This window comes from Siniperca chuatsi, linkage group LG17, assembly GCF_020085105.1.
Source record: "Siniperca chuatsi isolate FFG_IHB_CAS linkage group LG17, ASM2008510v1, whole genome shotgun sequence".
Classification (NCBI taxonomy): Eukaryota; Metazoa; Chordata; class Actinopteri; order Centrarchiformes; family Sinipercidae; genus Siniperca; species Siniperca chuatsi.
The window spans coordinates 18,836,868-19,115,034 of NC_058058.1; the positions used below are offsets into that span (position 1 = coordinate 18,836,868).

The 278,167-nt window shown below is 40.5% G+C and overlaps 1 protein-coding gene and 1 long non-coding RNA gene across 18 annotated transcripts; one reads left to right on the forward strand and one right to left on the reverse strand.

Annotated features, from left to right (window-relative positions):
- Positions 1-1,678: 1,678 nt before the first annotated feature.
- adgrb2 (adhesion G protein-coupled receptor B2) lies at positions 1,679-223,462 on the forward strand. 17 transcript variants are annotated; one of them, XM_044172461.1, is made up of 38 exons: positions 1,679-2,484; positions 19,513-19,560; positions 67,061-67,964; positions 104,588-104,668; positions 107,439-107,627; positions 116,007-116,168; positions 121,469-121,633; positions 122,041-122,205; positions 123,499-123,600; positions 125,676-125,782; positions 126,781-126,975; positions 127,474-127,542; positions 127,962-128,070; positions 128,510-128,656; positions 133,776-133,863; positions 134,833-134,935; positions 139,695-139,738; positions 153,968-154,094; positions 169,309-169,412; positions 169,740-169,842; positions 170,373-170,523; positions 176,063-176,132; positions 177,862-177,928; positions 181,706-181,791; positions 183,583-183,681; positions 186,479-186,578; positions 191,028-191,099; positions 194,348-194,440; positions 195,749-196,024; positions 198,102-198,141; positions 198,553-198,567; positions 201,073-201,245; positions 201,572-202,291; positions 204,879-204,914; positions 207,138-207,251; positions 214,734-214,785; positions 217,572-217,625; positions 220,052-220,184. In XM_044172461.1, exons 2-37 carry the CDS (start codon positions 19,534-19,536, stop codon positions 217,607-217,609), a joined length of 5,193 nt encoding a protein of 1,730 aa, XP_044028396.1. In that variant the 5' UTR covers positions 1,679-2,484; positions 19,513-19,533; the 3' UTR covers positions 217,610-217,625; positions 220,052-220,184. The 17 variants fall into 17 exon arrangements, with proteins under 17 accessions (XP_044028396.1, XP_044028397.1, XP_044028400.1 ...); XM_044172462.1 differs by lacking the exon at positions 220,052-220,184 and adding an exon at positions 209,680-209,761 and having other exon boundaries at positions 217,572-217,608; XM_044172465.1 differs by lacking the exon at positions 204,879-204,914.
- LOC122864800 lies at positions 106,833-107,428 on the reverse strand. The gene is made up of 2 exons (XR_006375301.1): positions 107,249-107,428; positions 106,833-106,879 (listed from the first exon to the last, which is right to left on the reverse strand). It is a non-coding gene; the product is annotated as an uncharacterized LOC122864800 (long non-coding RNA).
- Positions 223,463-278,167: the final 54,705 nt, after the last annotated feature.

Consider the following 278,167-nt stretch of genomic DNA (forward strand, 5'->3'; position numbering starts at 1 on the left):
TGACAATGGTACATCCAGTAAAAATCCTAGATTTCTGTTAATAAACTTAACCAGAGTGAAGACACCAGAACACATGAATTCTGTCCTGACATTTCAGAGAATATAGAGCTATTTCATTTTCATAAAATATTAGTGTTACCATTAATCAGACACACAAAATCATCATTCAGCAATTAAATATGGATCCGTCTGTAATGCAATACATGCCTCAACTCAATGAACTGCAACTGCAACTCTCTAAGCCTTGCAGCAAGTAAGTAGCATGTTTCCAAACATAAAATAGTTACAAAAAAGTCCAGAAAAGCAAGCCAGGGTCTATAAATATGTGTAGAGACAAAGGAAATCTAGCAACCTATTGAGTCATATAAAGAGTAGGAATGATGAGAGATGTTGTTTAACTTTTAAGGCAAATTTATGGACTTGCAGTACCTGCGGGTTTCATAGTTAATATATAAATATCTGACACGCTGTAATCTGGCAGACACAGTCCCATGATAGCTTCTATGTTCTCTGTATCATCTGCCGCTGTGATCACTGAGCCCAATGGTGAGCAATTTTCAAATCTCGGTTGCGAAAGTAAGAATGTCCACTTTTGTCTTCAGAAATACTGACTTAATTTTCACACAGTGTTCCTCAGTCTTCTTTGCGTTTGACTGCAAATGTAGCACCTAGTTGTTGACAGTTATTAAAAAACAGAAACTTCAGTGTATACAAAAGTGTTCATCTTCTGTGGTGGATAGTGATGAGGCTTAAGTCCTCAATTCAGAGTATAGCAATCAAAGAATGATTTAATAATTTTAATTGTGCCTGAAAATGGATGACTACAGAACTGTAGAAGACAGTAGAAGAAAATGGATGATGGGTGAATATATGGATGGTTGGAAATCTGTTTACACTAGAAAAGCTGCACTGCTTCCGCTCCTCCTCCTCCTCCAACCCTTCAAAAGAAGCACTTGAGCTGACTAATGTCCCACCACTTTTTCTCACCCATATGCAAATAAATGCAGCAAGGTGCTCCAAAATCTATTCACATCATCTCCTGTATAGGGGGATGCATGTGATATAAGTATAAAATCTGATACCAAAGCCATGAAAACATTAAGGTATGATAATTGCATGTTTGTGTGAATTGGCATTTTAGCTTATCTTGGGCTGCAGGACTGGTACTAAAAGCAATAAAGAGTGGCACATCTCTTTTCCATTTTAGAATATTTCTGACAGAGGGCCGAAGAGCTAACAAGGACATCTGTGAGCAACGGAAATAATAACAAAAAATAATAAATATTAGCACTGAAAAATGGGGTGATTGTTTTTCAGTGACAAATATCTAAAGATGTGTAAATGGGGTGCTAATTTGTTAAAATATTTTTAGGCTTAACTGTGAAGATAATACAAGGGTTAAGTTTTGTGTTAGCTTCATTGGACTAACAGCAGTGTTCCTAGAAACTGAGAGATACTGCAGAGTGAAACAGTGAAGTAGCCTGGTTATTACGGCCAAACAAACGGGAAAACGTGGCCCATGTTACGAATGAGTGGGATTAGTGAGTGAATTTCAGTCCTTTATGTGCATGTGCACTTGCTGTATTTGGAAACTACGCGCGCTGACGTCACTACGGGCGATGGTAGTGGGGGTAAGAAGAGCGGGAGGGAGGAAGGGTTCCGATGTGAACGCGCCTGACGGATCCCCGGCGGAGAGCAGCGAGGGCGCGCATCTCTGTCCTCCGCTTGCGAAGCGACTGCAGGGGAGCCAGATGCCCGACTGTGAGCCGCTGCCTGTGGATACCTATCCCAAATGCCAGAGCAGGCGAGAGCCACAGACACATTTCACCCTCTGACTGGAAAGAGGAGAGAATAGGGGCAGTTAACGGAGTTAGTTTAATTTTTAGATTTTCATTTCCCCCCTCGCTCTCTGTTTCAACCTCCGCTTCAAATGAATAGCTTCCTTGGACTTGGAGTACCGGGCATCAGTAGAAACAAACCCCGTTATCCCACTCTGCCCCTGCTGCTGCGGTGCTGCTGCCTGTGAGCGCGTCCTCTCATTGCACTGGAATATACAGCGTGCCTATATGCGCAAAACCATGGAGATTATATGACGTGGATTTATTTTTGGAACAAAACTGGACATCTACAAAAGCGACCTTCCCTCTTCTTTTCATGTTTTTGCCTTTTTTGCGTTCTTCTGCCCTGTTCTCTCGTTTGATATATGGCTACTTTATGATTTCATGTCCTTAGCGATCTTTCCTTATTTTTATTTTTTTATTTTTTACACTTATTATTTTTTGGTCCGTTTCGGAGGCGCAGAAGTGGAATGCCTCGCAGAGAACATTTGTGCGGGAGAAGATCCGCGCAGAAGTCTCGAAGGTGAATGAATGATAGTCTCCCTCTCAATCTGAGACGTGCCATGGATGGAAAACTTAATTTGTATCCACGGAACGATTCGGGGAATAGCCGTCGCATCAAATAACTACTGCTGACAGCGATCAGGTATTGTATTTTATCTATTAAACTCAACATCTCTGTAAAAAACCGTTGGACTGTTTCTTTGCGCAATGTACTCCAGATTGCTTTGCAGTCTGCCGGCTTATTTATTTATTTTATTCTTGACAGCCTTGTGTAAAGATCACAGTGTATAAGTGTGGTCCAGTTTTAATGAAACATAGAGCCTCAGATTGAAAAGGAAACTGGACCCTCATGTTCGCCAGTTTCGCAAGACTGAAGTACATCGGCAGTTATTCGCGGGGATGTGCGATCTGTGAACCTGAACGGAAGTACCGGTCACAGAAAAATCCCCAAATACATCTCAGCAGTTGCATTACAGCCCATTAGTTGAGCACAGGTGGACAGCAGTAGCCTCCTGAATGCTGAATCCCTCAGTGGGAGACACAGAGAGCTGTATGATTGCCTCTAAAGCCGCTGGCAGACCTATAACTTTGCGCAGTGGCCAAAAGAAACACACACACACACACACACACACACACACACATACTCACACACAGCGCATTGTGCGCACATAGCCTGCCCAAACACTTTTATTTCCACCTTCCATACTGGCTCGTCTTTCTCAACGCATTCACATGCTCACGTCCACCGACCCCCAATGGGGTTTTCCATGATGCCATTTTGAGTTTAATATAACGTTAATAAATCAGAGCTCTTCCACCCTCACCGAAGCTTTTTTAACAGTGCTACTAATGGCTGGAAATGATTCTTGGGAGGATGGATGTCTCCTCCGTGGCTCGGTTCACGTTTGCGTTAGGTTAGAGGGCTGATGCCGTTGTTTCTCCCCCTCACCCCTTGTGCGCACTGTGCGCCTGGGTGAGTGGGTGCCTTCTCCCGTTGAATGCTAAAGAGCCAGGATGTACCAAAGACGCCAGTGAGCGTGCACTGGGGATTGAAAGGGGGCTGCTTGACTTACATCCGTACTGGCATCTCACCACGCAACAGAAAGCCCTTTGAAAGCTACCTGATCACGCACTGAGGTGCTGAATTTATTTGTGGGCGCCTGTGGCGTGCGTCTGCCGCAGTGCCGCTTCTTGTTACCATACCTCCCCCCAGTCTATTCCCTGATATTTTCAGTAAAATATTAATTATGCGAGGTTTTATCGATTCTGTGAAAACGATTCCCCAGACGCTGGCCTTGTCTCCCCCCGGTAGTGAGCAGGTGGTTCCAGTGACGCTGAACGGGAATGACAACCCGGACGCGACAACGGGAGTGCAAAGGAGCCTCCGAGCATCCTCTCTGGTCTCTCTCTCGTTTTCTCTCTCTCTGTCTGTCTCTGTCTCTCATTTCTATCCATCTGTTGAGCATGCAATGTGTGCGCTCTCTCCGCACGCACCTCAAAACAAACTCCCACCGCTACGGTTAAATCCCCTTGAATAAAGGAATGTAACACACATGGCAGCAGCGACCCATGTAGCCATCTGTGGCATGTTGAACAATTTCCTACAATATTCTACTTATTCCACCACTGAGTCGAGCCAAACTCTGCTACAGCAGCCTGTGGGTGAACTGGTGTAGGCTATTTAACAGGGACACTGATTCATGAGCACTGACTGTCTCTTTGGGTCTTGGCGCCATTTAGGATTTGGATTAACAGGTCAGATTTAGCCTGTAGTATTACCCATATTCTACAAAAGGAAGTTCAGTAAGCATGTAATGGATTTAAAGAAGGGAAATCATGAGAAAACAATACAGTATGACACAGAACAATTTAAAAGGAATATTGTACTGACTTTTCATTTGGAGAGCTCTCTGCCTTCACCCTGAATGTGAGCAGTGAATAACCATAACATCGCCTCTTCTCTTTTTAAACGCAGTGAATAACCTCGTTTGTTTTATTTCTCGGGGCTGCTGTCGGAACTAATGGAGCCAGCAGGGCCGTGTCCCCTTTTAGCAGAGATGAGCAACCCATGGATGATGGCTGATGAGTTGGATGTGAGAGAGGACAAAAGGTGGTCAGGGGCATTGGTTCAGTAAAACCATGGCAAAGTCTCTGTGTCTTGCAGCCAAAACTTCCAAGCATGCTCATAGTATCCATAGAGATGATCTGTATTATGTTCATTCTGAGAACATGTGAAGCAGTGACTAATGAGCTTAGAGAGTGCTTTTTAAATAATGGCTTCCAGATAAAGTTCTGAGGATTTTTTGCTCTTGGTTGTAAGGAAAACTAGATTCAATTACACTATGAACAAACCTCCTTTCAATTCTGTTGTATATGGGGTGGCAGCAGAATGTCAGAGACAGATAACCCAAAACCTGGTCAAATAAAACCAAAACTATATGGTTAGCTATCACTAGGGGTAAGTAAGAAAATGTGTTTGTCTGTAATTTGGTTGAAATTATCTTTTAACAATTGCGACACAAGAGAAAATATTTTTAAGTGATTTTTACTGACTAAAAGAATATACTAGCAAAGACTGTTCCAAAGTTTATAATTTCCATCATATTAACATCCAATGTACATGTATTGTGTTTTATTTATTGATAAAGAAAATATACATGAACATTCATTTTGTAAAAATGCTGTACTGAATCTGTAACTGATTATAGTAGAACACAACAGCTTCATTTAGCCTGTTGAATTTGCAGTTCAATTCTAAGGCTACAAGTATGCGTGAGAGTTCATGGACATGGTTTGCAATATGTAATAGTGATAGCATGTACCTTGCAAAAGAACTTTCTCCATTTGTGGCTCATGATGCTGGTTTTCACATCTCTTAGGGTGCAGAGCTGGCGTCTTTTTGTTTCTGTTTTCTTTTGTTTTTAGTGGAGTTGTTCCAGAAGCAAAACCCTCCGCTCTGGTTTTGCGTGTCCCTTGCCAATCTGGCAGAGGCCTGTGTCTGTGGACATCTCCAGAGATCTCTCTAGCTCCTTCAGGAAGAGCCTCCTTTTGGGGAGCTCCTTGTGATTCCAGGCCAGGATCCAAAATCAGATCAGATACCTTATTCACAGTAACATTCAGTTGCTTGCTTTTTGTGGTACTACCACATAATGACTTGCTGGCAAGTCTTATATACTGCCCAAAGCTACAGTACAAGTGCTGTTCAGTGTAGCAAGGTGTCATGTTGTAGGTGAATACAATGTTTTGTTTGTTCAGGTGTAATCTTTGGATCCCATGATCCCAAGAATTGATGCGTGGCTGTAACTGGTTGGACGAACTCCTTGCTTGAAAATGTATTATAAACATACTATAAGAACTTGAAAGTTTTATAATTGTGGCGATCATTAATTTTATATCCTTGAATATTGAGTGTGAAGGAAACCTCTTGGTAATCAGATGGGAAAAAAAACTAATTTATTACAGAATTAAGTTATGAAATCGGTCAATTTTGACCGAAGCGCAGCAGGAAGGTTAAATGGGACAGAGAAATGAGACTGCATGTAATGACTGCAGTATCACTGAATGATCATTTGGGCAGCTGCTGGAAATGCAACACAAATGACAGTGTGACACATATCAGCTGGAGATGTATGAAAGCCACACAGTTCTGTGGCAGTTTTATAAGGCCTGTAAATGTGATACTAATAACATCTTCAATATCCGCCCACATGTCATGCACTAATGCTGGCAATGCTAAATCCTTCTCCCTCCCTCTGTCTCTCTCTCTCTCTCTCTCACACAATACACACACACACACACAAACCTCTCTCTCACCTATCTCTCTCACTTCACATCTCACTTTCTCTCAAGCAACTGATGGCAAATGTGCAAGAGCATACATCAAAACACACACACACACAGCGGGAGGGAGAAAATACAGTACGCAAAGTGATAGTGGCATGTCAAGCTGTGTGTGTTTGCGTGTGTATGTATGTGTGTGTATGTGCGCATACATGTTTTTTAAATAGTGCATATGGAGTAGGGGCCAGGCGACAGCTTGGTCTTGCCTGGATCACTGCACTCTGGCTGGGCCATTGTTCCTCTGGACCCCCCAGCCCCCACACACAAACACAAACACACACATCCTCCCCTTTGCTGGCCTTTCCCTAACAAGCTTCCTGCTCTCTACTCCTCCCATCTCTCTTCCTTCTGTTCTACAGCCATTCATCCATCCTGCTGTTTTCCAATTAAAATATTATCCACATGACTTATGTGATTTCCAATCTTGGACTTTTTGCTTGTTTTAAAATTGTCAAGTCTGTGACCAGGTATGATTATCCATCAGTACACTGCACTGGTAAGGCCTAGGTATTATTTTAAGTTGAGTATGGCTATCTTTTTCTATCAGTGTGGTTGGGTGAGCCTGTTCAAGTAGCATGCACTGACAACAAGGCTTAAGACTTTTCATCATCACATCTAGAAACTCTGCTGTCAGTTCTTGGCACATCAGCCATCACCGGCCCAGGCCACGCTTAGCAAGGGAGAGAGGGCCAAGGAGGGGAAAAAAGAAAATTCTCATAAAATATGAGGATTTTTGGGTTCAAGGGTGGGTCTGAGCGATGAATACACCAGCATGATGAGGTTGCCTAGCCGAGAAAGAAATCTGCTGGAGAGGTAGAAAAGGACCAGAGATGAAAGATTTTGTAAGTGCAAGTATCTGCTTTTCTACTATCCACTCTTCAGCATCATATAGCGTGCCCTCCTGCTTCGTATGCTCTGCCATGCTCCATTTGGAGTCACAGATGCCTCTGTCACTGGGGCGGCATTCATTTGGCGCAGCCCCGGGTGACTGTGTCAATATTTGCAGTGAGTGCCATTTTGGTTTGGGGCGCTCTATAAGCACGACTGGGCTTGGGTGAGGCTAAGGCTAAAGGAAAATCAACAGGAAACAAAAAGCCCAACCCTATAGACTCGCTCTCTACAATTAATTAAGCCTTTTGGCAAGAAAAGTGAAAGGATGGGCCTCCTTGGGAATAGATTGGTTGGGGTTGCAGGAGAATGAGGGGTAGAGAAAACAAAACAAATTAATTGCCTTGAATTGCAGGGATAATTCACATCTCTAATTAATATTGATCGCATGAGGGATAAGAAACTGCCACAATACAACCATAGAGAACAGTTAATTCAATGAGTTTTTGTGATAATAACTCTCTTTGTGCAAAGATGAACAAGAAGTTTTTGCTGGGCAATGACAGTGCAATTTGAGGTTGTTACTTGGTGTGTATTTGTGTATGTGTTTGCACACACTCTTGTTTGGTGACTGACTGCATCCCAGCAGTAATATTTGTCTTTTATTTAATGTTTTTCATAATGTATGGCCCTTGGGGATGGAGAGGGAGCAAGAGCTGGCAGATTGTATTGATTCAGAGCATCTAAAGCTGCTATTTTATAGTGCAGTACAGGAGGGCCTGCGAGTATCGCCTAAGCTAACATGTTTTCATGATTGCTTTTTTTTTGTAACTTACTGGACAGGTCTTACCTTTACATTTCCAACCCATCTTTATGCCTCTCTCTCCTTTTATGGCTCTTGTTTTCTCTCTATTCTCATCTTTGCCATAACATTAACATGCACTCACTCCAAAACACCTTCTTCTCTCTTTTTGCTTACTCCTAATGTATAATGTCTAATAAGATCTCCACACTTCCCACATCCACAGACACATACATACAGTTGCTACCCTTTGCAGCTCATGCACAAGCAGGTGGCTAGTCCATTGCTTAACTCAGTGTTCAGAGGGCGCAGACTCATCTGCTTTAGCACATTGGCCTCGTCATCATCAGAGTGCCCTGCTGTGACACCCATCGGCCTCTATTACGGCTCCTTATAAAGGAGGGCGCTTCGTGTTTGCAGGCCAACAAGTAGAATGCTGTGCTCTGCTGAAGCAGATGGAAGGAGCCTGGACTCCTCTGTAGTGTGATCTAATGGGATCTGATGTGTGCATGTGTGTGTGTCCAGTGTTGCAAGTGCAGGCCTGGTAAATATGATGTCTCGTGCATCCAAGTGCTTTTAGTGGCAAATAATGAAATATCACAAAAGTGGACCCTACTGCAAGGTTTTATTTTGGAAAGTAGGTGGGAAAATAAATGTATATTACAGCAGCGAAATTCAGAGGAGGTTAATGTGAATAAGGCATTACAATGATGTTTCCGTTAATTTATTGTTAGTTTGTAGAGAACCTCCCCAGGTCCAGTGGCTTGTCAAAGCTTCAGCTTGTGTGTTTTTGGACGGAACAAAGTGGGCAGGTGGAATTCTTGCCCAGAGGCATGCTGGGTAAAATCACAGTGTGGCAAGTGTGTACATTTGACGGTGCAGAGTTCCCATGGAGACGATTAGCCGAATCCCAGTGATGCATACTGTATTATCACATTTTCTGTACATGTCAAAATTTTGGAATGGAGATTAATGGAGATTGATTGTGTGTCTTGTGTGTCTCTGTGTGAGTCCACATATTTGTTTGCACGCCAAAGACAGCATAAATTCTTCAATGTCTAAATCCTGATTTCTTTTGAACTATCCTGTGCAAGTATTACAGAGAATGGGAAAAAAGAGGGAAAGTGAACAAGTAAGTGAGAAAGATGTTCAGGGGTTCTACTGTAATAGCTTTAGACTGCGCACAGAAAGTTGCATGCAAATGTGACTCTCCACAGTGGTTAAAAGTCTGCATATATTAATGAAGTGATTCTTTATACTGCTAAACAGGCTCATTTAGAGAGAGAAGCAGACTTGAGGTAGGAGGTCAGTAAATAAAAACAGCTGCAAGAGGCAGCATCCTGTTAAAAGAGAAGAGTGCTACACCAATTTAGCATTACACTGCTAGCATTACACCAATTTAGCATTACACTGCATTACAATTTAGCATTACACTGTTGATCATGAGTCCGACCGTGTAAGCTGTCGGACTCATGATGGACAGTTTTAAAAGAAGTATTAAAATCAATGCAGTGATATTGTCTTATTCCATGCATTCTGCTTCCTTGTCAAAACCTGGCCCTTTACAATGCAACGTGTCTTCAGTGTGTTACGCTAGTAATAATAGTAATAGACTTTATTTATAGAGCACTTATCAAAACAAAGTACAAAGTACTTCACAGAGAGAGAGAGATATGGATATGGTTTCCCATAAAAAATGTGCTTTGAGAAGAAACTTAAAAGAAGACACTGACTTAGACAACCTAATTTCTTTGGGCAAGTTGTTCCAGAGCCTCAGGTTCCTTGATGACAAAAGCTCTGCCCACCTTTGTTTATATTTAAGGGATTAAAAGGTCTAAAATATAATCTGGAGCCAGGCCATGGAGAGCCTTTAAAGTAATCAATAAGATCTTAAAATCAATCCTAAAACAAACAGGGAGCCAGTGTAAAGAGGCTAAAACAGGTGTGATGTAATCGTACCTCTTGGTCCTGGTTGAAAGCCTAGCAGCTGAGTTCTGTACAGTCTGCAGTCGTTTCAAAGTTTTTTGATTAAGACAAGTGAACAGGCTGTTACAATAATCGTGGCGTGAGGTGATAAAAGCATGTACAACAGTTTCTGCATCATTAAGATTTAAAATAGACTGTATTTTTCCAATGTTTCTGAGGTGATAAACATGATTGGACAAGCTTAGTGATATGTTACTCAAAACATAAATTGCTATCAAACAGGACACCAAGATTTCTTGAAACAGGCTTGATATGTTGTGACAGGTAGCCAGTAGATGTCAAGTATTAGTACTACTATTAGTATTAGATAGTATTTGTTTAGTGATATGTTGGGGCCCAATAACAAGGATTTCAGTTTTATTTGAGTTGAGCTGAAGAAAATTTATTGACATCCAATTTTTTATGTCAGACAGGCAGTCCTGCAGAGAACTCGGCATACTGAGGTCAGTGGGCTTGACAGGGAGGTACAACTGTGTGTCACCCGTATAACAATGAAAAGAAACCCCATGTCTGCGGATGATATCACCCAAGGGGAGCATATATAAGGAGAACAGTATTGGTCCCAGAATTGAACCTTGAGGCACACCGTACTTGATATGGGAAAAGGATGACATGAAGTTATTAATGGTGACACAGAATTTCCTATTGGACAGATAAGATGAGAACCAGTCTAGTGCAGTGTTAGATATGCCCACCCAGTGCCTCAGTCTATCTAGAAGAATGCCATGATCAATAGTGTCAAAGGCAGCACTTAAGTCCAACAGCACAAGAACTGAACACATGCCTTTGTCAGCATTCATTAAAAGGTCATTAGTGACTTTGAGGAGGGCTGTCTCAGTGGTGTGGTGCTGACTAAAACCAGATTGGAACTTTTCAAAGGTACTGTTATTTTCCACAGCATCAAGAAACTGCTTAGAAACAATTTTTGAGAACCTCAGGAGGGTAGGATCATGTTCAGGTTTTTTTTAAGGACTGGTTGGACACAAGCAGTTTTAAAGTAATCTGGGACGCAGCCAGTAGACAGCGAGCTGTTCAAAATAGATAGTTGGGATTATTTCCAGAGGGCTGAAGGATACTCTCATAAGAGACATGATGTCTGTGAGTTCAGGCAGCGTAACAGCAGAAACATTACTCAAAGAATCCCTGAGTAGCTGATCCACATCTAAAAAGGAAGGATTGGAGGTGATACCAGATCTTACTAATTCTACCTTTCCAGCAAAGTGCAAAAGAAACTTTTCACAATCAGCATCACAATCAGCAGGGGCACAAGAAGAGGCTGGGTTAACTAACTGATCCACAGTCTTAAATAGGAATCTAGGGTTGTGCTGATGGGCAGAAATAAGTGCAGAGGAATGGCATGTTCTTGCATCCTTCACCATCCCATTGTAAAAGAGACCTGATTTCTGCCATCTGCGTTCTGCTCTTCTGCATTTCCTGTTACAGCTTCAAATACTGTCATTTAACCATGGCTGTTTCCTAGTTTTTGAGTTTGATCTATTTTTCAGAGGAGCTATGAGATCTAAGGTTGAAGAACACAGGTAGTTAAAAGAATCAACCAAATCGTTGGTGTTGGAGGAATCAAGAAACACATTGCCAGGAGAATTGAATAGTGGACAAGATTTAGAGGCACTATGCTCATTAAGGACATGTGTGTACTTAAAGCGGGATAATTCAGTACAAGCAGCCTGTAATTCACAGTTAAAAACACTTCATAGGTGATCAGATACAAACATTTTCAGGCCCAGACTAAAGACTAGGTCTAAAGTGTGGCCATGGGAATGAGTTTGGCCAGACACATGTTGTTGAAAGTTAAAAGAGTTAGTGATATTTAAAAAATCAGCAGCATAGGGCATGAAGAGGAGTCATCAACATTAAAATTAAAATCACCACAAAGAAGAATTCTATCATAATTTAACACAAGACTGGATAAAAACTCAGGGAGTTCCAATAAGAAGAAGCCAGCTGGTTTAGGGGGGCAGCCAGCTGACTGTGATCACCAGGACATAACCAGGATTCAGTTAAAAACATAAAATCTAAATCAGTAGAAGAAATAAAATCATTCAAAATATATGTTTTGTTAGAGAGGGATCTTACATTGAGAAGAGCCATCTTAAAAAGTCTGTGCTGCTTCAGATTTGAGGTTGAGACTGGAGGTAGGGTTCTGGCCCGGATCTTTATTAAGTTATTATTATTGCTGTGTCGGCTATGTCTTTTTCGCACTAAGGACCTATCCGAAATTACCACAGAAATGTTGAAAGTGGCACTAGAAGGATCTTGGCTCCAAATAGCAGCACTATGATCAGTCCACAAGAGGAAGTTAGTGAGAGCAGAAGGTGCATTGTTGTTTTTGGTGGGCAGAGAAGAGAAAGAAGAAGAGTGAAGGGAGTAGTGGTTAATGTAGCCTCGAGCCGCTAGCCTCAACCAGAGATGAGGAGCAGGCTACAGCGGTCTGGTAAACTCACTTCTTTCAAACTCCACATCCCCAGATTTATTTCATTTTCAAACTTGTATTCTTCAGTCGCAGCCAACAATTTATCAGATTTCACGCAGCTGCCTCTGGACCCACAAAAATACTATGCTATGCCCAATCGAAAATTAATTTCTTGTCAGTGTTGGATATAGGAGATTAATAGTTACAGTTAAAAGTTACAGATTTTACATAAAACTAACATGTCAGACTTACAAATCATTTTGTATTTAAGCTCAGATATTTCTTACAGGTTTCAGAAATCAGATTTTTACCAGCTTATGTAATTGGACATATGGTTTGGCAGTTTGTTTTTATTTAATAGGTGTTAACATCTACTGGACTTTCTAGCACATTTGAGTGTTATATGATATAGAAAACCCTGCATTCTTTGCCCCCAAAATACCCCCAAGACCACACTTCCTTTGAAGGTACAAATCCATTTCTATTGCTAGGATTGGTAGACTCCAAGCATGTCTTTCACAGGTGACGTAGGCAGCAAAGTAATGCACGAAATATATCTCATAGCACATGCCAACTTCCATCTACTTCAACAGTACTTCAATTTTCAACTCATATAGAGGGCTTGGACCTTGCAGGGTATGTGAGTGTTGCAAAGTGGCAGCTAGTGGAGTGATGTGATTTTGTGTGCAGTAGCTTTTTTGAAAGTCATGGTGCTGGTTCTCTCTCTTCCTCCCTCATTTGACCCATCACATTTGATTGCTCTTGTGCTTTTGCAGTCTGTGTCTCTTGGCCACTAACATCAAGTGTGTGTCCCTAAATGACAGTACAGCTTTAACAACTATGACTGTGTTTGTGAGGTGTGTATTTGTGTGTAGGACAGTTTAGACTGACTGATTTCAGAACTTACAAGGAGTTCCAGTTGTTTATCTTATTTCATCTTTTGTTTCTGTCTCTGTACATTCATCAAGTAGAGTCATAGAGTCCTTTACAGCTTGGGGTACCAGCAAAATTGTGCTCAAGTTGAAACATTTTCACCCTGAGTTGCAACTGAGGGGCAGCATTCACCACATTTGCTATGGAGAGGACTGGAGCAGGATTTCTCCCAGCATGAGTGAAGAGCAAGTGGAGAGTGGCAAATATTAAACCAGCAGCAGCTGGGAAGGGAGTGAATACAGAATGTTTCGAGCAGGGAGGAACTGCTGCTATTCCACTCTGCTCACAAACCATGGGATAATGTGTGCTGAATATAATGACATTTTATGGATAACTTATTTATTTAGGTGTTATGGCGTCTTTATCGCTCAAATTTGGATTTGCTATGGTCTCCCTCTCATAACAATATCAGGCCGTAATAATAATAGGCCGAGTATCCACAGGTTACTTAGTGTTTTTCTGAAGCAAGGACATGCCAGAAAATATTTTTTCCAAGTTTTATGGAATTAGTCTTGGCAGGTACGGTCTTTAAAAGAAGCCAAACTTTAAACTTTAATTATAGCACCCTGATGTGGCCAAGTGACACCATTGTTCATAAGGTCGTTTGTGGTTCCAGTGTTAACAATTTACCGTCTCATAGGAACATGAGCAAATATATGACAAACATAAGATTAATAAGATTGAAAACAACAAACAACCACTGCAAAGCAAATCGGGTTTAGCCTTGCAGCTTTAAACGTCTAAAAATGAGTTACTGCAGTTAATAACATGACTCTGATTTTCATGGAGTACTGCAGAGAAATACAGGTCTTTTGGAGCCAGACTGTGGTCCCTTCACAGATGCGTTGCGTAATTTACTGTCTCCCCACTAAACATCGTGACCAGAGGCTGTGTCATCATGTGGCCCTCCCGCTACTGTCACAGCAATTAGACAGGTAGATGAAATGAGAGTGTTGCAGAGGCCAGCGATGTAATTAAACTTGGAGTGAGAGGCCACTGGGCTCCTATGAAGTAATACCCCGCTCACCCACACACTGTGTACAAGCATTGCTACAATAGCCCAAGTGTGTGCTTATGATCAATATGGTTTATCTGTACTGTCTACATGCTGTGTGCATATCATGAAGCAGAAAGAAGCACATGCAGAAGTAAACTTGTGGATATTTACAAAACCCTGAGTTTGAACTGACAGAGGCCAGCATAACACACTTAACAGCATTAATATATTAGTGAAAATGTTCACTTTTCATATTTGCAACAAATCACAGCTGCTCAGAAAATAAACCAATAGCTCAAAACAAGCACATACTCTTTATACATGCAATTGTGATAGTATACAAGTGAAAGAGAAATCTTACTTGTTATGATTTATAGGCAGGATTTGACACTGAAATAGTGCGACCGAAGGTTAAAGGAATAGCTCAACATTTTTGGAAATATTCTTATTGACTTTTTCTCTGAAAGGGAGATAAGAGGACAAATCAATATCAGCCTCATGACTGTGCATTGTTACGGGGCTCGAGTTAAGTGAACCTCAGCTAGGCTGGCTTAGCTTAGCTTAGATCAGACACAAGGGGAAACAGATAGCCTGGCTTTGCTCAAGGTGAAAAATATGCCTACCAACATCTCTAAAGCCATCTTATTTATACAGTGTGTCTTGTTTGTTTAGCGCATACATAAACAGAAATGTAAAAATGTCTATTTGTGATTTTACCAGGAATTACATATTGAAATTCCTCGACAAACAACATTTTCTTTGTACCATCTGTGGATTTAGACATGTGGAAATTGTTAGGTAGATAATTTATATGGTTATCAAAATGAATCATCATTTTAGTTGCCAACCTTAACATATAACCTAAATCATAAAAGGCACTTTTTTGTTTCAGAGGTACAGGTTATGCTGCTGGATATTTATAAGTACAATACAGTGCAAATGTTTAGAAAGTCAAAATGTGTAGCTGTAGCACAAATCATAATCATAATACATTTGAATATGCAGGTAGCACAAACCATATGAAATGATCATATGTGAAGGTATAGTATGAATTTAAAGGTGCATCTGTTACATCTATCTCTCTCTTACACTGCTGTGCAGTAGGCATGATTTATGTGGTATTAAAGCATGTTGTGTTCTCAAACCGGTCAAACAGATAAACTAAGCCATAATAACATCCCCGCTGATGGGTGATGTGGCTTATAGACAGTAAGAGCACCAAAAAGGATATTTGGAGCTCTGATTTGTTTCATCATATCTAGTCTGTGCTGAAACCACTCCCACGAGTGTGCTCTGCTGACAGGGAGGCGGTCTGGTTTGCAGTAAATAGAGGCTGTAAAAGATCACATTGAATTGTTGGCCAAGTGTAAAGCTAAGGCTTGGTGACATACTGCTTGTCCAAATTTTGCTAGTGCTCACTGGAAACTAACATGACTATACAGTGCAATTTGAGTTGATAATCAGTTGGCATTCCTCTGCTTAAATTATAATGACTTGCCTCTGGGTCTTGCAGAAACCTCATATGCCCGAAGAGTTAGCTTTTTATGGAATTCAGAAAAGCACAGGGTGATTGTCCAAACTCTGTTCTTTTTTAATGCATTCTCTAGTGAAGCTCAGATGCAGGATTATAAAACATCTTCTTAAACAGCAGATGGCACAATTAGAGTTGAAAGGTTTCCGTGTGTGGAGGATTAGAACACTGTTTTATCCATTTAAGACCCCAACCCAGAAACATGGCTCACGGTAATGGTTCTCTTATCAAATAACTATAATTTAATCAGTTAATTTAATCAGTCTTTTTTATTTCATATCCAAAATGTGCTTAATCTTTTTTCTTTCATAAGGTTATACCTTGAGGTTTTTCTTTGTTGCTTATTTGTGATCCTCAGTGGCTATCCACTGTGCACACACATACATTTTTCAGTATGTATAGTATGTATGCACTTTGTGCGTATCATACTATACCACACATGGTCAAATGCATATCACAGCAGTCGTTGCCTTTCATCTTATTTAACATCACATCTTCTCACTGAAAAGAGAAGACAAGAGAGAAAAGCTCATACTGAACAGAAAGAATCTCCACAGTGGGACCTTAACTATGCATAAACATAAATGCATGCATGTTCAACGCATCTATTGTATTCTTTCTCTGTTTAATTAGCACTTTTCTCCTGAGCTTTGTACTTTGTAAATAGTCACACACACACACACACACACACACACACACACACACACTGCCAGGCTTCCCTTTCAGCTGTGACAGCCGCACACATACTACATGCACACGGCGTGACACATTGTGACATATGAAATCTTGTTATATATCAATTACAGCTCAGCAGATGCTCTTATCCAAGAATATCCTGAACTACACTTTTCTACAGAGTTGCTCCCTGTTGCTATGTCTTTCTTCCTGCTTGTTGGGAAATATAGTGTAACCCTCTGATTTTGGCAGTGAAGTGAATGATATCTGTGACACAATGCATTGTGTAGAATTGAAGGCTATCTCAAGATGATACTGTCCCAAAGTGGCTCAGGGAATGTGACAAGAAGGGACATGCAAAGGTTATACTTGATACAAGAATAATTTAGTAAAACTAAGGTTAACTCAAATGAACAATGGAGTGTGTCAATCAGCAATATTAGCAATGAAAGTAGTGCATGGATGTGTGGTTGATGTGCTTTGGAGGTGCAGAAAGTGCAAACCATAAAGAAGTGATGCAGGGTGGATGTCAGCTGTAGGAAGGGAGAGGGAGTAACAAGCATATGGGCCAGCTTATATAGCCCAAGGGCCCAGGTCAGCTGATGACCCTCCACTGTCAGCCAATTGTCTACTTAGGTTGGCCAGAACAACCTTCCAAGGTAGTGGGAGGGGCGTCACAATACTTACATGTCCATATTTAAATAGCATTGTCTATTAAAAGGACAGGAAAGAAATATAAATGCACATAAAAATACAGAGTAAACAGGGTGGATCCATCCAAGTTGTTAAGTGCGTGGTGTTCTCATATTAAATATATTATCCACTTAAAACTTGACAGTAAGACGTTTTAACCTTATTTGTGCACACTGATACAGCCGACTTACCAGCACGCTCTCCTAGATACACATGGAGCTTTTTACTACACTTGCAGCTGGTCAATACACATGGACATTAAAATCTGCCATTAATAACTTTCTCCATATATGCTCTAGTGAAGAAGAAAATCCCTGGTGATGCTTAGATAGGTTTTATTGCTTGCAGCCTGACAGCGTTTTAATTCCCCCTGCGGTTCCAGTATCATAGCAGCCCAATCTCCTCACACCACACCATCAGCACCTTTCTCCCGGACCAAATTTAGCCTGTGATCCTAAATCTAGCACGCCAGAGACCCGGGAGATTCAGAATAGTAGTGGAATAGCACCATAGTACCTTAAAGGAATAGACCGCCTTGGAAAGTAATTAGATGCTGCCAATCTCTCACAATCGCTTGGGAACGGGGATAGTGGGTCTCTGAATGGAGATGGTTTCAGCATGCACGTATCCTTCTGAAGTAGAGCAGAACTCACTTTCAAACTAGCGTGTTAAACATCAAAGTATCTTGTTAAAATGCCCGTTGTTATGAATGTCCCTCGTTGGATCTGATCTCATTTACTAAATGATGCTTTGTTAAACTTGCACGTCTTGTAAAACAAATTCATAGCATTCACAACACAGCCAGGCTGTCTATAATTAGGAAAGCAGGGCTATTTGCTTGCTTTCTTAACAAAAGTGCTCATCCGTTGGGAATAGTGAAGATGGAGGGCCATTAAATATCTCACCTTTCTGAAATGAATACTTATTTTGCAACATTTGTAAATTAATATCACACTGTCCAATATATATTCTCTAAAGTATCTCAGCTCCAACGGAGTCATGTTTCTCCACAGATTGGTATGATCAGAAAAATACAGCAGCTGATGATGTATTCTATAGAGTTTAAGCTGGTGAGAATGTAGCTTATGGGACTCTTGCCTATACTAAATCTATTTCAGAAGTCATTCCACTGGTTAGCACTGCCATTACGAGGTTTCAGGGTATTCATGATATGCCAAATATACCAAATATGAATCGCTACCTGGACCAAGGACCTGCTACTGGAAGATTAACCTGTAAAGCACTAAACCTATAGGATATTCTCATGCTGTAAAGACATGGGAGACACAGTATGAATGAATTAATGTATGGGTGCTCAATGTGTGGTCTTCATTCTCCCTTAAAGCAACGTTAAATGGCTGTAAATACGTCTGTGTGTTTCAGTGTGTGGTTCTCACTGTGGATTTACCTACGTGAGCATGTATGCAGTGCAGTTATAGGAGTCTGTCTGCCTCTTTCTCGTCTATATGCCGTATCTACATCTACATTGCTTCACAAAATTACAGGATTACGTGTGTGTCTTGTGTGTGTGTGCGTGTGTGTGTGTGAGTGTGTGTGTGTGTGTGTGTGTGTGTGTGTGTGTGTGTGTGTGTGTGTGTGTGTGTGTGTGTGTGTGTGTGTACAGGTGTGGGTGTACTGTATATGCTGAGGGCTGTCCAGAGTGAGAGCCACTGTCAGAGCCATGCAGTAGAAGGTGACGAGGAATACGAGGCCACTGGCATTATTAACCCCTCACTGAGTTGAGTGGAGCAGGCAATTACAACCAGTCATATGGCTGTCACATTGCCAGAGGGAGACAGCTCTAACACTTACACACACAGTCACACACACACACAACACATGGTCACTTTTATACTTTTTTATACATAAACTTACTTTAATTTCCTGAATACTTACCCTAACCCCTATCTTAACCACTGACCAAAAAAATAATCTTTTTCCCTAATTAACTGGTCTTTAGTCTGAAATGTGTCCCCGAAGGTAGCCTAAGTCAGACCCATGCACACACAATAAATATTAGATCCTTTACTTTAAGGATAATTAAAGGATAATAATAAATAGCTTTGTGCCATTATTCCTTCTGTAAAATACTGTATTTCTCTCTGAAATTTTGTCATGGAGAAGTACTAAGTAGCACAACACTGCTTGAGTAAATGTCCCTAGTTACATTCCACCACTGCTTACACTAACACATTTGTAAAAGATTTTCCCTTTACATAAAATCTGTCTTTTCTGCAACATCTTTCTTCTGTTTGCAGCACTCATGAGTGCTGCTTCCCCTCTTCATTGCTGTTATTGTCTTATAAACACTCCACCCACACCGGCTCTCTCCTTCTCGCGTTCTATTTCTATTTCTAGTTCAGGGTGTTAGGCTGCAAACCGGCTCACAGCACTATATCTGATCAAATCGATACCTGTTTCTCTCTCTCACACTATTCTTTCCCCTTGTTTTAGACTGCAGCTATCCATGATAGGATGATGGGAAGACGATACATCCACCAGGTCCGTGTTGTCTGGGTGAAATAGATAGATTAGCGTGGGGGGGTAAGATCAGTGAGAGGGCTGTAGCACGCTTAGTGGAAGCCAACCCAAGCTTACTGGACTCGCTTGTGATGCGAAGTAACTCCTCCATCTTCCCTTCACGTCCCCCATTAACGCCTCATGGGGCCAATAAGGGAACAGATTGAAATGTCTTTTAACACCCACAAACAATCAGCAACATGTCAGCCATTTTTTAGTGTTTACCTTCACCAGTTTTGTCTGTCAGATGCCCACATTTCTCTGTTCTTTCCTATCTGTGTTGTCTCTTTGGTTTTCATTCTATCCTCTGACGCACTTGAAGCTGTAGTTTTCAAACTTTATTTGCATCTTCTGTAAGAACTTAATCTTTTTTTGTTCTGTTCATTGAGCCTTTCCTCACTCCCCTCGATGATTATATCTTCCTCTCTCGGTGTGGAGGAAGGTTTATTATAATCTGGGTGCAGAGTATGAGGTATACATAATGATTCTGTTAGGGGGGGGCTGTCCAGTCTCCTGCATCTCTGTTCCAATTTCTTTGTTTTCCCTCTTTTTCTACGATCTTGCTGCTTGCTTTCTTTGGCTGTGTTTTGATGCCTCTGTGCATGCTCAGGTACTGTTAGATTAAGGAAAATGTGAGAAGCCACGGTATTTCATTAGTACAGCGGGTCCCATCACAATAGTATGAACACACACACATACACACACTCAACTCAGACATTTATTCATGACTCAGCCAGCAGGCCAACACAGTGTGAGCTTATGTGAGGATGTGTGCTGTCTTTGTTTTTGCTCTTTTATCAGCATCTAAAGACTCTCCTCGTACTCTGTCTTCACACACGTACCTCTGTGTATAACTGTCCATTCCTATCACTCTTTTCTGAGTCAGTCCCCTCCTAGATCTCATCCTACGCTGTGCACTCACTTAAAAGCGGTGTTCCCTTTCTGAAGCTTTCTTATATTAGAGGTTTGTTTTCTTTTTTTTGTCTTACTGGGCATATAATTTTTTTCATGTTTTGTATTTTCATTTTGCAGACCTGCTGCTATGGTTACGAGCTGGCAGTCTTTGAAAATCCTGTTTTTTGTGTGTGGTTCTGAGACTCTCTTGTGAGCCTGCAAACACACACATACTTTTTGTCTTGCTCTCTGTCTCTGACTGTCTTCAAACTTCTTCACTTCCATGTGAAGGCTGGGAAAACAAATTTACGATTGGAGAACAATAAGTTATCTATCTTTTTTAGACACACATGCACACACACACACACACACACACACACACACACACACACACACACACATATCCACTGATCAGTGTTTCCAGACCAGGGGAACTTGTACCTCAGGGAGTAGGCTACTTCTGCAGCTGCTGGGCTGCATGGAAAGTTCAACTAATTAACTAAATAAGTACAATTAAGTAAATAACTATAATTAAGATTTGATTAAAAAATATACCCACATACTTGTGTTGAGGAGGAAATTGTGCAATTGTGAGTATGTGAAAAGTAGTTAGCAAGCAAGCAGAGAAGTTGAAATAGTTAGCTCAAAGCATTGGATAAACATTTGAAATAGTTAGCTAAAAGTAATGGGTGTGCAAACTTGGCAAAAGCAACATATACACTGACAATTCATTAGTATGAAAAAAAATATTGTAACAATATTATTCCGTATAGTTAATAGTGTTAAATAACATCCAGTTAATAATCCATTCATAGGAACATATTTGGAACATGACAGGTGGGGTCGATAAAAGGGGTGGCCTACTTGAGCTCGTCTGAAAGGGTGGTGGGGTACATCAGACAGAAAAGGTTGGGAATTACTGAGATAGATAACCATTCAACAGCTGACTAGATAGCCATTGTCTAGATAACCGTAATGTCTGTCACTTTTCTTCCCCCCTCTCCTCCTCCAGCTCTGTCATGAAACCTCTCTCTCCTTCTCACGTGTTCCCTAACTTTACATTTTTTATTTTGCCTAGTGACTCAGTGCTGGCTTTGTGGATTCAATCATCACGTATTTATGAGAAGCCCTTAAATGCACTCCAATTCTGGAGGCGTGGTACTGAAAGAGATTATTTTTTCTATCCCACTCATCCTTTCTATGGTTTTTATCTTTGTTGGCACTCATCCTCCCTGTCTCATTTCCATCCGACTTACATTCCTCTAAGGTTCCTCTAAGGGAACTAATGACAAGACAGAGTGTGAACCCAATCAAGGCCGAGCTCTGATAGACTGACTAACACATCCCCTTTGCTTGATCACAACTTTGACTGACACCCTCTCATATGCTGAGTTTAAAATGAGCCCACATTAAACAGATTTGTAGCATTCATTCGCAGGAACAGATTGTTGCTCTCTTTCCCAGTACATAATGAATCATGAATGTCAGTTATGGTTATGATCAAAATTGTTGTGATGGATCATTTTTGTCTGTTGTCAGTAAATGACACCCTTTTTCTGGTTCCTCTTGGCATACTTGGGTGCTGGAGATCCAATTCATCAGGCTAATGGCCCCCCTGAAAGCAGAAAATGTCAATTTAATGAGATACATAGCCTATAATACATATGGCCACTAACTCTTAAAGACCCGTGTCTATCAAGAACCATATAGTAATAACACTTTGGCAATAAAGGACAACCATGTGTGAACAATGTATAACTGGTAGTTGCTGGTGCCGATGTGGTGTCTGTGAGCCCTGCTTACAAGAAAATGGAGTAGAGTGGTAGAGGGTATGGATTACAGTTAGAGGAATGTGCTCTTCGCATTAGCTGTTATCCTAAGCCTATCAGCAGGAATTAGTTCCAACATCGGAATCATTAAAAACAAAACTGTAAACCTTTAGACTTAAACAGTGTTCAATGAGAGCGTAATCCTTTTTATTAAAGACTGAAGTGTTAAAAAACAGGCTCTAGCTAATCAAGGCATACAGCAGTTAACCATCAGCCTAACCATTTTGTAGGTGTGTGTTTGTGTTTTTGTGAATTCTTTGTTCAAGTAACTAAGAATACAAATGTTTCAGTATTTTATAAATACAGAAAGTATTTGGGTACATGCATGTGTTTGTGTGTCTTTCAAGGAGAAGGAGACCCTCTGCATTGTTGGCTAATAGTGGGATTAATCCGCCTAATGAAAGGTACTGAAAAAAAAAAGTCTTAAAATCTCTTCCTGAGCTCATTTAAAAAGCACTAACCCAGCACTTGCCCCGTAAATAGAGGACACTGGCAGTGTGGCAGTGTGGGGGCATTATTGGGAGGGAATGATTTTCAAGATGTTTTTTTGGAAATAAACTTTTTTTTCAGTTATTATTCTCAGTTTTAATTATTTTTATTATATATAACACAAAATTACAAACCCTTTCTTTTTTTATTCTTGATTTTCCTGCAGTTCCCTCCCTCTGACTCTTGGGTTTGAGTGTGTAGTTCCATCATTGTACTGTGTTTAGAGTCTTTCCCCTAGTTTCCACTGGAATTTCTTGTGTCTTTTAGTTTCAAATGAATTTGTCATTATTTCTGTATGATTGTTTACTGTATTTTCTGCATCATACCATCATATCATTTTACTTTTTGCCCAATTTATTTCCACCATCTAGAAGTCTCTTTACTATATGAAAGTTACAATTCCTTTTTTATTTTTTACTATTCCTTTCTGCCAGTAAAATCAGGGTTCAGCCCGGGCCAGCGAGTAATGAATTATGGCTGTAATATCTTCCACTGGCTGACAGCCAAATCTCATCTCTATACACTTTTTAAAAGTGTGTGTGTTTATCTGTGTGCTTGTCTGTATCAGGATGACTGTGTGTGTGCGTGTGTGTGTGTGTGTGTGTCTGCGTTTGCTGTATAAGTGAAATGATCTGTCATCACCATCCCTGTCTCCTTCCTGGCAGGATGTTCCATCATACGTATGCGCATATCAATAGAAAATGCACCGTTATGTTCCTGTCATTTGCAAACCCATGATTATAACCCTTCCCAAACTGTAACCTCATCTATCTCAGAGGGTAAAGGCGAATATCTTTAAAGCGTCCCCACATTAAAGTTAAATTGAAAGATGACAATGAGCTAAATATGGTTCTCACACCTAACTAGGTTCATCTTGTAATCACAGCGAATAAAATTGCCTTAGATTAGAATCTAGGACCAAATTCATAATCGTGTCTCAACCAATCTAAGTGTCCACTTTGTGACAAGGCCTGACTCTTTTAGCTGACTTTAATTCTTTATAACCACCATAAACCCAAGTAAATCATCTTGGCAACCCGGCAAGCTCTTATACAGTGTGAAATATGTGCTGGACTGCTGCTCTTTTTGGCAGATGTCTAAAATAACTAAGCCTAATTAAAGGGAAAAGGCCAATCCCACAGTGGGTACTTAAGTCATCCGGCTCTAGACCTAAAGACATGCAGAGTGTTTGGCCAGAGAGGGCTATAATGCACCCTGCTTTCATCTGTCACACTCGCATCATTTAATTTACCCACTCAAACAGGAGGTGTGAAATGCAGTATGCATTTATGCATGTTTTCATGTGGGAATGCATGCATGAAAGCATGCATACGTGTGTGTGTGTGTGTGTGTGTGTGTGTGTGTAGGAAATGCAACCAACTGGATCTTACTTGTGTGAGCTAATGGGGTAACAAGACAGATTCATTATGTTTTCCTCATAGATATTCTACACAGGGCTTTAAACATGAATAAACACTGACAACAATGTCATTTATCCTGTCAATTATGTGCTAGACACATGTCTCTACTGGGTTAATGATTATGACTGAGTACATTCATGTGTACATACAACACAGACACAGTCCACAGGGTTTTGTTCGTGTGATTTGTGTTCTGTTTAGTGAAAATTATGCCTTTCACTAGATATTGTCATCACATTAGTTTTGTCCATGTGTGCGCAATAATCACTGTCTGACTCATATTTCTTCTTTTTTTTTGCATTTGCATGCGGGTTGCTGCTCAACAATTAAAGCACTCTGCGTTGAGAGTCTGGCGCTATAACCAAGGGCATGCGCAGCAGTCATTGTACTGCAACAATGATAAGGAGAAGCAAAGTGTGGGAAGAACACAGCGTCTGATCTGGCTGTAGTGCTGGCTTCTGTCTGATCTTCAGCTAAAAAGGCCCTAACTCCTACAACAGGCTTATAACCCTTCGCTAATCCCCCCTTCTGACTCATTTCACTGCAGTTTGAAGCTCTCTCTTTAAATCTCTTGTTCACTCACACATACACACACACGCACACACACACACACACACACACACACACATATATACCAGAGTCTCTGAATAACAAAACCCTTCAGTTGAAATGGAAATGTCCCGCTGGACCGGTAAATTGCACTGAGAAATATCTTTAGCCAAATGTTCGCACACAGGCACAAGCTATGACACAAGTAGAAGCTGCAAATCCATTTTGTGATTTTGTGTTTAATTATAAGTGCGTGGATGCTAGCCACCCGTGACCTCCATTACTGATACTTTTTTGTTTTCTTTCAGCTTGTGTTAAACATTTTCTTGTTTCTGAGCGTAATGCTTTTCATGATGAGAGGAAGGACACCCTCAATGGATATTCACAATGCACATGGGCACACACACACACACACACACACACACAGATACACATACCCAACAAAACTGATACAGTCCTTTACTTTTTCTTTCTTTATACAGACCAAATTAAACATGTTGAGTTTTGTGAGTGAGTGAGGCTGTCAAGGGTTTTGAGGGGACAAAGTAACCCCTCCCCTCGACAGCAGGCCTTTGTGTCATGATTAAAGATTAATGTTTTTACGAGCACCAGAGGAATTAGCATTAGTGACGGTTTTAGTGTCAAACGCTTGTTTCAGAGCTGTCACTCGCGCCCGCCTCCCTAAAATGAGACGACTTAATATCATTGCACTAATAATACTACCTCATCACAGTGCCAAAATAGCAGATCACAGTCATGGGTTTAGTGGTAGGGGCAGAAATATAGAAAAAAGACATGATTCTGTCACACTGCACCCTGATGGTATTCATAGGAGGCTAAAGCTACTTCTATTTATTTACATCTGTTTTAGGCTAAAGATAAGAGGCATTGGTGGCTAACCAGATGATTCAGCTGTTTGGGGATTTTGACAGCTTTAAGCTAAGTAACTGCATTTTTTTGTTATAAAAAGAAAGAAGCTCTATTTCAGCGCAGCTTTTATTTTAGATTGTCAGTGCTCAAGAGTCTTCTAGCTCTTTATGGTGTGCATCTGTCTATAAGAGGTACCTTCACTGAATGTAATGCAGAATATTCCTCAACAGTTATACTGTACATGAAATCTCTCCAGCAGCTACCACTGATATATTATCCTAACTTCAGTGTGGCGCCGCAGCTGCACTCTCCATCTTCATTGTCCTATGGAATTGCATTGACCAGTCACATGTGAATTGGGTGAGAATACAGTTATGGAGAGATGGATACTTACCATGCAGAACATATCACCGTCTCCCCATTCAGAGCCATTAAGCTCCGTACTCAAACAATATTTCAGCCCCTCTTTAAGGCCAGACTATCAGGGGATTTTTTATATTCATAATTACCTTTGTTCATCAAAAAGGAGTTAAATGTCAGTGATTCCCACTGTAATTTGTGTGCCCTCAGCCTCATCACACACATGCTTGAACCCAGATACTAATATACAGTCTCCTGTGCTACATGTAAGATGAGTGTATAATAGCTCAGTGATGAGGGTGGGCTTATCACCAGGATGTACGGACCATTTAGGCCCCCATTACATAAATGAATATAATGTAGATTCAATGAGCAAAGCATCCACTGTAATCTTTACAAGTGATATGTTTAAGAAATTCTATTTTAAAGGCATTGTCTGAGGAACTCTAAGCCTTAAACCTCTTATATAATAATGAGTCAAAAGGCTCTGTGTGATGGTAAAGGGGTCACTTGTAGTGCCTATGGTAAATCACAGTATTAGCAGTATTAGTGTTAACATCTAACAGCTCTACGTAGCTTTTTAGCCTCTTTTAGCTTTCTGTTCTGGTTCATATTTACTGTATAAGAGTCTGAGCAGTGCCTAATGGCAATAAAGTTAGCAACTAGCTAGTGAACATAGTAGAGCATTTGGCAAGTTAAAATTGCAGATATTTCAGTTGGTGGGGACCAAAATGGAACTAAAAGGACAATAAATATTAGATGGCCAGAAACACATGTAAATAGACAATTGGTTGCTAACAGGTATGTTAGTAGCTGTCTATGTCTCAATGAGTTTTGATGTTTTGGTTGACCCCTGGTGGCCAAAAATTGATGATTGCAGCTCGGCAAGTTGAAAGTAATAATCTGCAACTTCTACACTGATTTGTGTAGAAGTTGGCCATTTGATATTTTATAATAAGGGGTTTCAACAGCCTCATTCTTGGTCAGTTCTAGTGAAAGACCAGACCTAGTGAAAACTACTCTCAACTTGCCAAGTAACCCAAGTTTGCTACGGAGCATTTAAAAGAGAGTTGTAACTCTGTGTTAAGGCCTTTTGCCCTGAGTATCTCAGGATGTCTTCTCAGGGCACCCCATCTCAGAATCAGAATCAGAAATACTTTGTTGATCCCCGAGGGGAAACTCTTTTGTTACAGCAGCTCACTATCACGTCAGTGCACACAGGAATAGAAGTACTAAGCAAAAAATATAATACACTATAATACAGGTCAGATAAATTAAGTACCTAGTGGGTATAAGTATAAAATTAAAATAAGTGTAAAGTACAAAGTGGGTTTACCAGTTGATGATAATAATAATACAAGTAATAAGTAAAATTGCATGAACTGCCAAGTTAAGCGTAGCCTATTAAGATTATAATGAGACGGTGGATATTGCACAGTAGTAATAGAAGTATGAATAAATATCAATAAATATTGCACAGCAGTATTAAACACAGAATATTGCACAATTATTTCAAGTATTTCAGTGATATTATGATCAGTGTCCAGTTTAATGACTTAGGGTCATACAGACTGACACTTAGAGGGAGGAGTTAAAGAGTTTGATGGCCACAGGCAGGAATGACTTCCTGTGGCGCTCTGTGGTGCTTTTTGGGGGGTTGAGTCTTTCGCTGAAGGTACTCCTTTGTTTGACCAGCACGTCATGGAGTGGGTGGGAGACACTGTCCAAGATGGCATGTAGTTTGGCCAGCATCCTCCTCTCTGGCACCACCAACAGAGAGTCCAGCACCACCCCCACAATGTCACTGGCCTTACAGATCAGTTTGTTGAGTCTGTTAGTGTCCGCTACCCTCAGCCTGCTGCCCCAGCATGCAACAGCATACAGGATAGCACTGGCCACCACAGACTCATAAAACATCCTCAGCATTGTCCGGCAGATTTTGAAGGACCTCAGCCTCCTCAGAAAATAGAGGCGGCTCTGGCCCTTCCTGTAAAGAGCTTGAGTGTTCTTAGCCCAGTCCAGTTTATTGTCCATGTGTACTGCCAGGTACTTGTAATCCTCTACAATGTACACACTGACCCCCTGGATGGAAACCGGGGTCACTGGTGCCTTGGCCCTCTGTAGGTCTACAACCAGCTCCTTAGACTTTGTCACATTGAGCTGCAGATGGTTCTGCTCACACCATGAGCCAAAGTTCCCCCAAAGTTCCCCACCACAGCCCTGTACTCAAACTCATCACCACCGCTGATACATCCCACCATAGCAGAGTCATCGGAAAACTTCTGAAGGTGGCAGGACTCTGTGTGGTGGCTGAAGTCCATGGTGTAGATGGTGAAGAGGAAGGGAGAGAGGACAGTCCCCTGAGGGGCCCCAGTGTTGCTGACCACACTGTCCTCACACACAGTGCTGCAGACGCACATGCTGTGGTCTGCCAGTCAGGTAGTCAACAATTCAGGACACAAGGGGGGCATCCACCTGCATCGCTGCCAGCTTCTCACCCAGCAGTGCTGGCCAGATGGTGATGAAAGCACTGGAGAAGTCAAAAAACATGATCATCACTGTGCTTGCCGGCTTGTCCAGGTGGGTGTAGATGCGGTTCAGTAGGAAGATGATGGCATCCTTAACTCCCAGCCGGGGCTGGTAAGCGAACTGAAGGGGGTCCAGGAGGGGTCAAGGAGTGTAGGCAATGCTTTCTTTCCATATTCAGGACGAGAAAGTCTTATCACCAAACACAGTTCCCCCTCAAATTGTTCCCAACTCTGCTGGGGTGTGTTCCATCTAATTTCCACCCGTTTATTGCTAATTGTTAACTAATAAATTGTTCTCGGTTTAAACATACATAACTAATGTACAGTAAGACAGCTCCTGCTTAGCAAAGCCATTACACAAACAGCAGAGAAATTAGCTTTGAGCTGCGAAGGCTTTCCATAATATATCATGTTAGATAAGCAGATTCCTATACTGTTAATTGCATTATAGTGCATTGCTCTAATGATCTAATGTCCTAGCTTGTGCATCTTTGCTACACCACCACAGTACCCATATTGTTTATCTTGAATGCTGGATAGTAATGAGAAACTAGGTGGTGTCGTGCTAGTTAGTATGCAAGTGGACACAAACTGATCGAGGCGCTTTCAACCAATGTCAGTCGATGTCAGTTAACAGCTTGTCCTGATTGAATAAACAAAGTAAGAGGGAGGATGGAGGGATGAGAGAGATGAGAAGGTACATGTTTGATTAGCCTCTGAAGTCAAGGGAAGTGCCTTTAATCCCCCCATCTAACTAATCCCTCTCCTCTTAGAGGGTCTTCACTGCCTGGGGGTGAAAAGTGTGGAGCCAGCGGTCTTACTGTAGGGATTTTTTACATCTGTCCATCCCTTTCATTCTGCAAACTTGTCTTCTTTTTGTGCTGTCACATGAACCAGGATGTTTCATATTCAGTGCAAAGTGGACAGTTAGTGGACAGTTTGCCAATGATGTTGCAGTACAATAAACCAAAAAAATGGTTTGCGATGACCACCATTCTGTTATCATTACAAGGCCAATACTAGTGGCATGGCTGGAGGGATGGTGATGTCGGTCAGTCCATCTGTCTGTCCATCACTTTGGTCCAGACTGAAATGCCTTAACAACTATTTAAAGCCTATTGACTTTGGTGACTTTTCCTCGAGCGCCACCATGAGGTGGACATTTCCTTGAATCTTAAAGTGTTTTCCTGTTTAGCACCACTGTGCCTAAGTATAGCCTCATGGAGCCGCTAGTGTTTTCGGCATCAAAGATGGGTATTCATTCATATAAAAGTGGTTTTAGGTCACTTTAGACAATTGCTCTCCAGTAGTCTCTCATTCTTGCGCCTCAGAATTATAAATTTTTCCTATCAAAAACTTTTCAAGCTGCAGTAATAGAACAATGTCACAAAAGTAGTGGATGATGAACCCACACTTGAGCCTAACCCATGTAGCAAATGTGGAAAAAAACAAAGAAGAATAAACTGGCAGCTAAAGATAATTGTAATTCCCCAAGCACCATTGTAACTTGAATCCTCAGCTTGTAGTTTTATCCTGAGTACTGAGTTTCAGCTGCCTGTACCCATTATAGGCTAACATGCCAGAGCATATCTTGTGCTGTGCAATTCAATTTAGCCAAATTAATATTTGGGCACCAGATAGCAATGCTCTAGTAGCTATAGCAAACCTCCACACAGACAGGAGCTGTCATAAAGGACCAGTCGCTGCATAATGTATACAAAATGCTTTGCCGGTGGTATCAATGTGTGATCAATATGCAATAAAAACTCATTAAAGTATTCTATGTCCTGTCATGGAAATTAATTCCGGAAGACAAATCTGCGATGTGTCACCCTGGATATGATTTCAACCCATCCATGCAGAAACAAGTTATTTTAAGCCAGAAATTGGAAAGGGGGTTGTACAAAAACAGAGATGGAGAGAGAAAATGGGAGGATGAAACCAACCCATCTGGAAGAGAGGAGACAGAAAGAGTCTATGACAGCCCAGCATAATGAGATTTGGTAGTCTGTGTGGCTTTCTATTCACCTGAAAGGGAATTAACATAAAAAACCACACACTATTCTCCATTCTGCTCACATCTTTTCACACCATCATTGCTCCATATCCATCCCTCCCACTCTCAGTGATTTCAGCATCTGGTGGATCAATCATCTGCCTGTTAATTGCAAATGGAGTCTTTTTAACTGTTTTAAAGGCAGTGAGACAAAAATGTGACTGAGATGTGTGATCTAACCATATGTTTCATTGCAAACGTGCAAGCTACATACCCCAGCAGGATGTCATTGGATGTTTTTGCCCACAAATGCTATTTTGGTTTAGTCTTACTTTGTAAGGCCTTCATATTGGAATACTGCTGTAAGCTATGTGAGGAAACAAATGCAGAGTGCATTTTAGTGCGGGATAATCTATGTCTGCATTCCCCTTTTCAGTTAAGGACACACACATACAGAGACGTTACAATAACAGCTCAATCTATATGATAAAATGTAGCTACTGGGGAATGCATGTTTCCTCCCACTCAGCAAGGAGTGATATTTTAATAGCTCACTCTGTGTTCACTTTTTGACAGGTAATAGGTGTACTTTTTTCATTCTTCGGAGAAAAGGAATGAATGTAGATATGTTTGCATGTTGCACACACAAACATACACCAGCCTACATTTGCAGCTTTCCTCCCACTTGATGTTATGATCTAATCTCACAAATTACCCACCATATGCATTAACATGAAAATTCAACCATTTATTGATTGCCTTGGTTTCTCTCTGCACATTTGCCTGTATTTCCACAAGTAACACTGAGCTGTAAGCGGCACTGACAGTCTGCATTTTTCAAAGTGGAACAATGGAATGTAAGTATTGATCTGGCCCTCCTCTGGGTTTTATCTGAACAGAGACTAATTCCTCTACAGGACTCCTAGACTTTGAAGATGAGGCAAAGGCACAGGCTTGTTAACTTGCCAAAGTTTTACTGATTGATTTAGTGGTTGTAGAGGTGCTGGTGGTCTTACATGTTTTGGACTGCGTGTTCATGTGATACATGCACTTTTCTTTCATTTTCACCTTTTATTATGTGCTGAAATAGTATATTGATTCTTATTGCATTGTCCCAGTTATTTAGTAACCAGCTTTTGAGAGCAAAAGATCATGCTGGCTTCACTCATGATCAGTGCTGTAGTTTACTCACATGAATTACTGACTTACAATCAATGTAATTGACTCAAAATCATTATTTTAGACTGGTAAATCACCATAAAGGTTGGCACTTACTGAATTTACCAGATGGTGTTGCAGTTGTGCCTTTTGTTAGTACTGTCAGTAAGCAAACTAATGATGTTCTGTAGTCTCTGTGGTTTAGCATACTATTAGAGTGGTTGTTTTTTCACAATAAAATGCTTGCTATTTTATTTGTCCCTGTCTTTTTTGTTTGCTGCATCATGTTTTGGCTGTTGTTGGAATGCAGGAGGACCTGTAAAGTTGTAAAGTAGAAAGGCGGTGTGTGTGAGTGTCTATGTACACACTTTTGTATGCATGCTATGACTGCAGTATTTTGTTCTGAGTCAGATCCTGTGAATAGCTTGGCTAATTTTTCCATTTATCCCTGACTCTGCATTTACAAATCGGCCCTGTCACATCCTATTCATCAGTTCTCGGCCTTTCATTTATTCAACACCCCCCTTTCTTTTATCACATTCTCTCCGTTTTTCATATTCTGCTTGAACCAATTGCACCATTTGCACCCGGACCAACAGCATTGTGCCAAAAAAATATTTAGTCCAAGCATGTGGAGAGTGTTCTTCTGTGAAATCACAGCTTCTTGTAAACTTTTTTTGCCTTCTTTATGTCCCTTTGTAACCTTTATCCCCTTCATTTTTAAAGTCAAGTAGTTTATTTCCCATTTGCAAAACAAATTGGAATATTTAGTTTCTATTTGCTTACATTAGGCGAGTCCACAGGAATTACAAGCCTTAGGAACATTTGTACTTCAGAAATGCGTGACAACACACACCGGGTCCTCACTATGTAAAATCACAGATGAATATTTATAATTCCCCCCATCTGTTCGATGAATAATCATCATCAGCATAATTTGCGCTCTGACAGTGGACTTAGTAGAGCAGCCAATCACAGTCCACTTTGACTTGAAGGCCCACAGTCAAAAACATTTTTAAAAAGATGAGTAGACCAAAGCTACTCATTATACTTTGGCACAGATTTAGCTCTTCTTCCTACCTGCCATCCTGAAGTTGAATATTCTTATCGCTTGCCATCTTTGTGGCTGCACATTCCTGATCCTCAATATCATTCAATTTAGCGAGTTCACAGTGGTCTGGTAATTCATTGAAACTCTATGAATCACAGCATGTCTGTCTTTTCTGTCCCATCCGTCCTCCATTAGTCTGGGTTAGGACAGGGCTCAGTGGATTGATGAATGGGGGATGTGGCTGGCAGGGCATTTCCTTTACTACTCTTTTCGGCTATAGCATGGAAGCCTTGCCAAACTGCCTTTCAAGCGGTTCAGTGGTTTATTGCTGCTTAACACTGAATGTGTGCATCAGTGTGTATATATGTTCATGTGAAAATGCACACACAGACATGCTGAAGCACAGATAATAAATCTGCAATGGTGTTTTGAGTGTATTTTTGTAGTGGAACCTCATTGCTTGACTGGAAAAGCGGCTTTCTGTCATAGAAAACTCTGCAACAGCACAATGTATATGGCTCAGCTTTCACTGCCCCTGGGCTTCATTTGAATTGACTCACATGTGGTTTGTTTACTCATATTTAACTGTAGCAGCAGATAGCAATATCAGACTGGTCTATGTGGTATATCATATCTGCTTTTCATTACCTAGCTTCTTCTCTGAGATGAATAAAGTTCATCATATTCATTTTTGAAAGTGATATCTATCATTTTCCGTTTCTGTCTTTGAATTTAAGGCCACAGACAAGGCTTTTGACTCTGTACAGGATCTGAAGCTATCCTCTTTTATCTTTAAGAGGAAAGTCACACCAAGCATACTTGGTGAAGTTTATTAAAACTTTTAATTATTCAGCCTTCTATTTGGGTCCAGTTTGGCAGCTTCACACTGTTACCTGAACAAAAAGTTTCTAAAAAGAGAATCATCTTGTGTTCTCACAAGCAAAATGTAGTGTATTTTCATGAAGCAAGACTATGTAACTTTTGCTGATGACTCATATTGAGCTTATTCTTCAAGTGTTTCTAACTGGAATGAACACTTAATGAAAGTACAGCAAAGAGTTGCAGTTGCAGTATGGATTTGTCCTGACTGCCGCTTGCTTCTAAAATGTCTAACTTGGCAGGGTGGCAGGTTACCAAAACTCTGCCCAGTAGAGCTTCTGTAACTGTGAGTCACTGTGACTTTTTACAAGCCCTGTATACTTGATCATTGTGAAGCTAAATGAACCAAATACAAAAATGTGGCAAATAAACTTATTAAAAGTTTTCCACTTCAGACACAGATGGCTTATCCATCAAATTAGTGGCACTAAATTCTGGAGCTCCTTTGCTGCTTTTCCTCTTATATGGAATTGTGGTGGTGAATGTAAACAGTGGAGTGTAAAATCTGGGCAATATTACCTGTCCCCCCCCCACACACACACACACACACACACACACACTCCCCCACTCCCACCTCCCACTTAACCAGCAGTATGCCTGCCACTGGTGAATGAGTGTTATAATCTGCATATGGCTTCACGTGTTTGTGTGTGTGAGTGTGTGTGTTATACTGTGTCCATGTCACAACTAATCCCGGGGGTAGACCGCAGCTGTGAGAGATTTTAATTGACTTCAGGGGGGCTTGGAGGGTAGATTAGTATATGCGTATGTTTGTGTGTGTGTATACTGTATATGCATGCCTCCGAACAGGCGCATTGATGGGGTGTTAACTTAGCTATTAATGTCACAGCTGGGGGGAAGCATTAGTGTGGTAAATGGAATTTGTATACTTTCATGTGCATGCATGCATGTGCATGTATGCATGTGTGTGTGGGTGTGTGTTTGGTAGGTACGAGTTGGGGCGATGTGAAATGTCACACCTCATGGGAAGCAGGAGGTTTTGATGTGGCACGTGTACCCTTTTCCATTTCAAACCCTAAAATATCTCCTGGGCATCCGATCAGCTCTGAGGGGGTGGAGCGTGAGAGAGAAGGCTGATGGGAAATATGGCTGGCCTTCATGGCTGGAACCTGAGCCAGCTAGTCTTTTCCACCTGGGAACATCAAGGTCGTATTACTGATGCATGATCATAGACCACCCTACACAAAGTGAACACAATAAACGCCTGAAATGTGTGGTATATCAGATAGCAGAATCTAAACCACAGCTTCCATCTCATGTCTGATAACATACAGTACAAGTGTGGTGATTGTCACAGTTTACAAGGCAACAAGTCAGAGGAAAGTGAAATAAATAGAAAATAGGTCAGTCTGTGAAGGCTTTCACTAAGGGAACATGCATGAGAGAAATGGGGATTGCACACTCACTGACACGCTAACACATAAACACAGTCCAGCTGTTATGTTTCCTCAATAGACATACTCCCCTCTACCTCTCATCAGACCTGAAATAAAATGACTCTAATGTTCTCATCTTCTCTTTAATATGGTCATTCACTGGTCTGTGAGTGAGTGATGTGAGTTTATGTTTGCTTATGGCCACATTTGTCAGAATATCCAAGCATAGACCTCTTTGGCTATAACAGTTCAATTCTGAAACTAATCAGACTTGTCAGGTGTTGTTTTTAAGCCAAAGTGCCTCAACCAATCAACACTGTACATGTAACAGTGCTTATTCACATGGTCTATCACTGTAAATAATCCATAGACCTTACTTCATTGAAATAACTTAAATTATACTAAATAAATAGTCCCTTAAAACTGTTGACTAGGAGTGGGTCATATAATATCATATCATTGTTCTTTATATTATTGGTATAAATCTTAATGTGAAAAAAAAAACAAATCATCATATCAGAATAATATGAATTTTGTGACGTGTGGATGGATTTACGTTACAACTGTACAGCAGCAACACACAGAAGGCGAATGTAACGTTGCTGCCGGCCTCTGCTGTCGAGGATTTGCTTCCAAAAAAGGAGCAACTTCGGTAGTGTGGATGGGAAGAGATTTGAGAACATTAACCTGCTGAGAAAAAAACGCAGATGCGCTACGTCACACACACCAAAGGCCACGTATTCCATCATCTAGTAATGGCCGCAAGATAAAATCGTGTCAAGATTTTCAGAGCTAAATCAGAGATATAACTAGGAGTCATTGGCATAACAATGGTAGGACACAGGGGTGAAATGGCGAATAACATGGCCAAGGGGCAACAGATATAAACTGAACAAAATAGGACCAAGGACTGAGCCCTGTGGGACCCCACATAACATGGGAGCAGTTGAAGAGCAAAAGTTGTCAACAGTGACTTTGAATACTCTGTTTGATAAGTATGACAAAAACACTCTAGAACAGTTTCACCTAGGCCAACCCAGTTCCTGAGTCTGTTGAGTAGAATTGTATGATCAACTGTATCGAATGCTGTGCTCAAGTCCAGCAAAATGAGAATAGTGTGATTACCAGAGTCCGCACTCATCAGGATGTCATTTGTTACTACTACTACTAAGTTATGCTGTTTACATACTGTGGTTCTTGCGAAAGCCAGATTGGAACTTGTCAAAGATATTGTTTCCTTCCATTATTTCTAAAAGTTGCTTAGTAACCACCTTTTCAACAATTTTGGAGATCAAAGGTAATTTGGGTGTGACGGTAGTTATGGGGAAGTGTTGGATCTAATCCAGGTTTCTTAAGGAGAGGCTGGATACAGGCCTGTTTTAAATAGTCTGGGACCACGGCACATCTAAGAGACTCATTGATAATGTTAATAGGTCAGGGGGGCGATGACTCCAAAATCGTCTTTAAACAGCTTGGAAGGAAGAAAGTCAGAATTACAAGTAAAGAGATTGGTATTAGATAGAATGTCAACCAAATCCCTAAGGGTAATGAGGGTAAACTTATCTAACAGCGTGGAGGAGGGTGAGGGCTCAGGTGAAGGGAGAAGTGACACAGCAGGAATAAATGAAGCTTTGATGTTTTCTATTTTTTCCATAAAATACTTTAAAAACTTGTCACAGACCTCAACAGAGCTGGCACAAACAGTAGCTGGGGCAGGGTTTACTAGACTGTTGATGGTACTGAAGCGAAATTTTGACTTGCCACAAGATTAGAGAAGTAAGAGTGTCTCTCACTTTTTACCAATGAATTAAATGACGATAATAACTCCCTCATATGCAGCTGATGAAGTTTTGACTTTTTCCATTGACGTTCAGCTTGTTTACATTCTCGTTTTAGTTTTCTAATATTTTCATTTATCCATGGCCTTGGGTTGGAGGGACGACATGACCTAGCTGTCATGGAGGCAATTTGGTCCAGAGTTCTCATGCACATGGTATTAAATTGATTAACCATTTCATTTATATTGTTACACTGGGTCATACAACCATGAGCACTAAAGATAGCAGCAAAGTCTGCAGCCAAAATGCTATTTGAAATGCGTGTGTACACTATTTGCTCAGAACAGGGAGTAGTAGAAATACAGTTTATATCAAATAAAACATAACAACACAATAAAAAGAGTCGATCAGAAATAAAATCCCTCAAGAAGATGGTGTTCATGTCTAAACCCAAGGTAAAAACTAAGTCAAGAGTGTGGCCCCATTCATGAGTAGGAGATGATAAATGCTGTTTTAGATTAAAAGAGTCACACATAGTTAAAAATCCAGATGTAAAACGATTATCACAACGGTCAACATGAACATTAAAATCGCCAACCAATAAGATGTGGTCATAACTAAGAACAATAGAAGAAGAAATATGATCTATTATATGACTATTGGGTTTTGGAGGGCGATAGATAATAATACAGCACACAGGGTTATCAAGATTGATTTTGAACATGATTACTTCAAAGCTGGTAGGTTTCTCCACTGAGATGAGGGCACAGTTTAACTCTTTTTTATAGGCAACTGCCAGTCCACCTGCTCTACCACTAAGCCTAGGGGAGTTAAAGTAGGTATAATTGGGGGAACATAATTCGGAGAAAACACTTATCTCACCAGTCTTCAGCCATGTCTCGTCCAATTTGCTGGTTGAAATAAAGTAATTTAGGATGAAAGTTTTATTGGCCATGGACCTTGTATTTATGAGGGCACAGCTGACAGGAGAAGTGTATTTATGTTTTGTATTTTCACCACAATGGACGGGGATTTGCAGCATTTACTCCACCGCTCAAAGCACTTGCTTTAGCGGAGAGAGGGCGAGGTGTCCAGCAGTGTCTATTTGTGATACGGACAGGAATAGAATGAAATAGGTTGGACAGCTGTGTGGTGCTTCACAAGGGGGAGCTAGTGTGAGCGAAGCGTACGACAGTCTTTGTTGTGGGAATAGGGGAGGAAGAGAGTTCAGGTAGGCACGTGTGTGATGTAAATAGTCAAACACGTGAAGAGGACAGAACAGCGCACTGCAGATTAGCAGCAAGCATATAACTACCTAGCATGTTCAGGTGAAGACTGTCTTTTCCATACAGAGAAGAGCGCTCCCAGACAAGGACAAAGTTGTGAGTAAAACCAATGTTTTGAGCTGCACACATGGACTGGAGCCAGGTATGAAAGCTAAGAATCCTGCTAAAACGCCCCACACCGCAACCCAGTGTGGGATTTGGGCCAGAAATAAAAACAGTTTTTCCACAACTGTTGAGGAGATTAAAAAGACGGATAAAATCCCTTTTTATCAGGTCGGACTGCTGACGGGCAGCATTGTTGGTGCCGACGTGGACTAGTACGTTCATAATAGTCGGGAATGAACCCAGGAGACCTGGAAGTTTCTTCCAGGAGACCTGGAAGTTTCTCCCCAGTTTCTCAGGGGTAGTGGCACCAGGAATACAGCACTTAACAGCATTTGCGACTATGGAGTCCCCGACGATCAAGGTTGGCGGGGGGTAAACCGACCAACCGACTATTTGTTTCAGTACAACAGGTCGGTTTACATCAATGACTCAGATCAGAGAGTTACTTTAAAGAAGAGCACTTCTTCTCCTTCTCCAAAACATCCTGTGGATCCACTCTATGAGACAGACAGAATATGGAGGCTGGTTGTATAACTCTAACCACATCAGCTGAAACACAGATTAACTTTATGTACGAATATACTGTAACTATATTTATATTGTAGTTATTTACACTATATATATATACACACCCCCATAAATATATAAATACATTGCAATATTATGATGTAATTTTAAGGCCATATCGCCTCCCCCTACTGTTGACTGTGTCTTTTGTGGATTATCTAGCGTTACATGGACACTGTTACCAGAAAGCGATGTTGCTGTTAGTACCACAAATGGAAATTGTATTATTACATTTCTATTGTATTGTGGTGGTGTAAGAAATCTCAGAAAGACAGATATCTTAAAACAGGTCACAGTATATATGTAGCATTATGCCAAATTACACTACCAGAGGCCTTCGCCCTTCGCCTGTCAGACTACCCATCTGCTTATTAAAAGCCAAGCCGACATGAAGGTGAAGCACAGAAACCTTATGCTGCATCTCAGAGATGAACCGAGCACGGCAAAGCCTAAGAGCGAGAGAGGAAGAAGAAAGGTGAGGGAAGAGTGAACTTGACAGTTGGTGTTCAGAGAGCATTTTCTGCTGACAGGTCCCACCTAGCCCGGGTCAAAGGCAGGGACTGAGATGAAAAGGAGGAGAGAAAAAGGAGTGGATATCGGGGATTGGAACATGGAAAAAGGGGAGAAAAAAAAAGGAGAGAGGACAAAAGCTGCGGTGGGAGGTAGTAAGTTACACCTTTATCCTTCATTGTGAAATAAAGTCTGTATTTTACTTAAGAACAAGCACCAAAAAAATAAAAAAAATAGAAATAATAATAACTCAGCTTGATCTTATCACTCTAAGCTGTTGGTTTTTCATTTGTACAAACTGATATCGCACGGCCCCATCACAATACATTTTCCATTTGGCGGGGGAGCCTAACAATAATACATAAATTTAATCCACAGCTAGTGGATCAGTTGACATTTTTGCTCTTATAAGCTCCTTCTTTCTCCCCGTGTCTCTTTCTCCCCATCTGTCCTTCCTGGGATCCCATATCTTCAGCTTTCACATACATGCTGCCTTTTTGTTTGAGGAGTTAGTCACCTGTTACTGGTTATCTCCCGTTACAGTGTCAAATCTTATATATGTACATTAAACACTGAGTGACACACAGTCCCAGTGAATGGTGCAGATGGGTGGATGGATAGTATCTTCTCCAGCACAAGGGAGAGGGGGGAGGAGGGGGGAGGAGGAGATTAAAGGGGTCGAGGCAAGGAGAGGAGAAGAGGAAGAAAGGAGGAAAGTAGGCAGGGAGGAAAAATGTCAAAAGGAGAAGACAGCCAGGCCTTATCAGTATTCACTCATACTACAGTGGATGAAATTACCCTTCTCTGTCTCGCTATGTCTGCGGTTACTGTTATCTGCCCGGGCTTGGGATTTGCAATGGTCATAAATCTGAGTGTGTGTGTGAGCGAGACCCGTGAAAGCACGGGTGTGCGGGCGCAGGTGGGTGTTTGTGTTTAGATGCCCTGTTGTTAAGATGAAAGGACTTTGTGGACAGAATAAAATTTACAGAAATGAATCTGCGGCATGAGGAATGAGCACTCATAAATCATAGGTGTGTGTGTGTGTGTGAGACTGATAAAGCAAGGCTAAAGCCAAAGCAAGGCCTCAGATGCTCTGCTTTCCTCAGCTTGCTGATAGTAAAACAACATTAGTAACAATTATGTATGGTGTCTTCGCTTTCCTGCATCTTTGTGGGAGCATACGTGGGTGCGTGCTCATTTGTGAGTGGGGATTAGCCTGCACTGAGACACTAGTTAAAAGAGCCCTCTGGCTGATGAATTCTCTTTAGTGAAAAAGCTGATTTAATTGGGTTGCTCCCCAATCCTTTCACCGATAAGGATGCCTTGATAAAAGATAATTCCCCTCTTTTCTCTTTGCTTCGTCTTCTCACATTTCTTGCGTGTTATTCCTTATGCTTTATCTGCAACTTCTCTTAATTTCTTTTTTACCATTCCTTCACCCTTGCTTTTAACGTCATCTCTGTGTATACAGTATATTCTCTCTCTTTCCAGCTTTCTCTTCTCTCCCTGCCCCTCTATTTTCTCTGTGTGCTGTGTGTGAAATGCTAAATTAGAAGTCGGGTAAAAAGAGGGCCTCGGAGCAAGAGACATCAATAGCTTCCTTTTAATTCTGAGAGCTCTCTTGCTCCCCCCCTTCCTCTTTTCTCTCTCTCTGTCCCCCTTCCTCTCTCTCCTTTCCCCTGCTAATAAAGCCAAATTGGCATGAAAGCTAGTGACCTCTCCCCTTGCCTTCTCTCTTTTCTCTGCTTAAAGAACCATGTCGGGGGAAGAAATGACAATGACAAAAAGGCTGATGTCATTTTCCATCCGAAAATATATCTCCCACACATCAAGTTCCTTTTATTTTTACCTTTTTTAACTCCCTTTTGTGCGGCCTTACGTCTAATCTGTTTGCTTCAGGTGCCATTCTTGCGTGCCTGCCCTCTCTCACAAAGGACCTCTGTATTTTCTTTCTTCCTTTTATTATGTTTTTTTTGGCATTCCCAAGGGAAAAGTAGGTTTGAACATTTCTTTTTAATGTGTGACTCACTTGGTGTGTATTTAATAAGTCTGTCTGCCAGCCATACCTGCCTGCCTCTCTGACTGTCCCTTTTTGAAGGAGTTGGTGCTCAGCGATCCGGAGGTTGGCAAGACTCTGGCAGAGTTTAGATTTAACAATCGTGCTCCTTTTTTCATCTTTGTGTCTTCCCTGACCTTGAGGGGCACTTTTTTGTTGTTTTTATGCTGACTCCCTGTCGCTTCCCTGGCTTTGTAAAAAGAAAGAAACTTCTTCAGTTCCAAAACTCGGTGGGGGCCATTTTTGAATTCCCGAAGGGCAGGCGAGAGTTGAGCGCACCTGTCATTCGCTTGTCCTCTTTTCACAACTTTGGCAATGAATTATAAATATAGCGTTTCACTCTTTTTATTCTACCCTGGGCATGGGGGGAGCTGAGCGTTATATGCATATGTACACACACAGAGACTCTAGATCCCTTTTGGGTTATTCATATAGTGTATATAGAAGCACTTGATCCATAGCTTATTTGCATTTCCTTTGTTCTCTCCCTCTTCTATTGCCTTCCTATGGTCCTCTCTCTTGTCATGCTCTCTCTGTTTTTGCCCCTTTGGCATCACACCAGAGTGACATGAAGGTGAGAAGTTTTTGGACTGGCGATACCAAGCCTTTCCTAAAGTATGTATGATCTGCTGTCACCGTTATTGCTATTTTTCCTTTTTCTCTGTGTGATTAATTCAGCGAGTGCCATGATCTCCCCTTCTCTCCCTGCTCTTTTCGGGTGTTTTCATGTTTGTGTGTGTGCCAGTGTGTTTGCATACAGTCTCTGTGTCTATATGAGTGCGTCCGGCCACTCTGGGAGTATTAACACATTAAGTTTGAGCCTGTGATTATTTTGACTTGGTAGCTGTGTTGTACTCAGAAGAGCCCAGGCACTAATATAATTGGCAATTAAATTAAGGAAGCAAGCTTTCCACACACCCCCCGGTGAGTTTGCACAGTGTCTCCTGAAGTGCTTTGCACACATGCACTCAATACTCAGACGAACAGACTCCCTGAAGTAATACAGTTCCAAAATTGTTGTAAGATATGCTAAATGTGGAATGAGCAGATTTTTCACTGTCACGGTCAGGACTTAACTGTTAGGAAACACATTTTTCACAATCAACACTTGATCACGAGCCAAAACCTATTTTTCTTGGTGATTGAGTATGATGTGTGCACCTGTTTTGATTGCTTGATGACAAAACACATTCAAACTCATTCAGTTCATTTTGTTCATTGGATTTGAGGTAATACATGAAACAATGTTCAGAAGTACTGAAACACAATGCATATAATAAAATAATAATCTAAAAATGCTCCAATACAAGTTCTGCATTAAAAATCGTATTTAAGTAAAAGTACAGAAATATTACCAGCAAAATATACTTAAAGTATCAAAAGTAAAAGTACTTATTAGTAACGTAGTATAATCTTATTATATATGACATTATAAGATAAGTGCATAAGTAGTATTTTACTGTTGCAGCTGGTTGAGGTGGAGCTACTTTTCACTATTTTATATACAGCTGGTTTAGTCCAGTGGTTTCCAGCCTACGGGTCAGGCCCCCTCCAAAGGGTCCCAAGATAAATCTGAGGGGTCATGAGATGTTTAATGGGGTATTAAAGAAGAAAAAACAAAAATCTGCCACACAAATTTGTATTCATTTTCGGAATTTTCTCATTTCTTTGCATTTTTGTGAAACATTGGGTACTTTGACCTCGTTGGTCCTCAAATTGTTCTGATGAAACCATCTGAGAATTTTAGAGGTGAACTCACTCAAAGCTAACTCATAGACATATCAAACATGACAAGGAGCCCCGGGAAGACTCTGCTTTTTTGTAAGGGATCACAAGCCAAAAAGGAGTGGAACTGCTTAAATATTTAACTTTTTTTTAACTTATTCAACTTTATTTAATTTTATAAGCTTATCATATGTTTTGTTTTAATGTAAAATCTTAATGTGAAAAGTAAATATTTTCTTAAATGTAGTGGGGTAGAAGTATAAAGTTGCATAAAATAAAAATACAAAAGTGTCTTGAGTAAATGTTACTTACTTACTTAATGTTTCTAAGTAAAGAGCAAGTGGAAGTTCACATACAGTAATGTGCATCAATTTGACGCTTATGAACCTCACCTTTCTTCACACAGACCCAACTGTGAATCAGGGAGTCTACATTAGTATGTAAAACACCCCTCTCCTCAACTTTCTAAATTACACTCTGCTCTGCCCATTACTGGGAGCCCAATGGGAGTGAGGTTTGTTTAGCTCTGCTCCAGTGGGAGTGGATGTTGTTTGAAGGCCTGCCATTTCAATCAGGGTTGTTGTTGTTCAGCAGTTGTTGTCTTTTGGGGAACCTGGCCAGGCTCGTCGCCAGGGGGACACATGTGGTTCATCACGCCTGTAATTGGATTTGATATTGCGTTCTCCACTTTTTCCTTATGTTTAATTAGGGGACTCTGCCACTGAAGACTAGTGCGAACGCAGAGGTAAGCAAGATAGACCAAAAGAAGGAAAGACTGACATGGAGCCCAACTTGAGGTTGCATGGCGATTAGTGATTTGGGAAAAGTGGGCAAAGTTAATTAGTATATATGGGTATTTGTTGGTTTACAATTAGTTTGGGCCGTACTCGAGGGGATGGAAGCAGCTGTACACAGGCTTTAAGTGATTGTATTCGAGACCAGTGTTTTCACCTTATGTGCATGTAGAGAGACTAAGGCAGGAGAGGGGAGGGAGTGATATATGCAAGAAGCTGCATCGATTATGACATGGCCTTCCTCTCTGGGGGAACCATGGTCGGGCCATTTGTTTGACAGGAAAAGAGTGGGGGGAGTCTATTAGCATGGTGCCTTCATGGACTGATGACAGGCAGCTGCAGTGGCCGAGCCCGCTGATGGTGGAGAGAAAGGGGGAGAAAGATAGTGGGAGATGGGGCTAACGATGCTCACAAAACTCCCACAGGTCAAGATCTTTGTACGACATCTCATTTTATCTAAAAGAGGAGAGAGGACAGAATGAGTGTGAGAGCGAACGAAAGAGTAAAGGGGTCAGAATAATGGTTTTCACCTTCTCTTTTTAGTATGTTACTAACAAGGAAATAGAAATGTCCTGGTGAGGTGTAACATAGTTTTTGTCCTCATTTATTGCAAGAAAGTGTTCTATTTGCAATTAACATTCAGTCAAAAGTCAACATTTTTGAAATCATATTTTACAATTATATTTAGGAATTCTCCACAGAAAATCTTTAGACTATCAAATAGTCAGCTGCGATGTCAGAATTAGTTACTCAGAAGAGGAGTATACCTTTAACATCCTTTCCAGTACAGTGTTTTCTGCAGGTGGAACTTTTTCTGTTGTTTAGCCATGATGGCTATGCTCACCACTAATGTTAGGTCGCCCTTTGTCCACACTAAACAACCTACGTTGACGTTGTGAAAAAATGTATTAAATGATTTAACAAGGACATATGCAAATCTATCCCCCAAAATGTCTTACATACTGTAGACTATGATTTGTTTTATCCCAGGACTGAGCTACTTGGCACTGGGAGTTTGGAATGTCATATGTTAAAGGTTCATTAACTGACTAGAGGTTGACTTGCAGTGGATCAACTGACAGTAAAGAGTAGCAAACAATTATTTATGGGTCAATTTTGCAGATCAGTGCTTGCAGCATTTCGAGCAACCACAATCAGTCAAGCTACTTGGCTCACAAAAATTACTAAGCAGCTTCCTTCCTGACTGTGCAGCTTTAGCCTCAAGCTATGGCAACATTCGCTCACTGCCTTCACTGTCATAGATCAAATTTGGGCACTGATTCCAACTTTATTTAAATTTCCACACATGATGTCCAAACCCACGCATATATAGCCCTGAGCAGAGCTTGAGTTAGCAGTGCCACTCCTCTTTTTTTCAGTTTTTTTTTCTGCACAAAATGTAATGCAGCCTTCAAAACTGCCTTGCTATTTTCCCCCTGCTGTCATTCTGACATCCCACTGCCCTCCTCGCTGCTACCCACACTACTTGAGTGGCAGTGGTTCGCCCACAGCATTACACTGCAATTTAAGTCTGGCACTGAATGACCATCATAACAAGATGATTATTCAAGCTAGGCAGCCATCAGTGTTGGCATACAACAAAGCATTCAATTGTACACTTTTTGGTGATTGGAGAGACTTTGCTGTATATTTCAGTAGCATAAAATGCAGTAGCTACTGTAGCTTGAGGTATGGACATTTTTATTTCACATCTTCATTTTGTGTTGGTGTTGGTAGCTATACAAGCCTCAGGCAGCAAAGACTGTACCTGTATGTGTAACAGAGAGATGGACATTGTTTAAGCTCAGTCCTGTGTCAAGTTGTACTGTGCATCTGTGTTCATGTGTACACATGCTTGCTTGCAAAAAAATTAATGAGCATGTTGGAGAAAAGACCAACAGACATGGAAGAAAAACAGATTTCTTTTCAGGTTTCGGGCCACTATAACAACTGTCATGAATTTGGCTTTCCCAACTCTGTTGTTACCGCTTGACGTGGGCTGCAGGCACAAGGCCAATAAGATGAATCCATCCCAAGCCCTTGACTCTCCCGATAACTGTCAGTGACAGAAGTGAGATTGATTTTTGTCCCTAGGGTGCAATTTGAGATTCAAGCATAAACATAGTCATTTTCATTGCAATTCTGAAAGGTTATGTTGTCTGAAAAGGAATGAAATAATGAATAAAACTGAGTGCCTGTCTCAAAGCCACATGGGCTAAATTGCCACGGAGTCAAGTAAAGGGCTGTTAAAGAAATGGAGTGATGATTGTGCAATTTAAGTGCAAGAGAAAAACACACTGCATTATAGGTTATTGGAGTGAAGATAATTTGTTCAGAAAAGAATAACAGCTTTAGATGATATGCCAGGACTGATGCAGAAAATGTTCACACATGCGCAAAAAAGAATTTTCCTATTTCCCTTGATTTTCAACACCTGGAAGAATAAAAAGGTGTTGAAAATAAAAATAGAGAAAAGAGAGAGATTGCGTGAAAATGTATGTGTATTTTTGTGGGTGTGTGTATGTGTCTAGACTTGGCTCCCAACTTGTCTGTAGCCGGCCTGTCATGGGCTGCTCCGCTCAGCACAACTGTAATATCCACTCATTCTCTTCCCATCCTCACACACAGGCATACACACACGTTTCTGTGCGTGTGTACACACACACACACACATATACGCTCACACACACAGACATAGACACACACATCTTTCTCTCTATTCTGATCCTCTGGCCAATGCTGACTCAGGATATATGGCGACCAAAAGAACAGACAAAGAGCTGACAACACCAGGTCGCTTGGCTCGCAGCGAAAGGGTTGCATCGGTTGACAAAATTTATAGCTCGGCAGCCATAGCACTTATAAACACTTCATGGAGTGAAGTGTTTTCATTTTAAAATTTCCTCCTTCTGCATTCATCAAAAACAGCAATAAACAAAAGACACCTTCCTGTACTTCCGTCTTCACAACGTCGTTCACGTATAACATTTCATCCATCTTGGCTGTATTGTTGATATGGAGGGAGATGAAATAAAATGGCGACTGACTCCACCAGTCAGCGCTTCCTTATCTGATCATTGATGGGCTGCTGGATTAGCCACCCGCTTTGACCAGTGTGTGGTATCGACGGGCTGCCTGTCACAACCAAGACAGCCCTCCAAGCCAATGAATAGAACTCAATAGACTTAGGGCGTGGGGGGTATTGATGCTGACCTGGTTACCATAGGGCTGTTATCAGGCGCTCTGAGTGCATCTGGGTTGCAGTGTTGGGCTTATTACCTTAAAACTGTGACACATTGCTCATTAATCATTTCAAAATTAATACTGTTTAAGTTATTACTTCCCGAGAGGAGTGCATTCATCACGCTACTCTTTATATTACATCTCTGTTACACGCTTAAAATTGGCAATTGCATCCTGTGTGACCTTCAGAAATTAGGATAATCAATTGCTTCACCTGTGTGTAAATCATCAGGGAATCCAAACAGCTTTAATGTCCAATTGATTAATCTTCCAGCTAATTTATATGTTGCGCTCTCTAGCAAACTATACCATAGTCAAACTGACAGTTTGTCTCACTGTGTAAGCACAGATGGGAAGATGGATCACAGTTAGCAGTTGATGGATAGGTACTCCATGTGAAAGTGGTTAATATTTATCCTCCAAACACTAGTCTAAAAAGGGTTATGACATCTGCTTAGGGATAAAAAGTTAATGAAGTTTAGGTCCTCAATTGAATTAATCTGTAGCAGCTATTACTCATCGGAGTTTGCTAGCTTGGGATCATAAATCAACAAACAAACATTGCAAGCCATGGATTCTTTTGTTGTAATCAGTACAATTTAATAAAAATCTGAAACTTCTGAAATCTGAAAAGAAATGAACTGACATGAAACTGACTTGAGAATTAAAGTAACTGTACTAACAGTGGTATTTAAATCTGTGGGTCACATTGTGACAAGTAAGAAACCATTGCAGTACTCAAAGTAGTTTATATTCTCATCCTGTTGCCTGAAAAAGGTTATTCTAGTGGGGATGTGTACTGTTATGGAAGCTATTTTACCATAATTATGAAAAAAGAAATACAATCAACAGATGATGGTGGGATTTTATTTATAATTTAATTTATTTTTGGTTTGGAACAATTTGTTGCTGTATGTTGTCTTAGACAAATACAAAAATTATTTTCAAAACTGCACCACTGCCAAAGTACGCAGTGCCATGACAAATATGAAGCACCTCTCAGTGTGTATTTATGTATGTGTGTTTTGGCTTGCTAATATTTTTGTCCATTTGTATTTTTTCTGCTATTTTTCCCCATATTTCATACTGTATTTATTCACATTCATATGTACAACAGAGTCAGGAGTGTGTCTGTGGGTTTTCCTCCAAATCTGATTTGTACACTACATTAATACAGTATGTCCATGTTCCCTCATGTGTCTATGTGTATGAATCTGTGTGCTTGTGTGTGTTAGCGCTCGTGCTATCAGCTGCTTGTGATCAGCGGTGTGTGTTTATGGGCTCTGCCTGGCTCCTGGGTCGTCGGGCCTCTCTGGCGCGCCGTTGCCAGTCTGCAGCTCGAGATAAAGTTCTGGCCTAAAGGAGAGAAGGCAGGCCACATCCACCCTCTCTCTACATAATCCGCCCTTTCCCCCTCTCATCCCCTCCCTTGTTCCCTCTCTCCACCTCACTATCTCTCTCCTTGCTTACCACCTCTCAGACCTGTGTCCTTCAATACACCACACTCTCTCAATCGTTTCTCCCTCTCACTGTTTTTTTTACTTTCCTCCTGCTGCTCCCTCCTTCAGCCCTGTCTTCCTACATTTTATTTTTATTTCTCTGTCCATCTACCCTGCCAAACCTATTCTGTATCAGCCTATCTTTCTCCCCCTATTGCTGTTGTATTTGTTTCTATCTCACTTTTCCTCTGTCTTCTCCCTGGTTGCGGTTTAATGTTGTTTTGATTACCTCAGATGGTGGATCACCATTTCCTCTAACAAATGCTGTCTGTGAATTGGTGTGGATTTAGTAGATGGTAAACCCTGGTGGCGGCTTCTCTCTCTCTCTCCCTCTCTCTGTTTTTTCTACATTATTGATTCTGCATGTACACAGTCATAACTGATGTTTGTTTACTTTTTACATTTTTTATGGATCTTTATCATTGTCAACGTCCACAAAAAAAATGCAATTTGAACAAGAAATAAACTGAAAATGACTGAACATGCACTCTTGTAGACTAAACGGAAGATACAATAAATAAAAAATAAAAGGAAAGTTGTTTAACATAACCCAACAAAATAATGTTTGAAACATTCAAAGCCTTCAGTGTTGTTAAAATACTGTATTTCCTCATCAATGGAAAACAGCAGCTCACAGTGGGAAAATAATGGATAATATGAGTAAGATAGTGTTCACAGAAAATGCACCCAATCAAAATGTCTCCGGCAAAATATGGATATTGTATTGCACATTACATAGTAGAGAGTATGAAATGAAATTTAGTAGAATTAATGACAACCTTTGTTTTAGTGGCAAACACAACAGCATACAATGTTGGACATATGGACACTTGAGGGGGAAATAAGCAAGTGATATTCAATGTTTTGGGTACTACTTTCTACAAACCTGTTTAACACCTGCAGGGATGAGACAGTGTTATAATTTCCCAAGCTAAAAGCATTGGAAGGCTTTGAAGGGGAACATTTCAACAATCACAGACATTTAGAAATGCATTTATTGCATTGATAATTAGAAAAATGGCCACTGCTCTTGCCTGTTAAAACAATACCGTTTTCTAAAGCATGCTATTAGTGTTTAGACTGATTTTCTACCTTTCAGACTGCCATTAGTTAAATAAACTTGTATAGGTATCAGGTAACAGTGAGCAATAATTTGAAATCAATTCTGTATTTTATCGGAAGCCAATGAAGTGATGTATAGGAGTAATATTTTCAGTTTTTCAGTTTTGTTCAGTTTCTTGTTCCAGTGAGTACTCTGGCTGCAGCATAGTGGTTCTTTAATTTGTTGTAAGGCAGCGATTCAACTTCAAGGACTTTAGATCTGCAGTTACTTTAGGCACATATTTTTTATTATTGGCTTAACTGACATTAACACTTCTTTCTGACTTCTCAGTGAACTCAGCTCTCTGGCTATTGGCAGTCTCTAGAGTTTAAATGAATCTCAGATGCCAACACACCTCTAGCCTTGCTTAAAATGTATGTAGCTTTTCCAAAAGTTACATCTTTAAGGATGGTCTCCCCTACTCTTGCATTCTAATCCATTATACTGGAGCAAATCGTCCACTATCTGGACAGTTTTAAGATAATCTGGAACATATTAGACATTAATGCATCCAGACTGGGATACAATGTCAGAAATAGTAGTGTTGTTTATTTTGATTTGTGAGCCAAATTTATTGTATCTCTTTGTGTCCAAAAATACAGACACAGATTCTGTCTGTGTGAGAATGATTGTCCTATGCCACTGTCATTAGCATTTGCATTTCAATAGTTCTTGCTTGATTGAACACCAACAGCAGCATAAGTGGTTTGGCAGGGCAATTTCCTTTTTGCATCAAAACAAACATCCATACTTATTGATGTTTCTCTTCATCAGAATCAAGACTCAAACATTGTCTGCTGCTTTCATTTTGTCTGCTGGAAAATATTACATCTATATCTTGGTTTCCTTATTTTATCTTTCCTTTATGTTTGCTCTTTCATTCCATTTTGTATCATTGATACTAAATCTTTTCATCATGTAGTTACTTACTGTGGTAAAAATATCAGTTTTAGAAATGCTAGCGGCGTGCCTCTAGACATTGAGGCCTCTAGGCAATGTCCGTCGGTCCACCACTTTGGTCCAGACTGAGAGATATCTTAAAAACTATTTCATGGATTGCCATGAAATTTTGTACAAACACCAGAGGATGAACCCTAATGACTTTGGAGATGCCCTGACTTTTCCTCTGGTGCCTCATGAGGTTCACATTTGTGTTTTTTTGTCTGAAATGTCATTCATTTCATTATTCATGTTCTTCTCAGGATAAAATTTAATTCAATAATTCATAATTTGGTGATCATTGAACTTATCATGTAGCACCTTCATCAGTCAAAATTTGTATTTGTCCAACACTTAAATTTATGACCAAATACTTGCAAAACTAATGACATTCCCATCAGCCTCAGTTGTATTTTGTGTTTAGCTAACTAGAAAATGTTAGCATGCTAACACACTGCACCAAGATTTGAAACATGATAAACATTTTACCTGCTTGACATCAGAATGTTAGCATTGTCAATGTGATCATGTTAGTATTTAGCTCAAAGCACTGCTGTGCCCAAGTTGACTCCTAGTGTTGTTTACCACAGCATTAGTTTTTCTTCCCTATTACCTCTCTTGAATCTGTTTCTTTTCATGTTATATGGCTGTATGATAAGGTTGCTTTTTGAAATGACAGTGACAACACTCACACAGAGACACAGAGAGACATATACTTACTCAGGACACCAATGCAAATATGCACAAACTTGTACTTCAGAGAAAACGGTGTCAGCTTTCACAAATGGTGACATTTCATCTTTCCATCTTCCACAAGCACACACATGCATACATGTACAGTATGTCTCCCAACAGAGACCATGTTTTCTGTCCTCACCATCCATCTATCTGCACACCACAGTAACAGTAAGGAAATGGTGCCAAACTCCAGCAAATGCCAGGTCAGATTTCATGCTCAAGGGTTGTCATGGAGTTGTAAGTGTGTGTGTTTGTGTGTGTGTGTGTGTGAGAGAGAGAGAGAGAGAGAGAGAGAGAGAGAGAGAGAGAGAGAGAGAGAGAGAGAGAGAGAGAAGATGGAGTGTGTGACATCAGTCTGGCTCATATTAGTCTCTTCCGTTGTACCTGCCCTTTACTTATTGTCCTAGCAGTTATACAGTGCTGTGACCGCTGTGTCCCATTCTGGAGTCATTTTATGTGATCATTTTATCAAAATTGACCATTTGTTTTTTTTGTCTGAGTCCAATGTCAATGCCCCTGGTCTAGAGTTCATCTTTTATGCAAGGAACCATCTTTTTCCCCTTCCTTTCTCCTTTTTCTTACTTTTTATTTCTTTCCATCCTTCTCATTTAGCCCCCCAAGCCTCCGTCTGTACTCCATATATCTGTCAGTGCATGAGGCGAAGAGAAGAAGTGAAGCAGACAAGAAGGACAGGTCTGGATAAATAAAGAAGAGGTATACTCAGCCCTACCCAAGAGGGAAGGCTGGAGGGAGACGAGGGAGGTTTTTTTTTTTAACCTTAAGGCAGCTGTCAGATTTTGAGAGGACGATGAACAGGGGAGAAAGAAGGTAAAAACGAGGAAAAGTTGAGGGGAGCGGTGTTCAGGAAGGGGAGATGTGGGCTGGATGGGTGATAATGAGATATAGAGATGAAGTCAGTAATGGTAAAGGATACGAGGATGGATGCAACATGGCATGTACAGGCATACGTAGAGTCACTGAATGCAGTCTCGGTGCAAGATTGTTGCACTGACTAAGATGCGTTAGCTACGAACATGGTCTAATCATCAACATTTCTAAGGGAGGATTTTAAATTATAATGGTAATGGAATTGAAAATATGGACAAAATATGACAATGTAACCCAAATTCTATATATGGCTCTAGACATACACATTAATACCAGATTTTGCCTTGTTTAGGGAGATTTTGCATATCACTCTTGTTGTGTAAAAACCACATAACCCCAAAATGTCAGCTTTTCAGGAGCTAAGAAAAAGTGTTTTCATTTTATTAATTAGAATTGAAAAGGTGCCTTAAACCCAACGGCTATTTCCTCAACCCACAGAGAAGCACAGAATCCTTCAGTAAAAGTGAAAACATGAAAACCAAAATTGCAATAACAAGGTTTACACCTGACAGCCATGATATGTCAAATTTGCAATATTTTAATGGGCCCTCATTTACATCAAACTGTCAGGACTCTTAAGTAGATCTATTTTAGTCCCAAAATTGAAACCTTGAAGATGGGAATTCAATTTGGGTGTACTGGTGCAGCTATAGGTACTTGTCTTGATCAGACTTAATTTGAGTAACTCCTTTAGACGAGCATAACGGCTCCCACTAAAATTAAAGTTTTTTTACATGACTTCCTCCCACAAGAAACAGTGTTTTCCACAAGTGCTGGTAGCTGAATCGTCTGCTGTCCAGCTGTTCTGGCATTAGGAGGTAAACCTAAAGTCATGGTTCTATACTCCACACAAAATGCTAAAGGTGTGTAGTAGATAGTTGCGATAGTTCTTACTGGTCTATGATGTATGATGTTCTATAATGTATTCTCTAAGTAGAGCTCAGAATAAAGTCATAATAATGCTTACAAACTGCTGTTCACATAATAGCATTTCAACCATAATGCATTCTTCAAACATCACCTCATTTGTAGTGTAACTGTGCTCTACCTGCTCATTTCTTTTGAACATAAGAGCACGTCTGACAATACTGGAACAGTTGGAGGAATTTAGAAAACTCTTTAAACTTTCAACATGGCCATTTGTGTTTTTAATAAGAGTATTGGCTGCCGTACTTATTTTTTCATAATTGTCTTTGAATGAGAATGTACTTGGCAAACCCAGCATTTTAGACTTCAGTTTGGCAAATCCTTGTATGGGATTACTTTTTCTACCAAATACAGTGCAGCCTCTGGTTTATTCCAGGATTTCCTCCTGATTTCTTCTGTGGCAGTCAACAGAGAGCTGATGATGTGCATTGCCTACACTGTTGTATACTGCACATACATTTGTTTCTAGTAATGTAGCCTACGTGTGTTTATGAATGTCACTTACTTGCATTAGCTTCCTTTTGCAGCACTTATGATGGTATTTATTTGACCATACCTCTGTGATTCATGCAGCAGTGCAACACAGCAGCTGTCAACAACTATACAGACTTACAATGTTAATGTTCATTTAAATGTTTTTTGGTAAAGCTTCTTTATAAATAATTTACAATAATTTTAGCTGTATGTCAGCTGGTGTTTGGATGTGTTCTAATAAGAAATGTGAAAGATGTTACTAAAAAGTATGAATATAATCTGAGTCATCTTAGCAATTTGTTTCTCCATAATAACTATGGTTTTCATGTTAGTGTGTTGCCAAATTACAGTGTGGAGGAGTGCTTTGACTCTTTTGTGGGCAATGTCCAATTGAGCATGTGTTTGTAGTGTAAAATGGCACTTATTAAGGCACTGCAAAACTGTAGAGCTTTTCCATTTTCCAAGCAAAACTACCTCTCCATTACGAACTCAAGGTTGAAAGCATGGTTCACTGGTTTTACTTAAAACACACCTTTTAATAACACTTAAACACCAGTTAAACATAGCTGTGATTGAACAATTACCATGCCATTTTGCTTATAATAGCCAATCTTGTACTTAACTCCTTGTTTACTTTGCTGGCCACTGTTTTCTGCTTTATATGTCATGTGGGAGGAAGTGGAGGAACAATTTTCACTTTGAGAATTTTGGCAGTAGAACATCAAAATTCATTTGTACTTAATTTTTATATCAAATTTAATTGGAGTGCACAAGCTGTTTATTATATTTCATCTGTTTTCCTAAGAACAGTTCATGATGCCATCCAGACTGAACCTTTAAACCCATAGTATTTTCCACAGTATTCTGCCTAAAATGGTGGATATTTACCAGCCAGTGAAGCCAACTGCAATACTGCACCATCCAGACACATCTTGCACCTGGTCAATAGCTGTGTGTGAAAGGTCAGCTCTCCTCTGTGACCCTGTGGGTGGTACAGCTTCACTGTGGACACGGTCAACTTTAACCCCCAGCTGAGGTGTGACTCGTGTCAAACAAACACGGGGAGAAAGGTCACACACACACACAAAGTGTGGTGCTTGGTAAATTTATGTCCCCTTCAAGGTCTGAGTGTATTTCCTGCTGACATGATAGATACTCGCAGGTATGGAGCATGCTCAGTAGATGAACTTGTGTTTGACAATTCAATATCTCTCCCCACCTACCACCATCTCAGACTGTTTCTGAGCCCCCACAGGTGTGTGTGAGTGCACGTATGTAAATTTAAATACTTATTAAGTGCAGGGAGCAAACACGTGTACACATATTTGAATATTTGTGACATTTATCCTTTGACAATATGACAATAAAACCTGAATCGTCACAATTTAAAAGCTTACAGTAGAGGAAGGACTAGCCAGTATGTCCTCACTTTGCAGGATTTCCCATCTTTCCATCCTTGTGAGCACATATGGCCCACATAAAGATGTGAACAACACGCTAACACAAACACACAGTCCAGAATTGTAGGCCTGTACCTGCAGCGTCAGCTTTCCCTGCCTCGACTCATGTCTTCCCCTTGATACCAAGTCCTAAAAACAAGGAGAGGAAATAGAGAGGGAGAGGAGATAATGAAATAAATACCCTGCCTGGCAACACTTCAAAGAGAGAGGGAGAGCCTGATCTGCTCCACTGCAGCTAGAGAGGGAAGAGATGTTACATAAAGAGAAAAGATTGCGAGATAACAGCAACCACCACCTCCACAATCACACACACACACAAATAGATTCACACAAAGAAACACATTAATGCAGTTTGACTGCTTCTTAGCCTGATAGTTAAGAATTATAATCTGTGTTTTAAATCGTTCTGAATCACTGATCAGACATAGTTATATAGGTTTGCTTAACATACAATTTATTCCACCACTTTAGCTATGTACTATGAATGAAAAAGCTGTCAAAGCTGAGCAAACTGTGATTCATGTTTATTTCTGGTGTTGTACAAGCATGGGCTTTCGCTCGCATTATGCTCTCATGTCATTGCATTTATTATTCATATATTCATGTAATATGTGCATGCAGGCGGACAGAGGATATGCCCATTTTAAAATATTGTCAGATGTCCACAGGAACTTAAGTGTGTGCGCATGTGTTTGTGTGTGTTATGGCATGTGAATGTAGTTGTCTGAAACACTGTCCCCACTATGTGGTCATGAATCACATAGTGAATACACAGTATGCTATACGCACACATACACATGCACACAGAATACAAACATAATTCTGTATTAGCATAAACAGGTGTCCTTTTTTCAGAGATATTTTGAAGGGAAAATGCCTGCCTGATGGATGGTTTTTCCATCAGTTCACACACCTTCATACATACACATACACAGGAATGCAGACTGACAAATATATGTGGTCTTGAGAAGTATACATAACCTGTCAAACATCACACACCATCTTGCCCTTTTCACTACATTTTTTACTGTAACATTTCTGTTGACACAAACAATAAATTGTGCTTTGGCTGTTTTTTATCCCTCATCCCGTGGCCACAATCACATTAAGTACATATTGTCTTTTTTAATGAATGTCTCTCCAAGCAGCTCACTCTCTGCTCAACCAATGGGTTTTGGAACTTAAAAGCTTCTATTATGCCCTCTACATCTCATTGAGATGACTTGGTGTTTCATGTAAAGTGGTGTGTGCTGTTATTCAATATTTTAGTCTCAAATCCAATTCAGGATCACGATTTGCAGCAGGGAAATGGGAGCAGTGATGTGCAGCTGTCTCTATTTACACTGGCGGGAATCAATTGCTCCACATTTTTTACCCTGAAAACTAATCATTTACTTGTGAGATTTCCCTCTAACGCTGTCACAGAAAATGAAAATCTCATTTGGGTGGCTTTGTTGCATGTACGTGCTCTCTCATCAATATGTTTCTTACTGTTTATTCTGATGAGACACATATTGTAGATGCTTGTTTACTGCACCTGAGATAAAGCATGGGCTTTCATTTTCTTCTTCTTTTAATTTCTCCGGCAGTTTCTTTTTCTAGTTATGTCGTCATCCAACTATCAAGTGAAGTTTATGCAAATCTAAAAAAGGTCCAAAAAATATATAGATGCATTTCAATCTGACAAGATAATTAACAATTAATTAACAGTTAAATTCATTTTAACATTCATTCATTTTCAAAAGTTCAAAGAAATCATGCCCACGAGGAAAAAAAATCTTTAGAAAATGGTTAGAAATTGATTTACCATTAAATTTATTCTTTCTTTACTGTAAACAAATATTGGCAGCAATTAATGGTTATATTTTGTTCAATGAGATTTTTCTGGGCCAATAATTTCATATCATTGTTATTTATTTGAAAACTCAATTTCAGCAACTATTTCTGGCAAACTTTGCTATTGAAAAAGACTTTTTCCTCATTAACTGAGCTGCAGTTTTTAGGAATTTTAGTATTTTTTTCCCCTTTTACATTAAGCTTTTCAAACTTTATGTAACACAATTCACAGAAGAATACTTAGATGGGAACCAAGTTTCCATCCAAGTATTCTGTCTTTGTCTGTACCGTTCCTCCACACCATACATCTGTGTTGTCTTGAGGAAAAAAAGAAAAGCTGGTGTAAGCTGATCTGTTGGCAGTAGAGGAAAGCCGATCGCCCTCTTCCTCAGTCTGTTGTTCTCTATTTCACAATAAAACCCAAATTCCCCCCAGGCCCACCACAATACTACTAGGCCCTTTTCCAACTCCTTATTGGACACCCCCCCACCTCACATACACACACTTAGACACAGATTTATGCAGATATATACATGCGTACACATGCCAGTGTGTTCTGAACACAAAGGGATATGACTGTGTGCGCATGTGTGTCACATCATATTCTGTCCAAACACTCAACAGATGGTGACATTTAGTTTTTTTTCCCCACCATGACAAGGTTAAGGGTGTGAAGATGCCTGAGTGGGTGTGTTGGGGTTTGCAGGGTCAAACCTGACACATGCTTCTGCATCTGTAAATTCATGCTCTGCTAAAACTCTCTATCAGTTAATTAGCACAAATAAAGGCGGACAAAATTTTGTTTCATTTTATTTTTGAACTTTGAAAAATAAGTAGCCACAGCATTAGCCATGTCAGCTGTCTTTCACTGTTACCTTAGTCACTGTCAACATTACGTTTTGGTTTATTCTAATTACTTAAATGTACCTTTCTCATTTATGATGTGAAAGTAAGCTGTACAGTATGCTGTGGTAAATAATACATTCTTAATTGAAATAATACCTCTATATTATTATTATTACTGTCTCAGAGTAATATTAGTTCCTACCTGCTGTTTGACAGGGGAAAGTTGTGTAACAGTAACACGGTGTAACTTCTGTAGTGCAACAGTAGAGCTGAGGTTCTGATGTGAACCCAAAGAGATTGAAGTTGGGTGTTTATTGTGTTGGTGTTAATTACCTTATTACCCACAGCCCAGAGTGACTGGAGAACACTACCCATCAAGAAGTCAGGGTTACAGTCATATTGGCCTGTTAGCTGCCTGGACTCTTCAACTGTAACCAAGCTAGACCTGTTTTGCTAACTTAGCCTAATTCTAAGTTAAATATTTACCAGTAAAGTACAGACAGAATGAAGGAATAATTCTATGGTTTAGCAGTAAAGTGTATTAAAGTATACTGTGGGGTGTACTAACGCTGATAACCAGAGATGACTCTGTGACAGCAGTCACATATGAATGGGTCCAACACGGGTTGAATGTGTGTTCAGTAGACCTATGTCATACGCACATTACATATACTATATGAAAGGGGTATAAACATACCGAATACAGCTTACAAGTCCTTAGACAAAGAGCAAACTTATAGTAGCACTGCTACTTATTATATTATTTCCAACCTGCTAAGCAGAACACTGTTGTGCTAGCTAAGTTACAATAGCCACTAACTATATACTAGCCAATAACGATATTCATGTGGGACATACTCCATGTCATTTGTTCTGTTTTGTAAAAGAAAAAAAGAAAACAGGGAAAAAGGCCACTAAGGCCACTGTTAGTTTCCCTGGTGGTCTAGTGGTTAGGATTCGGCGGTCTCACCACCGCGGCCCGGGTTAGATTCCCGGTCAGGGAATGTCCTTTAAAGAGTTTCCCAACAGGGATCAATAAAGTGATGCTGAAACATAATGCTGCCCTGCAAGCCATTTTCCACTTCATCCATGTGCTTATCCTCATCTCCAACAATCGTTTAGTCACTCATGTGAAATTAATGGGTGTCATAATCAATATCTCCCTAGGAATGCAACATTGATCAATATTGAAATTCAGCTTTGGAACATATTGAATAAATGTTACATGCCAGCAAATTGTTTTTAAAGGCTATGAGACCATCTAATAATGAGCTTAAATGTTTTGCCGTTGAGTTTATTGAAAAATGCTTTTGCTCTAAGAGTAAATATAATAGTGATAAATGAGGTGTAATTTTCTTAGAGCATTGTGAGGTGACATGTCAATGAATTTGTACCACAATATCACATTACTAATGGCATTGTCATTTCTTCTGTTTGTTTTTTTTTAATTTAATATGGATAATGTCACAAACTGCACAATATAATACAGAGCTGGTATGGAAAATGATACACACCAAGCAACTGGGTTTTATAATAGCTTCCTGATAGTTTTGGCGGCAGTGGTGGTCATTGCTGTGCTGTTCAATCAGTGATCATATTTATAGCTTATACTATCTGTTTCTGTTTTGCTGCTGATTACAGATGTTATGGATCTCATATGGGTGGAATTTGCAGTTATGAAGTCACTAATTACAAGAAGTCACTTTCCATTGACACCATAAAAAACAAACATATATTCTCACTCTGACCCTGCTATGTAGCCGATTTGATACAGAAAGGGGCACTAGTTTCAGATTCTTACTCCAGTGCACTGTGTGCCAAACCATTCACTTGTGTCCACAGTCCACTGAATTGCAATATGCAAAATACATGGCGGTTAAGCTAAATGGTGAATGAAGGTCACTGTCTGACAAACAGAAAAAAAGGTGTGTATGTGAGTATGCAGCTTTGTTGATTTTACAACGTTAACTGAATTTATTTGAAATGATGTTACAGTCCTCAGCCTGCATGACAATTATGAAATGAATGTGTAATTTACTGACCTACATCACTGGCTAAATGTCAGAAGTTGGTGTGCGTATTCTGGAGTAAGGGGGTGAGGAGGAGAATTCGGAGTGTTCAGCTGTGCTGTCTCCAGCAGTGGAGAACTCGCTCTCTGCTACAATGCTTATATCAGTGAAACTCATTGTTATACACAACTTATTGTTATTGACATATTAATTTTCTCCCCCCTCTCAGGGTTGGCTGAAATTTTGTAATGAGGTGCGGTGTGTGTTGGTTGGCCATTTTGTTTGCACTTGTATGTGCTGGAGTTCGATGCTCCACTCAGCTAACATTATATTCTGTCCGATTCATTTTGCCAAAATATTTCACTTTCATCTTGCAGAGCTAAGTATTAAATTCTTAAAAAATGTGGCCAAACACTTGCCTTCTTCGAATATCAACTACAAAATAACCGGGTGCTGCGCTGTGCCCTTGTGGTTCAAATTCTGGCCTTTTTCGTTCTGTCAGCATAACTTTACTAACAACGTACAGCACTTGATATTTGGAACCTTTGAATCATTTTAGAATCATAGAAGATAAAAGCATGATTGTTATGTGAATCCATTTCTCCTGCAGCTCTTAGTGGTAACGTACTGTAGTACATTTTTACGCAAGAAAAGTAAGCGTAAGAGAGTGCAATATATTTCACAAGACAAAACCACAAAAATGTCAACTGTCTTTGCATTGTACTCTGGACTATCATGGCTGCTAATGTTGCTGAAGCTTCTATATCTCATTATAATGCTGACTGGTTTTGCATTCAGACTCCACTGTAGTCTTTGCTACAGTACACTGATATCCCAACCTGCCATCACACATCTTAAACTGTTTAAAGTGTTATACAGTGGATTTTTCCCCTTTAAAGCCCATGTATTTCATCTGTTAACCCACTCCTCTACCTGATTTAATAATGCATAAGTAATTCCCTACCCAGTTTCATCACACACATATGATTTACGCCTTGTTCTTCCATCATCACACATGTCAAGCTGACATGAATGTATGAATATGTATGGGTGCATGGGTGTGTGTGTGGTGTATGCCATAGCTGGAAGACAAAATGCCCTTTGCTGTGATTGAGGGGTTTAGTACTGCTGTCTCTTTTCACAGTATGAGATCCTCTCAGCTTGCCTGCCATTTGTTAATAACTGATAAGGCAAAGTGAAAAGCACTTGATGGTGCGCTGGATTGAGTTTGATAAAAGGACAAACAGAATACTGACTTCTAAAATGTCAACCGAGCTAAATCAGTTTAACAACATTGGTTCTTCATATTGGTTTACAGCCAAAAGATCTTATTGAGATAAAAGACTTAAAACGACGCAGACATAGATGTGTGTAGATGTGGATAAATAAATTAAGTTTGACTTTGAGGAAGACTGAGATTTCAAAGGGGGTGAAGCTAAAGATGAGAAGGGGCAGAGTTGAAGATTTTATGCTGGAAGGCAGAGAGAGAAAGAGGAATGTTTCATGACTTGTTAATCAGTAGCGGAGAGAAACTCCAAACACTTGGCATCAGGATACAGTCTTGAATTTTTGATAATATCGAGTTAGCATTCAAACGGGTGTGGCATGTGTGCCTGTGTGTGGAATGCACATGGATTAGTTAGTGTGCATTGTTTGGTGTGCGTGAGCTCATTCAAGGCCCACATGCTGATCTCCACTGAGGGCTGCAAATGAGAGAAATACTCCACATCAATAAATCAAACAATACCATTCTCTACCACAGTGCACTTATATGTCTGCACTAAGAATGAGAGATTAGGGGGGAGGCAGAAAGCGGAGAAGGAGATAAGAGGGGGTGTTGTGATTCTCCATCGCGACCCTCCCTAAAAAGCACCCTACCCAGGGATATTGTTAAGTCAGAAGCTATTCCACTCTATTATTCCACCAGAACAAGAAAGTTTACTAGAAAATACATGTGGTTCAGTGTATGAATAACTATTTATTGATGGGATCAAACCAAAAACCCTGTGATTAATGGACAACCCACACTACCTGCTGAGCCACAGCCGCACTGTTAGAAAGTATATAGTAGAGAGCTGACAGGAAATTAGGGGAGAGAATGAAGTTGTGGTTTATGGTTAGTGCCTTAAACCTCTTGGCGACCAGTGGTCCCAAAGCCAGGTTTAGCTTTTTTTTTGCACTCTGAATCAGGATCCTGACTGTACCAGTGCAGTGGTCTCATTGAAATGAATGCAGGGGCTGCTAATGTTGGTCTGGACAAGGCCTAAGACTAGATAAACATTTTACAACATGCAGTGATTACTGTGCTTATTGTGCTTGCATTTTTATCGTGCATAATTGGCAAGCAGAAATGTCTGCTGTATATTGGAGAACATGATAAACATCTTTTCATGCAAACTCACACTTGAGGCTTCGCCATTGAGGACCTCAGGTCCAATATATCCATTAGTTATACATGTTGCATCTGTGCGAAAAAGTCTGAGCAGGAAAAGTCTGATTTCTACTTATTTTTAAATAATGGTGATGTTTTCTTTTAATTGCATTTTTTTGTATTGTAAAAGTTTGTATTTTCTTATTTTGAAAGACTTTTGTAACAAATGTTTTCTAGCCTTATCTACTGGCAAACAAAACCGAGGAAATATTATTTTGGTTTATCGCAAGACAAGAATCAGCCACCATTGTAAAAAACAAGTTACAAACAAGTTTTACGTGGTTAATGTGAACTCCAGTTTAGACTGCACACATTGAATTCAACAATTTGAGTACAGCAGCATATTTATTTTCTCTCAAGGATGAGATCCGTAAACATAGTCAGTGGGTATTTTATAATTCAGTCATTCCAAGTGTGTCTCTTTGTGGTTTCGCTGCACATTACAGTGACATTTCAATGCAGCTAGAACTGAAGCTGTTTAAACCTTTCAGCATCTGTACCAAGACTGTGGGGCTTCCAGAGTAAGGCACATGGAGAATAATATAATTGGTGATAGTTCCCATTTGCTTTTACCATCAGGGAGAACGCACAGGGTCCCACTGTGTTGGAATAATAAATATAAACATTCTTTTATCACAGAGTCTATTCGAATGCTGAATAAATGTAGAGCAGAGTAAGGTCACTTTTTTAAAAGTTTTATTGCAAGAAGGACTTCGCCTTAAAATGTGTTTTGTTTGCAACAAAATGTTTTGTCTTGCAACAAAGTTTTGCAAAGTTTCTTCTGTAGATGTGGAACTATAGCACTTAAGACACAAGGCACATTTTTGAGCAGACATTAAAACTTGATGCTGTCGTAATGTTAATCGTGAATATTTGGTGAAATAATGTCTTATTTGGGGGACAGTAATACTTTCAGTGCTGTGATATTAGTTTAAAACTGTATTGCCCTGGTGCTATTCTCTTTTATGTGAGTTTGACAGTGAAGACAAAAATCAGATGAGTCATATTGTCACTTCACTGCATTAAAGAATGAAGAGGGAGCTGAGAGGAGAGGGAAAGGAAAGAGCGACCGGGAGTGAGGGATATACATATTTTGCCATCCGTGGTGATAACATTAATGTCAAGGTGGAAGGGGGAAGGAAGACATCAAAGCTAATGAATATTAATGGATGCCCACAGTAAAGTGCTGTTTTAGAGTGAAGTGGGACAGAATGGCCTCATGAAGACAGCACTTTAGGGCCTACTCTTGCACAGACTGTGGGTCTATGAATATTCATTGTTCATTGTCCCCAAAACAATTTTCTTAACGCGTTTGACTTCTCTTCATCCGTAAAATGCGTGTAAGGCTTTACCTATGCATGGTTTGGCCTATAATGCCATCTTTCTTCACTTTTGATATGTCTGTGAAAAGATACACTTTTATTCTTTTTACAATAAAATGAAAAATACAAAATGTTATAAAACATAGACATGCTATCTATATGCATCTCCCAGTTCAGCTCAGTTCTAGTGGGAAACCAGACATGCTTGTCATATTCTATACTATAGAATATTGCATTACATTCATACTGAATTTCTGGATTTAACAGTTCAGTGACACATTGTTAGCGGGACATGTGTCAGCAGCTGCGGTGCAGTCTGTATGGATGTTGTATCATAGCATATTTGTTTTAAAGTATGAGAGTGTGTTCCAGTGGCAGAGTCTATAACCCCATCATATGCCAGACAGCATGATGTCCTTGAGCATATTTCACAACATGCTACATTAGCCTTCCCTCAGCCCAACTGTGCATTTGTCAAAAGTGTCACCGCAGCCAGAGCCAGTGCTGTTTAAAAACCGTTTATGTCATATGTTCCGTGTGAAAAATGGCAGGTGAGAATCCTGTGGAGGAAAACTCAGTCCAAAAAGTGACAAAAGAGGAAGGTAAAGGAAAGCAGGAGATACTTTCTGAAACCAGGAAAAATACATATCCAGGTCAGGACATAGGATGTTGCTATAATTACTTGTCTCACACTACTACCAGCTCCTCCCAAAGTTAGCACTGCCTGATGAGTGAAAGGAACTACAATGCCTTAATTTAGTGTGGAGGTGCACATATCTTTGTTGTATCTTATGTGCATGTGTCTTTTTTTTTTACCAGCTGGTTTTGCTTTACCAACATGTCTCCACTCTCCGCTCTAAAACTCACTTTTAAAATGTTCATAAATACCCTGCTTTGAGCAACTTGTGCTTCTGTACAATAGCCCACTCTTTCCAAATCTACTCTACTATTTATTCCGCACTGCAGCGTGAACTAGTGGTTACAGAGACCTTTCAATGACCTTAGGGTAACAGAATCTGTGTCCATCAAAATGTGTGTAGGTGAATTGTTCTTGAGCATGACAGTAAACCATTTTATGCATTGGACATCACTCTGAGTTAGCATCAGCAGAATGCCTAAAACCTACAGGAGATTGTTTATTTTTCATGGTGAATGATGTCAATTTTGCACTCATTGTCACAATTCCAGTATAATTGCAATAATTCTAATGCCGTGCTCCCTCCAACATCTCCTCCTCCACCTCTCATGCCCTTCATGTGTTTCTAGCTCTCATCAACAGCTCCCACCTGTAAGCCCAAGTGCCTCTTACTGTCCAACCACTGTGGGGCCACCTCTTGACATGGTGAAGTATGCACAGTTCCTAGCCTCTTACCCAGGCCCTGTGGACTATGCGTCCATGCTAGAGAGCCTTAACAGACTTACATAAATCCTGTGAATTGGAGGCTACTGCTGTGTTTCATTAACCTGGGCCTTAGGAAAGTGGAGTACCTGCTCTAAAGTCACACACGTGCTTAGTATAGAGGCTTCTTTCAATTGCGTCACATGTTGTGACCTTGGTTGGTGCTCCCCGGGAGACCAATTTGATACAACGAGGCAAGAAAAGGAGAAATTGGTGTAGTCTAGCTAGGTACAGGTGAGTTCAGCTTCGATGCAGTAAACATGGCCCTCCACTTCATCCTCCAGCACCTGGACTCCTCAGGAACCTATGCCAGGATCCTTTTTGTAGTTTTCAGCTCTGCCTTCAACAATATCATTCCAGCTCTGCTGCAGGACAAGCTCTCCCAGCTGAGTGTGCCTGACTCCACCAGCAGGTGGATCACAGACTTCCTGTCTGTCAAAAGACAGCACGTGAAGCTGGGGAAACATGTCTCTGACTCCCGGACCATCAGCACCGGTTCCCCCCAAGGCTGTGTTCTTTCCCCTCTGCTCTTCTCCCTGTACACCAACAGCTGCACCTCCAGTCACCAGTCCATCAAGCTCCTGAATTTTGCGGACGACACCACCCTCATTGGGCTCATCTCTGATGGGATGAGTCTGCCTACCTGGTGACCTGGTGCAATCAAAACAACCTGGACCTCAACGTTCTCAAGACAGTGGAGATGGTTGTGGATTACAGGAAGAACACCCACAGCCCCCATTATCCTGTGTGACTCCCCAGTTGACATTGTGGAGACCTTCCACTTCCTGAGCACCATCATCACCCAGGGCCTCAAGTGGGAGCCAAACATCTGCTCCCTCACCAAGAAAGCCCAACAGAGGATGTACTTCCTGCAGCAGCTGAAAAAATTCAACCTGCCAAAGACAATGATGGTGCACTTCTACACTGCCATCATCAAGTCCATCCTCACTTCCTCAATCACCATCTGGTACACTGCTGCCAGTCACACATAATTAGTTACCCACATTGCTAGCCCAGTGGTTGCACAATGCAAATGACAAATTAGCCTAAATAACTATGTTTAACTGTGTAACATATTGTTAGCCCTCTCTTAAAAAAGTTAAACCAGACATAAACAAACTGGAGCCCAAATAGATCATGTATAATTAGCTAAATTAACTGTATTAGCGTCACTGTTGTATTTTAACTATGGTAGCTTTGCAGTCTTTGTAGTCTGAATGTATTATTTTTTTCAATGTACACAAATAAGTTTTGTAAATATTTGCAATATTACAGTATAAAGTTAATCTCTGTTAAAGTTATGTGTTGCAGTGAGGCATTTGTTGAATTTCAGAGCATAGTGATTTTTAAGAGAAAGTTGTCTGGGTATCATGCTATAAGGTTAGTGTTAGAGTGGTGCGAAACATTTCCCATCTCCCACACATCCTCCTCAAACTGCATTTATGCAGAACCACTTGAAAATCTCAGGTGATGGAGCAGACACACCGGGCGTACAAAAATATAGTGGGTATTGAAGTAGTTTCAAGCAAAATACTAAAACACTGTATGCTATATGCTTTTTTTTGTCAGCAGTGCGTGTGTATTGTATAAAATCAGGCTGTTGGTGGACCCTCGCTGTGTTGGTGATGGTAATAGTTTGCCAGAGCCTTGGGGGAGCTGCTCAGCAGGCGATGGTGTGTGTGTGTGTGTGTTTGTGTGTGTGTGTGTGTGTGTGTGCGTGTGTGTGCATTTGGCTGTGTGTTTGTGTGCACATATCAGCGGGAAAGGGTAGAGCAGGCCCCACAGTGCATGTCTCAACAGCCAAGTCATCAACCCTTTTAATCCAGCCCAGCAGGGATGTGTTTGTGTTTTTGACAGTGCATGTATGTGTACGCGTTTGAAGAAGAACTTCATGTGAACTGCTGTCATAAACCTGGTTATGTTATGCTCTGAGGCAAGGCAGTAGTCTGTCCAGAAATATTTCCAACCAGACTTTATTCTTTGGTCTTGAGCAGGAATATTGTTAAGTTCTCCTTTTGTCCATGTCATGTTGGTTTTGTCAGGTCACGTTTTGAAGATATTTCCTGATGTGTCTAATGTACAGCCCCTTCTCTCCCCCATCCTCCTCTCTTCTCTCTTCCCCTGCAGGACGAATGTCATAGGATGAACACTGCTGGTGGGGTGTGTCTGTCTGTGCTGTCCTCTCTCCTGGCTGTGGCTGGGGCCCTGGCTGCTGTGTCTGCCCTCGCTCTAGCTCCTCTCTCTGCCCTGGCTGAGGCTGCCTATGGGGCTGCCGATGGCGTCCCCAGCACCGGGGCAGAAGGGTCCCCCTCGCCTATCTCCTCACCATGCTCCAGCCTTGTAGCTGGAGTGCTCTATGGCTCTTTCTCCCTAAGGGAGCTTTTTCCCTCCAGGGTGCCGGGCTGTTCCTGGTCCCTGGAAAACCCAGATCCCACCAAGTACTCCCTCTACCTCCGCTTTACCCGCCACCCTATCATCTGCCGGACACACTCCCCCATGCTCCTCTCCCTTGACCACCACCTGGCCAATCAAAGCTGTCCCCTTCATTTACAGACAGCCGCTGCCAGAGATCAGGAAGTCATTGATCTTTGTGGCAGCGAATCCAACTCAGATGGACCGTACTCCTTCCTACAGTTTGATAAGAACTTTGTCCAACTTTGTCTAACGAGACATCCAGCTGCAGATGAGCCTCAGGTAACTAAGGAATTGCTGGAGCTGAGACTGGTAGAGGTGTTACTCATTAACAACGAGAACTCCAGTCAGTTTACCTGTGGCGTGCTCTGCCGGTGGTTTGAGGAGTGCTTACGTACAGGTCACAGTGGAGACCAGGAGGTTTCTGACGGAGATGGTTGTGGGATGACCCAGACAGGATGTATCTGTCCAAACCACAACATCATGGCACCACCTATTCCATTGGTCCCGGAGACACCCCACAGTTTCAGCAATGGTTCGCTGGTTCCTGATGACTGCTGCGTCACTGAGCTGCATTCCAATGAAGCAATTGCCATAGCACCCAGAGATGTCCGACAAGGTAGGATTATGTTACACATGAGCACACTTCTCTGCACAGAGCGTATTATTTTTGCTCTGTAACACAACTTGCTATAATACAAAATTCGGTGGTAGCTCATTCAATATCACATAAACTTGTTTGCTTGTGTACCCAGCTTGCAGTAGAAAATAGACAAGAAGAGTTTCCCTTGTTATCCTGGCTTTTGATACCACCTCAGGGAGGTCATATGCCTCTGCTTGACAGAGAATTTATTATTTGAATTTTGTTTGTTGGCCTTTAATTAAAAAACGAAGCAGTTCAAAGGGGGCCCTTTAAACCTTCCATCAAAAGATTTGTAAATGTCTATCAGAAATTCAGCCTTCTGATCTATATTTTAGAGATTGCCCCATGTGGCCAAGAGGTGTGGCCCCTAGGACTTCAATTTCCATGCTGCACATTTGTGTCTGTGTGTATGTGTGTGTGAAACCATCTGTTAACAATGTAAGGACAAGATCAGATTTGACACCCATGCACACAAACGTGCACATGGTCATTCATACATCAATGAATTGAACACGAAGCAGACCCTTTACACAACAACACATAGGAATATGTATGCATGTGCGCTTCTGCATAAATCTGTGTGTGTTTGACTGTGTGTGTGTGTGTGCCTGTAAGCTGCATAGATAAGTGTTTTAACCATACAGAGACAAGTATTGTACTCAAGCTTTCTATACTTTCAGTTTATCACTGAGTATGTAATTTAATGTAATTAAATTAGACTAATGTAGAAGTGAACATAGATATACAGAGAGACCTTGTAGTTTGTCTTGTAGTTCACTGAATTACATAATATATACTTTTCCTTTGGGTGGATTATAGGCATGTTTGCAGAGTGAACAGCACTAATTAGAACCCAGTTATTCTTATTGCAAGACGTGGCCTGCCTTCAACAACACACTAACACACATAGTGAGAGCCCTAGGGAGAGTCTTACCTTGCTGACGGGAAGGTTATCGTAGTCTGGATTCAATCAGCAGCGGGGGATTTTATCATCTAATGTACTCAGAGAGGGAGAAAGGGAGGGACAGAGGAAGAGACATGGCGTAGGAGGATAGAGGAAGAGAGAGTCTTTCACCAGTTTGACTTGGACTGATGCACTGTTGCTTGAGACAAAAGCCAAACGGATTGCGCCCCTCTGTAAATTGATGCCAAGTGTTGGGGTGATACTAAACTTATGCCAATTGCCTGGAAGCTCTTCTCTGTTTCTGCGTCTCACCTCAAAGACACTGATGTTTCATAAATATTGGTTAGCAGCTGGCCACTCTATGAGGGATCGCTCACCACTTATAAAGGCTGCTGTGAACCGCGGAGAGCCTGAAGAAGTGTGGGCAAGCCTTTGTGTGTGGAAAACTGTTTTCTTCCAAACAATTCCCCTATGTCCTAATTACCCTAAAATATCAGAATTACTGTAAACCCAACATCCCGCTGTCAGAGTGAGAGCCAGAATCTTGCCTCTATCCTGTTTCTTTCCTCTCCCCTCTCTCTATCCACTAAAAGACAAACACTAGTCAGAGACTCTTGAAAACAAAGCTTGAATGCTTGCTTTCTCCTCCCTCATCTCTCTGTCTCTCCCCGTCTCCCTCTCTAAATCTTTTTCTCATGTTTTTACTCTGCACTCCTTCCTGCAGCTCTTAATTTATAATGCAGATAAGACAACTGTTTACTTTTCCACCTCACCAAGTGATAGACTTAGAGAGTATTGTAGTTTTTGACATTAAATAATGACACATATATTGACTCCTATTTTTTAAAGGTGATTTCCCAAAAAAATTATGTGCACAATTTTGGAATTAAAAAAACTTTCAGACTCCGTTTGAGCAGATTGCCAAACAGAAATATTTTTTCAAAGGGCATCCCTGTGGTCTAGTGGTCTAAAGCAGAACAGACATTGGTCGCATCACGGAGTGTCAGCTGATGACTTTAGCCCACACCAGATGCATCATACATGCAGAATGCGATAAAATGTCTGCGTTGTGTCAACACAACCGAGAAATATGTGTTTTAAGACACATGCCATGCAATCACAACATCTATTGATTCTGGCTAGGACCCTCCAATAGAAAAAAAAAACTTTACAGAAAATGACAGAAACCTAAAAACAGGACAAAACATACCCCTACCATCCGTCAACAACAACAAAAAAGTATTTTTTAATATTGGTTTGTTATATTGATTTGGAAACTTGTTTGTTAGTACTGAATAAATTGTGCCCTTATGTTCTGAAATGTCTGTGGATGTCCTTTAACAGAGTGCATTTACTTTTCCGAGGCTGAGCATCTTGAGATAGTAAGTCGTTGATTTACAGGTAGCACTTCATGCTTTTTTCCTTGAGTAGAAATACAATGTTTTGCTCGATACAGAGACTAACCATTTTTACATTTGATCTTGATCATTTCAAATGAGCAGGAAAGAGACCAAAGCTACATAGACATGGGCGGAGGAGGAGGTTAATCAGAATAATTAGTCCAAAATGTAGAATAATAGTCTGAGCATTAATGCTTTCTATCACCCCAGTCTTTCTTTCTCTGAAATATCAATATTTAGATCATTGCACCAGGGTAGTCTTTTGTTTTCTGTAGATTTTAATTATACATAATTCATTTATACAAATAGCAATTAGCAAAAAATGAACTTTGCCTGAAAACTGGAAGGTAAAAAAAACAAAAACTTTTTTGTGGACAATTCTGAGCACAGTTTTTATATTCCTATTGGGATTGTGGCCACGATGGACAATAGTCTGTTATACTGACTGACCTTCACTATCGGTAAAACCCTCTGCAGGTCTCTGCCTGAAGCGGAGGAAGGGATTTCTTGAGGATACTGACTCTTTAGTATGGGTATGACAGGTGCAGTGACCAAATTATACTTTGCATGTCATTAGGTGACCTGTAGAGACATAATTTCTCAGTGCCGGTGGAATTTGTCAATAATTAAGGGTATTTAGGGTACACCTGTTTGTCCTTCATCCTCCCAGTTATAGGAGAAAGAGATCATTTTTTACAGTACACATCTTAATGAAGATCTGTTCTGTGGAGTCTGTACTGTGACATTATATTTTCAATCCATATGTATATTTTTAATTTTAGCAAGAGAGGTCCTCTGTCTTTGTCTATCAAATCTATGAATTTATTACTTCATGACACTGAACAGATTTGAACTACATATCTATGTAATACACAGTTAAACAAATATTGTCTCATTTCCATATAAATTGGGTATTAAGGGGCAATGCAAGCTGAATTATGCTATATAAAACAAGTTTGCTATTTCTTTGCTACTTTTTTACTGTAGAAGGTATCTAATCCTGTTTTCATTTAGCATGGAAGGGCATCGCATACATACGTGTGTGTACATGTATCTTTTTCTACTACATCACTCTGAAGCATTAAAGAAGTTGTAAAGCAAAACTCCTTTGTATTGGACCAGCTGCCAGTCTCACGCCATATAGGTTTATTACACAAAATACACAAAAACACCCTTCAAACACCTCTGTGACCTGACAGGTTCGAGACACAGTAAAGTACAATACAGGTAAATGGATCAGTGCACTATGGACCAAGGAAGGCCTGACATATTGTTTACATGCAAGACACCTGGGCGAAGGAGCATCTCAGTCACAACAGTAAAGAACATTCACAGGTACCAGAAAAAAGCTGCCTCAGTGCACTTTTATTGCACATTTTAATTTTAGAGTTGCACTCAGCTACTATGACAGAGAAGAGTCATGTTAATTCTAAAGCACTGCACTTGCCTGCAGTGCATAAATACATAGATCAACACAAAGGCCAACATGCAGCACATTCCTGCACTAGAGCATTATGGACAAATTCTTCCTTGCTCATGTCTTAGAAGCTACATATAATCACACAAACATGCACACAAACATTCCGTTTTTGACCTCCTGAGATATTGTGTGACTGAATGTCAAGTCTGCTAAAAAGAAAAAATCCAAAACCCCTGGTTCTCCTGTCAATCAACACCCCCCAACAGCCCTAACAGACGCACATCATAACTGACATGGAATGTGTTTGAAGCAAAAACAAATATACCGCTGTGTATCACCTTCTCATTTTCACAAATTTACTTCTCACCATGGTAATATTTTCCCTCCAACTAGCTACAAAAACCTTGTTTTTTCTTCAGCCCAAAAGAAAACCAAGAAATTCAGCTGGTGGTTGATTTTCCACCAAACTCCTCTGCCTGACTGTATCTGTTTTGTATTATGGGATGAGCTCCAAGCACTACGCAAATTATTGTGTCCACATATTCCTCACATTCTTAATTCTGTTGCTGTTTGTCTTCGGGTCCGGTCGGTGAAGGTTGACTGAATATAGTATATACGAAAGGCAGTTGGGGTGGGGAGTTAATTTAATGTAATTATATATGTTATGTTTTTATTTTAGAACATCATCATTGTATTGATTTTAGGACATCTTTCATTTGTTGTCAGTAAGTAAGAATTAGTATGAATGTAAGATTTATGCTGTTTTATTTTCTATGAAAAATAATAAAATAACTAACATTAACAATTTCTGGAGTTTTATTTACCTTAAAACATGGCACAAAATGTGATAAACAATTTAATGTCCATAGTACCGCTTCAGTCTGCTCCTTGAAAATAGTGTTACTGTTGCTGGCCACTTGAGAATGCTGATGCCCAAACAGTATTTTTTACATGTGCCTCTAATGCCTGCTTCCTTTTTTCTCAAATTTTTTCCTCCTCTCCATTTTCTTGTCCATCCTACTTGTTGGCCATGTCACTGCTGCGCGTTACTTTTGCAGAATGTTAATGCACATGCTCTATGAACAAAACATGCACACCAGAGACTTTCGCCGGCTAACATCTGGTTTAGCCCTATGCTAATTTGAATGGGGATAAAATAATTCAATTGTGCGGCTCTTCTAGACTTTCCAAATGTTATCAGACCGAATGGATCAAATTTTGATAGTGAAACGAGTCATTTCGCGGGGGGTTGTTATGCTCAAAACAATGTATCCACTGTTTTACAGCCGCAACAGTAGCGTCGAAGTTGGCTATGGAGCCTATGACATAAGCACAAGTTTAATTAACTTGGTTGTGATTGGCCAGTGAGCCTAGTCCTGGAACACGCACGCAGCACGCTCTCATGCGCAACCTGAATGACAGGTACACAGAGAGGGCCAACAAAAGGCTTGTTCGAGATGAACTGCGTCTCGCCTGGAAAGTGGACAAGATCAGGCGTCAGCAACAGGAGGTGATGACAAAAAGCTCCAGTCAAGTCAGACAGTTTTCAGTAGCCATCAGTGCAAGTCAGGATCAAGTCGGACACAAATCTAAACGGCATGCATTGTGCGGTGATCGTTGGTGATCAACAAGCCTCAAGAGACAGACAGGGCCGGAAGGCCAGTAAAAACTTTATGGATTTTAGGGATTTGTCCCACTATGCCATATGGCCAGTACACCACTGCACACAAAGAAATTGAGAGCGATATACCACCAGCTAATATATACTAGCCATACACCAGCTATATAGCTAAATATCCAGCATTTTGTACCGATATTCATGACATTCATGAATCCCAACATCTACTGGATGGATTGGCAAGTTTTGAGTGAAATGTCCTGACAACTATTGGATGCCTTGCCAAAATTTGGTACAGACATTCTTCCATTCCACTTGAAATCACTTTAATGATACCCTGACTTAACCTAGTGCCTTCATCAGGTCAACATTTAAATTTGTCCAACAGTTTGATTTATAACCAAATATCTGCTAAACTAATGACTTTCCCATCAGCCTCATCTGTAGTTCATGATCAGAGCTAATTAGCAAATGTAAGCATGCTAACACGGTACACTAAAATTTTTAGCATTTAGTTCAAAGCACAGCTGTGCAGCGAAAATATCCAGTCCCCCCATTCAGTGTGTTTAGGCTGTGGCAGTGAGGCCCACAGGGGGTGCCGGAAAAAACTCAGCGACCTGCGGCAGAAAAGTTGAAACAGACTCAACTTTTGGAGAAATGCAACCCAACGTCACACTACGATGGCCAATCTGGTTATCAGACCGGTCAAACTGCTCCGCAGTCATCCTGACATATCACTGAAACCTGTGTGGTCGCAGCGCCTGATTCTGTCTGAATCCAGGCGTAGTGTGACTGACTGGCATGCCAATGAGCTTGTTGTGCTTACCTCAGCACATGCGGCGTACGGCTAAAAGTTTCTGGGCAGAACTTATGCTTGTGAACTTTAGTTCCACATTAAGTGCATCTTGTATGATGGACGTGCGGCTGTGTGCACCAGACCGTGAACACCAGACCGTGAACCCCATACCGTGAGGGTTCGGCACGAACACACGAACCATTACAGCCCTAATAGTAACAGAGTACAGTATATCACCAAAGCAACAAGCATGTTTATCATTTCATTAAAAATAGACCCAACATTGGTCCCTTGGGCATCCTACGTATATTAGCATATGTACAGCAAGACAAATGCTCAAAAAGTACAGAAGAAGAAGTACAGTGATGTGATGCTGATGAAACCAAATGTGGCCTTTATCAAGTATTTATCCAATAGGTTATAAACTACTTTTTTCTTTACTATTATTTAGTGTGATCTTCGAGATAAACATAATTTATACACGTAGTTTTACAGTATGGATGGATCAAGAAGGATCAAGCATCTGGACCAATATATGGAGCTCCTTATTGTGTCACCTCATCACTTCCGCCCCATTCAACAGTAGCTTTTTAACTAATCTGAAAATTGCACTCATCACATCAGATTAATCTTATTGTGTTAGTACAGGCCTCTTAATGTTATCAGTTGTTATGGGTTGTAAAGACATATAGACCTCTCATTTGAGCAAGGAATATCTTTACATAGAGTATGGAGTTAACATCATTGTTCTCAATCATTCATGAGAAAATTACACCATCCTCTATGTGTTGCCTCATCCATCATGCTGCAAACCCTCATTGCTGTCCTTGTCCCTGTGGCTTGCACACATTAACTTGTGGCTGGAAGTGGAAGCTTCCCTCTAAAGTTTGTCTGAGGGGCTGTATGTTGGTATGTTTCCACTCTTAGGTTTTGCTAATCATGGTATGATATGTAGTATTAGGTATTAGTACCGCAGTTTAACTTTTAAACCATGTTGAAATATCAGATTTCTGTTTTATCCAGTGACTGACAACATGTTTAGCCTATACACAAAAATTATTTATTTAAAAAATGTAATTATTTGAATTATAACGAACCAGGTTAAGCTACCTTAGTGTCACTGGCTTTTAAAAATGGACAGAATCCGTATACATTCTCTATACCATCTCTTCCAAAAATATTTATTTCTATGTGGCAGGTGTCTTTTACAGTCGCATCCAAACAATAAAAAATGAATTAGTTGTCGTTCTATTAGTTCTGTTATTATTCTATGCAGGTAACAATTTTTCTGCTTCATGCCACTTCATGCTTACATACACAAGTGACGCAACTTTACTTACGTGACATAACTTAACTTATGTATGTAATCTTATCTTATCTTACGTAACTAATGTATTTATTTTTAACCCAAACCATGCTCTTTTTCTAACATAACCAAGTACTTTTGGTACCTAAATCTAACCAAACTGCAACCACGTGTTTATTATTGTTACCATAACAACAAACATCCGGTACGCCTGTTGCTGGTGCTCTCCAACAGTCATATATGTTGTTTTGGGAATCATTGGCAAAATACCTATTCTGTTGTTTAATTATGAGGACACATTGATTCTTCTAGGTGGAACCTAAAGAGTCAAGAATTAAGTGGATGAAACCAATGTCCACTCCCTCCAATACATTTGCAATCTAGCTCTGTGTAGTCACAGAGAGACATTCGGGTAAAGGTTGTAATGTCCACCAGCAGTGTTTCAGATGCAGTAGTTCAAGTCAGCCAGACTTGTTTTTGACTGCAGTGTTTTTATTTGTCTTTATTCTAATTTCTTTTTTTTTTACTTACTTACAGTAAGCAACAGGGGGCCATTTATCAGCAAGAAAGACTTGAATTGTTTTAATTTTTATAATAGCCCGATACCAGGTTTTGTGAATATCACCCCAATCTACATAATAAAACACTTCTATAAAATGTGAAAAAATTGCATCCATGCATTTCTATTACATTATGCTCGATTACATCCCTGCCTATATGTCATATTACAGTTACAAATAATTCACTTTGCGAGAAGTCTGCATATTTAAAATATTGCCATCTAAATCACTATGAGTAAGATTTCCTGTTCCTGGTCCTGTCTAGCTGTGCGGTATACGGCCCATTGACATACATACCACACCTCTCTATGGCATGCTCCCTGTACAAACACACACAGCACTTCCACTGCAATCATTGGCATTTCACCTTAGCACAGATATAGGGTGTGGATTATATTTTATGCGTGAAAGGTGGGAGGCATAGAGAGAGACAAAGATAGAGAGGGGGGATAGAAAGAAACCTAGAGAGAGGGCTGGGATTTGGCTGGGACTCTTGGGACCAGATCACCCTCGCATTGAGCAGGAGCCAGTGGTCCGTCACTTACAAACACTCACACACACACACACACACACACACACAGACAGCTCATCCCCTCCTCATGGAATACTATCTGCTTCCTGGTAATTAGAGCAGAGAGAAGTGTGTGTGTTTTTTGTGTGTGTCTTTAGCAGCATGGGTGAGAGAGGAGAGGTGTTTATTTTCACACTGTGCTGGTGTACAGCACATACAGGTGTTTAAATAACCCTTAACTCTACCAACACACACAGTGAAAAATGCACACATGCCACTGTTGATGACAAAGAGTAATTGCGTGTTGTGCAATACAATTGCTGTGATTTTTCCTAAAATGAATGAAGCAAAACTGTGTGTGTGTGTGTGTGTGTAGGACTGTCTGCTCAGGGTGAATGTGGCAACAGGATTAGTATTCTGTGCTCATGAGCTATGGCTCTCTCTCCCTGAGAGCACTGAGCCCCTTTATGCTCCAGCAGAGGCCCCTACACACACACACACACACACACACACACACACACACACACACACCTTGTCATTTATATCCCATTTTCTCAACAGATCTCTGCAGATCAGTATGTATTAGTATATAGTGCACTGTCTGGCCTTGGTCATATTTCAGAAGCATCCGCAACACAGGCCAACTTCCTGTTGATGCTATTAAAAATGTCATAAATCAAAAATATAGGACAAATGATAGTGTGTACCTCCCAATAAATATACCTCTTTGTCCTGTTGCATTGTGCACTGGCAACACCTCACTAGGAAAATTCTGTTTTTTTTTCTTGTAGATTGCAAATACATTTGCAGTTTAGACATGCTCACTTGATACCTACAGGTTCTACTGTACCACATATTTCTAGTACTTACTGTTTTATTTTACTTCCCACAGCAACCATCTGCACATAGAGTATTCAACATGCAGTCAACAAGACAGAATTGTGAACAAATACAAAGAGATTCAGTTAGAGTGTAGTTCAGTCAAAACTGTGATACTGCAGATCTTTGTTTCAACACAAAATGGCTTGCACATAATTTGCTCAAATTTGAAACAGGATAGTATTCATTCTCCAATTAAAGTCCTGGACTATATTTCCTTCATATTCTATAGAAATACATGGTAGTAAATAATCTACAAGTGTGTCACTTGTCAACTTTGTTAAATTATATATATATATATATATATATATATATATATATATATATATATATATATATATATATATATATATATATATATATATATATATATGCCAAGCAACAGCAACATCAAGAAGTAGGAACATGAGGAGCTTGAAAAATATCAAGGGCTGAAAGAGGAGCTAGAAAAGATGTGGAGAGTAAAAGCAGTAAAATGTGGGGAGTTAATTGCATTAGTGGTGCCAGTGGTAATCGGAGCACTGGGGGCTGTGACCCCCAAACTGGGAGAGTGGCTCCAGCAGATTCTAGGTACAACATCTGAAGTCTCTGTCCAGAAGAGTGCAATCCTAGGAATAGCTAAGATACTGCGCAGGACCCTCAAACTCCCAGACCTCTAGTAGTGGACCTCAGCTTGAGCATGACACATACCACCTCACGGGGGGTGAGAGGGGGATTTTTTATGTAGACTACAGCAGCAGTACATAAAGTATAATAATCATTCCCCTGCTCCAAACCCTTTTCAGATCCCTGGGGATTTAACTGGTAAAGGGGATGGGATAAGGGCAAAAGCTTGGCTCTGAATTAGGTTCATCACTCTGTCTGCACCTAATGAAAGTTGTATGATGTTAAGAGGAGAGCGGCAGCGAAGGCAGAATAGATTTGTGAGCAGGATATTTTAGAAAAAGAGCGGAAGTTTGGAGTGACATGTGAGCGGGAGGAGATGAAGTGAAGCGAGGCACGAGTGGGCCAAATTAGCTAACCTCTAGAGACCCCACTCGTGCCTAACCACCGTGGGAGATTGTGTGCATTTGTGTGTGTGTGTGGGAGAGAGAGAGAGTGTGAGTGCATATGATGTGTGTGTGAATGAATGGATGACAAAAGGCCTCAGAGCTACAGACTATCTCAGAAGGCTCATGCAGCTCTACAGTGGTCGTAGAGCAATTCGATTATAATGGAGTACAGAGATGTATTACCGCACTACACACACATAGACACACACACTCACACGGTCTATATCACTCTGGCCCAGTGACTCCTAGTCAAGCTCCAGTGGCTTCATGTGATCGATTAACTGCAGAAAATAGACAGGCATCCTTTTGTGCAGCTGTGCCCAGGGTCATGTGATACAATCCCCGCAGGCCTGTGTTTTCATGTGTGTTCGTGTGTGTGTGTGTGTGTGTGTGTGTGTGTGTGTGTGTGTGTAGTAGCGTGTGTTTGCTGAAGTTCCGGTTGCGTGATGATTTAAAAATATTGCAATTTCAAACTCCAACCATGCAAATCTCTGTGACAAGTTTGACATTTTGTTTGAATATCAGTCACTGCGATTTTTTAAAAAAATATATGTTTGTGCCACACTGCACACTGAAACACAAACCCCTGCATGAGCAGAGCTGCATGAGCCTTCTGAGATAGTCTGTAGCTCTGAGGCTTTTTGTCATCCATTCATTCACACACACATCATATGCACTCACACTCTCTCTCTCCCACACACACACAAATGCACACAATCTCCCACGGTGGTTAGGCACGAGTGGGGTCTCTAGAGGTTAGCTAATTCGGCCCACTCGTGCCTCGCTTCACTTCATCTCCTCCCGCTCACATGTCACTCTAAACTTCCCTTTTTCCCTGCATTGTTGTTTTGGCAACAATGACATTTTGTGTGAACAAAGCGTTGACATGCAGTTTAGAGCAAAGCATCTGATTTAGGCAACTATTTGTAAGAACTGAGTGATGGCTCACCTGTATGAAAAGATCATTTTATTTCACTGCAGGCCACAAACTAGGAGTCATCAACAGGCTGAATTTATGGACAATGAACTTTTGGCTGATTTAACTTACCAAAACAAGTGCCTTTAAAGTTCTGTCTCATCTGCATTAAAGGCATCAAAAATGACTCCAATGTTGCTTTTAAAGAGACATCACATGTGTATATGTTCACTGAAAGGCTTTGTAAATCCGTGGTACGCTGTAGTTTTGCAGATGCCACACAGTGAAGCATGTGGAGCTCACGTGGCTGTGGGCACCATTACTGTTAATCAAAGACAAGAATTAGGTTGGAAAAAAATAGACGCCGCCAGAGCATAGTGTTTCTGGGGTCCGGGCCTCACTGATTACTATACAAAAACACAACTTTATAACTCCTTATTAGGAGAGACTTCAGTGGTAAAATCCAAAGTTTACTGGAGCACACGGACTTGAGGCAACAAACTTTATTAAATGACTTATGTTTCAACCGTCAGAGTAAAAAAAATAAAAATTCACAATACAAGATTGCCCTACTCTGAAAGCACCGGACATGTTTCATTCCTTGTGAGTCGGTTGAAGCGCGCTTAACCTCTTCCTTCATATAACACAACTTTATAACTATATTCAATGATTTTGGTGAAACTGGAGCATATTTTATGGAGAAAATATTTCTGGTTTTCCCTCTGATGTCCTCCGACTACTCTGCAAGTAGTCTCAGTGATTTACGAAGTTTCCTGATGGACAGATAGCTTTACTTGTTGCTAAAGTAACTGCTAACTGCTGCATCGGATCTCAATGCGTCTTGGGTGCATTCACACCTGTACTTAAAGTTGTCCACTTGTGATCAGATCACCCAACTGCATGTTAATGCCAGGTGTAAACAGGGCCATTGTTATCATGTGGACATTTTTTGTCAACACACACAGTTATGTTTACATTCAATTGTTCTTACCAAAATATTTTGTGTGTAATCTTGAGGTCTAACAAAACTGTTAAATGCATTTTCCATCCTCATAAAACATTTGTAAGGCCGATTTTTTTTTTCTAAACCCATGTTGGTTACATCTATGTTTGCTAGCTAGCAGTCTTCTTTCTCCCTGACTTTGTTGTGCATTGCTACGCTTGTTGGTGCACCACACACCAAGAAACTAACAATTGATAAGTGTACCAGCATAAAATTGCATTACCCTGGTGCAGCTGTCCAAAACTGTCAGACTGATGGAAGGGATCTGAAGCTGGGAAGAAGCTAAAATAATATTTATTTATGGTGGTGTTTCATAGTAGGTACTTATTTGAGCTCATAATGTACCCAGCTTTTAATTCACAATTATATGTATTGATCCATTTGGTGCATCTTGTTGCAAACGTCCACTGAGTCACTTTGAAATAAATGACTCATGTGAATGGGTTTTGGGACCTCATTTAACAAGCTGCTAATCTTAAAGATATAAAGAAGAGCTCTGGCATGCTGTGATGGTCTAAAAGACTCATCCACTTAAGCAATTGGGAAACAATAGAGACAATTTGGATATATAGATAGTGATATGTTCTAATTAATTTCTAAACATGTGAGTTACTGTATGGGTGGTGGTTTTGAGTGCATGTGGTCCATTTATGATGCAATCGTGCACGGAAAGTACGACACTGTGACCCATGTGGTAAACAACTGGCCACCTGAACCCACAGCGGTTATTCTGCGGTTTGTAAGTGCTTCTGTGTGAGCATGCACGTCACAAAGCACATTTGCATCCCTGACTGTATGTGTGCATGCAGGCATGTGAGAAGATGATCTAACTTGCCGAGCCATCAAGAAGATTTACAGTGGCGGTATAATTACCTCTTGGCACAGTGATTTAGTGTGCAGGGAACCTGTCACCTCCGAGGTGAAATGATACTAAAGTGCCATAGCAACCAGTGGTTATCTAATGCTCTTCTGCATTTTTTACATCACAGTATCAAGATTAATTTCCATGTTGTTGATGCAGTGCCTTTAAGTTCAGTGTATAGGCCTGTATGTTTATGTCGTTCTGAGCTCTCTCTGTGTTTGAATACGAGGTTGGCTGTCACCCACACCTCCTCTTTACCGTAAGATGTCCTTCACGATAAGTGTCACAGGGACACTCTTCCCCCAGAAATGTCTCCTCTGGGGAACTCATTTGTGTTCATCTGGCTTGACGTGAGGGGAATCTGTTTGCCAGACACAGCCTTACATGATAGACAAGGCTATTTATCCTAATACAGGAAGGGAAGCTTCCCAAACATACACACACATACACACACATTCCAACGTACACAAACACATAGACACACATTCAGAGATTTGCTCACTCATACAAACCACCATAATAAGCTATTTTTAAATGTATTATGAAATCACCCCCAGCCACGAAGTATGTAGATGTTACTCTCCTGTTTGTTTGTTGGGAGCTGGTCACTGCGGCGCTCACACACTGATTCTAAAAGCAGCTGTATGTAATACAAATACCCACACACACGCCCCACCAGAGCATGACCATGTGTGCTTGTGTGTGTGTACAAATGCCGTCTGTGTATGCATGCATGTGTGTGCCCCCTGTATGTGCCAGTGTGTGTGTATTTGTGAAGAATACATCATCCATTGTGTAAAGTGACAGTAAGAGGGAGTAAAAAAAACTGTTGTCCTCTCCCTGAGGCTGGATCTCACTGGGTAGTGATGACACCCAATGAAATACTACAGTAGATTATCATAGATACATACACAAACACACATGGGCATGCACACACATGAATACACACACCCAATAAGCAACCCACACGCACACAAAAGCTCGTTATTGTGAGGGAATCTGGCAACACAGTGCAGGAAGAACACGATAGCTTGGTATGGAGGAGAACACGTGTGTGAGAGGGCGGTGTGGGTGAGCGAGCAGACGTGACAGCAGCCGCTTCCAGTAACTACAATAAATCCCTCCTCCCAAAAAACGTCATAGACAAACGGATGTGTAATGCTGACCACTGAGTGGCAGTCGCTCGTGCCCTTGCTAAGTCAAAGTTACTTCAAAACAAGTGTAACTAGCTTCTCTCTCCCTCCCTCTGCTGCTTGCTCTCTTTTTGTCAGTGCCCATTAGCATCACCAGCCGGTGTGTGGCAATTAAATATATCCCAGGGCAATGAGGCCCTATTTAGAAATCATTACAAGACAAGGAAATCATGCCCCACGAGTTTAGCAAAAACACATGGGAAGCTATATGTGTGTGTGTCTGTCTGTGTGTGTTGGTGGGTGCTTGTGTGTGTTCCTTACCTTCACCATCCATCATTCTGCTCCACTCATCCATGGCTCTTTGCTTTCAAGATAACTCTCCCCCTCAGACAGTCTCCAGCAGTGCTATGAAACCTCCCCTCCCTCCTTCCATTCCTGCCTGCTTTCCTGCATGCCGACTAGAGATGATATCATCTGCATGGGAGTCTAATGGACCAGTGGGGAGACACCATGGTCAACTACATATTTGGTGTGTGCGTGTGTGTGTGTGTGTGTGTGTGTGTGTGTGTGTGTGTGTGTGTGTGTGTGTGTGTGTGTGAGGGAGCTCAAAAATGGATGTCAGGGTGTGGTGATTTAAGAAGCGCTCAAATGTGTTTTCATATTCTCCTTACCGATGTCCTTGACTGGGCGCTGTGTGTGTGTGTGTGTTTGTATGTGTGTGTGAGTGATATTGTTTTGTATATGTGTGTCTCTGCATTAGGAGGATTTGCTACATCTAGGATTAGTGGGATTAGTGACCTTTCACATGCAGACAAATTTCTTCTATCTACTCTTTCTTTTTATAATTTCTTTGTTAAGCATGTTTGATTGGAATCGTGCATAAAAGGCACTTATACAGTGTATATTGTATACATACACTCAACGGCCACTTTATTAGGTACACCTTGCTACTACTGGGTTGAACTGCCTTAATTCTTTGTGGCATAAAGGAGGAGATAGAGGCCACTGATATCAAGACAAGGAAGCACCTCACAATGCATGGAGGGTTTCACCCCAAATCCAGCACCCTGAGACTGTACACTAAGTAGAACAAGGGAGGCCAGAGGACTAGTGAGTGTCAGAACCACTGTCCACGATGAAACAAAGATCCAGGAGTACATCAGGAAGATGGCCCCCAATGACGAACAGCTAAGTGAATACCTCAGGCAGCAGAAACCTGAGAATGATGAAGAGGAGATGGAGGAAGAACCATCATGCAGATACACGGCAAGTATCACTGACAGATTGAAGAAGTGGCTGATGCCAAGAAATCCTACCAGTAGCTGGAAAAGGCTGGACTAAAGGACAGCACAGAAGCACTAATCATGGCAGCTCAAGAACAGGCACTCAGTACAAGGTCACTAGAGGCTGGGGTCTACCACACCAGACAAGACCCCAGGTGCAAACTGTGCAAAGATGCCCCTGAGACAGTTCAGCACATAACAGCAGGGTGTAAGATGCAGGCAGGAACAGCATACGTGGAACGCCATAACCAAGTGGCTGGCATAGTGTACAGGAACATCTGCCATGAGTATGGGCTGGAAGTCCCAAGGTCAAAATGGAAGACACCTCCTAAAGTAGTTGAGAATGACCGAGCTAAGATCCTGTGAGACTTCCAGATACAGAATGACAAACTGGTGATGGCTAACCAACCAGACATTTTGTTGATGGACAAACAGCAAAAGTAGGCAGCAGTGATAGATGTAGCAATCCCAAGCGACAGCAACATCAAGAAGAAGGAACATGAGAAGCTTGAAAAATACCAAGGGCTGAAAGAGGAGCTAGAAAAGATGTGGAGAGTAAAAGCAACAGTGGTGCCAGTGGTAATCGGAGCACTGGGGGCTGTGACCCCCAAACTGGGAGAGTGGCTCCAGCAGATTCTAGGTACAACATCTGAAGTCTCTGTTCAGAAGAGTGCAGTCCTAGGAACAGTTAAGATACTGCACAGAACCCTCAAACTCCCAGGCCTCTGGTAGAGGACCTGAGTTTGAGCATGACACATACCACCTCACGGGGGGTGAGAGGGGGATTTTGATTTGATAGAATATTCAGCATGGGTTGCTTCAGTATAAAAATAAGAAAGAAAGAAACAATAGAATAAATGAAAGAAATAAAAAGGTTTCCACAGTCACCAATTTGCCTCCAATTACAGGCTTTTACATTAGAGAGGTTATGGTGATTCAGAGGTTTCTCTGACTCTTTTTGCACTTAAAATAAACATGTTATGCTTAATTGTCAGAGCAACTCTGAATAATGATCCCATTAGGCTTTTTTTAATTATTGTGAGTCGGCCATTAGTGTTTTATTGCTTTTTTGGACAATACAGTAATCTGCATATCTAATATAATGATGTTTGCAGGAGTGAACGTAATCACTAACAATTCTGCCTAATGTTTCAGTGAGCCAATGTGCATGCTATCATGCAAATGAAGAGAACTTTCATCTAATAAATACAAAACTAAGAGAGATATATCCGGAAAGAGGGTGGAGAGTTAAAGAGGCTACAAATAATTCATATACAGTATAATGTTCATCCTCTGTCAAGGCAGTGACTAGGAATTCTATAAAAGTTTATGATGCGTGTGAACCCATTAATATATAAATAATGGGACAAATAAGTGTATAGAACAAAAAAATCACCTTGCTTTTTTGTGACATAAAGCAAGGTATGCTTCCTTGGTCTTGCAGGAAATAAATGCGCTTGGGATTTATCGACACACTGGCTGTTATAAGCCTACTGTCACACTACAGCAGTTACCCATGGCGGATTTAAGACCCAGGGAAGAAGAAACACTCTTACTCTCCATCTCAGTCTCATTTTCGTTTTCTTTCGCACCCTCCTACAACTACTGTTATGCCACTGCAGCCAATTCTCACTCAAATGTGGTCAAGTGGAACTGGATAGGCATTTTGGAACACAAATTTTGTTGTTCAATGGGAGCATCTACATCTGTGCCAGCCCCCCTAATCCTGACCTATAATTTCTGTTGATGGCAACACGCTTGGCACAGAGCCACAGCTCCTCTCTGCCCCCTCTGTCTCCCATGTGCACAGCTGCCTTGAAATTGCATTTTGTTTATATGATGGTAAATTATTCATAGAGAAAAATAGCTGTGGAAGCTGTCCATATAATCCCTCATAAACTAATATCTAAATCCATCACACACACACACACACACACACACACACACAGACACAAACACACCCGCACCTGCATACCCACACAATGAGAGCTGACACCCTCAAGGGCACAATGAAAAGAATGACAGCAGCATCCGCATGTGTCTATACTGAGTGCCAAACATCTTGCTCATACACCAACAGAAATGCACGCACAGATGCCCATACACACAATGCGCATGTACACACACACCCACAGCTCCCAGGCAGATGCTGCGGTTTGGGAGTCAGTATCGATCGACACTCGTCAGCATGTCCTCTATAACAAGCACTGTCCCCGAAAGCGCTGCAGCAAGCCTGTCAGGGAGAGAGACAAAGAAAAATAGTGGGAGAGAGAGAGGGAAAATGTGGTGTACCTGTGTAGACAGAATAACAGGCTGACAGGTGAAACCTACTGTATGTAAGTGACCAGTGATCATCCAACAAACATTGATGCGTGGAGAATATCCAGAGATATCCGCTAGTGTCTTTACCTACACTGCATTGCCACAAGGCAAAGTATCCTTATTTGTTCAAGACTTTTACTGTTTTTTCTCCTCTGCAAATCCTGCTTGAAGATTATGAGCAAGGGCAGAGTGGCTGGAACCGAAGCGCAAGCCTGATGATAATGATGAAGTATCTAGCCACCCGGCTAACGAGAGCCCAGATCTGCCCTGAGTCTGCCTGCTATGCAAATTTCTCTCACACCAGCAATGAATCAAAGGCGTAGCAAACCAATGTTTCTCTTCACAGCACTTTAGCAAAGCCATCATTCACAAAGGACTTGCCAAAGGCACGCACACTATAGGAACAAGCATGCACGCACACATACACACACAGAAAGAGGGTACACTAATATCAGCTCTTGTGCAACATGTCAAACCGCTTTTTATGCTAGTGAAAAATGCTATAAACACTGCTAATGCATGTGTGAGCTGACTGAATCTACGCACACACGTTTTTGTGTGTGTGTGTGTGCCTTTCTGTTGCACTTCAGAGCACAATGGCCTCTAACACTGACTCGACAATAACAAGGCTCCGGAGACAAATTCCTTTAAGTTGATGTTCTTGGCAGAGAAACACAGAGACATAAGACAGATCTTTTCTCTCCCTCGCCGTCTCTGACCTCACAGCACCCCTATGTTCCCGCAGCATGGATTTTTAATGCTCAACAAATAAGTTGTTTCTTTGTTGCCAAGATGAAAAGTGAGGGATCTTAGAGTTAAGGCTTTAATTGATGGATGTAGGCACAAGTGCATGCACAGATGCACGCAAATACACAGGCATTTTTGAGTCACTGTATGCCCTTCATTCTCTCTTTTTCTTCCTCTGCCCCTCTGTCTCTCTCTCTCTCAGTCCTCTCATTATCTTGTTGCTCTGTCAGGCCTGTAGGTTTGCCTCTGGGGTGTTGAACTGGCAGAAGTAACAGTATGACAGTAATTTGCTGGAATGGGAGGTTAGACTGGCTCACCTTGCCTTTTAAAAGGTGTCATGAAGGCCAAATGGCAGACCTTTTATCACCACCATTAATTATGTAAAACATGTAGTGGAGTTTTTCTTTATGTCTTAATTTGATTTTTACACAAGAAAATTACACTCATTTGTCAATGCAAACAAATACACACATACAATGAAATACACACATTTATGCATGTTTAAGCTAAATCTGTAAATACATGGAATTGTAGACAACAAACACCTACTGTACACACATGTCATACAACCGCACACACACAAACAGACGGTGACAGGCTTTTAAGCCTTTGTCAGATTAATAGCCACTTTCTCTCTGTGGTCAATAAAGGCTTCAGGGAGTTCCTTAAAGGCTTCAGGATAGCTCCCTGTGTGTGTGTGTGTGTGTGTGTGTGTGCATGTGTGTGTGTGAGCATCTAACAGGCCTCATGGGTCAACCTGTCACCACAAAGATGGCTAAGCAGTTGGTTGGCCAGCGGGAAATCAATGTAAGGTGATGAGGCTACTGTGTGTGTCTGAGTGTGAGTTTGTGTGTCTTTGTGCATAACCTTCATTTAGATTGAGAAAAATACCCAAATAGGAGAAACTTGGTAATTATGTGTCAACGATTAATTGATTCCATTCAACAGTTTTGACTTTAAGGGACAATGCGTACCGATAAAAACATTGACAATCACAATATAAGAGCGCCTTGCTTTCTACTTTACGTTTAGCCATGTTCTTTGCAACCGCTTGGTGGGAAGACATCATTGGAGCTAAAGGACTTTTTTGCCACTCCCACCCATTCCTCGGGCTGCCGAGGGTGAGGGTCAGGGTGTGGGTTTCGAGGCATGAGTCCTGATGCGATGTGGGCTGATGCTTTTCCCCACTCCGGGAAGGGTTGGAGCTCTAGCTCACTTCTCCGCTAGTGAACCCTGGTTGTTTAAATGAGCCCCAGTGGTCCTCATTACCCTTACCCTGGGCACGCTCACGCACACAGATGCAGGCGCACACATTCGTGAATGTGCAGCAGCACTAGTAGATAAAGGAAAAGAAGCACTTGCACGCACGCAGCTGTTGGCTTTGATGAAGTGTAACAGAGCTGGACGCCAGTTTGGAATTGTTTGCTCGGACAGCTGTCCCGTCCCTTAACGTCGTGGCTTAAGGGGTTGTTACCACGGTAATGATGCTTGGACCGCCCAAGGATTGATACACCACCACCACAGAGAACGAAGCCTTTTAAAGTTGTTGATGCAATAATATCATATTTCCATTCATAAAATCACAAATTAAAAATCTCAAGTGCACTTAGTCAACCATGTTAATTGCACATGATGATTGTGTGTTTTTTATGCAAGCATCAGTACATTCACTGTTTCAAGTACTTAAGTGCAGCTATTTGAGCTCTCTACACCCTCCACCTCCAGAGCATTTAATCACCGCTTTAGGTGAGCTTAGTTAAGCGTTCACTCCCCTCTGTCCAGTCTCTTTCCCTCTGTTCTTCCATTTCCGTTTTTCTCTCAATGTTTTCCATCATGTGCTCTGTGGAAGCCATTGGTCCATCTTCCAACACAAACAGCCAAACACGTGTAGACAGTTCTCCTGTGGGGGGGGGGGAAGACATTGAAAGCGTGACTTGTCTCGTCTTCAAGCTCATCTTCCTTTCCATTTGTCACTGTGTTTTCATTTCATTTATGATCTCCTGCTCCAGTAGATACCGCCTATGGAGTTGGAGATTGACCTGTCTGTGTTGTGTTTGTGTGTGTGCTTGTCGGTGTGTGAGTGTGTGGGTGATATTGAGCGCTGTTTGAAGCATTCAGGTGAAGGTGCAGTAGCTGGGGTTGAGTGAGACAATGATATGAGGCAACAATGGTCCTTGAATGTTTCTGGATGTGGCAGCACAACTCAGCCCAAGAGGTTTTTCTAAAGAAACAAGTGATTGAAATGCTTCTCTTGATGCGCCCAAACACAACCTTGATAGTATGTTGCATCACATTCACTTTTTTCTTGTACTGATAACTTGAAACAGCTCAGGTTCAAAGAGGGCAACAAAAAAAATACTAGTCAGTTTCTAGAGGTCTATGGCTTTAAGATGTTTTATTTCTCTGTAACTTCAACACCCCTAAAGGGATTTTGTAGCTGTCTGAACAGAAGGCTTTTTCTCTTTCTTTGTGGCAAAAGGAGCTTAATGTTCTTTGTCACACAGTGGTGTGTGATCTCTCCAAGATGTCAATGACATGGATGACCCTATCATGGCAGAGCCTTGCACAGATGTCCCCTGATCATGACCTGCTTCCCATCAGAGGTCTGCAAAAAGAGAGTCCTTACTCTGGAGAGTCAACCAGAAAGCCATCATGTGGCAAAGTTAATCAATGTGACTATTGGCTAGAAGTAATCAAGTGATTAATCAGCGCGACATTCAGCTGACGCAGGGAATTCTGGAGACAGACTTGTGGATACTGAAAGAGAGAGAATAGAGAGGAGGAATATAAAGGGAAACAAAGCGGTAGACTCATAAGAGAAAGCCAGTAAACAACAAATAAACTCAACAAAACGTAATTGGGAATGTAGGATGTTTGGATGCTTGTTCTTAAAGAAGAAAACAATACTTGGACTACAACCCCATAAAAAGAAAAAAAATATATGAACATGGAGAAAACTAGGAGCTTCAATCAATATGACATTTCAAACCCCCTAAAAGCAGGGATCTCATTGCAGTTGATGCATTCTCTTGTTCCATGTTATCTGCAAGATGAGGAGCATAAAACCAGTAATGTTCATTCTCAGCCTACCAACCATGAGGGTGCATGCGCTCATCTATCAGTCAAGGGTAAAAAATAGGTGTTGAAGTGGGGGAAAGCAAAGGTTATAGAACACAATGTGAAGAGGCAGGTAGTCTTATTTTCTTGAGCTAGTAGTGTGAATTTCCATGAGCTGATGCAATGTGTTGCTGGTAAGTTCAACGACTTGCATCTCTCCCAGCCACCGTTAAGACATTTTTAAAAGAAATAAAATATTTGACAGTTTGTTTATGTAGCATTAGATGACAAACACACATATTAAAATACATACATTAGCTCATACTGTCTATTCTCTTCCTGGTATTGTGTAATCACTAGTTTGCCATGAAAATACTACAGTACTTTATGTTCATGCATTTTTTTTGTTGAAAATTGGATGATAGCAGATTTTTCACATAATTCTTTGACCCCATTGTATTTACACATAAATTATGCACCATCTATGGAACCTGTAGAATGAGTACTGTGGCTCGAGATGCGCTTTGATTTGTCTAAAAACTCTTGCTTAATTAGATCATTTTACAATTCACTGTGATATTATTAAGTGTGGTCTCCCCTCTGATCTAGCCAAATAAAAAAAGACATGTAAGGCTGTGCCTTTATTTGTGCCATGTACAAAACTAGAATAATAAACAGACTCATGACAATCTTTTGCAAAGTTCATTGTTCCAGGTTTTGGTAGTAGGACACAGCAAGGCATGTGGAGGCAGGTAGGCAAGTGGAGGCAGAGATGAAGGAGGGAAGAGTCCACCTCTGAGGAAAGAGCAGAGGAAATGATAATTTCACTTAGTGGCACCTAACATTTCCACTTTCCTGGGTATGAGTGATTAAGGGGTGGTAGGAGAAGAAGAGAGTGATTGACAGGTGATGGGGTAAAGACGACGAGATAAAAGTCCCGGGTACTTTGGGTGGAAACGCGCCTATGATGACAGAGAGATACTGTGGTTGGGATGACACATTTATGCCTAGAAGGGACAGGAGTGTGATAGCTGACGGTCTATTATTGTTCTATTTTTTTAAGTGAAGCTATGAAAGAGAAGGAAGGGGAAAGGTTTCTGCTTGAAACAGTGGAGTGAGTCCATTTATTGCTATGTAATGATACAAGTGTTATATATAATACATAGGGGCTTGGTAACATATCAGAGTTATACCCACTTTATAGTTACTGCCACAGAAAAAAAAAACACAGCACAATCATAACCATGCATTTCTAGTACCAGAACTGCTAAGGCCCTTTTCATTAATTTAAGAATCCTTAAATGATTCAATACTTATGGAAATCCAAACTAAACACAGACTCAAAGTTAGATAGGGGGAAAAACAAAGGTAACTTTCTCTGTTACTAAAGAACAGAAATAAACATTTTCTATTCCAAAACAAAAAAATAGATCATGGGGTGTATTCCATACAGCACATGATCATGCAGCTCAGTGAGTTGCAGATGGCTGTCATACTGCAGGGGTTAGGGGTTTGACTCCCACTGGGACATGATCAAAATGTCTTATGGTATTGTAAGGCATACTGAAGGAAAGGAAAACACTATACTACTGAATTCTAAAAATGGATGTTTTGTTACAGTATATTGTAAACCACTTTGTAGCAGAGTGTCCACCAAAATCTATACTATAGAAGTAATTGTGTTCTCTACATTTTAAGTTAAATTATGTAGTGTCAAAGCTAAAGGGGCTATATCAATACTCTACATACAAGTACAAAATGGCACTGCTGAGAGGACTGGCATAGATGACCAGCTTCTTTACTGGGAATGGAAAAAAAGGACATCCCACAGTATTTTTTTTTCTTAAATCAGATTAATGTAAGTCATCATTCCTTTTTGTCCTTGTATCCTTGTTCTGTCAACTCCTGGGTCTCGTTGTCTTGCTATGCATTTGACTTTCTTCAGCAAACACTCATTCACCACATCTCTCTGCTACTTAAACTGGGCAGATAGTGCACAATTAGTTCTTTAAGCAGCTGCACACGGTTTTATATGAGTGAGAGCTGCTGGCACTCAACCCTATAAAAAGCAGTTAACCTAAATAATACGTTGAAAATTGTGAGCCATGTGTGGCTGCGGACTAGGAGATTGATTCTCAGTGGGATTGGCAGTATAGCACTTTTCACATTACAGAGTACACTGATTTTATGTTGATATCAAAATTATCGCTTTAGGACAACCCCCGCCCCCCAAAAAAACAAACAAAAACAAGGCTTTCACAATGACGATGTAACTGATGATCTGATGAAAAAAGTTTATTCTCTACAGTAAAGTAAAAGTGAGAACAAACACATCAATATGATGCCAGGGAAGGCAAAGGAGGACATGGAGAAACAAACTTTTTTTCAGAAAATATTATTATAACATTTATTTTATTTTATTTTTTATCACGTCTCTCTTTCTCCAGAGAATAACTGCTTCATGTCATGTCTCACTGACTGATATTTTTCATGCCAAAAAGCATGCACACAGTCACTAATACACACCCAAAACACATGCACATGCATACACGCGCACACCCACACAGACTTTGCTTCAGCTCGAGTAACCATACCGAAATCTAGGACAGAGTCTTATTTTAATGATTCAATGCAGGATCATTTAGCTAAGCATGGTGTTCTCAAAATTCCCACAGAAACCTAGTAACTGGTATGCATGACACAGCATTTCTCCCTGGGAAAAATGCACACCTCTGATTAGCCCTGCTGACCCTAATAGCTGAAATTAACTCTTTAGCATGGAGCTCCCTTCACAGTGCATGACTGCACTGCTCTCTCGATTAGCCTTGTGGCGTGACTGCTCTGTTTTTTATCCAGGTGCTCGTTCCTTTTCTCTCCTTGGACTAAATTGCCTGGAACATTTTGTAGCGGACCAGGAGAAGGAAAGAACGAGCCTAGAGGCCTCATCTCAAGAACTGATGAGGCCCTGGCAGTCCTTGAGCCCTGTAAAGGGAAAGATTGTTCTCAGTGCAGATATATATATATATATATATACATATCTGGGGGGGAGATAGGATATAGAGATGGGGGACACTGGAGTGCAGCATGTAGAGAGGAAGGGGGGGGAGGATGGGGGAGGAAGTGGGAGGATGGAGGATGGAGGATGGGGGAGTATGGTTTTTCGATCCTAGTGCCACTATGGACTGACAGGTAACTCATTCCAGTTTTGGTGACGTCCTCCTGCATCATCAGCACTACATGGACCCACGTGAGGAAATCAAATTCTGGTGACTGACAGCAAATCATGTTGCACCTTGCTGCCTCTTATATTACTATTCATTATTTAGTATATTATGCTATGCTATAGTTGCTCTTGTATAGTTTTGATTTTTATTCTTGATAATTATTTATTTTCATTTATTTATTTATTTTACTGTGCTGCTGCAACACCCAAATTTCCAAAGGCTTATCTTATCGTATATTTATTTTCTGTGGTGTCAGAAAGAGCTAACAAAAATAATTGATTATGAGCATTAATAGTCAAGAAACTGCTTCCTGTTCCCCTACTATGTTCTTTTCCCTGTCTGATGTATCGATGGGAATGCCTACATTCACATTGGGCATTTGTACGTTTTACCATGGTTACCAAATTATCTTACATTAATAAATACATTGCTTACATTCACTCAATTGCCCATTTATACCAATGAGGGTAGGCTAAATAACAGAATCACTTCTTTGTATAATGCAATACAGTTCAACAGCACCACAAACAAGGACTACCAGAATGATGGACAGTTTCTTCCCCAGCAGTTAGGGTGCTAAACAAAACTCCTCAGCCCACACAACCCCCCCATCCCATCCTGATCCAACTCTCCTCCATCACTCCCTGCACAACAATAATGATTATGAAGTTTCTTACCTGAACATTATGACTTTCATGAATGTAAGATTTTTTGTAGCACTGTTGTATTACACTGCATTACCTAGGTGTACCTAATAAACTGGCGTACTGAGTGTAGATTGCTTATAAACTGTCTTGCTTGACAGTTCACAACCAGCAAAAGGATTTAATAGTGCTAAAATCACATATCTCCTCTCATAAAATCCTGTGATTGGTCTATTTTTCTTTTCCACCACAACAAACCACACCATAGTCCTCTTGGAAGCGGACAAGACCCACGCCTGAAAAGGCTGTTTAGTCTGCACCAGAGTTTGACAGCTTTCACACCAGCGTAAACAAACTGAATCAACAAGCAAATGCACCAGAATTAGTTTGAACTGCACCAAACAGGACAGGTGTGAAGGTGCACTAAGTGAACAAGATCACAAATCTGACCAGACATGTGATAGCAGAGACAGGTATGTATACCTTGATCTGTCTGTTCGCAGTATCTATCAAGTATTCTTGTGTCCATGTCTCTCTCTCCTATCTTTCTCTGTGTCACTTTCCTCTGGTTGTTTTGTCAGGGTTATCTCTACATTGCAAGCCATCCCTTCTTTTTTACCACCCATAAAGCTTATATGGGCTCAAAGTTACGATTGCAGTTTTACAGAATGCGATCCTCTTCAGGTACAGCCAGGTTGTGAAATTTCTCTTTCTATCACACCGGGGAAAAAAGTTGGCATACGGCAGAGCCAGAGTCGCATTTGTTAATGCCAGATATTAATCCTCTCTGCTCTCTGCAAATACATAGGAGTTATTATGATTTAGGACCTCTGTGATTAATGCAGCACATCACTGTACAACTTTGACCTTACCCAGGTATATCACAGATGATAATGTGCAAGAGGCCCGAAGTGCACCCCATGCAAGAAAACTTTTTTCAGTGAATGGAATTACAGCAGGGTAAAATCTTAAACCGTTTTGAGCTGATATCAAAAAAACTAGATTTATTTATTAATTCATTTCTTCAATGAAAACTCCTGTCTAGTGATATGAATTTAACGTTTATGTTTTTTTCTCAGTTTTTCTTGTTTACAGATTACATTTGTATAATAATTTGCAACAACATATTCATTTTGAAAGATATGTGATTCTGCCAACATAATGAGGAAATGTTGCAAATTAACTTATCTGACATGTCTTTCCCTACAATATCAACTGTTGCAATACAATATCCGCAGCAGCTGCCCTTCACAACAGTTGAAAACAACCGTCTGCCGACTCCATTCACCTCTCCGTCAGACACAGGACCGGCGACCGAGTGATTTATAATCCACCTCCCTCCCAACCCCCCAGTAAAAATGTTGTGTCACAATAAAAATGTTGTGTCTTGTGCTTCAAGTCACTTCTTTTGACTTGAAGCACAAGACACAACGTGTTTACTTATTAACATTTAACCAAAACTAGTATTAATTTGATTGGATTTTACCAGTCAGCTGTTAGCTAAGTGGCTAAATGAGACAGTGATTGTGAAGGATGAAAGAAGCAGCTGATGCCCATCAGCTAATGTAAGCACAACTTCAGTGCTTTGTGTCAGCTAATGCTAAGCTCCATTTTTGCAAAAGGACAATTTCTCACAGATGCACCCCAGAAACTGAGAACTTTCAATATGTCACTGAGCAGTTTATTTACATGGATATTTGCATTGGCTTTGTAGATTCTTACTCCTGGTTGGAAGAGCTGAACTACTGGTTACTTAAGTCTCCATTTCCAAAATACCAACAGTATTTGATTCCTCTGCACAAGCCATCAAGGTCACTCACTCCAGGTAGGAGTGGGTAACATGTGGGTGGATGTGAGCATGTTTGTATGAGTGAGCATACGCCTTTTACGTGAGCATGAAGTCATGGCTGTGTATTTGTGTGAATGGGCACACCGAGTGTATTGATGTGTATTGGTTTGTAGAACATATTGTTCTGAAAGTGTAGCCTGGCCTAGAAAATTACAGACATTGAGAAAAATAACACACTCTGGCAGTTATATTATGGAAGCCAATAGTGCTCAAATAAAGGGCTATTACACCTAAAGAATAGTACATAATCATCTGGAACAAAACAGAACATACTGTAACTGAAAAGTCCAAAATAAACCTCAGCAGCACAGTGCATTAGGAGCTGTATTAGACTGTAGCAAAGCATAATAGTTGCAAAGAAGTATATACAAGACAGAAAAAGCATACACAAAGAGAACATCCATTCATAAAAACACAGTAACATCAATGTTACCACAAAAATAAATATGTTGTATTTTTCAGTTTTCAACTAACAACTCAATCTCCAAGTTCCCAGCTGAAAGGAAAGGGTAACCATGTAGAAATCTAGGACATTGTCTTATTTTGATGATTCAAGGAAGGGCTATCAGTGCCTGGCTGTCTCACCTACTCGCTGAGCTGTTCTGTTTTATATTTTTCTTTTGGATTTCACCTCGATTTTCTGCACTCTTACCATTTTTCCTCACATGGGTTCATATTCCATCTCACCTTAAAGAAAAAACAAAACAGCAGAAAGTGGGACTGATTCAGCTCCCCGTCTTGCTGTAGACTGCAGCAATACCTTGCTACTGCTAAACCAAACTAAACATGTCTGTGAATGACTGTGTCTGTTTGCGTTGGGAGCACAAGTGTTGGGGCATGTCTGTGCGCAATGAGCGTGCAAGGCTCCAACGATTGCCCCCCTGTCCTGCTGCGCTGACCCTTCCTTCTGATGAAAGGTAGTTGACAGAGTAGAGGTAAGTGGTGTGTGAATATTTGTATACTCAGGAGAGGTTGAGGGCAAGAGCCAGTGTTTGAGTATATTTTCTTCTGCCCTTTCTACCAAATGGAGAACCAAAGTCTGGCTATGCTAGACTCTTGTCATGCTACTCTGTTCTGATTCATGAAAAACACCTGCCACAGTGGGCTCTTGGTTGCTTTGGCCTGCAAGCTAAGTGCCCATGCAAATGCAGTTTGTGTGTATGTATGTGTGTGTGTGCATGTGCATGTGTATATCCAGCAACACTTGCATTTCAGTGTGTAGGCAGATGCTAATTTTCCGTGGCAGTCATAAATTGCACATAGTTCTTATTAGCAGGATGCACAGACTGCTTTCATTGTTGATTACCAGAAAGAGGAATCAAAGCCATGCATGAATGAACATACATGGCCAACATTAACATGTGCACTTATACACGAGACGCTGATATTGTACACACTCACACAAGGGCACTAAATACTGTACATGCCAAAAGAACTATCTTTGTTGCTCCACCAGTGTTCAAGACAGAAAAATCTGAAAACAATTAAAGAACATAAGAAATATTGTAAAAGAAAGAAATAAAAATAAAAGGTTAAAAAAACAAATAGTAGAACAAAGACTTCATAAAAAATGAAAGCAGAAATTAAGAGCAATTGTCAAAAAATTGACTGCAAAAAAGAAAAAAATAAACAGATGAACAAAGCATAAAAGAAACAATGAAAGCAACAAAACAAATAAGCAAAGAATAAAGACAGGCAGAAAGGAAAAGACGGGAATACTAGAGTCAACAGCACAGCAGCTGCCCTTCACAATAGTTGAGAACAACCGTGTGCCGACTCCATTCACCTTTCCATCAGTCGCAAGACCGGCGACCCAGTGTGGACACTGATTTATAATCCACCTCCCTCCATCCCTTTGCAACCCCCCCCCCCCATGTCCCTTCCATTCCTTTACGGTGTTGACAGCATGACGGTGTTGCTATGGCAACTATGGCCATTGCCTCTGCAGTGGCCATAGTTGCCATGTGAGCAGTAATCGATCTTTTCGTGTGGCTGTGTCATACATATCACTGTTGTCATGTGAAAAGCTTCACGGTAACATGCCAAGTTCAGTTTGGTAGATATTTTTAGGTGATATTTTTGCCATCTGTATCAGAGGAAGAGAAGCAGGAAAAAGATGAAGGCAGAGTGAGGGGGTAAGTTTGGTGATCCCTTACCTTTCCATCTAGCGACATCATCAGGTCAAAAGTTTAATTGGTCCAATACTTTGGTTCATGATCAAATACCTGCAAAACTATGGACATTCCCATCAGCTTCAGGTGTACTTTGTGGTTAGTGCTAATTAACAAATGTTGACATGCTAACAGGCTAAACTAAGATGGTGAACATGGTAAACATTATACCTACTAAACATCAGCATGTTAGCATTGTCCCTGTGACCATGTTAGCATGCTGACATTAGCATTTAGCTAAGAGCTGTTGTGCCTAAGTAAAGCCTCACAAAGCCGCTAGCATGACTGTAGTCTCTTAGTTTTGTCCACTTTCTTGTCTGCTGGAGTTGGACTGAAAGACAATAAAATGTCTAATATGGACACAAGATTTTCACCCAGGGAACTTATATATATTTGAATAATGTGTGTCAGAATGAGGCAGGGATACAAAGTGCACCAACATTGGCTTTGCAACAAGTTCACCAGGGACTCAAGCTTATCTCACATCGATCCATTTAACAGACTTCTAGCCATGATTGTAAACACTGCTACACTGGCCTACTGGAAACTAACTATACAGAGGTTCCTGCATAAACATGCTAAACCATAGGTGTAATTGTTTGTAATTGATCAGGCCAATACAGTGCAGTAATCTTGCTTGCCCTGCTTTGAATGAATTGCTGTAGCCATCCCTGCATTGATTGCTCTTAATAGATAGCTCTGTAGCGTTGCTCAGAATCAGTTGGACTGTAAATCCATCAAGATTCTCATCTTGTTATGGAACTGAGAGAAAGAAAGGCTGAGGTAAAAAACAGAGGGTGAGGGGGTGGAGGGCAGAACGATAGACCGAATGAGTGTGTGGTGTGGGAGTTGAAAGATTTGAAAATATCTAATAATAGAAAGAAAAACACTGAAAAAGGGCAATTTGAGATTGAGAATGAAAGTGAAATGAAACAAAGCCAACTTGGCAGTTTGGAAGTGTACCAGGGCTGGTGTTGATCTGTGTGTATATATGTGAGTGTGTAGGTGTGAAAAAAAAGACCACTCAGCCTGTGGTGCTGAGAAAACTAGATTCTGAATCCATTTTGAAAGCACACAAATGACCTTGAGGCCCCCATAGTCAGGCAGACGCTGTCCTGCACCAACCTGATTCAACTTCTCTCTTCATATCTGCTGCTGAGAGAGAAAGAGGTGAGTGAGAGAGAGAGAGAGATGGAGTGGGTCTGTCTGTCCAGTAGCTTATAAAAAGTCCATTATGGTGCGCTTCTATCAGTTTGGGCTCTCCCAGATGGACCCTGGAGTAAATGGACAGCACCAGAGAGCTATAAGCTCAGATTTGATATACAGCTGAGAAACAGCTCTGTGTGTGTTTGTGTGTGTGATTGTGCGTGTTTAGGAGGGTGTGCATTCAATCAAATATGCTGCACTGAAAGAGCTGGCAGTAGTCAACGGCGAACATTTCCGTGCCACAGTTTTTGTGCATGCCATTTACTTAACATAGCTGTTTTACCATATTACCATATGCGCTCCCCTGCCACACACAAACACAAATGCACACACATACATACATACAGTCTTCCCAGCAGGCTTAAATCCCGGCTCAGGCTGACAAAGGAGCCTGTGGCTCTAACTGGCTCTGCCCCAGTCCCCTTCCCCAGCCTGCTGCTTTGTACTGGCTCAAAACCGCTTTACTGCATGATGTTTATTTATCAGCCATATTTACTTCCCAAGGTGTGAGTGTGTGTGTGTGTGTGTGTGTGTGCGCATGTGTGTGCGCGTGCCACATCAAGTTATATTTCATCATTGATGTCATTGCTAATGTGTGTATTTAGATGTTGTGTTCACTGAGGCTATCCCACTGCTCTTTGCATTAAGTTGAGGAAGCTGACAAAAGCCTCCTGCTGAGGCTGTGAATGGGACTTTGTCCTTTTACATGCTACTTTTACCCGCAGGCAATCAGGATCATCAACACACTGTGCCTCTGCCACCCCCCACCTACCTTCTAACCCCCCATCAGTGCTGGTCACTCGTTGACATACAACAGTTGTAAACATCGAACTGAAACATGCACTTTCTCGCTAAATGCACTTCAATGCACTGTGCTGCTAACTGTTTTTTTTTTCTGCATTTATATGTTATGAGTTGTATCGTTTTTAAGGGAATTGTTAGATACATATTTTGATCCTTTCTTGTTGCACTGCTGTGGGCTGGGAGGAACACAAGAAAATGACAATAAACTTAATCTAGAATCTTTATCAACTGGTTGCTTGTTCGGAAGAAAGATGGCTTTGTTATGTTGTTTCTGCACTGCACCATTTGAACAGTGGGACCAACATTGTGACGACTTTTTACTTGCATTTTTCATTTGATGAACTTGTGCCAGTAGGTTGCACTTGTTTATTGTCATTTGGCAATGGGGAATAGGCTAAAAGGCATTCCTTTAAATGAAAATGTAACAGATTATAATTTTGTGAGAGTGTTAGCTGTGCTGTTAGCTCTGAACTAGCCTCTTGCTTAGACTTATGCATATAGACTAACTCCTGCTCCCACACTTGCAGAAAGCACAAAACTCATTCCCTCTAACTCTCTGCTAATCACAGGCACGCTATCTCACACAAATAGTCGTCATAGGTAGCTGAAGTGATTGACAGGCTTCACAGTGTCTAAGCTAACAGCGTGTTTACTAACACTTGCAGTAGCTGAATTTAAGTCTGTTTTATCCTTTGCTCTATAACTGAACAAACATCTCTAAACACAGTAATACCCACAACTTAACAGTAACTCATCTCACATGTCAATGTTGTTAAAGTTAGAACGTACTCTACTATATGTAAAGTATCAAATTTCAACCTTTGCACCCGACTAATAACCTGATTATTGACCTTAACTTATTCCCTTAGAGAGGAGGAGACAGGTGAAATGGGTTGAGAAGAACAGGGATGAGAGGTCTGCTTTCCACAGTTTTATTTCTGTTCTTTCATCAAGTGTTCTCATGAAATCAACTGTATAAAGGTAGGTTCGGAGTAGTTGCTTTTAGCGGACCCTGACTTGTGTAGACTCAAATGCCCTCACATCCATAATACACTGATGACGACCTATCATTTTATACATTTTCACTTCACTTACACTGAAGCATCAGCACTACCACAAGTAAAAAAATCACATCTTCACCTCTCTTCCTGACCAATCACAGAATTATCGAAAATAGATTCCCCTGGAGATTTAAGAAACAGCTGAAATGGGTGGAAAAAAGTAGGGATGAGAGGGAGCAAGACGATTTGATGAAGTGTGTGATGATGTATCCATTAAAGTGCAGTCCAGAACATTAAACAATATAGTAGGGTTTGTAAAGGTCAGTACTCTCAAGGGGTTTATCCATATTGATCTTTCCTTTCGATTGTGCCGGACTCAACACCGGTGTCCATCTAAATCCTCTTCTGTGCTGTAGACCTAACGGAGAGAGAGAGAGAGAGAAAGAGAGAGACAGAGGCAGAGGTATAGAGAGAGAAATAAAGAGATAGAGAGAAAGGTAGTCCTCACTGGTCATTTTATGTGAGACATTACTCCTCTGTCGTGCTTCGCTGACCTCTGTGTCTCAGAAGCACAGAAGCGTAAAATATACACCCACACACAGGGATTTATTTGTGGCGGATTCTGCCAGAAAATGATTTGGAAAGCCCCAGATTGGGACAGGCACTTCCTCCGTCTCTCTCAAAATAAATTAATACATTTTCTGAAATGTTTAAAAGTGAAATTAGAAATGTTATGTTATCTTGTTGAAGTTCGTGGTATCTTGTTGTTTCATTTTATTATTTATGTTACTTATAAATCCTTTCAGTAAGGTGTCAGACCTTAAACTGACCAAACTCCCTTCAGTGGATCAGTGGGGTGGTGATATTAGCAGCACATGTTTTCTAGGAACATGAGCATTGCTGGCTTTGTGGCACCTGTTAGCAGACTTGAACAGCAGGAGGAATTTGAAAAGCATGAGAAGAACTTGGAAGTAACCTTTCGTTAAGCCCCGCCCCCCACTTAGTTACTCTTGACAGACGTAGCGTCAAGCTATTCACTCTAGCACAGTACATAGGAAGTTTACAAAGGGAACAATGCCAAATTTACCACTCAAAATTTGTAGTGATGTTTGAAGCAATTTGTCTTCAATTTCCATTAATTAGCATAAGCAGGCTTCTCATTTCAGCCCACAACTGTGGCTTTTGTCAGCTGAAATGATAACTGTCACAAGCAGATTTTATCAGCTGTAGCTAGCTAGCGTTTGTTAATGCTAATGCCAACTGTAAACTCTTTTTCCAGCTGACTTTTTATTGTTTCAAGCTGATTTGTTTTAAAATGAGAACTTTGTAAATATGCACATGACATGATAATGCTAAAATACTGAGGCTAAAGCTTCATGTCCCAAGCAAAAAGTTAGCATCCTCACCAGCTGATGATCCATGTGGAAGACATGAAAATAAAGCAGCACTGTTCGTGTATTGCAGGATAGAGCTAGTTAGCCCTACTATTGTAGTACAGTATTAGACGATAAAATGTCATTAAAATGGTATTCGTTCTAACGTAAGCCTGTTTGGGTGCTCAGTATAGAAAAACATACTTGAACAAGCAGCCCAGAGATTTCTGCTTTATTGTTCATATTTTCAAACAATATGTTTCACTTTTACAAGAGAAAAAGCTTTGAGGATGAGGACTAACTAATAAGTTTAGCAAACCTAATGTTATCTAATGTATGTGTGGCTGGGGTTGCTGAAATTTTAGCTTCCCTAAACCAAATAAAGAGCAGGACACAGCTGCTATTGTTACTCTTAACTCTTATATCATCTTGGTTCCCAGGCAGTAGGCGTATGTTGCAGTCCTGAACAGGTATCTTTCTAACATAACCTGTAACCCCACAAAAGGATGTAGTAAGCTAGCATGCCATCGTTTGCAGCTTTTGTTAGAGCAGAAGAGAATACATCGTTTAATACATTCCTTGCAATTTTGCTCGTGGTTTTGGTTTGAAAGGCTAAAAAGAAACACCACCCTCAAAATTTTTGAGATACCAAGTGTCTATAGCCCCATGCACACAGCTTCAGCATATGGAGAAATTTCAAGTTTGACAGGCCCTCTGTGCCTAGTTACTATTGTAGCTATGATTGGACAATTGATGTTCGGGGGAGGGGTTTAGCAAACTGGGTGCTGTATTTTTAGCTGATGAATGTTGATTGGTTTGGAGGATGAATAGTGTTACAATATCTAGGAGCACAATATCCTGGTACAAGGTTTAATGTTTTTGGTTTAAAATATTACTATAAAACCTGCAGCTAAATACGTGGGTGTTTGTACTGTGCACTGACCTAAGTATGAAGTAATGAAAACTTGTAAATCCCAGAGCTGTTGGCATGTGGTCTACTCTCGATTTGATTGTCACATTAGATGCAGCAATATTTTGTCTTTTTTAGGCAATGAAGCGATAAGGCAAAATTGAAATCTCTTTACTGTCTTCTAAAATGCTTTCAGAGCGATGCTGCACCATTTGCTAATTTCAGTTTGTTTCAAAACAAAATGAAACTAGCAACTCACACACATGCACACAATAGTTATTTCTTTTACCAAGGGCTGTGTAGCAAGCTGCAGATATCATCTAGACAACACAGAAACAAAATTATTACATTGTTCCTGTGGTAAAATATTGTACTTTGGCCTTTAAATACAAGTGGTCCTGCTGAGAACATCACACAAAACAAGGGAATGGGAGGGAGAGTTAGACAGTATGAATTAAAGAGCGAGAGCTAGATGATAAAAAACAACAAATTTCTTCCTGACAAAGAGTTGTTTCTGCAAAAGGCCAAATTAGAGTGCTGGTAGCAATGGGCGTTTGAGCAACCGTGACAGAGCCTCAGCACACTTCTCAGGCATTCATGCTTTTGTGTCTAAGTGTGTAATGGGAGGCAGGGGGAGGATATTTGTGTTCTTCCTTAGGTCAACTCCTTGATAGAAGCTAATGCAAGCAAATTTCAGTGTCAGTCACATTCCATGTGGATAGTGTACCTTCGATACGCTGTATGTCTCAGCTTCTTTGCGTAAAAGCAACCACTGCAAAAAAATCCCATGGGCAAGAAGTACCCAAGTGAAAAAGACCTGCTAAATCAAAGATTGTTTCCCCTGCCGAGGGAGTTGATTAAGCCTTGTGTTGCTGAAACTAAGCCTACAAATCCATTTGCACAGATCAGAACAGTCTGCGCTCATGCCTCCGTATGTTTGTACCAACTGAGATAAAACTGACTCAGATATGTTGCGTGATTTCACTTTCCCCATACTCTCTCTCTAGGCAATCGTTCTGTTTCCACAAATGCTCATCATTTACATGAGGTGTTCCAGTTCAAATCAGCTCTCTGATATATTTAGATTCAGGCTTTTTAACTTACTTACTTTGCTGTGCTGAATCGTGAGTACTATCACATTGCATTTCAATAAGAATATTTTTATTGACATTTCATGTTTTCCCTCTAAGCTAATGAGCCAGTCAGAACTGACTTCCTCCTGATTTTCTGAGATTATATTTCAGACTTGACATTCTGTTATCTGTTTCTGCATGATGTGTGCTGAAATGTATCAGTGTGTTCTTTAAATATTGTGCTACAAGGAGCAAGCCAAGGAAATGTAGGCGTTTGTATTTTTTTTTTTTGCCAGAGTCGTGTTTTGGATGTACTAAAAAACTTGCCTTTTTTGACTTCTCTGAATGTACTAAATACGAGTGGGTGCTGATAATTTTATTTACTATAGCTTTAAAATCAACTTTCTGTAGGCTGTGGCACAATTACATATAGTAAAAAACTGGGCATCCATTTGCGAGTATTTGCTTAATCTTCACGCACTTTGCCTCTCACTGGATTTCATATATATCAAGCTATACACTGCAATCTGTATGAGTTAAAAAAATAAATACATGTTTTTTTTTGTCTTTTCCAGACCCATATGATGATGATCTGAAGGTGAAGACCCAAAGACCACGATCAGCTGACCAGCCAGGTGTGTTTCAGGCACAGACAGGTGAGTAATGTGAGTGTGTATGTAGGAGCACGTGTGTGTGTGTGTGTTCACAGCCTGGAACAAGAGTAGCCAACTTGACCTTTACAGGCTGAATGTGTAAGTGAAAATAAGGAGTTCCATATAAGAAATTACTATACATTTATCTTTTGAGGCATGACTGAACCCTGGGGCATCCGCCATAGTTGACCATAGCCATGTGTGAATATGTGAATGTGTGCTTTAGAGTGTGTGTGTGTGTGTGTATGTGACTTACATAATTAATAGTATTGAATTATTCATCACATGATATGTTAAACATGTTAAGAATGTCATATATGTATGTATGCAGAGGAACCTGCCTTATACATACATGACATTACATGTTGGCTGCTTCACCCACACCAGAACAGGTCATATACTAATACTATAATACTATAATACTATACTATACTATACTAATTTGAGCTTCTGCACATATGCACACACACACACACACACACACTCACAAACACACACACACACAATTGTTCCCACATTCACAGCTACCACTGTGTGGAGGAGGGAGTCCCTACCACGAGGGAAACCCCTGTCTCTGTCTTGTCCCTCTCCTCTGTTCTCCCCCTCCTTGCTTCTCCCCATTCTTCTTTTCCTCCAGGCATGTGTGATGAGCTTAAGCCCTGACTCACGGCATGTTAATGAAGATGTAATGCGATTAACGGACATGCAATTAATTTGATTTCCTTCTTTGCCATGTGATGACGCCTCCATCAAAGGACACGGCGCTCATAAACAATTTAGAGAGAGAGAGGAGCGGAATGACTTAACTCGTAGTTTTCGCTTTCAAGGGCGTAACTCAGAGGAAACAATGGGATGCTCTCCACAGCTGCCTGGAGAACTCAAAATCACCCACAAACACGTTTTAACACCCAATCTATGGGTGCTTATGGACTCATAGAAGAAGACACACACGCACACAAATATGCTTTTTTACTGTATGTACCACTATATCAACATCTAAATCCATCCTTTTTTGGTTAAAGCTGTGAGATCATATGTGTTACCATAATTCCGTGAGCATTAATATTGAATATCACCATAAGACACATTTTTCTAGCAGGATAATCATCCTCATGAATATTCAGTTTATTATTATAAGGTTTATTCACATTAAGAGGCTTAAATCAATTAATGAGATATGCAAATCACATATCGCACATACTTATCCATACTTATATAGTATGCAGGAATACCATATATTGGGTATTGATATAGCACCACAGGCCAGGCCATGTGAAAATTAGACACCATGAAAATCTACCATAGAACAGTATAAGCAAAGCTCTCCTAGATCCAAATCAAATGATGATCTTGGGCTCTCTCAACTTCTAAATGTCTCTCATCCACGAGGGAAAAAAGAAAAAAATGGTCCTGTATCTACAGAAAGTCTGTTTGGTTACTGTAACCACAAAGCTCTTTCATCATCTGTCAGATAGTCCCAGGCTTTTCTCTTGACAATTGTATACATTACGATTTTGTGTCTTTTTTTTGTCTTTTTTCATTGTAGTAATATTGCAATGGTGTCACAGTCATCCAAGAGAATTTTAGCAAAGAAGTACTAAGCATTGCTAACAAGAATCAATAAAGCCAACATGTCTTGATGCTTTCAGCTCTGGGAAAATTGGAAGTGAAAATGTACCTATGAATTGTCATACATCTCCACTAACAGCTCTTTTAACTCTGACTTCTTTGTTGTGGCTTTACACTGTTTTGATACAGCAATATAATAACTACTGTTACACAGTATAGACAGTTGAATATTTTTATGATTCTGAGACAATAGACACATGAACCACATGGTTGTAAGCTTTGCCCTTGTACATATGCCATGAGTGTAGAGAAACATGGATGTGTTGTGACACCTGTCACATCGTTTTAAAGCCTGCAGTTGGTTTTATTTGCTTTAAACTGTGGAGCCAGAAAGCTGTGATCATGTTACTAATACTGCCTTTGCCCTTGAACATTTGTGTTCCATCTGACTTGTAGACACATTAGCATCATTATTCTGCCCTCGCATGTACGACGTCTGCTTTGTACAGCTAGACAGATAGTTAACAGCAATGAAGAAGAGAAACTCCATTTGTCATTTTGAGGATTGACGTTTTATCTTTTGTTCTTTTTTTTTTTCTTCCTCAGTTTTATTTCTTAATCTTTTCTCCATTTAAGTCTGTAAGACTGGAAAAATAAACATAAAAAGGACAAATAAACATTACAAAAGTGTAACGTCTGTTGTGTCTATTACAATCAAATATAAAGTTACCCAGTAACTCAGTAAAATTAAACAATATTCTCTATATCACCAAACTAACTGCTACACTGTTACATGCATAACCTATGCAAATCAGCAGATGAAAACAAACCAACTAAGTTAATTAATCTGACGCGAAGTGTCGATGCCCGTTGCTGAACAGATACATCAGAGCGTCAGAAAAACAAAGGAGCATACGCGAGAAAACGAAAACAGCCACGTAACGTAGTAAATACGTTACTGAATGTAAACATATACATATACAAGAACTACAATCCTTACGTGTAATTACTTACAGACACATATTTGACCAAGCTGTGTAATGAAGCAAACTCGTGACTGATTTCTGCGCTATTGCTCTAACAGGTCCGTCACTGAAATGAGTCCGACTAGAAACTATAACTAAACGCCAGAGGGCAGTACAATCATGAAACAGGAATCATTGAGTATTAACCTCTCTCTGTCCATCTCTGTCTTGCTCTTCAGGTGACCCTGCGGCAGAGGAGTGGTCACAGTGGAGTGTGTGTTCTCTCACATGTGGGCAAGGCTGGCAAGTGAGGACGCGATCATGTGTTTCTTCCCCCTATGGGACGCTGTGCAGCGGTGCCCTCCGGGAAACACGCATGTGCAACAACACCGCTTCCTGTCCAGGAGAACCTGGGGTCACAGGCTCAGGTTTGTTTGCCGAACTCTCCACTGGCTGCCTTTCAGCATTGCATGAATTCAGTGGCACTGACTGGTTAGTACTGTTTTCTCTCAGCAAGAATGATAAGGGTTCATTGTTTATGTATTTATTAACATGCCATGACTTTGAGTGATTTTTCAAAATCTGTGGTGACCCCTCCAGGGTGCTCACCTCTCAACAGTGCATGCTGGGATATGCCCCCGGCCCCTGTGACCCCAAGTAGCGATTAAAAGGTCGAGAAAATAAATGAACAAGGTTTAGCAGTGTTACAAAATGATGACCAAATTATGCAGTTTGCATTGCAGTTTGTGAACATACTGTAGGCATTGTTTTTTTTTATTGTGTTTTGTAAAATACAATTTGACAAAATGCAGCTTTAAACCATAGGCTTTCTGCTTAGCACCTCACTCACTCATGCAGCAATTACTTGTCTATTTACAATGTGTTAAGAAAGCTGTAAAACTGAAGAAAATAATGACAGTGTGAAACTCTTGTCACTTTTGAGGAAGGTAGGCGGTATGCACACACACACACACACAATCACACACATCGCATGGGATCTGCTCAGCCAAAACATAATCTAACCATGGTGTAGCAGAAAAAAAAGACCCTACAGAATGAGAATGTCATTTTGTCACCTCAATTCACACTACTGGCCAGCTGAGAGAGAAAGGAGAGAGACAGACATGACACCTGAGCTCGATGTCAGCAAGTCTATTAGACTTGCCACGGCTCAGAAGCTCATACTTCCTGGCTTCTCTATCTTTAGCTCTCCTCTGCTCTTTCACTTTTCTTTCAGCATTGTTCTCATTTCCCTTGTTTTGTCTATGTCTATATTAATGTCTACCTATGTCTATATAGATACTGTGGTAAATTTGAAAATTAATCCAACAGAGCATAATTACAGACAAACTTCTAAAGATATTTTTATTTACAATGAAATTTAAGATAACCGCCTATACAAAGATGGAAACTGTTAAATGTAAATGAAATCTGTGTTCGCATTACAGTAATAAACATAGAAAAACATTGACTATAATAACTACAGCTATGCTTTTGCTTTGACTTCCAAAGAATTAGTGTTTTTTATTTTGCATTGCAATGGCAGCTCAATCAAATAAAATTTTTATATGCATTTGTGCCAATCAGGGTGAGTGTATTCAACCTTACCTGCTTGCTACTAAAAGGCAGGAACAAACTGAAGAGCACCTCATCCCTTTTTCCTCAGCAACACGCAACACAACACAATCAAGTTAGATCGAGTCACTGATGGAACTTGTGTACCGCTCATCCTGAATAGTCCAGAGTTCTGCTCTGGTTTGATTGCTGGTGTAGGTTTTTACTAGATGAAATTGTGAAGTGCTGCCTGTCCTGCTCTGGTTTGATTGCCCTGATTGCAATTGAAGTGATATCCTGTAAAGCACTGGCTCATTCCTGCCTGGCCTCTGTCTCTCCCCTAATCCAATACTAATGCTCAGTCCCCAACTAGACAACAACAAGGCTAGCAGCTAGCAGCTCGAGGCTACATTAGCCACTACTCGCATAACACACCCACATCTCAAACAGAACTGTTACCACTTTAGTTGCATTATGGGTAATATAGGTGCCAGGTTTTGACAAGGAATAATGGAATAAAAAAGACAATATCCCTGGTTCTGCTGCATTAATTTAATACTTTTCTTTTAAATTTCCATTGTGAGTCCATCAATGTGCAATGCTACATCGATGCAGTACTCTATACAGACATTATAGCCTTCACCAGAATGGAGACGGCCAAGGTATCTGTTAGCTTCACAATGTGTTGCCTGTCCACTTGCATGGTTCGTGTAGCTGGACAGGATGAAGGAATATTCCTATGGATCATCAACATGGAATTTGTGGAATTGTTTGCATCTGGCTAGACCTCCCTGTCACCTGAGGAACTGCATCTGGGGTGGGGCTTTGCAAAGTAGATGAAAAACCTCATCAGTGATGTTCTTACCAAGATGGGCCATACCAAAATTAGCTATAGTTGACATGTTTAGCTTGCTCACTTTCTAGACAAAAAGGACACAATGGATCTCTTTGGTGCACCGCAGTAACAAGAGAGACTATTTGGAATATCAATCCTGCTGGCTACTCAGTAGAATCAAGAGAATCAAGTCTGAGCCAGATATGATATCAGACCATCTACTCCACTAGCTTTCTGCACCAGAACATGACAAAGAGGGTTATCGTTGATGTCCTGGCCCCTTACTATTTGCCGATTTGGGACTGACCATGGACCTGTCTAAGATACATATCAAAAAAGCCTGCATTGTTCCTTGAGAAAGGAAGCTAGGAATAGGAATGGTCCTATTCTGGTTGGCAGACAGTGGGGTAATCTCTAGGCTAACCTCTCTGAACCCAATAATGCCTAAGAGAGTGCATCACAGGAATATGGAACTAATGTCCTCCGTACACAGCCATTCTAATAATGATGTGTTTGAGGACAGACTTTTAAATTAAATATCCGGGCCCATAACTTCTCTGGGGACAGATAACTCAAAGCAAAGTGGGGCCGCTACGGTCTAAACGTCTGTGTCACAGCATGAGGTGTAGTCATCGGGCTTTAGCTGCCAAGTCTATAGAGCCCCACTTTTGGACAAGGCCTTTCCACTAGTTGCTCAATAGTTTGTGGATAAGGAATTTTTATAGGAAGCGGCATCCATAGGGTCGAATAGGCTTGCCCTAATCGTCATTGAACATTCAAGGTATCGTTGTATTCAGGTGTACAGGTTGTATATGTTTGTTGTGTGTATGTGTGTGTCATTTTGATGTGTAGTTTGTATTGTTTGTGTGTGTTGCGGCATAAGATGTGGGTGTTGTTTTGGCTTTGTTATTTAAGTGTCATTAATTACTTCAAGTGCATTTCATTATGCACCAATTTGCATTTGCTGTATGTCTATGTGAGAGTTCTGTGAGTTTGCATGAGTTTTCCATGTAAGTATGTTGTTGTGTACATTTTTAGCACACGTACGCATTCACATGTGAGTTAGGAGTCACTCAGTGGTGACTGATGCGAGAGGAACATTTTCCTTCCCTGTCGGTGCATATGCTAATCTTGTTTTTATGCAAATGTGCCAACGCGATTTGTATGTCTAAGTGCCTCATTTTCCATTCAGTGTCGATATTAATATCCTCAGCCATTCCTTTGATGGAATATTGGTTGCTGTGTTGTGTTCCGTTTATTATTTCATTTTTTTCCCCACTCCTCTGATGTTTCCTGACGTGGTTCTGGAGGGGTGTAGGGGCACTCCAGGGATTGCCTGAATGGGATCACACCAAATGCAAGTAGACTGGTAATGTGGGGGCGGTAGCAAAGAGACATTAAAGTGTTTAATGAACTTAATGTGATTTACTTTTGAAAAAAAAAATCATTTTGATTTTTTTTTTTTTACTTTGACTTTATTTTGGGTAGAATCTACATGCTTGTTTGACTTATTAATCTCTTTGCTGCTGGATTCAAGTCCTGTCTACCCTTGGTCCGATGGGGAGTCATAAACAAACATGTAGTACAGTACAGAGGCAGACATACAAGCACTCTAATCAGGACTGCAGTAATTTGAACTTTCAATTCAGTCACTAAAATCACAAATGAATACCTCTAGTACTATAAAAACTACACTCAACATACTAATGTAACACTTTCAATGTCAACAATGCTGCCAATAGGCTTGCTCTAAAATAAAATGCTCTTTAATGAAACTCCAGTTTGAGTTTTTAGAGAAAGTTGAGTATACATACAGAGGCACAGCTCATGCATACAAGCATGAGCTGTGCCTTTCAAACCTGCTGTTCAGAACATGACGGCCAGTAGAGGCAACTTCCTGATTTATCTCAAAGATCTGCAAGGGAAATGTTTTTAACCACGATCCTCTATTCTGTTTCATATGCATTTACTCGCAACCACAAATATACAAGACACACAAGCATAAGTAAACACACACATACACACACACTCACTTTCACAGTTTCTCCCAGAGTATCCTGAGGTGGGGAGAGTGCAGTCTGCATACTTAATTGGCTAGATGGGTGTGCCAGAATTTTCTATTCTGCTTTTTACCATTTATTTCTGTTTGTGCATAAGTTAGGACTTAGAAGTATGGGTGTGTTGTGAGTGTGGGTGGATATGTCTCTGGGCGCATCTCTGTGCATGCCTGTATGTGTGTCTGCACGAGTTAGGGAACATCAAAGAAAAGTAGCTCGGACAGAAAGCCAATGAAGTGAAAATGGACATTTTTTTCTCCACGTTTTTTATGGGTAAACTCTTATATTAAGGTGATACAGATAATCAATTTTAAGTAATGGTCTGGCTCTTGACAAAGCAAACTAGGCAGTAATTGGACTGGCAAATTAACTTTCTTTCTTTTTTTTTTTTTTAAATATGCGCTGAAGTATAAGGATTTCATGCCCCAAAGCGTTCAAAGTGAAGTAGTACCCCTACTTCTCTTCTATTTAGCTACTGCTCATTTGCCATAGACTCAGTGACATTTAAAACATGGAGTGGAACAATGGTGCATTATGAATACAGTATGTCTGGGTCTGTGCGAAGTCAAACGCTGCAACATCACATTTCCAGTAATCATTGAAGCAAGAGACTGAGGGTGCATGCAAGGATGCAGTCATGAACTCATTGCAGACTCATGCAGATGGCGAACACACAAACTTACACACGCACACACCCTCATACGTTGTTGTAAATAATGGAACCCCAGAGATGAAATTGCTGGTAATAATGGTAATAGTTAGGGTCAATATGATGCATGTGCCCTATCATAGACTATGCATTTCAAAAGCTAGAAATTAAAAGTTGATATCTTCATACAGCATGCATTATAATTCTATTTTATAATTGCATAGATTTTAAAGACATGTATAAAAGTCCTGCATCCTCATTACGCATAACCTTATTATCTGAAAGAGTGCTCTGCTAAGTGTGTGTGTATTATGTTTGAATAAAGGAGCATGGCCATTTTATCTTCTCTTTATTTGAACTTACTTACATTTGCATCAGAAACCCCAGCCAGTGTAAGTGAGTCTGTGTGCTCCCTTTTTAGCACATTTTTCAGCTACTTATTTTTCATGTACCTCTCAAAAAGCTGAATTTATGGAGTTCATGAACTTGATTTTGTGACCGGGTGTTACACAGATCTGTCACTCTGTTGTTTGATCAGCACTAATCAGTTTGTTATTTAATTCTTTTTTTCTGTGCTTGCTGCTGTATACATGCTCTTTTCCACCTCCCTCTGTGACTGCAACCCTGACTGCAATAAACTCCCTTTAATGTGCACAGTTGAACTAAAAGACGTGCTGTATTATGTTAATGTAGTTGTTGGTGTCAAGATAGACGACATATTTGATATAATTGCCCTGTGCTGCTTATGACTGGGAATCACTTGATGGGGGGAGTATTTACCTGCTCACCAATAGTTGGTGTAATACAATCCTAATCCCAGTATCTTAGGACATTTCTGTCATGTTTTTTCCTCTTTAATTTGATTATCTGCTTCTTCTATTTTCCTACCCTTGTTTCCATGTCCAACTGATATTTTCTCCTTTTAATGTGTCTTAGTCCCAAAGCTGCTTGAAGCTTGATTTTATAGGCGAATTGATTGGCTTTGCACAGTCAGACTTCAGATACACTTGTACTGGGTTTGAGAGATGGAGATTCAATTTGGATGAATAAGTAATGTCTTACAAGCATCCTGAAGTGTTGCAGTGAAAAAAACTGCAATTGGAAATAAGTCTGACTGACTTGTTTTTTTTTTTGTTTTTTTTTTCTCTGCTCATTATTGTATTAAGTTCTGGAGTCTCCTGAGAAGGGTTTGCAATTTGGAATGAGATACCCCCAAGAAATCTGCTTGCACTTTGAAGATGCCAGTTATATTTTATTACTTGCATGATTTATTCAATTGAATATTTAAGGGAATAAGTCTTGTTTCGTGTTTGAAACCAAAATATTTAGGATGACATACTTCAGCTCACTACAACAGCCAACAGCTGCATTAAAATACCACCTTTCAAATCAGTAACAAATGCAGCTACAACTTTTTCAGTTGTGAGTTGCACTAAATTGCAATTTCAAAGCTCAAAAATCTTTAATTTGGGGGCTGTTGAACACTTCAATCATGAAATAGTGTGTTTAAAAGAAAAATGAATACATTTAGAACTAGTTGTTTGTTGTTAGCTACAATATGACTTACAAATCCCAAAATGAATGTCTCAAACACCAGTAATATTTCAAATTCAGGATTGTGTTGCACCAGCTATTTGTAAATCTAATACTAAGTTTGTGTGCAAAGTTCTTCTTAAGGTCCTAGTAATTACTCGTTAGTTTAAATTATGGTTGCACCAGCAAGACTTGAGAAAGATCTAAGCTAGTAAGTACTTTAGTCATGTGAAAAAGTTGCTAGGAAACATTTGTAGCACTGTCCAATCAAAAGAAATCAACAGAGTTAACAGGAAGTCACTGCATCATCACAAGCTGTAACACAACTTCCTAATATAAGATTTTTAGGAGCCAAACATATCAAACCTAACAGCCAAATCTATGTAAAATGTATGACTTTATTGTATTTATATCTACATACGTGGAGAAACATTTGTGTTTCAGAGTAGTAGTAGTATTTAAGCAGTTTTGACTAATTGAGACATATCCGATTATGCTAACCTAGCCAACTCTCTCAACCACAATCTCTACAGAAGAACTTGTTTGTGTGGTGTTTCCCACATTTATTTTAAGTTGTGAGCAAATCTCTACTTAGTAAACACTTATGTTATAAGTAGTAGTTTTAACTCAAGAACAGCTGATGCAACTGGCTCCAGTTTCGCAAGGCCCACAAATCAGCTTACTTGAAAAAGCATTTCATTAAAATGAACAGTGCATTAACAAAAAGCGACACAAATGCTTATCAATGGATACAGTCTTGATGCTATTGCAACATATAGCCACTTTGTACAGCTTACTTACAGACACATTGATACAATGTGTTGTTGAATCTAAGGATGTCTCACTATTTACCAGCTCTCCATATCTCTGTACTTTTTAATACCACCGTCTTCTCCCTCTCTCTCAGCCTTCTACTCCTGCTCCTCTGAGCCTTCCTTCACAGAGTAGACTTAATTATTTATCGCCATGATTTATTTAGCTTTGCTCAACACAGGACCAGCAATCTCCATCCTGCTGTCTCTAAACCCCCCCCCGCGCCTCTGTCCCTCCCCCTCTCTATATCTTGCCTTCTATCTTTCTTCCTGCATCTCTCCAAATCTGCTCCTTTCTCTTTCTTCCATCTCTTTCAACATAGCTTAATCTCCTCTGGTCTCTCGCTGAACATTTCTGTATTTTCAAAATAACCTGCTTCTTTTCTGTGCTCTTTTTTTCATTCCAAAGTCGTTTGTGTTTTTTCAAATTTGCTTATAATCTCCTCTTTTTGTCATGTTCATCTGTTTTTATTCTCTCCCTTCGTGACATTCATTAACCAATCCTGTCATTCATCTTTTCTTTTTTGGAGTCTCCCATTGAACATTTCTTTTGCATTCTTTTCCCCCTAATATCTGTCTTTCCGTCATTATTCCCTCTAATCTCAGGTCAGATGTCTCCAAATGATTTTAGCAATTATTTTTGTGCATGTGTGTGCGTATGCATGTGTCTTTTCACATGGCAACAAGCTTCCAGTGTCACATAGATGAAATAAAAGATCAACATTCCTGCGAGAACTAGCATTCAGTAATCACAAGAGTAGTCTTGAAGTCACGTTCATTATCTGCAAAGTTTTTATGCAACTCTACTGCTCATTTATTCTATTTTGATTTATTTCAACTTCATCTGTTGCTAAAATGGGATGAGATGTGCAAGAAAGAGGAAAAAAGAGGAAAGACGAAGGAAAGAAGAGGAGAAACATTTTTTATGCTTTAATTAGTGTTTGAAGTGTTTGTAGTCATTGGAGTCTTTGGATCCTTTGATTCACTGTCTATAGTAACTGAAAGCTCTAATAATTTCAGAAGCAAACTTACCACATTCATTTCCTTGTCATGACTCGAGCTGCATAACTGCATGACTTCAAATGCCAGAATGTCCATTCCTACATTTTCTTTCATGAAGTAACATGTACTGTAAGTGCAGCTTCATTCTCAGTGTTTCTTTGCCTTTGTAATTGGAATGTTTTTGTGAAGGTCAGAAGGTCACCTCCTTTGTGTTCTTTAAGGAATGTGCTCAGACTCATTTAATGTCTCATGTTTCTCTCATTCTCTAACCCTCTTGCCTGCGATGGGATGCTCCACCACCTCCCTGCCTCATTCCTCATCCCCATGTTGTGTGTGTTTGTGCGTGTGTTTGTGGGTGTTTGCAGTGCATGGGCTGTGGGAGGAGTGGTCGTCATGGAGTCTATGCTCTGTGACCTGTGGGCGGGGCTCCAGGACGCGAACCAGGAAGTGTGTGAACGGAGGCGGGGCCGTGGCTTGTGGACGGCCCGACATTCAGACCAAACTCTGCAACATAGCAGTGTGTCCTGGTTAGTACCATCCCCATTTACATGATACACCCAGTCTCTCTCTCTCTTGGCCTCTCTGCCTATTCAAGCATGACTCTTCTTCTTTTTCTTCCAAATCACGAAAATCTAAACCAAACACAACTGGGTTACTATCACAGTTCTTGAATTTACATGCATATGCATTTGTATTTTGTGTTCTTCCATTATAGCTCTTGTAGTGAATTGTCTCTCTCCTCTGCTAAAATGTGGACTATTGCTGCATTCATGTCACGTCGTGCAGACTGTAATTATGAGAAGCTGAGTGGGAAAAAATGTTAGCCTTGAGTATCCTTGAAGTATTGGATATTGGTCATTTCTGACAGCTGTGATATCTTCCACTTGGTGAAAAGAACTACAAAAGTGTCAACAAACTGGTGGCTGCAAAAATGGCTGCAAAGCCACCATCGCTGGCAATTACATCAAAATAAAATTCCATACTGACACCAATAGAATCAATTCAGCTAAATTAAATAACTTCTTTGACTGATGAAACATATGGACAAGCAGTAGTTTGCTTATGTATTTGTTTATTTGTTATTGTTTTTCTTTTATTTTAATTTATTTCGAGTCACGTTAGCTGTCCAGACTGAAATATCACAACACCTATTAGATGTATTGCTAAGAGGATGGAGCCTAAAGACATCCCCTGACTTTTCTTCTAGTGCCACCATGAGGTCGACATTTATTGTTTTGAGTGAATTATTTTGACATGAAATATTGAATGGATTGCCATAAACTTTGGTACAGATATTCATGACATTCCCATCAGCCTCAAATGTACTTTATGTTTAATGCTAATTAGAAAATGTTAGCATGGTAACATGCTACACTAAGACATTAAACATGACAGACATTAGACATTGACATTAGACATTATCAACATGAGCATGTTAGCATGCTGATATTAGCATTTAGCCCAATGTACCACTGTCCCTAAGTACAGCCTCACCGAGCCGCTAGCCTCGCTGTTTATGCATAATCTTGTTTTTACACAGTTTAGGCACTAATTACCAATGTGGAGTATCAAGAAGTTTTTACCGTTCTTCTCGCTGCTGACATGGTGTGAATGCAGTATAATCCCCATCTTTTCTGCCTGCTTATGGTCGCTGCTTTAACTCCTGTATCCTCACTAGAGTTTTCAGTTCCGTATTCATTCGTGGTCAGCCATGAGATTCATGCCCACTTTTCAATCTCTCACTCAGTCATACAGAAGGATCGTAGCCTAGCAAAGCCTTTAGGTTGGACATCTATGATTCTTCCATGGTTGGCTTGATTTAGATTGCTGAGCAGTCCTGCAGTGGAGCTCTTCAGCTACTCTGAGATTACCTGTTAGGCCTATACCGCGTCGAGAACAGCAATAAGTCACCAGTGCAGCCCCATCTAATTCTGGTGTCGAGGGTACCTCATGACTTTATTCCAAACTGGCTCAGACTGTCCAGCTGAAACATCTTTATCAGGCTGCCTTAGAAGGGAATAGGACCGAGCAGCAATTTAAATAACGACACAATAGAGTGGACTCTGAAGAGTAGGGCAGGTTTTGACCAACAACTACTGTAGCCTATCACAGAACAGCTTTCTAGATGTCGACATCAACTTTAAATACCAACATCTGTAAATTTAATTTTGTATTTCAAGTGTCCCTTTAGGAAACCACTTACTTTAAAAGCATTGAGATTAGAATAGAATATTAATTTTAGTGATTTCATTTGTTACATTTTTTTGTTGGCAGAATATAAATAGTGTCTGCATAACGTTTAAATAATGAGATTAATGGACGCAGAGACACTAAAACATGAGACAGTTTATAACAACCTTGGTTGTTGCTTTGTGAATAATAACCTTTTTTTTTCCTGAATTGATTTCAGTCCGAGTGAGATTGTGTATGCTTGTATAGTATGTAATCACTCACTGGCTGAGCATTTATCACAGGGTAAGTGCTTTTTATTTATTATTGCTAAGGCAAAGAACCCTGTATCATTTTCCCCTGGTAAATGATGCAGGGATACATTCATATTTATATGAATGCTGCTGGAGCCTGTCTGGTCTAGAGCCCTTTTGTGTTCTCACCCCCTTTCTGGACTAATATGTATTTCTATTTTTTTGCTTTTTTGTTTTTATGTTTTTCAAAGCAGGGGTTTTATAAGGTTAATATTTAAATAAAACAAAACTGTCCCCATTGCCAGACATAGAGGCTGCAAAGTTATGTCTCGAAGACGGTGGAATAGGGAGACGTCGTAATCTAAAGTATGGCCTCCGGGATGTTTTGCCATGCTGTTTTGGGAACAGTGATGGAAAGAGAGGGTTTGGAAGAAAGGGTAGGCTCGTCCTTCAAGGGCCTTAAGGAAATCTGTGTATGTGTGACTTCATATGATTTATGTGTTCGTGTATGCATGTGTGAATCTATCACAACAGATTCCGCGTGCTTTTGGGAGTTCAAAGGCAATGGTGCTTTGAAATGATGAATACCAGCATAGGCCTTTTGGCACAAACGTCCACACATAGAGAATAGAGCTTTGATGGATCTTGTCTGTGTCTGTGTGTGTGTGTGTGTGTGTTTGTGTGTGTTTGTGTGCGTATGCATGTTTTTGTATGTGCCTCAGTGATTGGATCTCAATTGCCTTTAAATTCCTTGACAACTACTTTTTTTCTCACAATATATACTGTCAGTTCATAGCCAAGCATATGCAGGGATTACCAGCCATCTCTTAATTACAGGCAAATTAATAAATTGTGGCTTTGGCAAGAAAAAAATCTTCCTACCAGAGAGCTGCCATACTACATTCCTACTTTATTACAATGATGTAAATATGCTGTTGGTTTGTTGATATTCTTTTTGCTGGGAAACATCTTAGCATTGACTGTATGTCTAGCTCACCTTGAATGAATGTAACACACAGTAGTTCCTGCATATTGAAACTATTGCAATTAAAAAACTTTGACTTTGATTCACTTTGATTACTCAGGATCAGACTTGGGAAATGTCACATTCACACTTAAATTCTAGTTCACAGCTCATTCTGTGTATGTCAACCCCAACACAGTGTTGGCCCCAGCTAGTTGGAACACTGTTCGAGTCACACACTGCGTGATTGACCACATTACCAAGGAGAGTTGGCAATGCTTTCCCACTTGGGAGAACCAGACAAATACGTTTACTGCACTGTACTTCACTTTCTCTGCTACTTAAAGCCCCTGTGTAGAATGTGTACCTCAATTTTTCATTCTGAGCCCAAACAAGAACAGTTCTTACTTTGTATTGCGATTCTTGTTAATATAGAGACAAATAGACAGGCTACTGTACAATCCTACAGCACATACACGAAGCATCAACTGTTAGTTGAATGGCCATAAAGACAGGTTTCCTCTCTTTTACGCATCATAGTGGTCTGTTCAAATTTATGTGATTAAATGTTAGAGTTGCCCTAACTTAATTAATTCCACACATTTTCCAAAATACTTTTGTTGCTGTAACTACAAGAGCATACATAATGTATATATTTTCAGCATAGATTAGTCACTAGACACAAAAAATATGACCCCCTGCATCAGCTCGCCTTGACTGAAGGTTACATTGAAGAGAATGAATAATAATCAAACTTTAAACTGTATTAGTTGTAATCAAAATTTAAAGCTGCACATATATTTTATATGAACAATTGTTCAAATGATGCAATATGAAAGGAGTCACTTGTAGTGATATACCCGCAGAGAACTCTTACCCTGCTCTGCTTTCCTCAGCTCTATGGAGTCTTTTTGCTCATTGTATTGGTTTTTCTGCCTGCAACTTGTGTTGAACCTGTTATGGTTCAGTCCCATTGCCATTAACCTCCTTACCTGCAAAAACAAATCAAAGCATAGCTCAAGTCCGACATGAGTAACCTAACTGGAGGCAACACATGAGTTGGATTTGTTTTTTTCAACATAAGTTACATTGCTGCCAACAGAAGGAGGCATTTGTTTGAGGTATTGTTACTCAATTCAAATTATTATCTCTAGGAATGTGTGTTTGTGTGATTCTAGTAGAGCAAGCCTAAAAAATGTATTTGAGAATAACAATTGACTATTCGGTGCAAGTAATTGCTGGGTAAAGTAAGCCACGATTGGTGTGACAATATTACAAAAAAATGTTACAAAATGGCTCTTTTATGGTAACTACTGCTACAGGTCAAAATATCGATATCACCCTCTCAAGACATTCAACTGGTCCAATAAAACAGTTGGACAGTAGTAATACAGATGCATTATCAAGCTTTTGTTGACCATTTAGGATACAAGTGTGCTAGCATGTTGTCCAAGATGTCAAACGACAAGATTTGTGTATTTTCACAGCAGTTTTTGGTCTACAAGGTTTTGGCAATTATTAGAAACTAGGAAACACTAACAATTCTAACAATATGATATTGAGTCCCAGTATTCTGAAATACAAACGGACATGGTCCAATCAAAAGTACGGATCAAAAACAGTGAAGAAATAATTTGCTCTCATGAATTGACACAGTATACATTATGTTTTTTTCTGTGACACAGATCCTCAAACTATTACTAGCTTTGAAGTTGATGACATACCAAAAATCTTTGACTACACACACTATAAATTATTAATCTGCCTGTTTTTGATTAATATAATTTTTTTTTTCCATTTTGGATATTTTATTTGACAACTCAATTACTCCAGCAACGGTCCCTTATTAAAAGGGACAGTGGGGGCTTTGATTACACCTGTGCATGTCATCAGGCTTTGGTTAAGTTATTTGGTATTCATGCATCGTCTGACAGGCAGTACTGGATTGTACTGAAATTGTTATTTTTTTCATGTATCTATTTCTGCGCAAACACCAGTCAAGAGTTGAAATGTGTTGCCTTTCTAATAACACTTTGAATGAAAATCCAACCGACTGTACTCTGTATGAACTCTTTAAAACAAAGCATGAAAGGAATTGTAATCAGCTATTTCAAAACAGACTGAAATATTTAAAATGTCCATAGAACCATGAAGTGTGTTTTGTTTGCTTGCTGCTATTTATGGAAAACCAAATAGCCTCTGTAATTTATTTGTTTTCTGTCCTAACTCATTCTATATTATGTTTACTTGTAGCATACTCACTTTCTCTGCTCTGTATCTTTTCTCCTTTTGCACCCATCTTTTCCCATACATCCTCTTTGCTATCCTTCAAAAATCTGGATCAATTTATCCTGATTTCCCTGTGTCTCTCAAAATCTTCTTCCTTCTACCTTCATCCATTTTCCTGGGTCTTCTTCCATCTCCCTTTCCCTCTGTCCAGTGGAGGGCCAGTGGTTGGAGTGGGGGCCGTGGTCGGGATGCAGTGTGACTTGCAACACAGGAACCCAACAGAGGCAGAGACGCTGCAGTGCGTCAGTGCACGGCTGGGCTGAATGTAAGGGCCCCCATCAGGAGAGCAGAGACTGCACCAACCCTTCCTGCAGTGGTAAGGTGTACAAATTAATGCTTAGTATTCACCCTCACATGCTGTCAAACACCATTATGCAAACATGGAACATGCATTATATAAAGGTATCTGTATGGTCTTCTCTGATCGGTGTTCCACATACCAGGAATTTGTGTGTTGGGTCCCAGTTTGGCTTGCTAGTCTGTTACACTACATACTAGTGTAATGTAAAGAACCTGAGCCCCAGAATGGGCTCGTATTGACTTAATTTGGGTACCACACAAAAAAATACAAAAGTTTAGAAACTGCCGCCTTAGATTGTAATCTAAATGTACTATTCATCAACAACTCCGCTTTGTTTTTCACCTTACATGCCGCTCACGTTCCCTCCCACATTTCCTCCCTGCTCCCTAATCTTCACCGGCAGTGCTTTGCTCCTGTTCTAGGTGGAGGTAACTGGGGCAGCTGGAACCACTGGAGTCTCTGCAGCAAGACATGTGACTCCGGTTGGCAGCGTCGCTTCAGGATGTGTGAGGGCACCGGAATACAGGGCTACCCCTGCGATGGCTCGGGAGAGGAGGTCCGGTCCTGTAACGAGAAGAAATGCCCTGGTCAGTGACTCTGTGAATGTGTGTGTGTGAGTGAGAGCTGAGAAAATGAGGGAGAACTACAGTATATATGCTTATTTATATATTATTCATGCTTGAAAAGTCTGTACAAACACTTTTTGCCTTAGACATTATTTTTCTTTTTGGCTGCATTTCTCTGCATGCCTCTCCTAGTGGATCCCTGACAGAGACAAAAGAGTGTGTGTATTAGTGTGTGTGCCCAATCTCCATATGCACAGTATTGGTAAGGCAGAATGGAAGTGATTCCCAGTGGTTCGCACCACAGCCAAAGGCTTCTATCTCAATTTCAGAACTGCGCTCTTCTCATCTTTATCTGTCTCTTGTCTATCTTCCTGTCAATTCACATACTCATCCATCTTTACCTCTTCATTGATTTTGCATGTCCTTACCTTGTGGTGTTCTCTTTTTATCCTCTCTATTTACCTGAGAGGTACTCCATTTCTCCTTTTATCTTTCCTCTTTAACATTGTTTTCATTGCACTAATCTCACTCACTTTCTCTTGCTTGCTTTCACTCTTTCTGTGTTTCTCTGCCTGGTAGAAGGGGAGATGTTCAATGTCCGAGTGTCAGCCACTACAGGAAACAGTGTGGTTTAATAAGTATACCTCTTGACTGAAGCTGTGTGTGCTATACAAGTGAATATACAAGTGTATTTTCTGTACAAGCCTGAATGCCACATTACAGTACAGTACATGCTTACAGTGAGCTCTGACAGGCTACAAATGATAAACTTTAGAGTGCAGCCTCCACCATGGACCCCTTAGTTTTGAGTAGCTCTCAAGCCTTTTTTACACAAGACAGGGATCTTGTCTGTTGGCATTGCAGGGGAACATCATATAATATTTTCTCTCTTTCTGTGTTTCTCTCTCTCTTCGCTCTCCGTCCCTCTTCATCTCTCTGCATCGCCTCTGCCAACACTCGTCTGCCCCCTCGGAATATCTTCAGAGCGCTCTCCCCCGTTTTTTCATCAGGGTTATGAAAGAGAGGGAGGGGGGGAAAACAGATGAATAAAGAGAGGGGGTAAGATGAAGAGGGAATGAGATACTGTACTGAGGCAGTGACACTGACAGAGAGCACTGAGCAATGTAGCCTACAAGGGAATAAGATTGGTAGCTGCTGCAGGAGAACATTGATTTGAATCTTGTTTTTTGTGCTTTTCTGTCTCCCTTTTTTTCGCTATGTATGTGTCTGTGGGAGTGTGTGCGTGGTGATTTTTCTTTTTCTGTGTGCCTGCGAGACTGCGCTTCATTTCACTTTTTCTGTGTATTTCTACAGCTCCTCATGAGATATGTAGAGACGAGCATCTTCTCTCTATGTCATGGAAGAGAGCCTCAGCTGGAGAAACTGTCTACAACAAGTGTCCAACTAATGCCACTGGTCAGTCACATGAAATGCTGTAGCCAACATGTGTTAGCTGTTAGCAAGTTTCAATCAAGCTTGTGATTCTTTTTGTCCTGGAGTTTTTAGTATAAATCAAAGTTGACGACAATACAATACAATACACAACACAAATGTGGCTCAAACTGTAGCCAGTTCATATAAGAAACATGGACAAGATGCCAACCAGTCTTAAGCTAGTATTGAAAAATGTCTAACAGGCCTAAAAAATGTCTAAGAGGAGGAGAAACAGAAGTTCATCCCATGAATGTACGTTAGCACCCAGTAGTTAACATGTGCAGTGCTAGCTAAAGTGAGAGAAAGAAATAATCTACAAAAACTATACTTACAGTATAATCAACAGAAAATACAAGTGAAGAAAGTTTTGAAAATGTCCAACAGGACTAAAAAATATCCAACAGGAGCAACAGAAGTTTGTTAGCCCCACAAATGTACATTAGAACCCGGTAGTTAGCATGAGCAGCAGCTACAGTGAGAGGAAATGAAGAACCTACAGAAAATCATACCTAGTCAACAGAAAATCCATGGGAAGAAAAAACTGAAAATGTCCAACAGGCTTTAACAAATGTCCAACAGGAGCAACAAAAGTTTGATAGTTCCAAGAATGTATGCTAGCACCCATTAGTTAGCAAGAGCAGAGCTAGCTAAAGTGAGAGAAAAAAAGAACCTATAGAACCTCATGCTTAATCAACAGAAATCCAAGGAAAGAAAAATAAAGAAAAGTCCAATATGCATAAAAATTGTACAACAGTAGATGTTTGTCAGCTCCATGGGAGACAAAAAACCTTAATGTGCTGCTTCTAATGTTTGACTGTTAAGTAACCTTTGGTAAATACAGTGTGACAACAGCACAACAATTGTTTCATTAGTACCAAAGAAAAAATTGTAAAAGAGATAATTATAATCATTCAAAATTCGATGTGCTCCTATATCTGGGACAAATAGCGACTCAGATTAATTTAAATGCTGGAATTGATGTCTAAGGCTCATCAAAAATGTTTGTTTTTTTTAACTATTTTGAGCTCTAGTATACAGAGACAGTCATTATACCATTCCCAACACAAAACAAACCTTATTTGTGTATTACTTATCACGGTAAGTAATACACAAATAGTAATATTAATGTTAATCTGAACTTCAGAGTTTCTCAAACAGCTAGCTCCCAGACCTTTTCTCTTAACTTCCAAAAGCAGAAACAAAATAAAACCTTGACTTTGGCACTTTCTCCTTCTGTATTTAAGCCAAGAGCAGATGTGGTTCAGAATGCCTCTAATATAAATGTGTTTCTACATCTTTCAAACTTTGGCACTGGCTCTGACATCAAAACATACCTGCGTGAATCTGGTAGCCTGCCAGTAAAACATTATAGCTTAAAGAACATCACATTTAAGGTAAATCAATGTATTAAATTTAATTAACCGAGGAAACTTTACAGTTTATTTATGTCAATCTATTACTCATAAAAAGGCAGAGCCAGGATTCAGCAAGTGCATATTTATTTGGCTATGGAAAAGGTTTTGTCTCAGTAAAGTATTTTGGCAGCCTTCACAAGTTCATCTGCTGGCTGCCAGGTGAAAACAGCTAGCATGTATGAGCTGCCAAACACTGTGAAACTGCTACAAATGAAATACTTGGTAGCTGTAACTATCCTCAATAATATTTTACTCCAAGAAAAGGCAAATTCACAAAATTGACCTTTGCTTTTATTTTTTAATAAGTGTCAATATTATAAATGTGCTGTGGTTTCCCTCTATCTATTAAAATTCATCAAGCAGACACCCTGACAACCAGACAACCTTAATGTTGTGATAAATGGCAATACCTCTCAGTTTAAGAATTCAAGCAAAATATTTATGTATTTTCTTATGTAAAGTACGACATTTTTTCTCAATTTCTGCATTATGTATATCATATTTATGCATAGCAGCAGGTTCTTTGACTGTGAATGGACACCATATTAACAGTAATAGATTATGATGTGTTCTTGGGCAGGTTTAATTTCAAAATTTGATAAATTCCCAGTAAAGTATTTGTCTCTCTTTCTCTCTTTCTAGGATCTGCTAGTCGTCGTTGCATGCTGGACAATAATGGAGTTGCTTTCTGGGGTCCTCCGAGCTTCGCCAGATGCATCTCACTTGAATATAGATATTTACATTTATCTGTAAGTTCCCCTTTAACAAATAAGTACTCCCAGACTCAGAAAGTCTTTCTACAAAATTGATTTTTTTTATAATCCTCAGCAAGAAAAAAAAAAGATTACATCATTTGAGGCAGTTAGTTGCAGTTTCGCCCTGTATCATAACTCAGCCTCATCAAACTTGTCTCTCTCATTAGTGAATTTATGAGTAAGTGAAGGCTCCATCTGTTTTTAAAAGTTAGTCTCTGCCTCAATTCCCCCTTTTTCATCCATCATGTACCTCTGTTCAACTTTCTTTTTAAAAAGGTTTACTCAAAATAGAGGCATGTCTTTACTCAAGGCTTGCCAGTATCTCTAATTAGCTTTAGCAGAGCTTTGTGCTCGCACTTATCAATTAATGAACATAGCTAATGAATGTGTTCATCAGCCAGACTGTTTTCCTGCTCTGTGAACTTCAACCTTTTCCATCTCTTCAATGATGGCGGAAGGAGATGGAGGTCAGGAAGTGTGCGTGGCAGAGCTGATTGCACTGTTAGCTACTGTTCCAACCTTTCATTAACACCAGGAGTCAATAATTAATTTTCTGTTATTGTTGTTATCTTGTGTTCTTCCAGGCTCTGTCTCTCTCTCTGCATTTTACATACACACACAGTCTTGCTTTCTGTATCTCTGAAGTGATGAAATCCAATTTCTGCCTGAGAGTTCTGCTAGGACCTCTTTTTGTTTGCCTATTTTAAGCACAAGCACCAAAATTCAACCATGTACGTACATACTCCTGTCTTGAAACATCCCCCTCGGCTCACATCTAAAACATTCCTGTGATTTTTTTGGGGGAAAAAAACATGATCTTTGGTTTGTTTGGTCTTGCTTATTTCTGACATTTTTACCAGCTACATATTTTGAATAAGAACATGTGTACTACAGTAAGTGCCAACAGGCATGCATTTTATCAGCTTGACTGTAAGCTGCAGAGGTGAAACCATCAGTTGTCCTCAATTTCTGTCTCTTTCTACGCATTGTAGTTACGAGAGCATCTCGCGAAGGGTCAGAGGACCCTGGCTGGGGAGGGCATGTCTCAGATCGTAAGGAGTCTCCTGGAGCTCTTGCAGAGGAGGAGCTACTACAGTGGCGACCTTCTCTTTTCCACGGAGATTCTGCGAAATGTGACGGACACCTTCAAAAGAGCAACCTACATCCCAGCTCCCGACGACGTGCAGGTAAGCAGAGCCACAGAGCCTTCTCTTGAAGCCCCCTCAAGTCACAAACCATACAAAACAAGCAGTCACAGACACACTCTCACATGCAGACACACTTGCAACACCTCCAAATTTATTCAATGTAGGAGCTCCACTTTCTACTGCACGGGGTGTGCATAACAATGAACTACAGCTGCACAGTAGCTATAGCCTCAAAGGGGATTTTTTAGCTTTTCACTGCCTGTAAGAGAGCAAAATGCTCCTGTCTCAGTCAGTCATTTGACAGACATTATTTTATGTTTTACAATATGCCTATGTACAGAGGACTACTGTACTACACTTGACAGAGAATAAACTGCAGTACTGCTGCACTTCTAATGGTTGGTGGGTGCATGTTATACATAATATCGGACTATGGCTAACACTTTATAGTGTGCATGCAAACACATACAAATGAGATAACAAAATCGAATGGCCATGCTGCATTAACAACTGAGTACTTCTTCATCTTGTGTCTAGAAATTCTTCCAGATAGTCAGCCACATGTTGGACATAGAAAATCTAGAGAAATGGGAAGATGCTCACCAGGTAAAGCCTTCTATGTGTGTGTATGTTGTGTTACTGTATGTGTGCCTCTATACACCTCTTTACCATAATCAGTGACTGCCTTCTACTGTACCAATTTTCCTCAATGTGTGTGTGTGTGTGTGTGTGTGTGTGTGTGTGTGTGTGTGTGTGTGTGTGTTTGTGTGTGACCCAGCTTGATGCCCTTGAGTCGAGGTGTATTTATTTGCCATCTGGACACAATAAACAAGCAACCTAATATGATATTATATCCCATGTGGTTAAAATTTACCGCCAGGGAACACATTCAGTGGTCTAGATAGTGCAATGAATAAAAATGTGTCAATGGGTGAGACATATCCCATAGAAAGTTGGCCATGGATTATAATTATGAAGACATCCTAATCGATATTCACCTCTCTTTTTCATCCCTCCATCCACAGGTCGCTCCCGGTGCTGCTTTGCTGATGAGGATATTAGAAGATTTCATTCACTTCATTGGAGAATCCCAGAAGCCTTTCCAGAGTTTCCTAGTGGTTACCAACAACCTCAGTAAGTATCACACAATGTTGTCACGTGACAAGGCACGGCAGAGACAGATACAAGATTTGTTCACACCAATCTCAATGTCACAAAGACATTCACTTATTTAGATATTCTATAGAATTAAGGTCAGAATTTGGGTGTGAATTTTTACTATTCTTTATCTTCAGTCAAGCTCAGCCATGATCTTTTTTATCATATCAAAACCACTGCCAAATGATCCATTTTAACTTTGTCATTTATTGACTGACTTCCAAAAAACCCTTGTTTTTTAAGATGTCTTACCTAATTTATGAATTGTAACACTAAAAGTTACTTTTTAAGCATTTGTTGCACTGTTACTTTTATCGTTTTTTGCTCACCTTATCTTTAGCCAGTGTTCTTTGTTTTAGCCCCAATTTTCCACTGCAGTGAGTTTGAAATGTTTTTGGTATCTCTTGTTTGTCAGTGATAACCATCCAGAGAGAGCCAGTATCAGCAGTTTCCAGCGATATCAACTTCCCCATGAAGGGCCGGAGAGGGATGAAGGACTGGGCCAGAACAGCAGAGGACAAGCTCTACATCCCTAAAGAGGTCTTCACCACCCCAACTGAAGGTAGGAGAACTAAGACAGATATCCACTACTCAGGGTTTGTCCAAACGTTGGGCTTTTTGGTACCAATCTGTACCACTCAGTCTGTTAGACGGTCATCCTATGTACTGTACATAAAACGCAAGATCAGTTGTATTTGTTTCAAGGGTTTTTCTAGAAACAATTACCAACTAGATCTGCAAGCAAGTATTCCAAGGTCCAAGAAGAAAGGCCATCACTAAAAAGGGTTTAAATCGGTGGTTTAATACATATTTGCTTTTATGCTTGGGCAGGCTGAGATGCCCTCCTGCAGTGCACACTGCTAAGATCTGACCCAGCCCTGGTGCTTGTTTCAAGGCTTTTTCTAAGAACAATAAAGATGGATGGAAGAATCAAGGCACAACAAACAGATCTCACCATTAATACCAAAATTAGGCTGATGATGTTATTTTTAGAGCAAACAGCAGTTATAGAAGTCTGTCTTAAGTCAGGTTTGAGCACTAAGCTCATAACCATGATTTGGATCTTTTTTGTTGTCATCCTCACTCTCAGTCTTGAATCCTAGATATATGAGGGCCTGTTATCACCCCACTCAACCCTCTCTTCAGCCAAGGTCAGACATAAAGTTATCCCAGTGCGAATTCTCACATTCAGAGATGTGTCTCATAGAAGGAGTTGGAGGGTAATGCTGGGAAGGATTTGGACTGTAAAGAGGCCCAGGAGGGCTTCTCAAGAAGCTGCAGATCTTTCATCTGTGAAGAAGTGGGCTGCATGCCCTTGAGAGCATCAACTCCTCATACAATTTTGAAATATGTCTCTCCACTTTTAGCAACTCAAGAAAGTTAGCTGCTGTGACCCCCCCCATGTGGTTTCAAGTAAAGCCAAGAAACAAGCAAAGTGATTGTCCAAATGCACACCAAGACATAAAGGTGGAGGATAATATAAAGAGAAAGAAGACACCAGGAAGCATAGGAGCTCAAGTTGTAAAGGGGAAACAAAGGGACTTAAGAGTGGGGAGAAAGTGGTTTATATTAGATAAGAGAATAACTGTGGAAGATGAGATCCACTACCGACGAAAGCAAAGGTCACATCCCACAGGAAATTACACTGGCAGACTTCCTGTCTGGCACCCCGTCCCCTGCCCAAATTAAAGTTCAGAGAGGCTGCAGGACGAGAGAGCAGAGCTGTCTCTGACCTCTGACTTGTGCTGATGACACAGACTTTCTTTGATTGGCGTTCAAGACATCGTGTATGCTAACCTCAGGGCATATCACCTCAACTCACCTACTCTCTCTATCTCTTTATTACGAACAATGTAATATGCTCATTTTGTGCTCTTCTTCTAAACCATCTACCATCTAACCATCCACCTTACTTTTATGTAACAGAACATTTTTACGAGTTGGCCGTCAGTGGTTTTGTTCAAGTTGTTTTTCCAGATTTTATGGAACAGCAAATTCAAATATCTCAAAGGATGAATGTTAGGCTGGAGACAAAAGGGTGTTAGCTAGACCTTTAATGCTGCGGCATTGTGATATTGTCTTTCTTATTCTCCATTCATCCTGCCTTTCTGTTTTACTTTACAGCTTTTGTGCTTTTTTCCGCCATCTCGATTTTTTTGTCCATTATCCTCATAGTTTGTGATGGTGAATGTTTTGTCTCTTGCGGTGCTTGTAGTGTAATAAAAGTGACCGGCTGCATCACATTTACTTGGCCATTTTCTCATATGATATTCAGCACATGACATTGCCATTTCAGCGCATGCTATTTGGTAAATTGTTTGATCCAAACTGTATATAGCCTTATGAGTTAGGAAATTATTAGTACTTTTTGCCCCTGTGGGAGCTCTGCCTCTTCCCATTGGCAGTCCATAAGTTGAGGTCTTCAGTTGATTGCTATCTGTTTGATTGGTTCATTTACCCCATAATGAAAGTCTATCTCAGATGGACAGCTTGAACATGCTCATAAAGGCTCATTGGCACCTTTGTGTGTGCACGTGTGCACACAGTTGCACATACACACAGCCAATTGATAGGTTCATGAATCGCTTCACTGGGCAGAGGCTGGGACCGTTCTTCACTGATTTTCGAGGTGACAAACTCCCTCTCTCTCTCCACTCTCTCTATTTCTCTCACAAACACACATGCATGCACTCACTCTGTCTTGCAGCCATGCACACACTTAATCCAACCATACAAGCCAGCAATGACATATGTCATGGCATATTTCAAATACACCATTGCTAGCACATGCATACGATTATGCACCGTTAACTTTGAAGTATTACTCAAGCAAGAACACCAACCACATGCGCTCTACTCTCTAAAAATGTGTTAAAGACTGACTTTCTTATTTACAATTTTAACTGTGTTGAGTTTCAAAATATCACCAGTGAGCTGGAAATTTTACGATTTGGGGTCACTAGTTGGTGCTGAGATAAAAGAAATAGGCCACTTTGTTCTTTTGATGAGTGTGAGATGAGAAGATTGACACCATTCTCATGTCTGTGCATTAAGTACAGAGCTGCAACCACGAGGTGAATAGCCTAGCTTAGCTCAAAAACTGGAGGCATGGGGAGCTAGCCCCCTAGCTAGCCCCCCACTACTACATCTAACTAATTACTAATTAAAGCATATCTCATTTCTTTAATCGACACACAAAACAGAACTCTAAGAATGACTATTTGGCATTTGGCAACCTCACAATGACAATAAGACAAGACTTCAGGAAGTCACTGCACCCAGCTTTTGTTCACCAATAAATATTTATAGCGTGTAAAGCCCCGTAAAACCACAACTTGTCATTTTTACATTTCTGTTTCTACAGGAGATACAGTGTGTTAATTAGTTAGCTTTGGAGATGTTGGCGTGTTTTTGAACTTTGGACAAAGCCAGACTGGCAATTTACCCCTTGCTTCCCATATAGCTAAACTAAGCTAATAATCTCCTGGCTCCAGCTTCACACGTAATGCACAGACATACAAGTGCTACTGATCTTCTCATTTACCTCTTGGCAAAAAGTGATAGGTGTATTTCCCAAATTGGCTAACTATTTCTATAAGACTCAGCAGCTTGACCACTTTAGAATGATTTAAAATTAAATTAACAGACATTTAGTATGGAATGATAAGTTATATAGGACATTTTAGTGCAAATAATAAAATCACTGACCCTAAAAAGGTAGCACTGCAGTCAGTTAATGTTTCTGAGCTTGAGCATATTAGCCTGTCAGTCTGTTCAACTGGGCAAAAGTAATGCTATTCTACAGTACTTTAACTTCTTAACATTTTCAGTGCATTTTTGTGGACAAACGTGCAGAAGAAAGAAACCAGGAAGGAATGAAGAGAGTAACTCACATGGAACTGTTTGGATGGAGCTTTCGATCTTTGATTAAAACCATAAATTATGGCTTAGCATCAACTCCAAGCATATCTTTTGCTGACAAATGGCATATTAAAGTTCACAGCTGGTGACTGGTGGTTTGCCATTTTGCTGGATTACAGCTGACCACCAATCATTTAGATGTTCAGCAAGCGAAGAGTGACGAAAAGTCTTTTCATGGGAAATTAGAGTTTTGTGATTGAGTGCTTTTGTGGTATTAATCATCCTCAAGTGTAGGACTGCCACCCCCTCACACACTGATTTACCATTTACCCACAATACACTGACTTTCTCATTTGCATGCCTTTGCAGACACTGTCCAATTAGGATCCATCACACTCACAGGCTTTCTCATGCTGACTTTGATCTGTTTTTTGCCTTCTCACAGTCTCACAATTGCTTTTTTTTCCACTGCAGAGATCTTTTTGTCTCTTCCTTTTTCTCTCCTCGTGTGTCTTGCATAGCTATCTCTCTTCCTGAGTATTACCTCTTAGGCAACAGGCAGACAGATTTTGGATGAGTCACCCAGTAAGTCTGATACCATCAGCCCCCTCTGTCTCGTCCTCTCCCCGTCTCTGTGCCGATGCTAGTCTGTCGCTTCTCTCAGCCTAAAAGGGCAAAGGAGGGAGTGGCATCTCTCAACATGAACTCTTTCCCTCTTACTTTTCCTCTCTGCTTCCTTCCGCCTCCCTCACTCGAGACAAAGTGACATTTACAGTCGGGCACTACGTCTCTTTGGGAGCCCCTGCTCTTTTTGGTGAAAGAACACTGAAGGGAGCGATGGAAGGCAAGGGGCTGTAAAGGACTATTGAAAAGGATGGAAAAGTTTAAGAGTGGGTTGGACAATGGCAACAACAACAGAGGAGGATGAGAGGGGCAAATTGAAAAGAAAAGGGATTTGAAATAAAGGAAGAAGAGAGAACATTGAAGAGAAGAATGTTGTCTTAAGAGAATGTGGACACTTTGACTTTATTGAAATTATTTTAATTGTTTTAATTAAGTTAAGTGCATGTTAGAGCAATGGACTTGGTATTAGATCCAGCAGACCAATAGGTGAGCTTCCATCTACACAAAGTGTGAAACCAGTATCTTGTACGTGAATTTGTGGTATTTTTTCAACTCAGAAGCATAATAAGAGTGTTGAATATGTAGCTGTCATCTCAGGCTTCTGGAAGGTGCTGCAATTAACAAACTTTTCTTTGTTTGATGTAGTCAACAGAGCATTTGTCAGCGACAGCTTAGGGGTAAATGTAAATTAAGCTGAAATTGCAGGTTGATGAGACAGGTGAAATCTGTGCTTGTTTGCTTCACCAACAAATACATGTTGCATTTAGTTTAGTTATATTAAATTACCCAGTCATCACTGCAGGTTAGCTCAAATCAATCACACATACTAACACTCCAGCCTATATTTAAACATCAAACCTCTACCTTTCTTTATCTTCCCAATCGACATCTGAATCAGCTATATTCTTGTTAATAATTTAAATATTCATTTGCTACAATGACCCATTTACCTGCCACAAGAGTTTGAGTTCGTATATTTGTTTTTTGTTTTAATAAAATGAAAATATGAATTAGTTTCCATACGTCTTCAGCTGTACTTTTTGTCCAGAAAATGGCTTTAGCAACTGTTGGATACAAGGGCTATACAAAATAAATTAATTGATGGATAGATGGATTTATATTTGATTTTGAAAGTGTTTAGGCAAACCATGGCATCTATTTGGGCTGATCTGATTGCAAAACTGTCTCTGTTTCAGAGACAGAGATGGACTCAGAGACTACAATGTACTATGTCATCGGAGCCATCTTGTACAGGACGCTGGGCATCATCTTACCTGCACCAAAGTGAGTACTTCTCATGTGATCCACTGCCTAATTATTCTTCATTTTTCAAACATTCACCATCTACTCCTTTCCCTGTCCTTTGTTTTACCTTTCTGCATTTCTTTTTTTAATACTTTCTCAAACAACTTTTCTTCTCTTTTGTATTTGCTTTTTTTAAAAATGTTTTATTAGTTTCCATTCTCACTACCTTTCTATTTCTGTGTCCTTTCTTCTTTCGCTTCTTCTCTCTATCTAATTCTAACCTTCAATTCACCATCTGTCTTCTGTCTTATAGTGTCTCTGTTGCCTCTCTCCTCTGTTTGTGTCTGCCTAGTTATCAGACAAATGTCTTGGATCTCCAAAAAAGTACATTTCCCTAGATGTTTTTCCCTTTCTTTTGCATTCTCAATGTATTTTTGGAAGTGTACAGTGGGCTTCGAATGGGTGCAGGCCTAATAGGTCCTGAAACTTGTATAGAACTTGCAACAATAGAAGTTAGGAGAAATCAGGAGGTTGTCAAAAGGCCACTGTGATATGGTGTTTGTGCTGGCCCTGGGCCCTTTTATTCAGGTCAGTGCTCTTGGTTGTGGATGAGCTGGATCTTTTAAAACCCTTTTCTCCCTGTAGCTCTGCTGAATGCTAATAGGTCCAGTGTTCTTTTTTACCTTAGGCGCAGGCTCTGGCTTTCTCCCTTTCTCATTAGTTTTTTATTTATATGTTTGTTATGTATTTATTTTTGCAAACACACCCAAAAACCATCAAAAGCACGCCAGGGCATTGGGAGTGTATGTCTGTTTCTGAGTGTGTTTGGATGTATGCATGTGTCTGTGTGTATGACAAACGGCAAAAGAAAGCAACTCACCAGCATATTCCACTTTTCTTTCTCGTCATTGTTCAAAATCAGAGAGACAGTTTAAGCCCATCTTGAATGTGCTGTACAATTCTTACAATATAACACTCAGTTGTGTGTGATTGTGCGTATCCTTGCAGTCCCCCTGCGGTGATCAACTCAAAGATCCTGACAGTGACAGTACGGCCAGAACCGCAACCCAGCGAGCCCATGGTGGTGGTGGAGCTGTCACTGCTTATCAACGTAAGTTTCTTTTTTTAAGTTTGTAATTTTCCCCAGCTATTAGAGCCGCACTGTTTTTTTTGTGTTTTCATGCAATGTAAAACACTGTCCATGTTGTGTAGATCCCTGAGTCTCCATCATCTAGATCATACTCTTTCATTTCCATCATCTAAACTTTCCCAACCACTCTAGGGTTTCGTTCTGACCACCAGAAAACCACTTATTTTCCTAGTTATATCAAAGAGTGTTACATGCAACAAAAATGGAAATTATTCCATATGAGGCACTTTTAAATGCAAGGGCTTGCATTTTTTATTATATCCTTATATATTGAGCAAAGCTTTGGTCCAAGAAAATACATTTGTTTAAGGCTTTAAAGGATTTCTTTCCTCCCAGCTGACCCATGTTTCCTGAGTTCAGATGAAAGAGAATGTGCTGCATGCTATAAAGCGCCACAGTGCTCGGTGAATTGCCTGAATAAATGCAGACCTTTTTGACTTCCTTATATCGCAGTGTCTCCTGGTACCTATTCAGTTTATATTACAGTGGAGTGTGTTATTATAAATGACTCGTGGGGTGTCTTCTGTGAAAAGGACTAAGTGCAAGTTTAATGAGAGGCCCTCTTCACGACCTCAATAAGATGTGGGTTTCATTAGCCATTCTTCTGTGTAAAGGTGGGCACAGTTTTGAAAATAATGTTGAATATTTAATGGTCCTCTCTAGACAACACAAACACACACACACACACACACACACACACACACACACACACACACACACACACATATATACACACATACTAAAATCTTCCAATGAAATCAGTCTCTTGCTGTGTCAACCAGGACCGGAGGGTCAAAATGATTGCAAAGTGTTTCATTATAAAGACTTTGTATTCATTCTCCATCCCCCGCCACTCCATCTCCCTGCTTTAAACCACTGATTCATTACTTAATTATGGCATTTCCTTTATATGCCTCTATCTTTTATTTTCCTATTATTCTGCTTTTTAACACTTTTGGCAAAGCAGATGTACTGCAGGTTGCACACCCTCCATCTAAAGGATGATGTCTTAATGCTGATCCTAGCATGCTGCTCTGGACTACTAACCGGAGGCTCCTCCTGGGACAGACACTGCACGCAGTACAGCACAGGACAGTGTGTGGAGGGCAGATACACATATGCATACCTTCAACCAATGTTTGAGAGACCATTTTATCCTGCTTAAAGGTCTTCTCAAGCTATTTAGTATTGCACTTCCCTAAATTTTGGAGATTCATAAGAGATTTTAAAAGGGATGGTGAAAATTGATCCTGATTTTCCGTCCCTTCGTATGGGTCAAGCACCAGAAACGCTCAATCTTACATTTCCCCTAAAGCAACTGAATAGTATCTTTCATTAGACCCTTCCTGCCTGGCATTTACCAGGCAGGAAGGGTCTTCTTTAAAACCCCATGCCCCAGTTTATAACGCAGGCTTTCTGTTAAATATTTGAAGTCTCAAGTCCAGAGAAGAAGTTCAGCTGCAGCATAACTACCCTCAAGAGGAATAATATTTGGTTGACTGAAGTGATGTAGAAAATTAATTAGAACTACATGGATAAATTAATCTCTGCCATATAACAAAAATTACATGACATTGCAGAAGATACAAGTGTTTAGCATAATATGAATTTGGTTTCATTTGAAATGCAACTTGCGCTCATGGTCTTATAGCCACATATATCCATTATTGTTACTTGAAATTAATCTGGGTTTTAGCAACTCCTAAGAGCAAAGTAAAAGGAAAAAAAAGGTTATAACCAAAATTGTTTGTATTTTTAGTATCGCAGTGAAATGCCAGTAAGATTAAATCAGTTTTTCAACATTTTGTGAAATACACTTATAGCTAAGCTGCTTCTGACTGTAGTTTCTTATTTAATGTATAAACAGGAGAGACATTCTCTTCTAACTCTAGGAGAGAATGCAAATAAGCGTATTTCCCAAAAATGTAGAACTATACCTTCAAAACACTATTGAAGTTTTTTGTTAAGATATAACCAAACTACACTGCAAAAGGAAAGTTAAACTAGTTTGATTACATTCGGTGAACCTACTTACCGGAACTACCCAACAACAATGTACATGCATACAGAATAATTTTACTTCAAAAGCAGTGTTAATCTTTGTGCATCATCAGCTTGACCTGAACTTTATTAGGTAGAAAATGTTGAGCTTCTATATGGGTACCAGAGGAGGCAAGGAAGTGAAAGGGAGTCTCCTGTCATGGTCTTCAGTTTCAATAGGTGTCGACCTTGGCCGGTGTAGAAACACCTAGCTGTGGCAACAGTTGCTTCTGGCTTCACTCTCAAAGGGGGGTGTAGGGGTCTCCGTGCTCCCCACATATTTCCCTGGTGTCAAAGTGTGTGCGTGTCTTTAATGGTGAGTAAGAAGCAGGAGGCCGGAGTGCTCTGTATCCTTACAGTAGACCGGATGCCCAGTGTTGCCCCCTCCAGCAGCTATCCTTCAGCTATCCTTCAGCTTGCCTTTTCAATTAGAAAAGGCAGCTCTGGTTAGCTTTACGAACATCAGCCATAAGCCTTTCTGGTAATTTCACTGTAATCTAGTTTTCTTTCATCAGTCAAAAAGCATCATCCAGGTTGCTCCATTTAATTTTCTATATCTATAATCTTTGATATGAAGTGGAATGTTTTTAAGAGTCCCTGAACCAGTGTTGCCTTGTTCTGTTCTTCTATAGTAGCTCATTTTATCAGATTAGTTTACCATATTCACAGCCAATATGCATGAAGAATTTTATCACTAAATGGCTACCGCATGTGGTTGTGAATATCTTAACGAAAATGGCTGTTCCTTTTGAGAGAAAAAAGAAGACAGAGCTGTTAAAGTAGACGCCATTATTACCGTCCATAAATGCGGCTGTTAGAAGCAGACACACGTTGCTTCCTTTCAGAGGCATCAGTCGAGAAGACGCTGTCATTATGCAACATATCAGAGCTAAAGAGAAGGCAGACATTGTGGGAGTACACGGGTGTCACTCCCACTGTAGCGTACAGTCAGGCGCGATGCCCACTGATTGATAGTTGAATGCTAAGCGAGCCCGCCACGCTAATGCACGCCCAGGGACATCTAATGTCGGTGACGGCGGCGGTCTGCGTGTGAGGCAGAACAAAGTACTGTCATCCATCAATCTGTGTTGCCTAGGCTCTGATCCTGTGTTTATAAATGTTGCATCATCCCGTCCTCTCAAGTCCAGCCATGCAGAGACCCCAGGATTCACTGATTCATGGGAGATCAGTTATGAACTGAAGGAGGGATGACCTTCCCTTTAGAGAGATAAATCCTCATAGTGCAGACTCGAATGTGCATCACCTCCTTCTCTCCCTTTTTGCTCATTTAAAACACTGTTGATATTCAGAAAACATTCAGTTTGCTCATCACTCAAAAAGTATTTTTTCCAACTTTTTCTCAGGCTGTAGTCAGTCTACGTACAGTGGACATCATCCTTTCTGTAATGAACAGAACAGTGTGGCTGTGGAATTACTGCTATAATCCCCTTTACCATAGGGGGGAGCTCAAAGGCAAAGTGCTTAATACAGGACTCAGGAAGGACCAACAGACAAGTATAGAGAGGGATCTATTTTCCTCTGCATCAGCCCAGTGGAAGAATGGTATGTGGGTACCTGATGTAGTTACACATACAGTCTTACTCCAAAGGACCCAGAGCGCATTGGCCAGTTGTTTATCTCAGACTGGATTGTACTCATCTTGAGCTCAAAGACACCAGTTTGAAACTTTTAATGCTTTTGATTCAGGAATGCATGTAAGAACAGAATATTTAATCCAGACCAGACGCCTACAGAGTTTACCTAAAACAAATCACAATCCAATCCTAACCAAATGAGGCATGCAGGTTGAAAGGGCACAGCGATTCTTTAAAAGCAATAAATACAGATGATCACCGGTGGAACAAGTTGTGATGAGTCAGTTAAATATATTGATCTTGTGATTGATTAACTGATTAGTCATAGCGAACCTCCACTCGCCACCACATGTGACTGAGCTTTGATTACCAGATGATTCACTTGCCTTTCGAGCCCCAGCGATTGGCTTTTGGCTCCAACGAGTCAATGGATTATGAGTGAGATGATAGCAAATCACCAGCGTTTAGACCGTCATGAGGGGTTGCGTGACTTTATTTTTTGCTCTTTTTAACTTGTTTTTAATCAATTCCTAGAATGCATTTGAGGATGTTCAGAGATAAGAGAAGTACCAGAATTTAGGAAGTACTTTGCTTGACTATGGTGAGCCTCTACACACTCTATTGTTAATTGCAATAAGTACTTGTTATACTTAAGTACATTTTACTGCTTCATAGTTATTTACTTTTACTTTACTACTTCCCACCGTGGTTGTACTTAAGTAAAGAATTCAAATGCTTTTCCACTTCTGGATGTTTATGACCCCAACTTGCTGTGTATTATTGTCCATGAAATGGCTTTTCTTTTTTGTCTCTTAACTCTCTCAATTCATTGCTCACCTTCTCTCTTTTTGCAGCAGCAGCTATTTGCTGCTCTGTTCTCTGACAATGACTCTTTCTCCCTCCCTCCCTCCCACCGTCTGTCTCAATCCTTCTCTTTCATTGTCTGTTTACCTCTCTCCATCGCCCATGCAGCATCACTCTTTCTCCTCTGGCAATGAGCTATTCTGTCTTCTCTCTGCCTGCCTCTCTCACTCATCCTCTTGACTGGCAATAACAGCTTATCTCCCCCCCCCCCTATCTTGCAGGGTACATCGGATCCTCAGTGCGTTGTCTGGGACTATGGCAACCCGTAAGTTACTCTAAATGATTCTGACACTCGTGAGTGCGTACTTTACAGTACATGCATGTCTCTGTCAGTGTGTGTATGTGTTTGTGTGTGTTGATGTTTATCTTGTGTGTGCTCGTGCCCAGTCAGATTAATTTTATTAATGAACTGAAAAAGTCTAATGAAGTTCCCTGTGTTAGTGTTAATTAAATTAGTCAGTGAGAACAAACACCATTCTCTCTGTGTTGCTAAGAATTGAAAAGTAACATCACTCAGCACGCCACAGTGGAGCAAGTTTTTCTTTGTTGCAGTCCTCTTCACCTTTACTCACACCGTGTTAGAGGTTTAATTTGCAATTCTGTATTCCACTATGGACATTTGGTTTAACTCGAACGATCCAGTTTTATGCAATCAGTGACCTGAAGCCTTAGTTTCTACCAAATGGGTTTTCTCTTGTTTGTCTATGCAGGCCACGGACTCTTTGACTTTGTTGGCTTTGTATAGCGGACCATCGAGTGAATTACATAACTGTACTACATAATGTAAAGCAGCACAATTGATCATGCTGTTTTAACCATTAACCCACATAGTGATTACTGTTTTTGTCAATAACAAAGTCAAACTTGTTCAGAACCATTAAACCAGGGTTTGTTTCCAGGTCATGGTCTCCTGCACTTTTACTATCACAAGCCACTATCTTTGAACGGCCCATATCTAAGAGATTCAACCCAGTCTCCTGCAAAATACAGCAATATACCACTAATTTTAGAGTAAATGTAATTTTTGTCTGAATAACGTTCATTGGCATTTTTGGTCGGCATTGGAGGTAGCACAGGGCATGTTAGGTTTAGGCCTCTAAGCCACTTGGTTATGGTTAGGAAAAGATCATGGTTTTGGTTAAATATTACAAAACTTAACACGTCCTGTCACTTGCTTCAAGTCAGCATTGACCTTTTCAATTTTCAACCAGGACCATAACCAAGTGCTTTGAGTTGCTTAAATATTACCATATAAATGTTAGCAGGAAAGGATATTGCTGAGACAGCAAATTAAATATATTGACTGTGAGTGATTTGCAGTTACGTTCAATAAAGGTTTGCTTGTCATTTAGAGCATGACAGTTAATTTTTGGTCTTGGAAACAGCAGTTGACAAAACAATCTCCACTCAAGATCTACTTACAGTAAGCATTTGTTCTGGAGCTTTTGAGCAGATCACATGGTCTTCGTCAGCAGATGAAACTTGCTCAGTTGTCATGGAAGTGTAGATGTTATTGATTATTCTGAGCACATTTAGGATCTCTCCATGACAACTGAGCAAACCTCACCTGGTGATGAAGACTGCATAATACGGTTACTTGCTTCAGAAGAATTGAGGAAATGGACCTTGAGTGGAGATTGATTTGTCAAGTGTTTCATTATTACGTTGATTAAAAATGCCATCCTGGGGGCATTACTTTTCCTACAAAATGTGTTTGCTAATACAGAGTAGTTGTGTATGAACATAATTTTTAAGATATAGATTTGACAGATGAATCTTGGACAGAGCAAATGGATTTTATAAGAAGTGAATTTGACATGGGGCCATCACAGTAGACCTGCTTGTCTATTGTGACAACAAGATGGATGACAGAAAAATTCTGGTCAGCTCAGCTTCCCCCTCGAGATCACATTAGTTTCTAGAGGAGTACTCTCCAGTGACCAAAGCACACAATGGGACTGCAGGTTCACACGGAGCGGATAAGACATTGTAACTTATCAAACTACCCCTCTCAATCAAGGTAGGAGAGGAACAAAGCTCTGCAAAGTCAATTAACTAGCCGGCAGATTATAGCTGCAATCAAATTAAATTTGCAGACATTACACAGGCAGAGAGCCAAACAGAATATAAAGTGGCAAGGTGGAGGCGATGTCTATCAACCAAACATACTCAAACTGGGAGGCATGTGGAAAAAATCCAAATGTGTTTACCAGGGATTAGGTAATGTGTTTGCAGACACACACGGAAAGAAGCACACACAGATGCTTAGAAGCGTTCACAAACACACACACTGACCAGGACCTACGCTAATGTGATGTACACTGGAATGCAAGGATTGAAAGGAGCCAGCGACAAAACAAGAATGTTCCAGCTATAATAACTGAAGCTATCTTAACCAGCCAGGAGCATCGTTGAGTGAAGGATTTGTCTATTTTTGACACTCAAATCAATTGACAAGGATAGGCTATCCGTGATCTCCATGGGTTGTTTACATTTTGAGCTAATGCACAGACTTGACCGTTTCAGTTTAAACTGCCTTAAGTCATCACAACATGCTATGTAGGTGCACAGATGCTGTTAGGAGGAGGTGTGAGGCTGTAAAGCTCAGCCAACTGGTGTGCTTCAATCAAAAAAAGCCAAGAATTAGTAGAAAAATCTGATGGTCACATATGGAATTTATCATCTATACATTATGTACATCAAAGGTACAAACACACATATAAGGACAGAAAAGGACACCTGCACAGGGACCAAAGTAGCATGTATATATACACTGGCGGGAGTGTGCTGTTGAAATGGGCAGCGAACATGTTGTACAAAGCAGCCGTTTGTTTGCTGGAGGATATTGCCTCTCTCAACTTGGCTGTCTCTCTAACTGAGCCACAGGCTTTGAGGATGAGCAGGAGGCAGACAAGAGGTGGAGAATGTATAGATAGCAATGCGGAGGGAGGGCACGGCAGCAGCTGAACCAGACAGCAGGCGAAAAGTTCAGCTCAGAGATGGAAAAATAACGTTGCCATTTATGACCTGTATATATATATATATATTTAGTGCACCCACAGTCAAAAAAACAGATTATATACTGTATGTGTATCTTTCCCCCTTGATTGTTATAATGCGCACATGAGTAATGTACACTTACTTGGAGATTAGGGATCACATAGCGGTTCAGATCTCTAAAGCCTACTGTCATCCCCATCACAATTATCTGTGTGCATGTTTTCCAGCAGTGGTGGTCTATTTAGAAATCTGCAAGCAATTTCAGTGGTAGCTCTCTCCCATTTGCGCTCTCTCAGCTGGCTAAGTTGGCCAACAGTTTGTGGCACTCACAGTTCATCTCAGTATTTATGTGTGAGTGTTTATTTATTTATTTTGCCCCTAACAGGCCCATATGTCGGCACCATCTGCCCACCCAAATCGTTGCGCTGCGCTATCCCTCCCAGTCTTCCCCCATGTGCCTGTCTCCTCATCCTACTCTCATTGATTTGCCTTGCTGGCTCAAATAGATACTGTTATATTTAGCTTTCATAAAAGTTTGGCAAGGTTTGAAACTGGGAGCACAGGTTAGTGGAAGCAATTTTTGTCTAACTTCAATCTTCACTGGGTTATTTCTCCAAAGTCTCTCTCTTTCATTGTTCTGCTGTCGCTCACTAACTCTCTCTCTCTCTTCCATGTGAAATGATGATGGGTGTTCAGCTTCTCTTGGCTATGTGGTCACTGACCTTGCCTCTGGCATCTCCGTGCTTTAACCCTCACTCTACCTCGATATGGAAAATCTGGCAATCTGAAACCCCATTGACAAACACACACTCACTGTACAGTGGAGCACTTACCTTATGTGTGCTGCGTTATAGATTACTGTGGCTCCAGTAGATTGTATATGTGCCACTCTCTCTTGAGATGTACCATACTGATTCTACACCTGCGTTTTCAATCAGAACAAACTGCCTTTTTGCTGGCATCTATAGAATATACCTTGCACTACTTATTTATTTATGCATCATTCACACATTTTATATTTCATTTCTAATAAGCGTAGAAGCAATATACTGTCATACAAATGACAAAAGCTCAAACAGCTATGCATTATAGGTGGGAAACTGAGCATTCTCATTTTAAAACGTGCTTAAAAAATATGACCCAGTAGTTAGAGATACATGTAATATACACTAGATGGATGGATGGCAGTAAGTTTGTGAAGGGTTGAGGGTCACTTAATCCTATTTCTAATCCCCAGAGGTCTTCAGCTTGATCGGGGATCAGGGGTAAAAGACCTAGGCACCCTACCCTACCCCCACCGGCCATCACTGCCATAGAGTAATAATGGCCTGGTGTGCAGCACAAGTAGCTCTAACATCCTCAGTCTGACACGGTAGATTGAGGCTTGCTTTGGGCTCAGACTGATCTGGCACCGCTATCAGTTTTGGCACTGGCAGGTCTCAACCTTAAATGAAGGAAAAAGTCAAAGGCATATTCTGCACACTGCCAAGAACTAGCTGGACACAAATCTCGCCAAAATATAATCACATTTTATTTTACAAAAAGGCATAGCGGCAAGTTCTGACCTTAGCCAAGTGTATGACACCTTTTTCATTCATATTGGCAGTGTCATGGCCCTTTATATGCCATCTATTACTCTCATGTATAACAAACAAGCAAGTAAATGATTGAAGAGAACAAAATACATACAGTAAATGCAGTTTATTGTTTGTCTCTCTTGGATACTAAACACTGTTCCTTGTTTTAAGATGCCTTACATTAAAAGAATACTGTCGTACTCACAATGGACAGTTTTTAAAATAGGATCAAAGTTGACACAGCGGAACCAGAGATATCATCTTTTTTATTCCTTGTCAAAACCTGGCGCCTACATTATCCACAATGCAACTTGGCCACCGACAGTTCGGTCTGAGATTTGGGTGTGTTATGTTTATAGCAGCTAATGTGGCTGCGAGCCGCTAGCCTCAAGCAGAGATGAGGAGCGGGCTACAGAGGTCTGGTAACCTCATTTCTCCCAGATTTGTTTCATTTTCAAACTTGTAGTCTTCAGCCCTAACTGACACTGACTCAAGTGATGTCACTTGTGGCAATTTATCAGATTATGTGGCTCCTTCTGGAGCCACAAAAGGCTTTTAACAACTTTATTCACATATGTATTAGTACTCCCCAAAACCTATAAACAGACTTTGATGTGTAAAATTGGGGCCCTTTAACAGGTAGTGCATCTAAAGTATGAATGTCTTCATTATTATTTGACCTTGCTCAGCATTTATACATTTACAGTCAAATTTACAGTATAGATAGAGTGTGGCGCAGTGTCTCAGTGGTTAGCACAGTCACCTCACAACAAGAAGCTCCTGAGAAAACTCTAATTTACGTCAACTCACCATAGAAAATGGATGGATAATACGATGAATTTGATGCTATACAGACAGTGTTATCCCTGAGGAGACAGCATAAAGTTCAGTCTTAAAATAGCCCTCCATATCTTTACATCTAACATATTACAGCATGTAGCAGATAATACAGTGCCTATCACAGTAACATTGTACAAGGGATCTGCCTTATTCTGCTTTTTTTCAATGCTTTTTTTCAAGGCAGCTTCTGAACGTCTGTGGATGTTTTATTAAAAATAGGTTTTTGAAACTGAAGAAGACCAACAGATGTGCTAAAATATATATTTTGTCAGTGTATACCTTTGTCATAGATGTGTCGGAAAAAAAAGTTGATTGGCTTTTCTTTCACCCCATCTAAGATTGAAATGCCTTGTATTAATTTACCACTTTACAAAATGTCCTCTTTTGCATATTTCCTCATCTCTCCCCATTGTCACAGACATACACTTATGCAGGAGCACACATACACTAACACACTTAACTGTGTAACCACCGGGAGTAGGGGGTGGAGGGCTGATAGGGCTTGCTCCACTTTTCCATCTGACAGAGCAGAAGGGATCAAGACTGTGTCAAACAGTGAGTCAGTGCGGCAAGAGGGAGTCGGCCAGTAGGGCTTATGTGGGCTCTTCCTCCATTGGGCGTTACAGACGTGGACAGGCTCTCAGCTCATTTCCCCAGCTATCACAACAGTCCTTAGAGAGTGCGTTAACATGGCAGCTTCAATTCTCAGTGTGTAATGCTCGGGTTCTTGTTGAGGACAGTTGGCTTCAGGGTACTTTTGATGGCTTTAAGTGGCTGTTACATGTTGAGATCAGTTCTAAGTAGCTGTATGTACAAGTCTGAACTTTAGATACGATTTATTTCTGCTACTGGACTTCATGGAGTGTGGACTGCTTGCACTTTGGCTGATGAGGTTATGTACAGCAGGTTAGATTGTTTTTTTTCTGAGGTTAGTCTTTGTTTTTTTACTTTATGCTTTATTCTTATAGATTGCCTCATCATGTGACCAGTGGATGTAGAATGGGGCACTGTATCTTACTGTATGGCCAGGGATCGCCTTTAGAACTGATGCTGTTTCCCTTGGGCATAGCCTTAGCTGATGATGATGTTAGGCATTTGTAGTGATTAGTATTTGAAGTTTAGATTAGAAGCAGAGAAAAAGAAGACTTGCTTTCTGCTATCAGTTGGAATACATTGCCTCTTCGCAGCGAGAGCCACTGGGTAAGTAACAAAATATATTCTAGGTCATTTTGTAGCTGTTGTGTTAAGATCTCCTGACTGATTTTGCACTGCAAATATACTCTCACAAGATCGTATATGTAACCTAAAGTCAAGTGCAGTATTTGCCTTATGCTTATCTTGTTGGCTTGCACATTATCCTCTTTACTCTTGTGCTGCTAGAAGTGGGCTGAGAGGGCACTGTGTTAGTGCTTTATGAGACTCAGAGTTGTTCCCTTGGCTTTAAGAGTCCTCTTTGAGCCCCTGGCAAGATGCTCAGAAAATGTCCAGTTTTCAGAGAAAACCCATACATTTATGTAGTGTTTGAAAACACTGGGATGCAAAAATTAAAAAAATGGAATCAGGATTAATAATCTGTTTTCTGCAGGAGCCACTTTCTGTCCGTGTTAACACAGAATGCAGGCAGTCAGAACAGCAGGCCATTTATGGCTGTAGCTGAAACCTGTATCTCTGTTTTTCCTGTTCGCCCACTAGTTTGCACACCAGGAAGAAAGATAATCCCGCGAAAGAAGCTTATAAATTAGCCTATGGCCATGCCAGAGAGCAGATCGGGGCAGTGAAGGTCAATGACAAAGCATCCTCCTCACTCGAGAATCAGTACTGTAGGGTTTTGTGTGACAACCTCACGTGACATGAGTCACAAGACGGACAAGTAGGATTAAGCAAGTGCAGTACACTTGTCTTTATTAAAGACCTATTCAAGTAAGTGAACTAGAAATCAATAAATATGTACTGGAGGAATAATGGTGTTATAAACTACCTGTGTACTATCCTATAAAAATATTTCATAGTGTTCACATGTCTGACATTGTGATGGCTCCTCACTTTTTCTGTTTGTTTGTTTGTTTGTTTCCAGCCACAATAGTGATGCATGCATCATCAGAAGGGCATATAATTGATGTTTTTCCCTGAATCATTCCACAACACATGAGGCTCAGATCAATAAATATTCCATGTTTAAATTACCGCATAAGAGATAACATTGGGAATGGTTAGCTGTACGGTCTTACACATAAACATCACAGCAAGCTTCAGATAATCTCACAGCATGTTCTTGTGGTTATAAAACCCATCTTTACATCAGTCAGTGGAGAGGAAAGCTTAGTTCCTACAGAGTTAATATCTGGGTCAAATACATTTATGCATGCAGACACACATTCCCCACACATGCACTGGAATGCAAACACGGGCCTACATTGTGGTGAATACTGGGATGTAAATGTGTGCTGGTCAGCCCTGCATAATAGGTGGCATGAAGGGTTGAGTAAGTACAGATGACTTGTGTCATGTCAAGGTTTGCCATCAGCCACACTTTTTTGCACATTTCTTTCTGTGGCTTCGATAATGAAACTTATGATGATGATGATTTACGTTGTTTATCACACATTTAACAATGTGGAGCTTCAGGAAATATAGGGAGAATATACAGTCTACTGTACAGTATATTGAGAACCATGTGGCAGTAACTCAAGCACCTTATAGAAGTCTTGCTATATTAGGAGACAATGAAAACAGATGCTTAGTGTCCAATATGTAAACCTTTTCAGGGTTTTCAGTTATTTTGGCTGGTTAGATCTCTGTATAAGGTGAAGGTAGCCAGAGATATGATGTCAACAGGCCTTTTTTCACAGCAGACATTTTGACTTACCAGCATGCACAATACCAGGACCCTGAAACTGAAGCAGCTAAATGGAACTCAGCTATCATTCTTTTGATTATTTCCACCTGTGCTTTTACTGTGACATCTTCATTTAAGTCTCTTCTCAAAATGCATTTTTATCTGAAAGCATATCCTGATTTTACCTGAACTGGCTGTTTATTTTATTGCTCTTGTGTATTTTATGCATTTTATTTCTTTATATTTCATCATTCACTGTGATATTTTATTTTTCTTGTTGTGAAGCACTTTGTACTTTGTTTTGATAAGTGCTCTATAAATAAAGTTTTATTATTATTATTATAGTCACCAGACTCTGCATACCAATGAGAAGAGAAGGGTACATGATACATGAGATAGAATGGCATGAAATAGTACATAAACTGCATGAAGCAACTGTGAGCTATGACAACAAGCTTGCCTTAGGTAAAGATGGTCATTGATGCTGACGTACAGTGACGAGGTTTAACCCGTTGTCTGTGCAACTGTGTCCACTTGAGGCCACTTACCTCCATGATCCTTAAAATACCTCTCTTCTACAACAAGCCCTCTCCATCCCACTAGTCCTTCTGTCTATGACTCATTAGCTCTCTGGTTGCAATCACCATCTTACTCTGTTTTAGACAATGACCACACTTTAAGTTCTCTTCTCAAAAAAGCACATTAGAACATCAGGTTATACAGTATCTGTGGCAATTTGCTCAGTTACTTCACAATGTCACTGAATATTAAACCTGTACATACTATCTTCTAAACGTATTCTCTGTGTAATGAGGATACAACTTTTTGGATTTACATGCGTTTGATTTCCATCTATGTGTGAATTTCTTTTGTCGTCCCTTGATGCTTTCTGCATCTCTCAGCATTTTTTGCTGTTTGTGTTATCCCTTCTACATTTTGAGTTTTTTCTCCTGTGTAACTGCTTTGCTTGTCTGCTCTTCTGACCACTGAAGACACAAAGGTAAATACTTAAACACAAATTTGATGGCACATTTTGCCAGAAATGAGCAATGAGAAACAGAGCAATGGACACAGGCCATGCAATTTTACTACTAAACTATATTTTTTGGCTACAGTCATCTCATAAATCAGTTTTGACAGGGTTTGCCAGCAGCTAAAATTAGCTGATAATGTTAATCCTCATTACATCGATGACAGCCATGTAGGACAACATTTTTCCATGTAAAACTGGTTTAAATGCTTAGCGGTGACCAGATATTAAATGTTGCCTACATACAGTAAGTTAGCTCCTGTATCATAACGCTTGCATTAATGTCTGTATTCTCTGCCCCTTTACCTGAATGACATTATGTCGTCTTTGCCTGCTGAGGATAAAAAGTTGCTTTGGATGAGAGACCAAAGCAACTTCATGTCTGTGTGCGAGGCAGATGGAGGGCTTGCTTTTTCAGTGGCTTTACTTCCATACAGCTCAAATCCCTGCATCAAGCCCTTCAGTTTTAAGAATTCAAAGCATGTTTAACCTTTTTTTGTTTCTTAACAGGGTGCAATTGGCTTTCATACCACTGCCCTTTCAGTCAGGAGTTGGTGCCAATTTATTCTCAGTAGACATAAAAGGTCAATTTATGCTGTTAAGGAAGTATTTTTCCTATTTTTCTTAACAGCTGCAACATCATTCTATAAGCAATTAGGGAACAAATTGGAAAGCATTGAAATATGTTACTGCAGTGGTCACAGTGAGTGTTTTAGCATACTGTTGAGAAATAATGCTTTAGCGCTGTAGGTTTCATCACAAGCACAGCATAGTTTTTTTTTTTTTAGCCATCGGCCGTCGGTTGGTCCACCCCTTTGGTCCAGACTGAACTGTGGGATGGATTGCCATGAAATTTTGTTCGTTCATGGTCCCCAGAGGATGAATCCCACTGTCTTTATCATTCCCTTTCTCATTCCCAGGGGATCAAATGCCAACTGCCATAATTAGCACATTTTAACATGTTAACACGCTAAACTAAGATGATGAACATGGTAAACTTTACACCTGCTAAACATCAGCATGTTAGCATTGCCATTGTGAGCATGTTAGCACTGCTGTGCAGCCTCACAGAGCTGCTAGCGTTGCTGTAGACTCTTAGTCATACTGAGTATATATGTTAAGTTTTTGGCTCAGGTTGATCAGAGCAAACAGTAATCCCAATGTCCACTGAGGGATGACTACCTGTCAAAATGAAGCCAACTGTAACATCCATTAAATAAAACTTTATTCTTTGTCAAAGTCAAGACCAAACAACAGATGTATCGATTATCGCAATGCTAGCAAACTTGATGATGTTATGTATATTTACACATCTTAGGATTTGTTTGGATACTGCCAGGTTGATATCTTTGCAGTATACATTTTGGATCCATAGCCTATAAACCAACTATACTGGTTATGTACACCTGTTTGTACATCTGGTACCTGTTTTCCATGATAAGAGGAGTCGGCAGCAGCTCCAGGCTCAGTGCTATAACAAAAGTAAAACAAAAGCTTTCCTCACCAGCCAAGCCCAACTGATAATCTAATACTTCTTAGATTCTCTAAGCCCAGCAGGGCACACAGCAGTAGTGTGTATTCGTAGCTGTAGTGGATCTGTAATAGTAAAGATCAGGGTTTGTTCTTACTTTGTGGGTGAAATAAAACAGAACAAAAGTCAAAGCTGCCTTTTTGCCAAGAGACATCAATACCAACAATAAAATCCAGCTAAACTAGATGACGGTCAGCAGTCAATTAAGCTCGAAATTCAGCAGCCAAAACAAAGAGGTCACAGCTAATGTGTGTTTGTGCGTGTGTGTTGGTGTTATCTTCAGCGACCTCCTGTTGTGAGCTGTCAGACAGTTCCTCATTACCCCAACTTCCTCTTTGCTGCCAGACTGGCATATAATACTTGTTGTTATGTGTGTGTCTTTGTTGCATGTGTTTAGACTGTTTGTGTCAGTGAATGAATGGTATGCATATATTCACATGTGCATCTATAAATCAGTACGCAACATTTCCCTCTGTCTGCTCATTTAACAAACAGTCATTAATGCATGTGTAGTCAGAGTCCATATGGCTATATTTTACTTGTGTGAATGAAGCCATTTGTAAATAGTTTACTTGACCTCTCTTGGGAGTTTACACAAAAAACACGTTTTCTATTCATGGATGCATGTGACGTCAAAAAAATCGTTGTGAGCTCAGTGGATTTCACGTGTACTTGTATTTTTTTTAAATAAGATATGTAAATGTAACCCAAAAACTTAAAAAATACTTCACAAAATGTACACACTTTGGAGGATTTCCTCATAAAAGGTAACATAGCCTGATGTTGTCTTTCTCCCATTTCTCTCTCTCCAACACACACACACACACACACCATGTTGCTACTTGTCAAACTGTGTCTAGGCTTTACTGCTGTGACTCATTTTCCAATCTTCAGTCTTTGAAGTGTCACTGTGCAGATGATGATCATCAGGGAATTGTACTCACGTCTCATTACTGATATTAGGAATTGAGTGTCGCTGTGTGAGAGAGAGAGCGAGATAGAGTGTGTGTGCATTCCTTCATGTTCAGAAATACTTTTGAGAATTAATGTTGATACGTTCTTGTCATTTAGTGTCACGCTGATCATGTTTGAGTGGCCTGTCACAGTAGAAGTATATTTAGTCTTGAGTGATTATTATTATTACTGTGCTGCGGTTAACATGTTGTCATTGACATGGGGTTCATTAACTTTTTAACTGTTTGCTTTATTTGATTGACAACAGAAGAAACCACAATATGACTGCATTTCTATTTATTTTTTAAAATTTTCAGACAAGATGGCGAACAATTCAACATATTTGTTCATTCAATTTCTAGAGACACAAATTACTTGATTTTTTATTATTTAAAAATATAAAATTATGTGCTACGCTGGCATGTAATAGCAAAATAAGATTTCTGGTTTTGTGTCTAAACTTCAAAATAAAAGCACAAAGTTGCAAAGTTAGAAATGCATTTTAACTGATGTGTTTGGATGATGTTGGCTTTCATTATTCAACTCAAGGAGTTTTTATTATTTTTAGGTTATACACAGAAAATGGGTATCTTGGAATTTCTTTTTTTTAGAAGTTAAACTATGTCAGTTATTTCTCCAAAGGCAAGATAACATCCAAAATGGTTCTTACAGTAAGATACCAAGCGATAAACCATCTTATCATTTCTCATAAAGTGAAACTGTCACCAAAGCCTTCCCTTGAGCTGTAAACGATGCTCAGATATACAATATTGCCAGTCAAAGCCCACATATTTTCAGTGTATTGAGTGATTTGAAGATTCCAGATCTTATGCAAATCCTAATATGGTGGAGTCCTTATACAAGCAACACTTTTCTCTCTATCCACATTGCTATTAGCTTGAGAGGAGGTAATTAAGTTTCTCCACTAAAGCATTAGCGGTGACAGAACAGTGTACACTGTAATCTGCAATATGATTACATTTCAGCTTTCCTGCTCTGCAAATCTTCATATAAGAAAAAAACAAAATAAACAAATATAATCTGTATTCTGTTAATGAAAAACATTAACAAATACTTTTTTGTTTGTCAGCGTTTCTTTCCAATCCCCAACATAAATGTAAGTCACCAGACACATTTTCATTACCTTAAAGCAAAGATTTTTTTTTTCCCCCATAGGAGAGCATTTCTTGTACAGACATTTTTATGTTATATCCCCTAGATCCCCCTATTTCCACGTACCGAGACCAGCAGCTAATGCTGTCATGTTGAAACAGTGACATGATTCCACTGTAGCTTCCAGTAACTGGGACTAAAGGCACCCCTGCTGGTCTCTCATGGTCAAGCAGTTGTGCTTACCTTTACCAAATATATTTTTTGCTACAAAAAGCTACAAAAAGCTTTCATCTTTGGAAGATATTTGTCTATTAGCTCATTCAGGGCTGCTAAACCATACTTTGACACCTAACACAGATTATATATACATGCTTCTTGAAATACTGTACCTACTATAAATGATTGAGGTTTTGGTGGAAATCCCCTCATAAACCTACTCCAAAAGTTTGCATGTCGTTTTAAATTGTTTCCTTATTCGTTTCATTTTCTAGAGTTTAAGGTTTCATTTTTTAATCCTTTTAAAAAGCATTTTTGGAATGAAACCCTTAAAGCCCCTGAAAACTTGGCTTCATGTCTTAAGTATTTCACTATAACATTAAATATTCAACAATCAAAGTTAAGTTATTTATTAGGCGTTTACACTCAAAAACTCTAAGTTGCTTTATCAGGACTGTGTGCGTGTGGTTTGATCAGATTTAATCAGTGAACAAACAAACTAACCTTCTTCTTTTTCTTTGAGGTTTTACGGCAGTTGGCATCCACGATGTTCCATTTTTCACTCAAATTTTGCTAAATCCTGATTGGTGCATGGTAGTATGTGACATCACCTTTTCCTAATTTAGCCCCACCCACTTCAAACCAGTGAGAAATCCCTCATGTGAAATATCTAAAACTGTTCTAGCTAGTTATAAAATAGTGTGTCTATGTAGGCTCTCATTATTCATTGTAAAAAGTTGATTGAAACATGTGTTTTCTGCCTCTTTATGCATCAGTCATCAGAACATCTCTGTAGCTGCTCTTCTGGCTCCCATAATGTGGGGTGGTGGTGGTGGTGGTGGTGGGGGCTCTCTGTTTCCCAGTAACTTGTTGCATGTCAAAGCAATTGACCATTTAGTACTGAATAATCCCCGTCCACCATTTAAGCTGCACTGGTCTTTGTTAACTGTTAGCTGATGCAACCCTTTTCATTTGTCCTCAAGGCCTCAAGTCTCTTAGAGTATTCTTCCAAGAAAAGGGAGATGGAATAGAAAGAACAAAGATGAGAATGAAAGTGTTTGGGGTGCTAAACACGGAGAAGACTCAAGAACAAGTGGGGTGACATTGGCCTCTAATACCAGCAGGGTAAAAAAGAGCCTGTCAGTGTGCGTTAGAGGTGATCACTGCATATTAAACCTATAGAGTGAATGGGTAAACTTGGTGAACTTGATGGTGAAGAATGTCTATGCTCTGAAAGTTTCTGTCCCTCTTTCACCCCCCTTTGAGTTGGAACTTCCTATATACGTGTTTAGTCATGTGACAGTTCTTTGTGTGTATTTGTCTCACAGTCACTGTTTATGTCCCCTGTGCCACCTCCCTCCCCTACCCACCCCCACCTCCCTTCTCCCCACCTCCAGGGAAGCTGGCGCAGAAAACTGGGGCACAGAAGGCTGCCAAACGCTCGCGTCAACCACTGTCCACACCAAATGCCTGTGCAGCAGGATATCCACCTACGCCGTGTTAGCGCAGCAAGCTAAAGACCCGGTGAGTCACTAATGCACAGCCTGATGTACTCTGTGGGACTTGGGGGCTAACCAGGGGCCAGGTCAGTGAGCTGATGAGTTAATTTAGATAGGGTCCCTGTCAGTTGGATTTTACTATAAAATACAACAGGCTGTTAATAATGTAATTTATTGGTTTTATAGAGAGATATGGATGGATAATGCTGGTGTGACTGGTGAAATCTGAATGTGAGGTGTCTTACTTTATAACTAGCATCTTTCCTTGCATCACTGAGAAGAAGAAAATGGGTGCAGACTGAGCGGCAGCGTCAACGTTTGACATTGTCACGGTATAAGAAGTTGTTGTGATCAGTGTCTTTGCTTGTCTAATTATATGTTGATTGGCTGTCAATCTCCACATATTGCAACTTTTTTTTAAACTTAAAGGTCAGTTTGTTCAGCGAGCTACTTCCATGCGATGGGAGAGAGAAGAGGCGTCAAGAGAAAGAAAGAGATTTTATTGTGTCTGCGTGTGATTCTGCCGACAGCACATAACCTGCGCTTCTATAAATAGCTCCTGTGGCTTGCAGTGTGTGTTTGACATGATTAAAGAAGGCTTTTTTGCAGTTCAGGGTAATGCCTGTTCTGATACATTGACCCATTCTCCCGTATTGCGCTAATGGACATCCAAAGACCTGACAGCTCTTAGTTCACCTTCCTCTCACAGCCACCCTCTTCGTCCATCGGACCCTAAGTCATTAATTGTATAACATCCCACATTGTCACCCAATTTATTTCACACCTTCCTTCTATATACACACCTAACCCAATTTATCATTTATACCCAACTTCTTGCTCCCTCTTTTTTTCTTAGTCATATTTTCCATGGATGTGTCTTCTTATCAGCTTTCCTTCTCCTCCTCCTTAGCACCCCACTTTTTTGTCACTTCCTTCATCCTCCTTTTCACCTTGTTAACAATTTCAGTTGTTGTTCTCACTTTATGTCATAGCTCCTTGACTGCTGTGGTCACAAAATGTTCCCTTCAGCTTTGGCTGTTAATTTGTCTCCATGCTTACTTGCACCTAATGCCCACGAGGACAGTGATTACATTAAATAATCAGGGAGTGTAAGGAGATGGAGTTTAGCTAAATGTGTTGTTACATACTAGCATCTATGGGAGTTGTGTGTGATTTTCTCTCTCTTGATGGTTAGGTTAGAAAATGGAGCCAGCAAAGCAGAGCCATAGTAAGCACTGGAGGGTAACTCCAGGTGTCACAGAAATGGAAAGTGATTGTGAGGAATGGAGGATTTTGGGAAGGAAATGTTCAACCAAACAGAAAAGGCAGTCTGGTCTCAGCTGGCAGGGAGAACTAAGAGAGAGAGAGAAAAAAAAGGAGAGAGAGAAAAAGACATGGAAAGGAGATGTTGTGTGCGCTTAGTAATAATGCATTAACAACCAGTGTTGCTGAGATAAAGAGCTGTGTGCCTATGTGGACATCTATCCCTGTATAACCTTTTCAGTGTAAAACACTGCTCCCATATAGCACTCACTGGTACTGTGCATTGCTGTTATAAAACACATTACCAATGCGGCCCGAGTGCTGACCAAGACCAGAAGGAGAGAACACATTACACCTGTTTTAAAGTCCTTACAGTGGTTGCCCATTAGTTTCCATATTGATTTTACAATTCTTTTACTTGTTTTTAAAGCACTTCACGGTCTGGCACCAGCATATCTGTCTCACATGCTTACAGCATACGAATCGGGACGGCCCCTCAGGTCCTCTGGCACGAGTCTGTTAGTTGTTCCCAAGTGCAGATGTAAAACTTTTGGTGAGGCAGCATTTAGCTTTTATGCCCGAGCCGCTGGAACAGCCTGCCAGCGGATCTGAGAGCAGCTGGAAGTGTTGACATTTTTAAACAAAAACTGAAAACCTACCTCTTCAGCCAGGCTTTTGATTAAGACTGATTTTTAGACAGCATTTACTTTAATTTATTCTGATTATTTTATTTAATTATTAATTATTATTTTATTGCATTTATTATTAATTTTATTTGGTCTTATTTTGGTGTCTTTTTAAATATGTTATCACATTTTTAGTCTAGTTTTTATCTAACTATTTTACTATTGTTATTATAGCTTTTAATTCTTTTCTCATTGTCATTATTTTTATCCTTGTTCTGTCTTTTAATCTATTTTATTTCACTCAATTATGGTCTACACTGCTGTCTTATTATCATGTTGTCAGTCATATGTGAACTGCACTAACCTTTATGAAGGGTGCTACACAAATAAAGTTCGATTTGATATGATTACTTTAAATAACGTCCCTGTCCTTACATACACTCTGCATCAAATATAGAAAAAAACACATCTCATACAGGTGGCACTGTGTCTTGGTTAGCACTGTTACTTTACTGCTTGTTGGGTGAAGTTCTCTACATATCATGTCTTAGGGCTGTGTGATATAGCTGCAAAATGTTTCATTGTAGTCGATTTCGATAATTGTTGATAAGTTTCAATTACCTATTTTTAATAACGACCAGGAAAAAAAGTTGAATTTAACCACTTTATTTTGAATTTAACCACCACATTTCCTCACTGTCTGCACTCATGTTCTCACTCCACACTGTTTCTATTGTTGTGTCACATGTCGATGGTGCAACTGAACAACACATCTGATAACAGCAGCCAGCAAGGTGCAATGTGTAAGAATTTAAGAGATTTAAAACATTTGAAAATGAACTGAAATTATCAACAGAATGTGAAGAAATTACTGTTTTGATGTTATGTCAAAGACGATGTATTGTGTTGTATTGAGATATCTACTGAAGTTAGCATGCTAACCAGCTAGCCCCGGCCAGCCCTGTCTCGTAATACCACTTCAAGAGGCGATAGCTGGATATTTATATATATATATATATATATGTGTAACTCTGGCCTCCCTCCGTAGTTCCAGCTGGGAGTTGTGTGAGAGGGGCAAGTTCGCTACGTTACACATGCTCTCTTAGTTTTTTTAGTGTAATAAATAAACAAAATAAACTCACAAAACGTCAAGAAAGGAAATATTCTTAAACCCATTTTCCTTATTAAACAGTAAAATGCAACTGTACACCTTCTGAATTCACATTTCTCTCTTTTACGGAACTAAGACCAACTTAATCGCCTCACATTCTGGCTCTACACGCTGTTGCTGCCTCTCTGATCCCCGACCGCCCTTCCGCTCCTCTCCCGCTTGCCGCATCTCCTGTCCCCGTCATCCCTGGGGTCCTGAATGACCTCTGTACTGTATTCCCTGTCATCAAACTGGTCTCTGCCGGTCCCGATACGCTCGCCCACCGGCATTCCCTGCTGTGTCCCCCTTGCCCTGGGCCTGATCCCCCTTCCGTTGGTCCAAAGCTCCTGAGCTAGGGCCGTTAAAGTAGCTATACAGCTAATTCGCTGTTTGCAAGTTCCTCACTCCTAGTAGCACCATTATCAAGGGATATGATAGGCTATTTATGAGCCAGGGCGTATTTGTTATGTGCTTTCATGGCAGTTTGCATTTAAGTGAAACTATCGAACATTCTAAGTGGCAGTACATATCGCCATCATTTTATCGCCCAGGCCTAATCTGTCTGTTTTTTTCAGGGGGTCTTTGTTTCCTCTCATGTTCCAAATACACATTACAAAGTTCAGGTGGACTGGAGCCTAAACTGCATGTAGGTGTTAGTGTTACAGAGTTGCGAAGTGAAAAGTTATTTTTTCACCATTATAAATTCTGATTTAAACTTTTTCTCCTCAATGTCCCTCTACATAGAAATGCAGAAGCCACCCGGATAATATAATGGTCATTTAGGTTTATGTTTATGGTATGGGTTTTAATTATTTCATCTTTGTTTCTGAGAAATGATGTTTTCTATTAGCTGGGCTTGGCGGATGGCTCTAAATACTGCAATACGGCCTTGGCCGCCATTGCTATGGATCAGACATTTTTTTATGTAATTCATTCTCTTTCGGGGAGAGTTTCAAGCCATGGAAGTGCCCCAACTGTGAGTCACTTACCATTGTCTAGAGAAAATTAATGGGACTTTCACTTCCACAACCAAGGGCACCAGAAATAGCTCCTCCAACTCTATTGTGATCATTTGTGATGATAAGGGCCGGTCTTTCCTTCTCTTGTTTATTTTCTTCCAGCATTCTGTCTCTTTAAGTGTATTTAGATAAGTTTGGAAGTACTTAAAAGGTCAACGTGCAAAAAAAGCACATCTTTCATGTCCAGGAGCTTAGTCCCAAAAAAGTCCTTGTACAACTTTCTGTTTTAAAAGGACTTAAAAGGACAAATTGGGCTCGAAACGTTGTCCTTGTGAAACAGAAAGTACTTGAACGGGGTCAAATAAGTCACACAGGATGGAGTAATCCAAGTGACAGCGGAACTTTCACTTGGCTGGATCAAGTTATTTAATCCATCCAAACTTGGATAAAACTTGGTTTCACCTTGCTTGTGTCACCAGCGATACAGTTGAGAGGGTGACACTAGCTGCGGTTATATGGACAATATTTCTTCAACCTGACTAAAATCATTCTGATTAGAGATTCCAACTTAACTGTTTACATGGGCGCTTAATAAAGTGACCCGATAAGATGTGCGTTTACATGCCCTAAAGAATTTAATCAGAATATAAATTTTTTGTGTGTGCAAAGGGTTCCGCCCGCTGTGAAGCATCTAATCTGCCGATGAAGAAGTTCTGTTATTCTGTTTCAGTTTTAATCCTTGCTGCATTCACATGGATTCAGGCAGACACTAGACCATCCGGCATCATTTTAGTGGACGAAACAGTAAAATTAGTTGATCAGCACAGAGCTGGGTGGAATACCAGTTAGGTAATATGGAAAGTGTGTTATGCTATATTAGCTTAGTGAGCTATCTGGCTAGCTATTAACTTTGTGTAGCCGACATCACCATAGCAACATATCGTCATACGTGTTTTGTTTTGCCATCCTGTCATTCCATCGGACTGTTTGTTTTTCCTGTGCCATCCAGAAGGTGTTGTCTGTCTGCCGTCTACAGTCTGCCTGAATCCATATGAATGCAGCATAGTCTCCAACCAAAAAGTTGTATCAACCACCAGTTTTGTTTTGCTACCGCCACGTTTCTGTCCTTCCCGGAAACTTGTTCATGTCACCTAATGTTACCCCCACATGGGGCAAACATGCGCAGAAAGAATATATTTATTCCAACCAGATAGAAACAATCAGATTAAGCGTTTACATGGTTATTAGGTGCTAATATTTTCCTATTAAACGGATTATCAAAGGTTTACACCACCCCTCTCAACCCAATTGAAAATTCCGTCTGATCAGGCCAGATCGGGCCAGTCTCTTCGGATTGAGGTGGTTATATGAGCCATTTTAAACGCAGCTACTGATTGGTCCTTTAACTTTCAGATAGCCTGCCTATGCTAAAGGCGAACATTCTGGATAGCTAGATGATATAATGATGATCTTAGCTTGTAATTCTAGGGATCTCTATACCAGATTGTTGGAGGTGTTATTTAATTCCCTTCTCCTCATCCCCTGTATGACACCCTCCCCCGAATATGACCTTCAGGTGAGTAAATGCAGTTATTCATTATTGTGTCCCTCAAAGCTTGAATTACTTCACAGAGGTCTGGAACCTATTACAGAACTCTGGGAAACATTAATTCCCACTATATGGAAAACACGTTGGCTATGACCTATAAGCTTAATGGGTCATTCCAGCCACTATTTCTGGTTCCTGTGACTCCTCTTTCAACTGAACAATATTGACTTTTCCTAGGACTAGGAGCAAAACACATTGACTTTTTTGACATTTGTTACATCTGTGAAGAGTGTGTTAGTCATTTGCAATTCATCATTCAGCCCCCAGTACCACCATTAGACCCAGTGCTGATGACCGGAAGGTATGGGTCAGTGTGTTTGTGTCCATGGCTCTCAGTCAGGAGCTGTTGTGGCCAGTGCTGAATGCATTTTGTTGCTTTACGGTCCTCCAGAGTTAGCTTTTTATTCCAGCAGAGATTGGATTCTATAAAATAGGAGGGAGAGACGGATTGAATTTGGCAACACATAAAAAACCCATTCACATCCAGACATGCAAACACAGACAACTTGGTATGGATGTTTGCAGTTTTATACACCCTCACACACACAACCGTGCATGCATACAAGTCTGCATGCACAAAAATGCACACGTAGACAGTCAAACACGCATTCATATGCTGTGTCCAGGCTGTGTGGCTGTGGAGCAGAGCTGAGTATCAGCAGCCCAGCTCTGACAGCTTATCCTGGGCCACGGCACGAGGGACAAGGGGGGCTGAGGATTAACCTCCATGTTTAATAGAAAAGGGAGGGAGGGAGGGGAGAGAAAGAGATGGAGGGATTTAGAAGCAGTGCTGCCATTACAGGCCGTTTACAGTGGAGCGAGGGATAGCCAGTTAATCCTGTTTACTTTCTATAGCCTCTGAGATTTCCGTGTGTGCATGTGTGTGTATTCTGCTGTGTGTGTGTGTGTGTGTGTGTGTGTGTGTGTGTTTCTATAGAGAGACCTTCACTATCAGACAAGACAGAGGTTGTTACTTTAGAGAAACAGAGGAGAGAGAGGGAGAAAGAGGAGTTGATTGAGTAAGGTCATGAAGCCATACAATAAACCAAGTCACTTAATTCCCAAAATGACTGCAGTGGGAATACAAACCCTACGGATATGTCTGGACTCATTGCCTCCACAGTGCTCATAGGGATCATGGGATTTGGAGTGAAGGAGGTATTGGCTTTATAAAAGTCAGTTTAACATTTTGTGCCTCAAGTTAATCAAGTGAGTTATACCTCTTCTCTTCAGTTTTGTCAACACATAAGGCTACTGTCCTAGTTGTGTTGGCATGGAAATAAATTACAGTTTTTCAAGTGCCTCTCTCAAACTTGTTTTCATAGCTACAGTGGGATTCATGGCTTGTGCTTGCCTAAGCAGGTAACCAGAAATGCAAATGAAAAGGTCAGTGGTTCAAACAGTACCTTAATCTCAGTCAGTGTGAATGAGTACACTAACAAATACACAAACACGCACACACACACACACATTGGCTTGGAGGAGAAAAATAACACAGCAGGCACGAACAAGAAGGGGTGCCTTCTGCATGTCCATAGTTCATTTATAAGCCAATTACTGTATCAAAGCAATTTTCTCCAAAGAAAAATAAGTGAGGTGATCTCTGCGTCTGCTGTAAAGGATTTCTCAGAGCTTCTTTTACCTGCCAGGCTAACTGCCTTTGGTCCAATCATTCTCATGAAATGATTGGGTCTGCTTGAGATGAAGTGAGTCTGTTTCCTCCACTGTCATTAGCGCGCACAGGCAGCTAATCAGAATGGAAAAATCTCACAGCTGAGTCTATTATTTAGACTATTAATGGTCCCTGATCTGACTGTGGAAGGACGATAGGGATGATTGAGGCACTCCAAGAAGGCAGCTCATATTTTAAGTTATTATAACTTAACTGGAGACAGTGTTTAGAAAACAAGGCCTACCCTAGATGGAGTGAGACTACAAGGTTACAGTATGCACATATCTTGCACTTGTCAACTTTAATTAAAGATGAGGGTTGCTAACATTTATGAGGGACTCTGTGTGGAAATGCATTAGAATCTTTGGATTCCTTGTCGCATCAATTGAAGGTGAGTTAGTGACAAGGGAGAGGATGAGAGAGTAAAGGTGCAATTATTTTGTTGTTTCTCTGGCTGAAGATGCATAATGGCTGAGTGTGGGTGTGGTGAGGACACATTTACTTAATTGTAAAACTGAGTAGAAAGTGTTGTTTTGGCATTTTTGACACTACGAATCCCTATTAACAATTATAAGTAGGGCATGTAGTTTCTGACTGGGTTTTATTTTTGTTATGTGAAATACAAATTTTGTCCAGAACAATACAGTAGAGGGTAATATATCAATTCGGTAACCTCATAATTAAGATGTGTGAACCAACAAGGCCTGTTACAATGTATCTATGATTAGGGAAGATGGTTTTGACAGTAGACCTGAAGAAAAAGTGCATCTTGGTGCTACTTGCATTAATTTATAACTTTGTGTTGGATTAGGCCTTTGTTTTGCTTCTGATACATTTTGCTTCAACAAGCAGCACAGACTTCAAATAGTATGCAAAAATTACCTGAGCTTAAGGCCAGCACTTCATATGATGACTTTACATTTTAAGTCACTGTGTCAGCTCTCCAGGTTGTCACACACTGACAGGAGACTTATGGTTTGTCTCAAGGCCACTGAAGCCAGAGCCTGTCAAGTTGAACCCTCTGGGGTCCCGGTGAATTGATTCAGTTGAAGCATATCACAGGCAATATTTACCTAGTGCCATGACAGCAAAACAGGCAACTGAATAGCAGGAACACTAGATTAGCAGGATGTAGAGTTTTACATCTCTGCAGTGGCACAGTCTGCTTGTGTGTACTAGTGTGTATGCTTGTACCTGTGTGGGGACAAATGGAGCATATGACTGCTGAAGGTAAGTACCTAGAATTTTGAAAAGGCCATTTGTTCAAGAATTATTCAGCAAGGGGCACAGCATTTTCACAGCTTATATGGGACTATGAGAGACGGAAAAAAATGCGCCATACTACATGTGAATACCCACAAATGTATGCATATAGAGTATTCAGAGCCTGAGACTGGCCCCAACAGAAAAACTCTTAGGTTATCGTGTATAGGTACAATATACATAGGTATACGTGTTATCACCTTTTAAGCTGATATGGTGAACGTGTTAGCTAACAGTTGCTTATTTACACATCCAGCCGATATGGAGCAACAGTAGCATTCATTTGTAGTTGAGTTTTTGGCCACCTGATAAATGTAGGTCCATTATTCACTCTTCTTGTAGCTCTGTTTTGCTCTCAACCAACTCCCAAGGAAAATATCTGGCTCTTTGGTTGCTAAATGCTCCACTAGCTACTTGCTAACCCTCTCTGTCTGCTGTTTGGTGCTGGACAGGTAGCATACAGTTGGTTTTTAGAGCTTTTCTCCAAAACCAAAACAGTAAAGTTGTGGGCTGTAAAACCAAAACGAGCTGAAATGCTCCACAGAGCTGAGAGGAATTCCAAAGTCAGGTGATATTTAACTGTGGTGTTCATCGTACATGTGGTCATTTGATCCATTGTTAATATTAAAATATTGATTACAGCAGCTTTAACCAAGTAGTTTTCAATTTGTCCAGTACACTGGTTTATGACAAAATACTTGAAAAACGAATGACATTTCCATCAACCTCAGCTGTATTTTGTGTTTAGAGCTAATTTGCAAGGTGCAAACAGCATGCTAACACGCTAAACGAAGACAGTGAACATGGAAAAAATGAGACTAAATATGCTAAATATCATCATGTTAGCATTGTCATTGAATGGCTGTGGCTTGGTGGTAGAGCAGGTCGTCTTATCAATTGGAAGGTTGGTGGTTCAATCCTGGCTTCCCCCAGCCCACATCTTGAAGTGTCTTCTGGCAAGACAGTGAAACCCCAAATTCCTCCCAAGGGCTGTGGTTGACTGAATTGATTTCTTTGTTCTGATGAGCAGTTGGCACCTGCCATCAATCTGTGAATGTGATATGTAGTGTGAAGCGCTTTGAGTGGTCAGAAGACTAGAAAGGTGCTATACAAATGCAGTCCATTTACTATTTTACCATTGTGAGCATGTCAGCAAGGTAATGTTAGCACCATTTAGCTCAAAGCACCTCTGTGCCTAAGTAGAACCTCACCTTCCATAACCTTTACAAAGTAGTTTAAGTTGAGTAAACATAACCAAACCTTAAAGAATTTTTGGCTGAAGTGCCCTGTGGGCTGAAGTGAGCTGAAGTGCCCTGGAAATTCAAAAAAGTGCTGGTGATGTAAACTGCCACCATATACATCACCTGCCTCCTCCTTCAATTGCAATAGCCGAGTTTCAACCTGTAGAGGGCAGTTGCTATGCATATTTATAACACAATATGTAGAATTAAATATTTTGCACTAAAAGGTCAAGTTATGGACCTGAATCCATCAACACTACTTAATACCCACGGGCATTAGTTTGGTTGAAAAATTGGATAATTGGATAAAAAAACCTCAAGTTTCCAAAATTCCATCTTTTCAAGAACTTTCAAAAACAGTCTTTGAAAATATACAATGGACTTTTTCAAGGTTTTCACAAGAGACATGGCATTTTCACAGCCCATATGGGACTATGAGACACTCGCCAAAAACACCACACTACATGAGTGGTGATGAATACACACACTCAGTGCAAGCTGTTTTATAGAGTATTCCGAGCCCTATACTCCTCATAGAGGATGCATTTGCGGAATTACTTAGAACAAGTGTGGTATTGTGTAATCTCAGCACTGTAAATCTTCATGTTTACCTTGCAATAGAGAAGGGATTGAAGAGTTAATGGAAATTAAGTAGGGTACAGATGAACATGGAGTGAAAAAAAGAAAAGAATGAGAGAGACCTGCTGCTGAGGTGTGAGTAACAGGTAAAGGTAGAGAAGAAGTGGGGGAAGAATGGGAGACACAGAGAGGGAGAGAAAGGAAGGAAAGGTAGGAGTGGAGGACAGTGTGAGTGAGAGGAGATAAGTAGGTTAAACTTCCTGAGCTGAAAATAGCTATCTTTTCCATCACATGGTAGCCAAGCTGCCCAGGGGAGCCTGGCCATATACAACAGAGCCTTAGCACGCTCTTTCTAATCTGTAGTCTCTCTATGTGCTTCTCTCTCTTCTCACACACATACTGAACACAAGCACATATCCACCCTCCAACTGCAAAATAATATCACTATATCTATTTAGAGCAGGGCATTTGTGTGACACTGTAGCCTCAGGCCTGGTGCGTTGTATTTGTGTGTTTGTGTGTCTGTTTGTGTGGGTGTTTCCTTTTTTTCATTTACTCCTTTGTAGCATCCTTACACATTATGAAATTAGACGCTTAATCTCATCACGCACACATAAACTAAACGTACCAATTAAGAAAACAGTGTTAGACAAATTGACACATTGAAGAGCTGAGGGACAATTTGTGGATGTATATTGAGTAAATTACGAGCAAGAGTGTAATTTTTTCCATTACTTGTCTGGTGGAGGCTAATTCAAGACAAAGTAAAAGAGAGAGAAAAAGGACATTCAGTAGACTTGTGTAGGGGTGTGTGTGTGTGTGTGTGTGTGTGTGTGTGTGTGTGTGTGTGTGTGTGTGCTTGTCATTCCCCATGCATCCTCCATGTTTGATCTGTCAGACCTCAAAAAAACACAAATGCCTGTGTATCCTTTAACCTTCCTCGTTACATAATATCAAACCGACTGAGTCTCTGTTGTCTCTCAATCTCCTCCTAGGCCTTTCCTTCTTCCTAAAGCAGATGCTTGTCATATCCCCCCTTTCTCTTTTTATGCGAGTCTCTCTTTTTCTTATGAGGCGGTTTTGATTATGTTTCACCTCCATTCTCCTCCCAACATGTTTATGTAAGTGCGCCATATTGGTATTCCAGCCTATTACACTTTCCTCTGGAGAAATTGGCTTCCTTTGATGGGCCAGGGAAAACCACTAAAAGGGAAGCTCGCTCTTTTTCTTTTCTCCCTATCTCTTTCTTCCTCCTCCTACTCCTTGCTTTCTCTTAGTTGTCCTTAACTCTTCCCACTCCATCTCTCTGAATTTCTCTCCTACTCCTTTATTTCAGTTTGCATTCTTTATTCCTTTTTAAAGTCCTCTCTCTTGCTTTCCTCCTCTGCCTTCAGCTCATCTTGAATAGACACACACACACACACACACACACACACACACACACACACACACACACAGACATAGCTTAAACACTGACTTTCAATTACTTGTCACATCTGCCTGGACGTGCCTTTGTGTGTGAGTATGTACTTTATTTGCAGTAAAAGACACCTTGTGCAGCGTGTGTGTGTACAGTGATAAATCTTTGTGATGAAAGGGAGGGCTAGTCACTGTAGGAGGTAAATTGAGGTAAATTGTGTGATTGAGAACTTAAAAGCAGGCTAAACATGAAGCCCATTTGGGACACGGCAGGGTGTATGCTCTCCATGCAGCTTCATTTGTCTGTTCCTCATCCTTTCAAATGCACACCTCGGGAGAGAGGCAAAGCAGAGGTGCACTGTACATCGTGACCTAAATCGCTTAATTATGCGCAATGGTCTAGTGCATTTACCCTTGTACTAGTGAAATTATAAAATTGGTGTAGATGGGTGCACAGCGTACAGTGTACATTCTCTACCTTGGCAGTTGGTTAGTTACCTGAATAAGTCTTCATGTGTCATAGTAAGTAACAGTAAATTAAAACAAAATAAAAAACCATAATCATAATTATAAGGTCTGTAGGTGATGCTGGAAAAGTGACATAGGTGACATCAAAGTGGCAAAGATACTTCTAACAAAAAGCAACTTTCAGAATAGTGTAATTATGTGTTATTATCCAGCTCCATCTAACAGACTTTTGTAATTTTAATTAAAGGTAATTGCACATAATTAGCAGGTTGTAATTAAAAAGAGGCTACCAAAGGGATTACAGCTAAGGAAGTGCAAGAGTTAATAGATACTGTAAGTGCAAAATGGGACATGTGCCAACAATTACTTTAATCTATTCAGGCAAAGAATCTGAACACGACTTATCGCTCTCCCTCGAAAATCTATCTATTTATCTGTCTATCCATCTAGCTCTAAGCTCTTATACCCTTTTTGCACCCTGATGACACGGGATATTACAGTAAACATGGTTTCACCCATTGGACCATTCAGGCTGTTGGTCGTGGGTATATACTGGCTTGTTCATGCTCACATAAAACTAAAGTCAGAAACTAGCTTCAAATGCAATACTGGCAAACAGGGCTGTTTGCATTTCACTGTCATTTTGCTGCAGGTATGTTTTTTGTTCAGATTGTTTAACACTGTGGTCATTGAGGAGTAGGAGGAATAGTGTATTGTAATAGGATTTAATTTCTTTGATTACCTGATGAAAACATAAAGCTGACGTATACTTTACAGTCATATTTTGTTTTATTTCATTTTTTTCATTGTATTGCTGTCTTTTTAAATACCTGATCATATTTGCCTCAGTCCTGAAATGCCCTGATTTAACCCTGAATCAACCCTGTAAAGTACTTTGTAACTTTCATTTTGAAAAGTGCTGTATAAATAAAGTTTATTATTATATTATTATTATATTCATATATTTTGGCAATCAAGCAGAGCAGAAGAGGTCTATAGTAGAGTCTCTGCAAGCCAGTAGTAACCCTATTGTCATGCTACAGTTACTGTATAAATTCATGCTAATCTTCTCATAGCAAAGACAAGGATTGTTTGGAGCATGTAAAGTCCTGTACAGCAGGATATATTTACATCGATGTTAAATGGCTTTTTTTGGACATAATACTTACTCTAAGCCAGAAACTATAGCTTTAAACACATTAGTGGCAAATAGTTTATTGCATTTTGCTGTAATCTTGTTTTTTACTCAGAAAGTTTAACATGGTGGACAGTATGGACAGTATCGTGTAATAGGATTTAGTTTCTTTGGTAGTCATAAGTCATATTCATGCATCTTTGCAAGAGAGAAGAGTAGAATTACTGTCCAAGAAGGTTAGAGGTCTGCAGTCGCATTGCTGTAAGCCAATAGTAACCCTAACCATATAGTTACTGTAAACACATGCATTCTCATAGTAAAGCCAAGCAATGTCTGATCCATGTAAAGCACTATGAAGCAGCGTCACAAAGCCAGTGTAAACACACAGTTTAAGAAATGACCTTTTCTAAATTTTTGTCTTCCGTTCCCATGTTAATTGTTCAGTTATCTCATGATAAATGCATTATTAGGCTATATGTCAAAAAATCATTTTTAGTGTTTTTATATCAAATTCCCTCTCTTTTCTCTGCCTGTCAAATATTACAATGATTTTGATGACTCATCCTGAATTTGGGGATGTATACATAAATGTATCCAATCAAATGTAATTTGGACTAGCTAAACCTGCCCATTGTATACAACCTCACTTGACTGTTAGCTTGTGGATCACATAGCTAACAGAGTAGTAGTAGTAGTAGGAGGTTTGTACCTGGATATCAGCAGTAGGCGATTTGAGGGGGGATGAGGTGGATGCCATCCCCCTTGTTAGTAAAATGACCAAAATCCATCCCCCTTGTTAACCTGCTCAAAAGATGCTCTGTACTTTGTCTCGTAGTGGCGCTTAACATTGCCTCTTTTAATAATCGCCACAATCTCAGAACATGAGACCTACTGGTTTTGAACTGCCTGTGGGAAGATTGAACATGTAAGAATCAGAATCAGAATCAGAAATACTTTATTGATCTCCGAAGGGAAACTCTTTGTTACAGCAGCTCGCCTTTACGTCAGTGCACACAGGAGAAAGTACTAGCAAAAAATATAATACAATACACTATAAAAACAGGTCAGAAAATAAATGAAGTACCAGGTGGGTATAAGTATAAAATAAAATAAGTGTGAAGAACCAAGTCGGTTTACCGGTTGATGATGATAATACGGTATAATAATACAATGTAATAATATAAGTAATAAGTAGTGGTGCAGGTACTGTCGAGTTAAGTGTAGCTTATTGAGATTATTAAGATATTGCACAGCAGTAATGGAGGTATGAATAATATCAATATCAATAAATAAGAGACTGTCCATTCTTGAATAGAAGCTCTGTTTTCGCTGTCTACTTTTCTTATTTAGGGAACGCCATGTGACTCGTCTGTGTCTCTCTGTGTGTGTATTTCACTCATCACTAACTCGAGTCACAATGCTTATTGGAATGCACAGATTTGATTGGCTGAGTAGCATCAAGTGAGATTATTTACAACACATGGAATTGGTCTGTGAGTTTCCTGGGTCGCTACACCAGTGCCGTAAAGACTAGAAAAGCTGCGCAGATTAAAAGACAAATGCTCCGTCACAATGTAATTATTCTCAATAATTTATTGATATTCTCTACAGCCACACCCACCCACATATTCCATTTCACAAGACAGAAGGTGAAGATGCTCTAACGGCCATTTCACTGTAACTTTAAGTAACCTGTATAGTTCTTTTAGTATAATAAAATAATGTCATTTGTTAACAAAAACAAAACATTAGGGCTTGTTAAGCAAAGTACATCTGTGGGATAATGCCTTGCGGTAATTATTAACTAACCATTTTCCCCACTCTGTCCGTCCTCTTTCCTTCCTTTTCACTTCAGGACATGGGTCCTACCAGCATGCCCTCTGTTCCCCTCATGGTGGGCTGTGGGGTCTCCTGCACAGCTCTGCTCATCCTGCTGCTAATCTACGCTGCCTTCTGGAGGTACATGTACACACGCAAACTCATACTTGATGGTGTCATGCCTGTCTCTATACCCACACATGCCCTGTGCTGACAGTGGTGATTTTTCTCATTTTGTGTGTGTCCTCTGCTGTTCCAAAACTCCAATGAGGCCTAATAAGGAACAAATGGTTCAACTACAGCAGGGGGTGGTGATTAGATTTCGGTAACACACATGACAGATGGCAAAATCAAGCTAATGACTCTGCAATGTCCAAAAAGATGCTGTTCGGTCCATCAATCTGTCATTAATACTTATATCACGTGTCTGCCCCCCCCCCCATCACTCTCTCATCCTCTGCTCTGTAGGTATATCCGTTCGGAGAGATCCATCATCTTGGTGAATTTTTGCCTCTCCATCTTGGCCTCCAATTTGTTGATTTTGGTGGGACAATCTCAAACGCTTAGCAAGGTAAGGCACTGTGCACAGATAAACACATAGAGAAAAGGTTCTATTCCCACACATTGCAGCTGTATTTCTACAGTAAACCTAGTCAACACATTTCACATTCCAGTCATAGTGCTTTTAACCAAGTGTTTTATAATGCCTAGAAACAAAACTGTCAGAAATAATTACCAGGCACAACAGTAGACATGTTTCATACAGTGGAGTTCTCAAAGTGTCAGGCTGACATTTTTGGCACACAGCACTGACTACTCTGACTAAGCAAGATTGCACTGTGTGGTGGTCAGTATCGATCAAAATGAGGAACACAGCAGAGTCAGGTTGAACTCCTATTCTTCTAAACAATATGTGCTTTATCACACTCCCTTATTCCTTTTGTCCTCTTTATTTTGCGGAGGTTTCATTTTCCTCTGCTGACTAGTCCTAAGAGATGATTCATTGTAACACCTCTCACAAAATGAGATTTTTTTCCTTTTTGTAAAATGCCTCCAGTGGTTTTATCTCTCTCTATTGCCCTGACTTTCATCTCTCTTTAGGGCCTCTGTACTGTGACTGCTGCCTTCCTGCATTTCTTCTTCTTGGCGTCCTTCTGCTGGGTGCTGACAGAGGCGTGGCAGTCCTACCTGGCTGTCATTGGCAAAATGAGGTCACGACTCATTCGCAAGCGTTTTCTGTGCCTCGGCTGGGGTAAGCACCCACAGTATCACACATTACCACACACACGACTGCTGTGTGAATTTTAGCACTTGATTCAGTTTTAGTTATAAGGTCTGGTCACACCAAAAAGTGTTACAGCAAAATTCATATGTGTATCTTTGTGAAATATTTAGTTCTAGAAGCTCAGTGACATAGGGATCACTTGCAAGGTCAGCTGGTGAACTACTGTAGCTGGCTATCTTACTGCTAACACACTACTCAATCAACATGCTAGCGCTAGTCAGTCACAACAGGAATTCTTTATATTTTCTCTGTACTGGGCCCCTGACTCCTCCCAGGCATTTTGTTCTTGTTACTTCATACAATAAAGAGTTTTAATTAAGAGGGGAAAAAATCTCTCTGAGCTAACAAGCTTGCTAACTGTTAGCAACTAATGGGACAGTAAGTTCATACAGTTCATTTAAAAGACATCTTTGTGCCATCATCTCCTCAGCACTGTCAATACAGCTTGCATTCACTCTCTTGCTAGCTTGAGACAAGCAGCTAAAACATATGCACTCGTTCCTGTCGCTAACCTATGAACACAAAACATAGCCAACTGAAAGTAACGTTACCATTATGTCTACAGCACGCAGATAATGCTATGCTAGCTTACCTTTTTGTAAATGTTGCCGTGCCAACCTGTTTGTTTTTGTGATTTATTCCAGCTATTTTTTACAGTGGCCAACAAGGGCAAACACACTGCAGCTTAAGAAAACACATGCAAATAGACAAAACCCAAGAAAATTAAAAAAACATATGCAGCATTTAGAAAACAAGCTGCAAATACAGAAACACAACCAAATACATGAACGTGCTGCAAAGACATGCAACACAACCAAATACAGAAACGCGCTGCAAACACAAAAGGACAACAGAAGTGTTTTCAGAGGACACTAAAAAAGGTTTGTGACTCATGATACTCCGTATCATCTTGTTTTGTTTTGTACTGTTTCTCCACTTTGCGCATGCGTTGTCTGATCTGCAGCGTGATCAGATCTGCTAACAGATTCAAATAAAAAGTTTGTAAAGCATTTTTGAAAATGAAAATTATGGTAGCCTAAATTTGAAGGAATTTGAAAAAATGTTGGAAAACTACTGTTAATCATAATAACCAGGTTCATCAGTGACGCCAGATGGACTATAGCCTGTTATGAACATTGGAGTGACCAAGTGCACAAAAACAGCGTTTCCTACAGTCTGCATTTCCTGCATTAAACCCACAGGTGAAATTTTTCGTCCCCACATATAGGTTTTTAAGCATGGGAGTTTAGACAGTTATCCTGTGATGCACTGTCAGGAGACTATAAAGCTCCTTGATTTAACATGCTCAGGTTGTATAGCGGCATCTTGTGACCACTGTTGTCAAAACAGCTTTATTAGTGATTTAATACGTGTAAGATAATTTGGTATTGGTAAAGTGATATTGTAAAGTGATATTGTGTGTAACTTTTTAAACATCAAAGCTGAGGTTATATATTTATCATTACAATGCTTGGCCTTATGTAGCTTATACCTTAGGATATTTCTGGTCTATTAATGTCTACAGTATATGATTGTCATGCAGGCTACAGGTTGTCTGTCAACACTGGTGGTAGGATAGTAAAGGTTAATATCTGTCATAAACACAAAATCTCCATACAAATCATTAAAATTACTGATAGAATTCCACTTTTTCTCTCTGCAAGATCTTGCAAGGCACATGCAGCGGTCACTTTCAGCGCAGAGTAGAGCAGTAGCAGAAGTCAGAAACCCACAACATAAACATGAACGGATGAAACACGGACCCGACTTCAATAACTTGTTCAGCACTCTGGAAACACATTGTCGTTATGTGTTTTTGCAGCACGTTTCTGGATTTGCAGAGTATTTTCTAAATGCTGTGCATGTGTTGTAAAATTAATGAAGTCTTTTTTAAATTTGCTAGTGTTTTGTCTAATGGCATGTGTTTTCTTAAGTTGCAGTGCGTTTGCCCTTGTCAGCCACTGCAGTTTTTGCTGTTTGTTGTCTAATTTTCAGTGGGACCGTGGATACATTTAGTCAGTGAAGTTACTTCTCCATCATTATCGGTTAACTTGTGACGTTAGCTAACATTGCTATCAGAGATTATTAGCACAACAGGTCAAGCTGTTAAATCAGCTGCTGAAGAAAAGATACGTTTGGGCGAGGGAAGATATTGTTTTACCAATTACATACTATGTGTGATTCTTATGGAAGCCTATAGGGGACTATATTAAAATGATAATGTAAACTTGAAAATGTAATTTCACAATGGCATTATAATTTTCCACATATGTATGTCTTATTTGAGTGGAAATGAAAATGCAATAATCCAGTTTTCATTTTCACATACTCGTATGGGCATTCTATGACCATATTAAAATCAAAATGGAAAAGCCGTTTGACATTAAATAAAGTCACACCCCTCTGTACAGTGGACAATATTCAAATGTTAATTCAAAATCTAATATAAACAATGTAACCTGATTTTCCATTTATGCAAGCCATGTTTATATCAAAATGAAAATTAAAACGGCATTTGACATTTCATTTTCAAAGATGTAACCTGCTGTACAGTGGACAATATTCAAATGTTAAAAATCTAATTTAAAAATAAAAATGCAATATAAACAATGTAGATATTTTTTCATGTGTGCAAGCATTATTTAAGTCATTCATTTTCAAAGACTTAACCTGCTGTAGAGTGGACAATATTCAAATGCAATATCTCAATGCAATGCAATATGTCTATTGCATTTACATGTCACCACACTCTTTTGGTGTCAAAATGAAAATGCAATCTGTCAGTCCTCTCATCAAGGCGGGTCTTCAGGAAGGACGTCACTTCCTCATTCATTAACATTTACAAGTTCTACCTACTGACCTGGGCGCATCTATTGTTTTTCTAACCTACTTTAGAGGAAACCATGCCCACTTCTGTATGACAAAAGCCTCGATGGCATATGACAGATGAATTTACTTTTTAATCAGACCACAAATGAGACAAGAATTAGGTTGGAAAAATTGAGACACCACTCAATGATAGAGTGTTTCTGGGGGCCGTGCCTCACTGATTACTGTACAAAAGCACAACTTTATAACTCACTGATTTTGGTGAAACTGGATCATATTTGGTATATAGAGAAAATATTTTCTGATGTCCTCTGGCTGCTCTGCCTCAACGCTTGGTGATTTACAGTGTTTTCTGATGGATATATATTTGATATATTCGAATATTGATTAATGTGTGATATAGCAGATGACCATATGGTCATATTCGAGTTTTCAGTGTTTCCGCTGGTCGCCGCTGAGGGGTAATTTAGTTATGTCACTTTGTGTCATAAAGTGTGTAGATAAGCTCAGGTTGCAGTATAATAGTTACTGAAAGGCTGTCTGTTGTTTTTGCTAGCACAGAAACGTTTATGTAACATTACTACGGTGTCTTCTACTCTTCGCAGCAGTTGGTCCAGACTGTGAACAGCTAGCTAGTTAGCAGCTAACTTTACAAGTGATTTTTTTCGCTGTGGCGGAAAAAAATCACAAGAGAAAACACGATCAATCATCAGATTGCTCTGAGTACTCTACCCGCGGCTTCCAGCTCCGCAGCTCCAAAAAGTATTTGGGAGCCCTCCGGTTTTAGGCTATTTTAATTGACTTTAGCCTGATTCTAAAGTCCAGACCATAGACTGTATATAAAGATGGACAACATGACAGCTCCCCAAAAGTGAAGCCGAAACACTGCGATCGCCCCCTGGTGGCTGGCTGCAGTATAGGTCATAAAAAACTAAAACTCAAAGTACACGTCAAATAAATATTTCCCAAAGATGGTTTCTGTCATTTTAGGTAGTTCTTATCGCGTTCAAGTGTTCCATTTTTCTGATAAGTTTGTTGAGCTAATTTGAACTTTTTTTTACATGAAAATGTAACAGATTATATTATTGAAATTGTTGGCTGCATTACGCTAAACCTTAATTTGTTCTATTCTCATTTGTATCCCATTTTTCTTTGCTGTATACTATTATTTGCTGCTTGAAGGACTTGATTTCTCAAAAGACATTCATTACAGATTCTGATGTAATGTTATCTCATAAAACCAAAACTAGGTATTCATTTTTACATGCATACACGCACTCACAAAGGGTGTCACAGTATACATTCAGAGTAAAGTTAATCTCACTCCTTTGTGCCATTCAGCTGTACATCACCTCTGTTGCATTCACCCTCCATGTCACTCTGTTTTGCTGTTCTCTCAGTGTACTACAACCCTAGCAAGATGCTTTGAGATAGCTGTCGAAATTAGAACCGCAGGCTCCACCAGCATCACCACACACATACACACACACACACCGTCTGTTCATTTCACTTGATATTGATCCAACCAGTCTAATCTGCCAAGTCACTGATGCCCTTACCTGATACAGGGGAGGGAGAATGTATAGATTGTTGTACATTCACAGATAGAGAGAGAGATACTGACACAGTGTGTGTCGCTATAGAATTATCCGATACACCTACAAATACATATGAAATGCATGAAACAGTCGAGCAGAGTGGAGGGGATCAAACAGCTTATCTTCCACACGTCCATTTCGCAATTTTCTCCCTAAATTATGTGATTGAAATCAGTTACCATGGAAACAGGAGATTTGGGGTGTTAGATTAGCAGGAGAGTGTGTATGCGTAATGTATAGGTGTGTGTTTAACGTATTATATATCGGTAAATGCTAGATTGATGTTGTTGTTGTCTAATTGAAACTTTGCGCATGCTGGTTAGTGGACCATCCTGGCACCCCACCATCTTATTTGTTAATGTTAATGTGACTTTTTCTAATTGCTTTTCATTTGCAGCCATAATCACAGCTTTGTTAATTACATGAATATTTCAGAGCCAAGCTCATTACGGGCCCAGCATATTTCCTTCTTTTTCTGGCACGCGCTCTGTGACACTCAGTCTCACTCTCTTTCCCTCTCATTTACACACACACACACACACACACACACACACACACACACACACACACACACACACACACACATACCCACATGCAGACACACGCAAATTGCTTGATTTAGCTAATTAATGCATGACTTATAGACCACTCCAAGCTATACCTCACATTTTTATAAACTCTCTCTTAGTCTTGCTTGCTCCCACACGACCACGCACGGGTTTGCTGCATATGTGTGTTACTGTACAGATGTCGATGCAACAAGAATGTCCTGAGATGGTAAATCAGAGCTTCCATCTCTGCAGTGAACTGGGATCTAAGCCCCGTTTTCATGCCTGTAGCAAGACCTGTGTGTCAGGGAGCACATGCCGAGCACTCGGGCTTACCAACAGAGCACTCAGTCAGTTTCAATCACATATGCACGTTACATGCTATTGCATGGCTGCTTAGCATTTGAATGGGAAGAGCGGTGTGGAGTTGTTCACACCAGAGAATTTATTTGGCCGACATGCTTCATTGTCCCTATTAAGGCTTCCTTTGTCTCACCCTTTTGATCTTTCTCTCTCTCTGTTTGTCTGCAGGTCTTCCAGCTCTAGTTGTAGCAGTGTCAGTGGGTTTCACCAGAGCAAGAGGTTACGGCACAGCCAGCTAGTGAGTATGGGTTCCCGACCCCCTGTCCTGTTCCTCACACCAATCATGACTCGATATGGATATCATCACTTAATTATAATTTTTTTTACCTCTGATTTATGTTTGGATGGGTCAGAGGCACAGCATCATCCATTGCCCTTACTGCTTACCAGTCACAGCATACCCAAGTCTTCTTTTTGCTGTTTGAAAAAGTCTATCTTCCCATTTTTCCCCTGAAGGCTTCAAGCTAAGGTCTATTTCATAAATTTGTATTTTTAAACAATTTTTCATTCATTCAGCTCTGCTAGAAACAGCTGAATAAGTCAACTTTGAATGTATTTTTTATACATAAATGAATTTATTTTTTATTATTTGTATCAACAAAACAGTCAGTTTTTCACATGGGCACTGAAGCCTGTCCCAGCATGCACTTGGTGAAATGCAGAAAACATCTTAGTTGCTCATTCAATGGGTACAAGACAATGTTGTTAATGCCAGTTGTAGGAGGGATTGCCAAGATTCTATTAAAAATACATTAAAGCCCCTGAAAACTAGGTTTAAAATCTAAAGTATTTATCTGTAACTTAAAATAATCATGACTAAATGAGCAACAGTCAGGTCAAAGTAGGAAAAAACATCATTAAGCATTTTTGTTAAGAGTTTAACGGTCAAAAACTCAGCTAATCTTCTTCCTCAGAACTGTTTGGGATAACACTGGCAACATAAGCAAAAACCCCAGAATTGTCTGCACATTTTGATTCAAATGATGCTTAGTACACTGAAATACCTTTTTCCAACTGATCCCACTTTAAACCAGTGAGAAAAGCAGGGACAAAACCACAAATGCAGAAATATCTCATGTGAAATAACCATAACTATTCTAACAGGCAGAACATGTTGTGTTCATGTGTGATTCCAATCGGTTTTCAGGACCTTCGAAATCAAATGAATCTCATTGAGGTGACAAGATTATCCACCTTACATGTTCTGAAAAGTTATTGTTAGCACATTTTTATCTCCAAATGTCAGATGGACACCAACAAGTTTGTATGCAATCAAGTGTAGTGCATGTGTAAGATTCATATTGAGTCAAAAATCATATTCAAGACCTTTCAACAGCCATATGTTTGTTTTGGATGTTTTGTTTACGTCGGAGCAGAACATTTAAAAAGCACTACTGACAATTACTGTTGGGCTCTGTTACCCAGCCAATGGTGTAATTGATTCAATGAAAACACATCTTAAAAGATGACAGATTTGTTCCCTCTGACTTTACTTAACATCTCTTTAATACAAGGACTGTAAATTAGCTTTTGGGCCGTGTGTTTTTCATCTTCCTTTTCATGGAGCTGCAATTAAGACAACACAGGGGTTTCAGTGCGCTCTGATGACATCACTGGAGGACACATTTAAACTCATTAAGTCTCAATAGCTTTCGCACCAAATGAAATTTCACAAGACCTTTTACAGTTTGAGGATGTGTTTTAGGTAATGTACATAATAAATTTGCTTAGCACTGAGGGCAATATTTACAGAAACAGGCACTTACCCACCCATCGAAATGACTGCTTTATCCCTCACTTAGGAAATTCGAGTAAATGTGATCCTAAATTGGTTGGGTACTTGTTGTGGTTAAGTATTTAGCACTTACAGCAAGTGAAATGTTAGACCTGAATGTGGTGAAGTAATATTTCTGTGATTTTGCTGTGTTTTATTCTGAAAACACTTCTCTGTTTTTCTTTTTCTCCAGCTGCTGGTTATCCTTGGAGGGCGGTCTGCTTTATGCCTTCGTTGGGCCTGCTGCTGTCATTGTATTGGTGAGTCTGTCCAGCATACTCTCTTGACGGGGCACGAACCAGCCTCCCTCTCTCATTGGTCACATTGCATAATTGTACAAATATTTTGCTAAAGCAGCTGCAGCTGACCTCAGAGGATTTTCCTCTTCCCTTCACTCCCACATGCACATCTGAGCATACACACCCGGGGTGTCCACGACAAAATGATGAGCTGAGCACTTTGATCCTTGCGTTTAAAATGTCAGCCCAGAAAAACTAAATTTATATTCCAGCAGACAAGAGCTTCCCGGCCATGCAGCACATGCCTGGACTGAATTCTTGCCCAGCAGCCAAATATCTCGCTCTTATGTGTACTTTATGAGTCACTGTACCCAATGTATTTAAGGCTAGATTTTTAAAAAAAACTTCTTCTCAGATATAAACATGTGACAAACAGTGTGCACCACAATCATAATAATGTGTTTTCCAATTGCTATAAAACACACATTTTTATATACCAGTAAATATAGCTCTATATTGTTCTACAGCAAACGTGAGTGCATTGATTGCATCTCAGTGGTGTTTTAATCATCTGTTGTTGTGTGCTGCTGTATGCGGCTGTTTCTAGGATTAGCTAATTTCTCCTAAATGAATCCCTGGTTGGATATTGTCACCACTAAGCTTAATAAGTCTGGATGGGGTACTAAACTTTATTTTGGTAATTGCTGCCACTGCTGTTGTTGTTGTGTTTGTGTGTCTGCTCATGCGTTAGGATTTTCCTTTCTCGTTGCTTGCACGCCTACTGCATACTACATGTCAGAAAGGAAGCATGGATCAGACAGCGCCACAGGTGTGCGGAGTGATATGCATGTTTTTGAAGTAAATTCCTGACAAGAGAGTGGCAGTTTGACAGTTTTCTTCAAGCTGCAGTTTGAGACTCAAGGGAATACAGGATTATATAGTGCTGAATATTCATGATTATGATAATGTAGTGGCTTCCAATTCTACTGTTATTTAAAGGTTACATAGTCAGAAAACAGTCAGGTTGGTGCTTTATCTTATGAAATCCAATGTACATCAATTTATAATAGTAAAACTCACACATTAAAGTAAAAGAAAGCTTAGGCATTTTGGGTGTTTATGTATAAGAGCTCAAAGGTTACAGACATTGTGTAAAATCAAAGGACAGTTATCTTCATACGTTGTGTGTCAGTGTCTGGTGTTTCTTGGAATGTTTCCAACTTTCCACCCTTTCTACCTCCACAATGTCGATGTACACTCCACACCCCAGCTGCTATGTAATGGTCCCTGGCCCCCCGGTGTTGTTGCTGGGGCCCCACTCTAACAAACAGCTGTAATGAGAGTGGGACGTCGGGCAGAGAAACACAGACCTTCCCACAGGACTCTTCTCTAATTAATGAACCTGGCCTTGGGCAAATAGCAGAGCAGGATGATGCTGACTCACAGAGCTGGGGCCAGACATGACTGGCATGACAATAGCGCTCTAACAATCTGGCACATCATAGGTAGTTGTCAGCAGCGACACAAACGAGAGGGAAGGAGATCAGAGAGAGGGAGTTTTTAGCAAATTGCAAACGCTGCCAGATTCACCGTAGATGTAGCGAAGAAATAGGCTTCAAGTAAAAATCTGGCTTCTGCAAAAGCTGCAAAAACTGGAAATTCAACTGTCCACATGAAAGTCAGACTTTAAGTGCTCGACTACTCAGCTCTTTCCTAAGGATAGCAACCTTGTATTGAATCTATAACATTTTTCTGCCAAGCCAGAAGCTGCTCTTGGTGACAGATGAAGAAAGAAAGCAGACATTTAGTTAAGGACCTTGATAAGAATAGGAATGCATTGCAAACATTGCATAGGTATGTACTAGAGTGTGAATGTCATTTGTTGCTAATGCACTTCACTACTGACATCACGAGCAGATGAATAACCAAACAGAGACTCTACAGAGAAACCCATAGAGGGTGGAAGAAAGGGTATGAAATAATGTTGGAAACCAGGATTAGAAGGAACTTGTCGCCAGCATAGAAAATATCCCAGATGGGCAGGATTTCAGAGTGGTGTACATGTGGCAAGCCTTGGCTCAGATCTGTGTGTGCATGTGCCTAATAGAATCTTTATGACTGGGTCACTATGGCCAGATGTTTGGCAGGCTTAGCTATGGCCGCCTCATTAGTAAGAGAAGCCAGGATGAGGAGTAATCAGTGTGTTTTTTTTTTTTTTTACTATTTCTTTAAAGTAGTCACCACAAATGACTATTTTGTATGATTCAGTCAGAGGTACTTGTGTCAAGGAATTGACTATTTATAACAATTGGTGGAGGGAGCTGCGGTGGAGGAAGCTGCTGCAGCAAACAATGTTGGCATGGGTGTAATCAGGAGAGTGATAATGTCGGGTTATAATGTCCGCACTATACACCTGCATGAATTATGATTGGATGTAGGGCTGTATGATATGGTAAAAAAAAATAACATTGCGATTATTTTCACAGATATTATGATGGTGATATGATTCACGATTAGTAGGAATGATAATTTTTGCATCACAGTTTTCACCGAAAAAAAAATTAAAATCATGATGATGTGACATTTGTTGGTGTCTGTACCAAACAAACATGTTTTCTTTCATCTGGAGAATAAGATATGTAGGCCAGGACATCTCTGCAGCACAGTACTTCATTATAATGCTGTTTTGTCACACATTTTACTTTTATCAAAAAACTGCAGCTTCAGCGATTTGGATATTGCACTTGGCCATATTACTATTTCAATAATATTTTGATTAATTGTGCAGCCCTAATTAGACGTTACTAGCCACTCACCTATGAATCAGCCAATCATTGTAAAACATATTGCAAACAGCTGATAAGCCAATAGAAGCGAGATTCAGTACTCTACTAACGCTATGCTTCATAGTGTATAAGTTTGTATAAAGTGCAGCACTAAAAGCAGAGTTTACAACAGCTAATACAACTAAGTACCTTGCAGGGTTTTTAACCACTAGTATGCCACAAAGCAATGTTTTTAGAAGTAGTAAACAATGCACAATCTAAAATATATAAAAGAAAAAGATTCGACATGTTTGTTAGACCTCAAGGACACACACAACGCGTGAATGTAAACATAACTTTTGTTCAGTACTGCCACTAGTGGCCGGAAGCTATACTGCAATAATCCAATCAATTCTCTTACATCAGCATGGATGAATGTGAGGAGGAAAAATATTTCGGATGTCATGGTGTTACAATCTGGTTAGATTTGAGTTCACTCTATTAAAAAAAAATGTTTCTATTTCTTCTATTTTCAAAGCACAACACCAGTTTAAAGAACATGGCATCACAAATATATATGTACAATGTTGGGATGCTGTAATGTAAAGTGTTTAGAAATTTTTCCAGCTTCCTCTTTAGACATTTTGGCCATCAATGTCTTCGTTATGAGAACATTATGGATTTTCAAAACTGTGAGTAAAAAACTGTAGGAAATCCATGCTTTGTGTGAAATGTTATTGAGCTGAGCTTAAAGCTCCTCTTGCACAGGAGCAAGTTAGCCTGGGAACCCTGACAGCAAAGGCACTTTCACTTTCAGTCATGGGTCTGTGGGACAACTAAAAAGTTATCTTCAATCAAATGAAACATAAAGAAAAAAAAGTATAGAAAATATGTTATACCGTGCATGAATTGAATCCCTGTTGGCAACCCATCTATTATATCAATCCTGTTCAAACTCTCGTCTCTCTCTCTCTCTCTCTCTCTCTCTCTCTCTCTCTCTCTCTCTCTCTCTCTCTCTCTTGCTCTCTCTCAGGTAAATATGCTCATTGGAATTGTGGTGTTTAACAAGCTCATGTCTCGAGACGGCATCTCAGACAAGTCTAAAAAGCAGCGAGCGGGGTAAGTTAACTTCCTAAACCCTCTGCACCTCATACACGCACAACTACACACCAAAAACATTAACACACACTCCCACAAAGCACACACACCGCTTACTCATCCATCCACTCAATTCTTGGTTCGAACTGACTGCAGATTTGCTGCATTGGATAAATTTTACCCTCTGTCAGACACAAACTGAGGGAGACAACATTTTCATGCCAACTAACTCGAACTGCTTTCAAGGGTCTCTGAACACACACCTACTTGTGCACCTGTGCCTCCCGTAAAAAAAATAATCCAAAAAAGGATCCAATTTAGCAACAAAATGACAAGACATCTGTCATGTTCTGTTGCTATCAGCATTTCACTATCGCTTCCACATACATATAGTTTCCATCTAGTTTTCTCAGTTTTATGTGACATAGATTAATATGGTGGATATGAAAATCAATGGCAGATGGAAACCTAAATACATAGTGTTGAAGCCTCATGCACTATTGGAATCCTATTCGATTTTTTATTATAGTTATTCCTCCAGGCGACACACACATGATATATGCATACATATCTGAGACATGCATGCATATGCATCCATCTACAACATTACTTCTATTAAAGCTGTTGGCGGTTGTTCATCATCTTTACTAATCCTACGAGTGGAGATTTCCTCAGCTCTCGCAGCCACAAATCCATTTTTTCATTTCCATACCTCCATATTGATTTGAATTTTTTTATCTCTCTTTTCCTCATACACTCTTTTTCTCTCTCTTTCATTACACTTCCTCCAATGTCTGTCACTTGCACAAATTGAAATTGATAATTTGTGTATCACTGCAAGGGTTAACAGTACAGATTGGCTCTCCGGGGGGTTGATTAGCTTTTGTTACCCGGTGATGCAACTGAGATTGTACACATCAACCAGTTGATGTGTACAAACACACCTACACACACCCAGACAAACAGGTGTACCGTTCTTTGTTACAGGCAAAGTCCTCGGTGTTATCTGAGCGTTAAGCACATTTCCTCTCAGATTCTCAGAAGTGTGTGTTTATAAGCACACACATATCTAACCCACACACAGTAGTTGGTAGTGTTGCTAACAGGACAGGCTGTCATTAGCGTAATGTATTTCCTTATGAAGCCGTGGGGATGTGGCTGGCACTAAGGCAATGAGCTGTGATGGGACGCTAATGTAGCATGGCCCCATCATTCTCCGCTTGCGATATACAGTATATACACACACAAACACACACACTGTTTCTTTCCATCTGAGTAGTCAACTGTAAGTAAACAACCAAAGGACTCTCTTTTTTTCCTTTACACCCCGATAAAGCTTCATTGTGCGCAGTCACATGTACACATATATAACACACATACACTGGCAGTGGAATAAGATCGTTGGTGTATTTCCTGTCTGTGTCACTGTAATCTGTTTTTAATCCACATGACTCTGTAACATTGCAATGTCCGTCTCTCACTTTCTCTCTACTTGCTCTCAGTCAATCTTTGTATTCTGACTGTTATTCATTGCTGCTACTTTAGAAGATCTGGTTTTAATTTGCCTTTCTTTCTTTTCTCCCTCCCCCTCCCCCTTTTTTCTTTTCCCCTCCCTCTCTTTGTTGTGTCCACTTTTTTCTCTTTTTTTCTGTTCTTTTGGTTCTTTTGCAACTGTGACACCTGCACATTGACCTGTTGCCATCACTGGAACTTGTGTTGTCTTCACCCCCAACCACCCCACCCCACCCCCTTCTCCTCCCCATACGGTTGTGTGTATGTGTGTGTGTCCGTGTGTGTGTACATGTCCTAAAGTGTCCCAGCGGAGGCGCGTAGCCGGCTGCTCCTGAAATGCTCCAAGTGTGGCGTGATCTCGAGCTCCGCTCTGTCCAGCTCGACTGCCAGCAGCGCCATGTTAGTCCATCTTCATCTTTCTATCTCTCTCCCCATTCCTCTCTCTCTCTCCTCCATCCTTTTAATCTCTGGCTGTCGGTAATGATGCAGGATGACATTCGGACTTGTCTGGATAAAAAAACAAACTAATGAAAGGAAAAACACCTGCACTGCAACCCGCCACTATTTAATGAGAGCATGTTTTGATCCAAAGCGGATTTTCCTTAGGTCGCACTGAGCAAACCTGACCTGTGTCAAACAGTATTTGTGAATCATTTCGTGAGTTTTTTTTAAACTTGTTTATAGTATAGTATTGCAGAGGCTTAACCTATTAGGGCAGTGCAATGTAAGTAAAACATTACTGTAATTAATGTCTAAACTTTCTGGCCCTCATTATATTATCTTATGTGGTGAACTGTCATCTTGGTTCCACCACCTTGGCTCACAGTAAACACATCATATTTCAAATGGAGTCAAAACTGGCAAAGCATTTAAGATATCTAACATACCAACAACATTACATATATACTAGATGGTGGTATTTAAATATTTCTGTTTAGAGCATTTTTATTACTACATGTCTCAGAGAAATCAATGAAAAAAGTGAGAGTGCTACACAGCCTGTGAAAATAGTTTTATAATGTCTTTTGTGGCTCTGGAGGGAGCTTTGTCAAGTCAAGAAAAAAATATTACAATGACATCGTATCTCAACTTGAGCTTGGAGACTAGAAATTCAAATCAGTGTTTTTGGAACTTTTAGTCCCATATCAAGAACAAAAAGTCAGAATATCTTGGCCTCAATTTTGAATTAGTTTGTATTTGTACTTGTTTTATTTTGCTTTTCAGAAATCTCCCAATTTTACGTAAGTGCAATACAAAATCACTGGAATATTCATTTATCCAAACAATTCAACGACAAAAGCCTCTGATATACAGTATGCTGCTAGAAGAGAAATAAAATCACATGAGGTATCGCTAAAACCGATGTCGAAAACAAATTGAAGAGACAGAGGTAGGTGTATGGCAGTTACTGTATATGTATTTTTTTAGTGCTATGTGCTACTCTCTGAATGTAAAGTATCTCACAATCTCCCTATCATCATCTCCTTTTGGGTGGTGACATTTTAGAAGGTGTAACAAGAAAAAGATCAAAGACCAATTTCTTTTTTAACACTGGATTATTGCTCTCAGCAAAAAGGTTTGTTGTCATGGTTTCAGCCAGACTACTAATGAAAGACCCTCCTCCCATTTTACTGTTGCAAACAACCCTGTGTATATTTGACTATGTCCCTGTGCAAATCTTTCATTATGGCTTTGTGTTTATATTGGAAGAGCGCTCTGCTTAAAGCAGCAACTCTGTTCTTAGTTGTGTTGTTGCATGATTGGACGCTATGATTGGAGGGTAATGGGAAGAGATTGCCTATTTGCAGTAACAAGTTTCTATCAGTTTTTTGTTGTCACTGGGTACACATGGGGCCATTATTGACTTTTTTTCACAGCTTTGCTGATCTCAGATCCACCTACATCTTTGCAGAATACACTATTATTAGATATGGTCATTTATATTCACATTACTGCACTTCTTCTTGCTGCTTGCAGTACTGTTTGGTTGGAAGGTCCTTCAAATAATCTCCTCACAGAAATGCTCAGTGTAAAGCCATAATCAAACAGACTGACTGTGCTGTATAATTTCTGTATTATTTGCTGAAATAGCAAATGTTGTTAGTATTACACACTCCTTCATTCTCTGTAGCATTATTATATAGTAAGACTGGTCTATTTACCCCTAAGTGCCCTGATAAAGCTTTAAAGACTATTACTTGGGAATTTGTTTCTAGAATGAGATAACCACCATTTGAAAATTGTGACAAAGCAGTTCCAAGCTGAACACACATTTCTTTTCTCATTTTGTAGCACTTTGAAATATAACAGCTCATTAAAAAACACTTACATTACTGTATTATGTATGATTAGGTACACTTGCAGTATTAGAGTGTGTCTTTTCACATAGAATGTAAGCTGTTCCTGGTTCTGTACTGGACCATATTTTGTAGTTAAAACCACAGTCCACAACAGCTGGAAACTTTACACATGAACAAGAGGACAACACAGCTTCGGCTTTATTGCTCTATATTCTCTTTTATTCATCGCCTGCGGACGTGCACATCTAACGGGAGATGTATATTTCTCAGTGTAGCTAGACGGAGCTGTCTGTCTGTCAGACGGACAGTGATAAAACCATGAATATGTGCTCAAACAGCATGAACATTTTAAATTGGTGTCTGACTTCATAGAGTTACAGATGCACACACACACACACTCCCACACACACTTACTCCTCAGAAGCCCCCATGTCAGGACTTGTCAGTGGTCTGTCTTCCCCCTCCCTGTTGGCCCTCTGCCTATCGCCTCACAGTGCACCAGCACGACACTTAGTGCGCATCAACCATGTAATTGTGAGCAATTGTCAGTTTCATAACTATCTACATGATTACACATCATCTTCCACATCTCAGTTTAAATATTTAGTCTGATACAAACCACAGTGTGCCAATCAGCTTCAAATTGCCCAACACTGAACCTATGATTGATCTCTGTATCTCTGTGTGTGTGTGTGTGTGTGTGTGTGTGTGTGTGTGTGTGTGTGTGTGTGTGTGTGTGTGTGTGTGTGTGTGTGTGTGTGTGTGTGTGTGTGTGTGAAGTGGAGTTATGTGACTTACCACAGCTGGCTGGTCTGGTTTGAGACTGAACCCCTTGTTCCTTCTTTCCCCTCCTCTACCCCTCTCTGCCTCTGCCTCTCGTTCTCATTTTCTGACAGGGCCTCTCTGTGGAGCTCCTGCGTGGTTCTTCCTCTCTTAGCATTAACCTGGATGTCAGCAGTGCTGGCCATAACCGACCGGCGCTCCACACTTTTCCAGGTGATGTATCTCACAACACTAGCGGATGTTCACATACTGTAACTTACATACATACACCTGTGACGCACCATGTAAAGGCAGTTTTAAAATGGCACATGGCATCCAAAGGTGCAACACACACAGCATTGCAGATGTTTCATTGATTGACATCTGCAGCACATAATGGACACGTCATGTGAGACAGAAGACAAAAAGATAAAACCTGAATGATACCAAGTGTAAACAGAGAATAGGCCAAAGAAAAAAAAGGATAATCATTAAAAACATATTTAACAAAGAACAACCTACAATTCTGCGTCAGGCTCATGAGTAGAAACACAGTCTATGAATGACTAATGAAAACTGTGAACGGCTGTGATTATTTATTTTGAAAAAACAAGACTTGAATGACTCATTTCATTCTCTAATGATCACTGAATAACAGTATTACAGTATATGCAGCACAGGGTGCCTTAAAGACAGTTCAAGCGCGCCACAAATTGTATTTCCTTTTTCTATTTTTTACAGAGCGTTTTTCACCTTTCAACTTTTCATCAAAAACAAGCAACATTTACATTAACTACATTTTTATATTATGTTTTCAAACGTGTCAAAACAGACAAAAAGGTAGATGAACGTCAAAATCACCATATCAAAATGCTAAATGCATAAATTTGCAATTATACCTCGGCCAAGAATGGTGATGACAGTTCACAGTTGCTGGTTGTCATGGTAACGCAAGTGAGTGTCTGACTTTTCCAGCTCAGAAATAGTGACTGTGATGGAAAGATTTGTCAGTGTAAACAGAGCTCAAAGAGATGCAGATACATCTCAGCCCTCAACAAAGTATGGGACAACAGAACTTTCCGGCCAAAAGAGCTCAAATCAGTCCGTACAATGTAAGCAGCCATAAGCTTACGGCTCTTTTCATGTTGAGGAGAGGTTAGCTGTCCCACACTAGAATGCCTCTTCTGCAGGGAAAAAACTGTCAAATGCGGTAAAGGTGCCAAGTAAGCTCAATAAAGATCTTGAGATGAAACAGCACTCTTTAGCCAGCAAAGATATGGAATACTTTTAAGTGACTAAGAGAGGTAAATGGAAAAACTGAATTAATCCATTATGTTATGTGTGCATGTTTTTGCCCTTGAAAACCTAAATTGTGAGCTAATTTTACTTTTGAAGAGAATAAAAGATATACATTTGAGATGGGACACACACCTTCCAAAAAGTTCAACTTGTCTCGTCAGTCCAAAGAGTATTTTACTCTGTGGACAAAAATGTAACGTGTGTCCCATTACGCCATTCTGGCGTAAAAGTAACACCGCATTTCAGAAAAAGAATATCATACCAACAGTAAAATATGGTGGTGGTAGTGTGATGGTCTGGGGCTGTTTTGCTGCTTCAGGACCTGGAAGACTTGCTGTGATAAATGGAACCATGAATTCTGCTGTCTACCAAAAACTTCTGAAGGAGAAAGTCCAGCCATTTGTTCATGACCTCAAGCTGAAGCGAACGTGGGTTCTGCAGCAGGACAATGATCCAAAACACACCAGCAAATCCACCTCTGAATGGCTGAAGAAGAACAAAATTAAGACTTTGGAGTGGCCTAGTCAAAGTCCTGACCTGAATCCTATTCAGATGCTGTGGCATGACCTTAAAATGGCAGTTCATGCTTGAAAACCCTCCAATGTAGCTGAATTACAACAATTCTGCAAAGATGAGTGGCCCAAAATTCCTCCACAGCGCTGTAAACAACTCATTGCAAGTTATCGCAAATGCTTGATTGCAGTTGTTGCTGCTAAGGGTGGCCCAACCAGTTATTAGGTTTAAGGGCAATCACTTTTTCACACAGGGCCATGTAGGTTTGGATTGTGTTTTCCCTTAATAATAACAACCTTCATTTAAAAACTGCATTTTGTGTTTACTTGTGTTATCTTTGACTAATATTTAAATTTGTTTGATAATCTGAAACATTTAAGTCTGACAAACATGCAAACAAATAAGAAATCTGGAAGGGGGCAAACACTTTTTCACACCACTGTAAGTTTACCTACACAGCTTACTTCTGTTTTGATGAGAATACTCCTATCTAATGGCATGCGTATGGAGGGGTGCCATGAAAACAAAAATCACTATGAATGGGCGCCATGATTTAAAAAGGTTAACTACGATAACTGATGAAGATCAGGGAGGCCAAGGAGAAGTACAGGAGGAAGCTGGAGTGGAAACTCCAGCAGAACAACATGAGAGAGGTCTGGAGTGGCATGAAGAGCATCACTGGCTTCAGACCGACTGGCAGCAGAGGAGTTGAAGGCAGCTTGGACAGGGCCAACAAACTTAATCTGTTCTTTAACAGATTTGACACACCGGCTCCTGCTCATCCCCCCTCAAAGTCAGCTGCTGTCTGCCCTCAGACTCCTCTGAGTCCACTGCTCCCTCCTCCTCCATCTTCCTAGGAGAGTCCTACTCCCACCTCAACTGGCTCTCAGGCTAACGGCCCTCTCATGACTGATGACTCCCCCCCTCCCCCACCTGTAACCTCTGCTGTGTGCCTGACTACTGACCAGGTCAGAGGACAGCTGATGAAACTCCACTCAAACAAGGCTGCAGGTCCCGATGGCATTAGCCCCAGGTTGCTGAAAGCCTGTGCCCCCCAGCTATGTGGAGTCCTTCAACATGTCTTCAACCTGAGTCTTCAAAGGGTCCCTGTTCTGTGGAAGACATCTTGCCTGATTCCTGTGCCGAAGATGCAGCGTCCCGGTTGCTCCAAGGACTACAGACCGGTGGCACTGACCTCCCACATAATGAAGACCCTGGAGAGACTGGTGCTGGAACAGCTGCGGCCCATGGTCAGACCCCTCCTGGACCCCATTCAGTTTGCCTACCAGACCCGGCTGGGAGTTGAGGACACCATCATCTTCCTGCTGAACCACATCTACACCCACTTGGACAAGCCGGCAAGCACGGTGAGGATCATGTTTTTTGACTTCTCCAGTGCTTTCAACACCATCTGGCCAGCCCTGCTGGGTGAGAAGCTGGCAGCGATGCAGGTGGATGCCCCCTCGTGTCCTGGATTGTTGACTACCTGACTGGCAGACCACAGCAGGTGCATCTGCAGCACTGTGTGTCGGACAGCATGGTCAGCAACACTGGGGCCCCTCAGAGGACTGTCCTCTCTCCCTTCCTCTTCACCATCTACACCACAGACTTCAGCCACCACACAGAGTCTTGCCACCTTCAGAAGTTTTCTGATAACTCTCCTGTGGTGGGATGTATCAGCGGTGGTGATGAGACTGAGTACAGGGCTGTGGTGGGGAACTTTGGCTCATGGTGTGAGCAGAACCATCTGCAGCTCAATGCGACAAAGTCTAAGGAGCTGGTTGTAGATCTATGAAAGGCCAAGGCACCAGTGACCCCGGTTTCCATGCATGGGGTCGGTGTGGACATTGTATAGGATTACAAGTACCTGGGAGGACACATGGACAATAAACTGGACTGGGCTAAGAACACTCAAGCTCTATACAGGAAGGGCCAGAGCCGCCTCTATTTTCTGAGGAGGCTGAGGTCCTTCAACATCTGCCGGACAATTCTGAGGATGTTTTATGAGTCTGTGGTGGTCAGTGGTATCCTGTATGCTGTTGCATGCTGGGGCAGCAGGTTGAGGGTAGCGGATGCTAACAGGCTCAACAAACTGATATGTAAGGCAAGTGACATTGTGGGGGTGGAGCTGGACTGGTGTCAGAGAGGAGGATGCTGGCCAAACTACATGCCATCTTGGACAATGTCTCCCACCCACTCCATGACATGCTGGTCAAACAAAGGAATACCTTCAGCGAAAGACTCATCCCCCCAAAATGCATCACAGAGCGCCACATGAAGTCATTCCTGCCTGTGGCCATCAAACTCTAACTCCTTCCTCTAAGTGTCAGTGTGTATGACCCGAAGTCACTAAACTGGACATTGGATCATTAACATCAATGCAATACTTGAAATAATTTTGCAGTATTCTCTGTTTAATACTCCTGTGCAATATATTCTGTTTTCAGTTTAAAATTCCCTGTTTATTGATATTTATTCATACTTCTATTACTGCTGTGCAATATCCACCGTCTCATAATCATCTCAATAAGCTACACTTAGCTTGACAGTACTCATTATTGCACTATTACTTATTACTTATATTATTACATTGCATTATACCGTACATACTTATCAACCTCTAAATCCACTTTGGTACTTATTTTTGCTTTTATACTTATATCCACTTTGTACTTAATTTATCTTAGCTGTATTATAGTGTATTATATTTTGATTTACTTAGTACTTCTATTACTGTGTGCATTGACGTGATATTGAGCAGCTGTAACAAAAGAGTTTCCCCTCGGGGATCCATAAAGTATTTCTGATTCTGATTCTGATAATATAATAATGTGCGATAATTAACAAGCAGATGTTTCTTGTCTCCTCCAGGTCCTCTTTGCCGTCTTTGACTCTGTCCAAGGTTTTGTCATCATCACCGTCCACTGTGCGATGCGCCGAGAGGTAAGTCAGTTTCCTCCTTTTGCTAAGCAGCTGTGAGGATCCCAGAAATGTTGAGTTCATACATTTCTAATTCAGCACCACACAGTGACCTCAGCAATGCTCACTACCTTTGACAGGTGGGATTCATGTTCGCAAATGTCAGTTTCCGGGTCAGTTTGAAGTCACGGCAGAACACAAGCGGATCAGACATGACAAGGATTAGCACAGTATTGATGCCCTATGTCGCGGTACTTCTTCTTCATAATGCAGTATGATAGTGCAGTATTGTCCGTCTGATCCAAGGCTGCTTTAAGGAGCTTACTAAGATGTTGTATGGAATAAGACGATAAGTCCCTAACTAATACCCCCTAGTGCCTATTTGCCACAGGCTTTGCTGTGCCCCATGGGATGCAAAAGTTGAAACTCATTGTGCACACTCATGTATTCATGCCCTTGAGACAAATATTTACACACACACACTGACGCATGCACACACAGACACTCATTTCACACTAGCTACAATTAATGGATTTACAATGTCATCAGTTTTCCATAACTGTAAATGTGTCTACTGTTGCTGAGGCCTGTGCACCACATACAGCCTTGCCTATATTCAAGAGATCATTATGATATTGAATGCACTGCATAGTGTAAGTGAATTTTTAAATGCTTGGAATGCTTAGCTGCATTAAATCAATATCACAAAAGCGGCAGGGATCAGGGTACAGTAAATCCAGGAATTATTTATTTTAAATGTATGAAAATCCCCTCCAAGAGACTGAGCGTAAATCCTTCCTGACTGCAGAACAATAGGCAAAGGGAGTGCCACACCAGAGGGAGAGAGGGAGGAGAGGAACATGGGGGGAAAATGAGGAAGCATTACAGTGCAAAACAAGAGAGAAGGCAGTACAAAGTGTGATATTATGTGAAGTAAACTACAGACATAAAATGTGATGGTGAGCATAGCACTGTGTAGCGGATAGCATCTGATGCATGTAATGTGCGGAGGAGAATGAAAGGGTCGCGGTGGCACAGGCAACCTGCTGAGATCAGTTGAGGAGAGGCGAGCGAATGAACATGTGTGACGTTAGAGGTGTTGTGATTAGGAGGCAGCAGGAGAGGAAAACAAGGGAGAGATGTGAATGCAGAGGTATATTGTGAGAAAGGGTCAGGGAAGGACTTGGTTAAGTGAGTAGAGAGGAAGGGGGGTGGAAGAAAAATTGCATGCAGAGATCTGGGGAAAAAAACGTGATTCAAGAGCGAAGCAACAGATTATAATAGGGGAGGAGGAAATAGAGAGGGAGGTGGAGAGGGAGGTATGGATCCATAGAGGGGCTCTTCACTTTGATGTCAGAATAAGCTGCATTGGCTACCAATACACACACACACACACACACACACACACACACACACACACGCACGCACGCACGCACACACACACTCAGAAAACCGGGAGCAAATGCTACTGAAGATGAGTATGGACATAAAGAGAAAAGATGGACGGAAGGAAACAATGGAAGCAATACCCTAGCCCATGCAGTATTAATCAGACATGGATGCTACTCCATTCCCCTCCATTTGTAGCGGCTCACACACACAGATGAGACCACCCAGTGAGAATGAAGATGCTCTTGTTCGCTTTTGCACCGCGTCTTACACAAGTACTCTTGTTTCCAGCCATGAGATTCTTATGGGATTTGACAGCGGCAACATTGAGAAATGATGTTGCTTCTCAGCAAGTAACCAGGCTATCTATAATACAGAGCCTGATGGGGGGAAAGAATCTTGGAGTTGGCTGTGAAACATAATGCACAGGGATCCATTTGATTTGAGCACTGTTACAAGAACCAGTTCTTTGACAGTGGGCTGGTGTGTGTTTGCTGTATGTGGGAGGATAAAGAAAAACAATATGGCACTGGATAGGCCCAGGGGTTAGAACATCTATATACTGTGCTGTTGGTTTTAATTAGGACCGTGCGCCCCTGATCTCACAAGGCTCAAATAGGCCACTTTGAAGAACTGCTGTGTGTTTTCAGTGGACTGTTATATAAGCTGAGCTACTTTGTGAAGAATTTAGCTTTTCCGTTTACTTTGCCACTTTTCACATAAACATGAACATCTGTCATTGCAGTGATAAAGATGAAGAATATCAAATGTCTGAGGAGTGAGTTCCTCATGCTCTAACATTTGCCAAATTAACTTGAAGGGATAGTTCAGATTTTTTAAAGTGGGGTTGTATGAGGTACTTATCGATAGTCAGTGTATTACCTACAGTAGATGGGGGTCGGCGTGCAGCCAGTTTGGAGAAGCAGACAGCTGCTCCGCCACAGATGCTCAGCTCTGTATTGTTGTGAATGGGGATCATCAGTAATACATATTTTAAAATTGAAGAAGGTCCGCAAAACTGGCAGTCAATAAGGCAGGTAACTCTGGATGGTTGGTGATGCAGACTCTGCGTGAGGCGCTGGCATCCTCGGATTCAGAAAGATCCTCAAGTTGGGTTGTAACCAAGTCCCACTCATGGCAGCAGCAGCTCTCCGGGTCTGTGAGCATGGGCTCACAGTTTATACATCTGCACCAGCAGGTAGCTTGAGCTGTCTCTGGCCTCCAGCTCGGCCTCTAGTTTCCACAGAAGTTTCCCCTCTGTCTCTCTCTCTTTCAGCCCAGTCGCTGCAGCAGTTCTTCTTCTATATACTCCGGTTCATAAAGGTATCCTCGCGTCTCCACAGTTAATGGCAATTCTTTGTCTCTGTCATAATCACTCATTTTTATTTTCTTGTATATTTTGTCTCTTCAATAAACTGCTCGAACTACAACCTAAACAGCTGATTTATGAGCAGCGTAATACAATGCGCTGCGAAGGAATACGAAGTCCCGGAGTTAAGAAAATGTAGTGCCAAAGGAAAGAGCTGTCTGACAGCACGGTAAAGCGGTGAGAATTTTACTTTAGATTTTTTTAGGTTGAACTTTTTTTGGAGGTTAAAATACGTATTACTGTTGAACCCCATTCACAACAATACAGAGCTGAGCATCTGTGGTGGAGCAGCTGTCTGCTTCTCCAAACTGGCTGCACGTCGACCCCCATCTACTGTAGGTAATACACTGACTATCAATAAGTACCTCATACAACCCAAACTATCCCTTTAAGTAAAAGTTCCCTCACTAAACTTCTTTCCATTGCATCGTCCCTTCATCCCCTCTTCCCCCCTTCCACTTTTCCTCTCTATATTCATCCTTCCTCTCCCCCATCCCTTATTTCCCCTCTTCAGGTGCAGGATGCGGTGCGCTGTAGGATGGGGGGATGTAAAGACGACAGCGAAAACTCACCAGACTCCTGCAAGAATGGACAGGTGCAGATCATGGTGAATAGCATTCCATTTCATCCCACATTGCAATCCATTAGCCCCAGACTAACATTAACCAGGCTGGAGCTTTCTAGAAGCTTTAACTCCAATAGCAAGAGGCATGATTGCCATTATTGAAGTGCTCAGACTTTCCTTAACCATTTTTTCCTTAACAGGAATTCATTTTTGTCTATGCATCATGCATTTTCACATTTTATTTTCCAAAAATGTTTGATTTCTTTCCCCATAGAAATGCAATTTCACTCCAGTCTGAAACTAACTTCATATAACTGGACATAAAAATTTGTCAACAGATGCCATTTCTTAAACCACATCATGCTAAAATGAATATAAGTCCTCATTGATTGTACTTACTTCACGATAAAAATATATACATTGCCCATAGTATTTAATGTATTACCGAAACAGACACTTCAGCACTTTTATTTACTTTTAACCTAAACTTCTTCATATTTATATGAAGAGCATAGAGCTCCTGTAAGGTTATTGTGTCTGTTCCAAATGTGGCTAATAGTGTGATAAATCATATAGACTTGAACTGCCTTGCCAATGTCAGTACGGTCACACTTCTACTATGAGAGCATGAGCGACTCTCACAATGCTCTTTTCTTTATTTGTCCCTCAGACCTTTTTTGCAGTAACGATTATGGGTTTCTTAACACCCCTCTGAGGTTATCAAGATTAAACTTTGGAGCCATCATTCTGCTTAGAGAACCCATTATGACACATTCTCAATCTCTGTTTTCATAACCGAGAGGAACATTTACAGTCTAACTGTGCTTTTTAAATTTTGGGTTAAATGTGTTGTTATCATACACAGCTCGCAGTGAAGGCTAGTTGCTATGCAAACTACTGCTCCATTAAGGAAGACAGCTGGTAAACCTTTAAGTTTTCTAGTCTAAATGTGAAGAACTCTTCTCAGACAGCACATACTGTATGCATGGAGAGCTGTTGTATGAAACACACAATACCCTTGACAACATTAATTGGATGGATGATTTGGTGAAGCTGCCACCAGTTATATCAGCATCATAATTACAGTGAACACCATCCTCTCAGGTGTTCTTGCTATATTCACAGGAAATCTTATTAGAATGTTAAACCCCCGACATGTAGATACATCATAAAGATGTAGAACTACAACTACACCTTCTTGTTAAAGTTGAATCACAGCCATCTTTAGAAAAATAATTTGATTTGTTAATCTCTGATTAAACCTCAGTGCTCTCCTCTACAAAACTGGTTATATGTCCTCCGCTAACATTTCAACTTTATGTTTTCCATTATTTTATTTTGTACCATCAGAACGGTCCAAATGTGAGCCTCTGTGGGCAGAAGTGTGGCTCTCTGCGTTATGGCACATCCCCGTGCCTGTCGGGTTGCTACCCGCAGCCTTTCCAACCGACATGCCACCAGGCATGCCAGCAAGCCTGTTACCACAGTCTGCCCTGCAGCAACCACAACCACGGGCTAGAGCACAGCCACACCCTCAGCCATGAGCATGAGCATAACCCCATCCTGAACAATACCCATAACCACGCTCATAACCATAGCCACGACCACAACCACGGCAGCCAACCAGTATGTCACCTATAGAACCTGTAGACAGTCATTAGTCATTATGAATAGTCAAGTCCGTAGATGGAGAAAGGTGGAATCTGTAAAACTATATTTTACAACAAATATGAACAAATATTAAAGGAATAGTTCAATATTTTGAGAGCTATACTTATTTACTTTATTGGCAAGAGTTAGATGAGAAGATCAATACCACTGTCATGTCTGTACAGTATATATGAAACTACAGCCAGCAGCCGATTAGCTTATTTTAGCACAAAGATTGGAAACTTGGAAAAACAGCTCTTAAGCTCACTAATGTTGATGACAAAAATTCACTGCACCTGGCCGAGAAATAGTCTCATAACCCCCCGTAAAACCACAATATGCCATTTATACGCTTTGGTTTTCATATGGATTAAACAAACAATATATAACATGCTAATTAGTGAGGTTAGAGGTGCTGTTAGGCACAAAATGTTAATGTTGGACAGAGCCAGACTAGCTGTTTCCAGTCTTCGTGCTAAGCTAAGCTATAAATCGTCTCATCTAACTCTCAGCAAGAAAGAAAATAAATGTATTTCCTAAAATGTCAAACTATTCCTTTAACCAAAAAATTGTTGCATCAAATTTAGTTTTGTTTTGATTACATATTGCACCTTTAAATCTAAGTAGGAATAGATGTGGTGTATACATTTAGGAGATGATGGTTTCTTTTGCATTCATTTCAGCAGTAACCTCACCCAGAATGAAAAGCTACAGGATGTTAACTCAGTCAAAAGGACTGCGAAGTTTTCCCCTGTGGCGTTTTTACCAAGCAGTTGACGTTGATGACTCACTATACTTAACCTGTGAGGCTGTTGTAGAGAGAGTGTGTTATAGTTAAAACAAAGATGATTTGTTTTTCTCAATTTGGATGGGAGAGAGAGACTGAGAGAAAGAGAGAGATGTTTCTTTCATATCCGCATTTGTCCATTTAGTAGAAACCCCATTTATGGTGCTGCGGGTGATTTGCGTACTAAGAGCTTTTCTGCTCCTCTGAGACCTTTACACATTCTCTCCTTCTCTCTTTCAGTTTTTCATTTCCCCCCTTTCCTCTTCTCTTTGCCTCTGTGGCGTGCCCAAACTGTCTAAAAATCTGTAGTTTTATTATCCAAACAAAGGCTTTTGTAAGTGAATCCCGCCGAGGACAGGAGGAGGCTCTATCTTGAGACAAGGGAGGACCACAACTGAATAGCAATGAGCTTCACTTTCACTAAAGTTTAGGAAACTTGAGTGGTGGCCATTTTGGAAACAGCACTTCTTCATTCAACCCACCGCCCTCTGGAGTTGGGAGTGTTTCTTTACCCCAAGGAGTAGTGCCACCCAGCATTCCTCAAGTGCATTCCAGATCAAAGAAAATAAACACCATTTTTTGTTGTTCCCAATACCTTATCTATATAAAGTCTGAATATTGAGTGCAGGTTAAACTGAGTGTTGTGTGGAGGTTTGTGTTTTGGTCGCTGGTGTGAATGAATTGTAAAAGCATTTGTATGCTTACTTTATATATTTTTTCAGTCTAAGAAAAGCTCGGCTAGATGACGGCAAAGTTTTGCTGTGTACATTTCTGTCCCTGTCTCCATTCAGACGATAGCGAGGTGACTGATGAGCCATACAGTAGCATTACATACCTAGCAAAACGGCACAGCATTCTGCTCGTCTCTTTCAGACTGTATTTGGATCTGCTCCTGTGAACTGATCAAAGTAGCAGTAGTGCATGCCATCACTCAGACATTTTCCTATTTTCTCAGCTTTTTTTTTGGTTTGAAAAGGCGTTTGGACAAATTCACTATAAATGAATGGAAAGTGAACATTTCTGGTATGACTTAAGGCAACATTTTTTTGTTCTTGTTCATTCATAAAGGGCATTACTAATTGACTGAGTTGTCATGTGTCACCATTGCAACAGATCATGTCCTTTTCTACAGAGTCAAATTAGAGCATCAGAGTCATTCGGGATCCAATCACTCATCAGGCTTGCGCCTCTACTAATGTGGTGAATGTAGTGACTTGTACACACTCATTGTCTTTCCTCTCTTCCTACCCTGCCTCCCTCTCTCAGACGGATTTTGAGAAGGATGTGGACTTGGCATGTCAAACAGGTGAGCTTGCCCTTCCACCTGATTTCTCTTTCCCTTTTTCCCTTTGTCTCCCCCTCCGTCCAACACAGGATAAGCATTGCAGAGAGGCAAAAGAGAGCTGTAACATTCTTAGCTTGCTGCTGTGCATGTTGATAAAATAACAGGAGATGATGCGCTTCATCTCGACACAGTTGTGCGCAAATTATTATGCCTTATCAATCACACTGATTCTGCCCAATAAGCGAGCATATGTTTGGATGAGACTGTGTTTAATTGTGCATGATAATAACACTCCTAAATGTGTTCAGACCTGTTTCACTTGCTGGTGACAATGGTCTTGTGTGTGTCTGTGTGTGTTACAAATGTACCACAATATCGTTTGTGTTGTGCTTTGAGATATTAACACAGTCACTTCCCCCTCCACCCTTGCAGAGAGAGGACACCCATGTAAGTTTTGCACCCATCTGACCTTCTTAACACTGCACGGCCCATCCCTAGACTTGTATAATTCTTGTAGACAAATCTGGGTTGTAGGTGGAAGTAAACAAGCCACCATTACTGCAGTGGCACCTCCCTTATAAACTTGTATATAACACTGTAATGTATGTAAAGGATTTCACTTCTTATGCGCTTTTGCCAACAAATATGTCCAAGAAATCTTGTAGAACCTTTTACATATTGAAAATATAGTCAGCAATGCCATTAAAATGAAGGTTATATTCTACAAAACTTAAAGGAGCAGTGTGTAGGATTTAGTGGCATCTAGCGGTGAAATTGCAGATTGCAACCATTTGAATACTGTTCGCCTCACCCTCCCCTTCCAAGTATAAAGCAGAAACTACGGTGGCTGCGAAAAACACAAAAGGCCCTATCTAGAGCCAGTGTTTGGTTTGTCCGTTCTGGGCTACTGTAGAAACATTGCGGGGCAACATGGCGACCTCCGTGGAAGGGGACCCGCTCCCTCTGTAGATATAAAGGCCTTATTCTAAGGTAATGAAAACACGATTCTTATATTCAAGTGATTATGCACTAATTAAGGCATACTTCTAAATATTATATTCCATTTCTGCCAACAGCTCCTTCTAAATGTTACACACTGGACCTTTACACTTTTTCAAGTTTCAAGTGGCTAGACTTCTTTTCTGGGCTGTGCTGTTATCAGCTGCTTCACCAGTAAACTTCAACTGTGGAAAATGGAAACGGAAATGAAAAGCCACAAGCATCTGCTCAATGAAATAGCCTACATGGGGCCGATGGTTGAGCCTGCCACCCCGCATATCTTTTACTTTCTTACATTTTATGGCTGAAATTCCATTTGTACAGTACCTCGATCTCTGATTTTTTTATTAAATTACAAATTTCTTCTGATTACAATGCAATCATGGAGTTTGATGATTAAAATCTTAAGCTAGCAAGTCATGCCCTGTAGGTTTAAGCTAGCATGATTCCACACAGCACTTTGACATCCACGCTGTGAAGGACAGACAGAAGCGGTACGTTAACGTTATTTTTTTCCCCCAAAGGCTGTGTAATAATTAATTAAAGACTAGTGCTTTTAGACTGAATAACTTTCACATTTACACAGACTACCTTCATCAGTCGGAGTTGGCGACTGCCGACCGTGATTAACCCAAACATCTCTGCTTTCACTCTCAGGGTGAATGTGTTCAGTTGAACTGTGCCACTGCAGTAATTGCAGTGCTTGAGAGCGAAACACTTAAAACAACCGCCGTACTCGTCTATAGGTCATTCTCTGGGTCTCCACTGTTGGATGCAGATGTGAAGGGATCAGATTGGTCAGATTTCCCAAAACCTGTCCAGTCCTTCCACATCACTTTGCACCAACAGGACATTAAAAACAGAGAAAATGCTAGGATCTGTACTCAGCCAGTATCCATGCTGGTATGCTCAGAATCAGCAGGATCCATCTTCAGTTTTTGATAAAACGTGTAGCTTGACATTTTGTCACATCAATGCAGTTGACATGAAAATGGTCTGCGCTACATGCTTTGGTGTAGAATTGGATTTTGGGGCCACAGAGTAAATATTCTGTCCTCTGACGGTGACAGAATGAGCATGATATCTAGCATGAACATCTAGATGGGTTGAGTTGTGTTTGATTGTGATGATAGATTGATGTTAGTTGTGATTAAACATCGTCTCTCATCAGCATGTCATAGTTAATTTTGGAGCAGCTATTCTAGAAATGTATAGTATCTGTTTGTAGTTTTTTTTTTCCTCAACAACATGCATGAAAGCTAACCCAAAGCCACTGTAAGTAGTTTTATGTTCTATTTTATTTACGGTATTATGAAATAAAAACAGGCCCTCATACAGAAATACACATTGATACACAGACTCACACTTATATGCGACAACAGGGCAGGGAATAGTAAGATGGTGAGCAAGATATGGGACAGGACTTAGTAGCGAGGGAATTTGGCTCCATTTCATTTGAAGCACTCGGCATTTTGCAGCGAGGCTCTTTCTTCAAGCTAATAAAAATCCTGTCTCACCGGCAAATCTTGAGATGGAGCAAGACTTAAGGTCACAGTGTCAGAGACAAAACTCATCTTAGTTACTGTGAACCATATAAGTCCAAAATGAGAAGTGAAACTTTTCTTCGGAGATGCAATTTGTCTCACAGCTACATGAAAGCTGCAAACAAACTTCCATCACTACCTAATTTATGTCTTATGTTTCTGTTTTGCCTACCTCTCTCTGTCTTCTGGTTGGCATAAATTATAATCAATTCCTTTCCATTCAATATCCATTCCTCTTTCTTCCTCTAAATATTCCTCTTCCTCACCCTTTGCCCCTTCTTTTATGCCACCCATAAACTCTTCTTTTCTTGCTTTCACCAACTACCCTAACTTCTGCTCCCCTATCTCATGCCCATCCCCCACTCTCTTGCGGTCTCCACGACTTGTCTCCCCCCGCATCTCCCTCCAGTCATATTCAAGGAGGTGAACACCTGTAACACGGCCACCATTACTGGTACCCTTTCCCGCATCTCCCTGGATGATGAAGACGATCCCAAGCTGTCAGCCCATCAGGAGGGGGGGCTGGGGGTCAACTTCAGCTCCCTCCCTGGGAACATCCCCCCTCCCAACCTCATCGTACAGGTACGGGTCTGAAGTTTACACTGACATATTGGATGACTAGTGTGGCTCAACCTTTCTGCCAAAAGCTGGAAAAAAATGAACTAGATAAAACTAAATGCAATACAAATCAATTGCCCTTAATGCCATGAGTAGGACTGGAAAATTTCAGACTCTGGCACCACCCAATGGTGGTCCCTAATATTATGAAGCCTAGCAGCATCACTAACAAATTAAAAATTAAATCTAGCCACAGGAAGTTATCTTAATCAAGATGATCTAAAAATAACATTATCTTGCCTCCAGTAAAAACTTAAATAAACAGAAACGTTCCTGTTTTTTTCAACAAGGTTCCAACGCTTGGCGGCCTCAATGAGTTGAGCGAGACACCCCTAAAGAAGGAAGTGAACGTGGATCAGCAGAGACAGCAGGGGCAGCAACGCAGCGGCGCTCCAATCTACCTGTGCACTGAGAGTGGCCTGGGCTGGGCTCGACCGCCCACTTCCTCTAATACCTCCCAGGATGGAAGTGCCGGAAGCGGGGGAAGTGGAGGAGGAGGCGGAGGAGGAAGTGGCGGAGGCGGAGAGGGAGACTACATGGTCTTACCTCGTAGGACGGTCAGTCTCAAACCTCCAGCGCCCTCCTCCCAAGGTGGAGGCATGGGACTGGGGGGCGAGGACAAGCCTCTCAACATCACAGTGGAGGATCCCCCCTTCCCCCCTCCTCCTTCTCCCCTGACCCTCCACCCAGCTGAGAGTGAGGCCTACCCGGCGGATTTTGTGCCGTCCAGTGTGGGCGACATGAACATCACCATGAACCTCAACCGCTCCTATGGGACAATCAAAACCATGCCCCACGGGCACGGCCACATGATGGCTCCGGGTGGTCTTGTACACTCCCACGGAGGACACATGCACTCCCACGGGCATTCCCTCCACCTGAAGCCGGGCCAGAGGCCATCAGTCAGACAGATTCTGACAGGGGGCACCACAGTGGAGAGAACCAGGACCCTGCCACGCAACCTAGGCAGCACCAATGCCAACACCAACCTCTCAGCAGGATCTCTGGAGGTGGGTAAGAGGTTGAGGGAAGGAGGGGTTCCCTGTAGTGGTGCTGCTTTTTCAGTATGTCCACCGTTCACTTGAGCACACACCTGAGGTTTACAGTTATGGATGTGGTGATGGTGTGGCTTTATAAGTGAAGTTGTATTGGTGGAGTGACAAACAGGAGAGAAAGAAAGCAAGGGGAAGGAAAATTCTCTGCAGACAATGTCCAGTTATTTAATGTGACATTCTGACTATGCAAGGATTTTAATATTTCCAATATTTTAACAAGAAAATGCAAATAACACCATGTGAATGGAAATGAAGAAAAAAACTAATTTGCATTGGGAAAAAGTAAAACTATTTTATCCAATCAGCATTTCTTTTACCATGAGAAAAATAAGATGTAAGATTCTATACTACAGTAAATGAATTGTTGTGATAAATATTTATGGCTACAACAGAATATGAAAAAGTCTGTATGCCTAATATCCATATGATCACACAAGTGTGGCCCTTCTAATACATACAGTATTGTCTGTGATACAGTACTGTGTCCAACACACTGTGATAATAGCACAGTTGCTATTATAGTGCCTTAGAACAAGTCTGCTATAACAACTGCTATTATTTTCAGCTGATTTACTGCTGCTGACTGAGACAATGAGCGTTAAAATGAGTTATTCTCTTAATGACAGACAGCTTCTTCTTAGTTTACTGTGTGTGTGTGTGTGTGTGTGTGTGTGTGTGTGTGTGTGTGTGTGTGTGTGTGTTGGTTGGGTGGGCGTGTGAGAGAGTGTTTGTAATGTGTGTGTGATACCCCCTACTAACCATACAACGTGGTACAGCAGATGGACTGAGACAGACAGGATCAGAGGAAATACCCCTGGTGAATGTCTTTCAGCCCACCTTAATTTTACACGCACACACACACGGACATACATACACACAAAAACAAGCATATGATAACATGGACACATAAAAACACACACACACACACACATTTTGGATCTTCCCCCAATGACATCTTGCTGACTCACAAGGTTGATTAAAGAGATGGAAACGACACTTTCACCGAAAAGTGCAGATGCTTCATTTAGGGCTGAGGACGTTAAGAACGAGTCATTAAAACTCATAAAAAAATCACTGTCAGAAGAGCTACGAGTGCACTCATGAATACCAAAAAAAAAAAATCTGCAGAGAAACCTGCAGGATGTAATTTACTGCTATAATTTCACCCTGTTTGAATATGCTTGATTTGGAGATGGATATCAAGATTAAATGCCTCTCAAGATTAAATCACAGCAGAGTTTTCTCCAAGTCAAACATGGTGACACATAATGGAGGGATCACGCAAATGTAGTCACAGTGTTGATTTCACTGTTGATTTTTAGTTAGAGGCTTGTAAATTTAAACTCTAAAAGATCTAGTCAAGGCATGAGAAAGGTTCACGGGGCATGTTATCCTACCATCGTACTATAGAAACCAATGGAGGGAGTATTTAAATATAAATTAGTATCTCCTTACAACAAACGATTTGCTATAGAGGTCACATTATTATAAAATGTGCTACATTGAGTACATGCAAACAAATGAAAAACTAGTGTGTGACTGGTTGGCTATATGACCATCATGCCATCATAACAGCAAATCACATGAGCAAAGGATTCCTTATGAATTTTGTAAGCGTGAGTTAATGACTGCTTTATGTGTCCCCAACATGCAATATACTGTACATGTACTGTATATGCATGTTGCATGTCTACCATATTACAAAGCAAACTCAATCACGGAATCTCTCTGTTTAAGGTAAGGATTTCTTCATAGGACAGTAATTGCATTGTGTTTTAGAGGCAGTAAAATTTACAAAGTAAATAGGACATCTCAGAGAGAAACTTGCCTCTCTATCTGTTTGCATTTCTTTACCTTTTAAAACCTTGGCTGCCACAGCATCAGATCAGCAACTCTGCCCTTTCAAAGAATGAATACAGCTTTTAACTAACTGTGGAGAGCAGCTCCTCTCACTGCCAAATGTAAATCTGGCAGACAGCAAGAGCCAGATAGGAAGTCAGAGATGGAATGTAATGCAATGCAATGTCAGGGCCAGATGAGTTGGAAATGTCTGCAGCTGTTAAATTGGCAGCTTGTGTGCCACTTGCTATAGCTACGGAGGCACTTAAGAGGAGAGAGGTGGGGTCCAAACAAGATTAGAGGATGAAAACCATCTCTCATATGTTTGTTGCAGCCCTTTTAATTGGAATGTCTCCAACAAATTCTCCAAAAATAGCAAAAAGGATGATTTATGTTGGGGTTGTAATGATTGTATTTGAGAGTATGTGAGCCGAGAAATTATTATTTCATTCTAATTCTGGGTTATTCCACTTCACTAATCTCATTACGTTGAAATAGACTGAATAATTTGCTTTTTGCCTTGACATTTGTAAGAATGTCTGTATCATGTTGGGCAGCCAGTGCATATTAGTCCTCCTCTTGTTACTGAACAATGGCACTGAGAGATCCACAGATAAATTGAGTTAGAGAGGTCTAAAGTTCAATAGTGGTCGAGGGGTGATCATTGATGCTTTCTTCTCTCCCCTGCCCCCTCCTCTTCCAGAGGAAAAGAGTACGGTACTCTGAACTGGACTTCGAGGTAAGATCTCGGACCTAACCCCCTGTCATCAGCCTGTCTCTGCTTTCTTGTGCTTCTGCCAGGACTTGAGTAACGCATAGAGGAGCAAAAAGCATTGCTAAACCCCTCCCTTCACACCTGTTTCTCCCTTGCATTTAGAACTATGAACTGTTTCAGACCTACCTTACATAATGCTGTTTCTCCAACAAAGGCCTTAAACCTGTCCCTACTCATTACCTGCCTTAATGAATTCATTTGTGTCAATAATCATAGTATCATGGAAACAAAACCATCCCACTGACATGTATAATTAAATCAAACAATGCTGGCATGTCATTGTGGGGGTCCTGGTTGAAGAAACAGCAAAATAGAGTGCTTCTTGTGTCTGAATTAATACAAGTAATTCAGTTATGGGCCAACACTTATGTGGCCGTAGTTGATTGGCTGGTTATATCTGTTGGAACGACATGGTTTGGCAGTGTGTGAGTATGTTTGTGTTAGAATGACCTGGGTGTCCTGTGAATCTCCAGTCTCTAGCGAGTATTCCTTTGCTATAAAATACAGTACCTCCCTTTGCATTGCTGCTTTTTAGTGAGAATTCAGTTTCATTTAGACTGTTGTAAAGACTGGACATTCACCCTCTACCATGGAGATACACAGTATCTCTCATATAGAGAGTATGTGTGGTGACAAGCTACTAACAGTGACTATGGCTGATTGTTTTACTAAATTTACTGGAGAGTCATTTGTGGCCGCTGCATGAATTTAGCACAAGGAGATTGGCTCTCCTGGCAATCAACTCTTTTCTCATCAATTGACTATTAACTTTTGAGAAAGAGGTTGATGTAGAAGAACCAATAAAATAGGGAAGTGTACATTTCCATGATTTAATAAAAGGTAAAATAATTTTCATCCATGTTTCTTTTTCTTTAATTGAGTTTGCTCACCCTTTTAGACTGTCAAAAAGTAACTTTTTATACATATATCCTTCAACTTTTAGCATTCTAATCAGCTTTAAACTTAATTAAGAAAATAGTCTTATATAAAATAATATTTTTTGGAAAACTTAAAGGAGTACTCCATTGATTTAGTTCTGCAAGAGACAACTCAATAGCGTCTTTCATTAGGCCCCCCCTGCCTCCTAAATGCCCACTTCTCCACACCATACCGGATGCCCACAGGCTTTCTGTTATGAATTTTAAGTCACTAGCTTCTAGATGTTGGAAAGCTCCTCCAGAACCACAGAAGACATTATACAACTGTTTTTACGGACTGGGTAGTACACCTCGTGACAAGTAAACTAAACTTTAAGTGTAAAATCGTTGGAGTTCCCCTGTAAATGAGTGTTCTATATGGTTCTTTAGGTTATGACAACAGGAGGACATAGTTTATACAGATTTCATAGGACGTTTTTCATTGGAAAACCTAAAACCATATGACTCAGACAAGGATATGCCAAACACAAAAATAGAAAACTAAAGAAATAGCAGCAAAAAGAGTCGTAACAAGTAACTAGTGGCACCTTCTTAGCTGAGCAGAGATGAGAGTGCCCACTCTGAAGTAATTGGAGCCAGTGCTAAGCACCAGTCCTGGCCGGTAAGTGTGCGGGTGTGAGTGCTGGCATCTTGCCCCTGTGTCACTTTAAACCTTGCAAGCTGCTTTGACGATTAGCTACTGCTGAGCAGCTCCAGTACTGCCCATTAGCACAGAAAGACAACAACAGTGGCACTGACAAATGCCGTTTTTTTGTCAAAAAATTAAAGATCTGGATTTAGCTGCCTTCTAGACAGATATATTCAGAACACAGGGAAAGCATTTTTTGTCAAATATCCTTTCGCTATGGCAAGAGTTAAATTCCAGTCCATCTGTTAGACGTTTAATGAGTTTGACAAAATCCTGAGTTAACAGGACCGCCAGCTAGAAGGCACCAGTCTGTAGCAATGGCATTTCTGTCAGTCATTTTCACCAAATTTTCACTTAAAGGACTCCTCTGCAGCACTCCCAGTTGCCAAATTCTTTAAGACTGAGGAAGCGGATGATGTATGAGCATGAGCCAGCAATCGATCGAGCTGTCGGCGTCCCTCTCTAACCCCTTTTCATGGCTGGCATTACTGCAGTCCCTAAGCCTTTTACCCATTCCCATTCCCCTGCCTGCCCCTATATTGGCCCCCCTTCCTTAAGCTTTTTTTTTGTTTTGTTTCTATTTGGTTCATTTTTGCTGTCCCTTCCTTTTTTCCCTTCCAGAAAGTGATGCACACTCGCAAAAGACATTCTGAGCTGTACCATGAGCTCAACCACTCGTCCAAGTTCCACACCATAGACAGGTATAGCAGGGACCCAGCCATGTCCACATTCAAGGTAAGACCATTGCCCAAACGTGGGATGGGAACCCGCTGTACCCATGCACCTCCACCCCCTCCCCAACTTTTTCACCATCCTAAAATCCACCCCTTTAACACTGGAAAGCAAATGCTGACTTCTGCGCAGATCAAAATTGCACTAGTATGCTTCACAGAAAGTGGTCCGTGCTGGCTAAGTATTATCAGTACTTTAGTGACATTGCCTTTACTTGTAAAGCAGCTCTCAGGCGATTATAATCATAACAATTCGGAGTAAAGCTCCCAGTCATATATAACATAAGGTACTTTTGAAAGCGGTTGTATTCGGTATGTTATCTTTTTTTCACCCAAATTGCTGCCTTAGAAATGTGAAAACATTGTTCGCTCTAACAAGGGATTCCATGAAGAATCTGCTGTATTTGGCCTGAACTTAATTCATTCTCACTTGTGGTCGGTGCCTTATTAAATACCTGTCAAAACAGTTGATCACATGAGCTGTTGAGGGATAATCAATTATAGCTGGTTAATGAAATCCAAATTCTGCAATTTAGGACCTGTGAAACTATTTCTCACTCTTATCAAATCACCTCACCTCACCATAATGCATTGCTGACAAAAACAACACATGTGCCTATACACACAAGTGCTTTGTCTATGCCTGTGTCACACTGGTTAATGTGTCTGTTTAATTGGATTCATTGTATATGTACTGTGACAGCGTTTTTTCATGTGTCTGTGTGCGTGGTTACGGGTGTGTGCGTGTCAGTGGGGTGCATGGGTGGGCACCTGTGAGCATGAGACTTCTTTGAATCATTAATACACCATTAGCAGCAGACGAAAGAGTCCCTGCTTGCTCTGTACTGACCTTCAGAGGGCCAGTTTCATTAAGATTTAAACACACGCGCACATGCTCACACTCCCCTCATCTGCGGAGCTTTAGTGCGTAGAGCCATGATGAGTTAGCCAACCTTGATAGGTGTACTTTCCTCTGGCATCGGCGGCATGCTGGTTCACATCTAATTTACACCGCCAATAGAGGAACAGAGGGCCAGCCTGACATCTCTCATATTCCCAATGCCATGTAGCCACACACATACTGTACACACACACTCACACACGCAAACACGCTGCCATTTCCCAATGCCAGACCGGCGGCCTTTTCCTTCACTCCTCATTTGCTCAACGTCTTGATCAAGATTTTCAGAAGCATTGGCCGACTCCCCATTCATTAATGCCAAGCGAATATTTTATGGAAGAAAAATGGCAGGCTGCTTGCAAAGGCATGAGCCATATATTAGAAGTCTGTGGTTCTTAACAGTTGCACTGCAGCATGCTAAATGTGCCTCAGAGGGAGCTCAGGTGTGCTTTGAGATTATGTCCAAATGTAAAAGAAATGAAAGCCCGGCCACAAATAATAGATAGGCTGTATTTAAACGAATTAAGACAAATTGGAACGCATATTTCCTCAGTGTTAGTGACGTCATGTAAGTTATGAAATGAAAGGGCAGCATAGATATGGCTTACTCATCCAAATCCATTATGTTAAAAGTAAGTAGGCAGTTCACTTAACTGTGAATAATTACACGGATAATGCTATCAGTGTCAGGCCTTTGACAGGACCCAGCTTGAGTTCAGCTCTGCTGTTGTCAACATCTCACTTTGAGAGTCACCCCCAGACACGGACATGCTGACTATACAGTAATTATGGAGATGAGAAGGGTGTGTGTGTCTGTGTGGGTGGGTGTGCATGTCCTTACACTTTCATATTAGAGTGCCTACGTGTGTGGCTGCATGCCTAAGTGTGTGCGGTTGTAGGCATGAGTGTATATATGTGTCTGTGTCCTCTTCTTCCTTTATGTTTGTGTGTTTATCTGTTTTAAGTTTGAGATCAGTGTGTTGCACTGCCCCAGTCTGAAGCACATAAACTGTGTTTAGGAGACAATTACTGCATGAGTAATGATGTAATTGTTTCATAAAACCTTTAATAACCTCCTTTCTATGCCATATGACAAACACTGACAGTGATTTTCACATATTCCACGAGTGCTGTGATTTAATAGCAAATATAATTGCATTTCAGTAGGACATCTCCTCACGGATGGACACCCAAAGTACTGTGAAAGTTGATACTCTTTACCCTTGTCTTCATATGGCCAATTGACTTAAGTCACTTAAGGACTGTCACTATTAAGTGCCTCACCTTTTAATGATGAGGGAGGCTAGCCAGTACCAGGCAAAACTAGTAGAAGGAAAATCCTCACCCCCCCTTACCCCTGTCTAACAATGAGTCATCTACCTCAAGCAATGATATCTCAAAAACTCATTAACCCCCGCCCGACTTTTGCAGGTCTCTCTCTCCTTTAAAGTGCCTAAACAGTATTTTAACCTATACCCTAAACAAAGTGTAACCCCTTCTAACCACCGCGGCCGGTGTTCATCCACCACAGGTCCCCCCTCCCCCACCACCGAGGCACAATACCGAGCCATCACTAGTGCGCAGAACGTCGCTTGTTTACAAAGAAAGTCAACGTAAGACATACTAAACCCCACATAAACCTCCTGCAGTAGAGCCCTCTAACTCACTCTAAGGCCGATGAGTTGTTGCACTACATGTCACTGTATGTATCTCGTAGTTTGCCACTGTACGTACTGTATCTCTGTTTCCGTATTGAAAAAAAAAATAAATTTCACATGCAATTGACCGTTTGCTAAACCTCTCCTCCAATCAGCGATTGTCCAGTCATAGCTTTGCAACCGTAACTAGGCATGGCAGGCCTGTCAAGCTTTGGATTTCTCCACAATGAAGCGGTGTGCATGTGGCTGTACTAAGAGTGACACTCTTTGAAGGGTGTGTCTTTTTTTCTAGCCTTTCCAAAACCAAAAACACAAAAGCAAGAGTAAGGAATGGATTAAACAGTGGATTTATTGTAGCATGTCCAGCTAACTAGCTTACTATGTACAGTAATGGTAGCACATCTTTAGTTTGTGTGGTTACAAGTTGCATTAAAAAAAGTCCAGTTCACTATACCATGTCCACTGTGTAGTATTTTTCCCAGTGTGTGGAACCTGTGTCCTGGATGCATTATCTGAGCTATTGTTAACAGTTCTGTACTGCTCCTTATTGCATTTGGTATAGTTACAGGTACACACCAGCAAGCCCAGCCAACATCACCTGAGATAGAGTTAAGTTTGCCAAACACATATGTAAGTCTTCATCCTAAAAGCCTTTACTCTTGTAACATTAAAATTGAAAATACAAACAATGTATGTAAGCTAAGCAGCCAAAAATGGTTATATTAGAACAAAATAACAGTCTGTCCTTACATTTCTCCTTATCGTTCTTATAATAGGTTACAATACTTACTAACTAACTAACTCATGGAGCTAACATTCAGCCTAGCTTAATTAGTTAGCTAGCTACAGCTGATAAAATCTGCCAATGACAGTTGTCATTTCGGACAGCAAAATCGACAGTTGTCAGCTGAAAATGAGAAACCTGCTTTTTTCTAACTCTGTCTGAAATCAAAGACCCACTCTTTCAAAAAAAACTAAGAATTTTGATGTTAAATCTGCCACCGTTATCATGGTAAACTCCATATGTGCTGTGCTTGAATGGAAAGCTTGACAGGTGTAGCAACAATAACTAAGTGGGGTGGAGCTTAGAGAACAGTCAATTGGTACTTCATACTTAGTATGAGTACATGAGACACTGAAAAGCCTGCTATTTCAAGACCATAATTATTTGTAGTTACAGTCACACAGACAGTGTCAAACTATAAGCTTACTCCTTGTAGCTGCTCATCTACTACCTGTCAGCGCTGTCTCATAGTGAAGTGACTGTATTTGATGAGCCTAAATATTAGATGGTGCCCTAGTGGTGTGGTGGTGTAACAGTTCAGTGTGTCACAGCTTGTACCCCCTGTGCTTCTGCATTCGTATGATGAATGCTAATTCCCCTTCTTCCATCAAGTCTTTTACAAATTCATATTGAAATGTACAATCTAGAATAACTATAACCAGAGAGATGGATTTGTAAGGTGGTCTGATGTGGGAATGGATTTATCTTCCATGATAAGATGGAAAGGAAGTTTTTCCTTGCCACTGTTACCAAGTGCTTGTTCATGGTGGGAACTGTTGAGTCTCTGTAAATAATATAAAGAGTACGGTCTAGACCTGCTCTATAGGAAAGGTGCAATGAGATAACTTCTGTTATGAATTGACTTTTTGTTATTGTTTTCTTGTTGGGTTGTCTTTTCATTACTGTAGCACCACTGTGTGTGGTGTGACAATCCATACAGTAATTGTGCCCATTTCAGTGCCTGAATTAAACCTTATGATCTAAACACCATAACCAAGCGGTAAATCAGTTCATAAAGACAATGACCCATCCAAACCGATTTATAATCACCTCATAAACCACGATATTCCGTCCATAAACTAGCTCATTGGCTCTAAAAAGGGCCAAACACGATGCACTTTGTGTGGGTGCTGATGAGAGACTAGGAAATGTCACAAAGGCTTATGGGGTCAGAAGAGACCTGATCCATTTTACTTCTCTGGAAAGGTAGGATCTCTGTATTGGCTGTGTTGAGAGATGAGTGGATATCAACCCCCCCACCCCCCCTCCCCACACACACACACACACAGACACACAGATGGGCCTATTTTTTTTCTATTTTCACATTTTATCCAATTTTCTGTGTAAGTGCAGTGGGCTTAAAGTGGTCTTGGGTATTACATGTGCCATCACAGATAGAATCCACATACTTCAGTCTTTTCATTTCTGCTTTTCTTGTCTTTCCTTGTCTCTCCATACCATCTTCTCACACTGTTGTTAACTCTGTGTTGTCCGGTAACTGGTAATCCCGATTCCCACACTGATAGTTAGAGGCTGTTAAGTGATGACTCAGTGTTATGCTTAATATACGCAAATGAAGGGGAAAGACATGACCGGAAAGAAGGGCGAGGCAAACACTATATCACAAGACTCCCCATTAACCTCAGTGTTTAAAATCACCTTGTCTGTCTTTTCTATTAAGCTGCCAAGGCATGCAGAGCTATTCCTGTAGTCTGTAATAAATCTACATGTTGCGCTCTGTTACATATTCTGTTGATATTTTTTAAAAACATATTTAAAAACTGTCTTACAGGTAAACTATGGCTAACAAAGGTCAGTAGCTGGCTGTGTGATTCTGAAACCTGGCTACAAGAGTTACAGAGGTCACTATGAGCTTATGTTGATTGATTGTAGATCAGCTTTTGCTTTGTCGACATCGCAACAACAGCTACTGAGTGTTTTTAAGAGAATAATATCTGTTGCGGTGGTAACACTTGAATTGTACTCCATTGAAGTGGATAAAAAGTGGGCTTCACATTAATGCTAATGATGAAAACAAATTCAAATCCTACTCTGTTTTAAGTACAGTGGATGCTCTGGCAGGGGCCATGTGGCTAGCAGGGGGATGGAGTCCATTTTCATTGCGTCTCCTATAATGGAGACAGGATACAAATGGAGTCAGTGGGGTTACTGAAAGACAGAGTGGATGCAGTGTGTATGTAACACATTATGTATCAGCATCACTGTCTGCGCTAATGTTTAGATTTAGAACAGTGTCTTGGCCTCCGTCACTGTGGAGAGTTAGCCTATCCTCTCCACATGGTTCAGAAGGTCATAACACAAATTTGCATGCAGTGCGCAATGATGCAGTGTCGTGCCTCTCTGTGAGTGGGATGGACGGTGTGTGGGTGTGTGTGTGTGTGTGAGAGAGAGAGAGTTTGCACTGCATAATGGCCTGGCTGATGCATTTTTTAGCTCTCAAATGGGATATATTTCCATCCCGTCGTCTGCTGTGTTCTTGATTAAATGAAGCGTGCTTCTCCAGATAGACAGTGAGGAGTTGTGTGCAACGCAGTGGGATGGAGAAAAGACAAAGGAACAAGTACTCTACTTTGTTGTGATTTCACTCATGCTAGATCAGAGCGGAGACAGCCAGCATATTTTTGATTATGAAAGATGTATTTGCAATTTAATCTAAATGGCTGTAAGCGTATGTTTGAATTCTATGATGAAATCCTGGACTTTTAGGCTACATATGACTGATGAAATATATTGTGATATAGTTTAAGAGGGTTCTTCTATGAGCCTGCCCATAAAGAGAGGTGAGACCTGGGGTGCTCTCTTCATGCATCCAAAGTTAACATTAGTGGCTGTTATTGATATTCCAGCAATGTTTTTAGATGACTGAAGGGAAATTTAGCTAAGGTAATGTGTATGCTTTGAGGATGTCTTATGTAAAATGAAGATGTATAATTTTAAATGACAAAGACCCCATTTTTGTTGATTCAGTGAAGGCAATTTGCCTGCACTTGCAAACCCTGTAGGTCTTGATAGTCAATTTGCTGGCATTAAGCTAAGGGGCTTCAATTTCACATTCCAGCAATAAAGCAAGTCCTCCCCTCTTCATATCTCATTCTCCCCTCTATTCATCCTCACGGCTTGACATTTTCTCTCTTGCCGTCTCCCTCATTTTCCCATTTCTCCCTCTAAACTCAGCCTTCGGTGGCACGTTTGAGGCATTAATTGAATAATTAATTCCTCTCATTAGCTTGTTTTTAATTATTTCCTTGCCCCCTTCTCCGTGCCGAGTATAAACTCATCAACTGTTTTCATCCTTCCACACAAATTGCCCAGGAAAACTGAGGGCTGGCGGAGTGTAGCTTTAGCACACTGGCTCTATCAGTGGCTCTTAATGAGGGGATGGTTAGCCCAGGCGGAACAAGCCCAACACTGGCTTCGTGCACCAAGAGGCACAATACTAATTTAGCTCATTTAGTGTCCTTGGGCCAATTAAAGGGAGGTGAAAGGGGCCGAATCACTAGCTGGAACTGTTTACACTATAGGAGCACTGGCCTTGGATTGCATTGGCTGCATAGCACAGGCCCAGACAGCAGCAAACCAAGCCTGTGTGTCTGATTGCTCGTTTGTTTGCAATGTGTTGCACTAATGGAATTTATTTGCCCTACATTCTCCAGATTTGGCTCCTTTGAAGGGCCTTATTACTTGTGACACAGATTCCTTCCCAGCTAAGGGCTAAATGGTGCTAAAGACTGCTAGGTCCAGTTAGTCTATTTTGTGCCCCCTAATAAATTAATGCTGCTGCTAAATAGGGAATCTGGATTCTATCATTATCTTGATGATATAATGAAAAAAAAACCTTGAAATAGTCCAGTTCTAGTTCAATGACCCAAAGCCCACTGACAGCTATAACACTACAGTCATGTTTTGGTATCCACTCAGTCTACTCTTGATGTTACTTTCATTTTCCTCATGTATAAGTGGGATTTACATTTGTTTCATGTGAGCCTCACACTCAGTGTATGTCTTTTCTTTGCCTTACTGCCACATTTTATTGATTTCTGTTTTGTTTTTGTTTTGTTTCCTGTTTTATGTCCTTTGTTGGCTGACTGGGCCTTGTGTTGCATGCTTGTTGTCATGTCCCAGTTTGAATGTAGCCAGACAGTCAGCAGAACCATGGGCATCCAAGTCAACAAAGGTAAAGTTAACCCACTCACCCACAACCACCTATCCTCCCCCATCATCTCCCTAATACAGCCTGCCACATTGCTCACCCACAACCAGACACAATTTCTATTCCCTGGTCCAAATGAGCGGGACTGAGTGGCAGAGAGTGGGCCTCATCCACCAACACTGTAGAAGAGGCTTCTCCAGCTGGCTTTAGATGTCTGTGCAGTAGCATCTTTTAGTATGTTCCATCCCTACAGCCTGTTTTCTTCCCTTAGCTTTGTCATGCATGCAGCTTGTAAGATTTTCTCTCAGAAAATCATGTAACTTGCCTGAAACTTCAAGTGTTGGACGATTAGGCAAACATTTCTGAATGATGACACCTTTATACAGTGATAGACAATGGATTTGGGGGTCTTGTGGTGCTTGCGGTCACATTAGCTAAATTTTCCCCTGCTGTGCCTGCAAAAGTATAATGTAAAGTACTTTAGTGTACCCCCATGATGCCTCTTTAAAACCACACTGTAGCTGAGTTGTTAAAATGGTTGACATTGTTCTTGTACAGAGTCAGTGAATGAACCCATATTGTCAGTTCCATTGCAAACACTGATGGTGCGCAAACTGTGCTTTTAGAGGTTAATTATTAAATCATGTTTGATGCTTTGAATGCAAATAAGGCAGAAATATAAAGGTACTCATTATGGTGATTGAAACTGTCCAGAAAAAAGTCTGTCAGCCATAAATTCAGCCTATCGCAGATGGCTGATAATGTCTATCCTATTGCCCAAACTGCTCAAACTTGATATCTTTTTATATAAAGAAAGTTTTTTTACGAATGCTGCATATGTTTGGACGTGACAGTCGAAAGCAAATAAAAGAGGGAAAAGAGAAAGAGAGAAAGAAATAATTGATAAATACACTAGATTAGTTTATTTCAAGATCTACATCTGTTTTGTCTATGCAGCTCAGTGGTGTAGAAAGTTTTCAAATTCTGTACTTAAGTAAAAGTAGGAATACTGCAATATAAAAATACTCCATTACAAGTAAAAGTCTTGCATTGAAATACATTTTTAAAAAAGTATATAGTATAACTATTATTAGCAGTAGTAAAAGTATCCAAAATGCAGAAAAATGGCCCTTGTAAGTGTTATACTAATACTGTATATATATTATCATTGGATTACTGTTAGTGATGCATTAATGTCTTAGTAGCATTTTATTGTTGTAGCTGGTGGAGGTGGAGCTAACTTTAAGTACTATATATACTGGTGGAAGTTAAATCTATAACATTGCATCATATTTTATAAACTGAGCATGTTATTTGTATCCAAAATCTTTATCTGTAACGTAACTATAAGGTAAAGCTGTCAGATAAACGTAGTGGACTAAAAAGTACTCAATACTCAAGTAAAATACAAGTCCCTTATATTTGTACTTACTTACATTCCACCACTAATGCCACTAGTGTATCAACTTAAAATATCAAAAGTTTTTATAAATATTCAACATGTAGGCTAAGCTAGCTAAGGAGCACATCACATATGACAGTCAATCAAGACACCCCGAGGCAATGTGATGAGCCCCAGAAATATTTTTAATCTTAGAAGGGGTGAATCTTAAATCTTACATACCAACAACAAAAAGTTTGTGTTTGTGTCTTTCGCTACACACACACACACACTCACCTAGACACACTCCCAAAAACTTATACAAACAGCTCTCCTAAACAGAATGATGTGCAATTTCGCCTGCTGCTTTCCACAGATAAAAAAAATAAAAAAGGATATAAAGTTGCAATTGTTTATTTGTCAAAAACTTTTTTACAATAAACAGAAATACTTATAGCCCCAAAAAAAAAAAGGCCAGACACCACATTACAAACACATAACTGATAACAGCAATACCAATACCAAACAGGACTTGTTCTTGCACTGGTGTTGCTGGACTCATCGCCAGCTAGAAGAACATCTGTGACTTCAGAACACCTGTACATGTTGGACAACCAACAACAGGCCACCCATACAGAAGCAAGCTGCAGTAAGCAGCAGTTTGCTTTAAAAAAAGACAGGAACATAAAAAAAAAAAAACAATAGATAGAGGTACAGCAGGGGAAGTAAGGTTTATGTGTTTATGCCAGAGGCGGAACATACAGAGTCAGCAATGTCCACTTGATAGCCTAACTTTAGCTATTTTGTGTTGTGTTAACACATACAGTAACAAATCAATAATGCAGATAGTGTAGATAGCATTTTCATGCACTAATAACCAGATTAGTTATCCTCTTTCAACATAATTTAGATTACATGAGCTCCAAAGCCTCTAGCACTGCACAGTAGAGTCACTGTTACGGCATTTAGAATCAGATTACTTTACGCCCACATGCCGTCCTTTCCTTTATCCCTTTTATAGCAGTTGTAGTTGCTATTAGTGGTGCATAGCATGTAGTATCTTTCAGTCACTCCGTCCTTGCTTTCATCAGTTTTCCTCAAAGCTTTGACAGGTCGGGCTGTTAAAAACATTGCCTGTTCCAACGCAGTTCGATTATATGTGTATAACCATGCTAACATTTTCTGAGAGAGCTGGTGAGGGGAGTTAAGAGATGGAGACAGAGAGAGAGAGAAGGGTAAAGTGTAAGCGCAAAGCAACAATTGCCTGTTCACCTGCTGAAGGTGTGGGAATAATGCTATTGTTTCAGGGCAGAGTTGTCAGTGACTGTGATATCCCCCCACCCATCCCTTCTTCTCTCTCTTTCTTTTCCTCTTTCTCTCTCTCTCATCACCCCCTCCTTGTCTTCTCCCTCCCATTTCATCACCACAGAGGGAAAAGCGATGGAGCATTTCGTCTGCCGGAGGTGAAAAGAACTCATCGAGTGTAAGTAGAGGGAGAAAGAGAGGGATGAGATGGGGCTTTGGGGTAAGGAGGGAATGGAGGCAGGCAGAGATGGCAAAAGGGAATGGATAGACACGCAGTAGCAGCACAATCGCGTTAGCCTAGTCTCCAAGGGATAAAGTTGGGCTTAACTGCAGCATTACCCACACTCCTGCATTACAAAATGTTCCTTCGCCAGCATTTAGCATGCAAATTGGCTCCCAGATTATGCCTTTTGTATTCATTTTACCAACTGTCGGGCTGTGACGCAGGGAGAATGATAATCAGGCAGATATTGCCCCCTAGCGCTTCGGCTACAATCATCACACTGCAAGGGGGGGAGGGAGTGCTGTGCTACTGCAGATCAATGAGTTTGTGTGTGTGTGTGTGTGTGTCCATGAAGAGATAGACAGGGGTTGACTTTATAAGAGTTGGTGCAATGAAGGGATGGTGGGATTGTGGCAAAAGCAGATGGAGAAAACAAAATGAAAGAAGCTGAAGGAGAGAGCAGAGTTGCTCTCTCTAATGGATTACATATGTACAAACAGGCAAGTAGGTGTAGATACTCACACGGGGGTAAGCATGTTTGGTATTTTCACTGAATTTACTCTCAAATACACTTTTCAAAGCACTCATTTTGGGCTATGTTGTCCTGCAAGACATGCTCTGTGAATAATTATCCTCTTAATGTTCATTTAGAATATGAATATCGAGCTCCATGCAGTCGAAAAAAAGCTCTGCTGCAGCTGGGTCCATCATGTCCACGAAAAGCACCACAAGTAACCTGTCTGGTTTTTCTTTGTGTATGTTTTACTCCACCATGAGTCATCTGGGCTAGAGATCCCTCATGTCTTTCCCAGCTCGTATCTGTGAAATCATTATCTCTGCCAGATAATGAGTCTGATTTGAATAATGGGCCTTATCTGATGCATAATGCTACCTCTAATTCCGTTTATAGCTAATCCCCCAACATGTATTTTACATGCATAGTGGGCACATCTGCGGACCACATGCAGCGACCACCTTCTAGACCCAAGCCTAGAAGGTTTCCTGCTTTAATCGGTCAACTGAAAAGTTACTGACTGGGACAGGTGGTATAATTTCTGTAAATAAAAGAACATAAGTAGTTTTTGATAATAGAAAGATGGAAAAGTGCTTTGAACTACAGGTATGTATGGTCCTGCTTTCTAGTATTTGTGAGGTTAAATAACTTGGCACTGAGTGGTTGGCCTCTCTATGTTGATATTTGCAAAGGTTAGAGACAAAAGATCAACTTTAGCTTCTATGAGTGCATATCTGAATGTATCTCTTCCAAATATGTGTACTGGCCAAAACTGCCCAGGGCAATGGTTTCCAGGTACTTCATTTAAAGGGAAATACCAGTTTTTTACAACGTGGGTCTTATTTTATAGTGTTGGCCATTACATTCTATTGTTATGATAACATTGTACTCACCAAATTTAATTGCTAAAATTTGGGAACAACATTGCAACAAAGTCTGACATGGCAAGAAATGTGCAGTCACATGATATTTTGGAAACAGTTTAGTGAGATTATCTAATCCACTTTATTTGGAGATAAAACTGAAAGTGCACCCAAAATGTCTGTAATAATCCATCACTGCACAGGAACACTGTGTATACGCACATCTATGTCAAGTACAGTAGATCAAAATTGAAGCAGGAGGTCAGGTCATATTAACCCACCAGGGTGCTCCAGGGCAAGCATATACTGTGGTCAAATGCCTCAAATGATGTTGCTTGAGTCGGCGTCGGTTGGGGCTGAAAACTACAAGTTTGAAAATGAAGAAAATCTGAAGGTGTGGAGTTGAAAAAAGTCAGTTTACCAGACCTCTGTAGCTCCTCATCTCTGCTTGAGGCTAGAGCCGCAAGGCTACATTAGCCGCTACTAGCATAACACACCCCAATCTCTGACTGAACTGGCAGGTATAGGTAAAAATTCAAGAATGCTCTTACCATTTCCATTCATATTTGCAAATAATCAAATTACCACAAAGTACTTGCTGCACAGGTAGTCAGGGGCCTTTGGGGCCAGTAAACTGCGATGGATGTTGAAAACAGACGGTCTGGGTAATAATTTTGCCATTAGTCTTCATTTTCTCTGGGGTGCCCCAATAGCTCACCTGGTAGAGCACATGCCCCATGTACCAAGGCTGAGTCCTTGCTGCATGTCTCCCCCCCCCCCGTCTATCTTCGGCTGAACTGTCACATAAAGGCAAAAAAGCCTGAGAAAGAAAAAAAATAGTCTTCATTTTCTTTTCCAAATAAATTTGGTGAATTTAACTGCTTGTTTCTCGCCCTGTCAGACAACACCTCCGAAACCAGAACTTTATTACCTCCAGATGGTGCCTTCATGTGCAGCTTATGTTTCCTTATATGGCCCTTTTCCTTGTCCTCCTTCTCCATCAGGACAAGTCAACCCCGGAGGACCAGAGCTCCTGGGACAGCTTCAAGACCATGACCCCTGAGCTGTCCATCGTGCCTGGGGAGCAGAAGGACCGGATGGAGCTGCACAATAAGAACTGGGACTCCTCCTCCGCTAACACACCTGACTCCTCCGAGGGAGACTTCCAGACTGAAGTGTGAAGACGCACAGACGTACACACACTCACTTGAATACACTGATGCTCGTGCCGAGATACAGATGCACACAGAGATACTGAACTTCTGAAAAGCTATACATAAGTAAATGATTTTTCACAAAGATCTCACACACACTGCTCCCCGTCTCCTGCAATGTGCTTTGCTGGATCCCATACTGTATTTGTTTACTGCTGCAGTGGACAGACATGGAAAGAAGACTGTTCTACTCTATATTTTCGCAAAGACTATTAAAAAAAAGAACAGGAGCTTGACACATTGGTGACTGATGAAGATTTTTAAATGAACTTAAAAAACTATGAAAAACTTATTTCTGAGAAAAAATGTCTTGATTTTATTCTGGAGAAAAAAGAAAATCTCTTTCAATTGTTTGATGATTTGGGGGGGGGGAAGAAAAAGAAGAATATTTCTGCACCATTCAGTTCTTTTTATAGCAAGGGGGAAAAAAAATCTCACTGAGGTTTCACACTGGTAGCCCCCCTAGGCACCCTGCTTTCATTTATTTCCCCTTCCCTTCTAATGGATGACGAAAGCATTCTATCTCTCAGTCTTTCCTTTTTTAATTTTCATTTGTTTCTTTTTGTCATTTTGGATGGATAGGGTATGGGGAAAGAGCTGCTCATTGATATGTGCCATCCTCTCTCATCGCTTTTTTCAGGTTCCAGTTCAACAATCCCATCCATCCATTCCTCTCACATCCTCTGTCAACATTATATCCCCCCTTTTTGTGCATTTTCTATGGTTTAGTTACAAAAATGTCCTCCCCTATGCTTTGAAACTTTTAATGAAAAAATAATACAATTGAAACAAATAACTGAGTTGTGTTCTATGGTCTAACTGTTCAAGAAGAATTGATTTATTTTCAGACTGTTTTGGTTTGTGCTTGTGCTGCCTTTTTCCCCGTTGTTTTTCTTTTTTTTTTTTTCATTTCCTGTGAGAATTAACCCATGTGGAACTTTCAAAAAAAAACAGCATTTAGGACACACACACTACATAAATGTGAGCTTGCTTTCTGAGGTAATGTCGCCGCATGTTATCCAGCCATGAGAGAAAAGAAGGATAGTGATCATCATGCAGATTCTCGCTCTTTTTCCCCCCACTGCTTGGAGATTGAAGCCTTTAAAGATTGCAGCATCTGAATCCATTTCAGCCATCACCAATCACAGTAATGCCTGAAAAAGAGGATATCTCCGTCATTTTCAGCCCAGATGGAATCCGTGCGAGCTCTGCTTAGCATCTCTCATTCTGCAAAAATGTAAGCTTATGCCGCTTAAAGTGAAGTATCGATCAGTTTAGTGGCTAACTCACTCTTCCCCAGTTACTGAGGAAACATTGTTAGCTTCATGTAACCTGAGGAGGTTTTTCAAGCCAATAATATGTGAAACTAGACACCACCTGAGCCAAATGTTCTTCTTTTCCCAAGAAGCCCTTCACAGATTTAAAGATAAACATGTCTCCCTTTGTTTTCCTCTACCACCTCCTTCCCGTTTCTCCTTCTCTGTTGTTCTTTCTGCCCACCCAGTGTCATGCTACCAGGAGGCATGAAATCTTAATGTTAGCAGTGAAACCAGATGTATAATTCCTCATTCACATGGAGCCCTTTCCGTGTGATTGTATCCTGTGCTTGTGAGCACAGCAACTGCAGAAAGAGAGAGTGAAATACTAAGACAGATGGGGAGTCACAGAGGTTATAAGGCTACAAGGTGGCAGACTGAAGAGGGTAGAGCAAAAACCCAGTGGTGATGCTTCCTGCATGACATTCTACATCTGTACTTCAGTAGCTACGAGAGAACAACCCGTTTCCTGCTGTTTCTACATTAGCACATCAGTCCTCTACACACCAGCAGAGTGAAAGTGTCAGAGTGCAGGATTAATTCAATAGATGGCTCGATAACTTTTCAGTTGATGTTCAAAGCAGCTTCCATTAATCTAATAGTCTGAAAAAAGAGATGAGAGAGAGAAAGTGGTAGCCAAGGAAAACAATCCAAAAATATATAGTGAGAAAGCTAGAGGCAGGCAGAGATGCAGATTAAGAAGGAAAGTGCTCAAAACAGTAATTACCCGGGGATGGCGATTTGTCCTGACATTTTCCAATGCAGCCCTCAAACCATCTGTTTAAAGATCCCTAATGTGGTAGTAGTGCAGCACAGCGCAGATGGTGAGACAAGAGTGCGGCCATTCTAACCTTTCAAGCTAATCAGCTGATAGGCAAACCTAGCCCGCTCCCTCTCAGAGGAGCGAGGTAGGTTCGGCCCCCAGGTTGCCAAGCTAAGGTCACATTCACCTGACCTTCTGTGAGGCTCAGGATCCAGATCTACTGCACAGTGTGTCCAAACAGAACAAAGCAGCGGGCCTGCCAGCTACACAGTCTCAGTCAGTGGGTGTTACTCTATAGCAGAAGAAAACATCAGTCTCAGGGGAAACAGACCTTTACACAGACAAATTAGGTTTTTCATATACTGTATATATAAAACTGAACATTTTAGAGAGACAGCTCTAGATGAATTCTCTACAACGCCTTGTTCCCATGGTAACTTATAAATGGGATTTGATGAAAAATGCAGAAGGAAAGAAAAAGAAAGAAATGTGAATGTTGGCGCAGTATAGGATTTTCTTACATTCCTCTTCCATTAGTGAGCTTTTCCATATTTTGCTCATTGCACATGTACAGTATGACAGGTTTCACCTCAATGAACGCTGGACTTTAAATTTTCATCTCCAAGAACGGTAAGTGAGATGCTGCTTGATTGACTGAGATTGATGTTCGACAGATCTCTTGAATGTGCCACCACAACTGAGGATCATCTTGGAATTCCACAGTTTTCTTTACAATGATAAACTCTGTTGTGATGCGAATGCTAACACATGGAGAAAGGATGTTGGTTTGTCATCTTGTTTTCCTTTGTGTGTTGAAAGCCTTCCAAACTCAGCAGCCCATAAAGAAATATGAAACACAAGCAAGCCAATTGGCAACTTTACTCCAGGCGGACGCCAACTCCAAAACCTACTATGCTCACCTTCACCTTCACCATTCAGCTTTCGATGCTTAGGTGTTAACCGACTGCTACAACCATCCAACACTCCAGTCGATTTATTACTGAAAAACCCTCCCTTTCCTTTTCTCCCTCATTTTTGTTCTTTTTATACATAAGATTGTACAAAGTAGTCCTCTAATGTTTTCATAGTGTCTTTTTATATGAAAATAAATTTTCAAATTGATCTCAGTGTCTCGCGTTTGTATACGTGCTGCTTCAAGGGCATCTGTGGACGAGAACAAGCAGGCACTTTCTTGATTTGCAGTGTACTCGCTATCCCATGTTTTCATAATATCACTCTGGTTGTTGGGCATGACAAACTCTGTTACCCAGAAGCATTGAAGCTTAACTGTGACCAATCAGAGGCCCCGCTGGTCTGTCTGAAAATGTAAGAGGAACAGCTCTATGGGTTTGAAGTTATGTTCCATTGGAATAACCGGAGGGGGAAATGTCAACTCAAAGTGATTATTTTATTAAAAATGTATAAACGCAGAGCAATATTTATGCTAATAACAATCCTTTTCCAAAGTGAAATTTCCTAAAAATGGTTTTGTTATGTAACATGGTGAAAATAGTCACAGTGGACGGGCTGGAATGAAGGAACATAAGGGGATGATACAGTGTGCATGCCTCAGTCACTCTACATCTCCCCTCTAAGGGGCTTGTGGGTAATTAAGTGTGGATGAGTCTGTCGATGGAGCTGCCATCGCTCGCCCTGGAGAAAGGCCACCAACTGGAACTTTCTCAAGGGAGTGAGAGTGATGTAAGAGAGGTCAGAGGAGGAAGAAAATAGAGAAGCCACCCCCAAGGACGAAATGCATGGTGACAGAGTAAAAGCGAGGAGGGAGTTTTCACATTACCTCTGGCAGTGGAGTCAGTGATTAGAGTGCCTCTTGGTTATTTTTCCCAGAGGTTTGTGGGTAATTAAGTTGTGGTACTGGTGTGTCACTAGTGACCTGAGGAGAGACCCTGCTGACAAATAATACAGGGAGACAAATTGAAGAGTGGACAGACATGAGTTCTAGGAAGAGATAACAAATTTCAACTTGACTGAGGCTCTGTCCACCAGGATCCTCTTGTCAGCGTTGCCTTTTGCTTGGTATTTACAGTAAAGACCGGACACACTGTTGCGTGTTCCAGACAGCACTGGGAGGCCAACATGTTTTAGTGCTCAGAACAGCAAGTCCTGAAAGTTTAATATAGCTGAGTCAAACAGTTATAAACAGCAATGCAAAGAGTTCCGCTGTGAGTTTTCAACAGTGACACAGCAGGAACATGAAACATCAGACTCTTCATGCATAGTCAAACAGATAATCCACCATTTTTTTTCTGTCTGTGTTTTGCCTACATCTTGTTTAACAAGCAGTTATTTCTCGGGTGTTTTGCTATTGGATCACTGTACAAAAGGCTCACCAGCACTGTGACGTCACCCCCTTAACAAACAAGCATGGGCTGTTCTACAGAGGCCAGGGAAATAGAAAATGCTAGAATTATCTTTACAATATTATTATATCACATATAAGGCCGGATTACCAGCAGGTAGTTGCCCACTTTTACTGTGTGTCAGTTGGTTTTAGGTAATTTGATTTTTCAATAAAGTACAATATCAACAAAGGTGCGTCGTGCATTAGTACCTACATGTGGCCCTGTGTCAAAATCTAGTTTTAAGACCTTTATTGTTGTTTGTATTGTACTTCACATGGTGCATATTTAAAATAATAGTGTGTTTCATCATTTTAACACAAATTAATTGACATACAAAAAACTTGTGCCATGAGGTGTTAGTCCAGCATAGCTGCTGTTAGCATTGTACGTGATGGAAACCGGGAGGACAGGAGGTGGTAGTGGCCCAGGGCCTTCTAAGAGGCTAATCTGGCTATAATCAGATATATGCTGTACAGTGATATATAAAGTGTATTAACTGTTCAGTTACCCCTTTGATTTTACAACTATTACAGTACTTTAGGAACAATACAAAGAGTGGAATAACTTAAAATGATCCATTCACTTAATAAGTAGTAGTTGTAACCAGCGGTGTAGTGGTGATGGTAGGTGGGTATATTGTAGCTTCTGGATATTTCCTCCACCGCCTAACAACACACACCCCTGTGGTAACGCAGCCACCGTTGTTATCTAATGTAATGTCCGTCTGATCGTCTCCTTCTGGAGATCCTTATGCCTTTGTGTGTTCACTTTATATTTGTAGCAGTTTTTGCCCTATTAATTAGCTACTAGCGTTTGAACTATACTCATCCATTTCATACCTCTCCACAAAACTTACGAGTTAGAGAACAAAAGCAAGGAAAAGGACATTTGTTACCCAAGTTTGTCTGGGAGGAGGCAGATCACAACACGACTGCCCGCAGCCTTACTCTGAATGATGTTTATTGATACGTATCTGTAATGTGCAAAGATCTAAACAATGTGCCAACATAGGAAGTGAAGACGTCTGATAGTCAGCAAACATTGATGTAAACAATGAAAAATTTAAGATATTAAAAAAGCAGCTTTGCAAATGTTTTATGTCCTCATAAAAATGAATTACAACACATTTGTTCACTGTCAAGGATTCACATTCAAGCATTTTGAATGTAAACACAACTTTTGTTTGTCTAATAAAACTTTACAGGGCACCTTAAACTAAAAATAAAAGCTTTGTTAAACAAGGCATAGCTTAACTAATATATGGTTTATGTTGGAGGAAGATTAGTGAAAACAACTATCAGCCATTTTTGTTTTAATATTTTTTTAAATACAACAATTTATACATGAAAGCTGTGAAAAACAATTTTTAAAAAAACAATATTTCAAGTGGGAGCAAGGGGAGATGGAGCGTGAGAAGGACTAAGATTGACATCCAAAGTCAAAAAAACAAGCAAAACAAATCCTAGAGGGAGGAAAAACAAAAAACACCCTTGGAACATTGAAGAATATGGGCAAAGTGACAGTGTGAGGTACCTTGAGAATGTGCAACAACCTGCAAGTGGAATGACATGTCTCACTTTGACACTGCAATAAAGTGAAAGTGTGCAGGGCATGCAAGGATGAAGTTTCATTCCTGAGACAGGGAACAGTAGAAATCCATTGCTGTAATGGTTGTGGCATGTCTAGCTGTCCCACCTCGGTGGCTGACAGATGGTTCTGTCCCACAGGCTCCGGTGCCATGCTGCTCAGAGAGGACACTGAGAATGGAGCAGACTGGTGGATTAGAAGGGAGGATGCAGCCGACGAGGCTGCAGTGGACAGGAGCGCTGATGAAAGTAAAAATTAGATGGTGGAGAATGGTTCTGTGAAGTTTTTCTTGAGGATGTAATGCAAAGTAGAAGATCACAATGTAAAGTGAGTCATCTGGAACTTCTAAACCAAATTAAAGGCGTTAGTAAGCCTTTTGGACAATGCCATCGACATCTCTTTTTCTGATGTTTGACCAAACAGCTTATTCTCATCTGTGCTGTTATGGATCAGATCCCTGAATGCTTCGCAATGCCAACATTTCAGTTTTGGCCCAGTTCTTTGGTGCTGATGGCACAGCCAGACCGCTCTTTTGAGACTGCCTTTCCACATGTTAGATGGCTGTCCATATGAAATGCCCTCGCTGTCCCTCATCCAAATTCTGGCCCTGAGTGTGTAAGTCCCCATCATACAGACAGGGATAAAACACAAGTGGTCTTTGACACTTTGAGGGTGATTTATTCAGAGCTGAGGTAAAGGACTCATTGAAGCTTCTTTTGGCTCCACCAAGCTCTCTCCACAAAGCACTCTTCACATATCATGGCAACCTACATTTAGTCAGAATGAATTGCCTCTCCACACTGCCAAGGGCTTCTCGAAACACTGGCATGATTTAGAGGTAGGCTTAGGCCAATGCAATCTACAACAGCCTCTCTCACATGCCGAGAAATGCAACACCTGGGACTTGCTAGATGTTTAACAGCTACTTTGCCTCCTCATATCCTGTAGTAAGGTGAGAAAACCAAGAAAAGAACATAGGATGAGGCTGTGCAGGCGGCTTTAAACCTCCAGGCTGTTTGTCAGAGGACAGGGTGTAGGAGATACGCTGACAGGGACAGGGAGGTGAGGAGTCGTGATGTGCCCCCACACACGTCTTGTTGCAGGGTAATGAGACAGCCAAGCCGGCCTCTCGAACTCCAACTGTCCAATAGCGGTCAGCAGTGAGGAGTCCAAATGAGGGCGACCACCTCCATGCCTCCCACATTCCCTTTAGTCATTGTTTTCAGCTGTGTGTACGTGTGTGTGTGTGTGTGTGTGTGTGTGTGTGTGTGTGTGTGTGTGTGTGTGTTGGAGGTCGATGCTCTGCTGGCTGGGTATCCTGACATCCTTTTGAGCTGGATTGAGAGAAAAGGAGGGATTCTTAAAGGAGTAGTTCAGCATTTTAGTTTAACATTCTGTCCGAGAGTGAGATGAAAAGACTGATGTCAGACTCATGTTTGAGAACAGAGCTGTAGTCCAGACATTTTTATGTCTTATTTAGATGGTGTATCTTGTTTTTTTTTTTTTTTTTTTTTTTTTTTTTACCTATACATAAAGAGAAATGTAAAAAAAAAAAAATTTCAGGATGAGTTACATTCTGGAACCTTATTTCCTAGCAGACATGCTAGGCTAGGCTCGGAACTTGAGAGTCCCGACAATGTTTTTTTCCCATTACTGGTGCCTCGTATCTGTTGTTAAAAAAAAATTTGTATAAATTCAGTACTATAAGGCATAAGCAAGTAACTGATATCATTTTTATCAGCAGACTCTGGGCTACATGAATATGTATGCTGCAGTGATGTCACCTGATATTATTAACAATGAGTGCATATGAATATAAGACTAAAAAGCCAAAGACAAATCTATTTGATTTTTTTCAAAACTGTATTAATTTTCCAACACACACACAGTTGTATCTCAAGGCCTCAGATAATATACAAAAACAAAATGAAGTTTCTATTGCATAGCAAAGTTGAACTATGTGAACCATTTTTGAACAAGTGTCCATACTCATCTTGGGGAATTTTCATATATAATATATAGAATATAATATAATTGATACACACAATATACAAACAAAAGAGGGGTTCATCATTCTTCGAAACATTGTTGACAGGGTACCTTTAAGCTTTCAACAGCTGATCATTTGAGCTAGAGTGATGCTGATGTAGCCTTTCACCAATTTGTGGTTTCTGGAGCTTTCAAGTGAAAGAAATTGAAAATAAATGATGATAAATAAAAATATAAATTGTTTTTTTTACATTCTGCATCGGCAGCAATCCTTCTGGAAACTGGAGTCTGTATTTTTGAGCATTTTATTGAGTGTTAGGTGGCATGTGAATAGCTTCTTTTTATATTACAATTTGTGTATGTGGCGGGAGCGTATGCATGTAATTTCATGCCACAATGCATGCTCAGGATATCTACCCCCATTTCCTTTATTATCTCTCTCCCTCTCTCTTTGCATTCATGCACATACATAACTGAGCACACGGCCCTCTTCCTAACCTTCAAACTGAGCTACTGGGCCCCAAATATACCACATAAATACTATCACCAACATACAGACAACATACGTTGGATGCCTCAATCTCACTTCACCTCCTTTTCATCCCTCTATTCTCTTAGATAAGGCTTGACACCTTGAAGAGTGGCCTGAGATAAAAGCAGGATGCGTTCAGGGACCCCATCTCACCCCTGAGGGAGTGGAAATATTATTTGATCCCACTCAAAGAGCCTCTCTGTGCCAAGTCAAGCCAACCCACAGCAATACAGGAATAGATTCCTCCATCTCCTTCCCTGCTTCTCTATCTTGCATCCCTCTCAGTGAAGCATCCCAACTGGGAAAATTGGTTTTGATTTGCATACACACGTCTTTGCACAGTGTCGGTATGACGTCTGTCACAGTCTACATGTCTCAAACATGAACACATGTATACAGACTGATCAATAAAACGCATTTGTGCGCACGTGGAATTTGATGTCCTTATGTGTTTTACTGTGTCACACTCTTTACTGCCTCACTGTGTAAAACCAGTTTATCATTTCCAGAAACAATACCTGACTAATATTTTTATATTTAAACCTTGTTTTTTGGCATTGTGTGTAAATAAACTATATTTTATCCACAGGGCATTTACACTTGCATTGCTATGCTATAATGCTAAAATTGAACACACGTCCCTCCCCAACCTAGTGTTTAGGCTAGCTCTGAATTTTTACTCAAAATAAGTATCCCATTTGTTAATTATTTGCTTACATTTGTTGTGTTTGGGTAAACATTTGCAATCATAACAGTGACAACAATTGTGTGTTTTTGTGTGTGCAGAGAAGGCAGATATTATAGCTATGTAACTAACAAGCTAGCTAGCAGATAGATAGATAGATAGATAGATAGATAGATAGATAGATAGATAGATAGATAGATAGATAGATAGATAGATAGATAGATAGATAGATAGATAGATAGATAGATAGATAGATAGATAGATAGATAGATAGATAGATAGATAGAAGTGAAAGATAGAATAAGTCTAAAGATAATAAGAATTCAAACTATGTCTTTATGTTACTGAAGTGAAACAAACATAAATGTTCCAACATTAAAAGTGAGGCGATTGACTATTACTGCCATTTTCAGCAGTATCATACAGTCTTCCCATTTGCCTCACTGGAGAACATTCAACCAAGCCATTAAGACTTAAAATACACACCTCTTTCCTCACCCCTTGTGTTTAACAGATGAATCACTGCAAGTTGTCAAAGAAAAACATGCATTAGCATTGCCTGAACAAAGTCTCCACTTTTAAAAGTGACCCTGAACATCAACATCTTAAAACTCTAAAATAACATGCAGGTGCTCTTCTTTAGTAATTCCATGAAATGTCGTTAAAATGAACATGAAAACAAAAATATCTTTTTCCACATAATCATCTAACTCCTGCAACTCAAGGTGATGTGGTAGCTTCAGCAAATGTAAAACACAGCACCTGTACTGACATTCATTTGTACAGAAGTGATTAATGTTGTGATTAATGCAGAGGTTCTGTTCTTATTAGATTCTGCTCCCTCACCAAAAGAAACTTGTTCCAAGGACCTCATTAATCTTTAAAGAGTTAAGAAAAGCACAGCCTGTTGAAGTTGAAATAATTGTGCTGAAGAGAAGAGAAAGGAAGCTTTCCTTGCACAGACATTCTCAGTACTGTCTGGCCTACTGAAAATGACTAAATAGTCACAGCTGAATTACTTAGAACATATTTAGTATATTTGTCAGTTCAAGTAGCTACATCGATTAGTGTGCAGGTTTGGAATGTACCATGTCTTAAGTTCAGTAATGTAATGCAGCTTTTCAAAACGCACCATAAATTCAGTAGCATTCGTGTAGTTACTTAGGTCACCATGACTGAACAAACCGATCACTTCAAGATAGTTCAATAAAAGCAGAATTTGAGTATTCTTACTTTTCAGCCTTCTGTTTAATAGTGTATAATATCTAAAATATAAAATTATATATTTTATCTTGCCAGATCAGGGCTCCAGGGTGCGACCAGGGTTAAAAACATTAACATTAACATCATTAACAACAAGCCTCCTCCACACGCGGCTCATCTGCTGCAGTGAAAACTCGCGGGTGAAAAAATCCAAAACGCAAGTTGTGTTTTTTGGGCAACTTTATAAAACATCCTGGTGACGAAGAAAGTCAACAGAGCAAAAGAGATACAGGAGAGAGAAACAGAAGGGGGCAAGCCGGTGTGTGCGTGTGTGTGTTGTGGGGGGGATTAAGTAGAATTAAAATGCTAACATAAGAAATAACATACTAGAAATAGGGTAATGTATTAATGTATCATTTCAAATATTATATATATAATATTTTCAAAAGACAAATATAAAAGGTTTTGTATTTTTTTCTATTTTTTATTACAGTTTTGCACAATAAATGTTCTTAAAATACCTCTGTACTATGTGAAATATGTCCTAGTAATACAGTTAAAAGTACATTAATAGTTGCCATCCAGTGCTTTACCCCATCAGAACCATGCTTCAAATTATAAATTGATATCAATTTTAAGCCATAAAGCCCAGCCCTAGGTGCACCTAAATTATGTGCTGGTGCACCTAAATGAAAAAGTTTCACCAATGCAAAAAGCTGTCTGGAGCTCTGCACTTACTAAAGTTTTCTAATATTAGTTTTCTAAATGGCACTAAGACGTTCAAGCTAAGTTTCCTTCTAAATACCATACTGTAGCTGCTGGTTGCAATAGCTACTAGGGACTGAGGAGAAATCTTAAAGCTGGAGTAAAAAAACTCCAAAAATAGCCAACAGACAGTTGTTATGGCGAACAATTAGCAAATGATTGCCCACTTACACATCCAGCAGACACAGAGTGTATGTAGGCACACATTGTTATGGATGTGTTTCATGGAGAGTTGCCATGTTCACAGTGACATAATAGGTTGATAAGTTACTTGTTAGTGTCACCAAATCAAAATAAAAACTAAAATAGCAGGAGTTACAAATACTTTTTATTTTGACTTTTAATTTATTTAATGGTGTTTCTTACTTGTCAGTTGGCTAAATGTCAGCATTTCACATGTCTGTCAACTCCTAAAGCAATTAGCTGATATGCATTTAAACTTCCTTTTAATTAGTGTCCTAGACTATCCTGTCAGAAAAAGTTTTTTTTTTTTTTTTTTTTTTTACCACTGACCTGCAGATGCTAGTGAAACTGGAAACAGCTTTTTACTTCTTCACCAGATGTCAGGAAATGAAATGCTACAAATATGATTCATACAAGAGAACATGTGCTGTTCCATAATTGATTCTGCCATCGTCCTTGAGCCATACATGATGAAGACCAGTATTTTATAAATTGCTTATGTTGAGCAGGATGTTCCAAAATAACATTGCCCACTTAAATTTTAATGTGAAACTCTCAAGTCAGCATAACTGGTGCCTCATGCACTAGAAATTCAGCAGCACTCAACAGCCTGATCTGGTGATACAACTCTAAGACAAGCCCATTGCTCTAACAATTTTTCCAACAACTGCTCAAATTTAGCCCATGTGCTGTTTTATATAATACCAAATAGTACATTATTGAAAATTGCTTAACATCCTTTTTCAAATTGCTTTCATAAAAATGAGACACCTCCATACACATTTGCTTCTTGCCCCAATTTGTTCGTGAAGACAGGGATATGTTAAAGAAAAACGTAAAAACTGGATCACTAATCAAGCTAAAAGAGGTATGCCTCTGCACGAATGCATCTCTCCGACTTTAGTCCAGACCCTGCAAGGAATGTGAAAAACATAGCAGTCCATTAAAGGTAGAGACTGCAGAATTCGATTAGCAAACATCTACCACAGGTATTTAGGCCCTCTTTTATTTCCTTAAACCCAAGCAACATCGTTGAGGTTCAAAGTTCATTATTGACTTTGAACCTCAAGATCCATTTAGTTGCTGTTCTGCAGATAATACAGATAATAGCATGTAATTTATCATTTGCAATATTCATTGGATTTATTAGGGAGAGGCCCAGTGCGAAGGCTCAACTGCTTCAGTGATATACAGTATTCTGGGGAACACAGACACCACAGTAACAGTGCTGAAGGGGAGCCCAGACCCTGCAAAGCAAATGGTGAACAAGCTCAAAGGGTAAGATTTTTAACATGCACATTTTCACATTTAATCAGTCATACAGTTATATCTTTTTAATCAGTTACACTGCCATACAATTCAACATACATAGTCTAGAGTCTCAAGTTACAGAATTTGATTACAAGTGTTTTGACTAGTTTCTGTAGATACAAACTAAAGCTAAACTTACTGCTAGCTAAGCCACGTTCCATATAGATAAAATAGTGTGTATTAGTACAAATTAGTTTATAAATGAGTAATATTGTAAACCAGTCACATGTTCATGTGAACACTGGTGGAAACACCAACAGTTTTCCCATAAGATACCAAAAGTAAAAGTAGCAATACCACATTGTAAAAATACTCTGTTACAAGTTAAAATCCTGCATTCAAAATCTTACTTCATTAAAATTACATAAGTATTAGCGTCAAAATATACTTAAAGTACCAAAAGTAAAAGTACTCATTATGCAGAATGGCCCATTTCAGAATAATAAATATTATATCACTGATCAATAAGCATCACTACTATTACAGGTGGTAAAGATGGGGCTAAATTTAAGCACTTTATATACTACTATATATCATAATATTATTATTGTTGATCCATAATAATATATTATAATATATTAGTTGATTTATATTTTGTACTAATAATTTGAATCTACAAAGTAACCAGTCACTAATGTTGTCAAATAAATGTAGTGGAGTAGAAGTACAAAGTAGCATAAAATGGAAATACTCAAGTAAAGTACAAGTACCTTTAAATAGTACTTAAGTAAATGTACTTAGTTACATTACAACACTGTCTGTAATAATAAAATGTAAACCTGTACCTGTAGAATGGTTTAAGCTCAGGGGCCTGCAGTCTGTTCTCCCACTATACCAAAGAGTCAGTGTCAACCTTGAACAGTTGCCATTATTGTTATCTCTCCTGCAAGCCTAATGCTTTGCTGCTGCTGCGCCGTCTGAGCCTCCGGGTATCATGAGCATCACAGATGTAGTGTCAGTATTATTGTGCTGAAGGACTTCAGTTACTGTTACCATTGTGGGGTCCAGAGTTCAGATACACTGTAATGATGCTGCAGGTGTTGCTAATTTTACATTTACTTTACTCTCTGTATTTATCCAATTTGATTGGCTAAATTAATACTAGATAAGTAGGAAAGAGGGAGATGATTTGATGCTGATTATCACTGATAAGGTCCTTCGTACATGTTACCACGTCGATGCCTGTGAGTGTTTGCTCATTGATATTAACAGTTATTATATTATAGCCAGTATTCACAAAATAATTACTTAAAGACGGATGGCAAGCAGTAAGGAATAAGTAGCCAACAAGTGTAACTATAATACATAACTTTTTTGAGTATCGTACCATGAGGATGACATATTTGCTATTCAGGCAATAAATATTTTTTTCTCAAGTATTCTGCCTAGTACAGCACACCAGCCGGCTGTTCATGCTTTCCGTGCCAATGTCAGCAGGGACGTCATCCTGCCTCTGCCACACCAGGATGATCATCAGGTTCTTTTGAAAGACAAAACCAAAGACAAGTGTCCTGCTCTTGAAGCACAGAAATTGCACTAGAGGAACCAATTAGGCACTTCTCTATGAGATCGAGCCCAGTGGGTTGGTGTAACATTTGGGCTCCCAGCAGGTCTGTAGACTTTGCATGTACAATAGGCTATTACAAAACTCTCGCAAATCAGATTAGCTCACTTAACAGGCCACTTATAACGCCACAGTTTGCTTTAACCCGGCCAAAACCTTGATGTCAGGAAATGAAATGTCACAAATATAATGATTCACACAAGGGAACCTGTGCTGTTCCATAACTGATTTTGCCGTCGTCCTTGAGCCATACATGATGAAAACCATTATCTGATAAATTGCTTAAGTTGAGCAGGATGTTCAATAATAACATTGCCCACTTAACTTTTAATGTGAAACTCGCAGTCAGCATAATTGGTGCCTCATGCACTTGAAATTCAGCAACAATTTTTCAAACAACTGTTCAAATTAAGCCCATGTGCTGTTTATATAAGACCAAATAGTACATTATTGAAAATTGCTTAACAGCCTTTTGAGGCAGATACCTCTACACATTTTTTTTTCAGCCTGCAAACACAGATTAAAGTACCTTGTGCTTCTTTTGCAATATGTACTCTATGTGGAGAAGAAGTGGATGTATTTCTAATAGCATTCATCAGGGTGTGCATTAAAGTTTAGTCAAATGGGCAGCACATTCACCAAAATGTTTATTTTTTTCTTTCTCTTCAGTTAACTCAGTGGGGTATATGCATTTCCAAACAGAAAATGCCATAGTAATATCATATCATAGGGAAATTCAACAACAAATTTTCTTAGCATGACATCAAAAGTAACCCGTGGCAAAGAAGAGAATCATATTTGCTGCTCAGACAGGACGTTTGAAGAATTTCATCAAATTATAAAATTATGCGGTTTTATTTAGATTTTTTTTCAGCTCATGTTCAAGCACAGATAGGTTAGCCTTGCTGCAGTGTGGGCACATTCTTAATGGCTGAATTTGTCACCCAGCTGGAAATTTATCACAAGAAAAAACATGCTTGTTTAATGAAAATCTTCCCTCGCATTTATTTGAACCAGCACATAGTTGTAAGAGAGGATGCTTTTAAATCAACATGCTGAGAAAGATGAGTAACCTCATCTTAAAGTTATATTAGTTGCACTGCCCTGAGCTGAAAAAAATAATTGTTTCTAAAGATAATGAGTGTTCTAAATGTGGTTTGCATGAAAGGCAAATCAACACTGAATCACAGATAATAAAATACTAGAAAAGAAAAGTGAGGCATCACATACTATTCCACTGAATGCAGCTCACTTCATGAAGTTAAAGGCTGTCACTGGTTACATGTTTTTATATATAGCCAGTAATGGCCATGATAAATCTGAAACCACCAATTTATTTTTCACAGTAAGAAGCTCCTACTGCCAGCTATTACACCTGCTGGAGATTTGCTTCATCTCCCAGATGTCATAGACGCCCATTTATTTCAAAATTACACTTAAACAGCTTGCAGAGACAACCTTGTTTGACTACCTAATCTATAATTTGAAACTACATGCATTACATAGCAGTGTGGCTCTGGGATGGCAGTGCTGGTTTGTTGGTCTGTCAGTCAGTCCAACACTTTGGTACAGACTTAAATATCTTAACCACTATTGGATGGATTACCATGTAGGTTTGTACATTCATGGTCCCCAGAGGATGAAGCCTACTAACTCTTGGTGATCCCCTGACAATTCCTCTAGCGCCACTATCAGGTCAAAATTTATATTTGGCTAATACCTGCAAAACTGATGGCATTCCCATTAGCCTCAGCTGTACTTTATGTTTAGTGCTAATTTGCAAATGTTAGCATGCTAACATGCTAAACTAAGATTGTGAACATGGCAAACATTATACGTACTAAACATCAGCATGTTAGCATAGTCATTGTGAGCATGTCAGCATGCTGACATTAGCATTTAGTTCAAAGTACAGAGTCGCTAGCATGACTGCAGACTCTCCATTATGTTTTACATGATTACATTAGTTTGTTTCAGGGTTTATTATTCTGGTCCCAGAAGGTTAGAGAGCAGTTGTAACAATGATAAAGTTTAGAGAATAATACAACAAAAGTTATCACATTAGAAGAATCGTCGTAATATTGTCACGTTATGTTCAAAAAGAAATTCTCATTTTGCCTCTTACTGTCATGTTTATGATGTCGACGGGCACATACAGCCTGGTTGTCCTCCAGACCCTCATGATGTCCTGTGTGATATATTGGGCTTCTGTGTTGTTTGATGAAGGTCATAAGAAGTAATCAAATGCTTTAGAGGCCACCGTTAAATGATGCTTCTTTTTATAACATGTCCAATGACACAGTGATTTGTCCAAGTGGGCCTTAAACTGAAACCACTGGACAACATTACGACAGCACGTTTATTTGCCTCTGAACCGCCAAATCCACACATTAATTTTTTCTGTCTTTCTAGTTTCTGCCTCACTGTTTATTAATTGGTCTGGCTTTGCATTAGTTACCTTGGCAACGCATTCTCTCTCTCCTTCCCCACCAAACTCTCCCTCGACCCTTGCATAGAGCACTAGGTGGTTTTGTGAATGGTCTTGTTGCAAGTAGAGGAGGGAATATGTTGCGGATACATCTCACGCCTCTCCAGTGGTATATTAATGCTTAAATTGTCCCTGTTATGAGGGACCATGGGTTTGAGGGATTTCAAAGAAGACCAAAACACTAAACTGGCTGTGGAGGGACATAGTGTATATTTACCATTTATTTCATATCTATCTTTTTGTATCTGTATTTAAATTGCTTTCTGATTATCACATTATCAACACCCTCCTTCTTTCCTTTCTCTATCTAACAATATGCCTTTCTTCCCCATCTGCCCACTAGAAAACTTTCTCCCTCCCTGTCTTTGTGGTGTCTGACAGTGCGCTCTGTGGTTAGGGGGCTGATGTTTTCGTAAGCAGGGGAAGGGCACGTCTTGCAAATGGACATGTCATGTGGAGCAATGCCCAGCCAGTTGCACTGGAGAGAGCCCAGGGGTCTAGCGCACAGCAGCCAGGCAGACACAGAGAAAGAGGGGGACTATCTTTGGCCAGGCGAGCCAGGATGCTCCCTGGGCCAAGCTGGATTCATGGAAGAGATGGAGAGAGGACAGAAAGAGAGTTGGGTGGCAGGATGATGTTGTTGTTGATGGTGCTGGCAAACAAATGTACTCTACTGCATTAAAAAAAGAGAAGCTGTGCACAATGAACTCTAGGAAGCTATATGGGTTGTGCACAAAAGCCCATTTCAGACTGCAAAATTACATTTCACATACAGTTGCTTATGTACTGTTTGTTAAGAAAATATACCAAAGTTAAAGCAGGGGGAATTCATTTTAGTCTGTATATATTATCCCTTCATATTGACAGTACATATATTTAAGCACATCTGCAATTTTTTGGCTTTCAAGATGTTTCAATAGGGAATGTCAAATACTAGATGCACAAATATATTTTATCTGGTGACCCTGTAGGCAGGATGACATTTTTTTCAGTGCCATTCAAAACCGCTATAAATGATAAAAAAAATTGTTCATGTTACCTTTTTGTCTGATCTGCCACCACTATGGTTTAGCTTTGGTTATGTTTAGGCACAAGACTGTGGTTAAAGTTATAATCCTTACTGGTTTTATCACATCAAACCCAACTATTGATACTATTTATGACTGGAATTTATTATTATGTATTTACACTAGTTATCTCTCTATACAGTAGTTTCCATTGTCAGTGGCGGAGTCTGCCATTCCCATACTGTATCAAATTCGAAAGGCCAGAGCCAGGGATTGTGATTTGGGTTAGAAAACTACTTGGTTAAAGTGGAAACTTTTCAATCAACGTTTGAAGAAAACATTAGGAGAAAAAGCGTGAGTTTGTTCATTCATTTAGTCTATAATGGAGACATAAAAGCAGATAGAAATTCTTTAGTATGTGTTAGCTGGGTTAGCTACCGTAGCTAATGGGAAGAAAAGCCCTCTAGAAATCAAAAAAAGAGGTTATTCAGGTAGTATATTCAGAATCAACTTTTGGAGAAACGCAACCCGATGTCACGCTGCAGTGGCCCATCACGTATGCCGGCGAGCAGACCGGAAGAAGATCCTTGTTTACCATGTAGCATTGTAGCATTCCGCTGTTTACCAAGCAGCTGTGAAGATGGAAGAGAGACTGATCACTGCCGTGATGACCTTTCCAGAGCTGTACAACCCTGCCATGAGGTCATAATTCACACGGCCACAAGAGGCATTTGAGCAAATGACCAATGCTGTCTTTTCTTTCTGATGACATTTTCTAAATGCTCTGCTTTATATAACATAACATACAATATAACAAAGTGGACAGGGTACAAGGAGAGAAGTTATAGATGGGGGAAATGGGTATAAAGTGAGGGAAGGCACATCAAGATGAGAAGCAAGGGATAACTGAGGTGAGGAAAGGGAAAGAGGTCCAGGGAGGGGAGAGAAAAATCAGCCAGGTGTATCACTTTGATGAAGTATCATGACTCCCTCACTATTCTTCTGTCCTCCTCCTCCCGACTCTCCCTAGACTCCACAGTGTCATTCCACTGGGAAGGTGATGCTGTGACCGCCGCTGAGCCCAGCCTGTCATGACGGAAATTCCGAATTAATTTGGAAACATGACCTGGGTTCTGGAGGGCCTGAAATGGATTACGGGAGGCGGGTAATGCAATTCTCAAGCATTTCTCCTGAAATGCTGACTGTTGTGGTGTGATTAATACGCATGAGATAGAATCAATATTCACATTGTGCCCATGACCGATCTGCTATTTATTTTCTCCTTCTATAGGTCCACCTTTTTCTCCATTTAAATAATAATCATGATTGTAATAATAATCATAAGGCTTTATAATCATGATTAAAAAGTAATAGAATGAGGAATTAGGAATTAAATTAAGATAATTTACTATTCTTGTACATCTGTTATTCTTACATGAATGTCCTCTCCTCCATTATTTCTTCTGCGGCAACAGGCCCCTAAACTACCTCTATAATTATAGCAGAGCCATATAAATAGCATGCAGCTCCCTCTTCTCCCTCTCCTATATGTAGTGAGTGTGTCTTTGTGTGTGTGGTTCAGCTGTGCGTGACTGTGTGAGGCCATGATTGGATGCTCATAAGGAAGCGAAGCGTTGCGCCAACGAACAAGAGTGAGACAGAATTAGAAAAAATAAACTGAATGAGAACGAGCGAGAGAAAAATGCAAAATGAGGAGAAGCCATGAAGGCAAAGCCACTTTAAATCAAGCACCTTTTAATCAGCGCTCTCACAATGGGGGGCATAAAGATAACAAGGCAGAGAGAGGCTCCTGTTGGCTCTCTAGTCACAGATTTATGGCTAGCTGGGGAGAGTCACCTCAACCATGTTTAAGCCACAACACCAAGCTACTGGCGATAGGGATTACACTGGCAAGGCCATCTCCAGGCAAGTTATGAAAGTATTTAGGATTTAGACTCCCAACCTGCTGTACATGCAGGTGGCTGTTAGCCTATCTGTCCTTCATCAACGCCTCGGGGGAAAGATTCACCTTCAGATACTTTTACACAGCATGCCAAGAGTCACTGGGTGTACCGTCGAATCTACTTTTTGTACCCACTTACTTTCAACCTGCAGGTTTAACTGTGCTTCAAATAACGATTTGTAGAAAAATTATCCTACCTCAGTGTAGGATATGAGTTATTTACTACACTTTCAGCAAGGATCATGTCACAATTTGTCAAATGAGGCATATTGAGGAGCTATAATGACACTAGCAAAGCGAGAAAAAGTAGTAAATACTGTAAGTACGTAGAAAGCACTTCCACAAAATACATAAGACTAAGAGTCTGCAGCCATGCTAGCAGCTCTGAGATGCTGTATTTAGGCACAGTGGTGCTTTGAACTTAATGCTAACATCAGCATACTAACATGCTAACATGCTCACAATGACAATCCTGACATGCTGATTTTTTGCAGGTATAATGTTTACCATGTTCGCCATTTTAGTTTAGCATGATAGTATGCTAAAATTAGTTAATTAGCAAGTACAGCTGAGGCTTACTGAGGGTATGTCATACGGTTTGCAGGTATTTGGCCATTAGTATTGGACAACTTACACAATTTTGACCTGATGATGACAATAAAGGAAAAGTCAGGGCTCCTCAAAGTCATTTGCATACATCGTCTGGGAACCATGGCCTAACAGATGTTGAAAGATTTCTGGATAATAAACATATTGGTGGCTCTAGAGGAAAAGATAGAGGATCGCAAATGGTCATTAGGATTCATCTTTTGGGCACCATGGATGTCTGTAACAAATGTATATTGCAATCATCCAATAGTTGTTGAGACATTTCATTAAAACACATAAATGTCAACCTCATAGTGGCGCTAGAGAAAAGGTCTGCAGATAACCAAAGTCATTAGGTTTAGTCCTTTGGGGATCCTGAATGTCAGTACAAAATTTCATTGTAATCCATTCAGTAGTTGAGATATTGGTCCAAAGTGGTGGACTGAGAGACAACATTGGCATCCCTAGAGCCGCTAGCGTGGCTAATAAAAGAGTGTGTTATTAAAAATATTCTGCATTGTGAGCACAGTTTCTTTTAGTGGATATAGTGGGTTCATTTGGTTACAGGACTGCACTTCTCTTACATCTTGTTGGAAAAGGGAAGCCAAACTGCCAAACTACCTCGCTAAACTATCTTAATGTGGCCTTCATTTTTGAACAAGAAAAAGGAAACTACACCACCAAACAACATAACATACACCGTTTATAAGCGGTAATGTTTGCTGGCTCTGCTAACACACTTTTCCTAGTTGGAAAATATTTGCTGTAATCTTTAACATATGTGAGTGTGGCATTAACACTTTTAACGTAAGTGCACTATAGCTCTGTAGGTTGCTTGACTCAGATTGTAGTTCTTGAATGACATATTAGTGTTTTCTACAGACACTTTGCTGAGTGGTGAATTTGGGTCCCACCTGTGGAGCTTTAACTATTGACTATTTCATACATTTGAATAATGGCTTCCTTCAGAAGCTGATAAAAAAAATACTAAATATGGCTGACTCATTGTACAATGGGCTTGCAGCAACATTTAAGAAATAAGAAATAGTTGTCTATCCTATGTATATTCTTTATCTATCTTTTACTTTCTCTCAGCACTAGATTTTGGGGGATGCAGACTTGGCCATTATCCTCACAACAAGTCTCTCTCCCTTTCTCTACCTCCCTCTCCTCTACTAGTCGCACTGCTCTAGGAGGTCCGCTCCACTGCAGACAAACATATCCACGCCTTTGGGCAAAGCAGCAGGCGCAACATTTCCTCTGCAATAATTCCGCATTGTGTCCGAGCAAGCACTTTTTTCTCTTCCAAATGGAGCGCATGGCCTTTAAGCAACCAACCCGGACATAATGATGGCTGGGAGGGGGGATACGGCTCTGGGTGGGTTGGTGGCTGTTGGAGGAGTGCTCAAGTCCTGCAGCTCCAGTTTGTGATGACTGTTTGCTAGCCGTAGGGGCACTGCTGTGCTCTGGATGCTGTGTCCCGTGGTGGCACATCTTGCAGGGACAGGGCTTCTGTTTCATACTGTATACTTCCATTTTGAGTCAGTGACTGACAGCGTTATGTGTTTCTTGACATTTCTGACTACCCAGAGGGCAAATATGTATGTGTGTGTGTGTGCGTGTGTTTGTGTGCATCTGACCACTATCTAGCACCCACTGCTTTTCCATCTTTGTCCACTTCTCCTTCTTCCAAGACAGCAATATTTTTACAAAAGTACTATTGAGTCGTTTGGGGCACTCAAATGGATTTTATATGTTTCAAAACAGAACTCCATCTACCAAATACACTGGCAAAATGGGAGTGTGTGTGTGTGAAGAAGAAGAAGAAGAAGAAGAAGAAGAAGACGAAGAAGAAGAAAGAAAATGACAGCTATAGAGAGCCAGACACAAAAAGGGTGATGTAATGAAGTGATAATTATTTTACTGTCCACTGTTAGGAAACTCTTCCTGACTTTGATAGATGTGTCTGGCCGAATAATATGACATTTCCACACTGTAGCACTGAACTCATCTTGAAATGTCAGACTGCCCACTACCCCAACCTCCACCCTCTCTTTCCACTTTTGGTGCACTTTCTCTTATGGGGGCATGCATGTCTGTGTGCACATATATGTGGGTCTGTACACTTCTGTGTCCTGTCTCCAAGGTAACGGCAGAGTAGAAAGTCAGGTGCCACCATCACAGAAAATCCAGTATTTTTTCTGTACTCTGCTCTCTATTGGTTTTGTTTGGAGGATTTTTTGGCTGTTTTTTATTCTCATGACAGCTTGTCAAAGCCTGTGTTTGATTTGTCTTTTCAACACAGTGTTGACCATCAATTTAGGTAATGTCAGTGTCCATCATCCCAGGTTTGATAAGAAAAAGCATTAAACTAAGTTTTTCATTTGATTCAGCGTGTTGCTGGAGATTGCATTTACTCTGCTCACTGTGCAAGTTAATAAAGGGAAAATGATTCAATTAATTTTGTCCTCTTACCAAAACAAACTGAGAGCCATCAATGCTGTCTGCAGAACAATTGCTGTGACAAACGTTAGCTTGCTTCAATTCGGTATTGATTTAGAATTTGTTTACCATTGTCATCCATCAGATTTCCCTGACTTATTTTTATTGACTTGTGTTTTTTTTGTATTGGCTGCAGTACTAATCTGTGCGCTCAGCTGTGATGCTCTCTCAACTAAACATGTAGAATGGAAGGTTTGAAGTGGAAGTGGAAGTAGATCCATAAATAGACTCAGTAATGAACATGTGAACGTGTGAGGTTGAACAAGTCAAGCACTTGTGCATGACAATGATTCAGCTAACGGGAAGCAAATTGACTACCAGACTTTTTTACCTGAGAAGCCTGTAGGTGTTTTTGCATTATCACATAATCACCCCACAAGATTTAAAGGTCTTTATCAGTTTAATTCTAGTGGACAGACTAATTTTGATTGACTGAGCTGAACATATTGTGTTTTCCAAAAGAGACTTTGATTTTGACCTAAGATGGCCACTTCAGATGACAAGATGTCTGAACATTCAAGCCAAGACAAGAACCTTGATTACTTCACGTCATTACTAATATAACCAAGGAAATGACACCTGCTTATACATCACAAATCAAAGATGATGACTCAAACCACTTGACAAGAAAATGTCAGAGAAAATTTCAGAACAAAACACCGGTGAAAAGTGTTCAGCTATGTGCTAATTCCTCAAAATTGTGAACAGCAACTAATAGAAATAGAAGCTAATAATAAAGCAGTATGCAATATCGAGTCAGTCGGCCTACTGTAATCTTCAGATGAGACTTCCTACAAACTAGATTATTTGAAGAATACTGAGCCTTTTATTATTTGTGTTTTTAGTCACTATGTATATATGAACTAATCAAAATCAACATTATGTGTTGATCAAACGTTCTTAAATTGATGCTGTGTGTAGCTGTTACTGTGTTGACTAGCCAAATATGCAAAGTGTCTTTAAGTATTTGGTACCTAAATATAAATTCTGTGATAATCCAGTGGAAGAAAATTTGATTTATCATTCTGTTTGCAGTCATTCAGCACACAGTTTTTTGACACTAGCATATTTTCAGGCATAATGTCTGGCCCCGCAGCTCCTGACATTTTGTGAACTGTCGCTATGCGCTTTAAAGTTCGTGCCATTTGTGTCACAAATGGCTGCTGCAGGTAGGAGGCTACACATCTTTGCAAACCTAGATAGAAGGAGGGAAGGGGGGAGAATGTGTATGTGTTTTTGTGTTTATGTGCATTTGTGTGTTCATGTCTGTTTTACCTACGTACTTTATTTTTTAGTTCTGTTCTGTTTCTGTGCATTCTCAGACAATTTATTCAAAGAATCTCTAAAGTTATAATAAAGTAACAGGTATTGTAGTCCACAACAACATAATTATGTACTTTCCTTTGTTTGTGTTCACAAACTGTGATGATTGCATTCTTTTCAGATGTTCAAATCCTTAAATTGTTTGAGTCTCACATGGACATCATTTGCTTTTTTTCTCTGACAGGTGCAAAGTGGCTTTCTTATTCATAATAATGCTGGATCTGTCTTTCTGTATGTCTCTCCCTTCTTATATACCACCTACACTCTTCTTTTCTTGTGTCATAAACAGAGGAGCCCTATGAGGCATTGTGTGACACAGATCCAAGCTGACAGCTTGAAATAACAGTTAACACTTCTTCTGCCTGGTTCCCTCTGATAAATTCACAGTGCTGTAATGTTAAATGGAGTGTACCGCAGACCAGGGAACAGCACAGGTGCTCTCTGACACCATGCCGACTTCACCTCAACGCCCCATCCTACAACCATCAATCCTATGTCGTGCCATCCCTCCTCCTTTCACTCTATCATGTTCCACCATGTTAATTTCCACCCGATGGCAGGTTGTCATCTTTCTGCCAAGACTTGTGTTTTTTTCATGTGTCATGGTAAACTTCACTGGTATCTTTCAAGACCTTTCATATAGTGGAATATGGGTTCAGATATGTGATGACTTCTGCATCCCAATTAACAGTGATGAAAATTTCAATCAACTTATATTAAATTTTTTATTTTATTTCTCTGTTCATATACCAATCAAGATGCTCTTGTTGGGCTACATATACAGAGAAATTATTTGCATTCAGCCAAATAGATCATTTCATTTTAAACTGTTAAACTGTATTTGCATACAGCACAAACCATCACCATTCTATCATTGCCTGATGTTTACTTGCAGCCAGAAAAGCCACCACAACATTTAACTGCAACCCTCTTAGCTTTCTACTTAATGTCTCTACCATCATGGACATATCTTGCAGCACTGTCCGGGGAGAAAGTCACGTTTACATACTATTTGCAACATCAGATATGTATTGAAAGAAATGTAATGTTGCCCAGATTATGTTTTTTTATCAAAAATAATGAGGAAACGTATTTGCAAAGCTGGAAAACCTCCACAACAATATCCACTCATAGCAACTAAAGCACAGTTATGTTTAGGCGCATAGGTTAAGGTAAGGGGAAAAATCACGGGACGATTCCTATTTTACAGGACGGATTCCAACCCTACCCTCCATCCAACCCAACCACCTCCTTATTAATCCCATGCAATAAATAAATGTACCAGTTCCCTCACTTGAGTTCACTAAATTTGGAAAACAAATTACTTATAGTATAGTATAGTATGAGCGTAATTTGTATGAGCCAGGGTTGTATCTTGTGATTTACCTTGGCTTCCTGTACAAGCTGGTAAACAAACATCTGCTATCAGTTTGCAGGCTAGATAGCTTATTAGCCTCTTATTAGTCTGTTGTAGCACTTAGAACGCCTTAAAAACTTGCCTGAAAATGTCATGATCAGTCAGTTTCGATGCCAAATGGTGTGGTCATTCTCTACTTTGGAAAAAGTGCTGTCTGTCCTCGGTTTATAAGCTACAGTTACCAGAGGAAGTTGTTTACTCTGGCTCAGCGGTCAGTCAAACACTCAGAGGTTTTGAGGCTTCATTATGTACTGTATATATCTTTTATGTTCCTTTTTGTAATTAAAAACATAATTCACTTATAGCGAGTTATGTGATTTTAGTTGGAGAAGAAAAGATCCAGAGAAAAATAACTGATTCATTAGATTACTTTACAGCCCTGACAATAGTCTTCTCTATTGAACAAACTGTTGTATTATTTCTGTGTTTCTTTAATGCAAATGTGCTGTGGCTCAAACAAAACCAAACCCCTCCAACCTTTTGTGTCACGTCATGCATACATCTGTTAAAAACCCAATAATACATGACCCGTGTGTACAGCACATTTCTCATCAATAGAGCCATTGTGGTGGAACCCACCTCTCTGATTGCTTCCCCTTCTTTCTGTGCACATTTCTTTCATTTTCTCCAAAGCTCTCCTCTATTCAGCCTTTTGTTTCAAAGCAGCCACTTTAATTACTTTAGCCCGCAATGTGAGCTTTGCATGACGGCTTTCGCTCAAGCCTGCCATTGGGGAATATGGGGAGAGATGATTTGTATTAACGATGGGTGGCGATGAAGGGGGGATGACGAAGGAGAGGAAAATGATATGAGACAGAAGGAGAGGAGGAGCTGTCAGGAGAAATGTGGCTGATGAGCCCCAGATCATGGCTCAAATGAAGCTTGTCCAACCCTTTACCTTTCAGCCCATTATCAATTGTTTATCAGTCCATCAGGATGATTTTTTCATGCTTGAGTGAGATCCTCGAAGCTGCGCTGTCAAGTCTTAGCACATATGCTATGAGTTAACCTGAAATATTAAGTGTAGAATGTTACGTGCTTGATAAAATATGTTGCCATTTGACTTTGAATGTGTTAGCCTACAGTATTTCTGCACAGGTGGCAGCTTTAACCAATCCATCCGTTTGCTTTTCACCACACTCGAATGCTAACATGCATTAGCTGTAGACATCTTAGATTGTGAGGCAGCTCTTCGATTGGTACTGATGCAAATCCAGAACATGTTAACAGAGAAGAGGTGAGCTCACTTGTTTTCTATGGCCTTCAGATGGTGTGGGCCTCCATGGAGCGTTGTCCAACGGGAGCTAAGTGTTGATCAATGCAGCGATCGAGGGAGTACAGAGGGAGGGGAGCACAAACAGAGGAGAGAAAGGCCACTGCCATCGCTCTTCCATGAAGCTGAGGATCTGGATCCGCTGGGCTCCCAGGCTAAATTAAAACAACCGGCATCCCATTGATTCCAGCGCTGACAGGGACCATAAATCACCCCACAGCCAGGGAGAGGAGAGAGAGTTAAAAAAAAAATAGGGGGGGGGGGGGGGGTAGAGAAGCAAACAACACATTCAGGAAAGAAAATGATAACCAAAATGATAGGAGGAGAAAATAAATAAGAGGAGGGTAGAAGAGAGAGAAGCGATTAGAGAAGGGCCATCTTTAGAAAAGAAAGAAGGAAAGGGAGGTAGTTGGTTGAAAGAGCAGAGGGAAGGAAGGGAAAGAGATGAAACGGCAATCGTCCACTGACAAGTCAATTTATTTCCTATGCATGGCTGATGATTACAAAGAAGCAGAGAGAACTTTTTGGTAGAGAACTGAAGGTGGAGAAGAGGCAGAAAGACAGCAGTTGTGGCTTTTTAGTAAATACAAAGCTGTTGAGATGGACAAAGCCAGTTGGGATAGCTGGGTATAGAAATGCAAGAGATAATTGGGGGTTAGAGCGAAGTGCAGTCTCTTCAATCTATTCAGTAGAGTTTTTTCTTATTCCTGGGAATTGAATGACCTCTAATCTCCCAGCAATATCTTAAAAACCTCAATCTGTCTTACTGACTTTCTTATTTCAACCTTCATCCTCTGGACTTTATGAACTGAGGTATTTCACTTATTGACTTGGAAATGACAGGGTTATTCAACTATTGTTCTTCATCGTCAAGCTCTGTTATGAGGTCTCAGCATCCAAATGAGGTTTCGCAGCATGAATGGGAGTTTGACATGGGAGGTGAACTTTACTGTGACTGTGGTAATGATGAATTCAATAGGATCTTACAAGAGCTAGTAGAGAAGAAAACTCTTAGATGGTTGGATGAGAACTGTTGTAATTATCCTGCCATCCCCATTTTACTTTATTCATCCTGATCTGCTAGTTACTTAGTAACACATCACAGTAATGTGATTACTTTTTAAGTAATAAGCAGTGTAAGGGATTACAATGAGAAATTCAGTGATTACATCACATTACTAATCTCACTACTGCTCTGTTACTTTGACAGTGTGGAGTCATCTTGTTTGCTGTCTTCTACACAGGAGGATGAGCAGCACATTTGCAGAGCAGCAGCTTCAGTGCTTAGCTTCAGTATTGAGTTGTAGGTCTCTCATGTTTTGGCAACGCTCAGAGCCCAACACAGAATCACTGTAGTTACACACGTAAATGGGAAAAAGTAAGTGAACACATCACAGTTCATACTGCCACGATGTGCAGCGCCGATTCTGACTGTCTTCAGTTCAGTAGTAGTAGTTTGTGGTGCAAGCTGTCACGTTCAGTTCAGTACAAAACTAGATTACACAAGCACTGTTCATGTTAAAAGTTCAGCAGACTATTGTTTAGAACAGAATTATCACATTATGATTGCTCCTGTGGCTTTCTGGAGAGCTTCATGCAGTCACTGGCGCTAACGTTAAGCTAGCTGGTGATGGTCAGTAAATACCTCCAAAACGTAGCCTACACTGGCTGGTTATAAAAAATAATGTCTCATTTTTCATTTTTACACGTATTAAATACAGAATACATTACGTGTGGCGGAAGAGGATTCGTAGTCATTTAAAGGCAGTTTTGACAGAGCTGTGCTGAGTAACGAAAGTTAAGAAACAAGTAAACACTTACTTTTGTCAATTAATTAGTGAAGTAATGTAAGTGTTTTTGCAATTAGTAAATGGCATGATCACAAAAAACCTGAGGGTAAGAATGCTGAAACACACAAACAAATACACACACATGCATGCACACAGCCACGCACACACAAGCATCAGACATCAAAGAGAGGGATTTCTGGGACTCCCTCTCTTCGAACTTCAGGTTCATTCGGGTTATTTTCAGTCTAGGCTTTTTACCTTCCACTCCTGAGTCGGTTGGGTCATGTTTTCTGTCTTATGTTTCCTGTTTGTTTGTTTGCAGGCTAGCAGGATATCTCAAGAACTTGCTTTGCTCAAACCTTTGTGGAAAGTTCGGTCATGAGGCAGGACAAATGCATGAACATTTCATATAATTTAATGACATTGTGGCTTTTCACTAAAGTCAAGGAAAACATGTTCTCTTTGATGAAATCTTTGCACTCTGGATGCATCTAGAAGACATTTCCTACACTAGAGTCTGTGAGGAATAGCCTACCGATCTAAGGGTACCGAAGGCTATGTACATCTTTTGCTACAGGTCAATGCCATTTCAAATGATGTACTGTAATAAAGTTATCCAAACTGTTTAAAGTTTGCATAATTGTACAGCACTTTAGGAATGTGCAGTACATCCCTTAAATTAGAGACTGCAGATGGAACACACACATCACTCCTGCTGCTGTATAATGGCCACAGAGATTTAATCAGCTGAATGGGAGGGACCTCATATATCCTACATGCAGATGCGGATGACATAAGAAGCACCCATTGATGAGACCCAGTACCAATTCTGCCATTACTGCAATTTAGAATTTTGGCTTGATTAAATATTTATAACATAGTGTCAGGGGGAAAACTCTAGATAAATAGTGTATTATTGCTTGTGATTTTGGTGTACATGTACAGTGTATGTGTCTCCAAGCTTTGCGGGAAAATTAAGCCTAAGATATTAATGTTCATGTATCATGCCTTTATATGGTCGAGACTGAACAGTTTACCCATACTTCAGTCATACTTGTCAACCCTTGTGTACTCTGTTGTTGCGTGTTCTATTATATTGGCTGACGTGTCAGAGCAGAATGACATATTGATTGGTCAATTTAAAAGTGTTTAACAATGTGTAATACTTAAAAATATGGGTTTAGATTTTTCCAAGTCTATACAACATACATGTTAACCTGGACTTTGTTTCTGTACAAAAAGAAATATACAAATATTAGTTATAAAATAAGAAAGTTGCGCCATTTTCACCAGAAGATGCCATTTTCTCCATCAAACTGTTTTCCACATTCTGGAACATGGTGAGTTGTTTTCCATGTTCAAGTGATGGAAAGAAATATTTGTATTGTCATTAAAACTTAAGTTAAGCTAGAAAATTTTAATGTGTGTGTGAATTTTGGTAAGACTAAAATGTGTAAACAGCATTTAAAAATAATTATCAACATGGCATTATCACTGTATTGTAACTAATTAACTTGGCCACTCGCAACTTTTGCTGTTCCACATAGTTGTTTGGCAATCCAAATGATTTCACTTAACTTTTTTGGGCCCTAGCGCTAATGCTTGTTTATTTCCCTACTGTTTTTTGTTCAAAGACACATGTAGAAATGCTTTGGAAATGCAAGTACTGTCCTGTTACCTGTGAGAAGAGAGCACAGCTTTTCAAACACTATAGACTAAAACATGGACATTATGCAAGAACTGAGCCCTTTCCCCACTTAGGAATGCATATGTACATTCAAATCTCTCAATGCACTACAAACCCATTACTGCACACCTGAACCGTGGATCAACAGCAAAATGTAGATTTGCGAATTAAGTTTTGCTGTTTGTCATTTGTGTTTCTTGAGCCCTGCTCTGAAACTGAATACTTTGCTCATCTGCGGACTATACACTTAAAAGTAAACCACAAAGCCAGTTGTCCCCATAAAGACTGTAAGCTTCAGAGCAGTGAATACTCCACTTTCAATGCACACAAATGTTAACTTCTGACACAGTGGATCTGGAGGTCAGTGAAGAAGCCAATGAAAATGGTCTTCATGTTTGCAGTGTATTGGGTTATATTGCTAATATAACTGCTAAATATAGGTCAACACTCAACTTTATCCAGCTTGCTCTACTCTGCAGTGTCTCCACAATCAAAGAGTGTGATTATGAGTGTTGCAACATCTTATCCATGATCTTGTCTCATTAGAACAACATGGTGTTTACCTAGAACAGCTAGGTGCAAGTGTGAAGGGGACAGTGTTGTATGTAGCAGCTGATAACCGTGCTGCCCATTCACATGCAGGATTCCATGAGAGCTTCTCTGTCAACACATTTTGCAGAGTCTGTATGGTATCCAGAAGTAACGTTCAGCAACAACAGGTGTGTTCTGGTTTCTGTCAACTCAGAGACAAAACTTCTCATAATAGGCAGTAATGTGCAAGAGGTGATGAAAGACCCCCGCTTGAGTCAGAACTATCATGTGAAAGGAGCATGTCCTCTTACTGAAAATCTGAAACACCCTCCTGACTTTTTACGTGATGTTTTGGAAGGCATTGTCCCAGTTGAGTTGTCTCTGTATCTGTCAGACCTGATGGCCAAGAGGTATTTTACCCTAGATATGCTAAATCATGCCATCAAATCCTTTTTGTTGACAAAACTGACTGGCCTCAAATAATCGGAAAAGGATTCTCCTCCAAAGGGACTATTGGTGGAAATGGCCATGCAAATTGGTCTGCTATCACGCTGCTTCCATTTTTCATTGGTCACAGTGGGCCCGAAGGAGAGAATACTTGGGACATTTTCGTGCTTCTCAAAGATATTGTGGAGCGTGTTGTGGCATCTAAGCATACTGATGAGACACTGCATTTCCTGGACTGCAAGTTGGCAGAGCGCAGAGAGATGCTGCAGTCAAACCTTTCCAACTTTCCACTTATGGACAAACCTTCACTATGTGGAGCACTACCCTCATCTTATAAAAAAAGTCCTTTGACTGATGATTTGACTATGCACTTTGAGGGTAAGCATAAATAAATAAAGCCATTCGCAATTCCCAGGATTTTCAAAATGTGGCCATGAATACGTTTGTCTGCAAAAAAAATTACAGCATGGTACCAAAAGCACTTTAGGTCTTACCAGCTTTCCTACACTGATTCTCCCTATATGTGTATCATTAAGCTGTCAGAGTTAAATGACGTCTTCTTACTATCAGCATTACCAGCAAGTACAAGGGGAACTTACGATAACTCTCAAGCAATTTGTCATTTGCTAAAACTTTTTTCCCAGATGGCTACACAACAGAAAATAACCATGAGGGTTATTGTCTGTGTATGTGTATGTGTGTGTGTGTGTGTGGGAGGGGGGGTGTTCAGGGTTCAGTTGGAGCCAACTTCACTTTACAATCCGAGGACCCTGAATTTAACAATGCACTGTGTGACCTAACAGACATTTCTGAGCTTACGAAGAAACCAACCATCCAATTTATTCCTGTACTTCTCGTACCAGTAATAAGTAGCAGGGATGCAAGCAGCCAGGAAGACACAGAGATCCTGTCTACCTCATCTGCAGAGAGAAGCAGACAGTGGCGAGAGGTATTGAACATTCCCAAGTTTTCTGTAGATGTAGAATACAGACTGCGCCAAGGCAACCTGCTATACCATAGGGATGGAACTTACCTCAAAGTGACTATAATGCTGAAGCATGATATCCTTGAGAAACTGGCAGAGATAATCTATGGCTATAAAGCATACTCAAAAGAACCAGACTCATCATCTGGATGTGATGGATCGAAGAACTAGTCCCAATTAATGGTGGTAGACATGGAAAACACAATGCCGTTGAGGTTGTTTGTTTTTTTCAGGTTTACTTGTCCTTTAAAGGGGAGACAGATTTCTCAAAACCTGGACAAATAAAACCAAAGTATCTGCATGGAGAGATACCCATAGAGAAGAGAGAAAATACATGTACCCTCTTCACAGACCAACAGCCATCAGGTGCCTTGTCCTTAGGGGACTTCCAGTCATTTTTGGGGATGATGCACCAAAGTTCATCATGAGCAGCTCTGTGAGTAACTTTGCTTTATTATTATTGTAATTATTATTATTGCAGTTGGAGCTAACCTGTGCTGGATCATTTGTGCTGGTGGGTTACAATAATTAGCCTCTACTGATTTGTGTTTCGTTGAATTTAAGTTAATTTCAATTTTGTTAATTTGTCATTCATAATTTGCCTCTCCTGTTGCCGAGAGGTGTTACTGATACTAAGGACTTCATGCTTGTCCATATGTTTTGTTTCACACCTTTACAGAAACAACAAAAAATAAATAAGATACCATCAGTGTGGCAGGGAACAACAAACTGAAACTGGCCAATTACATTTGGCAACTACCAAAGCTAAAATAACACATCATTGCTGTCTTGGAAGCAGCGGGGGCAGACTGAGTTGGAAATGTTTTAATGTAGATAACAAACAGCAAACAGGATCTGAAAGACACATGGGATATACAGTAGCAAGATAAAAACAATTGGAAAAAATGACGAATGATAGGTAACTATTGACTGTCCCCTCTGGTGGAAGTATAACTCCTCAGCACAAAATCAAAGGACAGACCCAGAATCAGGACTGGGAAACTGCAGTGAGAAGCTACAGTACTGCATGGCTGATATAACCACACCCCTTCTCACGATTACAGTCAGGCCTTACAACTATTTACAGACAAATCGTTGTCTCTCAAACTCTGTAGGATCTTGATGATGCAGACTCCCAGGACATTCCAGAAGGCATCCTCTGCTTTGAGGAAAAGAGGGCCCAAAACCCGTCGCCATCGCCTCAACTGAACCCCTCAAGAGTAAGGCTCATCCTAGAGGGCAGCCTTGTGATGGTAGGTTGGTGTAACTCACCAAGCTTCCTCAGGCAATGTGCTTTTTGTTTGGCTTTACTTACACACTCCACCTGGAGTACCCAAAGTGAAAAACTCTTTTACCTTCATTCACCCAAACTTCAAAGTCAAAAGATTGTGCTTGCAGTGTAAGACACATTTATGATCATTGCACAATTGTTCATGGTGTAAAGTGTCAGTGTTTTGATGTGTGGCACAATTAGACTGCACTGATAGGAGCAATTACTCCCTCCTTTTGAATAGAGTTATGCTGAAATGTGTTCTCCATCTTGTTAAAAACATCCTTTTACCAGACTTGGAATTGTTCTACAGAGAAACCATTTTAAAAACTATCTTGGAGTTGTTGCATTTGGCAGTTGAATCCAGGGTTGCATTCAAAGAAATATTTTTATAGAAAGTAAATGATTTCATGTAGTAATTGTCAGAGAAAATGTCACTGCAGAAAAAGGTAAGTGTACTGTAATAAAACACAAAAAATGCGTTTTGATCATTTGGTCATTTTGTGAATACCAATTCTTACTCCAGTTTAAAGCTTATTCTTGAAAACTGTGTTTCAGATGTGGTTACAGGTTAGATAGTTCACAATGAGCGACAATGTTAACAACAAACTGTTTTTATGCTGTGATGTGATTTTGAATAAAATTAAACAAACATGCACTGCATTTTGTGTTCATTAGTGATGGAAAAAATAAATACAACTCAAGATTTTGGTGGGGAATATATTTTGAAGTTTTCACAACTTCAAAATTGAAGTTTCATGAATGACAAAGGAAACTGAAATGCAATTGGAAGAATGCATTCATTGTAACTTAAAATGCTCAGTTAAGTACAAATAATTTGGCTTTTAGTGTTTTCAACTTAAATAGAAGTTGATTCTACTTAAAGGTGGGGTATGCGATTCTAATCCAATACAAATCTTTTTGTCAAATTCAGCGAATATCTCCTCACAGTCCACTAGCTTTCCGTTCAGTGTGTGCGCTGCAAAAAAACCTCTGGTGTTTGTACACAGCCTTGGCTCTGTAAATGAGAAACAAACGAAATGGCTCAATCGAGCCACACAACACTATTCCAGCCATTCCAGCCATGATTTGTGTGTCAGGTAACGTTAAATGACTTGCCCTTGATTACAGCGACCTGTCAACGTGCATATGGCATGTGACTATTGTATTAAGATAGACTTGAAGAAAATGGATTATAGTAGACAGAAGTGCTGTCTGCAAAATGAGTTTTACAGTGGAGAAGCTGGGAAAAGTAAAATAATCCCTTAGTAAGAGCTAGTGTGAGTGACAGTTGTTCTCTGGGTAAGAGTGTTAATCTCTGTATGAGAGGTAACAGTATGTGCATGTGAATGTGTTTGTGTCTGAAACACAACAATGTGCCAGATATATTAAATTACATGAATTGATTTAATAAATAAATCAATTATCCCACTGTTTCCTCTCTAACTCCCCTCTCCATCTTGTCCACCTCATCTCCATTCCTCCCCTCATGCTTCTTTTTGCTGCCATGCTCCCAGACTCTTTCATCTTCAATACTCTGCCCTCATCTCAGTAGCTTAGTCATGGATATGCTCTGCCCATGTTTTCCTTATCATCCATCTTCCTCTCTCTCTCTCTCTCTGTCTTTCTGCTTTTACTCATATATTCATCACATGAGCTCCATCAATACATCTATCTTCTTTCTTTTGACTCATTTTATTATATTGCCCTGACAGCATCAGTGCCTCTATTCTGAAGACATACAGCCAGGAGCTGCCGGTGAATTCTTTTCCAGAATTCACTAGACACACACACTTTCCCCACAGCATGAAAAACTTCACACACCATCCCACTTCCTAAGAAATCATGCCCCAAGGAGTGCAATGACTTGGGTACTGTTCCTCCCTCATCAACAGGCAACAGGGGTCAGGGTCAATAACACCTACTCCCCCCCCCCGGTCAAAACTTGCTGCAGCGCTCCACAAGTATGTGTCAGCTCCCTACTGCTTTTCACCCTTTACACCAACAACTGTGTTACCAGTGTGCCTAATCACCACATCGTCAAATTCTCTGATGATACTGCACTGGTATCACTGATGAAGGAGGGGGAGAAGCCAGACCTTTACTTGGACACTGTCAACAAAGTGGTGCAGTGGTTTGATCATAATGCTCTCATACTTAATACACTCAAAACAGAGGATATCATCTTCTGAGCCACTCAAGACACCCATATTGCTCTGGTTACAATTCACAACCAACCCATCAAACAAACATCATAATTCAAATACCTTGGGGTGTATGTGGACAGTGCACTGTCCTGGACCTACCATGTGGACTTTATCTGCAATAAGGTACAACAGAGGATTTTTTTTTAAGGAGACTCAGGTCATTTGGAGCCAGTAAGGAAATCCTTATCCTCTATTCATCTGCTCCACCATATAAAGCATCCTGCAATATGGAGGATCAGTCTGGTTCAGTGGCCTGTCGGTCCAACTGGAAGCCCGGATTCTATGGCTCCTGGGGAACTTCTCCAAAGTGGTGGGCCACTCTATGGAAAACTCCTTCCTTAACAGCTGCACTAAGTGTTCCTCAGATTGGCTGACATAATCAAGTACCAACTTCTACTTGATATGGAGTTCGTCAATCGTTTACAAAGTCAGATGTTTCTGAAGTTTTTCAAAACAAAGAAGGAATTCTGAGATCACTTCTGCTCAACACTTTTAAATTATTCATATCTTCATTTGTGTAGTTGGGTTGTTTCTCAACTATTCTTCTCCCCCATTTTTCTGTGCTCTCTCTCTGAGATTGAGGTTGAAAGAACAATTAAAACTAAAAATAGACAATAAATTAATAATTACAGATATCCAGATGAGTGCCAAATTAAAGGAAAAATTACCATAACATTTAGTAGTATTAAGATGTTACATATGTATATGAAACACTGAAGCCAACATAAACTTATCATGTCACATAGCAGACTGTAGAAATTAGTCTAGCGTGACTTTACCCATAGGTGGGTGTCTGACAAGCAAGTAGAAACCACAGCGGATGAGTGTGATAGGCTGACACCTGCCAATCAAATAAATTAGAACATTTCTATTGAGACTTCTTTTTCACATTGTATTTCAAGAAAGACGTTTTGCTTTTATCTCCCCAGTTAGCTGTGTTGAGGGAGAACCTAAAACTCAACAAAACATGTTTATTCATCCATTAGTGAAACCCATTCAGGTCAGCACCACAGATGTGAGTATTCTGACCAGGCAGCTTAGTACTAATAATGACTCAGTTATGTGTGGATGTTGCCTGATGGTAATCAGTTGCGTGAAGTAGCTGAATTATAAATGATGGAGCACTTGCACAACTATATTGTATTAAGATACTCAGATTGAGATTGTAGTGGATGAAGTCAAGTGATATAAAAATGGGAAAAGCTCTTATGGTAAGCTGTGTATAGCTGTTCAGTTAAGCTAGCAGTGTGTGTAGTCATTGTTTTAATGGGTTTTCACGTTGAAATAATGCCAACCTGTAATCCCCCCGAGTGAAATCTGGTCTCTTCTCTAAGTGAAAACCTTTCCTCTGAGTGTGCCTGCCTCTCCCTTAAGGAAAGGCAAGCTAAATATCTGTCTCTGAGTTTAGAATTATCACTCAAAGAAATGCGATTAGATGGTAAGGAAATATTGAAGTTACAGAAAGATAAAGGGAGACAGACAGGGATGGATACATGTTGTCGGGGCACAAGTCAGTACACAGACTAGCAAATGAAATGATCCTTAACAAATCCGTGGCTGCTTTGATGTGGAACAAAGTCTGTTTTTCATGCAGACCTGAGCACTTGAAATACAAAGGATCCTACCTGACCTGAACCTGCCGCAAACGTTCCAGGCTACATCCACGTTGCCAGAATTGCCAACAGCACCCAACAGGACCCATGAATAGAGTCTTAAAACCCAAGCAACATCTTATGCCGTCAACTCACACAAAGAGTTTGTGCCTGTAATGAATTTCTACTTCCAGCAAGTGTCTTTCCCTTTATCCTGTTAGTTGTTTGAGGAAATGTTGCGTATGAAAACTGTGACGATGAAGTACGCAAAATGATCACTTTCTTTCCAATTTCATCTGTAGTTTCAAGGAGGACCTGTGATGGACCCAGCTGTTGCTGCATGAAATCTCAATCTGTGCAGGCACGCATGCCCACACAGTGTGTAAAGCCCCAATGAAATGGGACTGAAAATGCTGCCTTCCACAACAATAGTTCAATAGTACCGTTACTGTTTCGCTGTACTCTCACAGCAGATCAGCCACTACCCTTGAAAGGATGGAGGAATGGAGCCTGGAGACAGCCATCGCCTAAAAACTGTAGGTTTTCAGAATCACTGTAATCAGATATACGATGCAATTTAGATTAGATTAATAAGTCTTCAAATTTGAAATTGCAGAAATCAAAGAGAAGAGCTAGAATTTCTATGTTTACCTATTGACCTACACACTGAAATGTATGTGGTTTTGCAGTGCTGCTTCCCTTTGAGCATCCCCGACCTAACTGACATGAGATAGCCTGTACCAAGTGGTTATCAGCTTGTGAAAAAAAATAAAATACACTGGGAGAGTTGTAACTAAGATGGATTTGTTTACAGAGCCCTTGTGATTGCCACTGTTTTGTTACAATTGCCAGTTTAGGTTTTAATCCAGCAATTGTAAATTCAGGCTTAAACCTTTAGTCCCGTGGCATTTTCTGGTTTGATGGAAATGGAAACGTGCCATTGGTCATCACAGTGAAAGCTATTCCAAGGCACTTGGATGGCGCTCCAGGGTGAAACAACAGCACATACCCCCCCCCCATACCTGGCCCTGTTCTCTCTGAGAGACAGGCAATATGGTAATGAGGGGAATGAATAGTGAGTCTCTGGGAAGACTCCTCTTGCCTGTGTATGTGTGTCCGAGCATGTGTGTGTCCAGCTGCTCTCTTGGCCACTGCGGCCATTACTGAGCAGTACCAAGCAGCAGAGCATGACACACACCAGCTGGATCTGCACACACCTCCACTGAGAGACGAGGCCTGTGCCAATGAGACAAGGAGAAAGTGAGAAAGGAGGGAGAGGGGATGGGGGAAGGGGAGGAAGAGACAATGAGGGACAGAGTTGCCACAGCCGAGGAGACAGAGGAGAGGCGAGATCCATCCTCAAGGTAAGATGAAACAGATTTAACACCTTACAAATGACACCGACAAAGTCATCAACAACCAGTAAACCCCTAACACACACTGCAAGAGAACATTCACGTACCAAACACATAATTGCACTCACAAATATATTATCCTGACCTCAAAGTCAGATAGTGCGTATGCATGCATGTGACGTGATAAATTGTGTGTGTGTGTATGTGTGTGTGTGTGTGTGTAGGTGGGTAGGTGGGCAGCTCCTAGGGAGAAAAATTTCCACCATGTGTCATATTGTCATGGTGACCATCAGAAGAGCCATAAATACAACTCAGATCTGCTGCATTAGGGAATGTCGAGCTGTGTGTGCGTGTGTGTATGTGTGTGTGTGTGTGTGTGTGTGTGTGCGTGCACATGTACTGTATCTCCTTGACATATTAAGGCTGCCATCTACGTCTGCAAAGCGTTTTCTCTCACCCTTTCTCCCTTCTTACTTTCTTTGCATCTCACTCTCATACAGGTTTTCACAGGCACCTTTGCCAGTGATGAAGAAAAACATTATGCATGGATGGAAGGTGGGGGGGGGGTGGATGGCAAGAAGATTATTCATATGCCAGCAGATAAATGTATTTTCTCTACTTGCCTCATTCCCTGCCCTCGCTCACAGCCCCTCTTCTATCTCTCCCTGTTCCCTCATTTCGTATTCCTCAGTCCAGCCACATTATTCGTGCTCCCTCTCCTCCTTGTCGCTGTCTGGCCGGCTGACGCGAAACGATAGAGCATTCTGTCATGGCGTTTGGAACACACTGAACATCACTTGTCAGCTGAGGGACAACAATGGCTGGCACGTAGCGGATGGGGTAAAGGCAAAGCGAGACATTCTACCTCAACCCACTTCCGTCTTTGTTTAAATCCCATTATAGGCAGACTGGAGCCTTTTTTTTTATTGGCTGGAAGTCAATGAGTGTCTCACTTTGTGTTCAAAATGTTTCTTTCTCTGCAAGTGGCCAATGATGCTAATTCACTGAAGTCTCAGCTATTAAAAAGCATCAAATGCACTGAATATTGTTTGGCACTAAAAACTTCCAAGAGTCTCTTAGAAAAGCTACTTACATCGATTCATTCTGCAGGCAAGCAATGCAGTCAGTGACAAGATATTATTTTTACATTATTGATGCAGTTCAAAAACTAATATATCTTAGATTGATCCTGAATGCCTCCTTGATATGAACTGTTTTACATAGTCTTTACTACATTTCTGGAAATGTTGTAGATTGTTTCCAATTGTGAGCATTAAACTTACAAGGCCATTTACAGTAGATGAGTGCCACAGTTTGACGTATGCCTTGGTCAACCCTGACATCTGGTTTAGCTAAACAGTGTTATGTTTTCTGTCTAGGCAGGAGGTAGCAGTTGTACTGTGACATGTCTATATTTGTTATTAAATATATAAAAGCTGTTCCAAGGAAATGTCCAATATATGCGGGTATATTCAACTTCATCTCTGTAAAAATTGGTTTCAGTAACATGGTTAAACTGAGGACTGCAATCTGTTCGAGTCGTAAATCTCAGCACTTAAATTGTTAATTAAAATGTTTTCATGACTGAAAGAAATGAAGGCCAAAACTATATGAAAGTTTTCAGATGAGGCTTTTCTATTTTACTCAGGGATGTGCAGTATATGACTGACAGTTGCTTAATAAAAAACAATTTTAATCTCATTATACACGTTTGCTCTTTTTCATATTGTTGTTGCTGCACAAAGTTGCTTTGTAAAGTTTGATTTATAAATAACAACAGCTACCACAAATTGCAATATGTTTTTCTTTTTTGGCCCAAAGAAAAAATCCCACTCATCACATATTATAGTCAAACTATTGCCTGTTTACACATCTAGCAGGCATGCAGCAACATTGGCAGTGATTTGGAGTCCTATTTCTGGCAACCCGAGGACTGTAAGTCCAATATTCACTCTTCTTTTAGCTCTCTTTTGGTTTTTACCAGACCTAGCTAAAAAGGGACAGTTCAACCCAAAATCAAAAATATATTTTTTTTCTCTTACCTGTGGTGCTATTTATTCATCGAGATTGTTTTGGTGTGAGTTGCCGAGTTTTGGAGATATCGGCTGTAGAGATGTCTGCCTTCACTGACATATAATCGAGCTATAAGACACTCGGCTCGTGGAGCTCAAAGCGCCGAAAAAAAAACATTTGGAAAACTCAAGAGCAATGTCTCTTTCCAGCAATCATGACCCGGTCACTCAAGAAGTAGGAACTAAAGAACATAGTCCCTACCTGAAACTGAAACAACAAGGTATGTGGATTATCTTGAATAACTGGGTGCTTTGAACACCACAAGCCGAGTGCCATATAGTTCTATTATATTCAAAAAAGGCAGACATCTCTATGGCCGATATATCTCCTAAACTCGGCAACTCACACCAAAACAATCTAGATGGATAAATAGCACCACAGGTAAGAGGAAAAATAGGATGTATGAACAGTAACTCCACGACTGCGTGGCTAGTAGCTACATTTGAGCAGCTAACAACAAACTACATTTGCCTCTCCTCTTTGTATTCCCATTTTTTATTTATTTTCTCATCTCCTTCTCACCTATTTACTGTACCTGTTTCGGTAAGTAGCAGCTAGTCTAGTTGTGGCTTGTACTAGTGCCATCTGTGTCAGTCAGGCGTGGCCTATGTAGGGCAGCAAATTCATCGTGGCCTGAGAGCTTACATGTGGTACATATAATTACCCCCCCAACGCAAACAGGGCCCGCTCAGTCCCTGTGATATATTGTCGTGTCAAGGATGAGAAGACACAGAAACAAGAAAGAGATAGGCATGAAGAGGAGGGAGGAATAGAGGTGAGTCTAGTGCAGTAAGTGGAAATGAAGAAGAGGTTTTTTAAGAGGACAGGTGAAGGCACAACGGGCACAGAGAAATATGAGACATCCAAGTAGTGATGTGGCTCAACAAATCCTCGGGTTAGACAATATTAATACTAGTTCCGCATGTCAAAGTCAAGGATTTCTTCTCAGAACCTTTTTCATTTTTATCCCTCTCAGCCTATTTACAAAAAATCCTCTAAGCTTCACACTCCTCATTTCAGAGTCATATCCACTTTGACTCGAAGACAGCGGGCTTTGCCATTGCTGGCAGGAAGATGTAGCTTCACCCATTGTTTTCCCAGATGCCCCCAGTGGTGCTTATTTTAAAATGCATCACTGGCCTGTTTCAGCCGTGGCGGTTGTATTGTACAGCTGAAGGCCGATGAGATGGCTATACAAGTGAAAATGAAAAAAAGGGGGATGGAGGAGATGAGAGTAACAATGAAAGATTTATGACAGGCATTGAGAGCAGGCGGCGGTTTTATCAGCCTATTATCAACCAAATCGCCCCCACTGAGATGTAACACATATCTACTCTGTTCTGCTCTCTCTCTGTTCTGTATCCGTACTCACTCTCTTTCCAGATCAGTGCTCACCCCCGCCGCCATCACCATATAGAACCGGACTTTCCCAACCTTACCTTTTACTGTTCACTCTTTTACCTCTCCTTTAGTATTTACTCACCTCTCACCTTTCTCCCCTTCTTCCTACTCGTCTCTTTGACTTTGTGTCTCTTGTTTAGTCGACCCTCTTGCCTCTTTTTCTCTAGCTTACTCTTGTCTCACTGCTTTATTGCTCTCACTACCTCCCTCTTTCCCCTCCCTCCCTCCTTCCCCTCACTGCTGGAGTATTTTCTGTCTACTTTGCTTACGCCGTCTGTTTTCCCCCCCAGCCTGCCTGTATATCTGCCTGCTCTCTGTAACCCATGAGGGCTCTTAATAAATGGCAGTTCGCCCTACCTCCCTCTCTTTCTCCCTTTTGGCCACGTCCTCCTCCTCTGCCCCAGCCCCTTCAGCCCCCACCCTATTTTAGCCCCCCACCCCCCAAGAAAAGCAAAGCACCTAAGGGTGAACAGGTTAATGGTCTGGCAGTTTGAGATACACTTGTGACATTTCAATCCGGCATCTGTTTTTATCGCAGCTGATTTAAGAAGTGCGGGGTGCGTGAGGGGGTAATGGAGGGATGACAGGAGGGATGGAGAGAAGGAGAAGGAGGAGTGAGCCCATGGGATGGTGCAGCTACCCCGAGACTGTGGACTGTGTATAAGGCACAGCAGGGGCTGTGGACCTGCAGTTGCAGCTCAGTTAATAAAGGGAAGCATATGGTCATGTCGCCCCCAAGTGGCAAGCAGCAGAAGTCGTGGAGAGGGGACAAACTGCGGCAGTGCAACAGACAAAATAACAACATGTATTCTTAAATGCAAGCCTGCTTGAAATAACTTGCTATTATGTGTGCAGACCACTACAGAGTAACCTTTATTCTCTTTGGCGTCGATCGTGACCATTGAAAGGAATAATAAAAATCTGCAAAGAGTTGATTAGACTGTTGGATGCAGAGAGATGATTACAGAATGAAGTAGAGAGTGTCATGTGAGGAAAATAGCAAGTGACAGAGCGAGAGGCCAGGTGAGGACAAATGCCGAGCTGTGGTGGAAACAGATCAGGCTGAGTTAGAGGGAAAAGCAGGGAATATACACCGGAGACTAACACAGAGACCCCAGCTTTTGGGAGAGTAAAGCAGCCAGAGAACCCGATAAAGAAATTGAAACAGAACTCCAGAGGTTTGACCAAGTGAAAAGGAAAGGGATGAAGGGGAAAATAGGGGCAGATATGACAGAATAAGTGAATTAGGAGAAACTGGGCTGTAGATGAGCCGCGGGGGGTTGGAGGGAGAGAGGGAGGGCGGGTGATGGTGGGGAGGGTGGTTGGATGGTGGGATTGCTACACCGCACAGTCAGCTGGCACTTTCTGCGAAGTTTTATTTGATATGAATTCAATAAGCAGCGGTCGATCTCCGTGCCCCGGGTGTAATTACCGGCAGAACAGCGGAGGCATTGTGAGCTTCGCCACCGCCTAAACGCCCCCTTGCTCGCTTCCAGGTCAGCACTGATCTTGTCTGAGAATGTCAATTATCGTCTTAAACGCCGTCTGAGGAGCCGGGGAAGGGGGAAGGGGAAAGGGGGATTGAGAACTATGAAAAATGTCAAGTTAGGGAGGAAATATTTGCCCAGCGTCGCAGTTTAAGAAAAAAGAGGAGGAAGAGTGCGAGAGATAAGGCTACAGGCTAGAATACTAATGTGTTCCTCTTCATTGTTTAATATGACATAGAAGGCAAGAGAGCAAGGTATACTGTATTCCCTGTGCCACTTCGCTTAATGTCCCATCATCTTGGACCTATTTTACCATACCTGGCACAGCGGAGGTGAGTTAAGGCCGAGGTGGAAGGGGCAACCTGTGGTGTGTAAGCAGCACCTATCTTAGGAATTACATCCACGTTTTTTCCATCCATTCGTGGCACGTTGCGCATCTGATTTTCTCTTGACTGGAGTTTAAATCCCATCACAGACCTGTATTTAAGATTTGCCTTTTTATTAAATGTATCCACAATATTGCCCCTAACCTAACCTTAACAATGTGTTTTAGTTGCCTAGCCTTAAAAGAATAGTTCGACATGTTCGGAAATATGCTTATTCACTTTCAGGCCAAGAGTTAGATGAGAGATGAGAAGATCACTGTTATGTCTGTACATTTAATATGAAGCTACTGCCAGCAGCCAATTAGTTTGGCTTAACAAAAAGACTGGAAACAGGGGGAAACAGCTAGCTTGGCTCTGTCAGACAAACAAAATCTGCCTACCAGCACCCATAAAGTTCACTAGTTAACATGTTATATCTTGTTTGCTTAATTTGTACAAAAACTACCTTATGGTTTATTTACATTACAGATGCAAGAGCGGTATCAATTCTTCTTCATCTAACTCTTGGCAAAAAAAGCAAATAAGCGTATTTCCCTTTAACCATATATTCACCATAGTTTATTTAAAATAACCATGATCTTTCCTTAACATTAACCAAACTATAGTGGCCAGTGGAGAAAACTTTGGCACTGGACATAAAAAAACATTGTCTTCGAACGAAATCCAGAATTTAACAAAATTGTCCCATATTGTCTGGCAATAGGGTTGCTGTATGGTGTGCTTTGGTTTTAGCAACTAACTGCGCCAGTATGCTACCAAAATGCTGGTCGGGTGGTTGGACAATATCTGAAACTCCCTCGCCCCACACCTTTCTGACACTGGAATTGGGGAGACTGCATCCAACAATTTCGGAAACTGCCAATCCAAAATCCATGTCTAACTCACACAGCAATCGCAGCCAGGTGTGTGGAGGTTCTTTACACAACTATTTCTGTAGTTCTGTCTTTTCATATGTACAAATGAGTGCAATACTCATCTGTCTTTCAGGAGAGACTGTCTGAAAGTGGGTGTCTGTAGTTCTTTTTGAGCATACCCCACCCATAAGAATGTTGTGAATCCAGGTGGATATTGTGAATCTCTTACTGTATATTCCTTATTCTGTATTCCTGTTTGTCCACATTGTGTAGGAATTCCAGATAAGAATTCCCCTAGAATTCCCATCACCACGAGTAATCTACTGCACTTTTTCTGCAACTGTCTTTGTGTGTTCCTGAATCCATCCACCCATCCACCACCATTCTCTGTGATGATTTTCTGTTGAGTTATTTAGATTATATAATTTTGCCCTTCATCTTTTTTGTTATATATTTGTCCTCAATCTTTCATTCATTTCCATCGATTCACCTTTGTTATATCCATCAAGGTTTACCGCTCTTTTTCCTTTGACAAAGCGCTCTCACTCACAGTGCCTGTCAGCCTTGATATTGCCTTCAAACGGTTTGTGTTTAAACTGATTGCGCCGAGTTTAGATTCACAGCTGCATACGGATAATTCGTCTTAACATATGCACTGGTAATGCATGCACATACTGAATATTGTTTTGCCCTGTATGTGGCCAGCTGCCAGTAAGGTTTTTTCATAATGAAATCGATGTGATCGATAACCAAATCTAATGAACGTTATTTCATTTTACTCGAGCAACAAGATCTTTGAGTAGCATTCTTCCCAAACCGTAAATGGCAGCAACACGTATGCATTACAGATTAGTGATTAGATCCTGGTGTAATGTATGTCTGCATCCATCCATCTGAGCATCCATCACTGAATCCATGCATCCATATAGAAACTCATTCATCCCCCTCTGCCCCTCCCCACTTCTCCCCTTTGGTGGGTGCCAGTGGGAGTGGTCCGCCCTTGATCTGCTCTCAGAACAAACAGCCTGGTAAACATCATGAAACATTTAGAGGAGGCAGAGGAGCCTTCTCTTTAATTCACACTGGCAACCCGGAGATGCACAATTAAACAGCTGCTTCCAAAGCTCGCCCCTGCAGAGGGGTTTCAGTTCATGGATGCACACATGTACTGTATATGACTTTACATATCTGGGAATTTGGATGTGTGCAGGAAGACTGAGCATGTATGTGTGTGCATTCGTGACAGCATTATGTATGTGAGTATTTGAGAAAGTGCTTTTCATACCACAAGTATCTAGGACTAAGTCAGAGGTCTTTGCTTTGAGAAAAACACACTCTGCACTGTAGAATAATTTTGGCATATGTGGGTAGATTAACATATTTGGCAAGTGCTTCATAGGGAGGGAGGGAGGGAGGGAGGGAACAAATGAACGGATTAGAATCACAACTCACTCAGCTGGAGGTCTGAGTCAATGCCTTGTACAGAACAAAACCCTCTTCACTGATTCCTTCTAACTCTGGCACAGGAGACTTCTTCTGCTCAACATTTATAGTTATTTGTAAAACTGGATTGCCTCAGTGGTTGGGTAAATGGAGCAAAGCTGCCTTGAGATCTCACCTGTAAACATCGCAACTCAAATTTTGTACCTCCCTTAAGCCCATAGACATTTACGTGTTGTCAAAGTGTGATGTCCCAATAGCACCGATCCTCGGTTTGTGTTGTACAGTATAATTCTAACTGTGTTGTTGTCTGTCACAAAAAAATCTGATTTTGTTGCTGTTTTTCCTCAAAATCAATAAGTTGATTACCTGGAAATACCAGTGGACAGTTCCTCTGCTCTTTCTTGTCCTGTCTCTTCACTGTGAAATATCCATTAAAATCAATGAATAATGAATTAAGGCGTGCAGCCTCTTACTCCCTTTAATAAAATGTAGCAAGCGGAACAGCTTATTCAGTAATGTCACGCATAATTAGACGCTGCCTAGACCACCTTCATGCAGTAATCTTTCGAGGCCTGACCTGCATTCTGTTTCACTTTCTTTTTTTTCCCCCTAACATCCTTCGCTCATCTCCGTCTCCTCTGTCACAGATCTTCCTCTGTATTTCTCTGTCTCTATCTCTGTCTTCCCTTCTGTTTAGCTTGTTTGGATTTTGTGCTGAGATCATAAACCAAGAAAATCCCTTCAAGTGTGTGGCTCAAAGGACATACACATTCACGTGTACATACAAACACACAGTTCTCTGATAAAAAAAACAACCAACCCCAATAACAAACAAGCGTGAGTGGGTGAGCACTTGCAATGATAACAGGCCCCCCATGTAATGCAGACTCCCATGTGCTGTGGCAAATTATTTGCTCTGTAAATTTGTGAAAGTGTACATATGAGGGCATGCATGCCATATCAAGGCTGTAAAATCTCTTTTCAAACCAAAACATTTGAAAAGAGACCATGCCTGAATGAAATAGTGTGAGTATTAAAAACCAACTTCTATTGTGTATCAGTAGACCATTGCAGCAGTGCTGTGTGGGCTTCAGTGTAAGCCACAGTGAGGCAGCTACTTACACTACGATCAATACTACTAGGCCCTGTTAGGAGGGAATCGATCAGCTTAGGACTTGATGTGGAACAGTCTCTCTATATCTCTCTCGTTCTCTTTCTTTCTCTATTTGCCCTCTCTCTGTTCTCTGTCTCACACCATCATTGATCTCGGGCGACGATAGTGAGCATATCTTCTCTGCAGGGGTGAAGAGGTCAACGCTAAACCCTTTGAGACTCTTAATGACCAGGACAATGTGAGGGAAGAAGGTTGGCGGAGAGTAGCAGGTCTTCATGTCAGGCATTCTAACCTGAAGGAATAAGACTGAGCAAGCTACATACACTTAAGACACAAAAAGACACACTGTGTCTTTGTTGAGACGAGCTTCTGTTTGCCGCTAACGCTGCGAAGACTTCAAGTTGAAAATATCACCTGCCGACCTCACTGCTGCAAATGCTTGGGCTGAGGCCGACTTCCCCACAGCGGGGCCTAGTTAATCTAAACTAATTGCGAGGACTGCTGATGCATATGAAAGAGAGAGAGAGAGGGTGTGAGAGAGAGTGCACACAGACAGATGCCAAATGAAAGGCAGCATCTACTCGCGCTGTGGTCACAACCAGCAGCTGTAACTTGTACTTTATACATAATATTATATTTCATCTTAAAACATCCATGCTGTATGCTACTGTCAGAGCTCAGCCTTCCTTTATGAATCAGAGGGAATGTAGTTTCCACTGTGACCTTTCGAGGGTGCCATATTGTTGTTGTCTCACTGCATGTAAAAACTAACATCCTGTCTGCACTGGAGGCAATACAGACATGTTTTTCCATTGTCAACAGAAGCTTTCCAATGTTAACAAATACATCTGTCTACACTGGTCGCATAATGGCTCACATTTCACTTTTGCTTTCCGCACATAACTACAACCAAATCTGTTTTGTTCCAACTCGCGGGTGTAACTTGATTTTGTTATTGGGCTGCTGAGTACACAGAGGTACTATGAGTGAACTTAAGTGTAGACACTGATGGAGGACTATAGCTGTTACTGTTGTGCTGCTGATGTATGTACAACATTTTTTGGTTTGGTCTGTTTTTTGGTTTTCCTAACTTTCAAGGTTCTTGAGATGCAGTGAAAACACAAACTAAAAGATGCATCAGGGACTTTTACTTCCAGAATTAGTTCCTGTGGTGCCGTAGTTCTGGATTGTTTGGATTGTGTGTTGAGAAGGCCCAGGCAATAGGTTTAAGGAAAACAGGAGTTGGGACTAGTATTGCAACCACTAAGCTGACATTAGCAATAAGATAATGGGTTAAAAAATGGTGAGGTCACCAGGTCTTGCCATTCTCCAAGGGCCAGTTATGGGATGAGGTACCTTGTTACTGCACTGTGCTGAGAATGCCCACTGGGACCCAAACTCCAGTCATCCCCATTCATCAACATGCAGAAGATGCAATGGGGATATTAAAAACTACTTTACATTAAAAACATTAAGAATGCTAAGGTAACTAATCTTGAAAACTTAAATCAGCCCTGCCATATCCTGCTAGCAGCACAAGTGCACTTGTCCAAGATTCAGAGAGAGGGAACTACAAATTAGAAGAACAGGAAGAGGTGGTGGCTCACCAGATAAATGTATAAATGAACTTTTGCCACACAGGACAGATATTCTGGGGGGTTAGGTAAAGGAGCTAATCACGGTTATCTTTGTTTTTGTTCCTAAACAACTGACCACCTTAACAAAATTTAAAAGCCTAAGGCATAGGCAGCATGATACCTTAGCTTCCTTGCCCTGCAGGCTCCCCTGATTTAGTCAACAATTTGTCAGTTCCAAAAATAAGAATTGCAGCACTTCTTTTCATTTTGGCCATTATTTACTTGTAAAAAAAAAAAAGCAAAGGCGAGAAAGTATAGCCTGCTAGTCTGTCTAACAAACTTTCAAATCATGTCTGTTATGCCCTGACATACACAGCAGTCTAACAGAGATGACAACAACAAGCAGCTAAATAATGTCTGACAAGTAGTTTACTTTGATGCAATTTAGCCTACTTCTGAACACATTTACTTGTAAGTACATACAAGTCATTTAAGTTACCTAAACATGAAATAATGTTTATGTTGTATTGCCAATCTTCAGTCATTTTATAGCACATTAGGACTTATTCTTCTTTTCATTGCAGGTATTAATACAGAAGACACAGATAAGTGAGAGCCTATGTAACATGGTGGCAGAAGAGAGACGTGATGTTTCTCACTGGTAAATGGTTTATATCAACACTGGTTATATTGTAACCTAAGCACCTTACATTGTGTTTAGCTCTGTTTATACTGCAGTCGTAGAATAGCATGGACAAAATGTGCAGTTTTTCTGAAAAGAGGACAGACGTTTGTGTCCCCATCACTTTCCAAACAAACTTTCGACCTTGCGCAGGATCCATCATTAGGGAGGAGACATTAGGTGAACCTGCAGCCATGCTTTGTATTGGTAGACCTGCTATTAACATGCTAGCAAGCTCTAAAAACAAACCTGTTCTAATGATCTCTCAAAATGTTGGAAGTTTTATATCGTGCTAAAGCCAATTAGCCATGGATGTGGTGGATTGCTGTTGAGATAACGAGCCTGGAAGGGACAGCACGGGGCCACCGTCTGAGCTCTATGTTAATGAGCCAACGCTTTCATTAAACCTGCCACCATCGACTGTCAGAAGTCTCCTGAACTCCTGGTGTGCTTCGTTTACCTGGCGGACAGTTCGATTAGCCTAAAAGCCACTGACTCAGGGCTGATTTACATTTCCACGGCCTGTTTTTTCGAGGATGCAGACCAGGATTAAACCTCTCCGAGATGTACTGTACTGTAGGTGGCTATGGTTCTAACTCTACCCTCCTTGAGGATGACTTACATTGACGCATGACTTGCATACACTTCACAAGCAAATCTAACTTTTTTTGTAGGCATTCAAGAAGAGTGTTGGGTCCCTACAGGGTTAATGGAGCAGATAAAACACAGAAACATAAAGCAGACACAGCACTGAGGTTACAGCTGAGATACACAACGCTGATATTGCTCATATTGATTTGATTATAAACAACCTGTGAGTGTGTTTGTGAGTGCAAGCATGCATGTGTGTGAACATGCGCAGCATGAAGCACGCCAATATAGATTCAGTCAGACACTTGCTGTGGTATGTGTTTTGTATGTGCTTTATGACCTGCTGTAATTAGCTACAGAGCCACTGGAGAACATGCAGATACTTATATTTCCTCTTTGTATTGGCTTATAAAACTCCTCTTCATGGTAATGTAGTTTTGCTTCTGCTTGTGTAAGTCAGTGTGTGCTTATGCATGCCAAGGTGTTTACCTGCATGCTCTGTTATTACAGTACTGTGTGTATGTGTGTGTGTGTGTGTGTGTGTGTGTTTGGGACGTGTGCGCACACACTTTTTCCAAGATAAACTATCTGAGCTGATAAACGGAGGGAAAAGTCTTGAGTGATGCTAAATGGTAATATGTATTCCAGGTGTGTCTCTGTAATCTCTTAAAGTGCAATTTTGCATTTGAAAGCAGATTGCATGCCCATGCAGCCCCTGGGCAATTAGGAGGCAAGTGTCAACAGTCGACCTCGGCCAAGTCTTAATGCTCCTTTGGCTGTCTCCAGCCCTTGAACTAACGACATCACTTCCTGAGTCCTCAGAGAGAGCAAAGTGTAGAGGGCTTTTTTTGCCGAGCTGCTTGGCTTCCTCTCTCATCCGCAATAATAAATCAATTAACTTCAAATAATGATGAAAAGCAATACACATGAGAGGGAAGTTTGTTTGCCCCTGTGATAAGGTACCAGCAGAGGTATTAATGATAATGATCCTGAAACTAAGTAGCCTGTTTCTGTGGAATCAGATCTCGCCCTCAAATGCTGTCCAACCAGTGCTGGATGGGGAAATATTAGCATAACGAAGGTTCAGTTCCAAGAGAAATATTACAGTTACTGACAAAAAGCAATTTCTTATGAGCTCCTTTTTATATAAGAGTGAAGATAAATCAACTAAGACTTATAATTATTCCCTTTCCCAAATTCAGTTTCCTCAGAATTTGTTAATATTCTCTTACAGTATAGGCCAAATGAAAAAGAAGTAGGAAGAAAAAAACTGAAAAAAGAACATTTTAATCCTGAGTAATGCATTTGAATATGGCAATGTCTGTCTTTTGGTCAGTCGGTCAGTAGGTCCACCACTTTGGACATTCATGGTGCCCAAACATTGATTCCTAATGGCTTTGGAGTTCTCCTGACTTTTCATTTAGCACTAATGTGAGGTTTACATTTGTTGCTTTGAGTGAAATGACTCGATATCTATTGGATAGATTACCATGAATTGTAACTTTTCATCTAGCGCCATCATCAGGTCAAAAATATTTAACATTATACCTGCTAAACATCAGCATTTTAGCACATTTTAGTCATTCTGAACATGTTGCCATGCAAGCGTTAGCATTTAGCTCAAAGCACTGTTGTGACTAAGTACAGCCTCACAGAGTTGCTTCTGTAGCATGCTAGCTTAGTCTTTTTTTAGGTTGACTGACACGGAAAGGAAATTATAACTTTGTGAATGTAGCTGAACTGAACTGAATTGTTACCAGCATGCAAATAATTGTCTAATATTACTTAAAATCACATTTTCTGTTGTGTCAGGAGGATTGGTGTGTATTATTTTAACTGCAGAGGTAACTATGAGATCTCAGGACTATGAATAAGCCAATAAGCCTACTCAGTCTGCAATAATTCTAGTCAGTCATTGTAGAGACTTGTTAGGTAGAGGCTTGTTGGCTTGGTGGCTGCACAGGTGTGATCAGGTACAAATTTGGATGGGATACCATAATGAATGTCAGGAATGAAACAAATTACATACATATGACATATGTCCACACACATGCACACATATACATGTCCTTTATGTGTAAAAACAGGAGTTCAGAAGTTAAGCCCACAGTCAGTGAATGAAATGTTAGGGGGCGAGCTACACACCAGTATTTCTGATTTAGTTAAGAGGAGAGAGCGGGAACAATCTGAACAAGGGCGCTGTCTGTGTGACATTTAATGTGGAAAATACATTCGGCATGCTTAGACTCATGTTTATGCAGCCGGAAAACCTGGCAGGAAGAAGATCCTTCTCTTTCCAAAGTCCTGGAAGCAGTGAGCTCCCATAAACTTCTGAATAACGTGGCCTGGTGATCATGTGACCACACATGCTTCCTGGCTCCAAGTGAGAGGAGTACACCAATTCTTTCCAGACTCCAATGGAAAACTACTGCTGCAGCTACTGTATTTCCTCCACCGCTCTCCACAACTTTATGGTCTCTCTCCTTATTTGTGTGTGACTCTTTGTATCTCTCCCCCTCTTTCTCATTAGCCTGTGTCAGCATATTCCACAGACCCATCCCCCTTCTCTGCCTTTCGAACCTTTCTTCTGGATGGAAAGACTGAGAGGAGGGAGGGGGAAAAATGAAGTGCTGTTGTTGGAATATGTGTCAGTTGGCCAAATAGGCTCCACATGCTTGTCATCATGGCGCAGGATGTGGCAGACATAATCTACTCCCTCTTCATCTCATTTTTTTCTTTTCTCAAGCCTCACACCCCATCTCCCTCAGTAACTATCTTTCGCTCTTTTCTTTATGGATCCCATTCCTTCTCTTTATTGTGCTCTATTTTGTGCCCCCATGTCACGACAGGCAAATTAGACTTTAGTAACGTATTACGGCTTACTCCAGTCTTAAATCCGAAGTGTGCTTGGTGTGTGGCGATGCTGTAACTTAAGTTGCCGGTTTGCTGCAGCAGTGGGAGTGTTTCACCTCAATGTCTGGCAGTTTGACTTTATTCCATGGCTTATTGCAGCAATAATGCAGACCAGCAAACTGAAGAGCTCGAGACACACACACACACACATACACTGTTTTATTCATGCTAAGTTGAAGCCTTGTTTACATTATCAGTCAACAAGAGCCAGTGATGAGTATTAAGCCACTTTACTGGTACACACCAGTGTACCGAGGCTTTTAATGACTATCAAAACAGGAGTCCCTCACAATAATTCAGTGCTGTGTTTTGTGCGACTGCCCATCTATAAGCACTTGTGGCTATCTCTTTCCTCATTGATTGAGTGATTTATATCGGCACTCATGCTTGAAATAGAATCCACTCCTCTGTCTGCAGTGAAGATGCAGAAACTCGCCGGATGCACTGACTGTATCTTCTCCTCAACTGTGTGTGTTTGTGTGTGTGTGTGTGTGTGTGTCTGATTTTCACCATGCATGTGTAAAGGTTCACTGACTGCAACTCAAAGGTGAATGCAAAAAAAGACAACGTACGCTTCTGTCTTTCTCATTCTCCCTATTTCTTTCCTCACCCACTCCGACCCAGCTAAACCTAACCAACAACCACCCGCCCATCCCATCTACTCCCCTCTTTCAGTGCTCCCTTGCTCCCCCATCCCTCATCCTCTTAGGGGAGCACGGGAGCATGCAGTGGAAAAAACTCAGCCAATAAAGACACTGCCAGAATCCATCCACTCCCTGCGCCTCACATAGTTGCTGAGGGAGAGAAAGAGTGGTGGGGTTGTTGGAGAGGGGGAAAAGAGAGAAAAGTCCACCTCTAACATGACTACAGCTGCGGTTGAAGGAGGTGGTGGAGGACAGGATGCAGGAGGGGTGGGCATGTAAGAAGATGAATGAGGGAGGATGGAGAAGGAGGGCAGGATAGAATGAAGATGGAGAGACTTGGATAGTGGGAAGATAGCTCTGGGAGGGAACATGTGGACACACATATGGGCCCCCCTCACTTGATGCCTTGTCCTTACCCAGGGGTACTTGTGACGAAGAGTCTGGCCGATCCTGGTGTACCCCCTAGAGGGCTTTGCAACAGGTGCAGTCCTTTGCAGTCCCACGACAAAAACTTGAGACTTTTATGTTTGTTAGCAACAGACACACACACATAGACTGTTTTATTCATGCTAAGCTGAAGCCTTGGTTACATTATCAGTCAACAAGGGCCAGTGATGAGTATTAAGCCACTTTACTGGTACACACCAGTATGGACCCCCCTCCCTCGATACCTCTTCTTTCCCCATGGGTACTTGTGATGGAGAGTCTGGCCAATACTGGGGTACCCCCTCGAGGGCTTTGCAACAAGTGCAATACTTTGCTTCCCACGACAAAAACTTTTATGTTTGTTAGCAACAGAAAGCTCAAGGGCCCTCAGCTGTAATCAGACTGGAGTCCCTTTCTGCTCATTTATGAATTAGTGGAACTTGAGAGAGCTTAAATTGAGCAGACCTACTTAATTTTGAAAGTGGTGTCCTCTGACCAAATACGGAACAGGTGCATAAAAAAAGAGGAGCAGAGTTAAAGTTGAGCAGAAGGTGAGGCGAAACTTAGAGTGCTGACAGAATAAAGCTGGTTAGAGCGAGGCCTCACATCTCGTAAATCATGGAACATTTTCAGACCACCATACGATACAGGTTGACTAGCTCATTGATCCTCCTTTTCAGAGACGCTCCCCTGCTGAGAGCTGGAACTCGGCCAAACCCACCCAACGCGCACAGTATGTGTAATAGCACACACACATATGCACAATACACACACACACCGAGCCTGTAAAACTTGAACCAGTCTATCCAGGTCATATTCAGAAACCTTGTGTTCCCCGTCAATTTGTTTAACAACAGCACAGACTGATTTGAGATGAGGCCAATTTCGTCGCAACCCGTACTTCCCCCAAGGCTCTGAATTTTACAATGATATCTCAGTTGTCGATGCTTCACGGCAGTCTTTTATTTTGTTTAATTGCTTTTTGTTTTCTTTTTTTATGATCAAGCATTTATGATCGTGTCTCTCAGGGTTGTCATTACAATTTAGTCCCACCAGGCGAGAATATGGATGGCTCATATGCATGTGAACTGGAGCATTTACATCAGTTCTCATTGAAACTGTAGTCGCGCTGCGTGGCCTAATTTTCTTGTACGCACAGAAGAGCTGTGAAGAATTGGAAGAGAAGACAAATCGGTTACCCGTATGTAGCTCTCAGGAGGCCATCCTTTCATGCATAATACAGAGACCTTCAAAATAATTGCATCTTTCTTGTCAGTCCTTTCTCTTTTTCTCCCTTTCGCACACACAAACACTCATAGCACCTTTGAAGGAAAGGTCTAGTAGTTATTATATGCAATTTTCCTCTGCATTGGCAAGTTTTGAATAGAGCACTTTAAAGCAGAAATCGTTGGCAAAGAGATTTATCTCTGCTTCTTAATCAATGACATTTATTGATGATGACAAACTGGGTCAGGCAAATAGCTACAAGTCGATTATGATGAAAGACTGTTTGTGAAGCAGCAAAGAAGAAGTGTAGTGTTTGTGTGTGAGGGGGACATATTCTTGTGCAATAGTTGCTTCTGACAGCTGTATCTATTGCAGTTTCTCTTACCATGTCTTCATGGAGGTACATTCATGGGGCTTTTTTAGGGGGAGATGGAAAAATGATGCATCTTATCCATTCATTCTACATGATTGAACCTTTAATGTATGACAGGCAAAGAAAGCCTGTAAAAATGTGAATCTTATAAGAATACCTAATTGTGAAATTTAAATACCACTGAATTTTTAGCTTTGAAATATATTAATTATAGAATATATATTAATATACATATTTCCTTTTACTAAAACAATAGGTTTAAATTGAAGTGGTTTGAATTCTCATCTCTGAGCTTTCCAGTAGCTAATTTCAAGTTGGTCAATTTCAAAAAACTTGATATTAAGTATTTATTTTTGGGCTCACCAGTTCAGATAGAAAATTCAAGTGCCCAACATTCAAACAACACCATAAGTCTACAGCCATGCCAGAGGCTCTGTAAGGCTGTGCTTATGGCACAGTGGTGCTTTAAGCTAAATGCTAACATCAGCCAGCTAACACGCTCACAATGAAATGGGAATGTCATTAGTTTTGCAAGTATTTAATCATCAACAAAAGTATTGCAAATTGAATTTTTGATCTGATGATAGCAGTATAAAAAGTTAAGTGGTCACCAAAGGTATTACAATTCTTTGAGGGGGACATGGAAATCTATCCAATAGTTGTCGAAACATTTCACTCAAAACCAAAAATGTGAACCTTATGATGCCGTTAGAGGAAAAGTCAGGGGATCACTAAAATCATTAGGCTAAGTTAAAAATAATTTAATTACGGTTCTCAAATTGGATTAGTGAAATTCTGCCTCCAAAATTCAGCATGAAAAATTCAAACTTGAACATCCTGGCTATAGAATATGAAATTGATCTCTGTCCTCTGCCGGGTTCAGACTACACAATATCAGCTTGATAATAGCCTGACCCGTCTGACAGACATCGGCGTCGGGAACAAAAATGGGCATCAGGCACGGCAATTGATTGTTTTATCCCGTGTAGTGTATCATAATGGACAACAACTGATGATAGTATGACAAATTCCACGACTTGACATTTACCAATAGGAACAGAGAATGCACAATGCACAACTGTAAACATGGCGAAGCGAAAGGGAATAATATGATAATAATAATAAAAAAAACTTTATTTATAGAGCACTTATCAAAACAAAGTACAGAGTGCTTCAAAACAAGAGAAATAAAATACATAAAATAGTGAGCCTACTGAACAGTGAAATAAAATACATAAAATACACAAAAGCAATAAGATAAACAACCAGTTCAGGTAAAATCAGGATATGCTTTCTGATAAAAATGTGTTTTGAGAAGAGACTTAAAAGAAGACACTGACTCAGACAACCTAATTTCTTCAGGCAAGTTGTTCCAGAGCCTCGAGGCCCTGATAGCAAAATATCTGCTCCCCTTACTTTTCATCCTGAACTCAGGAACAGACAGAAGACCCCTGCCTTCAAACTACATGAAGGTTCATAAGGGATTACAAGGTCTAAAATATAATCTGGAGCCAGGCCATGAAGAGCCTTAAAAGTAATCAATAAGCTAATATAATAATCGTAAAATCAATCCTAAAACAAACAGTGAACCAGCGTGAAGAGGCTAAAACAGGTGTGATGTGATTGTACCTCTTGGTCCTGGTTAACAGCCTAGCAGCTGAGTTTTGTACAGTCTGCAGTCATTTCAAAGTTTTTTGATTAAGACAAGTGGTTGTTACAATAATCAAGGTGTGAGGAGATAAAAGCATGTACAACAGTTTCTGCATCACTAAGATTTTTGCAGTGTTTCTGAGGTGATAAAAACATGATTGGACAAGCTTAGTATTATGTTGCTCAAAACATAAATTGCTGTCAAACAGGACACCAAGATTTCCTGCAACAGGCTTGATATGTTGTGACAGTTAGCCAGTAGATGACAGTATTTGTTTAGTGATATGTTGGGGTGCAATAACAAGGATTTCAGTTTTATTTGAGTTGAGCTGAAGAAAATTTATCAACATCCATTTTTTTTTTCAGACAGACAGTCCTG

Coding starts and splice junctions, on each gene's coding strand:
- adgrb2 (XM_044172453.1), top strand. CDS start 19,534: ATGATGGGAAGACGATACATCCACCAG. Junction 154,095..169,308: donor CGCAGCAAGCTAAAGACCCG/GTGAGTCACTAA, acceptor TTTTCACTTCAG/GACATGGGTCCTACCAGCAT. Junction 176,133..177,861: donor GGTTACGGCACAGCCAGCTA/GTGAGTATGGGT, acceptor CTTTTTCTCCAG/CTGCTGGTTATCCTTGGAGG.